General features: G+C 33.0%; 12 protein-coding genes, 1 long non-coding RNA gene and 1 other non-coding gene across 19 annotated transcripts; 6 read left to right on the plus strand and 8 right to left on the minus strand.

Moving 5' to 3' along the window:
• Positions 1-13,630: 13,630 nt before the first annotated feature.
• LOC125057350 (phospholipid phosphatase 2-like) lies at positions 13,631-87,538 on the minus strand. Of its 2 annotated transcripts, none has more exons than XM_047661003.1 (7): positions 87,353-87,538; positions 38,111-38,201; positions 21,247-21,401; positions 18,081-18,301; positions 17,148-17,274; positions 15,452-15,634; positions 13,631-13,938 (listed from the first exon to the last, which is right to left on the minus strand). In XM_047661003.1, the coding sequence occupies exons 1-7, from the start codon at positions 87,476-87,478 to the stop codon at positions 13,807-13,809; spliced, it is 1,035 nt and encodes a 344-aa protein (XP_047516959.1). In that variant the 5' UTR covers positions 87,479-87,538; the 3' UTR covers positions 13,631-13,806. The 2 variants fall into 2 exon arrangements, with proteins under 2 accessions (XP_047516959.1, XP_047516960.1); XM_047661004.1 differs by lacking the exon at positions 87,353-87,538 and adding an exon at positions 75,648-75,894.
• On the plus strand, positions 72,035-91,153 carry LOC125057352. Its single transcript, XR_007118195.1, has 3 exons — positions 72,035-72,135; positions 90,599-90,710; positions 90,793-91,153. It is a non-coding gene; the product is annotated as an uncharacterized LOC125057352 (long non-coding RNA).
• On the minus strand, positions 89,889-91,996 carry LOC125057351. Its single transcript, XM_047661005.1, has 4 exons — positions 91,827-91,996; positions 91,134-91,324; positions 90,594-90,707; positions 89,889-90,046 (listed from the first exon to the last, which is right to left on the minus strand). The coding sequence occupies exons 1-4, from the start codon at positions 91,939-91,941 to the stop codon at positions 89,912-89,914; spliced, it is 555 nt and encodes a 184-aa protein (XP_047516961.1). The 5' UTR covers positions 91,942-91,996; the 3' UTR covers positions 89,889-89,911.
• Positions 91,997-97,332: 5,336 nt separating this feature from the next.
• LOC125057506 (phospholipid phosphatase 2-like) lies at positions 97,333-116,678 on the plus strand. Of its 3 annotated transcripts, none has more exons than XM_047661231.1 (7): positions 97,333-97,556; positions 108,349-108,442; positions 113,350-113,504; positions 114,002-114,216; positions 114,959-115,085; positions 115,394-115,576; positions 116,471-116,678. In XM_047661231.1, exons 1-7 carry the CDS (start codon positions 97,458-97,460, stop codon positions 116,564-116,566), a joined length of 969 nt encoding a protein of 322 aa, XP_047517187.1. In that variant the 5' UTR covers positions 97,333-97,457; the 3' UTR covers positions 116,567-116,678. The 3 variants fall into 3 exon arrangements, with proteins under 3 accessions (XP_047517187.1, XP_047517188.1, XP_047517189.1); XM_047661232.1 differs by lacking the exon at positions 97,333-97,556 and adding an exon at positions 102,797-102,952; XM_047661233.1 differs by lacking the exon at positions 97,333-97,556 and adding an exon at positions 104,186-104,251.
• An 11,494-nt stretch (positions 116,679-128,172) lies between these two features.
• On the plus strand, positions 128,173-150,575 carry LOC125057340 (augmin complex subunit dgt3). Of its 2 annotated transcripts, none has more exons than XM_047660987.1 (11): positions 128,173-128,470; positions 128,650-128,862; positions 129,058-129,247; positions 129,976-130,151; positions 130,847-130,957; positions 132,739-132,894; positions 133,836-134,013; positions 135,495-135,697; positions 137,342-137,507; positions 139,188-139,281; positions 150,383-150,575. In XM_047660987.1, the coding sequence occupies exons 1-10, from the start codon at positions 128,289-128,291 to the stop codon at positions 139,275-139,277; spliced, it is 1,665 nt and encodes a 554-aa protein (XP_047516943.1). In that variant the 5' UTR covers positions 128,173-128,288; the 3' UTR covers positions 139,278-139,281; positions 150,383-150,575. The 2 variants fall into 2 exon arrangements, with proteins under 2 accessions (XP_047516943.1, XP_047516944.1); XM_047660988.1 differs by lacking the exon at positions 150,383-150,575 and adding an exon at positions 143,039-143,183.
• Positions 140,525-181,052, minus strand: LOC125057339 (A disintegrin and metalloproteinase with thrombospondin motifs adt-1-like). 2 transcript variants are annotated; one of them, XM_047660986.1, is made up of 19 exons: positions 180,739-181,052; positions 158,397-158,466; positions 157,866-158,128; positions 156,545-157,274; positions 155,891-155,996; positions 155,249-155,383; positions 153,467-153,573; positions 151,722-151,864; positions 150,368-150,540; positions 149,929-149,995; positions 149,389-149,503; positions 148,862-148,992; positions 145,267-145,370; positions 144,458-144,629; positions 143,663-143,774; positions 142,993-143,141; positions 141,754-141,934; positions 140,759-140,919; positions 140,660-140,722 (listed from the first exon to the last, which is right to left on the minus strand). In XM_047660986.1, exons 1-18 carry the CDS (start codon positions 180,820-180,822, stop codon positions 140,789-140,791), a joined length of 2,973 nt encoding a protein of 990 aa, XP_047516942.1. In that variant the 5' UTR covers positions 180,823-181,052; the 3' UTR covers positions 140,660-140,722; positions 140,759-140,788. The 2 variants fall into 2 exon arrangements, with proteins under 2 accessions (XP_047516941.1, XP_047516942.1); XM_047660985.1 differs by having other exon boundaries at positions 140,525-140,919.
• Trnal-caa lies at positions 151,251-151,364 on the minus strand. Its single transcript has 2 exons — positions 151,327-151,364; positions 151,251-151,295 (listed from the first exon to the last, which is right to left on the minus strand). It is a non-coding gene; the product is annotated as a tRNA-Leu (tRNA).
• An 8,554-nt stretch (positions 181,053-189,606) lies between the features above and the next one.
• LOC125057291 (snake venom metalloproteinase atroxase-like) lies at positions 189,607-194,979 on the minus strand. The gene is made up of 5 exons (XM_047660903.1): positions 194,709-194,979; positions 193,237-193,642; positions 192,501-192,606; positions 191,907-192,041; positions 189,607-190,254 (listed from the first exon to the last, which is right to left on the minus strand). Exons 1-5 carry the CDS (start codon positions 194,766-194,768, stop codon positions 190,191-190,193), a joined length of 771 nt encoding a protein of 256 aa, XP_047516859.1. The 5' UTR covers positions 194,769-194,979; the 3' UTR covers positions 189,607-190,190.
• Positions 194,980-199,746: 4,767 nt separating this feature from the next.
• Positions 199,747-216,663, minus strand: LOC125057296 (cuticle protein 3-like). Its single transcript, XM_047660908.1, has 4 exons — positions 216,559-216,663; positions 203,417-203,732; positions 201,816-202,019; positions 199,747-199,830 (listed from the first exon to the last, which is right to left on the minus strand). Exons 1-4 carry the CDS (start codon positions 216,565-216,567, stop codon positions 199,781-199,783), a joined length of 579 nt encoding a protein of 192 aa, XP_047516864.1. The 5' UTR covers positions 216,568-216,663; the 3' UTR covers positions 199,747-199,780.
• Positions 216,664-240,733: 24,070 nt separating this feature from the next.
• LOC125057417 (cuticle protein 3-like) lies at positions 240,734-246,298 on the plus strand. The gene is made up of 4 exons (XM_047661102.1): positions 240,734-240,868; positions 241,148-241,340; positions 243,453-243,680; positions 246,130-246,298. Exons 1-4 carry the CDS (start codon positions 240,860-240,862, stop codon positions 246,228-246,230), a joined length of 531 nt encoding a protein of 176 aa, XP_047517058.1. The 5' UTR covers positions 240,734-240,859; the 3' UTR covers positions 246,231-246,298.
• Positions 246,299-252,968: 6,670 nt separating this feature from the next.
• Positions 252,969-257,353, plus strand: LOC125057386 (cuticle protein 3-like). The gene is made up of 4 exons (XM_047661052.1): positions 252,969-253,055; positions 253,205-253,442; positions 254,823-255,050; positions 257,183-257,353. The coding sequence occupies exons 1-4, from the start codon at positions 253,047-253,049 to the stop codon at positions 257,290-257,292; spliced, it is 585 nt and encodes a 194-aa protein (XP_047517008.1). The 5' UTR covers positions 252,969-253,046; the 3' UTR covers positions 257,293-257,353.
• Positions 257,354-268,136: 10,783 nt separating this feature from the next.
• Positions 268,137-273,769, plus strand: LOC125057472 (cuticle protein 3-like). The gene is made up of 4 exons (XM_047661196.1): positions 268,137-268,219; positions 268,677-268,865; positions 271,847-272,045; positions 273,210-273,769. Exons 1-4 carry the CDS (start codon positions 268,211-268,213, stop codon positions 273,308-273,310), a joined length of 498 nt encoding a protein of 165 aa, XP_047517152.1. The 5' UTR covers positions 268,137-268,210; the 3' UTR covers positions 273,311-273,769.
• Positions 273,770-275,838: 2,069 nt separating this feature from the next.
• LOC125057544 (pupal cuticle protein 27-like) lies at positions 275,839-280,806 on the minus strand. The gene is made up of 4 exons (XM_047661310.1): positions 280,683-280,806; positions 280,055-280,259; positions 277,225-277,473; positions 275,839-276,017 (listed from the first exon to the last, which is right to left on the minus strand). Exons 1-4 carry the CDS (start codon positions 280,743-280,745, stop codon positions 275,914-275,916), a joined length of 621 nt encoding a protein of 206 aa, XP_047517266.1. The 5' UTR covers positions 280,746-280,806; the 3' UTR covers positions 275,839-275,913.
• A 2,128-nt stretch (positions 280,807-282,934) lies between these two features.
• On the minus strand, positions 282,935-284,452 carry LOC125057292 (pro-resilin-like). The gene is made up of 3 exons (XM_047660904.1): positions 284,394-284,452; positions 283,908-284,232; positions 282,935-283,380 (listed from the first exon to the last, which is right to left on the minus strand). Exons 1-3 carry the CDS (start codon positions 284,400-284,402, stop codon positions 282,986-282,988), a joined length of 729 nt encoding a protein of 242 aa, XP_047516860.1. The 5' UTR covers positions 284,403-284,452; the 3' UTR covers positions 282,935-282,985.
• Positions 284,453-288,358: the final 3,906 nt, after the last annotated feature.

The following is a 288,358-nucleotide window of genomic DNA, read 5'->3' on the forward strand; positions in this document are numbered from 1 at the left end:
AGTAGAGTATCATTACAGCGCCACAATGAACGCGCAACGACGTCGGCAAATACGTAATAGCCATCTTTAAAAATCAAAAAACACACACGCGTTTCACGGCACTTATGCACTCTCCTAAAGATTTTACTAAATAACGTGTTTACACACAACGAGGGAAGATCTCGGGGGGTGCGCGGGCGCGGGAGGGGTATCACTTGAAACAAAAATAAAAAGCGATTCTATTTTGATTCAACTTAAAGGCCGATTTACATTATCTTAGTGTTTAGGAGTAAACGCTACGCTACGCTAAAGAACTTGCCTTTCAAGTTGTACTAAAGTACTCTCCTAAACACTAAGATAATGTAAATCGGCCATAAAGTCAAGTAGAACCGTACTAAAGCAAGTAGCGTTTACATGTTTCAACTAAAGTACTATCCTAAAGCACTCTCCTAAACACTAAGATAATGTAAATCGGCCCTTATACACAGTCAAATGCAAAAAAAAATCGATAGTAGCGTAGTATAAATCGATCAATCTTTATTGAGTCCTAAATAAGGTACCTACCTTGCAAATTATTAAAGAACTATTTGAAGTAAGATAAGATTTATTATTTATACCTAGTAGAATGTCATGTCCAGTAGAATGTTTAAGATAAAGTAACTGTTATAAATAATTTTGGTCATAATTTATTGAACACCTCTAAATTGAATAAGATTTGAATTATGTATGCAGTATGAAATGTATTCGATAAATTTTACTTAAATTGAATATAAATTGATATTTCTTAACGGTTATATTTGATATGGACTTTCAATTAGTTTAGTTAAAGTAACGAAATTTCAATGCATTAACGCCATCTCGGTACAGTTGTCAACAAAAGCGTTTCTTTGCAACTTTATTTGAATAAAAGGTATGTTATTTAATATTTCCAGATAAAATTGTTAGAATTACATTTTACAGAAGTATAATTATAAGTTATGTACTTTGATTTTACATTTTAAAGTATGTATCAGTTAAACAATGTAAGTATAGAAAAAATTGATAGTTGTACATTCAAATTAGCGCATCAAATAAGTGACTTTTTTGCAAACGTCAATCTTATAGATTTTTATATCTTTATGACACATTGTTTTAATAAATTATTTTTTAATTTCGTAATGTATGCATATATTGTTCATACATATTATGTTCAATGCTAATTGTTCTTGGCTAAAAAGTAATGAACATTCTAAACAAAGCTTTAACTTTTGCTCGTGACTGTACGCTGGTAATAAGTTACCACTAGTGCAACATCAGACGCATCTTATTTACATATTACAATTGCATAAGACTAAGGTATATCTGATATTATCAACAAAACATCAATCGAAATTTTTGTTCATTTCATGGTGTCATGACAGTATTAAGCATTTTTAAAGGTACATAATATTAGGTAATTACGATTTATAATCTCTTTTATACTGTAAAATTTGAATTATGAACTTCAATACAACTTAGACAAAAATAACACTTTAAAAAACGAATATTTTTTACATCATTAGACGTTAGGAGAGGTTTTCAAGCAGTGATATGGCTATAAATCTATTCACTATTTATAAATATCTATAAATAGAATGATATCGGATGATATCACGAATCCTTAACATAAATCTAAGGCGCGTGCTCACAACTCGTAACTGTGTCGAAAACGATCACTTTTCGATATCGCCGTGACATCGCGAACCATATTTACGCTTGCGTGTGTTGAGATTGGATTAAATAGTTTAAAATATCCAGACATCCGAGTGTCAAGATCTTAAAAAACAATGAAAATATGACTTTTTACCTCGGTTTAAGTCAACTCAAACATAATAGGTACAAACGAACTAAGAACTCTTTTAACACAGCCAGCGTCTCGACCCAAACATTAATTACGTTTGTCAAGCAAAGAAGACTGATTCTTGATTGTGAAGAAATTTATCAAAGAAATGTGCAACCTGAAGGTTGTGGAGCTATTTATTATTATACCGGTGTCTATTATAATTATTTCGTATCATTGATTACAGATTTTGTAATTTTTTGGGACAAATTTGCTGCCCTATCAAATCCGCGTTTTTTGATTTTATAATAATCATAATTGTAATTAAGGTGACTAACTATTTTTTGTTCAAAAATAGTACACTTTGCAAGTGTTTCATAGGTGAAAAAAAAGAATAAAAACTTTATTTTCTTTTAAAAACACATGTTTCTTTGGAGTGGATTTTTTCAGCTAAATGAGGATGTTCGTATATTCGTTGCCATATCCGAACAACTTTCACTTTGCATATTAAATTTGACTGTTAAGACGACAGACAATGTTTTTACACAAAGTTGCGACTTATCACTGCTCCAATAATCATATCCTTTCAACAGCAGCATTAGTGCCTGGAAAACAAGGAAATTTCTACTAAAAATACATTTTATAAATGAGTAGGTTATCACCTTATGCAAAAAAAAAATAAAAGAAAAAAAATAGAAGATAACCAAAAAAATTAAAAGGCGATTTATTTAGGTTTAAATAAGCCACACATGTCTGACAAGAAGACCAAAAGATCATTAAACCTAATTTGCAGGAATGGGGTCATTCAACAATACCACGTGGGGTAACAAATGCTTGTCCTAATTTGAGAGACATGCGTCTAGATTAACACCATAATTTTACATTCGTGTTGAAAATATTATTACTTCTATTTTTTATTAAGATGAGATTATTTGTATCATTGGTATGAGAAGACAACCGCTGAAGCATTGTGTTGTGAATCGAAACATGTAACCTGTGATTAAACAAAATATACTATTTTTATTATAAGAAGAGTATATGTTATGAATACTACAGATAACTAAACTGCTGGATTTCATTCTAGGTCCGTTCATTTCATAAACGAGAACTTACTTAGATGTACCGAGCCAAAGTAAGTATTGGTCTCTGACGAGATACCATCACCTTGTTATTAAGTTAACAGGCTGCTCATGTAATTGCCTACGTCCTATGTACTACTACTTAAAAAAATCAATTGCTTACAAAACATGTGTTCCTTATCAACACGTTCAATTTATTTCTGTGAAGATTATTAATGTCTTATTTATAAATTTATACAGAATCGTATTTAGTAAGACGAAATTTATTAATTGATAGATTTATTAAAACATTCTGTTATTACCATATATAATACGATTACTTCAAATACCTAAACGTCAAAGTAACTACATAAAAACTGAACACTGTTAGCCCACTTAATGCTTAAATAATCGTAAACTTTAATATTGGGTCAGATTAATTAAATACGCCGACCACACGGAAAGAATATTTTATAGGTAACATTTATTACACGTCCGTTAAAACACGGAAAATTATACTTACGATGATTCAAATGACATTGTGTTGGCGATTTAAGAGTTGTTCTGAATTACGCAATAGTGGTAACATATCCTTGTTTTGTGCTTAAGCGGTGACCATTTTTGTTTTGGTAAGAAATAATTCTGCAGAGCAGTGTTGGCCTAGTGGCTTCAGCGTGCGACTCTCATCTCCGAGGTCGTAAGTTCGTCCCCGGTTGTGTACTATGTCCGCATTTAACATTTGCTCGAACGGTGAAGAAAAACATCGTAAAGAAACCGAGTTGCTTTAAACAAAAAGTGGACGGGGTGTGTCATACACAGGAGTCTGATCATATGCTATTGACAAATAATCATGATACAGATACAGAAATCTGAGGGCCAAACCTAAAAAGGTTGTAGTGCCACTAATTAATTTTTTATTTATTCATATAGATAGATAATTCAATTCTCATTGTTCATGGTTAAAGTAATTAAAGAAAATCGAAAGTAATATTACGAAGCTTATCCGATTCAAAGTCAAGACTCAACGTGTAAATTTAACTATTGAAGCGACATATATCGCGATAAAAACCGACTTGCTATGTTATTTTTACTTCTTTATTATATAAATACATTCGACGACTCATTGGTCTAGTGGTTAGTACCCCTGACTGCGAATCCATGGGTCCCGGGTTCGATCCCCGGCTGAGACGAACATCGATGTGATGAGCATTTGGAGTTGTGCTTAGGTCTTGGGTGTTTAAATATGTATTTATATGTCTATCTATCTATAATATGTATGTATATCCGTTGCCGAGTACCCATAACACAAGCTTCACCAGCTTAGTCAATTGGTGTGAATTGTCTTAAAAAAAAGCAAAAAAAAAAGCAATTGGATAATCTAAACTATAAAAATCTAAACACAATGATATATAAAAATTGTCTTTATGTAAAGCATTTCTCAACAACGACAAATATTGCATAGACGCAACGGGAGTCAAAATAAATAACGCTTATAACGACCCTGATCCAATAAACGTAACGATTTAGTGCAAAGCAACGGTTTCCATCGAATACATTCTCAAGAAAGGAGTTCTGTGAACTGGAAAACATGCAATGGATCCAATCATAAAGAGCATTTATTTATTTATTTACACTTCGCTACCTTATACAAAAACATACGTATAAAAAAGCAGGTTACATAAGTTATTAGGCAGTTATTAGTATTAACGTTACGTTACTAATATGCTTGAAATATAAATGACATATTCATATGTTTTTATCAAGCTTAATGTAGTTAAGCCGATGGGGTTTCCGAAAAAGACTTTTCTGTCACATTTAGGAACACAAGACGGCATTCAATCATATTAAAGGACAACAGTGAAGGTACTTGGTAACAACAAATAGCGATACCGATATCAATTCCAATCACAATAATAAGTATTTGTACTGCCTGAACTTAAGTTGCGACAACAGCCTTGCTATTCTGTAACTCACTTTTCGAACTCACACAGCGGTTTTGAACACGGAAAACACTGCTTCACGACTGATTTGAGCGCGACCGCCGCTGCGAAAACCGCTGTGTGATTTCGAAAAGTGAGTTACAGAATCGCAAGGCAGCGCTACGGATATTGAGAAAACTATGTCAAAATTTCTTATAAAACCGTCGGGATCGGTGACACTACTGGAAGTTACAGAATACGGGCGCTGTTATTATCTCGTAAAGTTATCAGATCGCGCCTCTTAAATTGTACTCCTGTTTTTGTTTGGTTTTTTTAACCAACTGCAACTGTTTTTTCCTGGAACCCACTAAAACAACCAAGTACCTGGAATTAGTGATTGATTCGAGGTTCTTGGTGGTTATTGGAAGTTCAAATAAACTCTAATCTCGTATTGGCAAACGTATTCAAACGACTCGGAAAACTTTCCAATATACATACAATCAAGATAAGTGTATACTGCATTATGCCATCTTTATAGCTAAAATCATATATCCTATACGAAACATTTTCGCTACCAAAACTTTAAAATTGTAGAATGAAACAAAACTTCTAATGATTGGCCAACTATACTTAAAATTTGCCAACTTTCTTGGAAACACACCATCCACATCATCCACAGCGCAAACCCATGTAGGTTATGCCTATGTTATACCTATGCAGCGCAAGCGAACCATAAAATGCACTTTCTTCGCCCAACGCTTTTTCTCTTTCTTACTTTTCTCTTAGAGGCCCTTTCATCTTTAACCGCTTTCTCAAAAACAGTCAACAACAAGTTTTCACTATCAATTAAAAGCTTTATACATTCACTTATAATCATAAGCAAAGTATTCTTCTAGTACAACAGTAGTGTAATAATTGTAAGTATTATTTATAATTTATTACGCCTTGACGTACGTAGATACTTGTATCGAAAATCATTAATGTCAAATGGAAGAGGCTAGACCACCTGCTCTTTTAACTATACATCCTTTTTTATTATGTGTAATAAAGTTCTTTTCTTTCTTTTAGATTCACTCCACTCCATTACAATTTATTTACTAACAATAAACTATCATGCAAACATACCAAAACAGGCCATATAAACAGAAAACCCTGCACAAAAGTTCATTTCTATCGAATTGATCGCTAATTCGTACAAGCCACGCTAAATAGGAAACCTGCAATAAATTCATGTAAACATCCATTTTCGTTCCCATGAAGAATTTCACAAGGTGCAATATAAGACGCTAATCGAATCAAACTCCGCCTAATTGATATTAATTACTTTCCCTATATGAAGTGTTAATGCACGGTAGCACTTGATAGTCCATTGTTATGAGCTTTTGTGTGCAGGAAAGTTTCTAGAAATAAAATTACGTTCTAAAGATTAATTGAATTTATTTGTTTAAAGTCTATTTGGTAAGCTAACCCTTACATGGCCTTCTTCACCACGTGAATGAGGCCGCCTCATTTGACACCAGGCTAGTGCGTGGACTCAAAAGGACAAGCTTAACTGTTAGTGAACACTGTGAACATTCGTTTATAAGACACTCTTCTCTTCTTCATTAATGAAGGTCGTTTCTAACTTGAAAAGCCCTAACCGATACGTCGACTTGTTATCTCCACACCACTCTCTCAGCTTGACTTATTGCATTAGGGATATTGAAACCCATAATTGTCTTTATTTGGTCAGACCAACGGGTAGGCGATCGATCTCGACTTCTCCTGCCATCACTCCTCCCTAACATTACCAGCTTGTTGACATTATTAGATTTTCTCCTAGCAATATTGCCAAAGTGGCTAAGCACTCGTTTGTAAATGATAGTCGACTTTGGTTCGTTTTGCAGTCCAAGCTATATGTAATATTCTCCTCCAACAAATCTTCAATATCTCTATCTTTTTTTGGTCCGCTGCACGAATTAAAGACACTAGTAGACTTTAAATTAAGTAAACAATTTAAAGATTACAGAAAAATAAAATTGGAAAGCAAACGATTGTATCGAGCTGAATGATGTGGTGTTGTGTTTGTTATGCATTGTATTTGTGATGTGGTGCATTTAAAGCTCATGTTTTTTTATTTAATACCCTATTACCACTTGCTTGCTCCTACGGAAAGGATAAAATCCTAGACCGGTATGCCTTACATAAGATAGGCATCTGAAATTAGCATTATTCATGGATAATTTTCCCTTACACGCTACAAGGTTATCAGCCTTAAGTGCCTCCTAAACAGAAACAGTTATCCTAGTAATCGGATTTTTGGACTACACATCATGTATATCAACCACGGCAATCATATAGCAAATATTGAATGATTATAAATTTATAATGTGTATCTGTAGACTGTACATGGGTGTATCTGTAGACACTTTGTTACCAACTGTCTTTGTAAACGTACAAATGAGTTTTCTTTTTTTGTCACTAGGTGCGCTAACCTCCTTAGTCTATACTATTAACACGTGATAAAGTGTGCAATAAGTAATTAAATAAAACTTTGGCTAGCAAGAAATCTACGAGTTTAATTGAAAATATTGTATGTAATATAATCTACGCTTATTGATTTTCAAAATCTCAATTTCGTATTGCCAGTTTTCGTTTAGAGACCGTAATAAAAAATAAAGCTTATCACTGGTGAAACGTAAATTTATTCACCCATACATCATTTCAAAGCAATTGGAATAAGAGGTATGAGCAAGTAAAGCAATTTTGTAGGCGTTTGTGGTCACGAATGGAGCCTGGACGCTTATTTTATTAATACCATTGCATTTTACGCGAGGGGTGGGACCTTAACTAATGGATATTTAGATACCCTATTCACTGTGAATGCATAAATAAACGGGATTGCTTACAATGAGCTATAGGTTTTCATTTTAGATACAACTGAATATAATATTTGAAACATAAATATATATTGAACGATCTAAGTCACCAGGCCCTTCGGGATAGTCAGCACTTAGACTGGTCCTCTCCTTGTTTATTGCCAGTTCTTCTATTTTACCTCCTTGATTTGAGAACTGGCAGTAAATGTAAAATTAGAAGCATTTCATGTATATTCCTTTTTTGACGTTCATAAGTGTACATTGTGGTACCTATATGAATAAATGACTTTTGACTTTGACCTTAGATCGAAGGAAGAGTAGCAGCTCCACCAGAGATGTTGGTTTCAGTAAACACATGAAAGGTAACTTATCAAATTTAACCTCCGATATTCCTTGAAAGATTCTCAGCTGAATACACCAAAATTGGTCCACTGAAATTCACTATCACGAGCCAATAAATATATGCGATAGTAATTTTTCAATAAAAGCGCTTCTTACATGGATGATGGAACAAACATATATTAATTATTTGCCCCAACATAACGAAGAAATATTGCAGACATTGTACAGACACCTTACAACGAAGGCGTGTAATTTATGGTTCTTTGTGCTGCATTCTTGCCCTCACCTGCGTATTTTTATCCTGATAATATCAAATCCCGCTGACCAAAGATTCGATTTTAATACTATGATAAATATCTCTAATTTAACCTCCGATATTCCTTGAAAGATTCTCAGCTGAATACACCAAAATTGGTCCACTGAAATTCACTATCACGAGCCAATAAATATATGCGATAGTAATTTTTCAATAAAAGCGCTTCTTACATGGATGATGGAACAAACATATATTAATTATTTGCCCCAACATAACGAAGAAATATTGCAGACATTGTACAGACACCTTACAACGAAGGCGTGTAATTTATGGTTCTTTGTGCTGCATTCTTGCCCTCACCTGCGTATTTTTATCCTGATAATATCAAATCCCGCTGACCAAAGATTCGATTTTAATACTATGATAAATATCTCTAAGATATTTCGTGTAGTATATTAAAATAATATAATTACACGTCGTATTATCGTTGAAATATCCTTTAGGTTTTTTTTAGGAAAAATTTATATATATATATACGTATATATATGTATATATATATATAATATGTACTAACATCCTAGCCGCATAAATAACCAATATTCCAAAATAAATTTAGGAGGTTGGGATTGACGGAAAATTAAGTGAAAAGTAGTTGAAAGCAAACGGTTTTGTCTAGGATCAAAGACTATATAAATATCAATAATGGTAGCCATCAATAATCTTAATAATTTTCCAATAATCATTCATCATTCCCTAAAAACAAAATAATTTCTCGTTCCTTAAATTATGGCCGGGCGTCAAGTCGTAGCTAATTGTAAGCGCCCGCATAGTCAAACCATGACTAAAATTCTAATAAAGATACAAACATAATCAAAGAAGTAACAATATTGAACATTTAAAGATTACGGACTTTTTATCAATTACTACCTAAGAGGGTTAAGTAAGGTTAAGTATATAGAGCAAATTGTTTATACTGAATATTTGGTCATAAGATATTGTTTTTATTTCTGCGATATCGGATTTATGGGTTTGCCCGCTCAATTTATCTCACTTTAGATAGCAAACTAATAAAAACTTGAGGGAATTATACAACATCTATCACTATACATTTTTTTTTTTTTTTTCGCATACCGGATGCTTTCTAAGAATCTACAAACACTACAAATATACGCAGTCGTTGGCGTTAGCTAGCAAAACATGTAACACGGAACGGTAAGTGTATATATTTTCCACTTGATAATTATTTTTAGCCGGCGATGCTTGTCTTTAGACTATACATTGTCTTACGTATATTTTTTTACTTCAGCAACTTCCACAACCTCGCGAGACAAGAATATTTAGCAAAATACTTATTTTCAAGTTACAAACGATTAAGTACCTACACATAATATATTTTTGACTTTGAGTATACTACAATTTTTCAAAATCATGTCAACCAATTAGTAAGCATTCGATCATATCCTGGACCTAACCTTTAATTAGTCCAATTCAGGGCCTAATGATTCTGGCTCGTGGTTTCCTGGTGGAGTCCTGCTTAACATTGGCAACGTTCAACCATCGCTATTTTTAAAGAAAACTCTTTTTTACCGGATTGAAGTTATGTACAATTATTATAAATTTTAATAATTTAATTTTTCCGACGTTTCGCGTGCTTTACAGCGTGCGTGGTCACGGTGACGCAAAATAATTGTAAATTTATAATAATACATAACTTCAATCCGGAAAAAAAGTGTTTTCATTAAATTTGTAAAAGTTATGTCAATAAAAGACAATACCATCGCTATTTTGACAATGTACATGACCTGTGTTTTGTCAATGAACGACCATGGGCGGTGAGTATCACTTAAAATCAGACGTTAAAAAGTCATACACAAATACTATTAGTTTCATACAACACAGCAGTTGTGTGTGTGTTTACAGGTTTATGATTTAAGAGTACATTTTTTATCTTTCTGATATATGTATAATACAAACACATTGCGGTATCTGGCTAGTTTGTTATGAAATGTAATCAACGCGGTGTATCTAGAATATCTAGGTAAACCGCAAGCTGTGACCTCCTTGATGGTATACAATTTTTATTAGTATATTTTTTTATTCTATTATTTTAATAGTATTCAGTAATAAAATATCCAATTTATATATTATATTTTGTTAATTACAGAACTATAATTTTTTATATAAGCCTATGTAGCAGATAGGCTTAGAGCGCTGTTAAATAATTAAAGATTGCGTTTTCAACGCATTGTACAGATACCGGTAAACATCTTGGACAAATGTCCTTGCCTGCGCAGAAGCGATTTTTAAGTATCACTGGGCGGCGGGAGAGTGACGTGTCGATCGCGTGATTGGTAAATCAGTTGACATTTGTGTCCCAGATGCGTCAACTTTCCCCCACTCCCTTGTTTAATGCTCAAGAAGTTTGTCGGTATCTGTATACTTATATTTTCATTTCTATATATTAGGGTAAACGTGTGTTCGAATAAAATAAAAATTCAAATCGTAAGTTTTTATTAATGTCCAATGCCTAAGTATCGCTAATATTTACAAAATAATCTAAATGCGAAGGAATGTATGGAAAAAATAAAGCTACAAAATGTAATGATTTTTGCTATGTTCCTAACTCACAAAGACGTTTTACATAAAAATCTATGAAGTACGTATTATGTAGTTTAATTTTATAAATTATCATATAATCTAGATCCATCTTAAACACGCCACTGATTAGGTAAATAAGATCAAAGGGAAATGCAGGCACAGCGTATAGTATAATTAAACGATCATACTTATTGATATTGTGCTTAAAATGGCACAGCCAAAGACACTTCGAACTCAAAATTCAAAAGCCCCTTCCAACCTTATTTATCTATTACACAGAACACACACATTGATCAAAAAAAGTATACATTTATATGAATAACCTTTTTTTTAGGTTCACTTATGTTCTATAAATAAATAGATAATCAACACTGCTTTGAAAGAGATTTAGCTTTAATCTCCAGTAGAACCTTTGTGGTGGAAAAGTTGCCTCGTTACATTCCTATGCTATGCTACAAATATATATAGAAAAATTGGTGGGCACATGATATAGTTTCTACAATGTTTTAATATCGAAATCTACATTTAAATCGATTTCATGTCTCAAGCAGGAATACTTTAATACACTTGTATTGAGCCTCGAATTGAAACCATCGGCGTTTTTGGTTCGATCTAAATTACCAAAAAGATATTTGTATGCAATGTATATAAATGTTGATTATATAGTTGATAAATATATAATATTTGATTGTTACAACTAATTAGGAGAAAACACAAATATTTGTAGGTACAATTCAAATAAAGAAAAATCTAAAGCAAGAAATATCAACTTCATGCATTCGAGTTTAATTTAAGTTTTCTTCACAACTTGCACAAACTAAAGGCGAAATTAGCATGTTTAAATAGATTTTGAGTTGCGTGAAGATCTCTTGTAACACATGTTTAAATTTCCGATATGCAGGTCCAAATATTGATATCGATACAGAGGTCTAAAGTATTCCTGTTCAAGATTACTAAAATAAATATCTACTTACGACTAGGCAGGTACTAAACATCAAATACTTCCATTGGTTATAAATGTCTATTATCAGTTGAAGTGAGATTGACATATTTGTGCAATAATGACTTCTTATCACCCAAGTAGTTGATCAGTGATTCTCAACTCACTTTCTTGAGTGAAGTGCAATGTTTTATCTATCCCATCTATCGCGCCTCGGATTATTACGAGCATGATGATTTTACATACAAATAATTTTGTCAACCTTGGAGCTACTGATGGGTAGTAGCAGACTTTACTTATTTGTTATAGACGATAGTTTTATCTTCGTTGAGAATTTCTTAAGCTTCATCATCGGACGTCAAGGCAAAATACAAAATACCATCCGTATCACCTCGACGTCCGTCGTTCCACAACTGAGCGTTTCCTAAGGCAGTTCTTGCCGCGCAACACCACTATGTGGAAAAAGCTGCCCACTGAAGTATTTCCGAACCAATTCGACTTAGGATCCTTCAAAAAAAGAGCGTACCAATTCTTGAAAGGCCGGCAACGCACTTGCGAGCCTTCTAGCATTGTGAGTGTCCATGGGCGGCTGTCCTATTACATAAAAAAAAAGCTAAAACTGATTTGCTTTCCCTAAAATATAAATTCGCTAATAATCTCTGACCAACTGAAAATTCTTAGGTGATATTTCAACTCTCAAATCTTTAAAGCATGTCAATAGTTAGTAAGCTGTTGAAACTAGAATAACGTACGTAAGTATAGAATATGGGCCTCTAATCTAGTATTTCTAAAAGGCCACTCACAAAACTCAGCTAACACTTAAGATTATGATTTACTACGTCAGGACTTTTCAGATTTTTTTTCTCTTTTACAATCTTTATATTAGATGTAAGGTCCCTTTCGTGAGTGTTCCTCGCACGGTTAAAAGTTTTATTATTACTTTACAATGTTGCTAGTGTTAATTCAAAGCTAATTGAGGTATATACCTTTTGGAATAACCTTTGTTTGTGAGCCAACAATCGACTATAAAACTACAGTTATTTTAAATTCTCATCGATTGGGTTGGCGTCTCTATGGTTTTATATATGTACATATGTAATATTTGTATAAACACAGTTTTGCGTCGCCTGCTATATGTTATATATAATATAAATGTGATGTATTTGTTTGTTAAAGAAATTGAACCTAATTAATTTGTAATTAACAAGCATTAAGTCAAATCACTGGTTTGTTTTTCAATATTTTTTATACGACGCACTCTTACTAATGTTCATCGACCTCATAAAAGCTAATAATTAAAGATATATTTACAACTTTTTTTGTCACTAATTTTAATTCGCCGATTTATACAGTACGATTATATACATTTATTATTTAAACTAATTGTTATTGTCGACTAAAAGCTACCTTTATCGAGTTAAGAGCAATAAGACTTATTTAATTATAACAGCATCAATGTCAGAGATGACGAATTAACTCTCTGAACGGATAATGAGAGAGACATCTCTCACCATGGTTGGTATGGACCATACACCAAATCGGTTTTAAATAAAAATATATGTCGGTGTTTCAGACGTATGTACATTTTGATAGGTCTTTGCATATAAAATCATTATTCTACACAATAGAAATATATGTCAATGCTATCATGTTGAAAGGTTGTAAATAGCAATTTACAAGATGTTAAAAATATTTTTCTTTATTTAAATATTTAACCCCTCGTTCATAAATACGTAAATAAAGTCTAATTGCGCCGTATTAAAAAAAACATTGTCTCTTCATTACATACATTAATTTGCCAGAAAGTGACGAAATAGTTCTATAGTTAAGCGTGCAATTACTGCTTCTGTTTTTATAAGCAAGTCTATTTAACATATATGGGACATAGTCATATATTTAATACCTCAAATGAGCAAAGTTCTTAATAGATCTACTTATTTGCCATAATACGACTAAAATGTCAAATTTGTATTATTTACGTTATTTCTTAAAACACACATTATGCACACATACACAAAGTTCCTAGTCAAAAGCCCACAGGCTTTACACAGCCTCTGGTTACGGCACTACCACTCTAGGCTCGTGAGACAGAAGCCGCCGGACAGCTTGGTGGTTGTTCCCGTCACTGCTCGATATGTCGCTGGTACTCACCACAGCCGTTTGAGAGAAGTTCTTGCATAGCACAAGCACCTATGGAAAATTAATCTAATGTTAATTCGAAGTGTAAAAAAAAGTTTGTATAATGTTCTCCTAAATTACGTTGCTTGAGATTAATCTTAAATAAAAAAAAAAAATGTTTTGTCGTTGAATAAGTTTCGAGTGCGCTAGATGAGAAATTGGAGAAACTGATCGTGGCTGGTAACACAGAAGGCAAAAGATCACGTGGCCGTTCACCAACTAAATGGACCGACCAATTGAAAGACTTATCGTCCTCAAAACTGTACACTGTAATAAGAGAGGCGCTGGACCGAAACCGGTGAAAACAGATTGACCGCTCCAGGTGTTTCCTTCCTGACCACGACGTGCAGACATGAGCTGCCGATTAAAGGGGAGGATGTATTAGTACTTGAAATTTAGTTTTATCCTTATATGTATATATAAATATCCTGTGAATTAGAATTAATTTATTACATTTTAGGTAAAAATTAATTGACACGAAATGTAAATCTTTTTTTTCGAATGTGATGTCAAGAATAATTAAGTTTATACAAGTTTTAATATATGTATTTATTTATAATGCAATATATAATTATAGCTAATAAGGAAGCTATCAGCTACCAAGAGTATTTGTGACGTAAACAGCTGGACCGATTTTGATATTTTGTGTGTTTAAGTGGATTCGAGAATGATTTAGATTAGCAATTAGATTTTTTTTAATTAAAAAATAATTAATGTGTTAATTTTAAAATAAATTATGTAGGTATTTTCAACACAATTCTATTCGCTGAACAAAAAGACATTAATATAAATATATGATATTTAATAAAGCCTAAAAAGATAGATTTTGGTTCTATATAAAATCGGAACCAAATAATAATAATTTCAAAAATTATGAATCAATATGAATTAAACTCGATTGTGTAACGAATAGTCGAAAGAGAAATGGATTATTAAATTACAGACCATTACACTTTGCTTTTATGGGAACAATTCATCGAATGCTGTGAATTACTTTAGATAAATGTTTCTGGGAAACTTTCGTTTCTACAATTACTCAACTTGAATAGCTTATCATAATATAAATTTATTGGTCTATGTTTTTTCATTTAAGTTTCTTTTCGGTTTTTTAAAGTTTTTATTACTAACTTATTAAAATTAATTTCTTTAGACTTGTTTACGGACAGGTTTCTTTTTAGTATTGGATATTATTAGTATTTTTTGGACAGTTAAAATAGCATATGTTTTCTATATTATGTTATATCAAAGTTACTCTTTGGAAATTAAATATAAGAAAATGTAGTTTTTCATTTAGTATGATTGGTCATTTATGTTTTCGTATAATATTATGTAGAGTCGTCATTTATATGTTCGCAGAGTTAGTTAACAGTAGCGATAATGTGTATCCTATTTATTTCATATTATATATTTTATTTTTATTATCGACAATATCTTAAAACTGGCTACATATATATCTTTGTACTGCAAGGATAGTGTATGTAAATAAATAAATGTAATTATAATAATATATTATCGGCAAACTTACAGTATACAAAACACTGCAGAAACCCATAACAGCACCAGCAAGTACGTCCCACCAATGGTGTCTTCGGTCGGTGATCCTCGTAAGAGGGCAGATAACCGCGTAAATGATGCATAGGATCTGAACTAGGGGAACTATGAGGACTGATCGGTTATGCCAGCTGAATGCTCGCCGCTGGAGATACCACTGAAAAAGAAATTAAATATTATGGTAAACAGACCCAAAACATGATGCATAATTCCTGTTCTACGTACCTATCTTATAAGAGGATATTGATTTTAAATAGTTAATTTTACTTTAAGTTCTTAACAATCATTAATACTACTACTGGTGTCTTACTATAGGATCACGTAGGACAACATTCTCATATTGACATTTTTTTTTCTAAGATAGTTATGTATACGAACAATATGCCATATCGTACAAACATAAAATTCTAAAATAGTTTAGTAAAACGTCACATTCGTTTATTTGTATTAAATTAATTCAAATATATAAATAAATAAACATCCTACACCCATTTAAATATCAATAAAGATGTAATTGCAACTATCAAGCTAATTCCACCTTCCTTCTTCAGATATAATTGTGGGGGACAATCAATTTGGGTCCCCTTTTAGGGCGGATGATTGCGCAACTCTTGAGTACGTAATTATAGGGAAAATTGCAACGCAATAGCTGGGGTCGTCTTGAACGGATATCCGGGGCTAAGGACCGTTGAACGAAGACCATTATAAAGACAATTCTAGTACATAGAATAACGTAGATGATAAATGGAGGAATGTAGAGAGAGAGGTAACTTTTTTTGCTTCAATAAGTTTGTATTTTGTCTAACGTTTGATTGAGAACGAAACGAAATTAATAATATAAAAATAGTTTATATATTTATTAATTATATATAAATATGTTAAAAATTCTCATAGAAGTATGCGTCGAACGAGTTATCTTGCATTACCTAAAGTACGTAAGAACTACGGCAAAAAAATGTTTACCTACGAAGGCGCACAGCTGTATAATAAACTACCCACAGATATAAAAAATATTACTTCTATCAATTCCTTCAAATCGAAGCTAAGTGAATATGTTAGACAAAATTACTTTTAAATTCATTTCTTATAATTACTTTTAATCCATATTTCTTTGGTTACTTTTATTTTTAAGTTTAGTGCATGTACGGCTATCTTTTATTGTGATTATTTTAAGAATGACTACAATTTCATGTTAATCTAAAGTATTATTCTCATGTTAGTGACATTTTTTATCTTTTTGAGAAATAAAGTCTAACCCTATATATAGAATATATCTGCCACGCCAGTATTTTTAATATTACTTATTTCAATTGAGATTACAATGGATACATTACTGAATTTAATTGTTACTAAACATTTAAGGATTTTAAAAGATGAAAACACGCTATGATATTGATATTATTGATGTAAATATAATTGTGTGATAAGGCTCAATGAGACTAACAATATTAATAAATTCTGAAACAAAACCGTTTGCTAGAAAATGTGGGTTTCAAAGAGAGAGAGTTTCCTCAGAGTTGACAAAAGGAGCGTAGGCATTCACGATCTACAAATTCTTCTACTATATCTTCGAACCTGAGATCCATAGACACACTTACAGAAACCTCGTGACTGCATAACTAGTAAAAAATTGTTACGCTCTTTTCTTAAATCGTTTAATATTATCTTACCGCTAAGAATAACCCGCAGTACACGGCGAGGGATGTGTGGGCTGAAGGGAAGCTTCTGCTGGCATCTATCTGCAGGTACCTGGAGTACCTCGTCGATGTGCAGGTGTAACTCGTCACGTACTCCGAGCTGGTGATTAATAATATTATTTTTACATTTTACCTGCTGAGTAATATGGTATTTTTATATGGATATTCATAGTTGCACCCGTCACACTTAAAAATCAAATTCCCTTTAGTTTTTATAGTTTATGAATCGATGTATTTTTCTCTTCCTGTTAGTTATGTTTGCCTATAATTGCTTGTCACATCAAATCTTGTATTTTATTGTTATTTATGTACCAATGTATCAGTGTGCCCAGCGGTGGCAAGCTTTTGTAAATAAGTATGAAAGACAAGAAACAAGAACTAGTGGCGCTACTACCTTATAGGCCTCAGATTTCTGTGTCTCTTTCGTTATCATTTGTTTTTCTAATAGGTGATCCGACTTCTGTGCCAGTCACACGCTGTAGACTTTTTGGGTCTAAGGCATGCCGGTTTCCTCACGATGTTTCTCTTCACCGTATGAGCGAGTTTTAAAGGCGCACATAGAAGTCAATTAGTGTACAGCCGGGGATCGAACCTACAACCTCAGGGATGAGAGTCACACGCTATACGCCACTAGACCAACATCGCTCTTTGGATTTGTAAAACACATAACAAAATAATTTTTAATGCAATATTTTATATTTAATTTATAAAACTGTTTATATAATATACCCAGTGTGTCAGAACAATAACGGTCACAGTTACTAGGTTAACCATCAGAACACAAATATGCCTGTGAATGCATTTACATATAAATCTCTTAAAATTTAATCTGGCAACTATAATGCAGACACTACAGAAACCATTTTTATTTTTTATAATAAATTGGTATTATAAAGGATTACTTACTCATTACAAGTGCTGGCCTTATCCGGCTCACACAGATCGAAGAAGGTGGGCCTCGGTGAGCCCACTACGCACTTCACTATTTCCATAATAGTCAAATTCACTATTGCCCCGTATATGTAGTCGCGGTACATTAGAGCCGCAATTTGCGCACTCTCAGACAGCTTGCTCTTCTTAAGCGTGTACTCATCGTCTCTGTGTAATGCAGCTTCAACAGCCCACATCTGGAACAAATAATATATGTAGTAGTAATAACACTTTATTTATTATTATTTTTTAATTTTTTTTTTAATTAGTTAATTTATTTAATTATTAAGCTTACGACGTCACACACAGTCCTAAATTTACTAATTATTTTACAAAATCTTACATCTAAAATGTGTGACGATTAATGTAAGCAGAAGTTTCTCAAAAAAAATTAAATAGAAATTAAAAAAATATAATAAAAAAACATATACGATAATAAAAGCACACATTAAAATAAAATAAAATTACAGAAATTTGTTGGCACTAAGCCGAAAAAAAAGAAAAATCATCAGCAAAACAGCGAAATTAGGTTCGAGAAAGGCACCCCACAATGCTTTTTTATTTATATTAAAATAATACAAAACAGGAGAAAAATAAGATTAATAAATGAAGACAAAATATGTAAATGGATGGTCTTACTGGTATAAGTTTCTTCCTGACAACCCAAACATAAATAATATAAACATTTAAATTATACAATACCGAATCTAAAACTACACTAAACTCAATATAAAAATACATATAGGTGATATATCAAAGTTTACCAATATGTAATATAATTCTCATGCTAGGTAGATATTGTATACGTATATCCCAGATGGGTCTCGTAAAACACGCTATTAGGCATTTACTAAGAAAATTTTTAAGGTTTGAACACCTCGGATTAATACGTAAAACTCTTAGTCCCGCTTGGTCTCTCTCTCCAGTTGTATCGGAGTGTGAGTTATGGAACAGAGAATGAATATTTGTGTTATATGAACACTCTCCACTATGTTTCAATAGAGAGTGGGGGCTGTGGGCGAAGAAGCCTGGAGAAATTATCTTTCTTGTGACACTCCGTTCGTATCATTCTCATGGGAGTACGATTTTTTTTTTTAATGTAATAGGAGACAAACGGGCAGGAGGTTCACCTGATGTTAAGTGATACCGCCGCCCATGGACACTCACAATGCCAGAAGGCTCGCAAGTGCGTTGCCGGCCTTTCAAGAATTGGTACGCTCTTTTCTTGAAGGACCCTAAGTCGAATTGGTTATTGGTTATATTTGGAATTGGTCGATATGGAACAAAGAATGAATGTGTATGTTAAATGATCACTCTCAAGTTTTAATAGAGATTGGGGGCTGAGGGCGAGAGAGCCGGGAGAAATTATCTCTCTTAAGATACTCCGGTCGTATCGGTATCCTCCTCATTGGAGTACGAATGATGAAACAGATGAATGTGAACTATATGAACGTTCTCCACTAAGTCCCCAACCACCTCAAGAACATGCCAAGTTTACAAGACCAATAAATAAAAGCGATTTTATCGGGACGTCTCGATAAAAACCACGTGCAAAATCACTGGAATGTGGAATCGTAATGCAGCTGGTGTATTTATCTTTACAACGAAGTTCTATCGTCAATTTTTCGCCGTAATCTACATTAGTTACATAGTTGTAGAATTACATTTTCAATTATTATATTGTCAGACAGACTCCGGTGAAATTTTTATTTATGCCGAATGAGATCATATAAAAATAAAATCCTTTTTAGGTGTGGCCTTCAGATTTCTGAATCTGTTTCAGGACAATTTGTCAATCTGATAGACAACACGCCGTCCACTTTTTGGGTCTAAGGCAAGCCGGTTTTCTCACGATGTTTTCCTTAACCGTTCAAACGAATGTTAATTGCGCACATATAAAGAAAGTCCATTGGTACACAGCTGGGGATCAAACCTACAATCTAATACGGTAATAAAGGTACAATCTCAGGGATGAGAGTCGCACGCTGAAACCACTAGACCATCAATGCTCATATACACAAGTTCTTAACGAGACCAAATCTGTAATGATTTGTAATATCAATTAAATATTTGTAGTACAGCGAGACCCTGTCCAGAACCCATGAGGGGATCAACCCATATTGAAAATTAGCTTAAATATCTGTTACGTGCTGTTGGCTAAAACGAATTAAAAACAAAAGATAAATAATTCATATAATCGACGAAAATAAAATTAAATAAGGCATGATTTAATGGATTACTTTATCACAGTACAAATTTAACTAGACTAAAAATAATACACTGTTATTTAAGATAATAGACTGCAGCTAATGATTAAATAGGTCAGTGCACTGTCATTAAGATAAAAATAGTTTTGTTTATATTACGTTTTATGAGAGTAAATATATGTGAACGTTGCCAATGTATAAGTTGGTGAGTTTATTTTGGACAAAATATGTTTTTATATACGCTTATACATTAATCAGCAAAACAATGCATATAAGTAATATTCATTACCAATTTTCATACACGCCTGGATCTTGGATCGAACTTTGACTGGAAGAAATCTCTTATAAGCGAAGGTCTTCCTGTACCCGGTTTGTATTTCGTAACGAAATTTTAAATAAATATTGTCAATACTATTTTCATTGTGTTTAAACCGTTTTTTGTGTGCCAATAATTAGTGGCTTCGTGGCTTAGTGGCGTATATGCCGAAGGTTTTACTTGTGATTTGAATGCATAAGAGGTACTCGTCTCTTAAAAACAAGTTTTTTTTTTTTTGGAGGCAAACGGGGCAGGAGACTCACCTGATGTTAAGTGATACCGCCGCCCATCGTACGCACAACGGACCAACCACGAGTCTAATTGCGGAGAAAGGAGTCCCACTACCCTAACCCTAACCCTACCGCCGCCCATGGACACTCACAATGCCAGAAGGCTCGCAAGTGCGTTGCCGGCCTTTCAAGAATTGGTACGCTCTTTTCTTGAAGGACCCTAAGTCGAATTGGTTCGGAAATACTTCTGTGGGCAGCTGGTTCCACATAGTGGTGGTGCGAGAAGTAATCCAAAGGTTCGTATTAGACTTACATAAAATAAATGTACGTATTGCAGATAACCTGGTAAATGAAATATATCAAAGAATATTTTATATAATTATACTTACAATAACAAAAGGCACTATGACGGTCACAGCTGCAACCAGCGAGATGGACATTGTATCTCCCGTGTGCGGGAAAGAGAGATCTGGATCGTTGCATCGGAAACCACTTTGCCGACTCGGCAGCGCCCCCACCTCCAGAAGTATGCATACTGCTGCCACTATGAACAAATATTTAAAAAAAAATTGATATTGGATCCAAAATAAATGGAGAGTTTTTTTTGAGGTTATACCAAAGTCATCTATATAAAGATACTACTTGATTTTGATGAACATTGGTCAAAATTAACTATTATCGTTCCTTAACCAACTTCCGGAATCCATATTGAGCCATCTCTCATATTTTAGAACCTGGTGAAACTTGAGTCGTGAAGCTTCACCGGCCCTAACGCGCTCAGTTAGTAGTTCTTGATATGGAGGGCGCACCAAATGGTGAAGAAATGACTTATGGTTTGCTAAAAGACGGATTCTTGACTATGGATTCAGGATGTTGTAGGAAGATAATATGTAAGTTTTATTTTAAGGTAAAACTCTTCTTAATACTCGTAAAAAAAACTTCTTTAACATAAACGCGTCTTTCATCTAATATTAAGCAGAAATTTTTGTTTGTAGAATGCGCAAATCTCAGAAAAGGGTTACAATAATTTTATTTATTAGAACTTGCTTATGACCAACATAAACCTTATTAAGAATATTCGATTGTATCGAATATTAAGCTATATTTTATTGCAATTTTTTTGTGTGTTCTTCTTTAATTAAATGCGTGTATTCGAGGTTTGTTAATTATCAAGAAAAATGTCGCTTTAGTCACTCGAGGCCGCACAAATTCTTTTAATGTATGAGGAATGGTGCTCCCATAATTACTAATACACATTCTAAACCACTTAATTAGTATATTTAATTTGCTTAAGAACCAGGGCATTCTTAACCTACATATAGTTGAACAGCTGCTGATTTAATAAAACTCAAAATGGTCTACAGTTGTCACATAACATTAATTAACCATTTATAAATTAACCATAAGCCTAAATTGTATTTTAAAACGTAGCAAATACTACAATAGAATATTATAGATCTTCATGCTATGATTTATGCCTGCAAATCACTTCCATACCTTCTCTTTATAATTTTAGTACACTTCAAAGAAGATTTGTCTTACATTGATATAAATTAAATTAAATCCAATAATTCAATAATTTTAGGAATATTTTAATACTATCTACTGCACTTACAGTTATACCCAACTCCTTTATTAAGTTTTAACGGTTACTTAACCCTATTAATGATTCGTAAGTTAAAAATTAAATTTCTTGCTTTACTTTAAATTATAATTATGTAGTTAGTATAGCTAATATATCTTTTACATTCGCAAATGTAAAAGATATTAACAAAGAAAACAGTAATGTCTTGCCTGCTTTGTCATGTAAATTTGAGAAACTGATAACCGTAAAATCTTCTATACGATTAGTTTAATTATTTTCATAGACAAAAGTGTCATTTAAGAGAATAGTTTCGTTGCCTTTGTAAAAGATTTCTAAAATATCTCGAACGATACGGATTTTCTTTGGTATGCGGGATGATTAAAATAAAACTTTATTAGTAACGATTTACGTAAAGCCTCTAAAAAAAAATGTCTTATTGCACCATTTAAACAGTACTGTGCAGTGTGGCTCATCTGTCTTCTTTCATCACAGTGTAAACACAACTTGACAGAGGGAGACGATAGCGTAGGTACTTTAGTTACGAGTGAAATGAAACAGTATGAGGTATTTTGAATAAAAGGAATACAATGTACAACATTTTTATTGGTATGAAAACACGAATTATTCACAATATATATATGTATTATGAATTTAAGTTTGTATTCTAATATTTGTGTCATACTCATGGTAGTATTGGCTTAACGTTCTCTATAAAATGTAAGCTAGTTGTTTATGGCTACGGAATGGCTCACGCGATTTTATATTAAATTTTATTAGATTGAAATCTTGAAAACGTGACTTTGACTCGGAAGTTAAAACATAATAAACATGAAATGTGAGTAATATCCTATTTTTTTGATAGATTATGCGAATGGAGGAATCCCGCAATTTTGGAAAGACGCGACATTGGCACTTCAGTTAACCTATGACAAATTTAAACTTTTGTTTTGCGTGCAAATAAAAGTATTATATATACAATATGTTAACATGTATTATGTATATATAGTTATGTTCCTAGCTATTAACTACGTTAGATTGAAAAGCTAAATTTCCACCTGAATCTTCAAGGTTAAAAATAATTGCATACTTTCAATTACATTCAACTTTCTCTTTAATTTGTGAAGAAATAATTAAATTGAAATATCAACTTACCTAGATGCATTTGATTACGTTTTTAATTAAAATATTATATAATGTGTGAGCAGTTTTAGGCGTAATTACTAGCTAGAAGTATTAAGATATATTTCATTACCATTAATTAAAACGGTAAAAAAAATACGGCTCAATAAATCTACGTGACCAGTATATTATGATTTAAAGGTGACTTAATATTAAACATCTATGACCCGTGGACTCATGTTCCTATAACGAAATAATGAGCCAAGAAAATATAAGATATATATGTCACCGTAAAATTGTAAAAACCGTTAGATTGTAATCTATCTCGCGAGATTGTAAACTGTCGAAAGATTGTGAACCTCAACGAACTGCTTACAAATTAACGTATTATTCTTCGGTAGTTATATGAAATTGTTGGGAAGTAAAATTAATCTCTAATTGACCAAAGAAGTTTGAATGATAACTAAGTTAGTGTAGTACAATCTACCGAATAATAATACGTTAAATTGTAAGCAATACGCTGAGTTTCACAATCTTTCGACAGTTTATAATCTCGCGAGATAGATTACAATCTAACGGTGTTTACAATTTTACGTTAACATATATAATATACGTACAGTTATTAAAGAAGAGGTGCTTTATTGCTGCTAACTTTATTTTGATAGTTGACAGTTGACACTTGACACTCCATTTATTTATATTGGTGATAATGGTGTTTTTCTCTTATCACCAGAAAACGGTATATTTTAAACACTCGTGATACTTAAAAATATATTTTATTCACCATCGAAATTCCTTTTAAAATTGGCTACGAGTAAATTGTCAAAGTCATAAATGGTAGAGCGCGTGTCACACAGCATATAATATTAAAATAGTAGATTATGTTGCTAGGCGCCATATATCGTAAAATGTGCTTACCTTACAAAGATTGCACATAGGATTGAATTCGTTCATAACTATAATCTATAATGTTTCTAGGCACTTTCCGACTGTTTATAAAGCAACGTTTGAACTAATTAAACGGTAATTTTATCGGTTGTTGCTCATAATTTTAAATCGTACATTGGAAGAATTTATGTCGAAATATCGAAAGTCGGTTTATCCAGTATGAGTAAGCAGGATTTTGAGAAAAGTAAAAGGACGTTCCTTTAGCCTTGAAAGATTTTGCCAGCTGAAGATGAAATTTTTATTATTCAACACATTTATTGGTTTATATTTGGCCTATGTATATTTATGAGGTATTCGTAAAATTAAGCAAAATTATTCAACAAATATAGCACTAACACGAGAAATGGGTGGGTCCGGAAATGTTTGTTGAAACTGCATCCACGCGTTAACGAACCTGTCTTTTATTTGCTGAAAGATAAAACGTTTTGTATTGATTTCAATGTTTGACTTATTCGACGGCCGAGACAATATTGGTAATGTAAACAGTTTTTGACTTGACGCGTTATCGATTAACTTAAAGGCCGCAGACTTTTGTATTTCTATATTTCCTAATATTGAATACCGACACCTCGCATAGATGATAGAGATCTTAGTTACAGATTAAAACGCAATTATTTACCACAGATTCACAATTAATTTAATGAATACTGACTATACGATGATTGAATTGCTAAACGTCAAGCATGGTTGTAGTAGAGGTGTATTTTCTTTGTAATGTGTTTTAAATGTCTTATATAGAAACAAGTAAAAGATAATATAATATTTATAGCATATATATTATTAAATATGCGTGTTTAATCGGCGGGTTTTTTTCTTAAACAATTATTGTTTAGGTATGGAAGAAGGCTGTCCGCATTGTCGTGAATGTAGGTGCTGTTTAGGTATAATTCATATTTTAATCTCGCTTTTATGCTTGGATGTAATATTGATACAAATATTACATCCAAACATAAAAAACCCCGGCTGTGCACCAATTTACTTTCTGACTATTTATGCTAATTAGCTCGTTCGTGAAATCGTATGACCTAAAACGTCGACGACATCAGGTACAGAAGGTGCACCTGTTTGTCTATAAAAAACAAATGATCACGAAAAAGAAACAGAAATCTGAGAGAGACCTAATGGTGGCTGTACACACTCGTCGAGACACCCCGAGACAGGCCGAGTGCGAGAGTGTACAGTAGAGCTCTCGTCTCGCCTCGCTTCCTCGCAGTTGGTCTCGCCTCTCTCGGTCGCCTGTCGGTTTTTTGCGCACGAGTCAAAGGGTCTCGCGAGTAAAACGAGAGCGACCTGTACACACTCGTTCAATCATTAAATTTTGGATAATATTAAAACTTTATGATCCTAATTACCAATTTCTGTTGCGGTGTATAGTGACCATCTTCTTCTTCGCCATGGCTTCGTATTTTTTTTTAATGGTTAACTTGAAGAATATTATAATAACTCATTGCACAAAGACAAACAGCAGCAGCGGTTGCCACGTCCATTATCAACGGTGTTTTAAATACAATTAACGTAACGAGTGTGTACAGGCTGCGCTCTTCTCTCGGTCCTCTCGGTCGAGACTCTCGGCGAGAAGCTCTCGCCGAGTGTGTACAGCCACCATAAAATGTTGTGGCGCCACTGTTTCTAACGCAACAGAAGTCGTAAAAGAAATAACCTAGCCACAAGAATGTATAATAATTCCGTTAACGTGCTCTTTATCTACATAATTTAAAGCCTTTTCACAACCTTTATCGGGAAAATAAATAAAGCATGATGTGAATAATCCAAGAAGAATGAATCGATATTTATAGTTGCAATTAAAATACTTCGAAGCCGAGTCATCTTCAATGTTCGAAATCGGACCATTTAAAGAATTCAGATCAAAAATTTCATATGTTTTACTGAATATAATTTTCTTAATTACTTTCTTCGAGAACGGTGGAAGCATTCGGATGTCAAAACATTTTAGGTCGCAGAGTAAAAGAAAATTATCATTTACTAATGAATTATTTAAGTAAATACCGAGTAATATAATGTTTAATAACAGATTCAACGTTTAATATTTTAGAAATAAAAATCGAGATAAGAAATTTCAAATATATATATATAGTACTAGCTGACCTGGCAAACGTCGTTTTGCCATGTCATTTATAATAAAAAATAGGGGTTGATCGTAGAGGGGTGAAAATTAGGGGTTGTATGTATCTTTTAATGCTGTATTATAAAAAAATAAAAATTTATCTGAAAACTAATAAAAAAATTTAGGGGTGGACTACCCTTAACATTTAGGGGGATGAAAAATAGATGTTGCCCGATTCTCAGACATACCCAATATGCACACAAAATTTCATGAGAATCGGTCAAGCCGTTTCGGAGGAGTTTAACTACAAACACCGCATGCTTTTTCTTTATTACTCTTGTATTACTTTACTAATAAACCAATGTAACCAAAATAATTAGTGTTTTGTAACGTCACACTGTGAAGGCATTAGCGTTAAAACGTGATATAATTCGATTATATAAAAAATAATGGTTTTATATAATAATACATATCTACAAATGTATTATCAAACCTTAAAAGTATATACTTTTTAAGTTAAATTTGTCTGTACACAGCAAATTATCAAGAAAATGAAGTGATCACATCCGGTTGTAAGCGGGTCATCCGAATTCCAAATGCATCAGACCTAATTGCGCAGAGACGAACATTACCGAGCCTAATTGATAAAATTTCGCCTATTGTAATAATTCTCTAGAAGAATAGTTTAAAATTAGGCAGAACGTTAATAGCTAGCTATGCTATTGTTTAATTTAATACACGTGTTCTATTAAATATACAACATATACAAATAACCAAATTTAATTTTTGAAGTGAAAACTTCTTTAGCGGCGTTGTACACTTTTTATGGAATGGGTAACAAATTTTAAACTCGCGTCAGGACACGTGACCTGATCGAAAATTCGTAAGACGGATGGAGAGTAGACTATTAGTATTTAATGTAATATAAATTGTCATGTTTGTGTACGATAGCGCAATAAATAAATATTGTATTCTACCACATAAATGATAGTACTTTTATACTGATAATTAAAGCAATTCGTGCAAAATTACTCCCTAACCATTCCATAATATCAAAAATGCACAACATTAATATTTAAGTTTTCACTTCTGCCGGCAACCCGTCGTTTTTTTTAATTAATAGCTTTTTATGTTTAATAAATTATTGTAATATTTTCTCTGTATGAGCAACGAACTATTGGCCTCGAAGGAACCTTGACCCAGAGGAAGGCCGGCCATATTTCTACGGCACCAATGAGTATATTATAAAATAGGTATTTTATTTTTGTATTTATATTTTCCAGTAAACTGTTTATATAATTAACTATAATAGCTTGATCTACTCTTCTTTCGAAAAATTGGTTGTCTGTAATATCGGTTTACGGACGATAGTTTAATGTGACAACGTCATGACAAAACATTGATGAAATGATTGCATACTTAAGTCTTCGAGTGGAAGAGAGATAGATGCGGTGCATGCGTACAATGAGCGTAACGGGACAATGAGCATAACGGGACAATGAGTCATGGCTTTTCGTGCGTACTGCCAGCGTTCATCGATGTATAAGACGTTGTCACTTCAAAAACTGTACGAAAAATAGCGATATTCTTTATAGCCGTATTAAAATCTTCGCTGTATATATGCGTCCAGCCCAAGTAGGTACCTACCAAGTTAGTAAGCAGTCGCCCACGCATCAATTTTTGTCTACTAATCATGCTTTCTCTCCATTTTGGGCTGACTGACATGTGTTTCGCCTAGATTATATTTGACATTCGAAATATATAACATTTTAATCAAACAGTCCGGAACTTGAATAAAATTTCCGTCTTTGTTTTTATTTAGTTCCCATTGGAGTAGATACTTCTTCCCCTTTGGAGTGCGCCGTAGGGGTCAACTGCACAGGCGCTAATTAGAGATTTAAGTTGGCACCTGGTAGATAGTACCGGTGACCTGGGACCAGAGCTGTTGCTTTCCTACTACGAATAAGTAATACAGAAAAAATAAATTGAATTTAAAGGAACCAAACTTTTTTTTTTTTAATTTTCTATTTATCCATTTTTTATAATATTGTAAATACTGTATATTTGTGTGTTGGAAATAAACACAATATGATCAATTATTTTTTTTTAAATATTTTTAGGGTACATTTCTATATATAACGTAGATAACATTATAAGCCCGTAAATATATCAAGTCACATCGGGTTTATACTTCATATCCTATATTCCATGAGCTACAGAGAATACTTAAATACATTTATGTAAAAACACAATATTATATAGAACGCAGAAGAAATAAATATTATACATATATTCGCAGTACTGTATGTTTTTGCCGCGTATCACCATGTGGAACCAGCTGTCAACTGAAGTATCTCCGAACCATCAGGTTAGCCTCCTGTCCGTTTGCCCCCTGATATATTAAAAAAAGGGTGCGTGTACCTACTTATGTACGCGCGTAAGAAGTTATACTTCTTTGGAATTATTGAAAATAGTTTTTGATTGCATGCAAACAATTAATTACAATTAAATAATCAAAGACTGGAAAAGGAGTCATTATAGTCAATAAAGTTCAGTTTACATTTGAAAAATTAAATAAATATTTATTATTATTCTCTTACATTGTTTTTAAATTATGTCCAATGCCGTAGCATCTTCCGCGGGCAACTTCATTCTGTTAATTTTGTGTATCGGTGCGCGCGCATCGTAAAAATTCACTCTCATCAATTTTTCATAACGCGCCTAAAGAAGTATAACTTCAAAAAACACAATTTTTCAGAATAAAACGAAAGACTACTGATTTTTAAGAAAAATCTTACATGATTCCATTACCTCATAACATAACAAAAGAATATAACCTATGTCTCAAATTCCTTAGTTTATTTTATTACAAGTGACCGTACACCGTGTGACGACCCTCTCCCCGCGTTACGTAATATTGTCAATCATAATTGAACAGTAGTTACGATGGAGCCGTAGCGTATTTATTATTATAAAGCGGCAAATTCATTGATGTTCTTCAACTAAATAAGCTACGAAAAGCTAATCTGTACTTTACCGATTAAAATTAATGATTGACGTCAGAGAACATATCTCTCATTTAAGCGTTATGTAACAATTACATACATAAGTAACAATTGAACCTGATTTTATGTATTTGTATTTAATCAGATCTGATTAAATATTTTCTATGCGAGTGTTATGCTTGGTACGTATTATCCTAAAAAAATGTCCCTTGGAGCCAAAAAGTCGACGGCGTGTGTTAGGTATAGGAGGCTGAGCATTGAGTGTCCATGGGCGGCGGTATCATTTAATATCTGGTGAGCCTCCGGCCCGATTGGCCCTGTTTTTTTAAAAAAAAACACTAGTTTCCTATTACTTTCTTATTAAAAAAAAGGTAACGCGAAACAGATACATACCATCTGAAGCCAAGGGTTGTGGCGATACTGGTTTGGAGTAAAAGTCCACCGTCTCACGAGAACCGAGAATTTTATTATATTCACGGAAACGGCATGTAAATTCAGCGTATTTGAATAGATGTTTTTTATCTAATCATACAAAAAGAGATATAGTAAATAAACACAAATTTAAGATAGTTTGTACTAAACATATATAGTGCTTTTTTGTACTAAACATATATAGTGCAATCATTATAATATGTACAAACTAAACGCTATTAAAATTTTATTACTGCGAATTTGCAAAGTTTTCCTAGCTTTCATGCTTCAAAGCTTGGTCAAGGTTCATACATATTTAAGAAATGTTCTTTAGAATTTATATAGTACTGGAATGTATGAAACTACAAAATGTACAAGGTTTGAAATATAAAATCACGCAGTTTAAATAGAAAAGCAGTGGCGCTATAACCTCCTTAACCCCGAAACTCTGTATCATTTCGTTGATATTTTTTTTTCAAATAGGCGAAATAGGTGATCATCCTTCCGTATCAACACACCGTCGACTTTTTGAGTCTAAAGGCCGATTTACATTATCTTAGTGTTTAGGAGAGTGCTTTAGGATAGTACTTTAGTTGAAACATGTAAACGCTACTTGCTTTAGTAAACGCTACGCTAAAGAACTTGCCTTTCAAGGTTTACTAAAATACTCTCCTAAACACTAAGGCACGCCAGTTTCCTGATGATATATTCCTTCACTGTACGATCAAAAATATGCACAGAGTATAATAACTATTCTGCGTTTGACACACCGTTTTTGCTGTCATTTCAAGATTTTGGGTGTTAGATGTTTTCTCTACAATGTTTTCTACTGTCTATTCAATTAATAGCGTCAATATATTAATTAATCGGGGTTATATCGCACGACATAATCAAAATTTCACTTTTAGATGAGTCGAATAAGTTATTTTGGAATGCAGACAAGTTTTTATTAAATTAACGTGTTGCAGTGTGACCCCATTTTAAACGTGAGTTTATTAGTTAACCTACTTTGGTCTTAATTCGTATCAGTTTAAAGTCCTAATTAGAATACCTCCTCGTTATGTAATTTGATAAATGTAATTAGCGAATGAGAAATATAGTTATTGCACATGTGTTCAAAGGATTACGACTTTTTTGTTATTAGGGAAGTAAAATAAGCTACTGCTATTTAAAACTTTATATTTTAGATTTAACCAAATAAGATTATTTATTTTTAAACAAACTGTTTGTCAAATTCTTCGCAAAGTTTCAACTCTAAACCGCGCCATTTAGTTTATTATAAGTGTGCCTTATAAAATATATGTTACAAAAATCATATTATATAATAACATTTCTATAAATTTACTGGCGGACTCGACAGACGTTGTCCTGCATGAAATTTCAAGCGATTAGGATATTAAACAAAGTATGAAAGTACCGAATGCAGCGTCTGCCGGGCTGATTTGTGAATCTAAACCATCCAAGGCGCCACCCAATTTAAAAAAAAAATCGGATTCAAATCGGTCCAGCCGTTTAAGAAGAGTTCAGTGACATACACACGTACAGTAGAATTATATATATGTAATTATATATACAATAAATAGATAACTACTTACTAACTATGAAGATACGGATCCCTCAGTTTTTAGTACCCCAATATTACAGTAGTTAAATAACTTTATTCAGCCATAAGTGTTGACCACTTTTATAACAACTAGGTACCAACAGCAGAAAGGATAATTTCAAAATTATAAAGTATTCCATATAGCACCGTTAATTTCCCGCCAATTTGTTGACAGCCGGAAGTGATTATCTGGGCTTTTGTTTAGTGGAGGAAGTGATTTAGTGCACGTGCGAAATACGTAATTGCTAATTCGCAACCTGCAAACAATAAACGAATAAAAAAGATCGTAATCGAATCACGTTTATACTGCTTAAATTAAAAAATGTTGTACCTTTGTTTTGACAAGAATAAGAACAAAAGAGATGGGTACTATATCACAGAAGAAATATTGTATATTATCTGTGGAGTGGAAGTGTACAGTACCAAAGTACCAAGTGGTACTGGGATCGACGTCCCTGCAAATAATGTATTTCTGTTCTAAGTAGTATACCCGATCACAGAAAAAATAGTCCACTATTCTGTGAGAAAGTTATTTATTTAGATTTAACAATATGGGATATATTAGTTCTATATCAAATTAGTATTTGTATGATTTACTTTAATTACAAATTTGTAAGTAGTGCAATACTGACCCACAAGCTTACAAGTTTGATGGCTGGACCATTGCTGCAAATATTAGAGCAATCATAATCCATTTCAATAGATTTAAACCTTAAAACGTATCACACACTTATAATTATTCACAGTGAGTTTAAAATCTCAAACTAATTTAAATGACTTTACTAATAGAATGCTCTTTTTACCTCTTGAATTGCCTTCTGAGAGAAGATAAGCATATCGGAGACTAATCTATTACTATTCCTTAGATAAGTGGACTTAATGTAAAATAAATGAGGTATCTCAATGATAACGTAATGATACTTTAAGTTTCGTTATAGTTTTGAAACTATTTGCCGTTTTAGAGACAATTTATTTTATTTTCCGAATAATTAATTTTTTGACTGCACAGGTGTTTGATCATAACATTTAATTATATATATATTATATATACTAGTGGACCCGACAGACGTTGTCCTGCTTGATATTTCAAGCAATTAGTAAAGCAAAATATGAAAGTACCGACTGCAGCGCCATCTGGCGGGCTGATTTGTGAATCTAAACCATTCCCAGATCCCCTTGAACACACACAAAAAATTTCATCAAAATCGGTCCAGTCGTTTGAGAGAAGTTCAGTGACATACACACTCACAGAAGAATTATATATATAAAGATATATATACGTATATATTGAAATTTATTTGCGAGAATATGGTACAAAAGTATTATGGTGGTACAATCTAAACTTCGCATATTCTGCCACATACCTATAAAGGCGTGCAAATTTGTCCTAAAAGGAATAGAATAGACTATAGAGAATATATCACATTTTAAATCATACCATTATAGTCAATTCATTTATTATTTATGACATTATTAAAATATTTTATTACGTTAGTTAATTAATATTATAATTTTTCGCTCATATAATCATTAATAGAATAATATTTTTTACAAAAGTTAGGTTAGGAGAACGACCTTTCAGGGACACTCCGCAAAGAAAAATAGAAAGATTCATTTATTTAAATTTTAAAGTTAAAGGCGATTCGGTTACAGAATTAAAATGTTTGCTACACGTTAATTATATAAATGTTTAAAAAATTAATTGGGATTCTATTATAAATAAGACATAGGCTCTATTTAGTCCAAAATACATACGTTGTACTTACAGGCAGTAGTGGAATTGAAAGTCAGTTTAAGTGGCAATAAAAGACGCTGGTATTACTCATAAAAAACTTTGTATAATACAACTTTATGGTATTGCACTTCAAGTTTGTACTGACTTTAGAGATAAGGTAGCTTTTGCTCACGATTTCCTTTAATCAATTATACAAAGTGTAAGTAAAAAGTAAAAAAAAATCTGTGGCACTACAACCTTTTTAGGTCTTAGATTTTTGTATCTATTTCATGATCAATGTGTAATAGGCAAGTAGGTGATCCGCCTCCTGTGCCTCAATACACGACGTCGACTTTTGGGTCTAGTAGAGCGAAATTGAGTAGAAAGTAAATAGAGCGAATAAAACAGTACAAATAATATTATTCTATTGATGCTGTAGTTCCCGGCTCTTAAAGCAAGACTTGGTAGATGCGCTGAAGTCAGAAGTACATAATGCAAAGGCCCAAGAAAAGTTTTTAATTGTAATCAACCCTCTACCGATAAAGTATACCGCTAATAAAAAATATATTATTTATTAAGGAACAAGTTACACAATCGCTTCAGGAAAACGATAGATTTGTCTCAGTACGCGATAAGGCTGACACTGAACTTTAAAGGAAATCGTCACGAATTAGGTGCGTCAACGCAGCTGATAACGCATTTTGACGTTGACTGTATCAGAAAATTGATTTGTGCCTAACATTGTTGTCGTTCGTAACCCTCAATGGCTTATGACGCACATTTCTGCGTCTTTCCTTTTTCTTCATAGACATAATCTCTCTTTTTGCCCGAATCCGTTTGATGTTATGACAAGATGAAGATGTGTTAATGCTCTGATAGAGAGAAAAACCCCTGATTCATAGTTGGGTTTGAGATATGTACGTTTGACCACTAAAAGGGTGCCAATATAATGTGAAATGTGATATGACTGTGTGTCAAGTTTGTTCGTGACTGTACGCCGTGACAACTTTGAGAAGGTGTCAACGTTATGTCAATAATGTCAAGTATCGTATGGCCACCCAGTCGAATGTCAATAAAGATATGTCGGGGTCACATCTATGGTCTATCATTTGGTTATTTAAATTCTAATAATATTTTAACGGACAAACTATTTTCAGTATATTTATGTAATAATCATACACATATCGTTAAGTAAATATGAAAATTTGAAATCAATTTACACATTATATACGTTACAGTGAATAATTATTAAGTAACGCTTAGAAATATTATTTTATTTATTACACTTCATAATACAATTGATATAATTAAATGAAAAGGAGCGATCAATATCTTCCAGGAAACCACTGTGAGAAAAAAATTTGATAGCAAGAAGTGCAAAAATAAATAAGACATATAGTTATGTAGACAAAACTATTGCAACAAAACAAAGCAATTAAAACTTATGTAAACAGTGATCAATATTAAAAAAGGACACATAAAAAAGAAAAGTGCACATGTATTACTATAATTTTAGATCATTTTTACATCAGTTAGTACGAAAGTTACGGATACTATTATGATTTTATATTCTTAGCTACCATTTATTATAAGGTGTGAAGAAGCCACAAGTATGCAAGGTTAGAGGTACATTATAAAATATACGTTTTTTATAAACAAAAGACTATCGTCACGGTAATATCGTTCTATGGAAAGTGTCGAATTTCTGTGACCACACACAGAGTGTAACTGATATAGATGAATTCTAAATAGCTCGTTAAATAGTTGTAATCTACACCGTTGGATACAGAAGCAAATTGTTAAAATAATCTGACCGTTCCACTCAATGGATTTACGTAATACGTTTAACTTTAATATTGGAGTTACAAGTACGTGAAAATAACTGCCTGAGTTAAAGACCATTTGGACTTAATACAAAATAATAGAAGTTACTTATTGAGTCATTGATTACAGCGTAAGTAGTAATTGTAAAAATAGTAAATATTTTTTTGAATCAATAATATAGATAAAACGGTTTACACCATTTAAACGACGTACATTATGTACTAACAAAGACAATGTACTAATAATTTGCTCGTCAAGGTGTGTGCATAGTGTGGGGTTGTATAAGTGTGTGTGTGTGTTTTAATTAATTTTAAGTTTGTAATCATTTGCCATACGGCCAAGCTGAGGTCTTTTTCCCATAGTGCTTTATCATACGTATTAATTTTTATACATTCGTTGTAGAAAAATATTAGCAAAATACAAGTGAATCCTACAATTTTTTTTTAAATATGATGAAGTTTTGTAATACAGTTATAGAATGTAACTGTCTAACCACAAACCCAATGCAATATAAGCTGTGGGTTGACGTGCAAATTACGATTTCATTATATATAATTTAATATCTTACTATTGTACTAGTAAACGAAGATGAAGCAACGTAGTAAAATGATATTGCTTCATTATTACCGAGTAAACGTTACAGCATTTCACATTATTATTTTATAAATGTTATCTGTCAAGAGTTTAATATAGTATATATTACTTTAAGTTTTAAAAATACCTATAAGAAATAGCCTAGTTAATCGTGACGTTCTCAGTTAGCGTCGCAGATGAGAAATGGTGGTTCAAAAAATACTTTTTTAATGTGCCCAACATCAGTTGGTGACGTAAAACATATTGAGATACAGACGGCAGATTATAACCTTCACAGAAAAATAATCAGTAAAATGCATGCATGTATGTGGGTTGAGCTGTAGCGATCATTAAGGGTTGCAGCGCCATTCGCTAGCGTATATGTACGTTCCCTTATTTATAAGTTGAATCATTTCGATCGATTCAATCAAGGTTGATTATCATTACGTCTGTATTAAAGTAGATGTACTAAGTTGTTAAACCTGTGTACATTGACATTATTATAGGTTTTGCTGTAGGAACGAGGTCTTGTGGAATATGTTGTCTCCTTATTTTAAACAGACAAGTAGAAAGCATAAGCTAATAAGTATTTAAAGTAAACAGTGTATCCAAAATGGCTTCATGTGTCGATGTCAACAATGAGTGTCAAGTGTCATCCCACGCGTCAAATGACACCGCGTCGAATTGATGACTTGAAAAATAACTTGCGATAACATAAGAGGTTTGATTCTGGTAACGATAATATGTTTTATTGGACGAGAGAAATATTATTTAATATTATGAGAAACTTAATTGTGAAACTTGAATACAAAAAAATCAGTGGAGCTACAACTTTTTTAAGTTTGGGCCTCAGATTACTGTTTCATTATCATTTGCCCCCAAACCAACACTGCTAACTAACCCTAAATCTTAAACCTTTAATAAGTAAATGTATATATTTGTTTATTTTGGGATTAGGAATCGCTACTCAATTACATTTCATATGCGAAACTGTTCGTTGCGTATTATGTGAAAAGTATTTAGTATATTATAATGGAAACCTCCGCGTTCATATAAAAGTTTGCTTATTGGATATTATTAAAACTAATTAAACTGCGCGACAGAATCAGCCTGGCAGATGTTCGTCGCGGTTTATCAAGTTCTCCGAAGTTTTAACATAAGAATGTTCAGCGAAGACATCTTTATCTCTTATACATTTACACTGAGAGCGTCACATTTTAGGTGATAATATTCATGTCATTTAGATAAAAAATAACAGCGATTGCATTTAGTAGTTTACAATCGGCGTCTTATTTGTATATTTTTGTACTAACCTATCTTTAATCATACATAAGAACACATTAAGCGGCCTAATTCGTTGTCTTATTTATGATTTGTTTACAGTTATTTTTTAAAGGGTATAAATAGGTTACCTTTTTTTCTTTATTAAGTTATACCATTCCCCTAACACGGAAGAGACTTTATTAAACAATGTATGTACTTTTATTTTGCTAGGACTATATTTCATGAGATGCCGAACCTAGGTTGTTTATTAGCAAGACTCTTTGGATGAGAAAGCTAAGAGGTAATAATCTTTACTATGAAGTTAGTAATAAGCAATATAAGAATACGCCTATAAAGTTACTAACATTTACGTAATTTTAATTGAACAATGTTATACTATCGGTTGCAGCACTCATTGTGTAAATAGCACGCTCTTAGAAACACTAAGAATCTTACGGTCTTAATAATAAACGAATAGCCATGACATTCAGGATATTACCTTCTATGTTATAAAACCAATACTTAATTGTAACTTATTGCATAACACATTTTACTTAAAGAATGTTAGATTTTTGATAATGCAATCTCCCTATATATCTATTGGACGTAAAATGTTCTCGTTAATAGTCTAGGTTTGTAATTATTTAATTCCAACACACAAATATACAATATTTAAAATTTTCTAAATCGACATAGTAATAATAATAATTGGTCCCTGTGGCAGTGTACCTTTAAAAAAATCCGCTGTACGGATTAAAAGGTACTTATTAGTTATCCGGAGCTGGATAAATCCGGTAGCCAGCTACCAGAAAGCATTGTTAAGTTCCTATCTCGAACCTAATTCGCTGTTTCGCTGATATATTTTTTGTAATATTTATGTTTACCTAAATTGTCATATATTTTATAAAAAAGAGTTTGTAACATATACCGTAGATTTAGTACTATGTATGATGTGGTAAACATTAATATATAAATAAATACATTTTGAAATTTTGAATAGTTTTTTATCATATTATTTTATGTTTTTATGAATAATAACTGGGCATAGATTGCAAATTTGAGACTTATTGTTTTAAAGAGTTACGCGTTAAATACGCCTTCGTATAATGGTAACGATAGATATATAGTAATTATTCAACTCACCTAGTAACAAGATAGGAAGATCTATGAGCAGATTCCAAAGAAGATTCCGTCGTGCCTGCATTTCAACTGGGGGTGCTGGTTGTGTGACCGTCTGAAATGAAACAGTAGATTTAACATCATCAATTTCATAGTTGGGGCAACACTATGTACTCGTATAATACCTATAGCATAAACAATGCTTTACTGAGGTCTGCCTGAAATACGAATTCAAAGCCGCTTTTTGTTTAGAATCTTTCAAATTCCAGCCAGTCATGTCTTTAGATTTTATTCTTAAAACACACACGTCTACTTTCATTATACACGTACTACACACACACAGAAGGACAGATCCATAATTCGAATCAGAAGTCACACACTCAAGTTTAAATTTTAAGAATAAGACCGTATATCTTTATATATATAATTCTTCTGTGAGTGTGTATGTCACTGAACTTCTCTCAAACGACTGGACCGATTTTGATGAAATTTTTTGTGTGTGTTCAAGGGGATCTGGGAATGGTTTAGATTCACAAATCAGCCCGCCAGATGGCGCTGCAGTCGGTACTTTCATACTTTGCTTTACTAATCGCTTGAAATATCATGCAGGACAACGTCTGTCGGGTCCACTAGTATATATATACAAGTGTATTTGTAGAATCATTGTTATACATTTTTTTCACAAATAAAAGCTGTTTTATAACATAAATAAAACATTTGTAATTGCAAAAAAGAAGTAGGTACCAATTTCTGGTACCGACTTCTTTTTTATTATATACGAGTATGGCGCTACAAACTTTTAGGTCTGGCCTCAGATTTCTGTATCTGTTCCATAATCATGAAGATTGAAGGTGATCAACCTGAAATTGGTATCGCCGAGGATCGAACCTACGCTTTCAGGGATGATAGTCACACGCTGAAGCCACTAGGCCAACACTGCTCAAAATAAAACCCAATATATATTTTTCTTTCCTAATCTCATTACTTATTTGTTTGCAGTGAAAATACGCTTTGCAGTCTATTTGAAGCGCAATAAAGCGTTTCTAACGTTAGTTACGACGCATTTAACGCACACATTGCACAACAAACGACACCCGAATTAAAACGAATATTAAGATACGATTTTCTTCGAGGTTTATGCTTAAATAGAAGGTATCTTCTTTACTCTGTATAGAACAGGACTTATTTGCAATAAGCTTTGATATCTTCTAAGTTTAATTCGTACAGAAGGTTTACCATCTTCAGAATATTTAACACATCAACGTAATAAATTATACGCCCAATAAAGTGTATTTTCAATGTAATTCCTATAACAAAATGTAATGTATAAATAATAAAACAAAATTTTTAAAATTACGTACTCAATTAAAAGGTTTTTACACTTTAAAAATGCATATTTTCCATTTTGTTTTATTATCGTTTTACAACTAGTAATAAGAGTTAGAAGATTACGCTTTTATGTATGTTAGTTCAATGTGACACTAAAATTAAAGACTAGTGCTAATAGCATGGTATGTCAATTGTTCATACGATTTTTTTTTAAATTTTCCGAATAAAAGTACGTGTGAATTAAAGAATAAGCATCAAAATACAGCAAGGATAGCATCAAAGGTAGGTACACTGCCACAGGGACCAACATTTTTAAAAGTTTACTTTTTATCCATTTTTCATTATTATTACAAACATACATATTCGTGTGTTATTAAATAAATGATACCGGAGTTATGTAACCTAGCATTAGTTAAGTTACATAGGTATAAACAAAATGTAAGCAACCATCGCACACTTGAAGCCAAAATGAGCCCTTTAGTTTTTACCACACTCATGGATTGTTATTTAACATTTTCGTTTCCGATAATGTCCACATAAGTGTCACTTAGATTTACGAACTCTTCAATAAGTCAAGTTAGTTTTTTGTTTATCCAGCGTCGCAACCCCACTAATTTTATGTTAGTTATAAGCTCATGTATTAAACAAATAAACCCCAGCTTCAAACAAAGTGTTTCATTTAATATATATTAAAACAACTCCGGTTAAAACAATGTTTCTGTCGCAAGTCTTGTATTCAAATATGTCTTTAATATATATCTATTATTTAACCTGAAATACGTAATTCTTTATCCTCACGGAGTTAAATCAGAAATATTGCATGACCATAAACGCATTGTATTTTATTACGTCCCCAACGCAGTTACTCTGCAATTGTGCAGCCATTACATAATAGATCTGATAGATAAACTGTCTTGTTCCTTTATACCTTTATTATTCCTTGGCCTACTCAACATAGCGCGCTCTATATACAACAAACTTGGTCTAGCTTTCTGTGTGAGGGCTTCGAATGAATAAATTCTGGTACACTATTGCACTTGGGCCTAAGCCAAGTGTTTTTTTTATAGTTATATTATTATTATTCATTATATATTAGTGACAAAAAAGTTACGACGTAAACCTAAAGAACTAATGTAAGCATTAAGCATTACATTACATTTAGAAATTCTTACTCTTAAATTACTCTAAGTACCCACACAGTAACATACTTAAAAGCCTTTGAGAAAGCTTAACTATTGAAATTTAATTTCGACCTAGTGCTTTTCAATTGAGTGATTGATTGACTTATACCTTTATCAATGTAAGTAGGTGTGCCTGGAAGAGATCGCTTATTAGCAATATGGCCGCCCGTACTATTTATTTTATGTTTAGTAATGTGTAAAAGTGTAGATAAATTAATATATTTTTTTACAACCAAAACACGGACACTAGTTTCTGCGCAGGAGTGCACCCACTGAACGATCAACCCACAGACATTAAATATTTACCTCTCATTTACATAAGAATGCACCTGTGCTCTTGTCAAACATTCTATTAAATATTGGTTCAAGTGATAACATTGTTTAAAGGTTGATATAATTTAAAACGTCAATTTAAGCATATCAGTGGGCAAATTCTGAATCCGTATTCGGAATTTTTTTAGTATAAAAAATTTGATATCAAGGGCCTAGTCTTTCAATAACAAGTTTTTATAAGCCATGTACCGATCAACATTATCATCTTAATATATATAAATTACGTGTCACGTTGTTTGTCCGCGATGGACTCCTAAACTACCGAACCCATATCAATCAAATTTGCACACCGTGTGTAGTTTGATCCAACTTAAAAGATAGGATAGCTTACATCTCAATTTATACCCGCAATATTATTTTATTGCAAAATATTTGTTTATTATTTGATACAATTCTGACAGGTGGCGCTGTGTTAAAAGTACCAACGTTTCACATATTATCTACCTTTCACATAAGTTCTCCTACCGTTTCCCTTGAATAGTTTACTACTATGTAATATAACAAAAACCTTAGCCACAGCAACGCTTGGCCGGTCTGCTAGTACAATATAAGAATTACAATATAATCCAAGCAGGCAGTAAAAATAAAATATATTTGATTAAAGCATTACAAAAATACAATAAGCTTAGTGTTTATTGTGTATTCTCCTTTTAAATAATTATATTAATTAATTGAATTATATTAATGAGTTTTATTTTAATCAGAGGTGGCGGGACTCTTAGGCCGTGGAGTTCAAGTGCACAGGCGCTAATTAAAGATTCAAGTTGGCGCCTGGTAGATAGTACTGGTGAGTCAGAGCTGCTGCATTTCCTCGCTCAATAAGTGTCGCAATACAGCGAGGAAATTATGCCAGTATAGGTTATGCCAGGGACGAAAGTTGTTAAATTTATTTTAGATTTCTATTTATCCATTTTCAGTTATTATTATGTACCTAATCTAAAATCAAATTATATATAAGATAATCATAAGGTCAAATCGATTCGTTACTGATGGCAAAAACAATAGCCATTGAAATGCCAATTTCAATCAAACGTTTACAAACCGAATAGAGGCAAATGAATTAATATTAACGACGAATGAAATCCGCTCTGGCGCTACCAGCACCACTTCAATCATTGTCAATGGATAAGTCGTTACTAGGGCTGTTACTTGGTCACAAGTGCGTACTTCGGTACTTGTTATAAACACGTTGTTCAGATACTAAGCAAGTATCTTAGAGTTAAGGTAAGGCCATACTAAGTTGTGTATATGGTGATCATAAAAATAGCTAAAGTTAGCTAAAGTAGATTATATTTGTTAGATCTAAGAATTGTCGAATAGTTTTCTTATACAGATTAAAACCTGCACCGCGTAAAGCCGGTGTATCATCAGTGGCCCGTTTTGACCCTCAAGAAAAAAGCAGTTTTAAAATACAATATAAGGTAATTTTATAGTATTTTTTTTATAATAATATTTTTTTACTGTTTTAGCAGATAACAAGAGTTTGGTACGAGTCGAATTGAATAGCGGTAGTACAGGTACTTTTTTATATCTATATGCAGAAGTAGGACTTTTCTACTATATATTTTATAACGGTATTAGTTAAAAGAACAAAGACAATTTAGAAATGTAATAATTAAATAATTTTAAAATACTTCGAAGTTAAAATACTAGCTAGTATAAATACTCGTCATAGTTATTGACTAACTAGTGAACTGACATCTACCTGTTGTAACTGTACGATTTATGTTTCGTTGCAAAGGAAATGACATTTTGCAAGAATTTAACGCTATTAATTTCCCGGGCGCTTTAGTGATTAATTTTCCGATTAAGAATCAGTTGCAGAAATAATTTCACAATCAATTTATTACATAGGGTTACCACAGATTAAAATTTAGGAAAATGTATTTAAATTAGCTTTATACATCCTTATCGTTAAATTCCCACCCTTATGCGTGTACTAAATTTCTAATCACCACTATTTGGCACATTCTATTTTAAGAGGCATCGACACAAAAGCGCCTAAGTGCGCAATTATTATACAGACACCCGCTGACAGTTTGACAGATAACCTAAAAAGGATTGAGATTTGCCGGCCATATTGGAAATTAGCAATTTGCTATTCGCGCCACGGTGCGGGCAGGACGTCTATGGATTGTATATCTAGGGTCATTGTTTAAAGCCTATTTAGAGGTAACATCAAGTATTTGAAACCGTTAACCAACATAAATAGACACATTATCATACGAATCGACGATAAAGGCATCTTAAGGGCTTTTATGAGACAAAGTAAATTTCTAGGTGCTGACATGGGAATTTTAAAATGTCCAATTCGTGAGTAGGTGTTAACTATTTGTTTATAAATTGAGCATAAATAAACCCACGACATACCAGAGATACTCGTATTATTACACGGTATTTTACAAGTAAAATACATATATCAGCTTTCCAATCAACAATTATTATATAGCCGGAAATCGAACTCGTTCAGATTTGCATTTGGATATGTATAAAAAATAAATTAATAAATCAGTGGCGCTAATCCCTTTTTTAGGTCTTGTCAATCTAATAGACAAGTAGGAGATCAGCTTCCTGTGCCTGACATACGCCGTCGACTTTTTGGGTCTAAGGCAAGCCGGTTTCTTCACGATGTGTTCCATCACTGTTCGAACGAATGTTAAATGCATAGAAAGAAAGTCCATTGGTGCAAATCCGGGGATCGAACTCAGGGATAAGAGTCGCACGCTGAAGCCACTAGGACAACACTTCTCATTTTAAATTTGATTATGTATTGGACACTTAATATTTATTTGGATATACACTTATAATGTTCGATATTTCTTTAATGGGCTTGGCTACTAATATTGTGATACAAATAAAAAATATTGTAATGAAATATATCACTTAATATCAGTTAAACTGTCAGTAGTTAATTATTAGATCATACTACGTCAAAATTATAATTAATGATCGTTTGAACCCATCTTATTCTCTGTAAACATGTGTTAGCGATAAGATTGTAAGAGTTACAACTGTTAATTTCTTTACCATTTATTTGACTTGGCCTGAATATTTACTTTATAAAAAATATTTAACTCTAAATAAAATATAAGTTATATAAAGTAGATTGATTTGTTACTCGTACTTATATGCCATTATCTACGAGTATATAAACAAAAATAAATCATAAAATATATTGATAAGCGCAAAACGCGAAGACAGCTAGACCAAGTCGAGTATTTTTTTTTAAATTTGTTCCTTGACTTCTGAGGATCTTTTTATGGAAAAATAAAACATCCAAATATTTAGTTTAATTTAGAACAAAACACTACGGAAAAGCAAACAGTCTCTATGGTAGCATAGCAAAATGATCCAATACGTGGGTATGTAGTTACTAAAAAGGTAGGCAAAGTAAAAAAAATTATTTATGACGAAACGAAGTTCGCGGGGGCAGCATGTTGTAATAAATTAGGTATTTGAAAGTAATTACTATTATTTACATTTTTTTGTTATTTTAATAACACGCAGATCTAATAGTTCAGCGGCAGCATTAACAGCTGGAACCTCTTTTTCTTCCACCTGCCACTTATTTTTTTTAAACCACAACAGTCCCTTAGTTCCCAACCAGCACTATTTCGTGTTTTTTACATTCTTGCCTCTAAAATTTCGTCTACATTTCTACCGGAAGATAACAAATAAACGGTATCTAGCAACGTGACAGCTTTCGGCTCCTAACGAAAGGCTATTTCTATTAACTGTCATATTAATTTCTTACACAGTTTTCTCTAGAGGATTTACTTTACGCTCGACTGGATCCAACTTTCTTGTTAAGCAAAAAATCTGGTCGTGTGATGAAATAATCATTTCGTATGGCGTTTGACCAGTTTTTATTTTGTCATAGAACGATTTTAGGGTTATGCGACATTAGGAGCTTGAATCTAAAATACGCCTCTTAAACTTTATTTAATTTCCATGACACATCTCTTCTACTCAGCGAGCCGGGAACTTCTACAACAAGAGCTTGGAGTATGGAGGAGTAAGGCGGTATTACCTTGATTTTAACATCGTTGAACTAAAATTACTTTCTCATAAATAAATTAAAAAAAAACCATAGGTACTAAATAAAAATTATTATAATATTTAGTCTAACCTGCCGATAGATTTTAAGTATTAAGCCGATTATTTATTTACAGATTGTCCTTCGACAAAGGCCTCCTCTTATTTTTTTTTTATTAAATTTTTTCCCAATCTTGGCGTTCTCTAGCGGTTCGAATCCACATTGGACCCGCTGCCTTTTTTACGAGTATATCGTCCTCCCATCTTATCTACCTGCCTCTCTTTCGTTTTGCCACTTCGTTGGTACCACTCCTTTTCGATCCTCTTCTATTTTTGCTTCTTTTCTCTCATATTATCTCAATATAAATATCATGAAGACATACATAATACACTACAGTATTAGCATCAGAATTATTTTAAAATTGGAACACAGCAAGGAAATCTATGTCATGTGCAGTTACCTGCATAGTTGGAAGTACGAAGAATGCATGCCCTGCATGTGATGACTGTAGCTGTTTCTATCGTAGTTTCACTATGTTGAGTGAAATTCCTTTGTCATTTAAATATAAAAGGTTTTATAGAATGTATTACCGTAGCTCGGTGTTCCCGAAGTTGGCGTTTTACTTCTTATTGCATTTTATTGAGAAAATAATAGTAGACAGAAAAGTGATGACTTTATCGTGAAGGTAAAATTCTGCTTTTTAAAAAAAAAGCAGTGGATTATATTTCTTCCGGATTCCTTTTTTCTAATAGGCAAGTAGGTGATGAGCCTTGTGTGCCTGAGCCACGGCTAGACTTTTTGGGTCTAAGGTATGCCGGTTTCCTAAAGAGTCGCACGCTTAAGTCACTAGAGCAACACCTCTCCCTGTCATTTGGATTTAATTCCAAGGATCTGGATCAATAAACTACCTGTAGATCTATTTTAATAAAACCTATTTAACTTTAGAAAAGAAAGACAATATTATATACTACTAGATCACCCGGTGAACTTCGTATCATCTATATATATTTCTGTCAAACTTAATTTATTTTTTAAAACAGACCAAAGATATCGTACCTCATACTACAGCTATGAAACACAATATCTGAAGGCTATCTCAATCCAAACTATAGAAATATGACAACCAAGTGATTTTGTTTTTCTAAAAAGACAAAATAAAAAATATTAAAAAAATTTATAGCTAGGAACAATTCAATACATTACAAAATTAAACTGTCGTCGTTTTTTTCCTTTACTTATTATTCATGTTTCCCACCGTTTTAACCTTCCCTGACCTTCCAAATATTTCAAGATCATAATTAATCAAATCGCTCCAGCAATTCTCGAGTTTTAGCGAGACAAACGAATATCAATTAATTTTTATATATAAGTAAAGAGGTGCACATTCACACAAGTCAAGTAATTTAATATTTGAATTATAAAAAAGCCAATCCTAAGAACTAATAAAACTTGCAAATAGCAATTTCGTAGCGCCCTGCGCCATTCGCTCATATTACATTTACTATGCAACGTAATAACTCTGTTTTAAAACCTTGAACTTTCACGATGCTACACGAGTGGCCGAATAATATACAAATGGTAGATATGTGTCATGTTTTGAAAACTATGGTCATGTCTCGATCATATTTCAAAACAATTTTTGAGAATGTTTACTGGTGAGTTCTGAATTCATCGAATCAACAAAGGACAATGGTGGGAAAGACATATAGTTTTTAAACGCTTTAATGCATCAAATATTGGAAATATTGTTGCTTTTTTGTTATTTCTTCCATACGTACGTTCCATATAAAAAAACTTTCTTTGTATATCGGATTTCAGAAGGCCTGCTCTGTATTAGACAATTAACTAATAGGATATTATATTAGGTCCTTACATAATATGAAATTGGCGTTTTGTTTTTGTTGTTGTTGATTTTTTCACAGCTATTTACTCGTGCATTTGTATTTCGAAAACCATGATTAATTTCATTTGACCGTTTTATTTTTTTTCTTGCGTCACTATTTATAAAATGGAAAATATGAAATATCGCGTTATTTACGAGTTGTGAGTTCCACCGTGGCACCAGTGCTGCAGAAACAGCTCGAAGGATTGATGATGTGTATGGTTTTTGGTTCCAACGTTTTCGTTTTGGAAATTTCGCTGCAGAACAAGCCCGATGCTCGAACGGTGAAGTAAAATATCGTGAGGAAACCGGCTTGCCTTATACCCAAACAACAGCGTGTGTCAGGCTGATCACTTGCCTATTAGATTGACAAATGATCATGAAACAGATACAGAAATCTGAGGCCCAGACCTAAAAAGATTGTAGCGCTACTGATTTATTTATTATTTATATTTCTTTTCACTACATAACGAATGTCATTAAACAATTTTATCAAATCTTAGTTTCAAAATTAGAGGTATTAGTAATATTCTAATGGAGTAGAAAAAATAACTACACAATTGAAATTACCAATAATTTTTCAGGTGTTCCAAAAATGTACATTATTATCAATTAACTTTCTAGTGAAATTAGTTTTATATGAACTAGGTTAATCCGTAATTTAATCATGGTTATTGTGTTTTATAGATCTCTAGAGTATATAAAAAATGCTTTACACATACACAAATAACAGAAATATACACCTTACATTTGTGTCACAAAAGTATTACAGGATTAGATTTTTTTGGATTGGTAGACAAACATTTCGAAGTATATAGTGTTAATTACCTAAACACCACCGTGGGATTATTTTAAAATATATTAAAATTACTCAAATTTTGTAATTAGGTAAGCTACGAGGCTGTTTGTTAAAATTTTATTTAGTTTGAAAAACAATACATCGGCTAGTAATGTTCACAGAGTAGAGAGTAGGGCAAAGACAAACGAGAAACAGACTTGACATAAAAGACAACTCAAGTCAATGGAGCAAAAGGCGCGAAATTTAAATATTACAACACTCTTGGCACTTGGAGTGTGGCAAATGATGACACGGCACAGCATACGTTGGAGGATGGTCCGCAGTGGTCTCAGTTACGTCATAATCTTTGCTGGTCCGCAGTGACGAGGTATGCAGTGGTTTCCTTCTGTTAGCAGGTAATGCTACAGAAGGAAACAGCAGAACGAGAGAGGGAGCGCTGTAGGACGAATTCTAAGGTTAGAGGACGCTGAGTAAATAGAAGAAGATATGCCCATGCCCAGAGGTACGACCTCTTATGTAGTGTGTACTGGACCGGAGGTTTTTTAGTGTAACATGCCGTTGAGGTCCGGGTGGAATGCGACCCTCATACCCCTGCAACTTTTAGGGGATGCACAAATGCATTTCCACCCCGCATATAAAAATATAAAAGGAAGCTATTGGCAAAAGACCAATATTTACTACTACTTTTTTTGACTCCTGCTAACGTATGTGCTGGGAAATATATAGAACCACAGAAACTAATTGAGCAGTTGAATAAACAAGGTGAACAACAACGCATGACAGATCGACACTTATGAATAATACCTGATTAACCTACATAAGATATAACACGCTCAAAAATATCACTAAGCCTACGAGAAATGTGGTGTAGGTGGCTTACTTTACTAAACATTTTATATCAAAATAAAAACAATAAAAATGCAATAAAATAAGTGATATATGGCTTGATAACAATAAAAACTATATGCTTATAAGAGTTGGAAATGATGAAACTAAAAGCTTTAGGACCCGGAGGGGGTTCTCGTCTCTGTCTACCACCGTCACCATCTAAGGGAACCTTTTGTGGCTAATAATTTTGGAAGATTTTGCGTGGTGCGCATAAAATCTCGCATAAATAGGAATGCAACTTAAACCCATTGCGCCCATTATGACTAGCCAGCCTTCGAATATGTGGACTTAATTGCTATACACGGACAATATACACTGCAATCCAACAGTGTTGGAATATCTGTCGTGTGCGTAAATCGCACATGATTAGGAAAATTTAGTAAAGGGGCTGCGCCTCTAATGTTTAGGCAATTTAACATATGACGTGGTTTATACACCGAAACGTGCTCTTATATTATACCTACTATAAGGTTTTTAAAGTTACTGAAACCGCTTGTTCTAGAAGACTACTGAGCCCGTACACATCCTCATAAGGGATGTATGCGTATGCAGTGAACCGCATATGAACAAATTCCGTATTTAGATATAGTAATAGCTATATATTAATAATTGAATTTGTAGTTATGATTGTACATATTAATCATCAATCTTTATCACACACACACACGCAGACGCGATGACACACCCTATTCATCACATCACATTACGTCTCTTAAGTTAAGTAATTTAATTGTTCACTTAGCTAATTTGTAATTAATTTTCTATTTAGTCTTTTGTGTACCAAATGCAATCTTTATTTAGTGTAATTAGTGTAATAAAACATGATAGTCGGTCTTTGGCCAATAGCATTCACCTTTAAACTCTCGGTTATTTACGACGCCTCTTTGAAGTCGCCCCACATGTTCGGAATATATTTATTGATTATTCAATAATTAATATTATGTTCGCTTTGTTTATGATCTCATTTATAATTTATGAGCCCCAATGAATCTATGTAATATATATTATATATGACTTAACTTCTTGTTTGTAAGCAACGAGCTAGAATAAGAAAATGCTTTGTTTATTAGCGGGATAAATATTTTATCAATAAAATTTCTACCTACAAAATATTTTTCTTTTTTTTTTGATCCCTAGAGGATGGGACGGGATTTAGTATGGGATGCTACTACTTTGGACTACCGTAGCCTCGTCGCAGCTCCCTCAGACAAGCACAAAAGCCGCAGAGTAGGCGGAAAATAATAAACGACTCAAGTATAAGAGTTCTTCAACTTTGATTTTGTTGCCTTTGGAGTAGATACTGTAGGGAGTTCAAATAAACAGGCGCTAATTAAAGATAAGATTTATGTTGGCGCCTGGTAGATAGTACCGGTGACCCCATAGCTGGTGCTTTCCTCGCTCAACGAATATGTATAGCAATACAGCGAGGAAAAGCTGCCAGCATTAAAGGCACAGAGGGACCAAATTTAAAAAAAAATTGTATCAATTTTTATTATAAATTTTGATATGGTCACATCGGACGGGCGAACATCATTCTACAATGAATATTCGTTAACTCCTTCGCGCATTCAACCCGAATGACTCGATTGCTGGCGAAACAAAAATGTTATCAAAGGCCCAACCCATAATGAGCAATCAACCTTAAGCTGATGTTAGGACTTCAAATCATAACTACGTGGTCAACAAAAGCACGTTGTACTAAACAAAAGCTTACTAGGTGAAAGCGGAACTGTGTCCAGGATTAGTGTAAGACTATTATGTGCTTAGAGTCCATAGAAATAAACTAAACCAGTCACAATATCGGATCACCTTAGAATACAATAGCTGACCACCTTAGAATACAATAGCTGACTGGCTTATTGCAATCAACAAGTCGTATTGACCGTTCTGTACAGCTTATTACCGAACGGATAAAAATAATTTAGATCCTATCACATGTCATGTCTCTGTTTTGGTAACATTTTGGTCCTATTTTTTATTATAAGTTATATTTCAAGTACTTAAATAAATCTCAATTGTTTTCCTAATGAAAAGTCGAAATATTAACTCGCACCAGATTTAACAGAATTTTTATTTACTTTATGATAAATTTCAATTAAATTGTGATAATTAGGATTATATCATATAATATTTGTGGAGTATTTATTATTACGGATAAATACAACATAAGGCGTCAGTTGAGACTGGATAGATTAATAGTCTAGTCGACAAGTTGAAAATGCAACAAAATAGAGATACTACTCTTAAAATTATGTGCGATAGCTCATTGGATCCGGAATGACGTCTAGAAAAATGTGCTAAAAGCGTGTATTAGCACATAAAAAATTGCAAAAGTTATAGACCATTAAAGATGAAAAAATAATGGCATTTAGTTTTTTGCCAATATTTAATAAACTATTAATATTTAAGAAATTTCAAATAAAGATTCTGAAAGAAGAGGAAATTTCTAATAAAAAACTCCTGACTCCCAGAACTCTATCTCCATTATTTATAATGTTAATTTAACGCTGAAAATAGGTCTGCGGGTGACATTTTTAGGATTCGCGCGTGGCGTCAAAAGCGACTAATAATAATAATAATAATAATAAAGCCATTTATTCCAAAACTTGCTTATGTTTTACAATGTTGTTAGTACTTAATTGCTTAAATTTAAAATGGTTACTTATAATTACCGTTAGTATTATTATTTATGTACAAGGTTTGGATCCCTGTTGGGTAAAGGCCTCCTCCATCCTTTTCCATGACTCCCTGTCTCTGCCTATTTGTATCCAGTCGTTTCCTGCGACGTGTGTTATATCATCAGCCCACCGTCTTAATTGTCGACCAACATTTCTCTTCCCCATGGGTCCTTTCCATCGTGTGGTTTCAATGGTCCATCTTCTGTCTCGGTATCGTGAGATGTGTCCAGCCCATCTCCATTTGAGTAAGAGTGCGTGCCTGAGAGCATCAGTTAATTTGGTTTTTTGACGAATTTCTTCGCTCCTAATTTTGTGTATTCTCCTAATTTTCAGCATACTCCTTTCCATTGCTGTTTGGTTACTTTTAATTTTTTGTTTTATTTTATTTGTAAAGGTCCAAGTTTGGCAGCCATACAGCAAGCAAGGTAACTTTTTTTTTAAATAAATTGATTAAATCAATATTTTAAAAAAAATTTTTAACACAACTTTATTACATTAAAAATTTTATGATTTTTAAAAAAAAATTTTTCCTTAACAACAATTTTTAATTGTTTATAATCGTTTTTTTTTTAATTTTCTATTGTTTAAATAATTTTTTTTTTTAAAAAATCATAAAATTTTTAATGTAATAAAGTTGTGTTAAATTTTTTTTTTAAAATATTGATTTAATCAATTTGTTTAAAAAAAAATTATCAACAAATGGCGGGAATTTTTTTTTTGCAAATCAATAAATATCTTGTATTAATAAAAAAACGATTATATGATGATTTAGAAAAAAAAAATTTTTTTTAACATCATTACATGGATTTTTAAGTTTTTGTTTAAGTAAAAAAATTGTTATAAACAAAGTATAAATATTTTTTTTAACTTTTATGGCACGATCTTGTTAAGTATGTATGTAAGAAAGGCTCTACGAAGCGAAATATTTTTACGACCATTATTTAAACATTTTTTTTCACTTACAATTAAGACGGTCGTTCGAGAAAATTTCGTTAGTTAACAATTATTTAACTTGTTGAAAAATTAACTTTAAGTAAAATTTTCAACGGGAATAAATTAATTATAGTGTTCAGAACACACCATAATTTTTTCAAATTTAAAAAAAAATATTCAATACCTTAAATAAATTAATTAATGTGCCGTAGTCGCTTTTGACGCCACGCGCGAATCCTAAAAATGTCACCCGCAGACCTATTTTCAGCGTTAAATTAACATTATAAATAATGGAGATAGAGTTCTGGGAGTCAGGAGTTTTTTATTAGAAATTTCCTCTTCTTTCAGAATCTTTATTTGAAATTTCTTAAATATTAAAAGTTTATTAAATATTGGCAAAAAACTAAATGCCATTATTTTTTCATCTTTAATGGTCTATAACTTTTGCAATTTTTTATGTGCTAATACACGCTTTTAGCACATTTTTCTAGACGTCATTCCGGATCCAATGAGCTATCGCACATAATTTTAAGAGTAGTATCTCTATTTTGTTCCATTTTCAACTTGTCGACTAGACTATAAAATAACAATTAAACTTACGAGACGATTCAAGCCAGGTAACCTTTTTCAATAGTTAAAATTGACGCTTGAAATAATATGAATTATTGCCGAAACCGGTCCAATTTTACTCTTCAACAACTCACCTTTGCATTTTAGTAATGCTTGACTACTTAGCGATTAACCTCCTTTTGTCGACACAATAGATAACGATAATCAACAGTTTTTCACTATAGACTAATGGTGGTCAATTTCCACCTAACTCCGCCTGTCCATTTGTTAGAGATAACACGACATGCTTTCTACTTTCCCAAGTGAATAACTTATCTACCTGTTGACAAGCCCTCTGCAGGTTTTATTCTGCACTAGCCGTATGTGAAAAATACTAGAGTTGTTCAAAGGTTGGACAACATTTTAAAAAAATATGTCTTCGCTAAAACTGTAGTTGGTAATATTTTTTCGAAAGTTCACAAAAGACAGTGCCTCTTTAAATGAATTATAATCTAGCCTATAAAATAATTTTAGCTAATAAGTAATAATATGTTGACTTAATTTTCTACAATATGAATGAATAGCTTACCTTAGTAGTAATGTACATTAATTGTCTCGGTGTTCCATAATGTAGTTGTAGTAGATAATGATTTGGAATTATTGAAGTTTTATATAAATAGTAATAAGCATACAATTCATAGAGTGTTGGCCTAGTGGCTTCAGCGTTGGACTCTCATTCCTGAGGTCGCAGGTTCTATCCGTGGCTGTGGAGCAATGGACTTTCTGTCTATGTGCGCATTTAACACTCGCTCAAACGGTGAAAGAAAACATCGTGAGGAAACCGTTTCGCCTTAGACCCTAAAAAGGCAACGGTGTGTGTCAGGCACAGGAGGCTGATCACCTAATAGCCTATTATATGAGAAATGATCATAAAACAGATACAGAAATCTGAGACCTACAAAGGTCGCCACAGATCAATATTATATATTTATAGACTGTTATTTACCAAGAAACATTCAAAAATCAATACTCTTTTAAAATTACTTAGCTCAGTAGTCTATTAATAAACAAATAAAAATATATGAGATACTACGTTGATAATTTGTTATAAGATACTAAAAAGTTATAGACATTTTATGATAATTCAATTACTATATATATTTCCTTTCGGCGCCAGTTATAGTACTTTCACTTTTACTATTTAAGATTGAATTTATATTAGTTTTATCTTTATTATTTTAAACTGTCGGTGCGATAACTGAGATTTTTGGAGGTTAAGATAACTTTAAAATCTAATCCATACAATTGCTGAATTATTTAAATTATTTTTTAATGTTTAAAAATGTGTCAACTTGACATTTTTAATAAAACAAAGGCGTCCTACAAAAATGATAAACAAAATAATTTATTAAGTTAATACTCACACATGACCCTCTCACAAACACACACAGAAACATCAACACATTCGTCCGCACAGACACACCAATATTTATAAGTATTATATTTTACTAGGGTAGGCCGTTAATGGAAATTCTTTGCTATAAATTTTATAAAAGCCGTTGGCCTAAATTAATATAAATAAGTAATAAATTTAAAATAAACAAATTTCATAGATTATATAGAAATTAAGAAAAAAGGTAGTAGGTATTAACAAGTTTATCCTTTCAACATGTTAAATACTCTCGTTTGCTTCTTACAATGAGAAATTACGACATACTCTTTCGCTGTTTTAACAGGTTAGAATATACCTCTCCGTTATACACCATTTAGAGTCGACCATTTAAGTAAGTTCACCACTCCATGCTTCCTTAAAGCAGTTGTTAAACTGAGAATTGAAAGATAAGTTTCCGTTTGTAATTATAATTTATTAAGCGCCTCTGAGAATTTCAGTATAAATAATTACTATTCAAAAATTCTTATCAATAGAGTATTATCACGTCTACACGCTACCCTCTAAGAAGGTCGCGGTCAAACAAGGTTTGAATTGAGAACTTGCTCACAAGATATACATAAACAATCCCATCTTATTATAATATCTAGCATAGATTATCATAGGTTTTATGACCCTCTAAACACATTTCCACCGTGTCCATGGCTAAATCCGGACGTCGATTCAGATATGCCGTTGGTAGTCTTACATTAAACACTTTCCTCTAACAAAACTAGTCAAGTTTCGAGACTGTTACTGTATGTCTTAAAATACATATAGTCCTAATATCAGTACAGGAAGTCGATTGAAGTGATTAATTATAGGAGATGAGGTGTTAATCGCTTTTATAACTTAATTAATGGCTAATATATGTGAGAAATTATCCTGAATCGCAATATCTGAATTAATATTAGGACCGTTGTATAATGTGGTTTAATAGGTTGTTTTGTTTGGCAGTTTCACTATCAGGATTATTAACATCACTTGACTTGTGTTGTCGACTTCAATTTCCCAAGAAGCAAATGTTTCACTTCGGACTACAGAATTGGCTATGTTTGAACTAAATTTTCTTTATTTTATTCATTATAATGTGCAACATTTGGGAACCCTTTTAAGTAAAAAAATACATGGATCAGGGTTCCCAGATGTTCCATAACAAACTTAATAGTAGATTCTATAACAATATTATATTTTTTTTGCTAAAACTGTTTACAACACGGCGTGCATGAGAGTGTGTGTGTGCATGTGAGTGTGTGCGGTACCGGGCGAGTGCCTAAACCGTACATGGAGCACACGGTCGAATTTCTAAAGACAAGCACGAATTATACAAAATCCTATACTTGACGCTGGCTAATGCACAAATCGTGCCAGAGCCATAAGAAAAAAAAAAACTACATGTTAGGTCTCAGGAGCATCTCCAACTCTGTGTACGGTGTGTTCATAAGCCAGTTCTTTAACCGTTTTTTTAGTTTGTGGAGTGTGGGTAGATATTAAACAAAAATAATTCGAGCGTAAATCTTCACCAATGTTACTTTTCTTTCTAATGTAGTTGAAAATATATTGATTTCAAAATAATATTTATGTTGCATTAGTTAAGTTAATACTGTAAAATATAAAAAAATCTGGCATTTAATACAGTTTCAGCCATTGTGAAGGTTTCCTTAACCGCTGTACATTAGAAACCATGTAATCTATGGAACAGGTTTTACCGTAACTAATGCATCGCCTGCAATTCTGTTTGTGCATTCATTAAACATTTAGATAAGATATCGCCAGCGGCCAAATATATTTAATGAAAAATATAACTTTAGTAATTTATACTTTTATATATTATAAAATATTTAAAAAAATCTGCCATAATTAAAGGTATACTGCCACAAAAACTTTTAAAATTCATTTTAATTTTTTATTTATGAATTTTTAATTGTTATTATTACTTTACACAAATGTGATACTAGTACAAACCAGTGGCGCTACAACCTTTTAGATTTGGGCTTCAGATTTGTCTATCTGTTTCGTCATTATTTGACGTTTTCTATTAGGCAAGTACGTACCTTCTTAGCCTGAAACACGCCTTCGACTTTGTTGAGTTTAAAACAAGCTGGTTTCCTGACGATGTCTTTCATCACGTAAGTTTGCATTCAAACTTACGCGAGCCAGTCATGTATTTTAGTTTAACATGGCTAAGAACTATCTTTTTTCTACTAAGAATTCTTTCACCAATATAGCTAATAAAAATAAAAGAAATCAGTGGCGCTACAGCCTCTTTAGGTCTAGGCCTCAGATGTCTGATCATTTTATTTTAATCTAATAGTAGGTGATCAGCCGCCAGTGCCTGACACACCGTCGACTTTTTGGGTCTAAGGCAAGCCGGTTTCCTCAAGATGTTTTCCTTCACCGTGCGATCGAATGTTAAATGCGCACATAGAAAAAAAGTCCATTGGTGCACAGCCGGGGATCGAACCTACGACCCCAGGGATGAGAGTCGCACGCTGAAGCCACTAGGCCAACACTGCTCATATATATTAATATTGCTAATATTGCTGATAATACAGAACCACGAAATACGCTGTTTACTTATCATGTATATATTTCTTCATACACATTGTATTATTACGGTAGATATAGAACTTCAAAGACCTTTTAGAAACGTAAATTATCGATACGTATTGGTGGGTATTCAAAGATTTATGGTAGATAGAATTAAAAAAAAATATTACAAGCCCTATTTTTGTAATGGAAAACCAATTCTTAGTCCGCCGTGTATCAAGGACCGGGATGCCATGTTAATCACTAAGACACAGAGGTAAAGAAACTATTCAATAAATTCAAGCACGCAGACTGTGTGAATGTGCATTTAATGTAGATTTATCACCGAGATTTTCAGTGAGATTAATATAATTTATTATTATAACATTGCAAGACTATGGAGACCTCTTGATAATAAAGAGCTGGTCCTGCGTGTTTGCTATCTTTTGCATCGTTTGTTAGATTTATTCGAGGTAAGTTTTGATTACGTTATATATATATTATTATTATGTTAGATAAATTCTAGGTAGGTACGCCGTACGAGTCAGTGGACTGTGAGATGCGTATTTAATTTTATATATATTAAGTGTCTAGAGTATCTGTATAGTACAGAATGTGTAAGCGAGCAAGTTGTACTATAATATAACTAAATACATATATAAGAGGACAACTAAGAAACCTAACAACCCTACAGATTTTTTTAATGTAAACGGGCAGGAGGTTCATCTGATGGTAAGTGATACCGTCGCCCATGGACAGTCACATTGCCAGAAGGCTCGCAAGTGCGTTGCCGGCCATTCAAGAATTGGTACGCTTTTTTTGCAATAGCAAAAGGCTATTTTCAATAGGGATTTAGCTTTTATTTATTAAAATTTAAAATCAATTTACTGTAAATATAATTTTAGTATTCCAACTGTTCTCTTATATATATGGATTATATTGATTAGTTTAATAACCAACTACCTTATCAATAAAAACTAGTCTGGTTTCACAATTTAACGTAAAGTATAAAAAAAATATTTTGCTGTCAAATTATATTTACGTTGTAATAAAAAATGTCAAACAAGTACTATACCAATACGATGCATTAATACTGAATTATTTTTTATGAGTGAAATTCTTACTTTTTTGTAAAATGTTACGCCAGTTAATCAGGTTTTTGAATCTCAATAATATAGGTTAATCTAACATTGAAAAGGTCGATTCAAAGTAAAAACCTATGGGTGACCATGATCATGAGAGTTGACTGTTCTGTGACAGTTAAGAAAGTCAATTAACCTTCCACAAACAACTATGGTTGACCCCAAGTAGACGGCGCCGAGATCAAATAATAATTTAGTATTTCCTGTCATAAGTGAAGTGATAAATTCTTCAATTGAAGAATTTAAACCAGAATACGTCAGATGTGTTAAGAAAGTATTTTATAGAAGAAAACTCTTTTTGTGTTTTGTATACGTTTATTCTCTTATTTAATTTTTTTCTTAATACATCAAAATTGCATTATCGGTTGAGGGTAGGTAATAAAAGATGCGGACGGTGATTGCCGTGTTATTGATCGTCCGGGTTATAAACTAAAGTAATGTTAAATTTAGAATTATTAAATATGGAAAGTGTGTAACTATGGGTAAGTTTTCTTTTTTTACTAGGGTTTAGTTTTGAATCCTTGAAATCGTTTAAAACCTTTATCTAGCTTTGGGAAATGCCCTCAAATAGTGTACCATTTATTGTAATAGAAAAAATAGTGGTGGTGGTGAAAATTACCACATAAAAAGGTTTTGTCGGATAGTCCAAAAATCCTCCCACCTTTATTTATTTAAGTTAAGATTAACTTTCATTTTATTTCAAATTTTACATGAACACCCCATAATAGCATATTCAGTATTTTCACAGATCACTTTTTTTCAGAACAGAAGGCAAACGAGCAGGAGGCTCACCTGAAGTTAAGTGATACCGTCGCCCATGAACACTCAATGCCAGAGGGCTCGCAAGTGCGTTGCCGGTCTTAAAAATGGGAACGCGTGAAGGACCCTAAGTCGAATTGAATCGGAAATACTTCAGTGGGCAGCTGGTTCCACATAGTGGTCACATTCTACGAACTTATTAATTGTAGCTCTTAGTTAACTATGGTTGTATGTAGATAGTGTAAACGGACGGTGTATTTGTCTGTATATAGGGTAGTCTAGTTTGTTTGACTATCTACTATGAAATAATTAAAGCCTTCTTATTGAAGCTAATTCTACTAAATGTGCAGACGAAGCCATGTGGACCATTTTCATTTAATAATTATCCAATGCTAACGGTCAGTAAATCCAATGTGAATGAACGAGTACGGAACGATTGATTGACAGTTACATAATGTATAATTCATCGACAGTTTTTATACAATTTTATTTAGACTGGTTTTAAACGTTTCCGACTGCAAGCAATTAGGGTTGGGTGCGATAATAGTGCGTTGGAATCTGATGATACTGATTATGCAGGAGTCCTCGGGGACCTTGATTGGAACACCTCCAAGTAATTTTAGCTGCCGGAAATACGTCAAAGTATTTTTAAATTTTTTTTAAAGTTTTGTGAAATGTATTGAAATTTGTAAACAATCCACCATTATCTACTTTTCTATTGGTTATAAGAGATGTGTCATTCTCGTTTTCTGTTGGTTATAAGTGATGTGACATTCTCGGTAAATTAATCGGATCGATTATTTTCTCATTTGTTAATTTTATAGTTGAACCTAATTTAATCATTACTTGTCAAATGTACATACATTACATTAACTTCATGTTTCAATTAGTGTATGGTTCCGAAAAATTTTAAATTATTCAAAAAGTACCCAAAACCGAATCAGAGCAGACCACTATCCACGTGGTCTTGTCTGCCTTACCCCTAGAGTGTATATAAATAATCGGAGGCGCGGAGGAAGAGCAGCCCCCACCCGCTGTAACAAAGCACAGGCATTATGAAAGCTGTGGCGGCTGAGGCTGGTGGCCAAAGGCGACCAAAAAGCCGAGGTTGCGGAGGCTTGAATAAAATGCCTGTGCTTTGGTACGCAAGGGTGGAGGGGTTGCACTTCCCGTAGCGCCGGAGCTGTCCAAAAAAACAATTACTATTATTTAGATCGGTTAGGTTAGGTTAGTATATGAATATTTGGTCGCCGAAGGCGACCAAGAAGCCGAGTTGGAATAGATAAATAGGTGAGATTTAAAAAAAAAATTTTTTGTTTCCGGCGCGCAAAATTTGTGGGGGGTGATTACTACACCCCTCCCCCCCTCCTCACCACCCCCGCAACCCCAAATTTGGGCGCATCGTTATCGAATCGTTACCAGCAATTAATCTTCTTATATTTCTATTTTTTAATAATTAATACTATGTAGGTTTAGAATATGTTTGTGTATAGGAAATATTTATTTTATTCCTAATTTGAAAAGAAATATAATTTTTCTATACCTAACTGCAGAACATTTTAGGAGATTGATGACTTAATTTAATTAAAAACTAACTTTAATTAACTAACTAATAAAATAGTTGTCTCATATATGTTATGTACAGTACAATGTGTTCGTATAAAAATGTTTTCAATAAAATATAGTAACGCGTATATCAGTGCATTTGCACTTACCCATATTTCGTTTTGTATTAAAAAAATAAATGCATAGTCGTTTCCACTATAATATAATAATAACCTGTCACTAACCACTTCGCAGTTAATTGATCAACGTAGACACAGTAACGAACGTTATCAAAAACGTTCCGTTTCCGTCATGCATCTTTTATCGAAAGTTATTTCCCAATGCTATTCGTTAGATTATCAATAAAGCACTTCTTCAAGCTATCAAATGAAATGGTAATTAATAATAAGATACCTTATCGTGTCCCGTTAAGCTCTGGATAAGTTTAGTTAAATCTTTAAGAGAATTTTATACGGGTTTGTTATCGATGTCTGCAAAACCTGGTAATAAACGTTCTCTTATAATGAAAAGACAACGCTCTTTTCTATATATGATAAAATAAAAGACCGTACGTATTATTTGTTAGCTATACAATTCTGTGGAACATATTTATATAAAAATAAATTGCTGTTCGTTTATCTCGCTAGAACTCAATAATGTTTGGACTGATTCGGCTAATTATGATCTTGGAATATTTGTGGAAGGTCAGGGAAGGTTTAAACGGTGGAAAAAATAAATAATTAGTAATTAAAAAATACTACAACCGACAGTGGAATTTTCAAATAAAAACTTTCTAACTTAAAAATATTAGATGTCTTTTTAGAAATAAAAAATGGTCCCTTGGATTTATAGATAGAAATTTGTATTTCATAGGTATAGTATGAGGTCCGATCTGTTGAGTCTGCTTTAAAACTGTTGACACATACATGTATGTAGGTGATACGAAGTTCACCGGGATCAGTTCATCCACTTGTTAAATATTAAAAAAAAAAAACATTTTGGTAGGAATCAAGTTTAGTGGCGGTAAACACTTTTTTTGAAGCTTGGTATCAACTGGCTTTAATTGCTCAAAGCATGAGCTACAACATTAGGGGTAGTGGGGTTGCGATGCTGGATTATCAAAAAACTAACTTGACTTATTGAAGAGTTCGTAAATCTAAGTGACACTTATGTGGACATTATCGGAAACGAGAATGTTAAATTACAATTAATGAGTGTGGTAAACACTAAAGGGCTCATATTGGCTTCAAGTGTGCGATGATTGTTTACATTTTGTTTACGCTTCTAATTATTAACTAAATATTTATATGTAACTGAACTAATGTTAGGTTACATAACTCAGGTTACATATAATATAAAATTACATACAATATAAAATAATTAATAATTGCTTCGTGTTTTGAAACCACCTTAGATGGCTGTTAAGTCATACCACCTCATAGAGGAACCAGCGGAAGAGTTCAAAGAGTTATTCAAATACCAATAGAGGGCCTTCAAAAGAACGTACGATACCCTGGAAGGTGACAAACCCGCCCCCGGCGTTGCAGGTGGCCCTGGGCGGCTATAGTAATTTATTCAATGTGACCCGCCTATTCGGTTGGCTGTCCCATAAAAAAACTGCTTTGACTTATACACGTAATATAAATATTTGATAGAAAACGGCACGAAATTAGTAGTTCCGACATTTCGTAATATTTAGAAATAATTAGAATTTAGATTGTAGTTCTATGAATATTCATTTCAAAGGTTAGAAGGCATTAATTGAGAAAATGTCAAGTAATTTGGGACAGTTGAATTGATTGTAAATTCTATAATTCATTTAACATTTATTCAGAGATTTTGATAACTATTTTATATTATTGTATACACAACAAACGAAATATGTATATAAAAATATAAACCATATAATAATGACAAAGATTTGGTTTTTGGGATTGTGAGCTGAAATTAATAGTCCAGTTATGCCAAAATTATTGCCTGGCACCAGTACTTTTCATAAGGCTTGTGTAAGCATTTATTTATGTCAATTAATTATTTGTATCATAAGTTGTACTTGATGTCAAGTTAAGTAAATAAGTAGGTAATTTGGATGTGACGCATTCATGTGTAGGAAGAAAAACGCTTCTTAGGTAAGACACAGGTGGGTGTTAATGCATATATAATACATAATTTTACATGAACTATTGTTTATAAATTGGGCGAATAAATTCCTCATCCAAACAATATGTTAATACATAGTCTTTCACTTCACGTTTTGACGTCATTATTTTTAAGCTCGCTCGTCGCATGTATTTCGTTTTTATTTTTATCTCTTATAAATTGTTATTACGTACAATAAAGAGAGAATAAATAAAAAAAAAATCCGTGAAGTAATACTTTAAAACGTAAACAACTAATTCTAATTTTTATTGGTGTTTTAATGGTTTACATGGTGTGAATAGTTCATATCACTTTTCATAGTAGTATATAAATGATTCCTATTTTATTCAACATATAGTCTGAATCATAATTTTTTTTTATATACGAATATTTGCAATATCCTTCGATATATATACAAGTTGTTATCAATATTATATATAGTCACGGGAATCAGCTACTACTTGCAAGCTTGAATACATACTTGAATATAATATAAGCATTATATATTTCCTTCATGCATTGCTAATAAATAATTATTATGCATCACTCAAAGAATTATGATGGTTTATTATAATTTGATTACAGAGTTGTAAAGATTATTTCATTATCAATTTTACGTTCCATTAGGCACGACCAACATAATTATATACTTACGTGAATATTGCGAATTAATGTACGTGCTTATAGCGTGACTTATATATTAAGCTGCCATGATTCTTAAACTGTCTTATATGACCTGTATAGTTATTTTAATAAATACATTTTATGGTATGATTACCTATCAATATTAATAAAATTTAAAAAACAATATTTTTAATAAAATTATTTACACTTTTACATTACGGCACACTTATAGAAAAATAAATACATAAAAATTTAAGGAATGCAACGGGCGGCCTTATCACTAACAAGCGATCTCTTCCAGACAACCCTATTGAGGAAAAACTTAAAAAAAATATAATGGGTAAAGTGCAAGAAGCGCATAACCAAATCTTATAAAAAACTAGCTGAACGGGCAAACGTTGTTCTGCCATGTATATCATTTAAAATAAAAAAATAGGGGTTGATCGTAGAGGGGTGAAAGTTAGGAGTTGTATGTATTTTTGTATGTTGTATCATAAAAAAATAGAAATTAAAAATTTTGTCTAAAAAATAAAAATAAAATTTTCGGGGTAGACTACCCCTAACATTTAGGGGGATGAAAAATAGATGTTGGCCGATTCTCATAGATACCGGATAAGCACAAAAAATTTCATCAAAATCGGTCAAGCCGTTTCGGAGGAGTATGGCAACGAAAACTGTGACATTGATAGAATTTTATATATTAGACAAACTTTATCTTAAATAATACAATAATAAAATTAACAAAAAACGAAAAAGCTAAAAGTGAGATTACGATTCAAACTAACATAATTTATACCATTTTTAAGGGTTACTCTTGATTAAAAGGACTTTATTAGTTCCAAGTGCTTAACAACCAAGTTTTCGTAAAGTACAACAGACTTTAATATGAAACTTTAACTTTAATTAAGTTTACGTAAGGTGTTTTGAAGCTCAACAGAATCGTCGACAAAGCAATATAGTTTGTATTCATTAGTTTCTTCTTACATAATAATAATTTCTTGCAAAATGAAAGTTGGAAATTAATATAGTATTTGTTACTTATTGATTGTAACCTTTTAAAGATGAAGGATAGTATTGAAATACAAAATTAAATGATTTCTCTCTTTAATATTTTTATAGGCATTTTTAGTAATCATAACAATGATTTATACAGCACATATATAATTTTCTTAACCAACATAGTAATAGTAAAAATAATTAAAAAGAAAATTAAAACAAATTTAAAAAGTTTGGTACCTACATTCAACGCTGTATTGCGAAACTTATTGTTCGAGAAAAGCGCCAACTTAATTTTTTTATTAGCGACTGTGCACTTGAACCCCATAGATAGTGGGCAAATGGCTGTGGATATTTGATAAAATGCCTTAACACACATGTTTCGCTAAAGTAGGACGTGATTCATAAAATAATGAACTTTTATAATAATAGAAAAGAGCAAAAATGAAAATAGTTGTACTGTAGTTTTCTTCCGGTCTCCGTAACACGGTTGTCACGCCCCGATTAAATCGAATAGCACGGATGCGTAGGCTTTTTATGGAATTTTTTCAGTTAAAAATTGAAAGCCTTTTAAACGATTAGTAAAATTGAAAATGTATGTCTACTTAATGATTTTCCAAGTGTAAAATGAAAAATTTCGAAACTCCAACTTCCGAATTAAACAGTCATATACAGAATTATATTGAAATTAGCTGAACCCGCGAATTTCTTTTCTCCTTAATGCCTAGCCTACCTTTTTAGTAGGTACATACCAACATGGAACATTTTGCTATGTTACCCCAGAGACTGCTCGGTTTTCCGGAATGACAAGTTTTTAGGTTTTTCTGTGATTTTTCTCTACATAAACCTCAGAGTTCAAGTTATAAGTTCTAAACTAACAAGGGGTTGATCGAAGAGGAGTAATTAGGGATTGTACAATGTACGTATTTTTGTACGCTGTATCATAAAAAAATAAAAAATAAATTGTGGCGTGGACACCCCTTATCACTTAAGGGTTTGAAAGATAGTAGCCGATTCTCAGATTTACGGAATATGTATATAGTATTGAGTTAAGATGTATAAAATTATACGCAGTAATGTTAAATCAGACTTACTAAATAATATTTATTGGTCCTGGCGATATTCTTAATCCAAGGTCAAAGTTCAAAAAATAAGTCCTACTATAGAAATAGACTAAAAAAATGCTATCGATACACATGTTCTCTTACCGAGTAGGTTTATACGTATGAAGCCACTCGTATCGTATTACCAGCAATTTAATTGTTAGAACAATGGGCTTCATATTCACCCGGTTAAACCTTCGTCCGGTCTAAGCTTTTATGTCTTTTATACGACGGCATCAATTTACTTTACATTTAAAAAGTGGAATTATATATGTGCTGATTAGTTTGACTGCATGCTTGACTGCCTCATTAATGATATAATTTTTTCAATTATCATTAACGTTATTGCTTGTATATCAGGGCCCAATGTATTGTTTAATAAATTTCATCGTTTAATATTTATCGTATCGTACAAACTATAAATAATATCACTACTGCACTAATGGCCTTTATATTGACGCATTTTGAATTATGTGAAGAAATTACAAAAACACGTGTAAAATTATCAATTTAATAGCATAAAGTTATGGGTGAGACAATGTTTACAAGCTTTAATGTTTAAGCCTGAGATTTGTGTTTCTGTTTGGTGTTCATTTGTTTTTTTAAAGGCTTGTAGGCGATCCCTACTTAGTCTGACACAAGCCGTGGAGTTTTTTGAGTCCATATTTAGTACTGCCTCGTACGGTGAAGGAAAAAATCAGCATGCTTTAATTTTTTCCTATACAGAAAGTCCATTGGTGCACAGCCGGGTTTGATCTACGAACTCAGGAATGAAGTCGCACACTGAAGCCAATCGGCCAACATTCCTTTTGTTATTGTTAAACACCGATACTAATAATATCGTATTAAAAATACCGAACCAAAATGTTTTTGGAAATATATTTTTTAAACAAAACTACTTTTAACATACAGTGCATCTTTGGATTCGGTTGAAAAATTACACGTGTGTTATCTTAAAAACCCCCTACTTCCCTCTTTAATTCAACACAAATTCAATTTATTAATTCATTTTAATTTGTTACAAATGAAGGCGATAATGTAACATTGTGTTTAAATTTATACGGCAATAAGTAAGACATAACAATTAGAAACATTGCCTGTAAAGGAATGTAAATAAGTCTGCAGACTTAGTATAAACAGAAATGAACTCGCCAGGAAGTTAAATACTAATAGATATTTAGCTATTAATAGTATGCATTAATATAATGTATGTAATTGCTCAAAAAATAACTTATAATATTACGGATTTGATTACATTCCCCACCTACTTGATGTTATAATAATAAAACTTTATTCATGACAGAAATATGGTTGTGACAACCGATATAACGCTAGTCTTCACACTAGTTCATGGTGCATATATATATTATATATAGATGTATTTAGTGATTTTCTACTAACGTGCCGAGGGTACCTCCTGGGTGAAAGATAGTGCTGTAATAAGTATTATTTTGTACCGTAAATGTCTCTTTTGCGAGTATAACACTTATATTTAAAAAAAATATATTAAAATTTAAATAAAAATTATTTAAAAAAAACGACGGGTTGCACTCCGGGAGTGCCGGCAGAAGTGAAAACTTCAATATTAACGTTGAGTTTAATTATAAGTATAAAAGTACTATCATTTATAAGGTAGAATACAATGTTTATTTATTGCGCTATCGTACACAAATATGACAATTTATATGTTGTTATTTATAATATTATATCGTTATTTATATATTACATTAAATTTTATCTCTCAGAAAAATCAACTTCCATCCATAATTTCGACTTTTACACCATCGTTATTATCAGAATCATCATCGCAAATTTTTACAACTGATACAATTGGTTTATGATAACTGAAGTAAGAAACAAACAGTTTTGATTCGAACCTATTTAAGTGTCTAATAAAGACCGCATCAATAGTAGTTTTGTATTTCGTTGTGCTAAAATTGCGATCATTTGACATAGTTAAACCAAATTCATTATTTAAAAATTCAATTAATGATTGATATTTACTACACAACAGTCAAGCAATCAGCTGTCACCATCCTTGGATACGCGTGGTACGCTGTACATAAACACACACGGTCATTCGCGCAAGCGCCCTGTGCCGCCTAAACAGAGCACACTCAGGCACGGTAGAAAGAGTGGGAGATACTAGTTCCTCTCCCTTCCCCTCGATCTTACGCTTTTTCGATCAGCATCACGTGACCCTGACGCAAGTTTGAAAGTTTTTACCCATACAAAAAGTGCTCAGCGCCGCTAAAGAAGTTTTCACTTCAAAAAAATTCGACAACTATGCTGTTCCGAAGTTTTGCGTGCTTGCAGTGACTGACAAAATTTGTCGTGGCAAACACAAGTTGAAGACGCAAGGACAGGAGATGTTAACTAAAAAGGTACCATACACAAATATACCGTATTTTGAAGTAATTTACATAAAATAGACATAAGAAAGTTAGTAAAAAACTGAGATTTTTATTACGTCTATTTACGTTACCGTCTTCCATTTTCGAATAAAATATTGTTTCTTTTATGACCAAAGTGATTCATACAAAGTTACCAACAGACCCACGTCCCATCGAATCTTGATCGTAAATCAATGATCTGTGGTAATTAAACGAACACATTGAACACTTGTACAGTTTCAATGGTGATCTATAGTAAAATCGTTAATCGTTTGAAACGATGCAGTATAAACACTTGCTATACTTTAATTGCACTGTGTAAAATGTCTTAATCATACACACAAAATACCATTATTATATAACTAAAACCTGAAATAACTATCTAGTAAAATGCTTATCATTGTAAGATAACTCTATTTAGAGCAACTTTTAGCAGCAGGGCTACCCTGGCACCAATACAAATTTAATAATTGGCAGTCCATAATACTTTTTTACCCTAAACATAGATGGTGCCATCTTGAACTGTTTTTCTAGGCATAACAATAGATAGTAAACTCCAATGGGGCCCACACATAGAGACTCTTTCGAATAGGCTGAGCTCTGCAGCATATGCAGTAAAGAAAATCCGACAGTTTACTGATGAGGACACGGCTAAAATTGTGTATCATAGCTACTTTCATAGCGTTATGTCGTACGGCATTTTATTGTGGGGTGCTGCTGCAGAGGTTCAATCCATATTTGTGCTGCAGAAGCGGGCTGTTCGGGGTATTTGTTGTGTTTCTCCGAGGGAGTCGGTACGGAATAAGTTTAAGGAATTAAATATTATGACACTATCTGGTCAATATATTCTTGAAGCCTTGTTGTATGTCCAAAAAAATATAAACGATTTTAAAACAAATGGTGACTTTCACCAGTATAATACGCGAAATAGAACTAATTTGAGTGTACGACCAACCAGGCTCCAAAAGATAAATCACTCCTTATATGGAAATTGTATTCGTTTTTACAACAAACTCCCAAGCGCAATTAGAGAATTATCACTAAATAAATTCAAAGTCCTCGTTAAACGAAAATTAATCAACAAAGCTTTTTATAAATTTGAGGACTACTTAAATGATCCTAATCCTTGGGATTGAATTGCTCCAGTTCAAACAATTTGTATGACAATACTTGGTGATTAAAAAGAGTGGCGGAAAGTTTCTTGCCAGTTCTTCTTACCCGCTCTACGCCCTTGACTTGCGAACTGGTAGTAAATGTAAATTTACGATTAATTTAACTTGACTATTCAAAAGTGTACTTAGTTACCTACTTGAATAAAGATATTTTGAGTTTATTTTGAGTTTGGTATTGTAATCTCAAAATCGATATTGAAGTTACGGTGTAAGCCTGCAGGTCAAGCCTTGCATGTCAGTATTGTAGAGTATGTGATACATGACAAAAGAATAAAAATATTATAAAGAATTCAATCAAATTGGATCCACAGACAACATACAATATATGACTCGTACATACCCGATTTTTAAAAACTTAATCGGTTCCATTCCCATATTTGTTTGCTCTTAAGAAAAAGAGAACAAGGAAAGAGAGTCATATGTTCTTTCTCGTATACTACACACTCTTCCAGTAATAGAACATGTTCATATTAAAATCGAACTGCATTGATTCTCATAAATTTAACCACATTAAAACGACCAAAGGAAACCATTTTAATCTTAAATATTCTTTTAATGTGTTATAAAGATTAAAGGAATAAATAGAGATCTTTTTGATCATTCCCGGTTTTTTGTTTCGTAGAATTTTAGCCCTTTCTTGATCAAACTTTTTGATAAACTGAATTTGTTTCCGGCATGTGTTCATTTGTTTCACGCTTTTGATGTTAACTGCAACTTGATTGTCATCTGTCGCTTAAATTAGTAGTTTTATTTCTTATTGCAATACTTTTTACATTTGAAGACTGACAAACAATGAATTGAGTTATGTAACAAATTGTATGTCTAAAACAGTTCTGTAGGGGCCTCATAGCCTAGCGATCTTAATAAGTGGCAGCTAGGTGAGAGGTACCGGGTTCGAGTCCCGGTTCGAGGGCAAGTTTTAATTTAATTTAAATTTGTTCTCGGCCTTTGTGTGGTACCGGGCGAGTGCTTAAACCGTACATGGAGGACACGGTCGAATTTCTAAAGACAAGCACGAATTATAAAAAATCCTATACTTGACGCTGGCTAATGCACAAATCGTGCCAGAGCCATAAAAAAAAAAACAATTCTGCTTATTATGCTTGTGTTGCTAGGCAACCAGCTCGTAATTATTTATACTAGCCATTAAGGCCTGTATTCACTTTGATTAGTGCGAGTGTAAGTGATTAGTGATTAGTAACCTGCGTAATCACTTGCACTCGCACTAACCAAAATTAATACAGGCCTTTTAGGGATTTACACTTCCGTAACTTATAATTCTATTTTTTTAATGATTGAGGCTTTGAGCATCACTTATACGAATTACAGAGATTGTTTAATGGGAATTGATTATATACTTTGTACGTAAATTACTACTTTGTAATGAGTATACTTCTACTGCGTAATGCGTAGAATAATACTTCCTACTTATTTATTTTAAGTGGCTTCTGGCAACTGAATTATTTTATTTCATTTACATTTTTCTTAGACGGCGCATGTATCAAAGATATTAAACTTACATATTGTAACATCTCGCTAAACGGCCGATGATAGCGTCCATCACGAATAAAGAAAAGCGATTGATGTAAAGCAGACATTTCAAGTACTTCACACATGAAACCAGTGATAATTGGGTCAAATTGACTGCCGAAGAGCCCTCCGTGGGAACGAATTTTAACTGTTGGGTGTATTCACACTAACTGCTAATCTCTCGAAAACGTTTAAAAAAGTTGTGGCGAATGTTTAACAATTATGTGTGTTAAATCGTCTTGTAAATATTTAATATGATAACTGCAATTCATGTGTGAAATCGGGAGAAATGAATTCAGATTAATAATATCGAGGACCAAGCCTTTTCAGTTGTCACAAGAACTAATTTCTTTCCTCTTATTTCTCAAAGCTTAAACTAAATTGTGAATATTAGGTTCAAATGCTTACAGATACTAGGGTGTGGAGTTTAATTTTTTTACGGGTAGGTCTATGGGATTAATTTTAACTACATAACTCTCGAAAACGTTTAAGAACGTTGCCGAGTGTTGAGTTAAAATGTCTTTGTATAGACAATATTTAATATTATAACTGGTGAGTAATTCATGTGCGAAATCAAAAGAAACGAATTAATAAAGTCGAGGACTCCTTTTGAGTCGTCACAAGACACTGAATATAAGGTTCAAATGCTTCAAATAATAGAAAATACATACGTTAGGTAATGGATTTCTCCTCTCACTATGGAATTTTAATACTTTTACAGTTTGGTGAGTAGGTTACTCCTCTTTAAGTCTATAACTAAAAATAACACTAATTATTGTAAAGGAATGGTGACTCTTCGCATACGCAAGTCGCAACAAAAGTTTCACTTCGAGCCTATGTGTTATTTAGCTACCGTTGTAAACCTTTTGTCAACCCTAACTACAAATGTATTAGACACCATTAATGCAGTAATGAAGTAACGCTGGGTCAGTGGGTGAGCTGCGAGTTTAGTAGCAAGGTGTTACCGGATTTAGGGCTGACACCGATAAATAATTAAAATATTTTACGAATTGGGGTACGTCTAATCTAGATCAACCGAATTCACATTAATATAGAGTACTGAGCCTTTTGATTTGTTGCTTTGTGTAGTGGAAATTAGACGCGAAGCTTACTACTGATTACTGCGTATAAATATTAGGTTTAAATGCTTATTAGGGTAGTACTTTACTTATATTCAAAGACAGAATAAGATATTAAATGTGAATTCTGACGTAGAAGGCGATATCGGCCGCAGCTACTTCATGTGCCCACAGCTGGGACTTTCTTAAGTTTACTTGTTATTTTGGGTGTTAATTTCTTTTTGGTATGGCATTCTTGTTGTTTTAAGGTCACCTGTTAGGATTTTTGTAATTAAAACATAAAACTTTAGGTAAAAGTAAGACAAAATACCCGAGAAGATCTAAGAGAATAAACTATTCGTCGAAGAAAAATAAAACGAGATATTTTTCGATTGAAGAGGAGTTGAAGTTTATATTTCAGAGTGTTTATTATTTTAACAAGTCTGTTTCATTATTACATTGAATTCTCGTGAATGATAAAGGGAATATTTATTATCAGGCTTTCTTTCACGGTGTAAGTACACCACATAATTACGTTATACAGGCGCTAATTAAAGATTTTAGTTGGCGCCTGGTAGACAGTACCGGTGACACACGGCTGGTGCTTTCCTCGCTCAACGAATAAGTATCGCAATACAGCGCGGAAATGCTGCCAGCATTAAAGGTACACTGCCACAGGGACCAAACTTTAAATTTGTTTAAATTTTCTATTTATACATTTTTCATTATTATTACTATGCAGGTTAAGAATATTGTATATTTATGTTGTGTAAATAAATATTTAGATAAAAGGTCTATAAAAAGTGATAATTGACGTACATAATAAACAGTGACATTTGGTGACAGCCCTGTTAAATAAACAATTAACTGGGCATTGTTAAGAGAAACTTGTATGTATTATGTCTGTTATTAGTATTGTCTGCCGTTAGTCTCCTGGCTATTAGCATGTTAGTAACGTTTGAAGTATGTGTATTTCACCGAGTGTCCGACCTTGCACATCAGACCTCATATTAATTAAAAGTGTATGTATAGTATTTTATATCATTATTTTTGATCTTAAAAATTTTTGTTTTGCTCAATGTGTGCGTATAGCTGTCCACTGAAAATTGGTGTTGCCAGCGACAGCAACTTAATTGGACCTATTTTTATAAAGTGATTGTGATATATATACAAATATAACTGAGCGTTTCCTAAGGTAGTTTTAGACGCGCACCACCACTATCTGGAACCAGCAGCCCTGAGCCTTCTAAAGTATTTCCGAACCAATTCGACTTAGGGTCCTTCAAGAAAAGAGCGTACCAATTCTTAAAAGGCCGGCAACGTACTTGCGAGCCTTCTGGCAATGTGAGCCTCCCGTCCGTTTGCCTCCTACTACGTAAAAAGAAAAATATGTGTTCTATAATCAAATATATGTTATTTTTTACTAAAATACAGTGACCAAACCACCTTATCATTGGTTTGAAAAAAAAATACAGTCACATTTAGAACTACCTTTATGAAAAATTATAGGCAAAACCAAGTGATTTTGATATTGTTATTTAAGTCATATTTAGTGCTAAACTTTTTGACTAAAATGCAGAAAAATAGGTAATTTACTCTATTCAGGTTTGATACTGCAACATCAATTTTACTATTATTTTGTCATAAAAACTATAAATTCGTAACTTCCGCGCCCACGTCCTATCATCGTTCGTAAATTTTGATACATAAATAATATCGCTAAGGCAAGGCATAAACTATAAACGAAAAAGATTATTTTATTTGATTATATATTATGTATGTTATTAAATATTATATATGATATATTAAATAAAACCTACATATTTTAAAACTAGGTTCTTTAAAATTTATTATTAAAAAATAAGAGGGTAGACAATTTTTTGCAGTTTGTAAGTTAAGTTGCCTTATCGCTTTTGTAACATGTTTTTTTGTATTTCTGTCATGTGTATGTTTGTGAAAAAATAAATAAATAAATAATAAGTTTTGTACCTAAATTTAGAATACACGCAAGTGGAATCAAGTGGAAATATTCTGAATCTAAGTTATCAGGTGAAGCAACAGTGATGCACTAATTGAAATAAGTAGTATTAGAATACTAATCTCATTTAAATCCTCGTTTTCGTATACATTTTCGTCTTGGTTTTTGTACGGTATTACGCAATATTTAGACCCGAGGATGTCCTGTACACACGTCACGTTTTCATCAAAATCAGTCCAGTTTAGGAAGAGTTACAAACACATAAAAATATGTACGACGTAACCGTCTCCAAACTGCTTAAACTTATACAAACATCCATAAAAGTCGAAAATCTAATTATTTATAGTAGTACTATTTTAATCGCAATAAAATGGTATCTAATGGCTATATTCACACTTTCTGATGCATACAGAGCATAACGATTGTCAGTTATAGATAATGTTTTTGCTAGAAAAATACCCAGTCTATTTCGTGATCATTTGTTTTATTTCTAATAGGCACGTGAGCTGAGCACACTGCCTGGTACACGCCTTCGACTTTTTGGTTATAAGGAAACCTTATCTTTCCTTCGAGTGAGCGTACAAAATCCATTGGAGCACAGCTGGGGATCGAACCTACGACCTCAGGGATGAGAGTCGCGCGCGGAAGCCACTAAGCTAACACTGCCCTGTTATTGCCAGAAGGGATTAAATTTCCGTAGTGGACAAGTCAAGCTTTATTAAACTTAATATCATATAAAATATTAAGATGAAAGAATACTTAAATTATATGCGGTCATATGAAAGCTCGTACATAATACACACACTTATATATAACACACACACAATAGCTTTATAACACTAAATATGTAGATTGAGTATGTTATATTCGTGTTTAAAAATAGAACTTTTTTTGGAAAAGTTTGAAATAGATGAAACTTTGCATATAAAACTTATGTGTCGATGTGGGTACAAGATGTTTAAGAAAACGTCAGCTATTTAAAAAGTAATAAATTCAAACAATTTTAGTTATCCAAATCAACAGAAACACATTAAGTTATGTAGCAACTTACCTACTTTAATAGAAGACAAAACAATAATTTAGAGCATTATTGTTTGTTTATACAATTTAAAAGTAAATAAGGTTGGAAGTGCTAAAACGTAGTGACATAACGCGGAACGTAGGGTTATCAAAATACGTCTGCGATAAAGTTCAAGGCACTGCCGATTGTTAGGGTTAGCAAAAAAACTATGTATATAATTAAAAAATAATTAATAATATTATATAATTAAAACACGATAAATATGAAGATTACAATTATAAATATGTTTATGGGGACATGAGTGCGTTTTTCTTGAGGGTCTCAAAACTGGGCACTAACCATACACCGGCTGTACGCTGTTAAGGGTTTAAGCAACCTTTTAAATAATTTATACAGTTGTATACGATTTAAAATGTATTTTGATAAATCATTAATAAAAAAAAAGAATTCTAACTTAGAAATATTAATTTTAAACCCGTTATTATGACTACAATTCTATTTTTTTTTTTAATTAATTGTTAACCCTCGAATCTCTATTATAGACTATCAAAATTTCGCCTCATATGAACTTTAGGCACTCTGTATGTAAATAAACTGATCCAAATATCTCATAAGGCCAAATAAAAAAAAAATGTTACAACTTTAAATGCATTTTAATATTTTATTTGTAAAATTAATTAATTTAAATACTAGCCTATTATATATAATATGAAGTACAAGCTACCTTGGAAGAACATTAATAAGATTCGTCAAATAATCGGTAAATTATTATTATATTTTCTGTTTTTAACAATTTTTTTGAGTTTTCAATATAAAAATCACTGTAGCTATTTTATCATCATGATTTTTATTTTTAGTAGATATTATACCGCTAAGTTCACAGTAAGTAATGCTGAAATATTTGTTCGGAGGCGTAATGTAATGCAATATCTCTTACTCCTATTTATCAACCCTATATGCACATTATTATGAAATAAATTAAACGGCGGACAGATTTCTGATAGCAATGTTATTCCGTATTAGTTATCACCGTCGAATATTTAATAACTAATGTTGTAATAAGTAATTAGCGCCACCAAAGATATCTTAAAAGAATATTTCGTATTGTGATTTAATATCATTTTTTTACACACTTTAGATTTAACTAGCGAAATTGGGGGTTATTTATGGAAATAATAAATTATTATGACCAGGTGTTAAATAAAGACTGGTAATTTAAAAGACGATTTTTTCAAACCTCGGTAATTAGAAATGAAATATGGTTTTAAGATTTTAACTTAAGAAAAACTATCTTTAGTAAATACCTACTATTTATTATAAAATATATATAATTTTAAATTTAGATTTTTTTATTTTTTTATTTTTGGTGGTATACAAATAGTTTTCGTTTTTAAAATAATATTATATTATAATACAATAATAAAACAATAACTTTAATTTATTGTTATATGATAAATATTCTATATGACATTAATATTCTTATTTTAAATAATATTTTCTATGAAAAATGTATATAATACAGCAATAAAACTTACAAAAAAACTTAATCCTTAGTCCTTATTTCAGGCGACGAGCGGCATTTTTACGCAAACAAAAACACAAAAAATCACAACAAAAACAAAACTATATTTCGATCGAGTTAAAAATATTCGAATATTAATAAACTTATTCACTTAAATAACGCGGGAAATTTTTACTTTATTTCTAAACACGCGGAGTCGGCGATCAGATACGCGAACCAGCAACGCGACCTCTGCTCTCTGCGTCAAATACTGACTGCATTGGCTCGAACGAATTCGCCGCTACTCGCCACAAAGTTACTTAAAATTGATGTTAAGTGCATTGTACACTGAAATAAACAAATAGAAATAGAAATTGTTATTTTTAATAGAGAATAAAATAACAATTTCTAATACTTGTGCTGAAATGTTTAGACTTTTGAGGAGAAAGCGGTGAAATTAACATTGAATCATCAATGCATTAACGCGATTGCATTCTTGTAATCAATACATTTTCTGACCAAATAATATTCACCATTATCTTGTGTACAATACTATAGAATATATTAAGATTATTAAATCTTGTTGTATCGCATTGTAAGTAAGTAATATTTTATTAAATTTAGTCTAATTCGGTTCTCTAAACACTATATTTGTATTTAAATGATTTAAATCTGTCACATTGTGAAGTGGTTTTAAACAATTACCTATTAGTTCAGTAAGTTCTCACCCACGTCTTTTGTTTATGGAAAGCATCAGGTTTTAATCTGTCATCGTCATTGTGGTAAACTTAACGGTTAAATGGGCGCATGTTGAGTAAGGTTCATTCGTAATATTCCAATAGGATTTTCGATCTCAGCTTGAAAATAAAATTGCCGAAACTATTAAATCTGATTTCAAAATTATTTTTTTTTCTCTGATAATGGCGGGGGAATAGCCCATTCAGCCAGTTCATAACATTGTTTTTTTATCTGAACCAGCCTGTATCTATTTTGATCGTTAAGAAATTATGTAATAAGCTTTTTGACTGACACGTTACAAGAATTTGTGATTGTAAATTATACTTTTTTATAATAATTTCTTAAATAAGTTAATTACTGTTAAGAAAACATGTTATTTCTAATGTTTTTCCTTGTTTTACAATTGTCATGTATCACAACGTGGTGTAAACCATAGTACAAATTAAAGAGGAAGGTAAAAGTTATAATACTCACGTAGAACAATGAAAGCTATACTTGAGCCCGTATTTAAATCGCCAAAAAATCTAGTTTCAAGGGCTGTCAAACCATTTTTTTTCTGTATGGGGTCTGACATATTTGACAACACTTTAGATATGTATTAGAACATCGACCTTAGATTTAATCAACTTCCTTAACACGTAAAATTGTGTACATAGACTATGTACAAAATAATTCCAAATTAAGGTAGACACTAAAATTGTAATACTAACTTAATATAGCTATTCAACAACAGGTGGCGCTTATCGTAAGATTTGTCTATCTACTACTAGGTGGCGCTTTTTGACCTATTTATTAAAATATATTACAGTAAATTAATTACCAATGCAGGAAACGTCTAATTGTACATAAATAATATTAATCATTATTAGTTTGCTATATTAGTTAATTGCGACTATTTTAAGGTTATCTTGGAGCTACTGCCGGTAAGTAGACAATGTTATTATAACGAATTCTATTCTGTGCTATTTTAAATTTCGTTTTATTTAATTTCAATTATAAGCCTTATTACTTCATGCCTTGACGACCTAACTCTCAATCGCTATGCGCGTTTGTAATGAAATAGTCAAAGGGCGCGAGTCAAGGTCATTTCTATCCAGTAGATAGTAGAGTAATATTAATTTAAAACAGTCTTGCTTGCAGAAGGAGGTTTTTCACAGGGTCCAAGGGTTTGTAAATTGGGCGGGATAAAATGTAGCCTCACGATGTTATCGTAGTTCTTTGCTAAATATATATACTCATTTACCGGGAACTATGCTTAATTTAATCTATATCGACTCATAAATATATCTAATGCACCCATCTCTCACAACCGGAACGAGTTGCGTGACGGGAAGTTGCGTCACATAGTGAACTTTTTAAGCGAATTGTTACCTGAACATGAGAAGAGAATTAACTTCAAAAATCACCAGCCGTACATAGCCGGGACAGTAAAATATAATTGTGTACTATTTTAGTTAATTGGCGTAAAATAATTTGCATTTTAGTAAATAGTTTTACATTGTTGAAGAATCGTTTGGGTTTCAACACCGTACGAGTTGTATCAATTCAAATTTTCATCAACATCACTTTGATGGTTGGAAGTCTTCCACAGTCCGTTTCACAAGGCACTTTCTTTGCATGGAATCGACTTCCGGTGGGGGTCTTCCCTGACAGTTGCGACTTCCAACTATTCAAAGTTAGAGTGTACTCCCCCCTCAAAGGCCGGCAATTCAGTCACTAAAAATGGGTGTGTTGCCAGCCTATGAAGCTTGAGCCATGGGCTACGATGTCTGCCCTTTTTTGGCGTCCCGTTGAATCGTTTTCCCTCCTAATATGAAAGAAAATGTTTATTTTGTACCAGAAATAATATGAAATTATAATAAATTAAATATATTGTAAAAATCAAGAGACATTAAACCATTTCGTGTTTTATAAAGATTAATAGTGCTCACGTCTAGACTGTGACTTGAAAAAGCCTTAAAGAAAGTGATATATTTCTGAAAAATTCTCTATAAAACTCTCAAAGTAGAAACTGTATTTTTTGTTCATACATAAACGAATGTTTAGAAAAAAACTGCAGTAACATAAAATTCTTTATTGAAGCCGTTACTCATTTGGACGGGCTTTTTATGTTAACCGTGTTATACCTGGCTTTTCACAACTTAGTCTTCAAAAACACACCTTAAGTAGAAGAAATAGAGTTGTAATTTGTTTACACAGTTATATCCACAGATTTAACATTATCTACAGTGGTGCGTACACGTGTCGTTTCAGATTGAATGTGCGATAAAAGTGTTATTGAAATTGCAGCTTTATCATATAAGAAAATAGGGAGGAAGATCTCATTTCTGTATTAGGTGCCATTTTGGCGCCGACCAAATAGGGTATTTACAGCGAGTTATTATGATCATCAATGCAAGACTGATGCAATATTACTTTAAGCTTTTGTGCATTCTATTTTTTGTATTAATTTATTTTTATTTTTTGCTGTCAAGTTAAATGAGACATAAAGGCGCAGCGCTAACCAGATCCATCCAACTTTCTCACAAATGCGCATTAAACAAGGGAGTGGAGGAAAGTTTGCGTATCGCGGGACACAAACGTCAACTGATTTACCAATCACGCGATCGACATGTCACTCTCTCGAAACCGCGCAGCACCGCGCGAAAAAAATTATTCCCTAAACATTCGAAAATATCAAAAATGCACGTTAATATTCAAGTTTTCACTTGTGACGGCACTCCCGGAGTGCAACCCTTCGTTTTTTATATATGTATATCTTAACACAATTCGCCGTGAGCATTTTAAAATAATATTGAAACAATCTTGCAAATACTACTCGTATGAGGAGCATATAAGAATGAGAATAGCGAAGTTAATATTTTTATACATAATATACATACTATTTTTTGGAGTTTACTCCTTAAGAAACGATTTGAGTTATAAGGCCCGGTACGGAAATTTTATGAGGAGTAAAATCAAGTGTAACACAAAAAGTTGAGGCGTTATGTAGAAAGAGACAAACATATATATCTGTAGGATTGAACGTGTAAAAGAATGAGATGGAATACATTCACGTTTGACAGCCACGTTACAACATTGTTAGTGTTGACAGGTGTAAAAAATAAAAGTAGATTGTCTAGCGTGCCATAGAGTTTTGTCAATAGTAATGGTCAGTGAAATTAAAACTAAAAAGATTGTTCATTCTTATTCTTCTCTTACTATAAAGGTAACTTTGGTCACAGAAAGAAAATCCTATTTGGGCATAGATGATGTAGGTACGTTTTATTACTACTACAAACATTTATATTATAAAAACATATATTCTTACCACCTTTAGTATGAAAATATGGTCGACAGCCACAGAACATTATCGCCATTTTATCGTTCGTAAGGAGTAAACTCCAATCGTGCGTCGTAGCTGACACACACACACACTTTTTTATCATAATATGCAGTTAAAAAATTAGAAAGCGTACTTTTACCGACCTTTCTTACTCCAAATAGTACACCACTGAATTCTGTAGACTGTGGTAAGGCTTCATAGGAAATAACTTGAATGAGTGTACTGAGAATTCCTTTGTGATACTAAGAATATCAGCTCTTTGGAATGTGTTGCGAAATCTCGACTATTAGCATTATATGTGACTTATAAAGAATTTCCTTAAGCTGTTTTAAGTTGGTTTAAAACATTTCTTAAGTTAGGAAATATGTGAAGATAAAATACAGGTTTCAATTTTTTTATTAATTGTGTATTATTCACTCTCATTGAATCGAATTTCCATACAATTTGTGTTTACTACACACATTTTATTTGGTGGATCGTGTTTCCGTTTAGTTCAAGATACCCTCCTGAATTTTATAATTACTTTTCGTTCAATTTCAAATAATTAAAAAAATAATATTGTTAATTCTATACCATACAAAAACTAAAATTGTTTACAACGTGAGGGCCCTTTTTAATAAATACAAAATTCATATACATACCAAGCTCTTCCGCAACTGATATGGTAACTATATCTCTTAGATTTTTTTATAAAATAGGGGTCAAATTAGCCTGTTGGACGGTGATATGGCGAGTACTTTTCGCTCGCTCTACATTATTAATTTGGACGGATAACGGATATTAAATGTAAAATTAGGTTTAGTTTTTTGAAATATTGACCATAGTTACCAATAAATTTTGATTATATTTTGATAAAGGGCAACTACAAAGTCAATGGTTGGCAACCTTTTCCGTACGGTCTTTTAAGTTTGGGTTACGTAAGTATAATATTATTTAATTCTGCTTGATATTAATTCTTTAAATAGTGTTACGATTATATCCAGAATGAAATATTGTTGTCGCCACTTCAAGTCATAAAGATGTCGTCACTAAGAGCCTGACTGTTAGCTTTGAGGAAGACATTATCTTACACTTTAATCCTGTCTAATGTTTACGATAGGACTATTTGGACACAAATTCTATTATAGGAAAATGGTCTACTATAAAATCAAATTAAATACGAATTTATGCATTCATATTCATAACTATGTACACTTACGAACGTCATTTTAAAAAAAATTATAGAACTCAATTTACATTTACTGCCAGTTCTCTAATCAACCTCAACGAACGACTAGAAGAACTGGCAAGAAAAGCTCCGCTACTCTTTTAATCAGGTTTTTGGTTCACAAAAAAATTGTGAAGAACTGCAACCATTGACACCATTCTGTTCCTTGTTATAATAATAAAATAATAAACGCTTAGCATCTGTAGGCAAAATGGAGAAGGCACAATGTATAGGCACTATAGTAAGAAGAAAATAAAAAACACGTGGTCATAATAGGGTTGAAACATGTTAATGGTTGAAATTATTAATAACATCACCACATACAAATATGCAACCACCACCACGTAACGAGCACGACGCATGGTCAACTTCCTTTATACGTATTGCAGGGCGAGAGACAGAATGTGAGAAAAATTATTGTAAATTTATATTTACAAAGCAAGAACAAATGGCAAGAGTCTCTCCGCCACTGTTACCAGGTTATGCATTAGGCTTTCATTTTAAAGGCAAGTAGATCGGCCTGCTAAACTACCTGTTAGCGAAGTTATTGTTTCCGATAATTTCAAAATTCTATGAGTTGTCTCCCTGAGCAAAAAATATATGTATATTGTATAAGTTGTAAACGTCTGTGTTCCTACTAATTGGGCTAAAAGATATTCACGATAAATATGCAATAAAAAATCGGAGCGATATGGCATCTCAAGTTTGAACCAAATTTGATCCCAAGATCACACCATAGAATGATATTAAGATGCCAATTATATTTACTAAGTTCTAAATCAATTTTCCGTATAATTTCTGAATCCGTTTCATATTCTAAGAAACAACGACCACGTTTCGTAAGCGGCTAGGCTGTTTACCCATTCTTCAGGGGCGTGATGCGTTCTCCATCTCTTATAATCCATCCTCTTCAATCCTAAAACTCCTTTTTAACACACAAACGATTTTTAATTCATGAGAGCCCATAGCTACTACGCTTTCTTGATTCTTTAAGGTCTCTGCGGTGAGGCCATAGAATTCACATCCAGTAATTAACCGCTAAGCTTCTTCTCTATCTTTAATTATCTACTGTATATCTACTCTACCTGCATTACCTATCCACGTACTAACTGATCTAACTGAAATTATCGTCATTCATGTATCCTTTTTCGTGTGTCCTGGGTTTTATAGTTAGAGAAAACACTCATTGATTTAGTAGACTACATTTGTTTAGTTTAACAGGAATAAATAAATTATTTCTGATATGCCTAAGTGATAAATGAAACATTGTACTCACATAATTAAATATTTTACGGTTGAATTATTATTCCTACGTGCGGTGAAGAGATATGTCAGCTATAAATAGTTGTAATTGCATCAAGAATTATTGCGTATTTGTTATTTGTACAAGCCTCAAGTAATAATTACAAAACACTTGGCAGCTTGTGTAGATTTAGTGTATTTTACGAGTCGACTTCGCGTGGATACGGATGCATAGTAATGTCGGTTTAACGCTTTCGCTCTCGACGTGTTATGTAACTTCTAATAGCGATATCGACCCTGATTTTCGGTATTTCTGGGTAGTTATCGTAATATCCGTAGCGGTAATGTAGCGTTGGGATTGCGCGGTATAAAACTTAACATCTATGTCAGGATTGCAATGGCTAGGGGAGTTATATGTATTTTAATTAATATTTGTACAGTAATCAGCGCTACAAAACAACTGAACGTCAAATAATAACCTCCTAAAGCTGCTTTAAATATTTAAGCCCGTATAGCCCAATCTAGGGCATTCTAAAAAAAATGTTTTATATTGACTACTTTTTTTATAGAAGGAGCAAGGAGGCGCATCTGATGTTAAGTGATATTGGACAGTCTCAATGCCAGAGGGCTCGCCAGTGCGTTGCCGGCCTTTAAATGAGTTGTAATTTATTGGAATAGCAGACACGTATCCCAGGTTCCTGATGTAGTAACCTGATTTCAATGTTATATAATAATTTAAATAAGTGAAAATTAATATTTTTACAATACTTTAATTTACTAAACTATTCCAAATTGGTTTCAAAAGCTTTGAATGTCAAACTTAAAATAAGTAAGAAGCTTTGAAAGAGCTTAAATTGAAATAATAATAAACACAAAAATTTTATATATTTTTTAAAATAAAATTTGCAAAATAAGTCATTTTACATTAAAATCTAGCCTAACTTAAGACTAATAAGTAATTAAAGTCTTACTTATTTACTAAAAAGATATTTAACATAAGTAAGTGTCCAATAACACTACTTACAGTCTCTATTAAGGACACACTTTGTTCCTGTTTTCACTTACCAGTAAACACTTAAGACGAACATACACTCATACTAATTCGAATGATTTTGTCCTTTTCAATCTTCTCACCTAGCCCGTGGTATCAAGAAGTTGAATAGCCTCGACATTCACGTGTTGGCGTCTTATAATTGTTGTGGCGTTCTCTTATTCGTTATTGCGAATGTACCAGGGAGCAAAATTACAAATAGTGTCAGATAATGTTTCTGAAATGCTGAGTATGTCACTACTCCAAACTAATATATAATTATCCTAATCCTTGGGATTGATTTGCTTCAGTTCAAACAATTATGACTCAAAACTTAGCGATAAAAAGAGTGGCGGAAAGTTTTTTGCCAGTTCTACATCTTGGACTTGTGAACTGGTAACTGTAAATTTAGAATCAATTTTACATCTGTTTTCTTGACGTTCATAAGTGTACCTGTTTACCTATAAGAAAAAAAAACTATCTCTATTCTACGAAATAGTATCGCTATAATTGTATCCCTTTTTAGGATTCGCATCGCATCAGCGTGTGTATGCTATGGAGGCGCTTAATGATCAAAAACCGGCTAATTAATACTTAGTTATGCGTAAGAACATAGTATAATATCTCTTGTAGTGACTCATATGTTTACTGTGGTCTACTGACTAGACCCTAGACAATATGTGGAACCAAATACATATGTCGTGAGTCATCAAGTAGATATATATCAGAACTTAAGTTCTAGGTTAAATAATAATAATCCAGTACTGGTATAACTCTATATGGGTTGTTCCCTTGTCCTCAGATTGCATTCGTTTCTTTGATAATTTTCATTTCATAGACAAGTAGGTGATCAGCCTTCTGTCTCACACATGTTTTTTTTTTTTAAAGACAATTCACATCAATTGACCTAGTCCCATGCTAAGCTGGTGAAGCTTGTGTTATGAGTATTAGGCAACGGATATGCATACATATTATAGATAGATAGACAAATAAATACATATTTAAACACCCAAGACCTAAGGACAACACCAAATGCTCATCACATCGATGTTCGTCTCAGCCGGGGATCGAACCCAGGACCCATGGATTCGCAGTCAGGGGTACTAACCACTAGACCAATGAGTCGTCAAAACATGTCGTTGTATATTGGATTTGAGACATGCCTTCTGGCCGTGTAAGTGTCCATGGGCGGCGGGATCACTTAACATCAGATGAGGCAGCTGCCATGTTAAAAAAAACCAGTTTCCTCATGATGTTTTTCTTCACCGTATTAAATGCGCACATAGAGAGAAATACGTACCTACGTATTTGCTTGCCCTTTGGATAAAGGTAAATATCGCAAGGAAACTTGTGAGTCTATAATGACTCCGCAATAAAACAAAATTTTAAAAACATGTTTGACATCCAAACACGCTAAGGATTTTTGACAGTTTTATCGTGCCAAAAGTGCATAATCGCTATCAGTAAACAATAAGTGCTCCATGACTTAGCTAATAGCTAATACGATTGTTTTGAATAAATTATAATCGATTGGGCACTTACTGCACAATACGTGCAACAATTTAAGCGGAATTACAAATAAAAGTATACTATTAATGAGTCCATCGTTATTAATTATTAAACTAGTTATATGAGATCAATCAACATTTATTTAATTTTAATTTAACAGAGAACATGGGATAATTACGCACATGGTCTCATTTTAACATGCAACACTACGATTTTTCTTGCGCCCATTGAAGCATTCTTATATTGAGATCACATATTTTTTAGTAAAATTTAAAAATGGAATTTCATCGGTTTCGGTGGGTTTCACAATACTTTTCCTAGCAATAAATGCAGAAATATACAATATTTTCCTTCCTACGGTATGTCATAATGACTCTTAGTTTCATTTAGCTAATAGCCTGTTTGCAAAAAAAGAAAATTGGTCTAATAAAAAATCAGACGCCACCAGTAAAGGATTGTACACAGATTATTATTTATATTTTTAAACATTTAGAAAACGTTATAAAATTTTGCATACGGCAATGAATTCTTTGCATTCTTGACCTTGTCCGAACTTCGTGTTAGCACTAATCACTATTAAAATCTCATAATGCCTCACGAAATGTTGGTTTACTTAAAAACAGGTTTTCGTATTTAAATGTTTGTACTCATTTTCAACATACTTTGAGCCTGCTTGCATGTTCCGTGATGATGCTAAGCATTCATTATCCAGGATATCGATCGTAATTGTTAGAGATTTAAATTGTCGTTTAATTTTTTCTACAGATACAAATATGCTTTTTAATGGATTCTCGTAATATCTTAATGTATATCTCGTATAGGTCCATATGTGATCTATTCTGCGATTTCGAAAACATAGATATTCTCTATGGCGAGTTGCCTTTTGGAATTAGAGTGGTGGAATAACAAAGATTCAACTTATCAATAATAATACAGGAGTATAATGCCAGGAATGTATTAACAGTCAAGTCAGTAATAATTAATATAATGTATTTTTTCTTTGAATCTCGTTTATAAGGAATTAACTTACTAGACTAATTCGAAAAATTATTTCACCAATAGAATATTACTTTATGCCATATTTATTCCCATTATTAAAGAAACATGTCTAGCCGTGCGAAACCGACACAGGTGTATATTAATATATTTAATTGTCTTGTGTTTAGTTACATTGTACAGTTATTAATATTCATATATTCATTATTTTAATCGCATTACGAGTATAAATCGAAATCGTGCTCTCAGCGATTTCTCACTAATGATTCTATAGACACGATGGTCTGTAGTCAATCATGAGATGCGTCAATCAAAACCAGTTCCTCAGCATTCACCGAGTATTTCATTCACATATACTTTTGTATGTTCTTCAACCTATAACAGAGCTATTAACGATAAATGCAATTAAAAAAGTCGTTTAAGTTATTATTCATTGCTGAAGTATTTATTTATAAAGTAGCGCTGAGAATACTCCACTGTGTTTAAGGTTTGATAAAAATTTTTGTTCGTTTACAAGTTCGCCAACCGTTATAAATGGCATGTATGAAGGTTTTTTTAATCTTGTGTTAATCTGTAGCTATTCTTAGGGATAGTCATTAAGATTTAACGTTTACTAAAGTTATTTAAATTCGGTTTTTTAAGTCGGTTATAATTTATCTCACTGCCTTATTATCAATTTCGTAGCTCAATTACTTTTATAATTATCGTATATTACCAAAAGCTTCGTGTTTTTCACATTATTTAACTTACAGTTTATTATCTAGATACCGTAATACTTTAATATAATTTTAGTAATTAACTTTATATATATTATCGTATAATAAATATACTTAAAATACCACGTATGCAAAATTCTCTAGAAAATCTACAAAAAGTGTTTGTCGTGCGTAAAGTTTAAAGAATCTACAACTCATTTACAAGTGGTATTTTGAATTTAGAATCCGTTACAAACAAGAGCAAGACACATCCAACTGGTGCCCAAAGGTCTGTGCGCTTTTGTTCCGAAATACCACAAGCTCGACAAACGAGTTTTTTAGCAGGTAAGTTATCCCTTAAGATATTTTATCTGTGTGACTCTCAGCATTTTGAAGCTCGCTATATCTCTTACATGTATCGAATATGTATATAATCTGACTTATATGTTAGACTGGATATACCTACCATGATGTTATAAAGTTTATAATAATATTATAGGATTCTAACGAAGTTTGTCTGTTACTGTTAGTATTTATTGTTTCTCATTTGACAATAATTAACACGCTATTGGTAGTATAGTGTTTAACTCAGAGTAGTCAGACTTGTCTAATGTCCCAAGAGTCGTTTTATTATGCATCATAGACTAGCGGTCTTATTAATTGGCAGTTAGGTAAGGGGTACTGGGTTCGATTCCCGATTCGAGTGCTAGTTTTAAGTAACTTTAAATTTGTTCTCGACCTTTGGGAGAGTTTTGCGGTACAGGGCGAATGCTAAAATCGTACATGGAGGACACGGTCGAATGTCTTAGGCAAGCAGTGATTATGCTACCTTAGAAAATAAACTTTGTAGGTTAAGGATGTAGCAATACGTTCTAGGCCAAGGATGGAAATTACAAGTGGTAATTCAAGTCGTATCTAACGTAACTTAACGTAACGTAATTATAGTTAACAATATAAGAACGATTGTTGCAATAACATTCTTAAACCGTGAACTTACTGCAATATCCAATGTCGATGTTGATGACATGTCAATCGTAAACACTCCTTCGCCAGGTGGCGCTGGTACCACTTTAGATCGACGCGGCATTTTGAAACATCCAATCACTTTATATGTACGCACCATTTCACTCACACACTACTATACAACTATTAACAATTATCGTAAAACGTGCGCGCGCGCAAACCGAACGCAAACGAATGACAGGTTTGGGTCAACGATGAATCACTTCAGGTAATGCAATTTTTCTAAAGTTGAGATTCGCGCGGTTGCTCTGTCTGCAAATAAAGCCAGACTTATCTGTAAAGTTTATTCAGTTATGTTTGCACGTTTGTTTAATCAGTTTCGTAATAAGTTGTTGAATTTAATCTAATATATAAAATTCTCGTGTCACGGTGTTTGTAATTACACTCCTCCGAAATTGCTTGACCGATTTTCGTGCAATTTTACATACATCTATTTTTCACCCCTAATTTTTATTTTTGCTTTTGAGACAAAATGTTTGATTCAATTTTTTTATGGTACAAAATATACAAAAATACATACAATCCTTTATTTTCACCCCTCTACGACCAACCCTGTTTTTATTATGGACTATAGTAGATAGTTATTTTTAATGAACTAAAAAATGTGTCCTAGAAATAATATACATGGAAAAACAACGTTTGCCGGATCAGTAAGTGTACATATTATGTTTTTATACAGAGTCATACACAGCTGTTAGCTCCTTACAGGTAACACGATGTTTCATGGTCTTATTCCTATGAATCTATAAGATTAATATCTAAATAAAACAACCTTATTAACGTTTATAATTTTTTTCTTAATTAATCTGACACCAAACAAAATAAATTATAAAGCAAGGCATTACCTACATAAGGATCTAGTGTGTTAATAATATCTGAGGGTGAAACTCAATACAATCGTCAGGGCTTATCTCATTCAAGACCTAAATCCATGCGGGTCCTCAAATAATCCTTTATAATATAAAAATATACGGGCTCTGTAACCTAAATAAAGTGCAAATGACAGCTCGAAGGTTATGTTAAAAAAATACACATTTGTTCTAAAAACAGTTAAAAAATAGTTAACTTTTCTTACCGTGTTGCACACACGGTAATAAAAGTACTTAGATAAATATGTGATATAGCGTATTAATTAGGTAACTAACTGTTTTGCTTTTTGACTTAATCACTTGAGTTTCTAATGTCTTACTGAGATGACTTTTAAGCTGCATTGAGTAAAATTCTCACGTTGAAGTATTCTTCATAATACAAGACACCAACTGCCTTGCGATTCTGTAACTCACTTATCGAACTCTCACAGCGGTTTTCGCAGCGGCGGTCGCGCTCAAATCAGTCATGAAGCAGTCAGAAGATTTGGCATTCTGATAAACAATAAACTACAAGCTCCCTCAGCTTGTCAAGACGTAATGTGAAATTGCTTAACAGAATACCATGAGATTCCAAAAATGACGTGAGTGACGAAGGGACCGTTGTAAGTGCGAAGTGAACTCACGGATTAACAGAATCGCACGGCTGAACGAGTTGTGAACTTATGGCTCGTGCTGGCAGTGCTCTCGTTTCAATATTGCGTATCGGATTAGAATTTCAAATGCATTCAGTGAAAGCTGCTCTACAATTACGTCAACAAGGACATTGGCCTCTAAATACTGTGAAACTAGCGATGTATATATTATCCTATCCACACAATGGAAATGTACTATTGGAAGAAGTAGTGAATCAAATAGGTTCCAAACCTTTCATATCTTTCGATGCTATATTTCTACAGCAGTCACAGTTTCGAATTAGTCTATAACTTTGGCATAATAGCAGTATTGTGTGAGTTATATTGAAGTGGTATTGTTAACTTGGATTATTTCCTTTTGTCACTACATTGGTATAAAAATTTCCGCCTAACTACATACATGGAATTTATTGAAATAAAAATAACCCTATTCGTAAAACGCAAATGAATTTTATTACCTACATTACAGTAATAGTATTACCTACCTAACAATTTCAGGGAAAGACTTAAATGAGTATTAACTCTAGTTAAAACTGTGCTATAATAATTAGGACATTATTCACATTTAAAAAAGAGAATTTTATCAAAACAAGTTTGTGAGTTGCTTCGACCTCGCTTTATCGTTACAAATTTAAGCTGATGAATATATTATCTATATTTCCGACTGCATAAGGTCGAATTATAATGAACGTTTCATCACATTGCATACAAGTTAAACACTTGCAAAATATAATTTCTTAAACCACTTTCTTCTAAAAAGAATTTCTGCCATCTGATCCAAGGCAAGTGATAAACCTTTTTTGGCCTGATACACGACGTCAATTTTTGGGTGTTCACTGTCCGAACGAGTAGTACTATTAATGCACATAAAAAAGCAAAGCTGTGATTTGAATCTCATTGATTATTTAACACTAGCCACTCACACGGCCTATTCAAATGACCACAATATAACAGAAATAGCTGTTGTTATCGTAGAGAATCGTAAGGTAATGAAAAAAATATCTTTAAAGGATTATATTTATTTAGTAAAAATTAAAAAAGCTGTAAATGTTCGATTCTCTCAAAGAGGTTTGCCTTCATTTTAATTACTCCAAGTAACCAGTCTGCGGGGAGGATCGTATGACGTATGTCGTGGTCTAGGCGATGTCCTTCAACCCGGAATGTCATCTAAATACAAACTCGTTATAACGTGGACTATAGATAATTGGTTACCATGGTTACCAATTCTTTTATTTAAACATATGACGATTAAATATCATAAATGTCTAAAAAGTCTCTTCATTATCAATAATACATAAATGACTGATATTTCTATGGTATAGACACGTTGTGAAATCTTTAAATTAATTATTGTTTCGCTTGGAACCAAACGACCGTATTTAATAAACCTAAATCATAAGATTTATATTTTTATAACTTTTACACTATTTAGACGGCTCATTGGTCTAGTGGTTAGTACCCCTGACTGCGAATCCATGGGTCCCGGCTGAGGCAAACATCGATGTGATGAGCATTTGGTGTTGTGCTTAGGTCTTGGGTGTTTAAATATGTATTTATATGTCTATCTATCTATAATGTGTATGTGTATCCGTTGCCTAGTAGGTACCCATAACACAAGCTTCACCAGCTTAGCATGGGACTAGGTCAATTGGTGTGAATTGTCTAATATTTAAAAAAATAATAACGACTTTTATTTAAATTGAAAGATTCTTACTACAGGAGCTGGTTTGTTTTCTGCTGCCTCTACGTGTTTATCTTCGATTCTGAAGAACACGGAGGCTGTCGACTGAGGAATTGGGTACGCGAGACTCGGCTGGCTAAATATCACCTGGTAAGTACAGGTATCTCACTTATCAAATTATATAATGGTTAACATTCTCTATCTTTTGACATACACGTGTAATTTTTTATAGAACAGGGGCAAAAGAGCAGGAGACTCATATGATGATACGTGATACCGCCCACCTATGGACACTGTCAATGCTAGAGGAATCGCGAGTGCGTTGCCGTCCTTTTAAGAATTTATACGCTTGTAGTTAAGGTTAAAGGACCCTAAGTCGAATTGGTTCGAAAATACTTCAAAAGGCAGCTGGTTCCACATAGTGGTGGTGCGTGGAAGAAACTGCTTTTAAAAGCACATCGATGTGATACCAGTGGAATTTTGTATTTTGTCTATGTATAAAAAAACAGTTACTCCATCTGTGCACCAATATTTTTTTATTTATAGTAAAAGGAATCACGTAGAATCTCTTACTTCAAAGTAATAGTACTGTGAGCATTCGTCTTGAGAACCTCCTATATAAATAAGAGTATACATAAGGATCTCTGTTATCTTCCAGTCTTTTTCGATAGCACGCCTAATGAGCTCTTCACCACTCTTTACAAGAGGACATTTCAGATTCGTAGTGTGCACAATAGCTCGCGGGGAGAAATGTTCTCTTGTTTCTGAAACATACATATAAATAAATAGGTGTAATTAATTTGTTAACACGTGTTAAACAGTGATCAAGGGTCGTGAGCTCTGCTTGGAAGCCACTGAAAGGTTATCATATATTTACATCAACACAGTAAATCAGATGCAGTGTCTGTATTTTCAAAGGTTGTCGGTGCTACATAATGTAGGGATTACATAAAAAATATTATATGTATATTATAAAAGAGGAACTATCTGAAATTTAATTGGTACTCTAAAAGTATTAATAAGAGTTGGAGTTTGATACGAGTAGGGTTAGCCTGGTTGAGTGTGCGATTTTCGGAGCTTGTGTGGTCAAACCCCGGCTGGGCACAATCTTTTCTATGTACGCAAATAAAAGTTGCATCAAGATAACATCCTACCTACTTGTCTATAAACTATGGCCTAGGCAACAAATGCTGTTGGACCAGCCCGGCTTTGGCTGTTCTTGACGGGAGATGAGGTTCTGCAGGTGGATGCACACTATTTACTTACTAGCAAGCTGCTTTAACGTCTGTCGAATTCCTAGCAATTCTTTGGCTCTATTTATCACCGAGACCACTGTGTCTATCGCCTGCTCCTCATAAGGTTTTATCTCCGGTAAATTCATTTTGAAAAAGGCAACAAATATAAAGTCAATGTCACTGTAATTTTTATCCGTCAAATTGATGATGTTTTATCCTACAATATATTTTAACCTCTTTGGTATAAAGCACATACATACATATTATATAGGTCGGTTATCGAAAGCTGGCGGGTTCACAGTACTCACACTAATGCAATTTCACATACAGTATGTTTCAATATGATTTTTTGGGCATGCTATAGATTTTAGTCCACTCATACACGACGGTGTATCATCTCATGATGTATTTATTATTGTATTTCAGTTTGACATCACGTCTCGCGCTTATTCACAGACACTACACAAGCACAAAGTGTAAATGTGTTGAAGCCGCCAGCTTTAGTTAACATACCTATATCTATATCAGTAAATAGAGTAATAACTTATAATAAGAAAAAAATTATTAGCAAAGAAAAATCATTCACGATTTCTAATATATTTTATAACTCATAATTTTAATATTTATTTCAGAAGTAATTTTTGCTTACGATGCGAAAATGCGAATTCGTGCCCTACAATTTTAATTATAATTATGCGAAATGTATTGGATTTGACTCAATCTTAGAGTATTAACAGCTTTCGTGAATCTTAGTACTACTTTGATAACACTTGTATTTCTGGATTACAATTAAATGCTTCAAGTAGCAAATATTGTCGTTATTTAAATGACTCACTGTTGTATCAGTTGTCTATGGAATATTAATGTAACATGTATTTATTTGTATGACGCCAGTTAGAAATATCTATATAGAATTGTCCTTTAAGGAACGACTCAGAGTCGTAAACACTACCCTGTATCCAAATTCAACATATTTTCAATAGATGACAGTGGTTGTTTAGGCTCTATTCTAAATTATACCCGTATTCTTTGTGAAGCATGACGGAGATTTATGATCACCATACTTAAGCACTCGTAGTATAACTAAATTTATTTTTAATCTGTGTCAAGAGTATCTGTTTAGTATATAGTGTATGTATTAACAAGCTGCACTAGATAACTAAATATATGAGCGCCGAAAACTAAGAACCTAGAAACTACGTATTCCTAAGCCCTACAGTTCTAACCTAACATGTATACACCAAGATACCTAAGTTAATAAATGGACCCCTGCGGGTACGATCAAGGGTTCAAGGTGGTAGGATTTTCTCAAAGCTATCGGGCAGGCTCACCACGATAATAGGGGTTGAAGGAGTCTTCGCCGCATTGAGAGGAATAGAGCAATGAATACGGCAGAGCAATATTCAAATCTGATTTATTGTCTATAAAACAATATCTTAAATACTATGTCACACTACATATACGATTCATCTAGTAAGCTGTCGGTATATCGCGCACCTTCATCTATAAACATTTGGGATCGCGTCCACCCTGTCAAAGGTTTACCAATGTTCAAAGGAAACTGAACACACGAGAAATAGGGTTTATTCTTCTACTGTCTGTACCTGAAGTATTATGAAAATGTAAAATAATGAATGGCCTAGACATGAATTGTTATGTATTCTGTTACATTTATTATTACATACTTTGATCTTCGGAGATAAGAAATGTCTAAATGATAGTATTTTATCGTTGAGATAAAGATATTTGAAGAGTTATTTTACAGCATCAAATATTAAACTACACGATTTGCTTTCACTCTTAAATTAATTTGTAAAGCGATTTAAAACATCAAATAGATTTAATATACAAAAGAAAATAAAAATCACCGTTGACTGCACACAATGCTGTAAACTTAAAATTTTCACATCTGACAATATTTGTAGGAAAATGTACATTTTTCCTTAAACAAAGATCTTATATCTAGAGATTTCCTAATTTGATTGAAATTCTGGTAATCCAGTGAGTCATAAATTTATATTTCAGCCACATTACTTGATAAAAAATAACTTACCGACTCCATAATACTAGAGACCTGCCTTATAGTGTAATACTTTCAAGGGGAAGGTGATTAAATATTTAAAGGCAAGGTGCCTTATTAACGTGGGAGAGTATTTAGAGTTTAGACCATAAGTTTTAACTAAACTGTTCTTATTATTATTATGAAATCATGATAATTAATATGACATTAGCATGCCTATATTTATTTGGCAATTAGCAAAATTAATCATATAGGTTTTTTTATAACGAATCATAGATCAATGTATCACTTTCTTAGCAAATAAACGATTTATTATTATTATTATATAATAGTAACTATAGGTCTACCAGAATCTGATGGCAAAAAAAAAATTTAAAAATTAGAGATTTTCATATGGCAACAAAAAAAAAATTTCAGTTGTCAACTGAAATTTCGAGGAATTGTTTTTGTTTTAGCTTCAAATTTCCTTTAAAAAGTGGTGAAAATGTCGAAGAAACCTCTTCGATCGCAAGCAAGAAGTATTGTTTTCAATGTTTATCAAAGAATACTTGATCAACAAGGTGCAGAACATGCACAATCATCGATATTGAGCTATGTGCAAGTGTTGACTGGTTAGTAGGAATGATACGTCTTGATACTTTGGTTTATTGGATTTTCGTGTGTATTATATTATGTAATTATATAAAATTTGGTTTATTTCAGGGGTTTCTAATACTACCATAAGACGAATTGTTGCCGAGGGCAGATCTAACAGAGGCGTATTTAGTACGCCCGGTAAAAAGAGGAAAGGTGGTTTTGATTTAGAATTGAAAAAAAACCTAAATATCAGATAGATGAGATTTTTAAATCACACGGCCACGAAGTTTTCGGCCATATCATTGTACGTTAAACCCCATAGAATTAATCTGGGGAATAATGAAACAAAAACTTGCGGGTAAAAACGTTACTATACCTGCAAGTAACATAAAAATTTTAACAGAGAAGAGATTTAAGAAGCTTACTCTCAAGTAGGGATCGATGAATGGCGAAAATCTTGTGAACATCTAATAAAAATTAAAAATCAGTTCATAGAACAAGATCAGTTCTGTGAGATGCAGAAGGATAGGTTTATCTTAAATACTGCGTCTTCTTCTTCATATGAAGACTTTTTTATGGATGTGCAGTATTTGGAACCATTTTCAAGTTCTTATTAGAACTTGAAAATTAATTATAGGCTATTGCCTATAATTAATTAATAAACTCATGAACAGAATAATTGGAGTTTTCATCTAAATTTCAAACCCCAAATTCGCCACAGTAACATTTTCAAAAATTATCCTTGATCATTGGATAAATTTGTATATTTGCATGTATCACATACAATCAGCCGCTTTAAGGGAAAAAAAGTATCAAAACGTTTTACTCCAATTTCCCCAGTATTGCTAGCGTCAATTTCTTTTTTCCCTTTTTGCCATCAGATCCTGGTAGACCTATAATTTATATTGAAGTATCCTTTACCCTTTAGAAATGTCCGAAGTTCGACCGTGTGGAGCGTCATAGTAGGTTGTCATAAAGAAATAATGTCACAAATGAACACATGAATACTTAAAGTGCCAGATTTTTACTTTTTGGTTGTTTTAAACTGTATAAAAGTAATAAACAAATACACAAATTAGTCAACAATTACACACAAAATGTTTGCATTTACTCATAATGGCTATATTTTTATATTATATTCAGATTGAAGGTCATTTTCATTATATTACTATACTGGTTTTACCACATTTTTAATTATATACCTTAGCCCCATTCTTTACCTATGTATCTTCTACAGATTGTCACACATAGCTAATATTTTCTTATTTCCTAATATACATCATGTGAATGTCTGATAACTAAAAATGCAAACACTTAAACATAAGTACTGAATTATATTTATACGGACGCAAACGTACCGGTCTACTAAACGCCGACAACGAATTGTATCTATTATGTCGGCCATACAATGCGCAGAGGCGATGAGAACTTGGAGTAACTGATCGTGGTTTGTAACACAGAAGGCAAAAGATCACGTGGCCGTTCACCAGATTGACCGATCAAGTGAAAGACTCATCGTCCTCAAAACTGTCATAAGGGGGCGTCCATAAATTACGTGAGGTGTTTTTTTAAATTTTCTGTGACTCCCTCCCCCCCTGGTGAGATGTCGTGAGATTTTATTCAACCTCCTCCCCCAACCCCCAATCTCACGTGAGATTTTTCAAAATGTGGGTTTCTTACGTAAACGCGTTGAAAAAGAAAAAAAATTGCTTCGTGCTTTTATTTACGACTAAAACAAAATAAGTGAAATGTTGAGCGTTAGGTATGGAGTTAGCGGGAAGTTGCAGAGATGGCCTTTAGGGTCAACCGTTTTCCTAAAAAAAATTTTCAATTAGAAAAAAAATTGCGTGATATTTGCCGAGACCCCCACTCTCTCCAACGTAAGATTAAATGAGATTTGACTCGACCCCCTCCCCCCCTTAAACACCTCACGTAATTTATGGACGTCCCCTAAGAAAGGCGCTGGCCAGAAACCGGTGGATACAGATTGTACGCTCCAGATGAGCTCCAGCCCCAGCTCCATGAGCTGCGGACTGAAGAGAGAGACACTGAATTAGCAAGAAATAAATATAATATGCATAGTACGAGTTAAATAAAATTTCTCTTTTTTATCATAACATGACCCGAACGCACGCGAGATTTGTATTTCCGCTTTCATAATTGTCTTGTGTCTTGACCCACTAACGGACATGGTGTACACTGTATGACTCATCCCATAGACCATAAAACATGGAAGAGGCTTTGTTGGTACGGAAGGCGTTGAACCTATTTATAGATTTTTTGTATGTTCAATCGTGTTCATACAATATGTATCTATATTGTCGTTATAATCAAGAGAATGTATATACATACTTTTATATTTATAAAATTTTATTTATTAAATTTATTAAAAAAAGAAACCAAAATTAATATAATATCATTATAAGTTGAAAATCAAACTTCTCACTTACTCAATTAACATTTAATTAAAATATATATTTAATGTATCATGATTTAGATATTAGCTTATTAGTTAATTACGCAAAGATAATTACGAAAATAATAAATGAAAACTATAGTTATTTATTATACTTAATCATTTTAATTTGTGTAGATAGGTTTAGGATATATTTAATAATTATGTAAGATATACTATGACTAAATAAGCCGTATTAAGTGTCTATCGACTACATATAAAGGTTTACTTGCTAACGTTAATAAAATATATAAAAAACTATATTATTATTTATTAGTAATAAAAAAACAAATTATCATCATTCGTGATATATCTTGCAAATTTGTAGCTATAATTTTAAAATTTGTATGTACTTCAACAGTTTCAAACACCATTTTCTTCCATGAAAAATTAAACAATCCGATAAACAGCTAAAATTACTTTCAACATACTTAATTAGCGCAAGCAAAAAGTCGTATCTAGATGTTTTATAAACCAAGTTACTGCGCGCCCGCACGCGAGCTCAGTCACTCCACATTATCGCGGGTAGACAGACTGCTTTTATATTAAATAATTAAGGCGTATTTGTATAGCCATGTTTTGATTATTCAATAGTAAGTATAAGTGATATTATGGGTGCATTAGATTGTGTTGCCAGTAACAAAATTTCATCATCAAGTACTGAAGTGTTTACAGCTACGATGAATTCACAGACTTCGTTGGATAAAGATGTAAGTTTGATTATCACTGTTTGTTTTTCCCAATTAAATCTTATAAATACTTTACTAACTATATATGATATTTAAGGATTCATATAAGGAATTTCTAACAAGTATATTTAATGTAGTAGGCATAGGTGTCCCATAGGTAGTCTAGTTAGTACAGAATGTTTGTTTATACGATGCTCACCTGTTTGAAATATGATCAGTTGTGTATAGTTCCCGCTGCAAATTGTATAAGACATCAATGACTTAGAAACGTTATTCTTTGTATATGGTTTATTAAAACCTGCATACAGCCAGGTGTATCATCAGTGCCCAGTCTTGAGACCCTCAAGAAAAAAGGCACTTACGTCCCCGTAATCATAAACCATAAGTATAACAACTATATGGGTTTTTTATCGACAAAATTTATGTTTAAAAGATTAAAGTCATATATTTATAATATATATGGTTTATAAACTCAAAATTATTCTAATACTATTATTCTACTACTATTAGGCAAGTAGGTGATCAATCTGTCGACGTGTGTCGGCCTGACACAGGCCGTCCACTTTTTGTCGGCTTAACCACTATGCTAACACTGCTCCGACCATTTAAATTATGACTTTTGACCTTTTACCAAAGTCATAAATAATAGATTCCATCCAAGGCCGGCGTAGTTTGTATCTATTTAGAAACACTGTATGTTATGAGAGAATCGCTATAGGGGGTACAATACTTAAAAGAGACGGCATGAATGTTTTTTCTCATACACAAACCAATTTGTAAATAAATAATACAGAGCATTTACATTCCATGTCGCACATCAGAGATTGAGCCGGAACTCAGTACTTAGATACATGACAGCATACAATATAACTATTAGTGCAGTGATTACATAACATTTGTCAGTCCCCTATGCAAGGTGCATTAGAATTATTCTCCTTAAAGGATTTATTCGATATTAAATATGCTTATTTTATTAACACTGGTTCTGTCTTATTACACTATATTAACGAACGCACTTTTAGTCTCTTTCTGCCTTTTTGTGTTCTCGCTGTGATGCAAAGAGACAAATATATAAATATTAATTATATAATTTATAATGATTTCAATAAAGTATATCACAATCGTAGTCTAACTGCCGCGACAACAAAACTGAAACTGTCCTTTGCGCTTATAAGAGTTTTATTATAGTTATATTTAATATCTACTATTAAATAAATAAAAAATAAGGACAGGTCTATACATCACTAACGCGTCAAATAAACTAGTTATTTTAATTATAATAGATCGATCATGAAACGTCGTTTAGGTATAAGTTATGGCCATTTTGATAACGAAGTATTTAGTTAGGCGCATTGGCTAAATTATTTATGTACCTCAGATGATTATTATTTATTACAAAAGTATTATTTTAACCAAGATTTTATAATCCTTCAATTGTTTTACGCATATAAAAAGAGGACTTTCTTTAGTTAACGTTCGCTCGTACGTTGCTCGCACTTTAAGATTAGAAAACGTTTTTCTACGTGCTTTAGAAGTTATACTTCTTTGGCGTAACAAGATAACAATATTTTTATCTTTCGACTTATTTTACGTTTGTAGAAAAACGACACTAACAATAGAACGCATTATCTAGTTATATAAAGTTTATTTAAATATCACACAAAAAATATTTCTACATTATTAAAGAAATTGACATTTTTATTTTAAAATGTTGACTATGCTAACTTCAGGGTGTCGGTTTATGACGGTGTGCGCGCGCATCACAAAAATTTACTCTCATCATTTTTCCCTAACGCGCCAAAAGAAGTATAACTTCAAAAATTCATGAAACTGATAACGATATCTGAGACCAAGGAAAGAGGAGTACAATGTGGAAACTTCAAGAGCCTTTGAAACACCTCCATAATTTATCCACATTTCAGCGGCTGTGTAACGAATATTCTTTCACGATTTTTCTGCACATACAACAAAACAAAACAGCTATTATTTCGGCAAAGTAACAAATAAAGAACTATTGGGAGTCAGTGTAATCAAAGGAGGATTGAATGTTTATTAGTATACATACATACATCACAAACATAGAGACTAAAGTATCTCAATCATATAGTCCGGAAAAAGCCTAAGAAACTACTTCAAATGTAAGGTTTCGATGTTAGTAAAAAAATATTTACCAAGGTCGGCATTGAACCGTCTGAGTTGAATGTAACCTGCGTTAAAAATAACTTTTAAAAGGCATAACTTTCACATTACACATGTGTATTGAGTACTAGTACTAAGTTACATCCGTCATGCGGTAAGCAATGACGCATCGCGTCGCGTCACGCGTCACGATTCACGACCGGCTCGCCAGGTATTAAGGAATCACCCCTTAAACGGCGCTTACGAATGACGCATAGAATTAATCTAACGCTTTTACAACAAAACTGCATCTTAATAAATTTCGGCGATATTTAGATGATACAATATTGTCTTTTATTTTTTTGATCATTCTTACATAAATCATCGACACAATTTAAAAACTAAAAGAAATAATTACCAAATAGTTACAATTCAACGCGTTTTAATCTAAGATAGTTTTTCTTGGTATTTTAGAATTTATACATCACGACTGAGCAATGATATACTTTAACACAATAATTTAGCAATTGGAGTAGTCATAAATTGTTAATTTATTTACAAAATGCTTATTTAAATTAATTTTAGATAATACTGACAGACAATGATTAACTGTTTTATAATTAAATTCCTCTATCGATAAACGTGAGCTGTCTCTGCTACCCGCCGATAGATGGCGCTGTAATAAAATTGTAAACAAAATTGTTTCATTTATATTAGAGCATAAAGCCCTCTACTGGAGACATAGCAATATAAACATATATATAACCGTAATGGCTGAGTGTGAGACAATAAGCTTTATCTCTAAGATGAACTTAGAACTGAGAAGTGCAAATCTATATTAATTAGTTCTTAATTATTATTATTTTTTATTTTATTGTTTCTATTATCACTGTTTTTTGTACCTACTTGATATCGCTGCTCATATCCGCATGTTGTAGGAACACATTTTCAATTTTTTGTATGTACGCCAATTTGTTTGTTTGTATTACGAGTTTCTCTTGCTTGTGTCCAAAAGAAGAATAACTAAATAATACAGTTTAATATAAAATGTAACAGCGTGGAAGATTGTCTGAAAATACTCAAGATATACAGATGGAGCTGGTTGGAGGAGGTTTTTTTTTGTTTAAGAGGCCCTTGAAAATAAATGTAATTACCTAGTTTTGTAAAAAGAGTTTCAAAGAATAATTGAGGCTAAATTATTATTACAATGTGTAACGAGTAACTTGACGTTAACAAAATGCTTTTTACTGATAACGAGGAATCTCTGTAAGCGGTTCTAAAATTATCCAATCATTCTAAGTTACGCCTGCAACCGACGCGACGGCTATCGTGGGATGACATTATGCAAGCGTCTAATATAATAATTATACAATATACTACTTTGTTTTAAGTTACAGTCAAACTCAAACTTAAAATATCTTTATTCATATAGTACACTTATGAACGTCAAAAAAGGAGTTAAATTAATTGTAAATTTACATCTACTACCAGTTCGCAAGTCAAGGGTGTAGAGTGGGCAAGAAGAACTGGCAAAAAACTTTCCGCCACTCTCTTTAATCGCTTTTGAGTCATACAAATTGTTTGAACTGGAGCAAATCAATCCCATTATTGAATACCTTAGCAATATTCTATATTGAAGGAGCTACACAGCTAGCTATAGATTTTATTTTAATTTATTTTCTATGAGGAAGCAAAAATAAATTCGCTCCCGAAATTTGCCGCCCTAGGCCAGCCTATTCAACCTGCTGGTAAACCCGCCACTGGCTCAATCTGTAAACATATGTTTTAAGAATGATGATAATATAACACACTAATATTTTAATTTTTTTATTGATTGTTTTGAATATGCAATTGCATTGAATAAACTCCTACATTATCCATCAATTGTTAGGCATCCGTATGAAAACTTCGATAATTTTCCAGCATACATAGGCCAAATATTAACTAAATTAATATTAATACATTATACAATTAAAAGTGATTTTTAAACAATTACCGTAAAACCTTTTTCCTGTACATTAATATTTTCTAAATACGTTTTTAAGCGTATGGGGCGCTTCACAAATAGTTCGCCAGGAAAGGGCGCTTGTTGATGCTGGACTGTACGAAACGATTACACAGGGTTATAGTGTAAAAAACATACAAATAAAAATCTCTATGTAAATCCATAAACTATTGAGAATAAAGCAAAGTGTACCATAGTTACATACCATAAAAAATTGGTCACGAACGGTATTATTGCATAACGCTTTTCTCTGCGATCGTTTCTTACGATAATCTATGATACCAAGCATGCTCGCAGCGCAACTAAAATTTATTGTGTTCAATTCACTTGAAATATATTGTACTTTATCTGAGGTGATCTATGAGCAGCATTTGTCATAAAATATTGAGCAATTATTTCGTTCAACTATAGGAGTAGGGTTGCACAAAGATTTAAGATTTAAAATGTAATCTTTGTATATCCCACATACCCAATATTTGTGTCTTAAAATAACACTTGTGCATAATAATGTATGTAATGTTAGAGCAAAGGAAATCGAATAGTTGACGTGTGTACTGTGTAGGTAAGATGGCGAACGTTTCCTCCAACCTACATGTTCCTCTAACCACAGACCTAGACAACAGTGGGTAATGTCGAGAAGTTGGATATCCTTAGCGGCCGGAATAGTTACGCGTTTCAGTATGACGGCGCTGTAGACTTTATAAAATATTAAGAATTATCTTTTGTACAGAAAAATTGAGCAACGCTCCATGGGCGTACTTAGAAATAAACTTTACTATTCAAATATGGATAAACACAACGTAATAATTAAGAAACAGTTACCGTATTAAATACTTATTTCAAATTGTAAAACTGTCCCGTATATGTGTGACGTACGATGTCACGTCATATACGGTAAAAAACTTAAAATGGGTGTATCATTTCAAATAGGTAAATGATATTTAATAGCTATTTATATATACATATTTGTTAACCATATTTTCGGCACGTAGGCGGTTTTTTGTAATTAAATTTTAATAAAAACCTATTGGCGTAAAACATAAATAGTGTCGCTGCACGTTTCGCATGGTTTTTCCTTTATTACTCATAAACAAATACATTTAAATCAAAACGGGACACAATTTTCCTCAGTATTACGTTAATTGTCTTAGTGGTATTATACGTGAAACTGTGTTATGTGTTGGTTGTGGTGTTATAATTCAATGACTTTAAAATGGCTATACACAATTCTGCATTTCGTAGCAGCTTGCGTGGTTTAAGAGATATGGCGTCCGTCAAAAAATCAAATGAACAGGTAATTATAATTTATTTATTTAAGCTGACCATAGCTGCTGATAGGGGACAAGTCTTTGTTTTTATTTATGTTATTATTACTAATTACTTAAAATGTCTTGTGGAACATGGTGTAATGGTTGCAGCTCCTTACAAACGTTGTGTAAAAAAAAAAACATGGCGATTAAAAAGAGTGGCGGAGAGTTTATTGCCAGTTCTTCTCTTCCGTTCTACGCCCTTGATTTGAGAACTGGCAGTAAATGTAAAATTAGAAGCATTAATATTTATTTCTTTAATGACGAATCACAAGTGTACTTTGTGTTACCTACGTGAATAAATGATTTTTGAATTTGAATTAGGTCTATATTATGGTAATCTTAAACACTTAGAAAATATACAAATCCAAACAGATTGATAAACAAAATATATGACACAGAAAACAAAAGTAGGTTCAATAGATAAAAAAAAAGAAAACTGAATTTAAAGATAAAACAAACGACAACTTAATATTTTAAAGAAAAATCTAAATTGAGTTAGTTACAAGATTGTCCTAAATATTATAAGATCAGATTAGCTAAAAATAAAACCACACACACCATTTTTACTATGTAGGCAAAGGTATTACAGGTATAACATTGCAACCCATGTAAGGGTAATCCAGCCTTCCCGCTGTAACCACCAGCATGCTGTCAGATGTATCACCAGTGATACAGCTCGGGCGTAAAAACATTCTACTCCTGCTAATGGCTGTATCGTATGAAGTGCCGTAATGGAACTTCATGATTGACCTGAGTTTATTAAATTTACTATCATTCAAAGTCAAGTCCATGTTAGCCGTTTGGGGGCACTGCAGGGTGCCCGCCAAGTCAAGCAAAAAAGGGGCACAATTCAGGCCATTTTCGACCCCCTATCGCTCCGGATATAATTAGAAGCCTGATTTTATTTAATGACTTGACACTAAACAATCTAATTTAATCTAACTTGTATTACTTGTGATACAATGTGATTCCATGCCCGGTCAATGTAATAATTAAAATTTATTGATATGGGGTTTGCACCTCCCTTTCCATTGTTAGGGTAATTACCAAAAAAAATATCGTGCATTTTTGTTACGGTGAAAATATATTGACTAACCCACCCAGTAGGTACAGCTATTTGTACATTTTCAGAAATGCCAATGATTCATATAAATATGTGATTTCAATAACTGATAAGATAAAGATTATCAATGGACATGAATAATGTTTTTTAGTCAGTTGGAAGCTAGAAATTGTAAAGTACGGTGTAGTGAAAAATGTCTACTAGATATGGAAGTATCCGGGTATGTTAACTATATTTTTTGTGAATCCTCACGCGTGTAGTTCCAGAGCACTTTTATACTGTTTTACTGATATATTTAATCAATTATTTGCTACAATGTTGTAGCTGAAAATTGTTATAGTCAATATTAAATCTTTATTTTTAATAGACAAAAGCTTGCCAACGCTCGGTACACTGGTGAAATAATCACAATATACAATTTTTTATGTGACAAGCACTTATAGGCAAACATGACATACACGAAGAGATAATGCAAATATTAAACTAAACAGTTAACATTACAAAAACTAATCGAATATCGATTTTAAAGTGGGAGGGTTCGTTTATCAGAATGCTCAGCAAATATATCCAGACCTAGCTCGTTTATCAGAATCAATCTTAAATCTGAAACGGTGATTTCGGCAAGCTACTGCCGAATTACTATACATACATGGATCCATAAGATTCATTACATTGGTACGTTAATACTTACGTCGGTTATAATAAAAAGACTTGATGACGTACCTCGCGTTATTATTTAGTTTAAATCATAATCGAATCAAATTATTTTATTCACTTTATACAATAAATATCCATTTAGGTTAGTAAATACAACTTTGGAACTAATTTTAGTACTTTCACCAATAAATATAAAAAAGATAATTATATTACTATTACTAACATTAATATGATTGTCGGAGAGAGATTTTTTTATAGAACAGGGTGAAAACGGGCAGGAGGCTCACCTGATGTTAAGTGATACCGCCCATGGGCAATCTCAATGCCAGAGGGCTCGCGAGTGCGTTGCCGGCCTTTCAAGAATTGGTACGGTCATTATTGATGGACCCTAAGTCCAATTGGTTCGGATATACTTCAGTAGGCAGCTGGTTTCACTTAGATATGCGCGGCAATAACTAAATAAATATTCTTTAATCTTCGTACGAAACAGATTTAAGTCGAAATTTTTTTTCATCGGCTGGGAAACCTACAATTATTTTCAATATTTTTTGAATAAGTTGTTCATAAGACGTAAAAAGATGGACAGATGAAATTGTAGAACTAGCGGGGGAAAACTGGATGAATGTTGCTCAAGACAAAGAGAAATGGAAAAATATGGAGGAGGCTTTTACCCTAAAAGCCTCCTCCATACAAAAACTATACCACTAAAAAATTTAAAATAAATCTAACTTAAATTTTGTTTAAAACTTATACTAACTTAACTAATACTAATATTAAGGAATGTAAACTAACCAATTGTTGTATGGATTAATAAAGCTTTAATAATAATAAAAAAAGGCGTAAAAACCGGATTAATAAGTAGGCCAAACCACCACAGGTGTCATACCTGCTATACCTACTCATAGTTTCATAGAAATTACTCTTGATGACCCAAATAAGTTACCATACATTTGACGTAAGTTACTACGTTCCAAGACATGAATGAAGTGACGTAATCACAATAGTAAGTAGTAACCTTCATATACAGCCCTGCGATTCTGTAACTCACTTTTCGAACTCACACAGCGGTTTTCGCATCGGCGGTCGCTCTCAAATCAGGCGAAAAGCAGTCATTTTATGATTTGGCATTCTGCTTAGTAGAGTTACGGAATCGCAGGGCTGTATCTTCTTATGGTGGTACTCAGAGTCGTTAATTAATTGTTAATGGTAGTAAAGATTTCAATGAGTTCACGATAGCTTTATTCCGAACCTAAGCTATCATTTATTAGCAGATCGGGCATTAAATTAAAATATTGTAGGCGCTACAGCTGACCACGATACTCAGATATGAATTACCGACCCAAAGAGAGAGAGAGAGAGAGAGACTATATAATTACGTAATTAATAGTGTTAGTTAGCTGTTACTCTTAACAATATTTGTTTCATACATTGTCGAAAAACGAGTGCCCTTCCAGTGCACCTTGAATTTTATTATAGTTTAACTATTCGATTGTACGTTTTGTTCGTAAATGGTATTTCATAAACGGTATCATGCTCGTCCAGATGTCCGAGAAAGACAAAGAATTTCTTCAGTACAAATATATTTCATCCATTATTATGATATAAAGTTCTTATTGCATGGCAACCCTATTTGAAGTGCAAAGATATTACCAGTTATATAAGGATTGACGTAAATTCTCGAACAATTTCAAGTTCAACTCGTAAGGACCCTTCAAGGTACATGACCTTGCAAGGGCAAGCTGACCTTGTCGACTCTGACCTTCAACGCGACCCTTAAATTTACTTACACTTTTGATATACAGAGAGGAAATGAGTTCTATGTTTAAATAAATAAAGAAGAGTGTGAACTGAACTAAACAGTTCACGACGCCCTCATAATCTAATTCTACCTACGTATAGAACCAATTACGGTAAAAAAACATTGAGCATTGGGGGATTAAACTAAACTTCCACAAAATATAAAAAGTGCACACAGCCTGGCAATATTTTAATTAGACTAAAAGACCATCTCTTGAGTGATTCCAGTTCTCTACGTAAATGAAAATTCACCCAAGTTCTACTTCACTAATTCATCCTTGAAGCTCTCCCAATGACCCACGATGTGATAATTCTCATGTAGGTACCTAAGTGACTATTGTCTGTTATGAGAATAAATGTCTTTAAACTTAACAACATGATGTTATTCAGTCAGTAGGTACGATCTAGATACTTCGTATGCATATTCAATAATTTACATTAATTTATTATTATTACATACATAAAAAGTAGTTTATAGTGGAAACACAAACTATAAAACAAACTTATTTACCAATGATAATATGTTGTTCACGCAACATAACAGTTTATAAGGAATTTGTATTTGTACTGTTGTATAGCTTCAAGCACCAAGGTGACCCCCTGAGTGGTTTTTGGTGTTTTCTCTACTTTTAGTTAATATATAATATATTTAGCAATAATAAAAAATTGTGGACTCTACGAAGGTACAAATAATAGCCGATTTTGATATATTTCAGATACTTAGATATATTTTAAGTAAACTTTTAGGAGTATCTGAGAAATCTTTGTAATATGTAGTATAAATATGGTACTTCATCCTTACACCTATTATAAAAGCGGGTCACTATGTACCGTCGACAATCCTCCTTAGAAAATTTCGGAATCACATATATATATATATAAATTCAATACAAAATTTAGTACCATTAAATTGTCACAACTTTTCGTTGATAACCTTTTTTACACTCGCAAATAAACAGTTTAATAATGTTGCATTCGTAAATCCGTGCCTGCTACGTTCGATGACCTCTCCAACAATAGTTATTGTACTAAACTAATCTAGTTGGCTAAACCCGTCTGATTCAGTTAAGATTTATATGACTTTGTACCAAACAAATGCTTTTACCTCTTTATCTTGTAATTATTCATTTGTTTCAATTGTTATGTTTATCGTCCCTTTGTTTAAAAAATGTTCATGAATCTTAGAATTGGCATCATCGTTAAAACCACAGAGAGATTATGTGATTAAACTGATATTGCTTTAATTTTTTAAACGTATACATATTTCGATTTTATATTTGATTTAGAAAATAATCGGCGTATGGCACACGTTTTTTTTTATTTACCTTTTTGGTTATTTAGAAAAATAAATAAACAAATGCCAACCCATTGAACGTTGTAGCAACATTGGATAATTACAAAATGTCTACTGGTTTCTATGGTAACCGGTTATCGATACAAAATATATCGATTCACCATAACTGGGTCTACCTACCAAGGAAATTCCAATATTTCAGAAACGTACATACATAGGTTTAAAAAAGTCTTAAACTCTTGCATTGAATACCTTATAACACACACACACACAGAACATGGTGCATAACTAGGCTTGATTTTTGGCAAAATAATAATCTGTTATCTCTGCCTTATACATATAACACAAAAAATAGCCATTATTTAAGAAAACTGGAATAGTACTCGTGGAAAATAATGGCAATTTTTTGTGGTCCATTGACTTCTAACAAATATTCAGTACATACAAAATGGCTAAGTATAATTAATATTAGGTAGATAATTTCCGATACTACAATTGAATGCGTTAATGCAGCTTCAATCAAAAACTTTTCACATGAAATAAAAACAATTATTTTCTCTTTGTTGCAGCAAAAAGAACAGGGAAACCAGTTAATCGACAGAAGTTGCGGTAACCGCTCCATCTGGTGGACACTTGCTGTAGATGTTCCACTTCTATTACTCGGTAAGATCATAATATTGTGTTTATCATATATTATGTATCATCATAATGGGTTCAAGGTCAATGCAATAAGATAAATGTTAGAAAACGACGATTTTACCCATTAGTAGTGCTTTCAAGCCAAGTACTTATACTAGAATACCACTTTGACCTAACAAAACCTACAATGGAGGTAGACAATTGTACATTTTCTTTAAGAAATTTTCCGTCATTCAGAATTATAAAAAGCTTGCTAGCTGTGGGTTTGTGCGCCTAAAAATTCATACTTATAATCAATTATATACAACACAAGATTCATGACTCCATTCAATTTAAAACTTACGTATGTGAAGGCCGATTTACATTATCTTAGTGTTTAGGAGAGTGCTTTAGTACAACTTGAAAGGCAAGTTCCTTAGCGTAGCGTTTACTAAAGCAAGTAGCGTTTACATGTTTCAACTAAAGTACTATCCTAAAGCACTCTTCTAAACACTAAGATAATGTAAATCGGCCCTAAGGTTAAATGAGAATAATCATAATTAGAATTTTGATATAACTTACATAAGATGCTGAGGCATGGCTCAAGTTAGCAACAACGGTTATTTGGTCCACGTTTTTATCTCTACTAAATTTGGCTCTATACCTAACCGTTACATGAACTAGGTATAAGAACTCAGGTACACACATAGTTTGATTAATTATTAATACAATTCAGTGGCTAATAATAATATCCAGTAATACCCATATATTACGCAAGTCTCAAGCGTCTTGCCTTGCTTGTTTTTAGAAGCATTATTTTCTTTGATCATTTTTATTTAATGGTCAAGTAGGAGAATAAGGCCGATTTACATTATCTTAGTGTTTAGGATAGTACTTTAGTTGAAACATGTAAACGCTACTTGCTTTAGTACGGTTCTACTTGACTTTCAAGTTGAATCAAAATAGAATAGCTTTTTATTTTTGTTTCAAGTGATACCTAATTGATTAGTTTATTTATTTCGAATAAAATCTCGTCCTCTATTTTTTCCATAACTATTGTATTTTGCGTATAATAGAGCGTAGTTGCCGACGACGTTGCGCGTTGTTTGTGGCGCTGTAATGATACTCTACTGGAAGAAATGTAAACGTTCACTCGCAACGCACTAAAGCACTAAAGAACTTGCCTTTCAACTTGTACTAAAATACTCTCCTAAACACTAAGATAATGTAAATCGGCCTTTAGCCTTCTGAAACTTATCAGAGCGTACGAGCCAGTAGGTAGTGGACAGCCAACACTGTTCAGTACTCCAGCTATAAACCACACGCATTTAATTTGTTAGTTTTGACATTAAGGAAAATATTTTGGCTAAAAATAGAACTGGTTTTAAACATACTTAATATAACTATGATAAATGTCGCATGGCTGAATATAAATTATTCTCCAACGCATATAAATCTTTTTTGGAGGATAAGTCAACGGAATGGTAATTCGATAAGATCTTTTACAGTAAAGGATATTTTGGATACATCTTAAAGTTCTTTAAGTACATCAAAGAGAAAAACTCACAGATGTATTACATACATACGTTGTAATATATACAATACAATACGATAAATGCTCATTCCTAAAAGAGATTAACACTATATCCGTTATTAATTAGTACTGAATTAACAAATAACGCAAGTAAATAATCTCATGACTGCGAATCCATGGGTCCCGGGTTCGATCCCCGGCTGAGACGACCATCGATGTGATGAGCATTTGGTGTTGGGCTTAGGTCTTGGGTGTTTAAATATGTATTTATATGTCTATCTATCTATAATATGTATGTATATCCGTTGCCTAGTACCCATAACACAAGCTTCACCAGCTTAGCATGGGACTAGGTCAATTGGTGTGAATTGTCTTTAAAAAAAATTGGTTAATTTAATGGGTCATTTTAATTCTATGAGTGATAACATTATGGAATAACATATGAATTAGCAATGTCAAACAGAATGAAAATAAAAATACATGTTTATACACCCCCACTAAGAGCATATGGCAGAATGAACGCAATCGCAGTGTTAAAAAAAACTAGCTTCGTTTTTCAACTGTTTTATTCATTTTGGTCGTTAAAAATAGTTTGACAAACATGTGTGCATCGCCTTACTACGCCTAAGTGATAATTGGAGACAGTTTTGTTTAATTGTGTATTGTTTTATTATGCACGTGTATTTATTTGCTATTAAACTTATAAAGCCATCGCTTCAGATGACAGCCTCTTTTAACTTCGTAAGATGTGTTTAATCAAGTCTCAAACAAAATCATTTGTTTTACTAAAAAATTAGTCATAGCGAAAGTAGGTAACGCCAATGTGAAGGCCGCATTGCTTTATCTATAAAAAACCACACCATATAGTATCCAATTTCGTCATCACGATAATTAATTTTAGTAATATAGTGCTTGCACTACTACTTGTAGTAAATAAGTTTTTTAATCATTTTGTTTATATATATGAACGTAATGAACAAATTTTGTATAGTTATTTATCATGCAATGAAGTGTAGTGTAGTAAATGGGGAAATTGTACTAAATTATTACACGTATTGATTGATTAATTGAAATATTGTTTCAGTTTCACGTAAATAAAGCTATTCTGAGTATAAGTTATAATTAGCCTATAATCAAAGACAAATTAATTTAATTGTCTTACATAATATAACCTTAGTTTAACTTTAACTAAGAATAGTTAAGGACTCAATTATAGAAAGGTCACCCGCTGAGTTATAAATAGCCTAATACTAATTATAATATACTTGTTTTATGGATTAAATTCGATTGACTGTAATGGTAATTCGTTTTCTATTAATGACTGCATAAATAATTATAGGCTATTAAACACAACCAACGTTATTAGTTAAAACTTTCTATCTAGGTGTAATTATTTCGGAGTATTATGTATAATTATATTTTATTTAAATGCTCATTACATCATAGCCGGTTAACATTTCAGATATTAATGGAAAGGAGAAATTAGGGAATTTGATTTTCGGTGTGAATTTACTTGTGCTGCCATCTAGTATTGGATAGCAGAATCTATGCGTATTATTTTATTGATACTTATTTGTGTCTTCATTTGTTTTTTATAGATTTAAAGTATTTTGGTTTGTGTGTATATAAATATAACAGCAATATGCCTTCCGAAATATCATAATATATGTAATATAATAATAAGAGCATTCGCATATTTTGCATGACTTTTTTAGTATAATTAGACATTTAAACAACGGTGTACCTTTTTATAATGGACTAGTGGACCCGACAGACGTTGTCCTGCATGATATTTCAAGCAATTAGTAAAGCAAAGTATGAAAGTACCGACTGCAGCGCCATCTGGCGGGCTGATTTGTGAATCTAAACCATTCCCAGATCCCCTTGAACACACACAAAAAATTTCATCAAAATCGGTCCAGTCGTTTGAGAGAAGTTCAGTGACATACACACTCACAGAAGAATTATATATATATAAAGATTACTAAAAACGCTTCCGTTTTTAATTAGCAAATAATTGCATATAATAGTTAGAACTATTGGATCTATAAATAACTACAATTTTAATGAATGTCTGAATAGTGTAAGTTAATTCAAGACCTACCTCCGTTATATGCCTTGACGTCGAATTATAGCAGAGATTTTAATGTGGCCATTCGCACCCGGGTCCGACAATTTGGCAAACCCTTTCATCCGGTACTTTAGGTTCAAAGTCAATGTCATCTCAATTTGGAACCAATTGCGCAATTGGTGTGAGGGGTCAAAATTTTCCTCGTGGAAGAGGCTACTAAAATACACAAATGTAAACATACGATTAAATAATACTATATGCTCTTTTACTTACAGATTTGTTTCTTATATTGTTATTGGTTTATAAAAGTCAAAAGTCAAAAATCATTTATTCATGTAGGTAACACAATGTACATTTATGAACGTCAAACAAACGAGAATAATACATCAAAATACTTCTGGAATTAGGTACATTGTTTAACTCGACGTTCTAAGTGTCACCTATTGAATTTAAATTTGTTTATGTAAAGATAACATCTGCTCGAACGGTGAAGGAAAACATCGTGAGGAAACCAACATGTCTTAGACCCAAAAAGTCGACGGCGTGTGTCAGGCACTGGAGGCTGATCTCCTATTTGCTTATTACATTTAAAAATGATCATGAAACAGATTCAGAAATCTGAGGCCAAAACCTAAAGAGGTTGTAGCGCCACTGATTTTTTATTTTATTTTAAGATACGAAGCAATAATTAAATAGTAGTTAATGGTTTATTATGAAGTCTATCACTCTAAGAGAAAATAACACAGAAAAAAGAGAATTAACAGAATCGTTATGTAGTGGTACGAAGACGGTAGGACAATATAAAGAAGGTAGCGTGTCCAATGTGGATTCGAACCGCTAGACAACGCCAAGATTACAAAAAATTTAGAGGAGGCCTCTGTCGAAGGACAAGCTCTAAATAACTCCTAAGATAGGGATTAAATATTGTATTACTTTAGGAACACTTGCATGTAAGCTGTAAGGAAGTCCTTAGACTTTTTTCTAATTCCATGTAAAAAAAACTTCACAAATAATGAGAGGATGAGGCACGGCGTAAATTTGAATAGAGATTATTAAGTACTCTTTTGTCTCTTTCTGACAGTTTGTGTTTAAGCTGCGATGAAAAATAACAGATGCGTACTTTAAAACGCAACAAGTTAGTTTTTTTATAGTGTATTAACATAGAAAAACACTTTTTTTACCGAATTTGAAGTTATGTTTTATTATAAATTTACAATTATTTTACATAATTTTAAATTTATAATAAAACATAACTTCAATTCCGGTTAAAAAAAGTGTTTTTCTATGTCTAAAAGTTATGTCAATAAAAGACAATAAGTGTATTAACATATCAAATTTTGTCAACAGTGTGTCTAATAGTGGGGCTGTTTGAGCTAGGCGTCATCCCGCACCATAAAAACGGCTTTTTCTGCAATGATCCGGCTCTTTCGTTCCCGTTTACGAAAGACACTGTCTCCTTTACAGTCATCGTTTCTTCTATTATTTTTCCTCCTTTTATTTTGGTAAGTACAGTTAGATAGATAATATAGAACTCGTGATTCATATTTCACATATATAGCAATAAAGATACATATAAAGAAACATATGAATAAGGTATGGTTGTGTATCTATTTCATTGGTAATTATTATTTGTCTAACATGCCGGTATTTTGGTGTACAGCCGTGTTCGATCGCATTTATAAAGTTGCCACCCACGCTTAATCACCTAAGCTCATGTATTATTTGACGGCTCATTGGTCTAGTGGGTAGTACCCCTGACTGCAAATCCATGGGTCCCGGGTTCGATCCCCGGCTGAGACAAACATCGATGTGATGAGCATTTTGTGTTGTGCTTAGGTCTTGGGTGTTTAAATATGTATTTATATGTCTATCTATCTATAATATATGTATATCCGCTGCCTAGTACCCATAACACAAGCTTAACCAGCTTAGCATGGGACTAGGTCAATTGGTGTGATCATTAATTATTAATTATTAAACCATTGATTTATGATTACAGATATTCATCACTGAGTATATCTTCCACAAGTCAACATATAACACTCAAACAAAACTTCGTCATGTTGCCAGAAATACTTTGTATATGTACAGAAGTTATTTATACGGACTGTTCTTTAATCTTGGACTAGTGGAGGTGATGAAAGGGTTGAGTGGCAGCCCTCGACCCACCTTTTTTGACATCTGCGAACCGGATACCGCGAAAACTTGTAATGGGTAAGTTATAAGAGTATTTCAATGTATTTCAAAGCTGTATTACATGTTGGTGTAGTTCGTTCTTATTTTTACACGCTTTATATTAGCATCACCTGTATGTAATATGTATGTATGTATGTAACCGACTCCTTCGGACTCGATTTTGACCCACTTTTAACGGACAGATTTAATTCAAACTTTACGCACCTGTCAAAGATGCAATAATCCGAAAAAAAATGAAAAAAATTTAACTAAAAAATAAAAAATAAATAATAGTTAAAAAAAACTAAAAACACGCTTTTAAATCACATCAAACTAAAAAGTGAAAAATCCTAATTTAGGCTGAAAATGGTAATGAACAAAAAATACTGGTATTATTGTGAAAAAGCGTGGGGCGCTCTGTGCCATATTTTTCGTCTATCGAGCAACCCACGCTTTTTCACAATAATACCCTTTGACACACAATAAATATATTTTTACAATAATGCCTTGAAACAGGAAAGCATAATAATGATCAAAGCAATCGGCGATGGGGCAAAGCGTTTTATTTTATCTCGAGACTGTGTAGACTATTATAGATCATTAAATTTCCTTGAAGTTCTATCGATCTTTTCTATGGAATACGTCATCAATTTGATGCCAAGTATTTGATGTTTATAATATAGTAAGCAAATATGGAACATAGGACGTAGGAGTGTTCTTTACCAAATAGGAAATAAATCTACAAAGAGAATAATTAATAATTAAACATTATTTATTTTAGGTCAGAGTACGTTGCAACATTCCAATGTACATCAAAGAAGTTTTCATCTTGGTATCAAACGGATTCCTACCACAGCTTTCCTTCAGGACACACATCGCTATCTATCTATTGTGGACTATTTATGGCGGTAAGGGTTCATTCATAATTTTTACTTTTAAACGTATCGTGTCACTTGTAATTTGTTAGTAGAATCTGATTGATCTAGCAATTAACGTAACAATTGTTTTCGTTTCATTTTTTAAAAGTGTAAGAGGTATTGAGAAACTAAAATGGAATTGGTTAACATGTCTAAATCACGGGACGATCTGTTTGACCATATAAACTAAAACACACACGCAACGTTTCGTCTTTTGTTTTATATTCTCATCCTCTTGGTTAAGTAAGCAAATTAGAGTTCTTACTTTAAACATGCATATCTCCTTTTTTATATTTTAGTGGTACTTACAAAAACGCGCATTTGACTGGCGCCACCGCACCGTATTCTTCGTGCCTGTACTGCAGATGACTTGTGTTGCATATGCCGCCATTTGCTCACTCACCAGAATCACTGACCACAGGCATCACTGGTGGGACGTGCTTACGGGGGCCGTTATAGGTGTAGCCACATTGTATTATACGGTAAGGTTATTGCTAAATTCTCAACCCTGGTGATTTTTATTTAATAACCCAAACACTTACGTATGAAAATGAAAAATGTTTATTTGTATCTCAAATTTTACATTAAATACATGAGTTGAGACAGCCCCCGTAAGTAGTCAGAGACACTTGTGTTGGGGTTGGCTCGCTACTTTCTTTATTTATACAATATTGAGGCAGTTGTTAGAACAGACTACAAAACAAAACAAAACCCAGCTAAGAAGCAAACCCTGTAAAAAATTAAATAAAATGAAATGTAATTCTCATAGTTTCTCTGACGATTCTATGAACTTATTTTATGCATGCGTGGTTGTGTGCGTATGTGCGCATGTGTGTGTGTGTGTGTGTGTGTGTGAGTGTATACTTGTTGTTAAGTATATAATTATGTATGTGTGTACGTATTATGACGCAGAAGATCGTGAGGAAAGTCGGTATGACTTATACCCAAATATGTGTTAGACACAGAAGACTGATTACCTACTTGCCTATCATCTACGTGGGTGAATGAAACAGACATAGTATTGTCTGCTCTTGGTTTATGGGACATACAAGTGTATGAGGTCAATAGTGTTTTAATTTTAATGGTTTGTAAAATAAATTTAGTGTGGAGAAGATATTGGTGACCTCCACCATACTTTCTTTTCTTGTTCCCAATATTACCTTACCTCCTTTCTGAATTCCTTACAATTACTTCATGTTCCGTTTCCATCTAAAATCTCCTGCCTTTTGCCTTTATCCTTTATTATATTATAATGTATTATCTTCTTTCATAATCAATAATAATAGTAAGATGTAATATGTTTATGTCCATTTTTTGTTTATTTTTTTATTTCTTTATAATGTAAATTTTGAAATTAATCAATTCTATTGTTACAGGTGATTGTTTTATGCAAAAACTTCAAAACTTCAAATTTGGAAGACAAAGCCATGACGGAAAGTCAGAATACAGTGCAAACTGCTTTATTTGTGTGAGATTTTAACACTTGGAACATAATCAACAGGACCAAGACTCTTACGACCTCAACCTCGTGGTTTCAATTTAGGATTGCATTTAGTTTAATATAATTTATGTAAATATAGACGTGTTATTTTTAAATTATAGTTAGATGTATAATTGGTGTCCTAAATTAGACTATTTGTTGGTAGAATAAAATGCCTTGTAGGCATACCGGATATATTGTAATATAGTAATGATAAACAAGACGGATCAAAGACTGTCATGTAAATTTTTCATTAATTATTCAATTTAAATCGGATTTATACAATTATCTAAAGCTAACTATTATCACTTATCATGACAGTGTAGATATATTTTGACAGTATTAATATTTGACAATAATAAATTGATTTGTTTGCACTTGTGGTGCCTGGAAGAGATCGCTTGTTAGCGATGAGACCGCCCGTTTCGTCCCTAATAATTTATGTCATTTGTTTTCATTTTAATGTAACGAAGTTTAAATAAATCATTATAACTGTATCTACTGCCATCTAGTGGGTGACAACACAAAGTAGTCCACACACAATTATTGTTATTTCAGCTATTAATAAATTAGATAGAATTTAGAATTATTTTTTTAGACTGTAAATAAAAATGTGATATTATCATAAAATTAGTTAAATAATTTTGTTAAAAAAATATAAATTATAACTTTTTCATATATAGTTTTATTTTTACGCATTTATAGCAAAATTGATGGGTTTTGAGGTAGTACTAAAGATACGTTTTTACATACATATGTTACCGTTACGGCCAATGGCACCAACCTATAAGAATGCCCTAAACGGACATTCAACGTAATTTAGGTATTTTTTAAGGCTTTGCACCAACGTTTGTTTCCCCTTAAATCGCTTAGAATTTTCTTTATTTTATCAAACAGAAGATGGAATGCTTACGGTTTAGAAAACTCTTAAATCGTGATTTTTTCAAGATTATTTCGTCGACATATCGTATTTAATTTATGTTAAATTATAGTTCTGACTAATGGAAGATAAAGAGTATGATCATTATGTAGAGGACATTGGTTTAGTATAGTGCAAAGCAATGGCGATATTTGAGTTTGTGTATACTTATTATAAAAACTAATTTGATTTAATAATATCGAGACAACATGTATCAGTAACAAAGGGCTGATCAGATACAGACAGATGTAAGATACTCGTAAACAGTTTTATATTATCATTACAATGAACAAAACATGATGTTGGAACCCTCTTAAGGACCTCACAACGTAATAGGCATTGCTCAAGCAAAGATTATCATTTAAATAAGGATGTTGTATTCGATTCCCGTGTGATGCAATTTGTTAAGATGATACCAATTTAAATAATGGACGGAGTGACGAAGGAATTATTTGAATAAATCGCGTATTTATTAGTGTTATTCATTTATTTATAGAGTTCAATACACTTGTATGACGGAAATGATCAATTCAGACACAAAAGTGTGTTTTATTGTGAATTATTAGATTTTTTGTAAAGAAATAAATTGCAATTTGATTTAGCCGGGTTTAATAATTCTGTAAGGTTGAGCAGTGTTGGTTGGCTTCCGCGTGGCGACTCTCATCCCTGAGGTCGTAGGTTCGATCCCCGGCTGTGCACCAATGGACATCCTTTCTATGTGCGCATTTAACATTCGCTCGAACGGTGAAGGAAAACATCGTGAGGAAACCGGCTTGCCTTAGACCCAAAAAGTGGAGGGTGTGCGTCAGGCACAGAAGGCTGAAACTCTGTTAGAAACTCTGTCTCAAACTATAAATATGGCGTCGGCACCACAACTTTGATGGTGTTTTTCAAAGTTTCATGAAAAACAACTAGTACAATGGAAAAGTGTAGTGACAATAATAATGTGAATTTAGCTGTGACTGACTCAAGCAATTTAATTTTTAAAGAAATATATTTTTTGTCATGTTTTATTTCTGATGATCACTCTATCGTACGACTGGCCTAAGTATTAGCCAGCCAGTTTATAAAATGTTATAACAAACGGCTGAATATCTTTCAGGCCGCTAGTTAAACGGCGCAGTTTAGTAAAAAGGCTACGCTGTTAATTGAACAGCTCATTAAGCTAGTTGGCTGCGACCCAGACAATCAAACAATCAAGGTTTTATAGAAAGTTTAATTTATGTTACTATATATAATATTAGTTAGTATTGTAGGAGAATTACACCATTTCGTGCCTTGACAGTATAATCGTAGTAAACAAGGCGATAGGATTATTAAGTCTGACTCAGTGCATTGTTGCACGTAGAGGGTGCATAATTATATGGGGTTTCCCTACGCTAGTCACTTTGAAATGCCTGCCTTTTGCACCACCTTCCTGGCTTTGTTGTGAACCCGGAAGTTCTTGAAAAGGAAGTGTTGGACGAATAATCAACTTTATTGTATTAATCAATTTATTATATTTTTTAAACATTAATAACACAGACAGAAAAATGTGTGTGTCCTATGTCCTTTTGTGTTTTACTTTAATGTTTTTAAGACGAATTCAATACCTTCAGACTATTTTTCAGCGTAGGAACAAACGAGCACAGATAGTCACCACCGCTCATGGTGCATACTTATGTATACGTCAAGCTGTCCAGGCATCTAGATGGTGCGATCGAAAAACGTGTAATAAATAATAAAAAGGTCTATCTATCATCATCTATCTTTGTGATTTTATTTATTATATATAAAAAAAACCTATTATAATCCAATGTAGGTATTTATCTGTAGGATAACTGTACTAGGTGGTAGGTTAGTGTACATTGCAAAGAGCTATCACTTTGTAAATTGTACTGATGTCAAAGTTGAATGACCTTATGACCCGAAATCGTGTTAATAATCAAGTGAATTGCGCATAATCAGCACATCCATTGGCGCCATTTCATTGACAACTCTAATAATTGTGGAAATGAATGCGTAAAACTCTATTTTCAAACACACATTTCTGTATGTATATAGATTACTTATGTCTCGTAACATAGGTAATAGTTGTTTAAATAGACTAGTTAAGGTTGTGATATAAACATACCTGTGTTCACACGTAGTACCTACCTACAATTCATTCACGTTTTGTAATCTCTTATATTTCTTACAAATGTAAATAAATAAGTAAGGACTCCTAGTTACTACATAATCTGATATATAAAATTCTCGTGTCGCGGTGTTTGTGGTTAAACTCCTGCGAAACGGCTCGACCGATTCTCATGAAATTTTGTGTATTAGGTATGTCTGAGAATCGGACAACATCTATTTTTCATCCTCCTAAATGTTAAGGGTAGTCCACCCCTAAATATGTTTTTTTTTATTTTTAGATATTTCTTTCTGTTTTTTTTTTGATACAGCATTAAAAAATACATACATCCCCTAACTTTCACCCCTCTACGATAAACCCCTATTTTTTTATAATAAATGATATACATGGCAAAACGACGTTTGCCCGGTCAGCTTGTCTAACTATAGATTTTCTTTTCAATTGTATTTCCCTACTAACTTTTTCTACATGCCTCCATCTATGATTGGTAAGTACGCCTACCATACAGATGACAATATACTAATTCAAAATACCGTTTGTTGCTCTAAATATAAATCCTTGTTATCGAATTACGGACCATCTGTTTGTCATACTTTTATTTAATTATACTTAGGGCTAATTTCACCAAACTCAGATAAGTTTTATTCCAAGGAATTAACCCTGGAATAGCAAATTTTACATTTCACCAACTACTTAACCTGAGAATAAAACGTTATTCCAAGGATAAGATTTATACGCCCAATTTTGAACGAATACGGAGATATTCCTTGGTTAAAAATGGCCGCCATGTCATGTCACAACTTTTTCATTTATATTTGTTTTATTAACTACAATTTTATTAAAGTTAAGTCTGTAATATAACATAACAATATACTTAAATCTAATGAGATAACCTATTTTAGGTTGGTTTTCTATTTATTCTTCGATGTTTCATTTGTGCAAAAAGATTTCGTGTTTTGATATTCTCCCGTTTTAATATTTCATTTTTAATTTTTATTTCAACTTCAAATTTTTTTTTTCCTTCCTCTCTCTCCTCAGCAGCAAAATTAATTTGCATTTGTACAGCTTTTATTTTAATTTTATGTAACTCTTCTAAAGTTGAAGAAACCGGTAAAGTAGGTCTGCGTCTGCTGCTCCAATTTTTCTTTTGAGTGAGAGGGGTATTTCCAGCATCCTCTACAGATATTAAAGCACAGTCATCAATATCCATATCCAAGGCAAGAGTCATTATCATGAACGATATTGTTTCTGTTATTTATTTTCTTCTTTCAAATCAAAACCAAAATAAACACTCAGGCAAAACAAAACTTCTATGACCTGACCACAGATTACAAAGTAGGTTCCATGACAGCTTCAAACTGACGTATAATCCAACTAAAGTAAAAAGTTCCATTTAACCTTCATGTTCTTTAAAGAAATTACACATTTAATTTGTTTTCATTATACACTCCTTCGTTCGTTCACTCAATATACACTTCCACAGATAAGCAAAACGGCTATTCCAAAGAATAGCTAATCTGAGACTAGTTTATCGGATGTTTTACATGGTGAAATGTAAAGTGAGTTATCTGGGATTAAATTCAAGCGAATATGTTTATCCTTGGTATAGCTATTCTCGGATAACTACGACATTGGTGAAATCAGCCCTTACAAGGTTTATTCATTCAAATGTCAATCAACTTGTGCCTTTTTGAGATTGTCATATATTTTTTGTTAGTAACTGTACGCTTTTGCTGCTATTCCAGTTAAATACATATATATTATTTACATGTTAATGCCAGCAAATCAAGGCCGGCAACGCACTCGCGCGCCTGCCCATTTGCCCACTGTTCTTTAAAATAAAAGTAAAAACGCAAATTATAATCTAGTACCAATATATTTAAATTAATTTTGTAATCAGACAAAATCCTGATTTTCGCTATTCACAGCATTGTAAATGACAACACCCTTAAAGACCGATCTGGTCGCCAAACTCCAAAAAAGTACATCGTTTATTTCCATTTTTCGTCATCATTTCTTGAAGTGAGGGAGAATGGAAAAAATTTATGGTGGAGTTGAGTAGTTTATGTCCCCATTTTGAAAGATCGATACACGATTTAAATAACGATAGAAAATAATCCAAACATAGCCAATTTTTTACACTTTGAATTTATTTTATTACCAAAATGTATATAGAACATAATTTTGAAACTTATATGCATTAATTGTTTTGTACAATTTTACAAAGTCCGTCTATGTACGTCTATAAAGTCTTTGCTGTTTCAGCGAAATGTAAGGATTTACAACATATACTTAAAATACATACAAATAGTGCACTTTTATTACAGAACACTATGCCTATTGCCTATACATAGGTGAAACAAAATAAAAAGTATCCAAATAGAGTGCGCTGTCAAAAACATAACATGGCGTCGACAGGTTTAAAAATGGAAGACGCGTATTTTTATTTCGACGAAACATTAATTGATTTTAAATTGAAATTAAATTCGTTTTTTCCAAATGACATTAAACAGATGCTATATCGAAATACGTTACTTATGAATATCCAAAAAGGAAATGCGTTTATTTGTGGGTAACTTAAAATCAGTGTTGGCCTAGTGGCTTCAGCGTGCGAATCACATTCCTGAAGTCGTAGGTTCGATCCCCCGCTGTGCACCACCTGTGTGACCTTCTTTCTATTTGCGCATTTACATTCGCTCGAAGGGTGAAGGAAAACATCGTGAAGAAACCTTCTTGCCTTAGACCCAAAAACTCGAATCTGCGCTTGGCACAAGAGGCTGATCACCTACTTGCCTATTAGATAAATCTTCATGAAACAGATATAGAAATCTCAGGCCCAGACCAAAAAGGTTGTAGTTCCACTGATTTATTTAACTTAAAATCATATTTATTTGACATAATATACAAATTTGAAATTAAGACACAGTTATTGCGCCACAGAAAATATTCTAATCGTGGCCCATAGTTATTTACCCAGTAAAATACAGTACAGCCTTGCAATTCTGTAACTCACTTTTCGAACTCTCACAGCGGTTTTCGCAGCGGCGTTCGCGCGCAAATCAGTCGTGAAGCAGTCATGTTAGGATTTGGCATTCTGATAAACAATAAACTACAAGCTCCCTCCGCTTGTCAAGACGTAATGTGAAATTGCTTAACAGAATACTATAAGATTCCAAAAATGAGGTGAGTGACGAAGGGAGCGTTGTTAGGGGAAGTCACGGATTAACAGAATCTCACGGCAGTACCTATTAATAATTTGCAAATGCGTAATCTTGTTTCACGGAATGTTCAATATGCAAATCTTAGTATTAGACTAAACAAAAAGAACACGATGTTCTTACTAAAAATAAAATAATAAACAAATTATTCAAACTCTAGACCATCTGGATAGTGTCCGGGATTACTTAGTCGAAAATTTCAAAGATTCTATATTGAGATCTTAGAAGATAAATTTAAAATTCTTATAACGTAGTTTCCTTATAGTAAGCAGGAATGAACTGATAAAGTGTTTCTAGGTATAGTTGGCAGGAATATCTTAGGACTTTTTCTGCTAAAAGTATTTTATTTTTATTATTTAAAATATAAACACACTTTTATGTTCGGTGTAATTAAAAAAATATTAATATTATAATAATAGTTTCTTACAATTGATAAATGCTAACCTCTAATTCTACATGCTATTCCAAAATACAATAGTTTACGGTTGAAAGATGAATAACGCCTATAAATACAAATTTTGCAAAAAAAACCAGCTGCTTATGTGTCAACGATTTGCATATTCCAACGGATATTCCAGAAGATTGGCTATCTATGGTCTATTACTAAGTTTTGCATATTGGCCAATTTAAAATGCGAACTAGGCTCCGGTGTTACCAGGCCCCGTGTGTCGGTGGCGTCGTGTAATAGTGGGCCGATACAAAATAAGACAGTATTGGCCCATTTAAAAATAGTGTTGCTGTCAGCAACTTAAATCTGTGTTTTGATTTTTGTTCATAACATTCATGATTCGTAACATTCATCAATATAATTTTTTAAATATTTCTCGACACGTCAATCTCATTGAAACATTATACGAGTAAATACCACGAGCAAATTTTCTTTTCTTATTCCCAATATGGTCATATTTCTGAATTCCTTACAATTGACAACATGATCCGTTTCCGACTAAAATCTTTTGCCTTTTGCTGTATTCTAATTTATTACCTTCTTTCATAATCAATATTAAGATTTAATATGTTCATGTCCATATTTTGTTTTTAACTAGCTTATTTTCGTTTCCTTTTTATGTCTTTGTTTATTTTTTGCGTGTAGTTTCCCTACCTCTTACTTGAAACTGGCATAAAGTTAAAACTATTTCCATTAAAAAAACATTATAAATTAGACCGCTTATAGAAAAATGAAATCATTTTGTAGAAGAGTGTTCTATACACACTTTTCTAATTAGATCCCTGATTAAATTATATATGAGCCGTACAGTTTTGCATGATTACCGCTAAGCATCTCTAATGGATAAACAAAGTTAGCTGTACATGTTAATGGTGTTTAGACAAGTCACTTGATGGAGGTTGAAGGCAGACACGAGTGTACAAACACAAAAATAAACTCATTTGATCTTCACTCTTGGTTCTTGAGGTCGGGCTTTGTGTGGGCTTATCTTAATAGACATGCACCGGTATTTTCTGTTATTTTAAATAGTTAAGGCAATTCAATATCAAAATGAACCATGAACGGTGATTGATTCGGATTCCAAAACTAAATTTGTATGAAAATGACAGTTGGTTTCGATAAATTTCCATACACATTTACTTTTCGACTTTCTACATACACTACTGTTAAAGCATCTTGACTAAGTCCCCTGAACTTGTCTATAGGCGCAGAATGCACCCATACCATTTACCTAAACATATTGCTTTACGATCCTTCAAGAGAAGAGACAAATGAATACGACTGTCGAGATTTTTGTTCCAGGGATCCAAGGAAATAATAATCTTATATCAAACAAAACCCACCGAGCGACATATTATATGTTGTGTTTCACAAAAACTAAAAAGTACCAGGCTCTCATGATATGACAGTAGGTTTAAGGGTTCTATTGACACAAAACGTGGACTGTCCAAGACACTTCAACAAGCCATTGACACGCTTAAACCTTAGTGGTAAGGGCGTTTATTGGCTGAATTTTACATTGTGTGGCTTCCATTGTTTTTCTAGCGACGACATAGTAAAGGATGCTCAACGTAGCCTACTTCCGACATACGATTATGCTTCAAAACTGTTTTCATTGCATTATTATTACATTGTACAATGTACACACTATATAAATTGATTTTTATATAATATTTCGCTTGTTTAAATGCCTAATACACCCGTTGACAGTGTAGCGACATCTACATTCAACGGCTACAATCACTGCGATGACGTACAGATACCGGCAAACATCTTGAACATTAAACAAGGGAGTGGGGGAAAGTGCGCAGCGCGGGACACAAAGGTCAACTGATTTACCAATCACGCACTCTCCCGCCGCCCAGTGATACCTAAAAATCGCTTCTGTGCAGCCTAGGACATTCGTTCAAGATGTTTGCCTGTATATGTAGATACTCTTAAAGGTACTATCAAACTTATTCCGGCTAAGGGTATATACAACTCCTCGACCTGGGCCACTGGGGCCTTCAGGCCAGTTAGACTAGTCGAGGATTCTCCCTTTAGGTTGAAGGAACTGTTCACCATCCTTTCTCCACAAAAATAATTTGCATAATCTGTAGTTGTTAATATATTCAAACAATACATAGCGTTTTTAACATGAAATTATTATCCATGATTCCATATATGATATATCTAATCCTTCCATATTCGAGATTGAGGTTACCCCTGTAAGTAACAATACAGGTCTGATGCAGATATCACAACTAGTGCTCTGCTGTTTTTTTCGCTTTAGTTTCGTATGTTATATTATGTTTTACATATAGCATGCAATTGAATTCAATTAATCTGTTTAAGACTGGCCGTAATTTTCTACTTTACTAACGTCTAGATAGGTGGTTACCTATTTTCTGTGCATATCAAAACTAACACGTAAATTGGTTTAAAAATAACTTCTATTCAAAATTATATAATGGAAACAAACTCATCCAAGGAAAATCTCAAACCTCAGCGGGTTTTGTGACCGGTAGTCAAAAGCTTTCAATAGGCTGTTAACCACCCACTGAATTATTAAAAGTCTACAGGGCAAGGCCCTTTAGAGTAGAGAGGAGTGGGTACATAAACATATATGGGAACTAAAAATAAAAATGTTAGAAAAATACTATGACGGGATTTAAAGGTTTAAAGGTATTTAAAGGTTAACAATAATTACAATTTTAGAAAGAAAGATATGGTAAAACAAAAGACGAAATGATGCGCGTTTTGTTGTAATTTTGATTAGTAAATTTAATCTCTAGTCCAATAACAAACACGCGAAACGATTGGTCTTTCGGTTACGGCAATGACAGTTAAAGTAAATAATATAATTGTCTTTGGTTTCACCAATTACGGTGTTTCATAGATTACATGCCACATTATGATTAGGACTTGAATTAAACATATATACAGGTACAATTACAGGGTACAATTTATTCAGATTAGCTGATTAGGCTATTCTTGATATTGTATGATATAGGAGTAATGTATTGAAAATGAAATTAAAGAAAATTTTTAAGCACTATTTTGCGTAATTTGGTACAAATTGCCAAAAATTTTGTTTTTTATCTTTTTCTGGTAAAAGCGGACATGACACTACAGTGATTCACTGCCTTATTTCTGCTAAAATTAATAACGTGTGAAATATCTAAAACAACACGTTTTGTACCATATTTCCCTTAAAATTACGATATTGATAGTCGTTATATTTCGAAATTGCTAGAAAATAGTCAAATTAAATCATTATGCAGGTATTATTTCAGACAGCTGACCTTGAACTTAAAGCAGGTTCAAGTGCGAGGATATGCCAAAACAGAGGGGGCTCTTAAATTGGCTAAACGGCCAATTCGTTGCTCTTCCTCCATTCTTTATGTCAACTTCAATTAAATGATTTACAGTCCTTTGAACATTTAATATCAAGCTAAGACAAAAGCGCAACAAGGTACCTAAACATTACTAAATGTATTATAAAATATAATATATAAACAAACTTTATATTAATAATTATTGTTCTACCACTATTTGACTTTTTGTTGACCTAAACAATATATTGCTACATTGTGTATTAGGTTGCGTCTATTTAGATCAACGCCATGTTTGGTGTAGAAATGACTTCCTCGTTTAAAGGATAACGCTGCTTGTTTAAAAGTTAAAGGTGTTTTGCTGCGGAAATGCAACAATTTTCAATAAATTTATATTCCAGAATTATTATGTGAATTAAAAATCAAAGTATTAAGTAAGTAATTGTATGTTCTGATGTTGAAAGTTTATCATAATTTCTGTGCAAACTTTGAAAGCTTCTTTTGAGTTTGCCGCCAATATCACAGATTATAAATTAAATGCAAAAGTATACCTTTTTCAAAAATATTGTTTGTAAACAATCACTGACCCATGGTGACAAAGTTAGGTACGATAACGTATCGGTATCGGTAGAAAATTGTTGTAACAAAAAGACGAATCGTGTCGTGTGTCTGTTATTGGACTAGAGCTTAAATTGACTAATCAAAATTCAAACAAAACGCGCACCATTTCGTCTTTTGTTTTACCATATCTTTCACTCTACAATTTGAATTGTAGAATTATCGTGGTAACTTTTAATCCCGTCGGAGTATTTTCTTAACATTTTTGAAAGCTCAAAGCTGTATCTTTTGAGTTTGCCGCTAATATCACAGACTATAAATTAAAACCATGCATATACAAAAAGTATACCTTAATCAAAAATATTTTATGTAAACAATCATTGTCCCATGGTGACAATGTTAGGTTAGATTTTATAGAACTTGAAAACTACATATGTACTTAACATCGTTTACTACTAGACAAAATTCATTGGACACTATCACTGATTATCGTTATGTGCAATTTGTGAAATTCTATAATAGTAATTTATACTAATTGCTATTAACTGAACTACAAAACTATGAAAATCTAATATTCTTTTGTATTCACTCTAAATGCGATAAAATTGATTAAGTAACACAAATAAATAAAATATAAAATAAAAACCTATACCTAATCATTTCTTTATTTTTGTTGTTAGTAATATAATTTCTTTAGCTTTCTTAAGCCTCTGTTGCATTATAGAACATTTGAGTAAATCGTGTTAAAATATTATTTGTATTTGGTACCTGTATTTTTTTTATTATAATACTTATGTGATGGCAGATTTATGGCATTACAAGTTACAATGTGCTATATTTTTTGTGTGCAAGTAAAACTGATAAATAAATTCAATGCTTGATTTAATTGTCTAATGGTACAACATTTAATCTATTCTAAAATAAGATAGTGTAAAATATCACTATGCTGAAAATAAAGTTACATGACTTCCTAGCTGTGTCAACCATCAACTGTCAAACATCAATACTGTTAAGTGTGCTGTGTCATGTGTGGTTTTGTTATGAATATTCACAATTGAATTTAACGGCCACCGAAAATTTAATATTTTAAGTTTTTGAGTATATTATATGTTCAAAATTATATTTCATAATAAAATATACAATGAGTCAGCCGAGCGATATAACCGATGAAGAATACATACCTTTTTTGAAAAGTCTAGGCGTTGAAACTTATAACAAATCCTTTGAATGGATGCTAAACGATCCAGAGATTTCTGGAGTTTTGCGATGGATTTATGAGAACATAGACGCGAATAACGCTTTGACTGATCGAGAAGAATGCAGGTAATCTTTAAGTATTTTGTTTTTATCAACTCAATAATCCCACTTAGTACCAGATTATTAATGTCAATATTTCTTGTACCTAAATGTAATCTTATAAAAAAAGGAAGCTAACATTTGCTAAAATAATTTATTATAATAAAAAAGAAATCCCAGAATGTTTTTATTGTGATTCTTTTAAGGTATGCCGAATTAGAAAGAACTGGTCGACTTCTATCTTCAGAGGAATTAGAGGCGGCTGTGTTAGATCTTCAAAATGAATTTGAAGGCATATGTTTACCAGGAGACCAGGAGGCCTTAGAGGATATAAAAATGGATATTAAGATGGAAAAAGAGAGATTAGATATGCTTGAAAAACAAGAAGTGATTTTGGAAGACATGATGCAAAGAAACAAGTAGGTTACGCAAATAATCCTTTTCATTAAAACTGCCTATATGAGTAGTACACTGGCCAATAGATGGGTCTATCTGCCTTTGTTACCTAATTAAAATAAAACTGGATTATAGTTCTAAGCAATAGCTAATCACACTTCTACAGGCTGCTTATATAAATATTAAATAGTATGTTTATTTAGTAATTGCACTTACAGGGACATAAAGAAAGAATTAAATGTTGAAATTACAAAGCTACAAGCAGCTGAGTTACAATGTACAGAAGATGAAGCCAATTTAGGAAAAGATTGTTTGAAGCTTGCTAAAGAAGTTGAATCTATAACAAGTGATGTCATGGCTATAGTTGGAGATACACTTGACATATTATCAAACTGTCAAGAGGATAAGGTAATGGTTTTTTTAATTAATATCACTACAAAGTAACTTTTCATACCCCTCACATAAATGTATTATATTAAGGAACATGCCCATACAACTTTTCCTTAATGTGTTCTATGAACTTGTTTATGGATTTAACATTATTGCCCTTGTTAACAACAGCTACCATTAGGAGTTGTTGACTTTAATTAATTTTTCTTTATAATGTTGTTTTATTTCTCCAATAATCAAAACCAATGTCTAAGGTTGTAAAGATAATTTTATGTACACAACAAAATCGTAAAGGCATCTCTAATAAGAAGGTAAATAATTAAAAATCCACTGTGGTATGCATATTACTTTTTATTCCCTCAATGGTGTTGTAGTTTTTAACATTATAAATTTAATTGATGAGAAAACTGGCTCGTAACTCTCCTCTTTTTTAATTTCAAACCATTTTTAAAATTACAAGACATCTACTTGTAGAAAGCTGCAACCATAACAATAGTTGTAGCTTGAGTATGGACTCAACCTGATATGTTGAAATAATTAATTATAATAATAAATAATTAAATGAAAACCAAACAAGACTTAAACTTCTAAATGTAAAATTAGAAGCATTTATATGTATTTCTTTACAGACAAGTCATAAGTGTACAAAGTGTTACCAATATGATTAAATGATTTTTGAATTGAATTTTTGAATTTCCTTTAATCATTATTCTATTACTTAAATCCAAGTTTAATAAAACTTTCAGGATTCTGCAAAAAGGTTCCTCGCATTTGGCCCAATAGATCAATATCACAAATCACAAGCCCTATTTAGGTCGCACTTTGATCTGTACTGTACAAAAAGACTAAAAAATCCAGATATCCATATTAAAGAGGAAGAAATCATAAGAGCTATTATTAAAGCAAAAAATGTAGAAAGCAGGTTTGTACATGTATTCTTAACATATAGCCTTTAACTTTGAAATACCTTAACTTCATATAGAATTCGTATTTTAAGTTAAGGGGGCGTCCATAAATTACGTAAGGGGGGGGGGGAGGGCGTCGAGTCAAATCTCATTTTATCTTACGTTGAAGAGAGGGGGGTCTCGGCAAATATCACGCAATTTTTTTCCGATTGAAAAAAAAAATTAGGAAAACGGTTGACCCTAAAGGCCATCTCTGCAACTTCCCGCTAACTCCATACCTAAACGCTCAACATTTTACTTATTTTGTTTGAAGCTCGAAGAGCTCAAAAGTACGAATTCTATGTTATTTTGAGTTCTCCGAGCTCAAAGAGTTAGCTTCTTACGCGTTTACGTAAGAAACCTACATTTTGAAAAATCTAACGTGAGATTGGGGGATGGGGTTGAATAAAATCTCACGACATGTCACCATTAGGTACCGAAAATTTTAAAAAACACCTCACGTTCATATAAAAGCCAAAAGGTGATCAGCCTAACCCAACAAACCCATAATAATTAATATTTTATGTGAACCCAAGTTAAAATCAAGTATAACAGTTATTATTATAAATTTATATGTAATATTATGTCTGGCAATTATTTTTGTTAACTCTGAAATACTCATATTATGTGTACATAATAACTTACATTATTTAAAGTTTTTTTTAAACTGCAGGTTATTGGATGCCATATCTGCATATATTGACAGTACAGTGGACTTAAGCGGTGAAAGGGCGAAGCTGGTTCTATTGGCTAACTATACCCACCCTCATGCTAATGATGTTGCGTAAGAATTAATTTTGTTTTTACTAGGCTTTTATTTTAATTAATTGTAATACAATACATGTTCTGTTTCATTATTGTTGTACACAAAAATAAAATGTGTGCGTGTACTAGGTGTACACACGTAAGAAGTGAAACTTCTTTATGACCTTATTTTTCGAAAAATGATCTAGTATAGGCAACTTTACAGAAATTGGTTAAATAAAGTTAAATTAGATAAGACGCCGATAAAGAAGTTTGACTTCAAAAAGCAAAATGGCGCATAACCTGCTACAAAATTTCTCCCATACGTCGATATTGAACGTAACGGAAAAATGTTACACTAAATTTTTTTCCAACCCCGATAAAGAAGTTTCACTTCAAAAAACACAAATACAATACAAGTACAACATACAGCAAACTTATTATTTTTTTAAAGGTGAAGCGGGCTGAAATAATTTTTGATTTAATTTAAAGCATTTGTAAATGGCAAACACAAAATACTAGTAGTGGCAAATACATGACATCTTTATAAATTGTCTCTTGACTGAGAAACTATGAAAATTACAAATCTTTTATCTAGCCGAACTATTTCCTTATCTATATATATAAAAATGAAACCCGTTTTCCGTCGTCACGACATAACATGAAAACGGCTTGACCGATTTGTCTGATTCTTTTTTTATTATATTCATTGAAGTCCGAGGATGGTTCTTACGGGGAGAAAAATTTAAAAAATTTGAGTGGAAAAAGTCTAAAAACAACACTTTTCTATATTCCCATACAAAATATTCGTAATAATTTGAACTTTAATACCATATCATAAAGTTCAAGTGTTAGTGGAGGGGTTCCGGGAAGGTAAATTTTTATTTTTTGACATAATGTTTTTGTTGTATTATCAACTTTCTTTTTTTTATCTTACTAGCTAGACCGGTGTCCCGAATAGCAGAATAAGTATTAAAAAAAATAAAGAATCGACTGTAAGGCGGTACGATGTTCGCCAGGCCAGCTAGTATTTTATATTTTTATTACATTATTATTCTTATAAGCAAAAATAAATGTTTAAAGTTCAAAAAGTAAATTTAAATAATAAAGACTTGAGTATGTGACTCTAAATTTTGAGGTGGTGAAGACAATGATTGTGAGGAAACCGGCATGCCTTGCCTCTAAAAATCTAATCAGAAAGCAGATCATGGTTTTTTATTATAAAATTCAAGTTTTATAATATAATAATATTTATATAATCTCATTCGGTAATATTCTAATTATGAAATGAAATACAGACTTTTATTGGCATATTTAATTAAATACTTTAAGAAAATTAAATTTAAGTATTATTCTCCTAACAAAACAATGTTTTAAAACAATTTTTCAATTATTAAAGTACAATGTGTCCCGACCAAGGAGTTTTCAATTCAATTTAAGTACACATTATCTGTGGTGACAGTTTCCGAGACAATAGACCAATAACAGACTTTTGTTTCTTTTATATTGCATTTTATCTAATGTAGCTACCTATAACCATGAGATTAAATAAAGTAGTGTATGCAACTGCATATAATTAGGTATTAGAACACTCATGTAATCTTATATTGAAAAAAAAAAACAAGAGTACACAAAAAACTACACGTTTTAATACCCTCTATATATAATATGATATATAATATAATATGACAGTTGCGTAAACTATATATATGTATAACTTTATTCAGACGATGACAACTGTCTATTAATTAATGTGGAAGTAATAATAATTTCATAAAATATATGTTAGTAGAATTAATAATATATTTGTGTACCTTACAGAACATACACAATGGAAGTGATGAGCAATATAGAGATGTTGGAGCAAGAGGAGTTGATAATAGAGCAGCAGATTCAAGACGCGGTTAAACAATTTGTGCGTAGGCGCACGACGTTAGTAGAAGAATTGGCAGCTAAGATCGCCCTTAATGTTCGACTGTGAGTGACTGTACTGTTATTTCTTATGTATTTTTACGACTTATTCAAGTAATATGAAACGTTATCGCATAAACTTTTTATTGGTTTTATATATATTATACGCATTTTCCATACAACGATTGATATATATTTTTTAAATACTGCAAAATCTAGTCGAGCACATTTATCGAGATGACTTAAAAACCGAGTTGAGCTTGATGTACAGACCCGATCTGTAACGCAAGATCGGCTCTACATCAAGCTCAACTCGACATCGAACAAGTAGAGAACGTTGAGGTATTTGCTACCGCGGTTAATAAATGGACTATCCAGTCAGTTAGGGGCCGTTCATAAAATACGTCACACTAAAATCAGCATTTAATTATTTACGACATCATATTAGAAACCTCAAAACTAACAATATATCTCCAATATTTAATGGATTTTATTATAATATACCTTCCTCTTCAATCACTCTATCTATTAAAAAAAACCGCATCAAAATCTGTTGCGTAGTTTTAAAGATTTAAGCATACATAGGGATATAGGGACAGAGAAAGCGACTTTGTACTATAATAATAATAATAAATATTCATTTATTTAATTTTTCAAATGTAAACTGAACTTTATTGACTATAATGACTCCTTTTCCAGTCTTTGATTATTTAATTGTAATTAATTATTTGCATGCAATCAAAAACTATTTTTAATAATGCCAAAGAAGTATAACTTCTTACGCGCGTACATAAGTACACGCACCCTTTTTTTATTATTACGTAAACATAACTACTAAGGGCAACCTCGGTGCCTGGTGTGATAAAAAACTATAGTAGATTAGGAATAGGAAATACACATTCACACAAACTGAGGGAAAGTCTAGACCATAAGGTTAGGTTATACTTGTATGTATATAATGTTCTGAAAGTTGGACAAAAATCCATATGGTGTTTTAATATTTTCAGGCAAATTCATAGCGATTTAAAATTGCTATTGGCCACAACGCGAGAAGCGTTAACGCTGGATAGACTCTTGTACTACGCGTTACGACGCGAACTTGCCTCTTTGGAGGAGGTTTTGCATTTCGCTTCCCATTTACGAAGCTATGTTATACAAGAGGAAGATGCTGTGTCTAGCAGGATCGTAAGTTATTGACTAAAACTTAAGTTATTGACTTAAAAAGTGCCCGAGATTTTGTGGAATGAATGGTGGGAGGAAGTTGCTAATTTTTTATTTTATTTATTTTTTTAAGACAATTCACACCAATTGACCTAGTCCCATGCTAAGCTGGTGAAGCTTGAGTTATGGGTACTAGGCAACGGATATACATACATATTATAGAAATATAGACATATACATACATATTTAAACACCCAAGACCTAAGCACAACACCAAATGCTCATCACATCGATGTTCATCTCAGCCGGGGATCGAACCCATGGATTCGCAGTCAGGGGTACTAACCACTAGACCAATGAGTCGTCAAATTATAAAAAATGCTTTTGCAAAATGCTAGGCCAAATGCTTTTTACTCTGAAACTATTATTGAATAATCTATACTAATGTCAATGTCAAAAGTCAAAAATCATTTATTCATATAGGTAACACAATGTACACTTATGAACGTCAAAAAAGAAATATACATTAAATGCTTCTAATTTTACATTTACTGCCAGTTCTCAAATCAAGGTCGTGGAACGGAAGAGAACTGGCAAAAAACTCTGCCACTTTTAATCGCCAAGAATTTGTTTTATAATGTATAATATTTATTAATATCTCAGGAACTGTTGGTTTGAATTGAAAATTTATCTTTGTATTGGAGAGTTGAAGCAGTGTTTGCTTTAAGCGCTTATCCTCTGAGGTCGTAGGTTCGTTCCCCGGGTGTGCATCAATAGACTGTATATGTGTGCTATTAATTAAGTGAAGGAAAAATCGTGAGGAAATCGGCCTGCCTTATACCGATTTTGGGTTGCAGCGCCTTTGGATTGTTCTTACAACTCCAGTTACTGAGTAAGAAATTCGGAATTAGGGCATAATTGACGATTTATTAAAAAAAAAGTGAAATTATATCATTTTAAGGGCTTTGATGCGCGCACTGCCTAAACTTTTAATGTCACGTACTGTTTTAATACTGTTCTTTAAAAGCAAAAAAATATATTTTTATTTAAAATACTAGCTGGCCTGGCGAACATCGTACCGCCTAACAGTCGATTCTTTATTTTTTTTATTCTCTATTTAATACTTATTCTGCTATTCGGGACACCGGTCTAGCTAGTAAGATAAAAAAAAGAAAGTTGGTAATACAACAAATATATTATGTCAAAAAATAAAAATTTACCTTCCCGGAACCCCTCCTCTAACACTTGAACTTTATGATATGATAAAGTTCAAATTGCCTTTAAATATTATTACGAATATTTTGTATGGTAATATAGAAAAGTGTTGTTTTTAGACGTTTTCACTCAATTTTTTTAATTTTTCTCTCCGTAAGAACCATCCTCGTACTTCAAGGAATATTATAAAAAAAGAATCAGACAAATCGGTCAAGCCGTTTTCATGTTATGTCGTGACAACGGAAAACGTGTTTCATTTTTATATATATAGATAACTTTTTAAATTTCAGCAATCAATGAAGGAGATAACAGACGAACTGGATCGGTGGGATTCGACAAATAATATAATGCTGTCGTCCTTATGCAAAATATTGTCTGTTACTGACTTTAAGTCTCTCGTACCAGAATATAAACAAGTGAGGCAAAAAGCAAAAAGACTGAGAGAAGAAATTGTAGAAGCGATTTGCGAAAAGGAAAAGGATTTAGATAAAATGTAAGAATAAGTTAATACCGTTTAAGGAATATTATAATTAGTGGCAAATAGACCATTACTTACTATAGACTAGAACTTGATACATATATTTGTCAAGTGTGCTATGCAAAGATAAAAGCACTTTGCATTTTTAAAATAATGTTATTTTTTTACTTTTCCTAAAATAACACATGAAATATTATTAAATTAAAAAATCGTTAAATATAATATACTAGTAAACTCGGCCAAGCGTTGCTGTGGCTAAGATTTTTGTTATATTACATAGTAGTAAACTATTCAAGAGAAACGGCAGGAGAACACCAATCCACCATGCTTTTTTGGTGGTTATGCCATTAAATTGTAGCTTATGTGAAACGTTGGTATTTATTTCGATAAGGATCAATACCTACGCACGAATAAAGAGCCCTTTCTAGCGGTGGTATTTTAATAAAAAAATAATAATAAAAGGACGCTTATTGTGACGTAACTATAAAAGATAGAGACATGCTGTCGTGACATTTTTTATAGATAGTGATGTGTCCTGAAAAATTGTACTACATCATTTTGTTCTATCATTAATAGTTTTCGCAGCGCACACGATTGAAGGAAGTTTTTTGTTTATTTTTTTACACCTTGGCTTAGATTGTTCAAGTTTTAGTAAGCATCCCTAATTTTTTTGAAAATGAAACATAGCCTATGTCACTCGGGAATAGTGTAGCTTGCCAACGGTGAAAGAATTTTTGAAGTCAGTCCAGTAGTTTCGGAGCCTATTCATTTCAAACAAACATAAAATCAAACCTTTCCTCTTTATAATATTAGTATAGAATACATAATGCTTTGAGGATACGTAACGCTTTTTTAGCTACATATGTACAAATATAATTTATATGCAAATCCATGCATTAGTGGCGCCATCTATTTATTTATTTTATTTATTATTTACACTTCATTGACATAATTCAATAAAAAGCCTTATCGCTTTCGAGCGATGTATTCCAGGAAACCACTATCTATGCTTAGCAGACTTGACATATGAGTATCTATTTACAATTCTTATTTATAATAGCATAACTTATCGACGATATTTGGGGCTTGAGATTTCCATACATTTTTTACTGAAGTATTTTCGCACCAATATGACTTAGGGTCCTTCATGAAAAGAGTGTACCAATTCTTAAAAGCATTAAGAGCAAACGTATTATTTAAAATCAGATGGGCCACCTGCCCGTTTGCCCTTGTTCTATAAAAATATTACAATTTCGTTTAACATTCTTTTTTTTCTTTGCATATTTTTTGTGCAGTTAATATATTATATAATTGTCTTACAATCCGAAACAGTTGCTGCTTTGTTGGAAATCGAAACCAAGTTCTTTAATTTGCACCCTAACTAAAAGGTATCAGCTGTTAGTTTTAGTTTTTAAATTGTATGTTATAAAATTATGCTGTGTAAAATTAGTCATTAGTCATTAACAATAAATCAATCTTGCATAGTACTATTTTTCAAAATAGTTAGCTTATAAATAAATATTAAAAGTAAAAACGCTAAAGTATCCATCTGTCCCTTTTCATCACAGCGTGAACACAATATGAAAGAAAGAGACGAAAGACGTAGTGCAATTAGACTATTTTAAACTGCACATTAAACAAATAACTTTAATTTTACAGAAGGCGTTCCCAAGCAATTCTGTATCCGTACGTATGGGGCGGATGTACGCGCGCCGCTGCCTGTCACAGCCCGGAAGTGTCTGCCATGACACATGCGCTTGCGCATCAAATAAACAGCGTCGATGAGACAATCAAAAACATTGGCATGCAGTTTACTACTGTCAAGGTAAATATATAAATAGTTTTTTTTTATAGAACAGGGGGCAAGCGGACAGGAGGCTCACCTGATGTTAAGTGATACCGCCGCCCATGGACACTTTCAATGCCAGAGAGCTCGCGAGTGCGTTACCGGCCTTTTAAAAAGTAATAATTAATCTTCAGGCATTTAAGAAATAAATGGTTTATAGTCACTGGTAGGAAACTAAATTACAATTCTAATACACAGAATACTATTAACATATCGCACACAACAATCCTGTGTCAAATCATTTATTTCAATTAGGCCTATTTAAAAGGCTTTTTTGAAAGTCAAAAATACAAGTTAAAAAAATTTAAAAAAATGTATATCTAGTTCTTGCCCCTACCAAAAGGTAATTTTCATATGGAGAAGAATGGGCAAGAAACTTCATGAAAATAGTTTTTACTGTATTTTGTATACATTTGATAATTATATGTAAAAACTACGTACCTAGAACAAAAAAACCATCTATTCTAAAATAAAATAGAAGAATGTCTGCTGCATTGTTTTTTATAACAAAACTAACTAAATTAATGTAGGATTGTGTGTGGCGTTCATATATTCACAAATTTTGCTACTATGTATAGATTTTTTCGTTATTCTTTATAAAAAGGAAATAATTAATATACAGTCAAACAGTGTGAGTTACGTCACAGTTGATTTTAGAAGTGTGTTTTTAGATATTATTATATAGTATATCGATCGCCATTTTATATAAATTATCATAATAAATATAATATATCCTAGGCCATTAAAATTTACCGTAATTTGAGACTTATAAGTAATTTAAGTCTTTAAGAAGAATATTTAACATAGTTTCCAATAATCCTACTTACAGTCTCTAAGATTTCTTCTGTTTTTGTTTTCGTTGAATATATTGATATTTTTTTTACGTTTTGTTGAATTTCTTATTATAGAAGGAAAATATTCTTTCGTATAAGACGCGTTATAACCGTTTAGGTCTGCGCCTGAGATATATATTTCGTGACCTTAACATAATATAATATCACATATAATTATTTAACAAATGTAAACAAAATATTGTAAACCTATTTTAAAAGAGTAAGTGTGGAGTTTCTTGCTCATTCTTCTCCACACGAAACTACCTTTTGGAAGGGGCAACTAGACTCTTCTTTGTATTTTGTTTGACGTTCAAAAGTGCCATTTTAGGTGGTCTAATTGAAATAAATGATTTGACTTTGACTTTGACCATTTGTTTTTACTACCAGACATGAAGTCTGATTTTCTGATCAACGTCGACTTTATTAATACCTACAAAGAAAGGCCATTGAAGCACAGCCGGGGTTCGAACTCACTAGGGCTGGGAATCGCACGTTGAGGCCAGGTCAACACTCATACGATTTTTACACGTGTTTGGCATCTACTAATCTTATCCTAGTATGTCTACTAATTATGTCCATGATTGGTTGTTTGTGCCTGTGAACAAATACTTTTGAAGCTTTTTTCATATAAGAATCGTACACTAGAAATTGTTTTATCTGAAGTACGGAAGTACTCTAGTAGTCTCTTTTTATCGCAGCGGAAACATAATCTGTCAAAAAGAGTCACTTAACATTGTTTGGCCAATGTCTTTTCAGTTCTGTATAAAAAAAGTTTTAGTTTAAATTTCATGTATAAGTTGTATAAATGAATAATTCCGAATTTCAGCATGGCGAAAAACATCACCTAAGGAAGTTTTGGCAGTGGTTTTTAACGGATCCAGTTAAGTTTAACGCAGCCATTAGGAGAGTTTATTGAAGTGGTGAGTTAGTAACGAAATAACTTTGTTAGTAGATTTACAGAATTTGAAAAAAAAAATATTATGGCTAACACATTTTAGATCCGATTTTTACTGCGTTGAACTAGTCTATATACTACACTGATTTCAAATAGCAATAATAAACGTTAATGACAACGTAATAGACAAAGAAAAAAAAAATTTTTTTCTATGATGTGTAGTGAATGAATTATGAAAAATATTTTGTCACTCTTTTGTCCCTGAGTGGTTGTTTTATAATAAGCCGTTGCAATGTGCCATTCGCGTGGAAATAAAAAAACGTAGCTTCAAAGATCTATGATGAGTATCTTATATAAAAATACATTTGTGAAAATCACATTAAAATCCAATTTAATTAAAATAACGTTTATTATCTTAATAGGAAAATAACATAAATATAAATAACATCACAATAATTGTACAGTCTATGTGTGACTATATCATACACAACACAATAGCACCAAAATAATATCTTTGTAAAATCAATCACATTTTGTTCAAACTGATGTTCAGAAACAAGACACAGCTAAGTCGGACAAAATTGTCAAAAATGTAACATTTTGACATACGAGAGTCATAGATCCATATTCTAATTCGTCATAATCTCGTCTTGACACGCGTCTAATGTGTCAAACTTCATAAAGAAAAATATTTGACCACTCTTGAAAATAGATATAAGCGTGTCAACACGATGTACTTAATTTCTATGACAACACATTTTTAAGTTTTGTAACTAGAATCTATACTTAAACTTGGAACTGCAAATGTATAATAAAATTTAAGTCAGATATGGTCAAATATCTATGAAATTTGCTGGACTTCCATTCTAGAATCTCATCAAATCTATTTAATTTTTTTTTGTATTTAGTTTGACTTATATGACAGCGTTCAAGACGAGAGTGGGATGTTCTAAAACAACATGCATGCTTAAAAAATACAAGATAGTATGACGTTACAATTTTTACACATATACACATAATATTGTCTTTTATTGACATAACTTTTACACATAATAAAACAATTTTTTACCGGATTGAAGTTACGTATTTACAATTATTTTACAGCTGTAGAAAAAGTATTATCTTACTGTTGTGATACTTTTTGACATTCAATACCTTTTGTCTTCAGTCACCGTGACCACGCACGCTGTAAAGCACGCGAAACGTCGGTTAAATTTAAAATAATTGTAAATACATAACTTCAATCCGGTAAAAAATTGTTTTATTAAACATAAACACATCCATAACTGGAGAACAAAATACCAAAAAAACACAGTCAGATTGGAAAATTCACAAACAATTCTTTCATTTTATGTATTAAGATTACACTATAATGACGTAACGGTGTTGTCAAGATAAAAACTTAGCACGGCAGTTCTCTTTCCGACTAACATTTTTCGATGTGGAATCTGAACATTCCTTTAACTTTTAGTACGAAAGTGGCCATTCTAGTACTACTAAATTTCTTTGGAAGTGATTAAAATGTTCAGAAGTCAATCCCAGGTTGGTCGCGCAACTTTATTGATCAAAGTCTGTTCCGGTGCGATATGTATGGGATTGTTGAAGTCGAGTTGAATATTTTCTGGTATCGTGTCCATGTATGAGAGATGTTCGTTGACTTTATCTGTAAAATTATTTAAAAATACTGGTGTACTTACGTAAGTTTCTGCTTGTACTTTTAGTAGCAAAAAAAATACAATTTTTGAAGTGACAACTTCTTTAGTATCGTTGTGATTTGAATGTCGATGAAACGAAAAAGAGACAGACACATAAATTCATAAGATTTAGCGTGAGAGAAAATGAGACAGGAAGCATTATACAGTGTATAAACTTTAAATTAGTGTAGTAGGAAGTTTTCACTTTTAAGGTTTAAAATAGATAAAAGATCCGATCTGTCTATTTCGGTGGATGGAGTTTTTGATACTCCTCAAATATTGTATAATACTCTGTAGTTTTTATCTGCTTTTCTCCGTAGAACCGATAGCGTTTTGTAATAAGTTAATTTATTTTTTGGTTTATACTTTTCGAGGTATTTCTAAACCAATACGTCTTAGGCCCTTTCTACACTGCTTCGATCCGGCAAACATTAATTACCGATCCGATCCGACGCGGTGTTTCATCGGTCCGAAGTGATCGACAGTGATGCCTCTTTTTCTTCGAACGCAGGACTCATTGTGAATCGTAAAGCCGAGGAATTTTAATAAAGCACTGCGTTACGACCGTTGCGACGGGGTGACTTATTTTTACTGATCGATTATTGTCGGATAAAGTGGAGAAGCACAATCCGGCCTTCCGATATTTTTCTCATGACTAATTCTGGTTTCCGATGCCGGACCGGAGCAGTGGAGAAAGGGCCTTAGGGTTCTTCAAGAAACCCTTCTGGCTTTAAGTGTCCATGGGCGGTGGCACTTAAGATGAGCATTCAGCCCGATTGCCCCGTGTTATAAAAGAAACTTACTTGTAAAGTTGAGTCTGGCAATAATATCTTCGATTTGTTTTCTATCGAGTGTGGCTTTGACTGTGATGCGATCTCTGATGACGCTGCGCTTGTGTCGCGAAGAGCGTCGCGTTGCATTTCGACTCAGCAGTGGAAGAGTGAATACTGACTCTGATAAGGGAGTGTTGTCTGGCCCGAACTCCTATAATGTAATGTTTAAATGTCAATTGTTAACATCAGCTGTCATAGAGTTAATAAATCAAATTTTTAAGAATTTGATGAATTTTAGATAAAGCATATTTTCTTATGCTTTAAAAACTATGTCTTGGTTTTTTTGTACTAGTTTGTACTGTATTATGTACACGACGGATTTATTATTAATTCGAATTATTTTAAAGTCATGGCATAATGTTATAATTAAAATGCTGCTACTTAAATAGTCAGGTGATTACAACCGTTGCATTTTTAAAGTTACATTTTTCTATTTCCCGACCAAAAAAATATGAGTTTATAATAATTTTAATCCAATAATTCGAAATATTTAATCTCATATAAAATATAGTTTTGCACTTTGGCACTTTTATTAATAGTTAGCTACACCCGCGAACTTCGTTACGTCTTATTATACTTAATATATTATATTATAATTTTATTTTTACTTAGCCTACCTTTTTGTTGCTACATATTAAACATATGGAATATTTTGCTACACCTTGCCACAATTTTTAAATTTTGTTCTCTCTTTTGTTTCCTAAGTGATGTAAAAGAAAATACTCGAACTAGTCTTCGAGTTTTGCGCTTAGCAACATATTGCTTGATTATCTATATATATATAATGAAAATGGTCTTAGTTTGAGGCTCAATCACGCCTAAACCACTGATCGTATCGACATGAAACTACCACCATTCGATGCGAAATTTTTCCTAGATGGTTTATGGCTATTATTTATTTTTCGAATTCTAAATTCTTCACCGCGGAAACATCCGGGGAGGCTTCCTAGAACCTCTAAACGTCAACATCTGTTAAAAACTCGATTTTCGAAATATTTCAATTTTCTTAGCGGGAAGTTAAAAAGAAGAATAATAAAAATATGAAAAAAAATAAAATAATGAAACATAAAATTTATTTTAATTCGTCCAGCAAAGCGGGCGTGAAACGGCTAGTTTGTTATAAATATAGACTAAGCTTAACTGAAATAATTTTAAAGTATAATCACGTTGAAACCTGTATAATAATTTGTTAACTGATACTCTACTTACCAAGCATTTTCCACTGACGCAGTAGGAGGCATTGTTCTTCCCGCAGCTGGTGCCGAGAGGGAACCAGCCTTCTTGTCCGTTCACGAGATAGAACCTGTGGCTAACTCTTTCGTCTTGACATGCGATTCGACATGGACGGTCTGGATCCTCTGCGAGAAATCAATTATATGTTTATCAATTAAATAAATTGTGTAAATAGGATTTTTAATTTAAATGAATTTCACGAGTAATAAATTTATTAAACAATTTAATTAATATAAATTACAAAGGGCTTTTTTAGAGATAAAAATTTATGTATAGTAATCCCCCAATAACACATTTCATATAACGCGATTTCCATCCCCCATATAACGCGGTATTTTCCCCCTATAATATTCCTCAAGTTATATTTCTGTAGTGTCACATTTATAATGATTTGTCAAGTTCATAATTAGTTTTGCGTACTTTTACACCTGTTTCAATTGTGTTGTTATAAAATTAAATAACTTTATTAAATTTGTGTTTTTAGTTTTATTTTTGAATTGTTAAAAAAACAGTTTTACGAGAATACTCCTACAACGCGATAACGCGGTCAGGGTCCACTGCGTTATATGGGATTATATTGTATTTGTGTCTAATTAATTGTTAACAATGCTTAATAGATATCTTATGAATTGTATAATATTCATACCTAATGCAGGAGATATTTGCATCCCCAAACCAGATAGTCGTCTCACTCTCTCCTTGTATTTGCTGCATACTATTGTTGCGTATTGATATGGGCTCATTCGTTGGCTGCATCCCTGGTCATTTATGTCTTTTATTTATTAAATTCTAACTTACTACAACATAGTTTCAATTTCATATGACAAATGAAACGTCATTTCATAAAATGATTATATCAGCTAAGATATCCTTGAATCTTCATCTTTAAACGATGCTTCAGTCATGTCTTCCGTAAATGTACTAAATTCATAGTATCAGTTTGTTTTACATTGTCATCACGTAATATTATAAGCCTTCATCATTTTCTGGTGAAATCTGGTGCATCTTTGTCACAATTATACGTCAATTAAAAAAAAATCTTTAACAGTGAATAATGTAAATAATAAATATTATACGTTTAGCTATTCATTTACGATTTCTGATCATTCATAGAGCTGGCCTAATCAGTCTACAGACACGTTACAATATATAATGTGTTCTAATCGAACAACACTAAACTCATTGGCTGTTGTTACTACTAACGTATGAGAATAAATGTCTATTAAAAATTAAAATATTAACCACACTTATACACATTCAAAAACATATTTGGTATGCGCATTTATTAACGTTTTCAAATAGCGCCATCTATTGGTGAATTAATGTGATTTGAACAATAAGAAAACAAACTTAAAAAAAAATGGAGTTATGAGGCGCAACCCAATTATAATTTAATTGCCATAAAAATTGTATTTAGATAAGCGTTCCAAAGTAAACTTACCGACAGCGGTCGCCCGATATCCGGTTGGCAAATCTGAATATTGTCCCTATGTGTAGTAGCGGACTGTACTAGACGCAACCCGGTTCCTCCCGCGATGCATCTATAGTGACAGCCGCTGGTTGCCCTCCATTGCGAACCTACCGCACGTCGCCATGTGCCTGACGTTTTAGTTCTGAGGATTTTATCTCTAATTATAGCTTTAATATTGATTTATATTTTTGAACAGGTTATGTATGCATTCAATATTAAGTATTGGCTGTTTTGTTCTATATAATATCTGTGATGTTTTGGCAAAATGATTTTATTTGACTCTAACAACAGCCGATTAAATTTTTTGGAATGACAGCCAAAAACAAAATCCAACTTCAATGTAGAAGATCGAATATGTAAGATACATTTATACCATCACGCCTTTTTCCCAAAGGGGTACGGATCTCCAATTGCTACTCTCTCGGTTCATCCACTGTCATGAAATTCACCATGCATGCTCGTTGGTTATGGGTACTTTTATCTGGTCCCTTCTCTAGTATATGGTCGAGTTATGTACGACAAGGCCCTACCTAACCCGATTTTACTAACCCCGGTTGCATGATACAGAACTATGTCCTCACTGAAAATGAGTGCTGTGGTCACGTGACCACGTGAGTACGTACTCAGGAAAAATTTACTGCGCACTTTAATGTTCTTTCATTTTATTTATAATTGGAATAGCTACTTTGTGATTACTGCTAAGTTAAAAGGTATGTATCTCAATAAATTTCATTTATAAATCCATAAAAAAAATAAACAATATCAATTGTTTTACTTACGAAATGGTATGAGGCGTAGCGGTTTGCAGCTGTAAAGCTTCCCATTCGCAATCTGATGCACGCTGTGAAAACTCAGTATCGGAACCGGTCCCGCATGTGAATTTCTATAAGAAATATCCGTTCGGAAAAATGGTAGATATAGTTTTCGATAGATTGCGAAAAATATTCACAATTCTGTATATCATCAACGGAAGTAAACTGTCTAAGTGACAGATGACGTGATATGTGCGTCACGTGATATGAGTAAGATTTTGAACTAAGCGCTATGTGTGTCTCCCGTAGTCTAGATTTATTTTTTATTTTTATTTTTATTTACCCTTCGTTGCAAATGAAAGAAATACAATACATAAAAATTCTATGGGATGCAACGGGCGGCCTTATCGCTAATAAGCGATCTCTTCCAGGCAACCCTAGTTAAGAGAAAAACTTAAAAAAAATAAAAAAGAAACATGCGTGCGAGAAGTGCAGAATCCTTAATCTAAAGTAATACAAACTAAAAACTTAAAAGCTAATCTTACAAATACATGGACAGCAAATAGTGATGTAAAAGGATTTACATAAGAATTATACAAGTCACGATTGATGAGGTTAGGATAAGGTTAAGAAATGATTATACAGAAGAGTTTTAAAAGATGACAGAGAGGTAGCCAATCGTACGGAGTCAGGCAGCGTATTCCACAACTTAATGGCGGAGATCGTAAAAGAATTGCCTAAGAAGGATGAAGTGTGGGATGGAATTTCCAATAAACATCTATTAGAAGAGCGAAACATATAGTTAGAAGGACCTAAGAATTTGAAGTGATTTTTGAGATAAGAAGGGGTTTTCGGATTGAAAAGAATTGAGTATAGAAGTTGAAGAAGATGAGCGTGACGTCTGAATCGAATAGGTAGCCACCCCAGCTGCCTGCGGAATTTAGACACATGGTCATATTTTCTAAGACCAAATATGAAACGTATGCAGAAATTCTGCAGGCGTTCGATCTTGTCAAGAAGCTCTTCGTTCAAATCAGAGGTGCATGAGTCCGCATAATCAAGAATAGGAAGCAGAAGAGACTGCGCTAACATAGTTTTAGTGCGGGTAGGAAGGAAATTAGAAAGACGTCTCAGAGTAAAAGAAGCGGCGTAAAGTTTACGGCTGATCTCCTTTACGTGATGACCCCAGGAAAACGTTTGGTCGAAGAAGACCCCAAGGTTTTTAACAGTCTTATTGAGGGCCAAGGCCACACCGTCAAGGTAAACACCAGGGAGCTGAGCCCATTTGACTCTTGAAATAAAGAAAGGGCTTCCGATGATAATGACTTGACTCTTGGCAGGATTAATTTGAAGACCAAAGTCTTTACTCCAGTTGGCTATGTTTTCAAGATCATCATTCATCGCCTGTATTGCAAGAGGAAGCTCATCCAGTGTAGACTGAACGTAGATTTGGAGGTCATCAGCGTAAAGGTGATAACTAGCGGATAGATGTGCAGTCAGGGTATTGATAAAGATAGAAAAAAGAAGAGGTGAAAGAACGCCACCCTGCGGAACACCAGCACTTATACTATTCCACTGAGAGTAAGCATCATTCATTTTAATACGCTGCCGACGACCGTTAAGATAGCTATGAAACCAGTCAATAGCGGATGGACAGATATTCATAGAGCGAAGCAACCCAAGCAGAATTTCAAAGTTCACAGTATTGAAAGCATTGCTAAAGTCAAGCAGAGTGAGAACAGTGAGCTGCCCACCATCCATCCCTCGGCGAATGTCGTCACAAACTTTAACCAATGCAGTAGTCGTGCTATGCCCCGGGCGGAAACCCGATTGGAGAGGGTCTAGAATTGAGTTTTTATTCAGAAAACCGCTAAGCTGCGAGTGTATAAGGCGCTCTAGAGCTTTAGATAGGAATGGTAGAATAGAAATGGGCCGGAAGTCAGAAAAGTTAATTGGATCGGGCCGTTTGGGAATAGGAATAACTAGACTATCCTTCCAAGAAGTAGGGAATTTACCACTAGTAACTGAATAATTAAAAATATGAGTAATAACATGAAGAATAGCTGGCAAGATAGGTAAGATCATAGCACGACTAACTTGATCGCATCCGACAGCATCCGACGAGATAGACAGTATGCAACTCTCCACTTCGCGCTCGGTGAATTCAGTGAAATTAAAAGGCATGAAGTTTGGAGTTGGAAGAGAAGCTAGATTATTGATTGTCTTCCTAAGAGAACACTTATCGTGGGCAGGAGAACAGGTGAAGTGAGAGTTAAGGTTGTTTATATCTATTGCTGAAGAAATAATATTCTGTGCCGATTTGCCAATCCCCAGGGTTTTGAGGAACTTCCAGATTTTTGAGGTGTCGCCATTGGATACTGAGTCGTGGATATGTTGCCTTTGAGCATCACGACAGCGAGTATTACAACGATTGCGAACTACTTTATATTTTTCGCGCTCCGCGTCAGATTTGGCAGTTCTCATTTTAGCTATGGCTCTGTTTTTTTGGTGAATCAATCTTTTTATCTCATCAGAGAGCCAGGGAGCAGGTAAATGTTTAAGTTTAACACGTCTCAATGGGGCGTGCTTATCGTAGAGGTTTGTGATGGAAGAAGTGAACAACTCAACTTTGTCGTCGAGGTAAGCTAAGTCGTACAGACCACTCCAGTCAATTTTGGATGCATCACTGAGCAGGCTATCATGGTCGATTCCACCAAAGCTGCGACGCATAACTACCGTGGGCTTCTGTTTGGGTGGCTTCGCTTTAAAGGAGAGATAGAGAAGGTCATGGTGAGAGAAGGCGACAGCAGGAAGTTGCCCATGCTTAGTGACAAGGTGAGGAGAGGAAACAAAAATAAGATCCAAAAGTGACGGAGTAAAACCGGGGACTTTATGCGTAGCGTTAAGATATAAGTTTTGTAGGTTGTAAGAGTGAGTTAAAGAAAGGAGCCGTCTGGAGCGAGAGTCATTTTTCAGCAGACATGTGTTAAAGTCACCCATGACTATTGTGTTTTTATATAAGGGAGAAAATTGGTCAATGGTGTCTTCAAAGGAATCAAAGTAGTCCACCGATGATGAAGGGGAATAGAAGACTCCCAGGAGAAGCTTAGAGTTGGATAGAAGAACTTCGATAAGGAGATGCTCGGCTGCATTGCTAGGTGGAGGCTGTGGCGATGAGTTAATGATGGAGAGATTTAGTGCTAAGTATATACACAAACGTAAAATTTAATACGTTTTGAGAGTTGTATACTTTATTAATATAGGTTACCAAGTACACTTATGAACGTCAACAGAAAAGATGTTAAATTAATTCCAAATTTACATTTACTATCAGTTCGCAAGTAAAGGGTGTAGAGCGAGCAGTAAGAACTGGCAAGAAACTCTCACCACTTAAGTGTCGACACTTCTTCAATCAGTCTTATTATAATACATGGACGTCCGTGTTACCATGGTTACCAGCTTTTTATATGGAAATAATATCGTGACCCTATGGTTACTATTAACGCCTGTGCTAATGGCCATAGTTAATTCATAAATGTATGAGCCTCAAATAGTGAGAAGTTTATGTTTTATTTTGGAAATAAGAAATTGTGAAAGGCATAAGTAAGTAAACCAGTCTTACCCTACAAACTCCAGATATGCAGAACATGGGCGAGAGCGTGGAACAAGCAGTGCCATCTGGTAGAGTCCACCCGCGAGACTTGTAACCGCCACCTCGGGTGTCGCACCATACTGCGCACGCGCTGCTTACATCTATTACAGGATTATTTATTATAGCTATCGATACAAATACTGAACGTATAAAGCTACATTATAAGCGTGTTCATGTTCTTTTAAAAGCTGTCCTCGATTTGGTTGAACGCGCTATTGAGATCGAACTCAAGGAACTACGGAAATATATAAATATTTTTGTGCTGAATAATTCATCAATGCAGGAATTAACGATGGCTATTAGAATCATCATACGATGAAATCGCAGGTCACGCTTAAAAATGTAATAAATTTGCCTTTTAGTACGTAAAAACATTAAATTTAAGATTTTAATGCGCCTTCTATTAATGTTATATCAAAAACACATTTAACTCAATAATAAATCACATTAAAGATGTTAGAAATATGGGATTTAAAATGTTGGAATTTGAATCTCACCGTCATCATCCAATCTCTGAAGACCAGTTCCGATCAAGTCTGGGTCGACTTCGCGTGCGCGTGAGCATATTTGGTCGGTGAACTCTCGAACTGTCATTCTGGGAACATTGTTGCACTGGAACAGAAATTTATTCTCATTCACCTCTCTTTTATATATCTCTATAGACACGCTTATGGCTGTTATATTTTAAATGCATTTTTGGTCGAATTCAAATTTTAGAAGGAACTAAAAATCTTTTCTTGGTACTAATATGCAATAATACAGTTCAGTTGTATAATCTCTCGGGGCTGAAAGCTTTAAAAACGCGCGATGCCACACCCGATCGAAGGCTTTTCCTATATCCAAACTAAACGCCGCCCCATTGGACTCAATTGCCTCTGCAAGGTATACAAGAAGGCCACCAGCTGACGTGACAGCGTCTGATATGATTTCAACTGTATGATTATTTTCAATTTTGACGAATCAAGGCGTTCCCTAACCTCAGCGCTGTCTGTGATTAATAAGTCTTTAAAATTTAAGTAGATAAAATCTTGACTTACCTGGTGCGCGTCACATGATTGATACTTTTTGTCGTGTCCATGGCAATAGCTTTTGCCGTTTTCATATCTATAAGTAGGAAAAGCGCATTAATTTGATGTTTAGTACTAAATATTTGAAAATTTTAGTTCTACACCACTAAGGGCGCTGTAAGAATTTTCATACAAATATTTTACATTTGATTTGTTACTGCGTGAATAAAATAAATATTCGAATGGGAGCTAAAAAAATAATTTATGGATGATCCAGAGGAATAATAATAAATTTGAGTCAATATCAAATATGAATAATATTTTCTATTATTTAAGCGATTATAATTACAGATTTAAAAGAAAATGGTGATAAGTTTTTATATATGCAATTTTATGTAAATACTGCAAATTACTAATTATAAAATACAATTTATTTTCTATAAACAAGAAAAAAAGCGATCTAACGAACCTGCCTCTATTACAGCGTCGAGTCGCAAATGCAACGCCGCTAGCAGCCGGCGCGTGCGCATCATCCAACAAACACGCAGACGCACAATCAGACCAACGCGACCACCGACCCCAACGACCTTCGCTATGGGAGACACCGCTCCAGCGATCTACACATTCTCCGCCACGACAATACTGAAATAACATTAATAAATATTTTTTTGATATCATTCCTTTTTAATATAACGATGAACCAGTGGCCTTTATTTAATAGACAAGAAGGTAAACTGTGAAAAAATTGATCGATTTTTGGGTCTAAAAAATACCGGTTTCCCTATTCTGTCTTGCGGTACAACTAAATGGTAATGCACACATAAATGTATTGCTGGGATTTGAACGCATGGTATGGTTGGGACTCGCACACTACCCACTAGACTACGCTTGTGATTGGCCAGCAGCGCCTTTAGTTTTATCACAGACTGACCAATCACGATCAAGAAAATCCAAGATATCAATTTTAATAGTATCTTAGTCTGATTCGATAAGTAAGAATGTTATAATGTAGTTTATAGATTAGTAAAGAAAATAAAATGTCGCAATATTATTTCAGAATACATAAATATAAGCATGATTCTGACTCAGTATTTCTTGTCAAAGTTTTAGTTAAGGAGAATATTTAATCTTCGTTAAATTATATATATTATGTTGTCTTAGGTTCTGTTTCAAAATACGAGTCGTAATTACGTAATGTAGATTTTTTATAAAGAACGCATGTGACACATTTTCCTTGTCATACGGTTGGAAAAACGACTCCTCTCGACATCCTATTAAATGTAATAGTCAAATTAAGATACAGTTGAGAATAAATAAAAATAATTTGGTGAAGGCAAATAATAAAAAAGTTTTGTCAGAAGTGGGATTCGAACCCACGCCCTCAGAGAGGACCAGAACAGCTCAACCTGTTTGACAGGTAAGATTACTCTTGAGTCTGGCGCCTTAGACCGCTCGGCCATCCTGACTTTTCTGTTGTGGTTCAAATTATCAAACACAATATTTACCTTTCAAGTATTTAAATTTAGAATTACTATTTATCGCCGATTTTATTCGAAATTGAAAATATGTATATTTTTCTTTTAAATAAATAATTAGCGTTGACTGATTCATAACCTTGTACATGGTTCTGTGTTTCTTATTTTGTAGCGGCTAAAAGATGCGTAAATGATTTTCTCTAATATTAGATATTATACAGTAATGGTTTAGTGTAGTATTTATATTGTAAGGTATGTTGGAGTTGGAGAAGAGATATACCCCTTCTTTAATTTAATAGAAACGTCTTTGTATCTTACTTTTTTATTGGCTAGGCCCTTAGATCTTACCATATCTTCCCCGCACCGTGTTCCCTCAAGTGCTGGATGTGACGTCCAGGTGTATCGCTCCCGTTGGCAATGCAGGTCCCTACAAATGTCTTCCAAGTTCTGAGATCCGGAATGACGACTGCCTCGACCGTATTTCAGCATACCTGAAAGGTGTTTAAATTTAACAATATCTCGTCAGAAATAATGACCACAGGATCGAATTCACCTCATGAGATTAATATTAATAAGTATAGTGTGTAATATGTTTCGTTTGGCTCACTCATGTTTTATCTTAATATTTATAATTCTACTGTTTTTGAATGAATTTTTTTTTGTATGCGTTTGGCTGGCGCACTAGATGGTTTAGATTCACACATCAGCTTGGCAGATAGCGCTACAGTCGGTAACTAGGTTAATAATCCGGGTAGGTAGGTATATATGTTAACGTAAAATTGTAAACACCGTTAGATTGTAATCTATCTCGCGAGATTATAAACTGTCGTAACCGAGCTTACTGCTTACAATTTAACGTATTATTATTCGGTAGATTGTACTACACTAACTTAGTTATCATTTAAACTTCTTTGGTCAATTACAGATTAATTTTACTTTCCAACAATTTCATATAACTACCGAATAATTATACGTTAAAATGTAAGCAGTTCGTTGAGGTTCACAATCTTTCGACAGTTTATAATCTCGCGAGATAGATTACAATCTAACGGTGTTTACAATTTTACGGTGACATATATATATCTTCTGAGCATGTGTTCGTAATTAAACTGCTAAAAGGCTAAACAGATTATGATAAAAAAAATTGTGCTTTCAAGTGGACTCGAGAATGATTTACATTATGTATTAGTTTTTTTTTGTATATAAGACGTGTTTACAGGACAACGTCTGTCGGATCCGCTAGTGTTAGTAGAGTAAACTAAACAAAAACTTATTCAAGAATGATCGATGTTAAACAAGACTTCAGAAAATCTCTAAAATTATTATATTACCTATAGTTTCATCGTCGTACACGAGTATTTAAAGAGATTGTGAACGCAATTGTTTATATGAATTCCTAAAAGTTTAAAAAAGCAAATTAATGAAAAATGTTTAGTTCTACAAAGAAACACTTAAAACGTAACATCAGCTGGCACTCGAACAAAACTGACGATGTTAAGGCCGATTTACATTATCTTAGTGTTTAGGAGAGTGCTTTAGTACAACTTGAAAGGCAAGTTCTTTAGTGTAGCGTTTACTAAAGCAAGTAGCGTTTACATGTTTCAACTTGTAAATCGGCCTTTATGCGCGCGACCTTGGCCTTCAACCGTTGACCGAATTAACCGAGTTCAAGGTTATTATGTCCTAAAAGAAATGAAGCATTTATAAAGGTCTGCCAACGGACCTTACTAATTCATACTTCAGAGAGGCTAGAGTCTAGCCGCTAGAATGTGTTTAAACTAAGGCATGCGATTTAAAGATTTATCAGAACTCATGATCATTTTTTTTCAATCTAATAGGTGATCCGCCTCCTGTGCCTGACACACGCCGTCCACTTTTTGGGTCACATGTCGGTTTCCTCATGATGTTTTCTTTCACCGCTCGAGCGAATGTTAAATGCGCATATAGAAAGAAAGTCCATGGGTGCACTGCCGGGGATCCAACCTATGACCTCAGGGATGAGAGTCACACGCTAAAGCACCTAGGCCATCACTGCTCAGTACACATAGGCTTGTCTTTGATAGACCATTATTATAGATATAATTTATATTTACATTGTTGGTCAGCGTCGAATCGTTCCCCTGGAAGTAGACCTTCAGCACTGTGGTCCAATTGTCCAGCCGAGTTGCCATGGTCTAGTAGACATCGCGATTGGGATGAGCTGCAAAATCCCAAATTAGAAATGTTATAGTCTTTCGATGCAACACATTTGCATTGAACAGTACACAAAACGTACACTAAGCTCTGGTTCAATTATTTGTGAAAAATTTGTTTGATTCAATGAAGCACGTAGAAATGTCTGCCTTAACAGACATTTGATAATTCATGTTTCTTAATGGGAAAGTAGGTTCCATACCTACCATACCGATATCATTCCTTTAAGCATTGAACAAGCCGGGTTCAATTCTCGAAGGAATGATATCGTGATAGCGTCTAGCGTATATATTTATATACGCTAGACGCATTGAATAACCAACTACATTAACTTTCTCCACATATGTATATTTATTTATACTTTATTACCTTATACAAAAAAAACATACGTAAAAAAAAAAGCAGGTTACATAAGTTATAAAGTAACTGCCTTATCGCTAAAAAGCGATTTCTTCCAGGCAACCCTAATGTGGAACAATAAAACAGAAACACCTGCAGAGGGTAAAGTACAAGAAGTGCATAAAGAATTAACAAAAAAACTCTAAATGACACGTAACTATAACTAAAGTAAAATAAAGTAGAATCTAAAGAAAAAATAATAATAATAATAAATAAAAATATGTATAAACAAAGATCTAAATGCCAATCAAATGCCTTGGATGGAGAAGTATGTTCTTTTTTAAACAATTGGATGCGTAGCGTATCCAGAGAAGATCCCCACCAGGAGTCGATTCCACGGTTCGGAAAAGAAAATGTCTAATAAAGCGGACCGTGGAAGACGTCCATTCCGCTATAAATTTGTCCATAAAAGTAATAAAATTGAAATTGTTAAAAGATTCATCGTATCTTTTACGATTTTTACCTATGGGAATCGTCGTTTGATTTAAAACTCGTTTGTGGAACCCCTAAAATAAATTTTCAAATACATATTTTGAATTAAAAAGTTAAAATTAGTTAAGTTTTAATTAACTAGCAATATAAAATAAATAAGTTAAGGAGCTACGATTATTTTGGTCTTTGCACAATATTAAGTGAAATTGCATAAATTTAAAATTCACATCACAAGAAGGCAATTTATTGCACTAATATATTTTCTGTGGTTGCGTCTTTAGAAAGTATGGTTTTTCTTTGGAATATCAATGATTTTGTTCGATGTTGAAATAACACGTAGAATGGAGAAAGAAAAGTAAGATCATTGTTTTAATAAGAACTAGCTGACCCCGCTAACTCGTTCCCATTAAAAAATATAGAATCATTGTGCTAGAAAGTTGATATTATTTTTACTATGAATAGAAACAAATAATCTTTTAAAAATGCATTTTTTAATATCGTAGTTTATAGTGGACCTATCGGATTGTTCTTGGCGATAAAACAGAAGACTACAAGATATGTGCACAGGGAGTGTAGTGGTATTTTATGTATTTTAAAATCTCAAATCTTATTTAAAGTTTACAAAGGGAATCTACATTTCTCTTCTATTAAATGTAGCTTTTAGAATATTTTGACGTGTTAGCAATAATAACATCTCTTCACAGAGATAATAATTAAACAGCCTATTTGTAAACAAACGAAATTATCTTGCTTCAAAGGTCATGGGACCGTAACCGATCAACGGTTCGATAGCATTTGTACATACAAATAAGTCATCAAATTCATCATAATAATAAGTTGTAAGTACTTACTCCAAAAATTTATCCAAATAATTTTTACTGCACTGTGACCAAGTTATTTTTCCGCTTCCTAATGTTGGGCTCATTATGTAAGCGCTTGGATCGCAACCATTATCAGCTAAGGGACCATCATGTCGCATTCCTAAACTGAAAGAATATATATTATAAGTACTATTTTACATTAAAATTTACTTCTTGTATCTCCATACAGTACTCCTAGTATCTTGGCTCGAGAAAGGAAAAGGATCGATGCCTTTGTGATGTGGTGCTGGCGGCGAATGCTCAGAATACCGTGGACTCCGAAGCGCACCAATACATCGATCCTGACCCAACTCCGTATACGGACTCGCCAGTCTACCATATGCCTTACAGCGAATTGTATCTTATTTCGGCCATACAATGCAGCGGCGATGAGAACTTGAAGAAACTGATCGTGGTTGGTAACACAGAAGGCAAAGATCACGTGACCAACAGATGGATTGATCAAGTGAAAGACTCATGGTCCTCAAAACTGTACATGCAATAAGAGACGCGCTGGACCGCTCAGACATGAGCTGCCGAAGAGAGACATTGAAATAACGCCCCAAAACCATCTATAACCATAGTTTAGATCACGAATATGAATAGAATCCAAATAGCTTAGAAATATCTTACTTATGTCCGATTTCGTGGGCGACAACATAAACGCTTTCAAAATGCCTTCCTTCGTTGACAGTACAACTACTGGTGACTGTGCACATACCAGCAACGGGAGCTAAACCTGAAATATTATTTAGACTTAATTCTGTTTAAATTTTTCTTTAGTTGCGATTGATAAATCCATAGACAATATAAAATATTATTTTGCAAGATCATAAATGCAACGTGCATTAGTAGGTCAGTTTGCTCATACTTTAATAAATTAATAGTTTCTGATTTTGGTATGAATTGGGTATCATTGCTTTTACGTTTTTAAACCTAAAATGTATCTAACACTTTACCCTAGTTTTTATTACAATTTCCTAAATCCACAGACACATTTATATGTCTGTTTTACTAATCAATTATATCTGTTTCTGTGCTTTAAGCTGAAATGTTTTGTCATCGAGAATTAATTGCAGAACCAAACCAAAAAGCAGAGCATGTTTGTTATACCTACCTTGTTAGTAAAGTTGCAGTTTAATAAAATAGATCGATTTCTACTGAAATGTTTGCATTTAAATGGATGTGTTTTGGTTACGATATAATGACATGAGTTTCGATACAGTCGATTAATCTTGCAAAACCGTTAAAAATCGTAATAATATGACAAATATGTATTGCACTTACCAACAACTTGACTGCTTACTTTCCCATTCTTATTGACGACATACAAGTCTAATCCAGTTAAAATCAGGGCGTGATCCCAATGCAATGGGTCATTATCTCCTGGTGGGTTCTCAAGTCTTTGCCACGTACAGAAGTTACTTAGAAACCTATCAATATCATGTGGTCGCTTCAAATTAGAAGGATCTTCATGAAGAATTTCAAGTCTCTTTAGAATAAAATTCACTGGTCTTCCTAAACTGGGATCATGGTAAATTAATTGTACTGCGTTTATCATAGCTAATACAAATCTAACTAACTCTCTCTCTGTTTCCTTTGGAAAATTAACAGTCATGTGTTTGTACAAATCTCTGTCAACAAAAACTGCTGTTTCCACAAAAATCGCTGGCAAAACAGCTCTTTTCTGCCTTCTTTCTTCTGTTTTAAGTTTATCAATAAACGCTCCTATAGTCTTATTTCTATGTATTAAATCTAACTTAAACTTATCTAGATTATTATAGTTGGTCTCAATGTTCCGTTTTCGTCGATGTTTCGACCAAGTTTTAGTAATTTCAGGGGAATCTTCAAATTGTTCTTTTATATAACGTCTCTCTATGCAATTGTCTTTAGTATTTGCATTTGTATCATCCATTTGGCGTTTAATAATAACGTGTGCTTTTGTATTTCCGTGGTGAAATCTTTCTGGCAGTGGGTGTATAGAATAATAACTGTCGTTAGATTTAATCAGTCCTCGCTGTAAGGTAACCATATAATTAATGATAAGATCGGTTACTTAAAGCACATATCGGCAGATTATATAATAAAGAAGCTGCGTACTTTATACCGTTAAGATACTAACGGTCATTATCAAAACCTATAGGATTTCATTTATTAAAAAATCAATCCTGTTGCATTAAATAGCCGGGTTGATGGTGAGATATTCTCAACGCGCTATTATTGGAAGAATTGCATGATATCTCAGATAACATCGATGAAAAAGATAAAATTAATTGTTAATCTATTAATATTGATGCCCTAATCGGTAGTTATAAATAATATAAATATTATATATTATACATAGTAAACGGGCAGGAGGCTCATCTGATGTTAAGTGACACCGACGCCCATGGACACTTAATGCCAGAGGACTTTTAGGAATTGGTACGCTCTTTTCTAAAAGGACCCTAAGTCGAATGGTTCGTAATTACATCAGTGGGCGGCTGCTTCAGCAGTGCAGCAGCAGTGGTGGTGCGCGGCAAAACTGCCTTAAAAAGCACTCATTTGTGGAAAAAATGTATTACGACCAAGGTTATACAGATAACCTGGTTTCTTTATAATTACTTACCACTCCATCACAAACAAACAACGCTGCACTTTCACTTTTATAATAGCAAGCATCTAACTCCTCATCTGTATGCTGGTCTAATATGACTTCAGTACCATTGGACCATCTTTTCATTAGCAGGAACTGCGGATCGAGAAAGCTGCTTTTTGGGCTAAGTTTCAGGTCTAAGTGTTGTTTTATCGTAATTAGATCTTGATTCTCATAGGACAAAGACCGTTTGCGACGTTTCTGGTGTCTTATGTGTGCAATCTCGAATTGGGGATCTGTAATGATATAATTGTTACTCTATTGCATAACATCTCGTTAAAACCTTTTAATTGTTTCCTTATCCTCGTTAGTAAATTCTCAATATACTTTTGCTAAAAACTAAATGATATAGGTAATGTATTAAACAGTTTAACTTGATTTATTGAACTGGTATATAGTTACTGTATTTTACTATGAAAGCATCCGCTGAGGCTTTTTGAAATTTCACCCCTACAGGTGTGTATGTAACGATATATTTTACTAAGTGTTCAAAGGATAACTTACGTTGATCACCTGCTCCAAACAAGAACACTTTTTCAGCTTCTGTGAGATAATTAAGTAACTCTTCATGACCCTGTAACAAATAAAAAACCTATATTTATTATTGTTTTAAAATCTTAAATAATTTTAAGTCTTAAACCTGATATCAACTAGGAAGCGATAAACGATTTCCTTAAAAACGTGGAAACCTCTGATTAACCTCGCATTTGAACAAATCGGCAAATAATGTATTGTTTTATCTTGCTAGAAAATAGCCTCGACATTTTTGACAATGGCAACTTTTCACACGGATCGTGGGCCTTAATTGATGTATTTTTCAAGTTATGAACAGAAGCGATAATTGAAGTGTATGAAAGTAAATTCGTACAACGGACAAATTTTTTAACAAATTAAGAACTTCTTAATGTAAAGTTTATGTTAAAATCATAAAAAAATATGAAATTAAAGTACATGTATCATCTTAATTCACGATATAATAGAAATATAACTTATTTTCAAAGGGTTATCTACGGAAAAACATCGTTATTCATCTACACAAAAATGCATTATTTCTTGATCCTTCCTTTGGGGGTATGGGACTTAGCCAAACTAATGTGATAAATAAATGAAGAACGTTAATCGTGAAATATTTCGTTTTATTAACAAAAAATATTTCTTGTTGTTAATAGTAATATCAACATTTATTACAGAAACGCAGAAGTTTGCGTCTTACCAAATTTTTACTGTTTATGGCGTGAAGAATTCCGTTTTAGATGTAACTGATTAACAGTTTTGTCTGCATAGTGATTCAAAGATTCATAACATATTTTTTAAAATATTCAGAAGGTAATTAAAATTTTGAATTACATTTTCGACCTCAAAGTAAAAGTTATTTTCACTTTTATTTGACCGTCGATTTGCCGAGTTTCTTTAGGTTTGCGGTTTTGTAACTAAATTAGTCTTTCGTGTTATTTAATATTAAATTATTAAATGTAATAAAAAGAGTTTTTATCTATTCTATGTATATTGGTAGATTATCATTAATTGGAAATGAAATACTACGCTGAACTCTGAAGCCAAGGTATAATAACTCCACTACATAAACAATAATTGAGCAGTGTTGGCCTAGTGGCTTCAGCGTGCGACCCTCATACCTAAGGTCGTAGGTTCGATCCCCGGGCGTGCACCAATGGACTTTCTTTCTATGTGCGCATTTAACATTTGCTCGAACGCTGAAGGAAAACATCGTGAGGAAACCGACATGTCTTAAACCCAAAAACTCGACGGCGTGTGTCGGCACAGGAGGCTGATCACCTACTTGCCTATTAAATATCAAAATGATCATGGAAGAGATTCAGAAATCTGAGGCCAAGACCTAAAGAGGTTGTAGCGCCACTGATTTATTATTTATTTTACATTAAAAAATTGTTTACCCAGTTGTTCTATACGGGTACTCCGTAAAAACTATTTTAATAAAATCAACACAATAATAATCCATAGGATGTAATATAAAATATTTCTTAATACTTATGAATAGTTTTTTGTAATTTCTTTCATAAGGGACTTATAAGTAACATACATAAAAGCTTCATAGCTTTATAATATATACAGTAAACCTCTGCATGTTAAGATAGTGTATGTAAAATAATTAAGACCAAAAGCCTTGAAATTTCCGTTTCTGTAACCGGCATAGATTTATCATGTGTACTTTCGTCTACTTTCTCCACAAAATCATCCAAATTACGCGGTTTTGTAGAATGACCTGAGACGCGAAAGCAAATAATTGTTTCGTTATAATTGCGTCAAAGTACGGTTGTTCAATAATTACCTCACTCGTAGCGTGAGAAACTGGATTAACTCTATTTTGATGGATTTTTATCGTGCTACGTAACTTTCGAAATGATACTTTTATTCAATAAGTAATTATGACATATATAAAATGTTGTATATATGATCATGAAACAGATACAGAAATCTGAGGTCCAGACCTAAAAAGGTTGTAGCGCCATTAATTTTTTTTATAAAATGTTGTGTACGTAAATTTTTTTTCCTACAATAAAGTTCACATAAAAGGGTGCGACTTTACATGATTTCAATCTAGCCCATTCAATAATTATGGCTAATTAGTTGACTTAATGTTCATTAACAGTCTTAGTGTTTTGTTTTACTATGTTACAGGAGGCAGACGGGCAGGAGGCTCACCTGATGTTAAGTGATACTCGTACCGCCGCCCATGGATCATCCGAGAAACGTACGTAAATATAATATTATTATATCTTAATGGGTTAAAGTAGTTTTATAGTTTAATGGCAGCTTGCCTAATGTTTAGTAATGACAACAATAGACCAAGCTATATATCGGTATATAATTAAAGCTAACATATAAATATGAAAGGACTGGTTGCACATTTTCAATGAAATTGAGCAGATTGTTATTATTTCTGTGACTAAATTGTTATTTGCAAGGCAAGTAAATATTATAACCGCCCGTTGCCTTATAACTTTTGTAACCTGCTTTTTTATTTTTTTTATGTGTACGTTTTTGAATAAGGTAATAAAGTATAAATAAATAAATATTAGTTGTTATTAAATCGCGAAATATTTTTACAGATATGTTTTGTTTTATATAAGCGCTTATGGTATAAAAGCACTTAATAGAATGCAACTGCAAGGAAATTTACTTATGTTCTAATATTATTGATGTATAAAATTTGTATTGCTATCAATATTTTCTCGAACAGTTGCCTGTGGGTTTTCAAACTTCTAAAATTTAAATATTGAAGAAGTGGGTATCCCAATACAAGGTTTTTATTGTTATCCATGAAACCTATTTGTGATTTGATTTAAACTTAATAATATGAAATATTTTTTAGAACGTGGAAATACCTTGGCACATTTTTGATTGTAGCAAATCGTTTCCACGTCTGCGCTAATGTCAATTATCTATCACGATTCTATTAGGTCATGAATTTGCTATATACTATTGTCATTTGCACTATAGTACGTATATATGTTATATAGGTTGTCTCAGTAAGAGTGCACTTTTTCATTTTTAAATAAAGACAAGTATTTTATGACAGAGTTCTGATATTTTTATTGTAAATTATGTATATTTGATTGTTAAGTTTTAATAAACGATTCTCTTGTCAGTGGTTACACCACTGAATGGCCGGCCCAAAAGCCCCAGTACAGTGGCTAATAATATTGTAAAGAAGACATGTTCCGATTAAGTATGGAATAAAATATCCGGCAAATGACCTCCACGGCTCTGATGACAGGCCATTACACTTTTCATTAAATTTTCCATGATTTTTGCACAGAGATGTGGCTGTATCTCACCGATGACGCGTTGGATTTCCGATTGGAGCTCAGGAATGGTTTCGGGTTTATTCGCATATAACTCGAGATCTCACAAAACCCCAAAGAAAAAATCGCACGGCGTTAAATTGCACGATCTTGGTGGCTAGTTGACATCAAAATTTCGTGAGATAATGTGTTCTGTTCATCGGAGAAAAAGACTTTTTTCGAAAAATTGGCATCGACTTCCCTTTGCTCCATTACTCATTGAGCAAATTGCCGGTGCTTTCCTTGGTCTGCTGGTTTGAGCTCCTGAGTTAACTGAATCTTGTACACACGAAGGTCTTTAGTCAAAATTTGCTGCGTCGAATTGATGTTTTCGGGTATTCGGCGACACTCTCGTTTACAGCAGCAATGTTTTCAAGGGATCGACCGGTACGTTGACGCAAAGGATTCTTATAATCCATAATTGACCCAGTTTCTTCAAATTTTTTGGCCACTCTTGACACATTAGGTGCACTTTCTCGGCTGAAAATTTGGTGAAGTTTGCGAGCGTTTTCAGCGTTACTTTTGTGATGAGTTTTCACAATTATAACGAGTTGTTCTTTCAAAAAGTGCTCCATTTTTAATAATCGGAACAAACAGAGGTGACACCTGTCAAATTTCAGAGTTGCCACTTGCAGGAAAACCAAAATATTACAATTTTAAAAAGTGCACTCTTACTGAGACACCCTATACTTATAAAGAGTGCTTCAGGGTTTCTGATAATAAAGAATTTAAAATTGGCTAATTGTTTCAATATTAATATTACAATAAATAAGAAACAAGACGGGACTAACAGCTGGCCTACTATCTACTTTAACTCTTGCGGGGGGTTTTTCAAGAACTTAGGTTCTTTGTACCTAGGGGATATGTGCGACGGCGAAGGCCAAGGATGGATGTGGCCAAGGGCCAGAACCAGTCTGTTGTACAGATCCCCGTTAACAAAGACGTTGCGCTTACTGAATGCTGTCCGACACTAACGACATCTTTATATGTTCGCAGAGTGAGTTCACAGTAGCGATATTGTGTATCTTATTTATATATATTTAACCCATCTCACCTACCTTGATCAAGCAAAAAAGCTGGGGTGGCTGCAGAGCACGTGGAAAATAAAAAGCTCAAATCTAAGTCATTCGTCGAACTTCTATTTTTATTATTACGTACTACAGGTTAAGAAAATTGTAAATTATGTATATTTGATTGTTAAGTTTTAATAAACGATTCTCTTGTCAGTGGTTACACCACTGAATGGCCGGCCCAAAAGCCCCAGTACAGTGGCTAAGGAACAAAGTCGTGTATGCGGTTTATGGAACTACACATTTTATAAAAAATTATCGTAAACCCATTACATTTTCTCCATTACTTAATGCCTGCCTGACCAGCAATCGTGGTTAGCGATTCCAAAGAAACATTCAAGCCAACACTAAGCTACTTGCGGCAGACTAGATTATAATGAAGTACTTCAAGTACAAGTACTTGGTATATTTAAGAACATTTTCATAATTTCAGTTATTGTTAACAATAGATTGTATTTCGGTGTTACATGAATGCGATCAGCTGAGCATAACGGACTTTCATTGATGTGCTATCTTTGCTCTACATTCTAGACTTCTAAATGACCTAATATCAGGAAATGCTCCATGAATAGGATGCAATCTCCTAAAACTCTGCCACCTTTAGGTATTTCATATTTATAGTGCGTATTGATTATATATTTTTAAAGGAATTTATAGATACAACAATAATAAAGTTATCGTAGAAATTATTAGGTACAATGTACATACTACACAAATCTATTTCAAAAAATTATTTTCCATTTACCGTTCAACTCTTGTGAGTTTTTGTGATAATTTAAATGTAAATTTCTTTGTTGTTTGTAAAATTAATTAACATACAAACAATTGTTATTAACCATTTTTTTGGATTATAAAGTATTAAAAATTTACAAGACATAATAAGACTTTACTAATTTGTTCTTATTAACCATATTATTCATAGAAAATAAATTAGTAAAATTTCACTATTTTAGCGTAACTATTCTATCTCTGTTCAACAATTCAAAAAACAATTGGAAGTAAGACGGCAATAACAATTTTTTAAAATAAACTGCAAGGATAGTCTAGATCAATCAGCCCAAAATGGTTATAACGCGTTTTATCTGATAAAGACTGGTTATAGTAGTTTTATGAAAATATAATTTCCGAATTCCGCTATCAAAAAAAAACTTCCAAAACTTACACGCAGTAAGATATGAATAATAATACAAATAATCCAAACAAAGCTTTTGTGTTTATGCGATATATTGTACAGTTATAATTTTATATAACAGAGGTATTTAATGTTATAAATATAGGATTTACGAATTAAAAATAAACTCTTGTGAAGATGTAACGCACAGGGTCGCAGTAAATTGATACTACATAACCGCGACTGTAATTTAGTGTGATTATTTTAAGCGCATCTTAGGAATATTCACATAAGATGCAGAAACGCTATCAAATGCATTTACTGCGCGATTTATATACTTTATAGTCTCAGGTCTAATTGCCAGGCATTTTTGGTAAGCCTAGATTTCATAGAGTTTGGCGATATTTTTTCTATCTATGTAATTAATACATGACAACATGGCGACGAATCCCTTTGTACCAATTATATTTGTCACAAAGTGAAGACTGAAAAAAAATGTGAAATGTCATTCAAAGTTGTTTTGAGCATAAAAGATGTAACATATTCTGTGTATAAATAAATAAATCAGTAGCGCTACCTTTTTAGGTCTGGGCCTCAGATTTCTTAATATGTTTCATTTAATCTTTCAATTTAATAGGCAAGTAGGTGATCAGCCTTCTGTGCCTGACACACGCGGTATAAATCAAAATACCATGTTACTATTTGACGAAGACCGAATCATGTTTCAATTATTATTCCTAGAAGAAATTAAGAGGTTTAAAAAAATCCTTTTCTAATATCCTTCGAACATGACAATTTTATAATTAAAACTCTTCTTGTTCATAAGTAAATCGTAATATCTCGAATAACTATTTAAATATTTATTTTATTAGAAAAACATTTTATTCACCACAGGTCCTTGACCGTAAGAACGCAATTGATGTAGTCGCACCTTTACAATAGCAAACATTGTTTGTAAACGTATCTTGGCAATCTTGATATTTTTTGCATTATGACCTTACGTTTTTAAGATTATCCTTTGTCTTTGAATGAGTTCCGCATATAGACTTTGTCTTAATATACAGAGATTCATTTGAAACTAAGTAATGAATTATATCACTATAACGTCCCTGGAAGCCGCGGAAAAGAAGTAAACATCAGTGTTGCTAACACTTGGTTTTAGTAGTAGGAGGTAGACTTCTGATACAAGCCGTGTCTAAGGCATGCCGGTTTCTTCAGCCTGTGTTAAATTCGCACATAAACAGAAAGTTCATTGGTGCATTGCTGGGGTTTCCTACAACCTACCTTTCCTACGAATTTATATACAAAATTAAGAATAAAGGCTACTTAAGCTTTTGAGAAATAGTGTGAAGTTATTATACAAATGCAATTTTAGTTCACGACACAAACTATGATATTGTTTGTACCAAACCCAATGATATTTGATCCTTTAAGTTTTTGATTTATGGTAACAGAAAAAGAGGTTAAAAATATTCCTTGAATTTTATACAAATTCATTCATAATGTCTCAGACCTGTTCCTTTAAGTTGACGCTTAGCAACGAGGCTCTGAGACCTCTATGATGTGAGTCACTATTGCTGTTAATTATTTACGCTATCTACACTGAATTCAAATGAATATACTAATTAACCACTTTCGTTAGTTTCAAATTTAAATTATTTACACAATAAAGCATTTAGAGCGTGTATGTTGCTACAATTTCGCGCTGACCTTCGCGTGTGAAGTAGTGTTTTATTAAATTAACGAGATAGCTAAGTCCGTCCTCAGTAGCGACTCTTTGTGCATCTAAGTAAACGTTTCTTTCACAAAAACTTTTTCATTGCAATCAATCCCATAACCGCCCGGGTCATTAAAAAATGTTTAACATATCTTAAGGAGTACAATACTACTACAGATACCAATAGATACAATTATAGATTATTTAGAATTTATTATAGAGCTTTAATCATGTATTTTACAATGACTGGCACATTTAGTGACAGTCATTGAAGAGAAAGAATTAATTTCGAATTTGCTGTCTAAGTAGACGTGACTTCCAACCTAACAAGTACTTTTTTACTGGAATCGAACCCATACCCTCCGAGTCATAAAAAATATTTTTTTATAAAAATAAACATAAATATAGGAAGAGAATACTACTACAGACAATACCAATGGATACTTAATATTTCTCTAATATAACTTTATTCTAGAGGTTTAAGCGTTTAGAAGGAGACAAGTCCATATTAAGTGACCTCTGTCATTGACATGAAAAAATTGAATTCGAATTTGGCACTGAAATGAGATTGGCTAATTAATATTTCATACAATTGGGGTCTAGGCGCGGCCAGCAGGGCCACATGCCAAGCTTAAGCACAGCTTTTGTGAAAGGGTTAGGAAATTATACGTGCATTAATCGCTTGGTTATTGCAGGTGCATTGATGATGGAATCAGTAAATTTTAGTCTGTATTTCTCCTCAGTTATAATATTTTGATGTCCCACATAAGATATTGGAATATCGGAGATATTTTAATTTCTTGCTTTTTACCCACGTTCCATGTATGTATATGTATATATGCGTGGGTGGTATTTTTTGGTTTCGGAGGTATATTGAACCCATCATATTATCTCTTAAGATATTTACTAAAATTAATTGAAATAGTTGTGATGAATATTTGTGTGTATAAATATTAATATAGTGTTTATAAAATATACCTTTGCAAATTATGCAGTTTTGCTTGCGAAACGAAAATACTGATTTTGTTTTTTTTAAATTGAACAAATTTAAACTATGGGGCAACTCAAGTAAGTGGTTATTTTATCAAGTTTGTTTATTATTAAGGAAAACTCATGAACACTAAATCTAACTACAGTCTTGAAGTTAGCTGTAATGAAAAGAGTACTCCAGTTAAAATTGTGAAATTATACTGATTTATTGTTTGAAGCGTCTAGAAAGTTTAAAATCACCCATAGCTCACTAACTCTATTAACTTCCCCACTATCGATGCATTGCTTATTTGTAATATTTTTTTGTGTTTCGTGAAACAATTGATATCGTAACCATGGCGCAAACAAGTTGAATATAACTGAAGGCTAGGCTTGTTGAAATTGTCTTTTTTGTTTCTTATTAATCTTGCCTAATTAAGCTAATACACTGTTGTGGTCTAACATAGACAGAAAAGTAGTGTAATTCATAATCAAAACTCCATTTAGAGTTTAGACATTATTTTTAGGCAATAATAGTATATACGCGATGCAGTACTTTTGCTGGTATCTATAGAATATCTATAATTTTTATTTTTATTATATTTATAATATTTTATATTTATAATAAATTATTAATAATTATAATAATATAATACAACAATTAATGGTGAATAAAAAAACACATTTAAAGTGTTGAGTTCGAGTAATAAAATAATAATAATAAAAAGCCCGTTAAAAATAATAATATACAGCTTAGATTTTTTACATTTTATACATTATTTTTATCTTGTAATCCTATATCCTATTTACTTCAGTACCGTCGATCAAAACTCGAGTCGTCCAGGCCTCCTCTAGCTTTCAATATAATCTATACTTTAATATTTTAAACTGTCAATTAAGCTACCGAGGGCCAGTTCACTTGTCCAATCTAAACTATGCAAATTGAATGTTACCAAACCGGGTTAGTTACTGCGTGGTTTAAACCCATTAATAACCGAAAAATAAATACCTTGTAAGGTATTTGCTCTAGATTTGAACATAGATTGTTCGAAGATATTACGAATATATTTGACAATGTCACAATAACTTTGGTTTACCTCTTAATATAATATATAAAATTCTCATGTCACAATGTTAGTTACCATACTCCTCCGAAACGGCTTGACCGATTTTTATCAAATTTTATAGACATATTCAGATACTGAGAAATGGCAACTATCTTTCTTTCAACCCCCTTTCAACCCCCATAAAAAAATGATTTTATTTTTTTATGATACAGCATACAAAAATATATACAACCCTTAATTTTTATCTACCCTCTACGATCAAACCCTATTTTTTATTTGTAAGTTAAGAACTTATAACTGAAACTCTGAGGTTTATATGCAGAAAAATCACAGAACAACCTAAAAAGTTTTAATTCCGGAAAACCGAATAGTCTGGGGTAGCATAGCAAAATATGTATGTTTAATAATTTCGTTATTTTTTTAACTAATTCATATGTTATCGGGTTTATCTAAATATATTTTCATGTTTCGCCACTTAATATTTCAATGTTGCAAACGTGAAGATTCTTTAAGTTGCGACACCGCTCAAGGCTGGCGTAGTTCCTGCGATAAGGATCCTTAAATTTCGAATTAAATTCTAAATTCCAAACTAAAATACACGCTACTAACAGTAATACTATGAAGTAAGAAAGATCAAATGTGAACAAACAGTTATAAAAGACTGTATCTTATTTGATCTCTTATTAAAATGACAGTTATTGTTTAGTAAAGTATTCGTAATTTTGATAGAGCAAAACTGAGTAAAACTCATAAATTACCAGATTTGTTTTTTTCTGAAAAAAAGATTTTAAACCAGTGACGCCTTGATCATCGAATTCGGTCCACAGTCAGAGGGATCAGACGATATATGCCTGAACATATGAAATATACAGAGATTTATGGACCTCCTCTTTTTGACTTTTGAAGTCGGTTAAAAGCGTGAGTAAACATTACAACACACGTGTTATGAACACATATAAATCAATTCAAGAAAGCTGGTCACGAAATGAAACTAACATTTAGAACCGGTAACACCATTCATTGTCATGCTAAACTTGAACAAGAGTAATTACATCACAAATTCGCCCTTTTGGTCTTTTACTATTGTCAATGTGGCCTACACTTTCATCTGTCAACCGGCTGACGCAAGTATCATTATAGATATGCATTATATACATTCTAGCAGAAATTATTAAATTCTACGCGCGTTCCACAGATTGTAAATTTGCGATGTTATTTACACTTGTATAACAGACTAACTAGGGGCATAAGGACTTCAATTATTTAATTATATATATGTCACCGTAAAATTGTAAACATATTGCAATCTATCGACAGTTCACAATCTCGCGAGATATATTATAATCTAACGGTTTTTACAATTTTACGGTGACATATACAAACTCAAACTCAAAATAACTCTTATTAATCGCTAAGTTTTGAGTCATACAAATTGTTTGAACTGCAGAAAATCAATCCCAAGGATTAGGATCATTTAAATATTCGTCAAATTTATAAAAAGCTTTATTGATTAATTTACGTTTAACGAGGGCTTTATAATTTATATATTATTTAATTTAAAAAAATACCAATTCATTCAAGTATGAATGTCGACGCTTCAGAGAAATTGTGACCAATTTGTTCCACTATGATTTTCATAATTCAATTAATTATTATAACGCGAAGTGAGATACTAAAAATATAAATAGGCAGTATTTGTAGACACTTTTTAATACAGAAGTTTTGCAAAGTCAAATAAGTGCTCCAATTTTCGTGTTTCCTAACAAGTGTTTACTAGTACGCACCAATTCGTCTAAATATTTCGTAAAACCATTGTCAGAGTTTACATGCGAAAGAATCGTTAGCGATCACAATATGGTCTTCATTGTGTAATGTTCAATAGGTGTCAAAATGTGTTTATTACGCTAGTTTTATATTTATAATATTTTTATTAAAAAGAGGAAAGATTTTTATATTTAAAAACTGTTTTAACCATTGGTTTTAGGTTATGTCAGATTTATACTAGGATGGCGGCTGGAATAACGCTAGTAAGAACAGTTACGCCGACGTTATACTAGGTTTAAGTTATTCCGGGTTTATTTGTTTACATTTTGCTTATTCTTGGTATAACATTTTACACCTTTATTTGTACCACTGTTGGAATGCTTCATTATCATGTCCAAGAAAAAATGTCCAGCAGTGCTAACCGCGACCGGCCGCTGGTTAACATATAAACAATATAACTGATTAGAGGTAATGTAACTAAGGTTAATGAAACTAAGGTTTAAGATATGTTTGAGAATGTAAATTAGATAACGTATGATTAAATTACAATTTTTCTTTAAATAAATTAACGTTATGCTTACTCTAAAGAAGGCGCGTCGTTCGTGGACTTTTTAACTAAAATATTTTATATATAAAATCATTTAATGATATATATAATTCTATTGTACGCGTGTATGTCACTCCTCTTAAACAGCTGGATAAATTTTAATGAATTTTTTTGTATGCGTTTGGGTGGCGCCCTGGATGGTTTAGATTCAATTAGACAAATCAGCCTGTCACATGGCGCTGCAATTTGTTCTTTCATACTTTGTTTAATATCCTGTAATTTTAAATAAAAATATATATAAATCTTGTTTAGTTTTAAAGTGTTCATTTTAGATTTTGTTTACATAAACATAATTATATGTTTTATGCAGAAGTCCACGCAATAAATTTGCATTTATGCTTTTTATTTTTTTTTATTTAAATGTGTTCTCGCGTTCAGTAATTAGGTGATATTAAATATATATTCTCTTGAGATTTTATATACAATCATAAGTAGATATAAATAGCATTTGAATGAACTTATAATGTAGCATAAACAGGTAATCTTATATTCTAGCCTTCTTTTTCTAATCATTAGCAATGCCATTTCTAAACCTGTACACTTCCTTTATCAAAAACTTTACTACCTGTTAAAACTGACTATTTCTATTTTCACGGACTAGGAATTTCCACGGATTATTCCGGCTTTACAAATACCTGTTATGATAAGTATATACCATATAAATGTCAGTTTTGTTGAAATAAATCACTTTTAATTATTTGTAAAAAAACTGAACAGTTTTTCCGGAGTGAAAATTTCACATCCATTTTCGTAATAATGTAATCAATACATCGATAGACATTTATTACGTAATATTATATTTAATAGGTTTTATTTTTTTGTTTATTTACGCAAATATTAAAATTTACGAGTAGACTTCCGTAAAGTCATTGCGACCATGCTTTCGATAAAGAACGACAAATTTTTAATTCAATTTATAGTTTATTTGGTCTTTGGTTTAGGAGAATATTATCATTAAAACTAAAACTCGTTGACGTTATTACATTCTCTTACTGTTTGTATCGAGTTATGTACAAAATGAATGTAAATAAACTTTTTAATTTATATTGCGAGGTGCGATCTATAATTATAATTACATAACATGAGGACAGGTTTCCATATGAAGTTACGGTCACTGACTCTGCGGATGCACTGTTAAGGTTAACTTACTGTTTATAATAAAGGTTTAATTAAAAAGAAATACTAAAGAAATCTAAAGATGAAATCATATAAAATGCTTGTATTAAAAACATCAGTGAATGGGCCAAAATATAATAACGTTTCGTGTGATAAAGAGATAGATAAAATAGGGACCTTATTCAATGCGTAGAGTAATACAAGGCAATGATAGATAGAGTATAAAATATCTCTGGAAGTCATTAAAATAATTACGTTTTAATGCAGTAAAAGTTATTTTTTTAACCGAACACTGTAGATATTTACCAACACATTCTTTATGGTCATATAAATATACCAAAGTCGAGGAATGTGACGTTTCCTCGCTCTTCCGATCACACGATATCATAATACGGATGGCGGGGCACGCGCAAGAAACGGTAACTTCAATTAACTTTAACACCTGTGTAAAGATTGTAACCGATACTTCGTAGGCTAAGGTCTAGATAAAAAATTAAATACAGCGCTTATGTATATTTTTATTATAAATAAATCACTGTTTAAAGTTTTACCTAAAATACTCATCTCATCTCGTCACAGCGTAAACACAATTTAAGATCTGGATTGACAGATTGGAGAAGGACCTGGTACAGAAAGGCAGTAAATGGTGCAAAGAAAGAAAGAAGAAACTTTAATATATACTATATGCAGGATATAAGTGCACTGGGCCCCACACTAGGATTCCCTGTGTTGTAGGCAGCCTGTCTCTTCCTTTTGACACGTAAACAGTATTTTATATTATTATATTAATGATTTCTACACGTTTATATTTAAACTATTTATACACAATAATAATGTTTTCAGTATCAGCATATTACAGGTTAACGAGATATTGTTTGAGTTGTTTAGTAAATGTATGTAATGTGATTTTTGAAAAAAAAAGGAAGAACAGGGAGTGGTGGAAATTTCTCGTTTCTAGGCATATTTTGGGTGGCAGAGCGTGGTGGTAAATATGGGGAAAATCGTAGTATAATATAAAACATAATATAATAGATATTAAAATATACTATCTCTCTTCATTCGGTACCTCATGTCTGATCGTCGTGGTCAGCAAGGAAACATCTGCAGCGGACCATCTGTTTCCACCGGTTTCTATCCAGCGCCTCTCTCATTACAGTGTACAGTTTAGAGGACGATGAGTCTTTCACTTGATCAGTCCATCTGGTTGGTGAACGGTCACGTGATCTTTTGCCCTCTGTGTTACCAACCACGATCAGTTTCTCCAAGTTCTTATCGCCTCTGCGCATTGTATAACCGAAATATAAGATAATTCGTTGTCGGCATACGGTAATAGACAGGCGAATCTAAATGCGAAGTTGATTGTAGTAGAATAGATATTAATTTGCGATATTTGTTTTAAATAAGTGTTGTTTGATGATTTGCTGTTTTAAAAGAGTACCGAGAGTTTTTTACGCCGGCTTTTTCTCTCGGCCTACCCCCTCTGTCTTTTTTGCCGATGAGTAGGGATGCCTTCAAATTTAATGACGTGGAATAAGTGATACATGTATCTTATGTTCCGTAATAAACATATTTTATTTTTATTTTATTTTATAATTCAACTAAATTGAACTTTTTCGATAATCGAATTACCCAATGCTTAAAAATAGTCGATTCTCATTACATTTACCGCTTTTGGGCGTAATAATTTGTCAGCACATTGCGTACAGTGAACCGTAACTGATCGATAACGGTTATCGGTTTTGCAACGCGGAAGCTTTCCGGTTGATATATTTGAGGTATTTTAAGGAATTGAGATTTCGTCATTTGTTTTTTCAACTTTATACATTGCGCCCGTCTATCTAGCCGCGTCTAGCAGTGGTTCACGCTGTTTGAGAAATAACAGACGAGTCGTAAAGGGATATTCAGAAACGAGACTTAGCGCTTAGCATGACTCCTGAATGTCAAAAATGTATTGTATTCTGATACACGGGACACATAGTACGAATTTCACCCGAAGAGTTACGTTGCCAATGGCAACACAAAGATTGAACAGGAAGACGGATTAAATAGATTTTTTCAAGCAACTCTGTGTAATAAGTATTTATTTTATAGGTTAATAATATTAGTATACAAATGCCTTATCTAATTTTTTTATAAGCACAAGTTTTTTATTTTGGTATATTTTGTACGCAAATTATTCTAGAATTTGATTTTACAATTGAAAAACTATGTTGGTTAATTGGGTAGAACCCAGTCTAAAATCATTCATCAGGCATGAAAATATTATTTTCATTGATTTAAAGTGAATAAAAAATGTCATACATCTTATATATTATTTTATTGCAACAAAAGTATAAAATTCTCACACAAAACGTACTTTGCTCGTTTTACGTATATGGATTGACTTCTATATCACTTTCTCTATACTTCTATATTCGCCGGAGTATTAAATAATGCAATTAAGCTAGCTTAGGTGACAAATCAGGTTTGTTGACCTGACAATATTTTTCAGTATTGTCTTTGGTCTGCGCGAGTTTATTTACAAAGAGAATTTACACATACATAATTTCAGTTTACATTTTACTTCCAACTTCATTTGTCAAGTTTTAATTAAAATCGAAAATATCATAAGTAAATTGAAAAGCCTAAGAAACACAAAGTGAAGAAATCTCATGTTGATTAGATTAGAAATTATAAACGACCACTTTCGACGATACGCAACGTTTGTTCCGAGATGAGGTGGTCAGATTATTTGCATCGCTTCCTATTTCCGTTAGAATAAACATTGGCCACATACAACTCAGCCATATTTAAATTCCATTTTATTGCGCTCAAGTCAATCTTTAGGAAAGTTATATGAAACAATATATCTCTGAAGCGGAATTTCCGCAGAATGAAGCTTAATAATATTACAATGCGTCTATGATATGTGTAAAAAGAAGCAAAAAATGTAAGGAAGGAAACATAGGAGAAACATGTAATTTTTTGGTTAGAGGTTTGGAGGAGGAGGGATTATTTTGAATGTTATTAGTTTCTGGACATTGGAAGAAAAGTCTATTGGCAAAAGCCGGGGATCAAACACACTTACAACAGGCTTAGTATCACACTTAATCACTAAGCTTAGTTTTGCATTTATTTATTTATTAGAACAGCGACAATCGGGTAGGAGGCTGATGTGAAGTGATATATGCCAGCCCATGGACTCATATTGCTAGAAAGCCAGCAAGCGCGATGCCGGCCTTTTAGGTTTGGTACGCTCTGGCATGCACATACTGCTGGTGTATCAATATGGGGTATTAATTCAAACACTCTTCATGGTAAATATGGTAGAAGATGCAGTTTTTAAAATAACATTAAAAATATCTCCCGAAGTATCTGCAGAATAAGAGATTAATAATTCTACAATGGAGCAAATCTATGCGTTATGTAAATTATTGTTAGAAATTGAAGTTTTAATTTGCCCGCGAGTGTTTAGCTACTGCACATTGAAATAGTCTATTAGCGAAAGCCGTTCCTCAAATGCACGACCTCAGAGCTGAGTATCGCACACTTCACCACTAAGCTAGTACTACATATTAAGTTTTTATATTAATTAGAGGCCTGTCTTACTAGATATGATATACCCTTCAAGCCCTGACCCAGAAGACATATAGTAAACATAGAATGATGGTTAATTAATTAAACACTGTAAACTATAATTTAAGATACGAATCTAGTGAGTTATAATTTACCATTCCATAGTGTCATGGACGTATGCAAAATATATGAATAAGATTGAATATATTTATAGTAACAATTTATTGATGATTTTAATAGTACTTAATATTTTTGTAATATTGTATTAGATTTTTGAAGCTATACTTCTTTAGGCGCGTTATGAAAAATTGATGAGAGTGAAATTTTACGATGCGCGCGCACCGTGACACAAAATTTACAGAATGAAGTTGCCCACGGAAGATGCTACGGCATTGGACATAATTTAAAAACAACATTCGAATAATAATAGAATTTATGTTACACTTAATGTAAGAGAATAATAATAAATATTTATTTATTTAATTTTTCAAATGTAAACTGAACTTTATTGACTATGATGACTCCTTTTCCAGTCTTTGATTATTTAATTGTAATTAATTATTTGCATGCAATCAAAAACTATTTTTAATAATGCCAAAGAAGTATAACTTCTTACGCGCGTACATAAGTACACGCACCCTTTTTTTATTTATATTTTGCTTCACTTATAAGGGATAAGGATACCATTATAGTTATGTAATAAAAGTTATTTTATACAGATGCTTAGTAAGAAAATTTTGTCAATCAGCTATTGAGAAAATATAATTTTTTTATTCTTAAATGCCAGATGCTGTCATGTTTTAATTTTAACCAGTAACGTCCTAACCGCTTGGCCTCATATTTCTGTATCTGTTTCGTGATGTTTTCATGTCATGCTAACATACAACCAGATATTTGCGACTTATATTATATTCTCAACATTTTCAGATATGTTCATGCATTTAAAGATATTTTTTTGGATAAAACAAAGGAATTTGTTTTAAATCCGTGTAAGATGTTTAGAGGTAAACTATGCATGGGCCTTCTTCTGGAATTGCCTGAACAGTATTTCAGATCTCGGAGCCATGCCCTGCTGTCTGGAGCTCACGAACTGTACTCCGCCAGCAGCCACAGATTCCTCTTATGATCTGCCTGCCTAAGCGTTTCCACAGTTTAGCACCAGAACTGGATATATTTGTGGCAGGTTTGGGAAGACTTAGAGATTTTTATTTTTAAGTAGATTTTTTTTTATTGTCTCTGCACAAAGACGTCATTTAACATTACTATCTAGCCTAACTTAAGAATAATAAGTAATTTAAAACTAAAGTTTTTTTCAAAAAAGGATATATGTATTACATAAGGTGTCAAAAAACACTACTTACAGTCTCTATTAAGGGGAAGACACTCTGTTCCTGTATACTATTTTTTTGTTCACTTATTGTTTAGCACTTAAGACTAACGTGCACTCACACTAATACGCTAATTCGAATTGTTTTGTCCTTTATCTACTAACTAGGCCCGTGGTGTCAAGAAGAATATCCTAGACATTCACGTGTAAATAAATAGATAAAGATGCGCAATACTTTAATTCTATATAGCGAAAGAAGCCTAAAGTTATCTATAAAAGTTGTCGTGTCAAACCTATATAGTTATAATTATATCCGACATCGTGACTTGAATGTGAATGTCTCAAAGCGTGGCTTTGTCTATACGAGATCGTGTCTTATGCAGGCTTATGAAAGCAAGGTTCAAAGTTTTGCATAAGATGTACCTAAGAGTTGTGGTGGATAATCTTCCACGTCCCTTTGTTGGCTGGTAAATGCTGCCTGTGGATACAGTAGATTATAGATCTTGTCAAGTTAGTAAATGTGTCTGTTCTGTTGTTATATACGTATATATAAAAAAGCATTTATCAAGTGTTGTTTGATGATTTGCTATTTTAAAAGAGTACCGAGAGTTTTTGACGCCGGCTTTTTCTCTCGGTCCACACCCTCTGTCTTCTTGGCCAATGAGTAGGGATGCCTACCGATTGAAATTTAATGACGTGGAATAAGTGATACAAATCTTATGTTCCATAATAAACATATGTTTTTTTCAATATAACAATTATTTATTTTAAATAGAGATATTGTCGAGAAATAGGTCATAGGCTGACGGGATGGCAAAACGTTGAAAGCATTTTATAATTAAAAATGAATAAAACACGTCCCGTTATTCGTAACATTAAATTAGTACAGAGGTCCCCGTGTGTCAGGTTAAATTACTCATGGTTCGATGAATACGATAAAGCTGCGCGATAAAATTGCTCTCGGTGACAAACAGTATTTCTTTAATTCATTATACAGTTATTTTTTTGAGATCCCGTAACTGACATTCAATTGTTTTGGAGATTTGATAAAGCCACGCATGCATTAATTGAAGGACTGATTACACAAGCTTATATGTCGCTATTTTCTTTATGAGGCTTCAAGCTATGTGGTTGACATCAAAATAAATAATAATAACCTTAAACAACTATTCTATAAATATAAGTGGATGGTCGTACTGCAAGAGATCTTTGAGACAAAGTACACATTGGCTAAGACGAAATAAAATACTGTAAAATCATTACCTCAGTAAATATACATAATGTATGTAAGTTCTATGTTAAATTCCTTTTAAGATTAATTTGCACGCCATAATATGCGAAGTTTAGATTGTACCACTTTAACACGATTGTACCATATTAAATTATTATTATATATTTTAGGAAATATTTATGGTAAATATTTGAGTTTTAATCTAGAACTTAAGCGACCATTATTTTTCTATTTTGTACTTCCGAATGTTGTAATCACAGGTATAATATTTTCTGCAGTAATGAGAAATATGTAGGCGTTATACAATTATGATGATTGAATTCAAAAGGTATATTCTATAACCTTTCGCATTCTCGACCTAATTCCTCTTGCATAACAAAATTGAGTAAGGTCTTTGAAAACAGACTTTTCAATGCATAATAAGGGTCACAATAATATTACTATTTAGTCTTTTTTTTATATTGACAAGCATAATTTTTGAATTCTTATAAAAAAATATTGTAGCTTGTATATTTTCATGCAGCTTCTTTTTATCAAATTCCGATTTCAAATGTTAACGAATTATAATCTTCTGTTCTTCTATTATATAATTTTAACTTTTGTTCGAATAAGAATTTATTTATTAGATTTCGACTTCTTTGAAAAGAGTGCCGCAATGGCCTGAATTCATAATATAAAGGGAAAAGCATTGTTAAACGTACATATTACAACAGGAAATTTTGTTATTATTTTTATATAGGAAATTATTTTTATATAAGTAAAGTATTTTAACATAAAACTATAACTGTCCTTAAAATAAAAAAACGGCCAAAATAGTAATGTCTTCCTTCCAACTTTGTTCCTTTGGCTTTGTTCCCTTTGGAGTAGACACTCTTGGGACCTGGGGTGCAAAGGCTTATTAAAGATTTAAGTTGGCACTCGGTAGATAGTACCGGTGTCCCCAGAGCCGGTGCTTTCGTCGCTCAACGAATATCGCAATACAGCAAGGAAATAAAATAAAAATAAAATATGTTTATTATGGAACATAAGATGCAGGTATCACTTATTCCACGTCATTAAATTTGAGTAGGTAGATCCCTACTCATCGGCAAAGAAGAGAGGGTGTAGGCCGAGAGAAAAAGCCGGCGTAAAAATCTCTCGGTACTCTTTTAGAATAGCAAATCATCAAATAACACTTATTTTAAAACAAATATCGCAAATTAATTAGAAGTAGCCTGTCTAGCACTAGTCCCAGGCCCTTTTACCAACTAGATAATCGTTAACTTTATAGTACCTTTTTACACAGATTTTCTTTAATACATTTCTTAAATTTATTAAAAGGCAGAGATGCTGCCAGCATTCAGGGTAGGTACACTGACACAGGTACCAACCTTTTTTAATTTGTTCTTCCTTTCTCTTCTCCGTCCGTCCTTTTTTTAATTATTTATTCACTCAAATACTATATATATGAGTGAATAAATAAATAAACTTATGTGTGCCATATATTTAGCCTTTGACACAGGAAGTTGGAGAGAACGTGAAGCCTATGGGTAAAGTAAATCAATAGTGTTTTCTCTTTGTGAGAAGCTAAATGGAAATTATTTTCACACGACTATGAATCTAGAAAAAAAGATACATTGTTCGCAAGTAGGGATTATAAGAATGTAAACTTGTATAACTCGGGTCTATTTATATTAAATATAGAATATTAGTAAAACATTAATTTTCCTGATTTATTAAACGCAGTTTTCTAATAGTTGGCTGCCCGAATTTATATATAAATGATTTGTTATTTGACGCATTCCCGTTACGACACATTACTATGTACATACTACTAGTACTATGGTATAGTAATCATTTTTAATGATAGTAATGATAATTTTAAACCCCACATGCAAAAAAAAGTTTGAAGTTATCATATATGTATGCCTGTTTAGCTTTTTTCAAATATGTAAGTCAAAAAATTCGAGACAAAAAACGATTTTATTTCAATATTTTTTCCACTAAAATGCTTTAAAAAACAAAAGCAAAAATTATTTAAAAACAAACTAAATTCTCTAAAAATGCAAAATATCACAGAGGAAGCAGGTGAAAATTCGTATACGTTTTTAAGGTTGTTAACTAAAAACAAAATGTATCTATCAAACTGTGTTTAGGTTATAAAAAATCTGTATTGAAATACTTGGAACTGATTTAATTTTCATGAATACAAAAAAAAATGCAACATAAGAGGAATTCGTATTACTACCGCGCATGCGTGGTGGCGGAGGTTGAAGGTTCGATTCTCGGATGAATTTATTGCTTCGTAGGTCTAGGTGCAAATGAAGAATGTCTTGCTTAATATCCTGACGAAGGATTGCATCATCTCCATTGGATGGTTTGAGGATCATACCGTGGATTAACAAATTGATAAATGTAAATTTTAAAAAGGATGTCCACCAAATAGTGGACAATGTGGGTGCCAAGGTTCATTAAACAATGTAAGGAACTATGGTTTAAATATAATTTAAAATTCGGAAATTGCCTAGCTACACGCTTAGCCTTGAACTGAAGTTCAAATGTCGCTACACTCTTTATTGCTATAAATGTATTTTTTATGATAAAATTGTTGTGTTAACGTAGTTCAAGCATACATAGCATATTAAAATCCTTAAGATTTCGTGACCGAATAGAAAACGATATATTTCTTTAATACGCAATAGAATCTATGTGAATAGAACCTTCTCCAGACCGACTCACAACGCTGTAATCTCTATTGGAACGTGTAATTTGCGCAGGAGATCTTATAGCGTTAATCTGTGGGAGACACAGATCCATAACTCTCTCAGCCCGATGTCAGATCCGGAGCGTTGCGAGATCAGACTTGCGGAAGGCACTGGGTTCAACTCCGCAAGGTTACCATGCCTTTGATATTTTTAATAGAAATGAATAATTTTTGCAATGAAATATTTTAATGCATTAAATATATATCAGTAGTAAATCACTTTTACCTCAGATTTAAAATGATAATATTTGGACAAATATTCAAAACAAGTTGATAATAAAATATCAGAGTGCAATATTTATGGCGTTATAGGAAAGGTTATTAAACTCATCTTTGCATTGTGAACGAAAATAATATATTAGCAGAAATAAGTCATTTGAAAGATTAAATTCCTGTTTTCATATAAACTAACTTGACTTTTTGTACTACGTGTTTCATAAACAACCTTTATGGTGATATAAATCTTCAAGAAAAAAAGAAATAAGACCATTCATACCCAAGGAACATAACAAACTAAAAGTATTCTGGAATTAGGTTTTTATATAATGTGTAGGTGTTGAGGTATTAAATGTATTTTGTATTTTGTGTTTTGGATTTGTAGACCAATTGGATTATTTTTATGGAAAATCTAAATTAAATCAAATCGAACTTTTAACCCTTATAATACGTAAAACTATAAAGATCATTAACTAACTTAGAGGCTCAATTGGATTTAAAATTAATATAAAATAAAAATTGTACTTACATCGTCAACAGAAAAGTCACCTCGAGATTGGTCCCAAACAGATGTAAGAACCGTAAAAAACAATATTCGACACCAAATCATCATAGAAACACTTAAAAACTACATTACCATTTACTATTAATAATTATTTTCAACATTTATGATAATATTATAAATTCCCGCGTAAAGTTTTAATAACGTTGCATTTTTTCATGGCCAGCCACAGATTAAAAATAATATTTTTCGAATCTAAAGCCGGTAATTCAAAATCGCACAGACTATAAAGCTATTGTGTTTGACGACAGGTCGCGTTGTTTCGCGGAATGCGACTGCGCGGTTTAGTGCAACTGAATTAGAACGTTAGAGACAGGGTTGTGATAATTCTGTTTAAGAAGGGTTACTAAATGCTGATACACATAGAATAAGTAAACCTACATTATTAACTGTATGTTATCTTAAAAAATAAAAGGGTGCGTGTACTTATGTACGCGCGTAAGAAGTTATACTTCTTTGGCATTATTAAAAATAGTTTTTGATTGCATGCAAATAATTAATTACGATTAAATAATCAAAGACTGGAAAAGGAGTCATTATCTAATATAATATATAAAATCCTCGTGTCGCGGTGTTTGTAGTTAAACTCCTCCGAAACGGCTTGACCGATTCTTATGAAATTTTGTGTGCATATTGGGTATATCTGAGAATCGGACAACATCTATTTTTCATCCCCCTTCTTAAGGGTAGTCCACCCCTAAATTATAATTTTTTAATTCTTTGATAAATTATTTTTTTATGATACAGCATTAAAAAATACATACAACCCCTGATTTTCACCCTTCTACGACCAACCCCTATTTTTATTACAAATGATATACATGGTAAAACGACGTTTGCCGGATCAGCTAGTAGTCAATAAAGTTCAGTTTACATTTGAAAAATTAAATAAATAAATATTTATTATTATTCTCTTACATTAAGTGTAACATAAATTCTATTATTATTCGAATGTTGTTTTTAAATTATGTCCAATGCCGTAGCATCTTCCGTGGGCAACTTCATTCTGTTAATTTTGTGTCACGGTGCGCGCGCATCGTAAAATTTCACTCTCATCAATTTTTCATAACGCGCCTAAAGAAGTATAACTTCAAAAATTATTTTTTACGTATTGGTCGTTGGCTCGTTATTATTAGATCTCCTTGAAAGTGAATATATATTGTCAGAATAAAAAAATAACAGTATGACCATCAAAGTTTTACCTACATATAAAATATTTTTTAAACACATGTGCAATAAAATATAAAGTAGGTTGGGTATCTAGGATATTTACCGTATTATAAACTATAATTCTTTATTAATTAAACAAATGTTTTGTCATATTTGTGTAACACGATTAAGAAGTGACACGAGTGACGTATTCAGTAGCTATTTGAATTAAAAAAAAAATTGTAAAAAATAATAGTGGGGCGCTCTGTGCCATATTTTTCGTCTATAGAGCAACCCACGCTTTTTCACAATAATACCAGTATTTTTTGTTCATTACCATTTTCAGCCTAAATTAGGAATTATTTTTCACTTTTTAGTTTGATGTGCCCTAAAAGCGTGTTTTTTAGTTTTTTTAAACTATTATTTATTTTTTATTTTTTAGTTAAATTTTTTTTATTTTTTTTTCGGATTATTGCATTGTCATCGATCTTTGACAGGTGCGCAAAGTTTGAATAAAATCTGTCCGTTTAAAGTGGGTCAAAATCGAGTCCGAAGGAGTCGGTTACATACATACATACAGGTGAAGCTAATATAAAGCGTGTAAAAAAAGAGTGTAATATTTTATATACTAACTAACACTATTATATGTTTTAAATGTTTTATTACAAAGGAAATAACATGAAAACTGTGTGACAGTGGAAATCTTTAAACAGTTCCACATCGTTTAACTTAAATCACGTGACGAACAACGATATCATAGGATCAGATTTATTTTTTATTTATTCATAAACTCAAAATCGCACTAGTTGGTAATCCTTGGTTTGAGCCCGGAGAAAAAAACTATTTCGACAGGAAGGTATAGGAAGCTGTTCACCTAGGCGAAACAGACTCAAAAAAGGATATAAGATTGATTTTTAAACACGTATCTTATGCTGTAACTGTTTTATAAAAACATTTTTGAAAAATGCTACCAAATGCAGTCGACTCCAGTAATTGCTGTTTATATTAATACTTTACATTAAAATACTATTGTACTTATATTGTAGTTTCATATATTTTCTCATAAAAAAATATGTGTAATATTATTCGTCGTGTTGTGATATTTCAGAAAAGTATAAGAAACTTATGTAAGACATTGTTTAAAAAATGTGCTATATCCGTGTTTAAAGGTATTTTATATAATATATTATAAAATAGTTAAGATTTTTACTAATTTAATATAAACTCATAAAATGCGACTCTATTGCTGTTCCTGTTCTAATAAATACTGCAGATCTCGCCGATATGTCCCACATGAACCCATTGTACCTTTCTCCCCGATATTTCGCCGTCAGTCGCTCGCATTGTTTCGGAAATTTCGAAAAGCAGAGAAAGCCTTTCGACTCTATTTAACACAGGCTCTTGAAATTAACTTTCTTCAGATAATTCGACATAAATACGAATTAAAAAAAATATACTGAGTATTTGCTTTACGCGATTAAATAATAAAACCATTCCCTCCTGTTGGGAATGGTTTTATTATTATCTAAAGAACTATAAAAATCTATCCACTCTCTAGTAGAAGTCTTATTCAGTTCCCAGGCTGTCAGTAAGTTATCTAACAGGAAATATAGTCTAACAATTTTGTTATGTGTACCTACTAGCAGTCTCTTAGATACCAAAGTTTTATCAAAGGTTTCTTTAACCATAAAGACGTTTAAAATGGAAACAAAGTTGTCATTTATCATTTTCTTATTCCAAAGTCAAAAATCGAAATTTATAGTCTGTGACAAAAGTTTAATATAGAACAATTAATATTGCCATTTTTTAAATTTGTGTTTCATGTCCTTCCTTGGCTTCAGTAATTTTCCTAGAATTTTGTTTTTGTTTTTAGATTAAATGCCTAAATTTAATTCTATATAGATTATGCCACGATGTCATCCACGTTTCTTCGTGTGTTTTATTTATGTTTTAAGGTGTGTGCCGACCCGAAATTGTGTATTTTTTGTCTGATTTACACTAGAATAAGCAATCAGCCAGTGTCGGCATAAACCAACAAGATATCAGTATAATAACGCCGTAAATTAAACTACATAACAGGTTTTTGACTAGAAGAAGGATATAATAAATTAAACAATCATTTCCCTTTCTTACATAACATTAAGTGAATGAATGTTACGAAAATCGAAAAAAAAACGTGAATCTGATATTTATTTATATAATTTAGGCTAACCAACAAGAAAAGAGCGTAGCAATTCTTAAAGGGAGTGCCCAGGGGTGGCGCTATCACTTAACATCAGATAGCCTCTTGGCTCTTGCCCGTTTGCCTTCTAAGTACCAACTGTCTTTAATTTGTGGTATTGCATATCCGCTCTCTTCTAGAGGCGGTTAAATATAGTTGATATATTTTATAATTCTGAAAACAACTGTAATCTTATAATTTTTGACTGTATGAAAAACTAGAGCCAAGAAATCTGATGTTTTAGACATTATTGTAAATTCAATAACATAACAAAACGCACGACTCACCATTTTTTTTAATAATCTCAAAAACTGTCATACCATCTCTTACTACTAACCATAAATATACAAGAGTATTATAATTACTATTCCAATAATTATCAAGGTCGTTAGTATAAACTGCTTTCGATCTTGAGGAGCCATGAAAGTCGAAAAGCGACTTGCGCTTTTCTCTACAATATACCATATCATGTTCGTATGCCATATTCATCATGTTGTCTAACAAGTTTTTCTATAATTGAGTGTTATCTACTACTTTAATAGTTCGCCTTAATTTTTGGAACATTGAATTTCGAATCGTTCATAAATTACAGTGGAAGGACAAAATGACGGGCTCAGTCACTTGTCATTTGAATAAACATTTGCATAGTTTTTTGTCCCACGATTGTGGAATTTTAAAGAAAAAATCCAAGTTTGACAAGATGGACCATCTTGTCCTGTCCTATCAAAACATATATCTGTGGTGTTAATGAAAAACGCAAGATGAAACGTTGCGTTCATTAGTCAAATCCATTTAATAACTTGACGCATCATTTCAAGTGTCAACGTGAACCAGATATGTTATCGAAAAGGCCCGCAAAAGGCATCTTTTAAGAATTGGTACGCTCTTGAAGGACACTTAGGGTGAGATCTATAGTGCGCACTTGGACTTTGCTCAGACTTTACTTACGAAAAACACTAAGGTTAAACTATGATTTAGTATATTTATAGACATTTTAACGGTGAGAATAAGCTAAGCTCAAGCTAAGACAGAAATTGATGTTTCATTTCATGCAATACCTTCTTTATTATCCTTTAAAAAAGTAAAGAATGGTTATAGTTAAGTCTGAGCAAAGTCTAAGTGTGCTCTATAGATCTCACCCTAAGTCGAATTGGTCAACACTTCAGTTGGGGGGCCATCCATAAAGTACGTCACACGAATTTTAGGACTTTTGTCACAGGTTGTCACATTTTTATAAACACCCCCCCCCCCCCCCTCCTGATGTGACGTCACACATTTTTTAAATTTATGTATGTATTTAAAAATAATCGAGAGAAAACAGCTATTTTCATTTTTTACTTATTTTTATTAAATAATAATCTAATAAAATCAACATAAAGTCCAACATTTCATAAAACCGAAAAAACAAACGACTAGTTAGAAAATAATAAACGATTAATTATATTAATTAAAGATAAAAATATTTATATTTTTTGTATATCAATGTAAATATAGATCAAGTTCGTAAATTTTTAATTCACTTCCAAACTTTGCGTTTTAGTATTTTAAATTTTAACATGTGACGTCACAAAAGTATTGACCGGTGTGTATCGGTGATACCCTCCCTCCCCATTAACGTGTGATGTACTTTATGGATGGCCCCAAGCGGCAAGAAATGCCGTGGTGACGTTTCATTCACCATGAACAAGAATAAGTAGAAAACAATATAGTGTTTTTTTCCAACTGACGTACCTAATAGTTGAAGTTCGCCTGCAACACTGCTGAGCTATACTCAACCAGCCTGAACATACCCGTGCTGGTGAAGTTGTTGTTAAAAGCAAAGCTTCACCTGTTGCCCTTCGACCATGACCGATTACCGTTTGTCCTTTGTTCTTTCATTAGTTTAAATACAATGTATGTAACAATAACTGTATTGTGTTTTTACTGTGTCTTTAGGTTACTGGAACATAAAAACAAATTTTAACTAAATGTGAAATTTTAACTAGAATTAAGGCTTGCATCTATTTCTTTATTCTATAAAGAAACATGACATCTCAATTTATTATTTTTTATTATTTTTTTGTGTAATAGGAGGCAAACGGGCAGGAGGCTCATCTGATGTTAAGTGATGCCACGCCCACTGACACTCATTACACATTGACATACCTTGCCAGACACTTCACATTGCCAGAAGGCTCGCAGCTGCATTGCCGGCCACTCTTTTCCCTGAGTTACGTATCGATTCTTGCCGTAGCGCCCACTATAATACGAAGGGCAGCCTGTGCGTCCACTACGACGCGACACCCAGAGGGGGATTCTCCACCGCGAGCACGTGTGGTACCAATTTACACACCAACAAGGCCACACATAAGAGACAAGAAGAAAGAAAAGAAATAAGTTGTACAAATCAGAACCAATGTGTGGCCTGGTACAGACGGCGTGCACAAACATAATACTTATAACATATTAATACGTTTATTTTTACATAAAAGAAATAACAAAGTTCGAAATTGAAGAAGATAGTTGTAGATAAAATACGTATTCTTAAACGATAAATTATACAAATCAGAAACAATGTGTGGCCTGGTCCGATGGCGTACACAAACATAATGCTTATAATATATTGATAAGGCTACGTACTCTATACATAAAAGAAAAAGCTAATTTTGAAAATCGACACTAAAAGATGTAATGATTATACAGTTTTAGAAAACACTTTCCGTAGATTTTAAATATCTTTTCTTATTTGCGTTTTGTAATGATCAATATTTTTTATTGCTTTCAGTTCTAAGAGGTTTTAAATAACAAAAATAATCGTGCCTGTGTGAATTAAAAAGCAAAAATGAATTAAAGCAATAATTGTGCCACCGTGTCACTTGTGCCGCATATGTATTGTTAGAATAGTCTATTTGTTTTAAATCTATGCCATTTTCGCTTAACTTTCCCCGTTTCCATGTGTCCCAGAAAGGTCTAGATAAGATAATTTAGGCCTACCTAGATCTAAATTCTTATCTATGTTAAATAAATATTTTTTTATGATTCAGTGACAAACATGTGTCTCGGCCGCAGATTGCTTCTATGTCTTTGAAAATTTTAATTTCTATAGACAAGATTGTGATCTGTTCTATGCCTGCCGTGCGATTCTGTAACTCACTTTTCGAACTCTCACAGCGGTTTTCGCAGCGGCGGCGGTCGCGCTCAAATCAGTCGTGAAGCAGTCATTTTACGATTTGGCATTCTGATAAACAATAAACTACAAGCTCCCTCCTTATCAGAATGCCAAATCAATCAATCAAAATGACTGCTTCACGACTGATTTGAGCGCGACCGCCGCTGCGAAAACCGCTGTGAGAGTTCGAAAAGTGAGTTACAGAATCGCAAGGCTGATACATGTCGTAAATTTTGATGTTTGAAGTCATGCGGGTTTCACACGATATTAGCCTTCACCGTAGGGTATAATGTTAATTGCTCACACATTAAATACTAATACAATTCTTGGTGCACAGCTGGGATTCGAAAATACGACCACAGTGTTTAAAGTCGCTCGCTTAAGCCTCTAGGCTGGGCGAGTTGTGATTTTTGTTTTAATTATAATTGCAAGATGGCGTCTACTTTACGAATACGAGTCCAAGCTAGAGCACATCAAAATCATAGAAAATTAATTGATATATTGTGTGTTTAAGATATTTAAGAATCAGGTGGATTGTCCCTGTTATCCCATTTGGCCCTCCTCTCAAAAGACGCGTTTTGGCCAAAACTCACCGATGTCCTTTGAGCATTCTGATAAACGAGCTAGGTCTCCCCTTCTCACTTTTCTTGTAGTTTTTATAATTTATGAATAAAAGTAATTTTTTCCTCGTGTTTGTTATATTTGCTTGTAACTGTCGAATTAAATCTTGTATTTAATTTTTGATATGAAACATCTATAGCCGCACGTAAAACCGATTCCTAGCGTGGCGACGCATGCCGTGGCGACGCGTCGCCACGCTATATGATGGTATATATATATATCAGTCTAAATGCAGTAGTGTGTACGGTGTGTGTATTTCGAAGTCACTGATTAAACGAATTAAGTAGTCACGATTTGAAATAAATTCGTAAATTTTTGTATTTAATGAAAATAAATGTTTATTCAATAAATAGTCATCGTTATCGGGAAAAAAAATCGTAATATTTTATTTTAACATTATGACATATTTAGTTCCTACCACAATCTATTCTTTTCTGCATATTACTTTTACAAAATAATTTCGATGTTTCACATCTGCCAGGCGTCCCGTGACGGCTCATTTTTTTCTTAATAATTACCAGTGTATCAGTGCAAGTGTGCCGAACGTTGGCACAAAATTACTACTATTCATAAATTTACTGGAAATTTTCATACGAGCTTGGTACCATATAAGGTCTCATATAAGACACAATACGAAACTCTGATTCATTCAATTAAAATTTGAGTTTAATTAAAACAATTATGCTTCAAGAGTTATAAATTAGCTCTCGAATGAAATTGAAATTTTACTTTCCCAAAAGGAAACTTTCAATTTAGTAGACGCATACAAATACGGCATTTAATATGAAATGGACAGAGGGGCGCATGACCTGAATTTATTATCGCATTGAAACTTTTATTGTGTTAGTGAAAGTGTACACGATGTATAGAAAACTAGCTTTTACGCTTCATACGGGAAGTATAAAGCTAATGGCTTTATACTTCCCGTATCAATACGATAAAAAATTGTAATTTTTCAACAAATAAATCAATTTTCTTCAATAAGAAACTTTGGATTTTATTTATTTGTACAGTTGGAATGCTGGTGTTGGTTCGACCTAAAGAGATCCTCAACCAGTCTAACAGACTGGCAGGCCCTCAGTAGCTGAGAGGTCCAGAAGATGTCCATTTTTTATGAATCTTTATAATTTGTTTTTGTACTCATGGTGAAGATACTCATGATATTAGAGCCACTCATGGCCATGTGTAATACCTTTTCAGAATCCCTATAAAATGTGCCAAAACTTGTGATAATTTATTTATTTAGTTAGTCAGTGACAGGGTCACTTTTCGGTACAGTAATTTTTTTTCACAGTGGGGTCCGAAGTAAACAAAAAGATTTGATTTGAAAAAAATTATATAGTATAACTTAATATTATCTTCAATACACTCAATAAACAACTATAAATAGTATGCCTAACGCAAGAACTCATCATTGCCAATCTAGTGGATATTATGAAAAAGATACAGAATGTAGATTTTTTCGAATTTTAATAAGAATTAGTAAAAAAAGTCAATTTTCTTATAAAACGCAAAATAAATTATAACTTTGCAGGGGTTGAGCTTAGAGACCTTTCGTAGAACAATTTTTTGCAGCTGATGACCTCATCTATCCCCTATTTGCGTTTGATCCTCGACTTTTTGGCCACCCTGTATAATTTGAGTATGGAATAACAATGGCCGTCCAAGCAAGGCAGATTAAGAAAAAGATTCAGAAAAAAATATTTTTATTTTATTTGGTTTTTAAATTATTAATTAATATTTACAATAATTCATAAAAATATCATTTAAGTCAGTTAATATATCTTTCATCTTTGAAAGTAGATAAAAATTGCTAACATTTTATATAAGCAATTATTTAGAATCTAAACGAAATGTAGTAAATGCATTATACAACGTTAAACGCACGAATATCACAATTATAGTTATGAATAAAAATACCAGCTAAACTATTTATTAAACTGTAATTATTATGAGTACTGAGAAATATGAATATTTCCACCCTTGTAGATACTAATGCAATTTTGTCAAAGTAATCATTGGTTCATAGCGGCAATTATTTAACATCTATATTAAATCATGAGCGAAGAATATACTCGAAGAATCAGTGTTTGTCAAAATATTATATTTATGAGATAGATCTGGTGTCTATTGAGTTTATATCTCTATCTAGTTGGCTCAAAAAAATCTCCGTATTACTCAAAACAGACTACAAATTTCACTGTCTTTGATCATAATGAGGTATCTGTTTTATTTTGCATTGCTACTTGTGCATAAGGTACAAAACCAACCAACGAGGCATTAAATATTATACTTGATCGTTGAGCGGGAAGAAGCACCCTGGAGACACCAAGCCTTTTCACTCCTGAAAGTAATAAGCATATTGTTACTCGTTGACTTTTTAATGATTAAAATAAAGCATAAGAGGCGTAATTAAAGCTCTATAAAGCCCCGTAACCAAGCAGCATTTGTTTCATCAATATTTTTATGCTATTTGGGATTATTGGGTATAAGGGTGAGATTTAGAAACGACACGCGAACTATTACTCCCATTTATAAAAATCCTATACATTTTTGAAGTTACTGAATCTAACCCTAAGATATATTCTGGTTAGTGAAAGAGTTTACGTGTTTGGTGCACTCATAAAATAAATTTATGTACAGCTCGGCCTTTAACGCGTGACCTTAGATTTGAAGATGTTAAAAGGCTTGAGAACTGAAGTAGTTATGACGAATAAAATAGTCGTTATTTTCATAACCAAAAGTTACTATTTTTGGTCTTGGCCTCAGACATCGTTGTTATGTTTATTTTATTAATACGCAAGTAGGTTATCAGCCTTTTCTGCCTGACACACGCCGTCGACTTCTGGGTCTAATGCCTGCCGGTTTTCACACGATGTTTTCCTTCACCGTACGAGATGGTGTTAATGTAATGATTTTCATAACGCCTGCTATTTTATTCGTAGCAATCTGTCAATTTGGTAACAACGTCGATTTGCTTGGTTTACATAATAATAGGTTTTTTAATGTTTATATTATATTTTATCGCATGCGTCAGCGCTGCTAATTTCTGGAAATTTCGGTTTTCGAAGAATTACTTTAGCTGGAATTTTTGACAAACATCCGTTTTACTAAATTTATTACTCCGAATTAAGCTTATAAAAGGATGAGAATAGATTTAGTTTTTTCATAGAACTTTCATTAGTATTACTAGAAACACTTTCAGCTTTTTTTTAAATTAATGAATATTATTTTAGGTTTACAATTGCGGTTTTTAAATGGCTTTGTTTTTTGCCAGTTGATTTTGACGAAGATTGTTTTCAAATTTCGGTTCTTAAAATAGTTTCACAACGCATAATTATTTACTTGTTTCATTATAATACCACTGATAGTTGGATGTTAAATACAATATATTTATAAAAATATTTTCCTCGTAATTTAATTAATAAAGGGATTTCTAAATGATAAATTATAAATGATTTATTTCTGTAAGTAGGTTTTTACAAACACTTTTACACGTCAAACATTTTTTTTTAAACTAGATGAGATCGATCCTTACATATCTACAATTATGACCAACTATTTCCCTAATAACTATATGTGACGTAATTTTTACGTAATTTTTGCCTGTTTACGTATTGAACTCATAATCGGTGACGTGATGAGCATTTCAAGACTGTTTACACATAAACCAATCTGAGGTCCTGAATTTGATTTCAGGCGAATTAAGCCTAAGTTAGGTTGGCGAATATGTTTTACCTTAAAATTAGCTAAATTGTCATAGAATGTGTACGCCCGTTACCAGACGATAAACAAAAGTTTTTCTTTACCATGTCCTAATGGGAAGTTGTTTCATATTTGAGACTTATAATAAGCTTACTAATAATAAAACTACTAAATATAAAAGCGACTTTGTCAAAAAATACATTCGATATTAGGAACACCTTCAGTTTGTATGAAGATTAGTTTGAATTTTTGTTACTAACTCTAATTTAATCTATAAAGAAAAGCAAATACCTCATAAAATATTCAAAGTAAAGTCGACTACAATGTGACCACGTATTGGGATGGTTTGACGGATCGTACTTTGGCTGCATGATGTCTTGATTCGTACAGTCGTTGTATGGGGGACCATCGTGTGACATTCCTAAACTGAAAAATAGAATCAAAAATTAATGTCATAAACCCGATACTGTTACTGATAGAATGTTTTATATACGTTTATCTGTGACATTTGCGGCACTGCAATTTCATTAAAAGCTTAATTAAAGAGTTCTCCGGGCATATTCCTTTACGGCACTCTCTACAGTACAAGTACTCTCCGATCTAGAACTTACACCAGTGTCCACAAACGATGAGGGTAGTGTGTTTATCCGAGGTCCAATGCCGCTAAATTACCCTTTTTTCTAGAAACGAGGCAAACAGGCAGGAGAGTCAACTGATGATAAGTGTATGACCACAACCAGAAGGCTCGCAAGTGGGTTACTGGCCGAAGCATACATTATTTTTGTTGAAATTTGCGATCACATTTTACAGCCGGAATCGATATACCAACCAGGCCCCAAACCAAGCAGGCAGTCATAACATTAAAAATGAGCATCTATAAAGTACCTGTGACCTATTTCATGCGCCAATAAATATCCCATGTTTTTTGGTTTCCACTCAAGCAAGGCGCAACTTTTCTTCACATTACAGACCCCTTTGGTGTAACTTCGAGCTGAAAGATACGTCATAAATATCTTTATATATATAATTCTTCTGTGAGTGTGTATGTCACTGAACTTCTCTCAAACGACTGGACCGATTTTGATGAAATTTTTTGTGTGTGTTCAAGGGGATCTGGGAATGGTTTTGATTCACAAATCAGCCCGGCAGGTGGCGCTGCAGTCGGTACTTTCATACTTTAATATCCTAATAGCTTGAAATATCATGCAGGACAACGTCTGTGGGGTCCACTAGTTTAATATAAAGCCATATGTACTAAGACCGTACAGTGTTTTATTTAATTTCACTATGAAAACTGTTTTGAAACGGTCGAAAACGCCATGGTCGGAAAAAAAAACTGTTTAGAAATGTTAATTAATTATTTTAACGGTTTTTGTTTTGTTAACAAATCTGAAACATTCACTCTTTGAATTACGTTTTCTTTCTGTTATCTTATATTTACTTTAACACCAAGTTCTAGTTAATCGTATGTAGCAACACAAAATGTGCAAACTCTTCTATAAAAATCAGTTCGCGAACAGCTGAGATATGCACAGCCTAAGACAAATATTAAAAATATATATTTTTTTGCGTCGCGGTCGTGTAGAATTAATTGTACACGTAATGTCGCGATAAAACCTACCTGTTGATTTTGTGACCTTCCTCCCATTACTAATGTAAAAAAGATTGAGTCCCGTCAGTAATATTGAATAATATTGTTTCTTTTTCAAACTTTTATAATAACTCTGCATCTCACAGTAATTCTTTAGATAAATCGTCGCATTCTCATCTATAGCCACCATTTTTGTTCGGCGTAAAAATTTTGTATCTAGAAGTCTCAATGTTATTGTTTGATTAAGACTCGGACGTCTAAATAATTTGTTGGCCTCTCTTAATATGTTGTGAACGATATCTTTAATTTTTTTTCTTGTCCTGAAGCCGTGTTCTTTTGCTATCTTCTTGGAGAGGTGAAAGTCTAAATGCACCTTAACAGGAATTATAATTTCTCTTGTCCTTGTTATATGATTTCTGCGAATCCCCGTGGGTTTCTAAAGAGGAAATAAATACGTCTAATTAAAAAATATGTGGACAATCAAAAATATAGTGAAATTATTAATAACTTGTTCACATATATACAATATTAAATATTGTGTAAATAGCTTTTATAATAATTATTTATTTATTACAAGAATATGGTACAAAAATGTGTAAAGTGGTACAATCGTAAGTTCGCATATTCTGCCACACACAATTTACATTATTGTTCAAAATCAATTCTTATATTATTATTTGTATCGTACATATCATATGATACTTAATTAAATTTATATCAACTACACTGTGTGACGCAAATAATAATTGATTGAATAGTACTTTTTTTTATACACCAAGTCGCTTTTTAAAGACTCTAGTCGGAAGATCTTTTAATTCTTTTGGTAATTTATTGTAAACCTTAATTGCCATACAAAAGGTGTTTTTCCTAAACAGTTCCAGATTGATTTTTGGCACAGCCAATTTCGACTTCTACATTTTTAGCTAGATAGCTAAAGTTAACATAAATTCATTAATATTTGGTCTACTTCCTTAAGTGGTTGAAAACATGGCGTAAAGTCATGGGTTCGAGTTCTGGCGAAACAAAAATTGTTTTGGATTGGAAGGCACAGAAAGCTTGAAGCTTGTTTGGTTTATAAATAGATACTGACATGTGTTTAACCCATGTCATATGAGTATGTATATGTATACGTTGTAGTATTAATGCTGAGATCAGCATATTCTACTTTCCCAGGTACATACTAGAAATATAATATGATATTATTCATATCTTCCATTAGGTATTAAATTTGTATGATATTGTAAAAGCAAGATCCTAGAATTATCGATACTAAAGTTAGTGCGTTTGTTTGAATACCATATAATTATATTAGATTATTTATATTTAAATTATAATATCTTTAAATTAATAACAATTTATTTTATTAACTTCCTTTTGTATGGAATTATAAATGTATGTCTTTCAATCCGGACAAATACATACATCAAAACTTATAACAGATTCTCTGATTCTCAATTTAAATTAATTTAATGGAAGCTTATTACAACACATTAAATACTTACACTAGCCAGAACGATACTATTCACTAGAAATAAACACAGCACAGTGTAAAAGTTCATCATGAGTTCACCCACTAAAATTAATACAAACTTTACCAGACTAAGCACATAGCCACATTAAAATCGGCCGGCTAACTGAGCGTGTATTTTAGACTTCAATTTTGCAGCAAATAAACCTATATTTTGCGGCTGTAGGCTGAATTCACACGAACAATTGTTACGCTCATTCACTAACCACGTCAAACTATCAATAATGTCATATGTGTAATGATGTATGCGGGATGCATTGAATCTTTTTATAAATGTCTGTCCGTCTTCGAACTGATGAACACATGTGCGCCTGAGCGATAAAAAATGAACGTTAGGACTACTTATATCGGCGGTTATGTGTGGTGTTGACGCGTTTAAGGATAATATTTCCCGGTAAATTACGTTTACAGATTTTTATAAAAGCCACTTTGGCATACATTCTATAAATAAATAAGAGATCAATAACACGTATAGGAAATATTTAAGTTAATATTAAAAGCTTAACAGGACCTAATAATAAAGGTATTTATGAAAACCAATATTAATTATAGAAATTTCAATGGAATTTATTAAGGATGTTATACTATTATTTAGACAAATATTAACATTATCAAATTACATAACGGTCAAGCGTAAATATTTTCGAAAATATTTTTTTATTAGCTTTATTAGCTTTTTTTGAAAAATATTTTTTTCATCAGTATACATTTACGGTGCAAAGAATAGGCGACATAAAGGTGGTTGTAGACAAAAGCTGGGGGTCACCAATTAATCATAATCCCAGGTGTAGTATTGGCCTATCAATTTCAACATTAATGTGAAAATTCTCTGCCGAGACACAAATGAAAGCCAAATACTAAGCATTGTAACTTATTATGTAACCCTAATAATTACTAGTATTCGTTTACATTTATTTCTTGTATATATATATATATATATATATAGCAAGATACACCGATAATAGGTGGACCTTAAAGACAACTGTATGGACAGGACCAAGAGGAAGAAGTAGAAGAGGTCGCCCAAAAAAGGTGGATAGAAGAAATAGAAGCAGTAGCAGGAAACGAATGGAGAAAGAGAGCCATAGACAGAGTCAGTTGGAAACATCTGGAGGAGGCCTTTACCCGTGAAGGGGTTCCGATCGACGGTACTGAAGGAAGCTAGAATATAGAATAGACAAAAAAAATATGTATAAAAATTTAAAATAATCAAAGCTGTGTATTATAATTTGTTTTTGTCATGATTGGACATAAAACGGGCTTTATTATTATTATTACATTTTTATTGTCGGTCTCTCGTTTAATAATGATTTAATAGGCGTTAAAAACGCTTTTTTGTAGAACGCCTAAAACACACTATCTAATGATGTTGAACGGTAAATCAATGATACACTCAATTTGATGATACATTTTGTTTGATCTAGTTTAAATTGCAATTACGAGTACACTGTGTTACATTTATAAGAAACTCTACAAGAAAACTAATCAAGTTCGTAAAATAAAAACTGGCGGAAATGGTTCACTGATTTCTTCAGTATTTAATTATATAGTATCACTAGCTGCCCTCGCGAACTTCGTTTCTCCTTAATTTGATTTTACTCAGCCCACCTTTTTAGTACCTACGAACATGCAGTATTTTGCTATGCTACCCCAAGTTTTTCTGTGAATTTTTCTCTATATAAACCTCAGAATTCAAGTCATAAGATTTTAAAAAACAAATAAAAAATAGGGGTTGATCGTAGAGGGGTGAAAATTAGATGTTGTATGTATTTTTGTATGCTGTATCATAAAAAAAAAAATAAAAAAAAATGTCTAAAAAATACATTTTTTTGGAGTGGACAGCCCTTATCACTTAGGCGTTTGAAATATAGATAGTAGCCAATTCTCAGACTTACTTAATATGCATAAATTTTTTTATAAGAATTGGTCGAGCCGTTTCGGAGGAGTATGGTAACTAACATTGTGTCACGAGAATTTTATATATGTTAACGTAAAATTGTAAAAACCGTTAGATTGTAATCTATCGGTTATCGGTTATCGGTATTCGGTAGATTGTACTACACTAACTTAGTTATCATTCAAACTTCTTTGGTCAATTACAGATTAATTTTACTTCCCAACAATTTCATATATCTCGCGAATAATAATACGTTAAATTGCAAGCAGTATGTTGAGTTGACAATCTTTCGACAGTTTACAATCTCGCGAGATAGATTACAATCTAACGGTTTTTACAATTTTACGGTGACATATATAAGATTAGATTTCATATCACATGCGTGTGTCAAGGTCGGTCTGCCAATCGTGGCATGGTCTAAGTAAAGTTTAAAGAACTTTACCTAAAGATAAGAGATAATTCCTAAAAAGCCGGCAACCGCCTTTTGGCCAAGTGTCAACGGACGGCGATATTAGTATCAGTTGAGCCTGTAACATTAGTATTAATGCTGTTCTTGTCTTATTATAATCCCTAAAACTCTAGTCATATCTTCTGTTCTACGATCCTGTACCAATGTTGATTGTACAAAGAATCTATCAACAAAGTATCTTTGAGCCGATGGGAACTCCTTGTATGAAAAAAAATTAACAGCTTCAATCAGTGTATAACAATATGGCTGCTGTATTTTTGACGTGATAACGTCTTTAAAATCGTTTTAGTCGGGTGACATGTTCAGAAACTTGTGTCACACCAAAACCTCACGAGCGCGATCGCAGGTATAACGAGAGAGAGACGGACCGATCTCCCGTCTCATCTCGAGCGCTGCCAGTCATTCCGTGAATGTATGAAGAAAAATGTATATCATAGTCGAATAAGTAAACTTGTCATTTTACACCCGAAATTTATCATCAAAAGTGTGAATAAAACGATAGATTCCTTACTTCCCAAAAACTTATATCACCAATAAGACGTTATCACGTAAACATCTCGATCGTAAACCTACTTTACAAACAACCAATATTTTTTATCTGAAACTGCTTAGTGTATTAAAAATTAAACACAAAAACATTATCATAATCCCACACACCCAGACAGGTCACATCATATCTGTTCCTAATTCAAATAAATACTATTCAAGGACACAATTCGGCTTGTGCCTCTTCGACATTTAAATTAAATATATTATTCAAAACATTAATTTATGATTTCCATACTTTTATCCCTGTGGAATAAATGTTTTGTTTTGAAACTCACAACGCCACGGGGAAGCTTGTCTTAAGATTAACGTTCTTTGAAAGTAATTACAAATCTGACTTACAACAAGCTTTAACGTATTCTACTTTACAGATGGGAGCAAAACGTCAGCAGTAGTGGAGCGGCATGGACTGAGTGGCATGACGGGACCGAGACAAGGAATAGACAAGAAATATACAAGAAATAGACAAGAAATAGACAAGAAATAGACAAGAAATAGACAAGAAATAGACAAGAAATAGACAAGAAATAGACAAGAAATAGACAAGAAATAGACAAGAAATAGACAAGAAATAGACAAGAAATAGACAAGAAAAAGACAAGAAAAAGACAAGAAATAGACAAGAAATAGACAAGAAATAGACAAGAAATAGACAAGAAATAAACAAGAAATAGACAAGACATCGACAAGAAATAGACAAGAAATAGACAAGAAATAGACAAGACATAGACAAGAAATAGACAAAAAATAGACAAGAAATAGACAAGAAATAGACAAGAAATAGACAAGAAAAAGACTAGAACACCATGAAATGAGAGCACTCATAAATAGCACAAGAGGTAACGAGGGTATCCGACTCGCCCATAGAGGCCCGGCGGGAGACACCAAGCCTTTTAAGTAAATAAATTCCCTTTTTAGGAAAGGGTCTCCCCTTTCCTTTCCTTTCCTTTGACACCTGCTGCATAAGCTGGCCACAGATCTGCCTGATCGCGTGCCTAATGCTACTGTACGGGTTATATAAATAATATAAAAAAAGTATTCTGCGCGAAGTCTCGCTGGACGTTAGTCATAACGTTAAAAGCATAACGTATATTATATTAATTAATATTATTTAGTTCGTCACGAGTTATGATGATAGATGAAGTCGGAGCATAGCGAATTCGTTACAATACTAGACTTTAATTAAAGTTTTACCGCCTACATATTACAAGGAATATATTCCTGACGTCATACTTGAATGACTTAATACTAAACTTGTGTCCGTGAATAAATAGCGTTCAATGCCTTTAATATTCTAGCTCACCCGACAGTTGTTGACTTGTCTTTCTAGTCTGTTATTATTCAACTTGAACTGTTGAAATATTTTTTTCTTTTGAATTTAAAATTCTATTTGTGTCCAAGAAAAAGGAAAATAGGTATTAATATAAAATATATATGAAATATATTTAATATACGGGTAAATATTTCATAAATTCTGTATATTTTATAACATTTAACATACCAGTATTTTGACAAATTAACGGTTTGAATAAATGCTTCAAATATTCAAACAATTAATACATTAGATGCTAGTATTTCCTGTATTAAATTAATTTATTATATCCTTAACATAATGTTGTAGAACAAATCATAATATGATTTTAGAACTTTTCTTATCGTCATATTTGAAATTCGAACGTAAGGAAAAATAAAACATATAAAAATTATTTACACTTTATTGTATAACATACTGGCCATAGTCCAGACAAAAACACAATCTTAGGTGGATTTTTTAGATAATTTACATAACTTTCGTAGAATAAAGATAAAAGACAACATGGAGCTTATAATAAAAGTATATCTAACATTTTATGCCATTATTTAACCATGACTGAAAACCATGTCGGTTACCATGGTTACTATTTCTTTAATATGACGAAAACATGAAAAATAACGTATGTCAATGTTTATGTTCTATTAAAAGATCACAGGTACATATAGAAATTAAATTAAATCAATTCTGTGACAAGCATAAACAAAAGTTTATATTAAACGCCTGTGGGAAACACACTCGCAAATAATCGAAGCGCAAATGTGATGTTTATTTTTAAACCTGTTTGGATGAGCTATTTTAGTCAGTTCTAGGATAGTTAATTTAGTAGCCGGCATCCGCGTCGTAACTGCTTTTTTGACTGCTGTATTTACCTGTGAAAATATATAAACACTTATTAATTTCAAGGTGTTCCAGTAACAAGTAATATTACGTATATTACGAATTTATATACAAGAACAGATAAGCTTACAAACGAATGCATTATATTATGTATCACTAGCGACCCGCCCCGGCTTCGCACGGATGCAATGCTGATACTAAATTCAAAGTGCTATAAAGTATAGGGAGAACCGCGGCCTCCGACGCGCTGAATCCCGCAATTTTTAAATTTGTAATATCTTCGAAATATTCATTTAAATCATATGCTGTAAAGGGCCATATAGATCTATATTAAATGAACAATGTATTCAAGGTATTTAATTGGTTAAGGATTAATGCTGTATTGGTTAAAATCGCTTCGAAAATTAGCCATTATTTGTCGTAAAAAGTAAATGACAAAAAAAAGTTATTGTGGGTTATCCATAAGAGATAGACATATACCATCACGGACTTTTCTGTAGACCTTTTCAATGTGTACAATACTTAGTACATTATTTTGATAAAACTCGTAGGGTTCAGCCTGCGTTTGCAATGTAAGCGGAAAAAATGTAATTATTTACGACATCACATTAGAAACCTCAAAAATAACAGTACTTCTCCACTATTTAATGGATGTTATTATACATATAAACCTTCCTCTTGAATCACTCTATCTATTTAAAAAAACGCATCAAAATTCGTTGTGTAGTTTCAAAGATTTAAGCATACAAAGGGACATAGGGACAGAGAAAGCGACTTTGTTTTATACTATGTAGTGATTATGCAGTATATGGATCATTATACGCCTACAAATCACTACGATGTGGTGATGGTCCTTATACCCTGAAAACGCACACAAAGTAATACTCCTAAGGGTATATACAACTTCTCGATCTTCGCCCCGAAGCCATCGAGTCTAGTCTAGGATAGACTGGTCAAGGATTCTCCCTTTAGGTCTTAGAAAACTCACACCATCCTACTACTGATTGCTGTAAAGTGTTTGAAACGTGTACTGTAAAATGTAAGGACTAAGGAACGTGCGACTTACATCCCATATAAAGTCTAACCTAACTTTGAAAAGCATTTTTGTTTAGCTATCAAACAATATTAACGGTATTTTGACTTGAGAGTTGGAGTAAGGGCTCTTAAATGTTTTTTCATGTAAGTATTATATTTGGCTATATCGTCGTCGGAGGTATTAGGTAACGTATGTATATACTATTAGCTAAATAGCCTTTGTTGCTACTGTTTAAGTTCTTATTATTTCTGATAACTTTTTGTATGACGTTAAAAGGCAATTAAATTTTAATTTCCAACGCACAAATATACAGTGTTTAAAATATTCTTAACCTAAATAGTAATAATAATATATAAAAATTGATAAATAGGAAATGAAAATAAATTTAATACTGGCAGCTTTTCCTCGCTGCATTGCGATACTTATTCGTTGAGCGAGGAAAGCACCAGCTCTGGAGTCACTAGTACTATCCAAACGCCAACTTAAATCTTTTTTTTTTTTTAAGACAATTCACATCAATTGACCTAGTACCATGCTAAGCTGGTGAAGCTTGTGTTATGGGTACTAGGCAACGGATATACGGAAATATGTATAAGTATATATATACATATTTAAACACCCAAGACCTAAGAACAACACCAAATGCTCATCACATCGATGTTCGCCTCAGCCGGGGATCGAACCCGGGGCCCATGGATTCGCAGTCAGGGGTACTAACCACTAGACCAATGAGTCGTCAAATCGCTTCTTTAGCGCCTGTACACTTGAACCCCACGATTCAAAAATTTCTTACAGCGAATTTTAGGAAGGTGTCTATAAAAGTTTTGTTCGGCATTATTTCTTTGAAATTTTTGTTTATTTCTAAAATTTGTTTGGTGTACCTCATAGCCATACTTTGGAAAGAGTACCATCTCTTCGTCTATTGTTGCAAGGAACTATAATTGTTAGAGGACTTATAAGCTTCATATATTAACTGAGTACCTTCGCGATCCGTGAGTTGTAGGCTTTTCAAGATAGCTTCAGGAATCGGTGGTGGTGTTGGCAGATGGTCCCCACTGGGTTGGAAGCCGTTCTCATCAGCAATGTATGAGACAGAGTACGTTTGACCATCATCACCGATGTAGGAGTAGGAGCCGGATACCTGGATGGAGCCTTCTTCGGGTGTTGATCCTGGCAAGACTCGTCCTAAAAAACCACAGCGTTTGGTAAAAATATTTTAGAAGTCAGTTTCCTCTTGCTTGAAGTTCCAAGCATTGGGCATCCGGCAGATATATGTATGTCAGCGACATTGAATCTTTTTTAAATAATAATTCTGTCATCAACTCGGAACCAATATTGTTTCGTCATATATCAAATTAAAGACCTCAGACCAGAGGTAATGCGCTAATTACTACTTCGTGGATAGTTTCCGTTTTAACTCACGTTTTATCGCTTAACTTATTATTATGACATTGTGTTGTTCTTATTATATGACTTAATGAAAATGAATAAGACAATAGTGCGGATTTTTATAATTGATTGATCTAAATGTACCTACTTTCTTGCAAATTAATGATTTGATATTATTATCAAAAAGCTGAGTGAAGCTAAATATTGAACAACCTCTCCATAAACAACTTAATGTAGACTGTACTCTTAACTATACTCTTTCGTCTCTTTCTGTCAAATTGTGTAAATGGAATGTATAAGGGGGAGAGCCAGTATGAAAAGTAAACCCTACAATTTAAAAAGAAAAGCACAAGGCATTTCGTAGAATGAAGATGCACCAATAAATCACTTCACCACGTAACCATGACGAAAGAGGCAACTCACAACAACATTATGTCATATTAAATTACCGTTTGATTGACATGTGGTTCATAGCGTAACCCCTTGGAGTGCTCTTATTGAGACAAATTTTATGCAATCAATAAATACGTATATTTATTGAGAGAATCGTGTTGAAATGTAAATAAGGTGTATTGAAATTTGTTAAGATGTTATTAGAGATTTATATCGGCTTTTTGATTGTGATATTTTGAAAGTGGATTTCAACGCTTAAAATTTAGTTATGGAAAAGGTTAATTCAAAGGCGTACTGCTGGATATATAGAAGTCTTTTAAGAAAAATTGACATCTTATTTTAAAAAAAATAGTTGGTAGTGGGTTTGATAAAAGGTATATGTTACGAAGATCGAACGTAGCCTATATATTTAGAATATAAGATCTATTTAGTATTTTGTATAAAGCACGCGAAACATCAAAATATATTGACGTGACAACGTCTTATAATTCGATGGAGCCGGCTGCACGCACGAAAAAACATGACTCATGCGGCGTTACCTCGCTATGAGGCGTTCCATTTAAGGCTTAAAGTGCAAGCGAGAGCGCGAAGCGATAGAGAGGCACAATCGGACTCTGCGCTCTTCAGCGTTCGACATCTGTCTCTCTCCTACTTGAGTGAGCGATTCGTGACGTTGTCACGTTCAACTATCGTCAGTAAACCGACGTTACAGAAAACCGATATTTTTTTTTAAATTATGTTCGATTATCTTTTAGTATCTGTTCCACAAAATAGTCGTTTATTTTTATTTTGGAACTTACCATTTTGTTCAGCTTTCGTTCCATCACTGGTTTCGTATGCGTAGTGGAATCCTTCTTCATTCATTTCATTTTCAAATCTTAAAATTTCAGCCTGACTTCCTGCATTTTGGCTTTGAACATTCTGAGCGAAGCTTTGGGCTTGAGCATTCTGAGCGAAGTTCTGGACTTGGCTAGGGTAGTTTTGGGTTTGACCTCGCGTTTCAAATGGCGCTTGGAGACCAGCAAGCGCACCATCTGCTGACGCGACATCTGGAGGCAAGTATACCGTGTCAAGTTTTGCGGCCGCAGCCATGCAGGCGAACGTGAGAATGATGACCTGAAAATTAATAATATATATTTAATTTTGAATATTTACTAAGTCCCAGGACAAATTAGCTCAAAAGATTTTATATCCTGATAGAACTTTTATAAAAAATATTTTGTTTTGTACAGAAGATCTGCTTCTGTTGGTGAATAAATGTTACTCAAATCACCCATAATATCAGCGATTGTACATAATTATGTTTATTTTTGGTGTTACGGGTTTGAACTTAAATCGGCGAGAGCAACGCGAAAAGGATACCAAATATTTAAAAAAAAATCAACACACTATAATAATTTTATAAACCCTAGAAGGCACTCGATTGACCTGTGGCGTCCTCGTCGTCATTGGTGAAATAAAATTACCAAAATAAATTATATATTAAATTACAAAAAATGCACTTACCAACTTTTACGTATAGACCGTGTCTATTGTTCTCCGCGGCAGACGGGGGGCGAGGCACGCGCATTCCACAGCGCGCTCCGCCACCAGTACGGCCCAAGATTTCTTAAGCGACACACGTACAACTCGCTGCCGACGCCGCGGTTTATTTTTACGAAAAATATATACATCTTTGAGATCACACAAGTTCTATTATTTATATAGTGTTATACGACAACACGAACACTATATTGGTGACCCCCGACGTGATCAGAGTAAGAAAAAACTACACGCCACGCGGTCTTAGCACTTTTGCCATGCAAGACGACACGGACAATATGGAAAAAGGTGCACATGAAATTTTCAAAGTTGGAATTAAAATACCACCATTTTTACCGAATAGACCTGCACTCTGGTTTGCTCAACTGGAAGGCCAATTTTGTTTGGCGGGGATAACGTCAGACACGACTAAATTTTATAACGCGACTAGCCAACTGGACCCACAGTTCGCTATTGAAGTTGCGGATATTATAGAAAGTCCTCCCAAAGACAACAAATACCAAACCCTCAAAGCGGAGCTAATAAGGCGATTAAGTAAACCGCGCGAAGAAGAAATCAGGCAATTTTTAGACAATCAAGAACTCGGCACTAGAAAGCCTTCACAATTTCTTCGTCACCTGCAACATTTGGCCGGACCACAGGTACCAGACGAATTTATTAGATCAGCATGGCACAATAGGTTACCCAATAACATTCAACCTATCATTGCATCGCATATGGATATGCCGCTAGAGAAACTTGCAGAGTTGGCTGACAAAATTATAGCCATCGCAGCCCCAACCCCACCAAATGTTTACGCCGCTACATCGTCCTCAGCTAACCAACATGCTGGAAATCCTCCAGACCACTACCTCACCGCCTTAGAAAGCTTGGCCAGGCAAGTTAACGAATTAACCAAGCAAGTTGCTTCCCTGAGCATGCATAATAGCCGATCAAGCAGATCACCACAACGTAGGTATAACAGATCAAGATCTCACTCACGCTCCACCCAAAGATGGAAGGAAAACAAAATGAATAGCGTGTGTTACTACCACAGAAAATTCGGTGAAAACGCCATAAAATGTCTCACACCCTGTTCCTACAAGACTTTAAACGCGAACGGCAGCCTGTAGTGGCGGCTAACGACTGCCTTACGCATACTCCTAATGACCGCCTCTTCATCGTCGAAAAGAAAACTAAACTGAAGTACTTGATAGACACGGGATCTGACGTTTGCGTTTTTCCTAAGTCGGCGACCAGAGACCAGCGTCATAAAACTAAATATGAGTTATACGCTGCCAACAACACTATCATAGCTACGTATGGCTACATATCCTTACACCTGGACCTCGGACTTCGCCGGGACTTCACCTGGAGATTCGTAGTTGCGGACGTCACACGACCCATCATTGGTGTTGACTTCTTGGGCCACTACAACCTATTAGTGGACTGTCGTCGTCACCGCCTCATCGACGGCCTCACAAGTTTGTCCGTCAACGCGCCACGCTGCGCCAACATTTCTGTGGAAACGGTGACCATCAAAACAGTTGCTGGAAACTCCGACTTCCATGACTTACTTCGCAACTACCCAGATGTAACGAAACCTACTGGAAAGCCAAAAGAAACCAAGCACGAAACGAAGCATCATATACGTACTACCCCTGGTCCACCAGTCGCAGCTCGTCCCAGACGTTTAGCCCCAGATAGACTGCTTATTGCGAAAAAAGAGTTTGAAGAGATGTACGCAAATGGAACAGCTCGTAGATCAGAGAGCCCATGGTCGTCTCCCTTACATTTAGCCAAAAAGAAGGACGACGGTTGGAGACCATGCGGCGACTATAGAGCACTTAATGCCAGAACCATCCCTGATCGATATCCAATAAGACAGATTAATGACTTTGTTTACCAGCTGTCTGGAGCTAAAATATTTTCAAAGATTGACCTGATTAAGGCCTACAATCAGATACCTGTCGCGAATGAGGACATACCTAAAACAGCCATAACGACACCATTCGGACTGTTCGAATTTCCGTATATGACCTTTGGTTTAAGAAACGCTGCTCAAACCTTCCAAAGATTCATCGATGAAGTTCTTCAAGGCCTGGAATTTACATATGGGTATATTGACGACATCCTAGTATTCTCGAAGACCAGAGAACTCCATCTTCAGCACCTTAAAACTGTCTTCGAACGACTTAACCAGTATGGTATCTTAATAAACACTTCTAAGTCCATATTCGGCATTAACGAAGTAACTTTCCTCGGCTACAGCGTCTCGACTGAAGGCATACGCCCCCTCAAAGAGAAAGTGGAAGCAATTACCAACTACCCACAGCCGAAAACAGCAAAACAACTCCGACGGTTCCTGGGAATGATAAACTACTACCGGAAATTCATCCCTGATGCAGCAAAGATACAGGCTCCTCTGAACGATGCCCTAACAGGTAACATCAAAGGAAATGCACCTATCGATATGACTAACCTTGTCACAGCTTTCAATGAGTGCAAGCGCAGCCTATCTCAAGCCACTCTTCTTGTCCACCCTGAAATCAACCTGGATCTAGCCTTATTCACAGATGCTTCAGACGACTCCATCGGCGCTGTCCTGCAACAAAAACGAAAAGGCAACTGGGAACCCTTGGGATTTTTCTCTCGCAAACTGACGACATCGCAAAAAAAATATAGTCCATACGATAGGGAGCTACTGGCCATATACGAAGGTATCAAACACTTTAAATATATGTTGGAAGCAAGAAACTTTTGCATTTACACCGACCACAAGCCCATCACCTACGCCTTCACAACAAACAGAAGCCAGTGCTCTCCAAGACAATTCCGTTATCTTGACTATATATCTCAATTCACCACCGATCTAAAATACATCCCCGGGAAAGACAACATCGTCGCTGACGCCCTATCACGTGTAGAAGAGATTGTCACCATAAACTACGACGCACTTGCAAGAGATCAGGCTCAAGACCCTGAATTGCAAGCTTTGCTTACCAAAAACACAGCACTACAACTGAAGCAGATCGCTGAAAACCAGTTGTACTGCGATTTTTCTACCAAATCGCCTAGACCATACATAACACCTGCCTATCGCAAACGCGTTTTTGAAACCATTCATCAACTCAGCCATCCCAGCGGCCCTACCACTGCTAAAATGGTAGCTCAAAGATTTGTGTGGCCCGGAGTAAGACGCGATTGCAAAATTTGGGCAAAGGAATGTGTAGACTGCCAACGAAGTAAAGTCAACAGACATACGAACGCACCATTTACAACCTTTCCAGTACCATCAGAACGTTTCGCCCACGTACACCTGGACATTATAGGCCCATTACCATACTCTAATGGCTTTAGATACTGCCTGACAGCAATAGACCGCTTCACACGTTGGCCTGATGGCTATCCACTAGCGGATATTACAGCAGAAACTTGTGCTTCCGCGTTCATTACCAACTGGGTATCTCGTCATGGATGTCCACAAACTGTAACAACAGACAGAGGCTTACAATTTCAATCACAACTTTTCCAAAGCATCACCAACCTGATCGGCGCAGAACATCGTCCCACCACCTCATACCATCCGCAATGCAATGGAATGGTGGAGAGATTACATCGCCAACTAAAAGCAGCCATCATCTGTCACAACAACCCACAGTGGACTGAAACACTTCCCCTAGTGCTACTAGGAATAAGAGCTGCCTGGAAAGAAGATCTGCAGGCATCAGCCGCCGAGCTAGTATATGGAGAACCACTACGACTACCGGGACAATTTTTCTCAACTTCGCTTGACCAGAACCTAAATCCAGCAGACTATACAGCTCGCTTGAGAAATCATATGGCAGCATTAACCCCAACTCCTGCATCAAACCACAACAGTAAAACATTCTATTTGCCGAATGACATACATACTGCACAGTTTGTTTTTCTTCGCCGTGGTCCCGCAAAACGATCGCTTGAATCACCATATACCGGCCCATATAAAGTTCTGAAAAGAAATACAAAAACATTTTCATTAGACATAAAAGGCAAAGAAGTTACAGTAACAATAGACAGAATAAAACCAGCTTACCTTACGAAAGAAAACAGAGAATACGACACGACCATTCGTCCACCGTTGACCGCACTGCCGCTCCACACCAATCACGATGCACCGCCACCTGAAAAAAAGACTAGAAGTGGAAGAGTAGTTAAGTTTCCGGACTACTATCGACCGTGAAACGGTCTCGGCAGGGGAGTGATGTGGCGTCCTCGTCGTCATTGGTGAAATAAAATTACCAAAATAAATTATATATTAAATTACAAAAAATGCACTTACCAACTTTTACGTATAGACCGTGTCTATTGTTCTCCGCGGCAGACGGGGGGCGAGGCACGCGCATTCCACAGCGCGCTCCGCCACCAGTACGGCCCAAGATTTCTTAAGCGACACACGTACAACTCGCTGCCGACGCCGCGGTTTATTTTTACGAAAAATATATACATCTTTGAGATCACACAAGTTCTATTATTTATATAGTGTTATACGACAACACGAACACTATAGACCTATCACACAACAAAACTGTAAATAAATATAAACAGTTTTTTCTGACTCTCGATAAAATTTGTGATCAGCCACTTTAAATCCTTGATCTGTCACACATTTTGTCTTAGAAAAATATTAAGAAAACAATTTAATGTCGCGCCATTTGTGAAGGTTGATTTCGTGATGCAGCTGCAATATGGGCTGACAGATGCAACCTGCTGATACTCGGTATCAGAAATTATTAGCTGCTTTCCTACAACCGACATTTAACTATGTGTATGTATATACATTTTTTTACGAGAGGAGTTTGCTATGTAGAATTTTTTTATCACTGCATTGATCTATTTCCTGTGATATTTGCTAAATTTTACTGTTTTTGTTAACATTTTTTTGCCTAATACTTATCTACATGATATACAACGTTAGATACAAAAGTTCTAGATATTATACTAAAATGTAACAAGCCAACCACTAAATCGAGTTCAATTAAGCTTTTTACTGACACAGGCAAAACATTTTATTGTTTTCTTATATATGTTTCACTGAATGGTCCGATTATATTCCTTTATAAAACATAATCAAATTGTTGTTTTGAGCAAAAAACCACGCGTACATTTAAGAAATTATACTTATAAGGAACCTTCAAGGATCTGATAATCAGTTATTGAACCTAGGGCTTTATATGGTGCCGTTGAGGCCCCGGTAGAATGCGAGAGGGGACCCGGAGCCTCTGTAACGCGCCCTTGGAACTACCCGTGGTGGTTTTAGTGGGTATTGCTCACCAGTCTCTGAATAGCAGAGATTCTAGTGTGGGAGAGTCCCCTGCAACTTTCGGGGGCATACGCAATTACCACCTCGGATAAAAAAGAAAAAAGAAAAGTCTTTGGTGACAATCAAACCGCGGTAAAACACAATTATAACCACTTGTTAGCTTTTATTATTTATTTAATAATATTCTAAATAATTTATGAAACATATTCTTTTGCTACAAGTGCGCATGTGCAATAATTACTCATTGGACTCGTTCGGTTATTTACGAATTGTTACGAATTGACTCGAATAACTGCCCGAAGTGGGAAGGTCGAGTCAGAGTGGGGACTAAAGGATAAAACAGCTTGTAGCACATGCGCACAGGCAATTCCTTTGTTCAAGTTGGTGTTTATACATTTTCGCTTGGGTCAGTGTGTGAAATATAGTAAATCAAGTCATCATTGGAGTGTTTAATTTCCTACCCTAAGAACCAGATCAACTAGCCCTAACAAATCAGAAGAGCGGGATGCCATCGAGGTAAACTGATATGGTATATCATATCCTTGGTGTAAAGGATTAACGCCCACGAGGTATGCGATTTTTTTTTTCCTTTCTACATTTTGTAACCTAAAGATGTAGGTACTTTTTTTTTTTTATTATTTTTATTACACCTTTGAAGGTAAATTAGTTACATTTGTTATGAAACCTAGCTTACGATTATGAAGTTTTGTATTTTTACTAACGGAAGACTGTGCTATTGCGTAGGAAGTGTGGGACTGTGCTGTTTTAGGTTATCTAAATTTTTTACCAACTATAACCCGTCGGCCCTGTCTTGTCGTCTTATATCGATGAAAATCAAAACTTCCCAGCTGAAGTCCTTCATACCTACCTAACATAAATGGAAGAAAATGAATCCTATACGAGTGTTCGAAATACATAATTTTATAATATTTGATGAGGGTGATCCCAAATATTTTTACTCGGCCGATCCTCATATGTTTTTATTAGTCTTTGTTGAGATTTACTCGAGTTATGTTAGATGTATATATAGTTTTTGATAATTATAATTGATAATATGTAGTTACGTCCACTAATTAGAATTTTATAGTGAGTGTTTAGTGCGTGTTTAAGAAACGTTCTGGTAGGGAGACATTATGGCGAGGTATGTACTCGGGATTTTGCTATGAGTTATGCATCGACGGCCACCGAACCTGTCCTGTAAAACATATAACGTTATTTATTTTAAAGCTGTTACATTACATATTTTTATAATACTTACCGTCGGTTTAGTTGAAATAAATTGAATCATTATTATAAGATACTAGCAGACCGGCCAAGCGCGTTGCTGTGGCTAAGGTTTTTCTTATATTACATAGTAGTAAACTATTCAAGGGAGACGGTAGGAGAACACTAGTCATGGGGACCACCATGCTTTATTGGTTGTTATGCCGTTGAATTGTAGCTTATGTGAAACGTTGGTACTTTCAACACAGCGCCATCTGTTAGAATTGTGACTGTTCAATAATAAACAAATATTTTGCAATAAAATAATATAAATTGAAATGTAAGCTATCCTATCTTTTAAGTTAGATCAAACTGCACACGGTGTGCAAAATATTTGATATCGGTTCGGTAGTCAGGAGTCGATAGTGGACAAACAACGTGACACGTAATTTATATATTAAGATTTACGACAGATTACACAAGTAATTAGTTTAATTTTGTCTCATATTTTAACAATTTTTTTTTTAGAGGTTACTTGGTGAGTTGAATATTTTAATAAAGTTTTATTTTTACAGACTACTTTATTATAAATGTTTTACCATTTTTTTTTTTTAATTATTAGGCAACTTGAATATTAAAATAAGATACATTTAATTAATTTATTATTTTTAGATGTTCCAAGCTGATTTAATATTATAATAAGTTTCTTACAGAACTAATTTATTTTAATTTTACCATTTTTTTTAGAGGTTCTTTGGTGAGTTGAATATTTTAATAAAGTTTTATTTTTACAGACTACTTTATTATAAATGTTTTACCATTTTTGAAATTATTAGGCAACTTGAATATTATAATAAGATACATTTAATTAACTTATTATTTTTAGAAGTTCCAAGCCGATTTAATACTATAATAAGTTTCTTACAGAACTAATTTATTTTTTATAATAATAATTTTACCATTTTTTTTTAGAGGTTCTTTGGTGAGTTGAATATTTTAATAAAGTTTTATTTTTACAGACTACTTTATTATAAATGTTTTACCATTTTTGAAATTATTTAGCAAGTTGAATATTATAATAAGTTACATTTAATTAATTTATTATTTTTAGAAGTTTCAAGTCTGTTTAATATTATAATATTTTTACAGAACTAATTATTTCAATTTTTTTTTTTTATATATATTTTATACCATTTTTAGAAATTATTTAGTGACTGTTATTATAATAAGGTTTTTACATATATAATTTATACTTTAAAATAATTATTCATTTTTAGAAGTTCAGTTAGTTTAATATTAAGGTATTTACAAAAGTAATAAATTTTACAATAATTTTCGCCATTTATCGTAGAAGGTTAGTTTAATATCATATTATGACTTTGTTATACGAAAATTCAATTGAAACGTATTGTTTGAAGTATATTTTATTGGTAATTAAAGCTTAAATGTTTTATATATATAATCAATACAAACAATATTTTTTTTTTATTACTACGTTGAATAATATTCTAAACTATCTTAAATATATGTATTAATAAAAAAATTATTTGATTTTATAGAGTGTCTTTGTTACTTAGAATCGACGCCAATCCTTATAGATTAAGATGGCTGGAGTAATAATGTACAATGTTTTTCTTTTGTGTAACGATTGTTTCCAGTATGACTAGACCCAATAAGAATCCAGGGTTTTAGTCCTGAGTTACGAAGTCGTTTTAGGGACGAGGCATATAGAAGTCGAACCTTATGGTTGTTTCATTGGTGAGACTAAAGCAGCTTGCTTTCCAATGCAGTAGGTGCAGGCTATAGGGCAGTCGTAAGTTAAACTTACCACGAAGCTGCAGCAGATCGAGTGGCTACGCAGGCGTTGCCACTACAAAGTAAGGTGACGCAAAATAATATCGGTGTACGGTCTAAATGATAGTTTACGTATATCTCACGAAAAGGCTACAAATTTAAGTCCGTGGCGAGACAATTAGTAGATCGTTAGTCCAAACATAGAAGATATTTCTTAAAATCGATTGGACAAACGTAGCGTTACTTCAAAGAAAGATTCAGAACAAATTTGATGTCTAGAATCTCAAGAGGAAACGAAAATGTTTTGAGTATCAAATGATGAGTTTAACATTGATTGTTTTTCAGTTTCATAGGTATTGAAGTAGTAATAAAATGCTTCGGTCTATTTTTTTCTTACCTCTACCTTTCGTTTATACCGCAGGTATTAATAGTTATGAATTTGATGTTGATTGCTTAATGCGATATTGTGATAATGGCAGCCGACATTGGCGCCATTTGGCGCTTTGACATGGTGAAATGAATTTAATAAGAATGATAACAGTAAAAGCGCTATTACTGTTGAATAGTCGTTAATTTGTTAATATATTAATGATTAACGTTAATAAGGAAATGGAATGAAACTATAGATACTTATTTGTTGAGGGATTCTTCAAATAATTTTTAGGGATTGGTTTTAAAACTTGTACAGGAATTAAGATAAAGCTAAGCGACAATTATATTACCCGTAATACGGCCTTACAGAGTATCAAACTGGGAACGGAAAAATAAAAAACCAGAACTGAAGGACTGGTAATTTGTGCACTGTCCTAGGCTGTGCATTTTGCCCGTTAAAATAGAATTGATTTTGCTTTGATTTTTCTAGATCTTAACATGAGAACAACAAACGAGCCCTCTACCGCGAATCGATAATAATCAATTGGATAATATTTCAGTCATGGGTGTTGTATTACACAGGGCCTCGCATCAGGGTACTATTAGAAAGCTGATGGTATTTCTGGTTTTAAGTGAGAGCAAGGGTAGCAAAGATGAAAAAGATGACCTGGTAAGATGACTCTATAGGACAACGACACAGTAAGACTGTATATTATGAGGTATTAATATTATTATATTTTTTTTGCTGCTTAGAGATTTAAAATATATAAGAAGCAAGCATTCGCAAGTTTAGGTTTTAAGGAGGAATTAGTAATCCTCCCGTAGTCAATTTTACATGCACCATGTTAAATGGGAGCATTCAAAGTTGGCATTGCTGATAAAGAAGTTTGATTTACTTCAAATGAGTAAGACTCTGCTGAATGTTAACATACTGCAGAGCCTAGTCTTTCTGACATTTCTTTTGCGGTAATTCACTTTGGGTATATTACAAAGGGTTGCTTTTTGATACAGCATCAAACAGACATAAGTCTCAATTTCATTAACAAATCTGAAACTTCGATGTCACGTCATGTCGACAATTTAACTTGCTTGCTAAGGCTGTTGTTCTTTTTGTGTACTGTGGCTATGTGCTTAGAAATTCAAAATTACATATGACCTTTTAACATATTATGTATTCCCTACAAACCAATCAATACTTGGTTAGTTTTTTTTTATTTTATTTTGTTATTGGTCTTAATAATGGATATGAAATACTTTCATTATGTCTGATGATAGAATATCTTAAGACAGAATTGATTAAATGTTGTAATGAAATTTAATAATGTAAGAAAATTATTGTATCATCTTGATCGGTTACCAATGAGGTTGTATTTGACAAAGTAATGTCAAATTATTTGATAAAGTAATTTCACATTTAATTCATCTCCAGAAGTGATAGTATCCTAATAAAAGTGATGGCTTAATATAATAAGTAAGTTTTGAGTGCGTTGAAATATGTTGATGAAAAATAATACTCTAAAGAAGTAGGGTTGTAGTAGTAATAGTTCAAGTATTTGTTGTGCTTTCGATAAGTATTTTTTCTGAAGTCTGCACGAAAATCTGCAGCGTTTTTGTCAAAGAAAAGAGGGAGAGAGCGATTGAGACTTGAACACCGATGGTGTTTTTAATACATATCAATATCATTATTATTTTATTATGGGAAAAAATTACCATTTTTTTTTTGTTGGTTTGGACCTTTTGCTAAGACCCAGTTGGCTATTTTACAAAATGTGGACATTAGTTAGCAATTATGATAGTAATTTCTTATATTATTGAACTAATTTAACTAATTTTAGCTCTGGTTTTTAATTAGCCTTGGTATCATTTAATAATATAGAAAGACTGGGAAAATTAAATTATGGGATTTGGTCAGCTTAATTACTCAATAATTAATCTACAAAGAAGTTTCACTTTTGACATGTGTACCTTGTACTTACGCACTATTTATTCGTATAATTGACATAGACTAGAATATTTATTTATTTATTTAGTTAATAAGCTTGCGACATCGCACACAGTACTGAATCTGCTAATTATTTTGCAAAGTCTTGCATCTTAAATGTGTGACAATTGATGTAAACATAAGTTTTACAAAAAATATATAAATTATAAAGTACAATTAAAACATATACGAATATCAATTTCACATGATAAATTCACTATTGTGAATATAAAGAGATCATAATGGACTTAGTTTGGTAAAACTTTATTGTGATCTTAAAAGATCACAGTAGTTTCAGTTATGTAGGACTTTATTGTGAATATAAAGATATCTCAAAGGATTTAGTTATGTAAACTATATTGTGAATATTAAGAGATCACAATAGATATAGTTATATAAACTTTATTGTGAATATGGGTAGTTTACATAACTAAATCTAATATCACAATGCATTTAGTTACGTAAACTTTATTTTAAATGCAAAGAGATAAAACAGATTTACTTATGTAAACTTTATTGTGAATTTAAAAAGATCACAATGCATTTAGTTATGTTAACTTTATTTTAAATGTAAAGAGATAAAACAGATTTATTTATGTAAACTTTATTGTGAATAAAAAGAGATCACAAAACAGATTCAGTTATGTAAACTTTATGGTGAATTTAAAGAGACCACAATGCATTTAGTGATGTGAACTTTAATGTAAAATATATTGTAAATATAAAGAGATCTCAAAAGATTTAGTCATGTAAACTATATTGTGAACATAAAAAGATCTCAAAAGATTTAGTTATGTATGTATGTAAGACTATTGTGAATGTAAAGAGGTCACAGTAGATTTGGATGTGTCCGACTATTGTGAATGTAAAGAGGTCACAGTAGATTGGATATATAAGTAATAAGACTATTGTGAATGTGAAGAGGTCACAGTAGATTTTAGATATTATGTAAGACTATTGTGAATGTAAAGAGGTCACAGTAGACTATTGTGAATATGAAGAGGTCACAGTAGATATGATATGATAAGACTATTGTTAATTATTGATGACTTGATATTTTAAAAGAGTACCGAGAGTTTTTTACGCCGGCTTTTTCTCTCGGCCTACACCCCATGTCTTCTTTGCCGATGAATAGGGATTTCTACCGATACATATTTAATGACGTGAAATAGGTGATACCTGTATCTTTTATTCCATTATAAATAAACATAAATTAAATTTAGGTTCAATTTAACTAAAGAGATGTAATTCAAGAATGAAAGTTAAAAGATACATAGAATTAATTTTGTTTCTGTTTTGAGTTGTAATTTACAAAGCATTGTTTTTGTTTTTCTTTTTTTTGCGAGACGCAAACATTGTCAGGAAAGGCCGACTGTTAGCTTTTATTATTTATTTAATAATATTCTAAATAATTTATGAAACATATTCTTTTGCTACAAGTGCGCATGTGCAATAATTACTCATTGGACTCGTTCGGTTATTTACGAATTGTTACGAATTGACTCGAATAACTGCCCGAAGTGGGAAGGTCGAGTCAGAGTGGGGACTAAAGGATAAAACAGCTTGTAGCACATGCGCACAGGCAATTCCTTTGTTCAAGTTGGTGTTTATACATTTTCGCTTGGGTCAGTGTGTGAAATATAGTAAATCAAGTCATCATTGGAGTGTTTAATTTCCTACCCTAAGAACCAGATCAACTAGCCCTAACACACTGAAACAGCACAAAAACACTTTAAAACAAACACAAATTAGAATAAACTTTTACTAACGTATTTCATGATGCTTCTTCAAGGGAAGATTGTAGAGAAATGTAACGCTGTGTTCATCTGCCGCCAATTTATACTAAAGCAGTAATCGTAGATGCGCGTGATATTCCCTTCATCTTATGCGCGTTGAAATAGATACTATAATTCCATATTGAGCAAGGACACGGGTTTAAGAAGCTCACATTCCAATGTAATAGTTTTAAAATATTGACATTGGAGGTTAAAAGCAATTAAAGTATTTAATGCATTGAATGAAATCTTTAATGAAGACATTGATTGCTTCTGTTGATTCGTTGTAACTGTGGCGCAAATGGTATAGAGTACTAAATACTATTACATGATTTGTATGTCATGAGTAAAGATACTATTTGGTAATGTTAGATTTAGATAGATTGAGCTGGGCTTGTAATCCCATCTTATGGCAAATGTAGGGTAAAATTGGACCTGGAAGAAATAATTGCCGAAAAATGCCGAGAAGGGATTTTTACCGCTAATCCAAGAGTCGTTAGAAATACTAGACTTATTAAAAAAAACCACCAACCACCAAGAGGCGCTACAACCATCTGTTACATGTCTGTTTCGTGAATATGTATTTTCCTTAGTAGATAAGAAGTCATCCGCCTTCTGTACCTAACACACACCGTCGACATTTTATGGTAGCTGTACACACTCGGCGAGACACCCCGAGACAGGCCGAGGGCGAGAGTGTACAGTAGAGCTCTCGTCTCGCCTCGCTTCCTCGCAGTCGGTCTCGCCTCTCTCGGTCGCCTGTCGGTTTTTTTTGCGCACGAGTCAAAGGGTCTCGCGAGTAAAACAAGAGCGACCTGTACACACTCGTTCAATCACTTGCTCGATGACTGTGGTTGTGACAGGACGTATCGCACAATGTGGTCTAAAGAACGCGAATTAGAGTTTTTGGAGTGTTACCAAAGGGAATCGTTGTTATGGAATCCGAAGGATGTAGGACACAAAAATAAACAATCTCTACATGATGCTTGGATGCGAATAAGCCGGCCGATGGATATCCCAATTGAGGAACTAAAGAAAAAGCGAGATTCAGTCATGGCTACGTACCGTGGACATAAAAGAAAGATTAATGCATCTATACAATCAGGCGTTGCTTATTGCACAAAGACAAACAGCAGCAGCGGTTTCCACGTCCATTATTAACGGTGTTTTAAATACAAATAACGTAACGAGTGTGTACAGGCTGCGCTCTTCTCTCGGTCCTCTCGGTCGAGACTCTCGGCGAGAGGCTCTCGCCGAGTGTGTACAGCCACCATTAAATATGAGCGAGTGTTGAATGCGCTCTTGGAAAGTCTATTGGTGCACAGCCGGGGTTCGAATCTACGACTTTAGGGATGAGAATCTCATGCTGAAACCAATAGGCCAACTCTGCATCAACCATGCATAACTACTTCACGCTGTTTTTATATTAATATTTAGTAGGTGTATTGGAAAATGACAAGTTTCAGAACATGAGCCAAACCATCTGATTAGTAATTGGCACATTACCGTTGGTGTAAAAGCTTTGCACTTAACTTTTTTATATAATATTAATAGACGTTTCTGCGTGTAGGTACTGCAATATTTTTATTAACATACATTTTTTTTCATGTCTATGAAATGGTATTTATATGGAAAAAACACATAAAGAATTCAATAAATATTTATTGAACTTATTCCCAGCCTAAACTGGACTTTAAAACACCAATTCAATACTCCAAATACAAAGGTTCAAGTAGACAGGACGGTTTTTCTTAATTTAAATGTTTACCACAATGTAGTACTATATCTAGAATATATGTCAAGCTATCTTTTCTAAAATATATGAATGATAGCAAAAAATTTACATAAAATAAAAATACTAGGTATTTAGTATTTTTTTGATTTTTCTTAAGCAAAATAAGGTTTGTTCGAGTACTGCAAGGAGCGATGTCTTTTAATACACAATAAGTTATTTCGTTTAACATTTAACTACATTGTCATTATTTGTGATTATATGTAGTTTTAGTTAGAGTTAGTAACAATTCGGTGTTAGTATGGGTTAGTAAACAAAACAAAAAGACACCCATAGTGGGATTGTAATCAACAGTTAGATTTAAGGAGAGCTTAATCATCATCATCAATCTCTTTATTTGGTCCATTTCTGGACGTAGGCCTCCTCCATTTTCCATTCGCCCTGCACTGGCGGCTCTGTATCTAAGGAGAGCCTAATATAATTACTTATTTAGTTTAAATACCAATTACACATAATTGGCTATCCCAGACGATACATATACTCGTATTACGATAAGAACCGCTCACGTTGGGCAACCAAATCCTTTTACTTAAATTAACTTACTATAAACTTTAGAGTTCACGACGTGACAGTTTTCAAGGACATTTATGCTCTATGGATGATCAAAAATGAACCTTATGCGTTTAAAATAAGAATTAATATACAAAGTGAGTTAAACTAGATGAATGCGTGTCAATTATCAAATAATTTCTGCGACTGGCCGGAACTAGCATGAATAGAAGATCAGATCCGGATACCAAATAATAATTCTCCAATATTCCTAGAACTCAATAAATGCTGCCCTGCGATTCTGTAACTCACTTCACGAACTCACACAGCGGTTTTCGCATCGGCGGTCGCTCTCAAATCAGTCGTGAAGCAGTCATTTTATGATTTGGCATTCTGAAAAGGTGGGAGCTTGTACTTTATTGTTTATCAGAGTTCGTGAAGTGAGTTACAGAATCGCAGGGCTGCATTATGAAAATAAATCAGTTAAAAATAAATAATGAAGTAATCTTTGTCGTAGAAACATTGTTTTTTTAAAGAATGCGTAAAATTATATCCGGAAATAACAAGCCAAATTACAATATAGCCTGTTCCGCTAATATAAGAAACTGCCGAATAAATTGCTTCTGTTCCGGCTCCCATATAATTTTTCCAAGTTTAAACAATGCACGATAATAAAATCACGATTTAAAATGTTAAAGATTATTAAAATTAATATTGTCTTCTTCAACATTTGGTGCTGAATTCTTGGGAAGCGTAGCGACGTACAAAGTTAAACATAATTAATTAATTATTATGAAAATTTGTTAAAGAGTTCTACTCGGAATTAAAAGGACTTGCTAACTTGCTTCTACGTTTATTTGTACTCCAATTTTTATCGTTTATAAAAGTTAATTGAGGAGAATTGTTAAATTAAGTCGATAAAAGATTTCATAATGGAAACATAAAAACATAGATATTAAAAAGAGGTTACATATTATGTTATTAGGCAACGGACCTTATCGCAAACAAGCGATTTCTTTCAGGCAAGCCTAGTATGGACAAAATAAGAAAAGAAATACCTGCTGAGGGGTACCTAACTACGAGAGGTGCAATTAACAAAAAAACAGAAAATTACATGTAACACTTTAATTAAGCAAACTAAACTAATGTCTAAAAACTCATTCTTAATAATAACTAATTGCCTAAATCAGTCACACAGTATAACACTAAGCTGTTATATTATTTATTTATTTATTTATTAAGTATATTTAACGAACTCTTTTATCTAAAATGTATGACAATTTATGTAAACATAAATGTTACAAAAAAAATGTAATTAAAATATGTACAAGATAAAATAAAAATGCCAGAATTTTTTGTTAAGCAGATAAACAAAATTACTAGCAAAACAGGGGATTAGGTACGAGATAGGCACTTAAAAATGCTTTCTTTAGAATGGATCAGCCCACTACTGAATAATCCAGTACTGTTTAATCCATTATAATCGCGAAGAATCCGATAGAGAGGTGAGCCTTGCGATCCTGTAACTCACTTTTCGAACTCACACAGCGGTTTTCACAGCGGCGGTCGCGCTCAAATCAGTCGTAAAGCAGTCATTTTACGAATTGGCATTCTGATAAGGAGGGAGTTTGTAGTTTATTGTTTAGAAGTATTCTTTATTTATTTTACAATTTTATTATAATGTTGACAGAAATCTATAAAACTGGCTACATTTAAACTCCACAGTCTTTTCACACATTTCTCAGCGAATTTTGCATACAAATAAAAGTTCATAATTGATCTTTAAAAAATCGGGAACGAAACGTATGTACGAATTACGGGACATCGTCAAGAAACAAATGAGCATGGGGTAGTGATCCGCCTGCGCCATCAAATGCACAGTAATAATATTCTATTAATTAACCAACTGCTTTATAACCTAGTCATTAAATATTACATATAACTAGCGTAGATTACCAACACAGAGGTCATGTCGTGTGAACGCAAAACTAAAAAAATGGAATCATATCAAACGTGAAGCTTTTAATTGTTGTTACAAAACTTACTAGTACCTACCTACCCAATTAGTTGCGTAACAAATCATCATTGACCTTGACATTACTATTTGGCAGTGATTATGTTTGATAAAGGTTTAAGTTATAAAAGTTTTTCTCAGTAGCTCTACAAAGTACGTCAAATTATTGTGTGAAATGTTTCAGTTTTGTTAACGCACCAAATTTTTATACAAAATTCATATACATATAATGCACAATGCGAAACATTCTCCTTGGAAAGAAAAAAAAAAATACTGTCAGGCATAGCTCAGACTTTAGATATTATAATTATAATAAATTAGCAATAAATTATCCTTTGTTTTAAAACATAGAAGACACGTGTTCTTTAAGATGGGTCAAGTTCGCGCGGTAATAAGTAATTTTTGAAGTGAAACTTCTTTAGGCGCATGAGTGTAAAATGTATACGGATGAAACGTCTCTAAGTTGTCAGTGACGTAACTATACCATCTGGGGCCCGTGGCAAATTCTTTTGATGGGGCCCTATTAGTAAAAATCGTCACGTTGTACTTAGTTTAATTTTAATAAACTTAAGATTGAGATTTTTAGAGTAGTCAATTACACGTTGTATATGTCCCACTAATGGCCATAGGCCTGATGTTTTATAGTCCCCACGCTAACCTTATGCGTATTGGAGACTTCACATTCATCCATAGAACATCAATACCTCTTGGGGAGGGACCCTATTGGGTCGGGGGCCCGTGGCATTTCGCCAGCCCTTCCACGGAAGATGTCCAGCGTTTCTGTCGAAGAAAAGGGAGAGAGCGATTGAGATCGATTGAGAGAGAGAAATTCTATTTTTAAAATTAAATTTTCATAAAGAGAATTTATGAAATATTAGTATTTTATATTTTATGCATATAATTTATTGGAAGTAGTGAGTGTCTAATTGGTAATAAAACTAAGATAAAATAATTAATTTTTTGGACTCTTGGTTGTTTTCTTCGACGCTTTTGACTTGAACCTCTCATTTAAGCGTTTGACGAAAGCACTTTTAAAAATGTAGTTCGTTAATTATAACAGTTTATTTAACTTTAGCTACTAATCATACTTGCAACTTTTAATTGAATTGATATAATTGAGATCAGTGTAGTAATGAAACTTGAACTTTACTTTAATAACTAATGGTGAATTTATTTTTTATATAAAATGTGCACATTCGACTCAAACTTTTACTTATTTAATGTACCCATTTCCTTTTTTATTTCTTACCTTTTCTTACCTTTTCTTACCTTTTCTTACCTTACAGGTAATTAAAGACCTTACAATCATAGCAGGTGATTCAATTCAATGAGAAATTCATAAGTCACTTCAAGGATCCGTAAGCGCAGCGGTATTTCCACGTAGGAACTCATATTCGAAAATAGTACGAAATTTTCGTATATTCATGGCACCAAAATCTCAACAATTTTACTAAAACAAAAAACTACGTATCTCAAAAGTTACTTAAATTAAATTAACACGGCTTTCAAATAAAATTTATTTGAATTTCGAATTGCGCGCCAATTTCACAGGCAGTTGCTATGAAAATTTGTAAATTTTCTAATTTTAACTTAACATTTTCTACCATAATATGCTCTTAATTAGAATCTAAAAACCTTTTTTTATTATAACACTTCTAAAGCAACATTTCTTGCCTGAAAGTAATATGACTTTTATAACATACCATAATATGACATATCGTACCAACAATGTGATTTTGTTTTGATGAGAATATGAGTAGGATCAACAATAATTGGTTTGTCTCTGGTTAGTTCATTATGTATAAAAAATAAGACTTGTTTATGATTCAATGAGAAATAGACATAAATGAATTTAATATATAATTAACGGAAAAATTCTACGAAAGACAAGGCGCCATGGGCGAAACGAAAGAAAAAAAATCAATGGGAAGTTATCATTTTCCAACTCAGATATTATTACATATAAAACCATTATTTTGACTTCTCTAAGAAAAATATTTGTCGGCGCATTCCTAGCGCCATCTGTTAAGAAATACTGGAAATACGTTGGAACGAGATTTGACAATTGTCAGTCTGGCGGAGCCTGGTGTCGATGGTCAGCGCGGCCATGTTGAATTTCGTCTAGTTTTCGAAATTCGAACGTCAACGGCGAGCGCACCACGTCTGCGACGAATCGCTTTTGTTCCAAATAATCTTGTGTCTTTTTGTTACAAAACTAATTAAAAGTGATTGATTAAGTGATTCCCTAATTACTAGTGAATAGATTTTAGTGAATTGCTGTAAGGGAGATACTTTTTGTGATTCTATTATTGAAGACATGGCTTATTCTTATGATATGGGCGGAGAAAATCTATTCACTAGTAATTAGGGAATCACTTAATCAATCACTTTTAATTAGTTTTGTAACAAAAAGACACAAGATTATTTGGAACAAAAGGATTATTTGGAAGCGAGCGAATTCAACATGGCCGCGCTGACCATCGACACCACGCTCCGCCAGACTGACAATTGTCAAATCTCGTTCCAACGTATTTCCAGTATTTCTTAACAGATGGCGCTAGGAATGCGCCGACATATTTATTTTTTATTTACATTAAGGCTAATTGGTCTAATTATAATAAGTTATCAGAAAATTGTTTTCACTTTTAGATTTTAATTATTTAGAGCCCCTTGATTTATATAACAATTGTTTTGATGTTTTACACATCTGAAACAATCTCAAAACAAAAATGAAATCGAAATTTGAAAACCCTAACAATACTTCCACCTTGGTGTAACCATACATGACGTACTTAGTGATTTTTTGCAATAATATCTTAACGACAATGTATCCTAATGAAAGTTAAATCAAAAGACTACAATGAATCAGTTTGTTTATTTAAATAGTATAACAATGGTTTAAATGTATTTTAAACACTGCCATCTAGTGATTAGTTTATGAATTTAGAAATTTTAACGATTTATAAATATAAATTATACACTATGAATAAAATCAGTTTTGTCAGTTTCAAAATCCATAGCTAGATGGCGCTATTAGAAAATAAACACTAACTTATTTTAAAATAGATTCGAGAAGCGGTTTTACGTTGCTTTGTTAGTTTCAATTATCATTGCTAGATGGCGTTTTATCGAAACTATGGAAGACACCAAAATTCTATGTTTAGAAATTCGCCACTAGATGGTAGTTATTAACACAATTTTGTACGGTATACTGTTGTTTTCGAATTCGAACTTTAAAAATTTAGGTTAACTACGTACGTTACTGAATCTTTAAATATTTTTATAAATTATCTTGATATATGAAATCTACAATAAATAAATAAGTTTGAAATAATAAGATCAATAATATATTATATGTTTTCATACTTTGACAACACACATTCATATAAAAATATACTTTTCTGTACTTTAATTTACCTCCTTATTAATAAATGCACTTTGCTTTAATACGATACCTATAAGGAAACGCATAATAACTAATTAAGGTTTATACAACATGTTTAAATGGTCAACTTTACTTAAGTTATATTGCCTAAATATGATTCTTAAATAGTTTATATGTAATGACTATTCATGACAAGTCAAAACACACTGTCAAAATGTGAGTGATGAACGCAAGAAAACGTGTGAATTGCACAGCTTATGACAAATTTCGTTATATCTAATTACATCTTTCCTGGCTCATAAGTCATGATTACTAAGCAAATTCCTTTATACCAAAGCTAGCTTAGTGCTTACTTTCACAACTACAGTTGGTAACCTTTGGTTCGATATATTATTTGTTATATATTCTTCGTTTTATAAGGCTTATATTCAAAAACGAGGCAAAACAATCTATTACGTACGTCAAAAATTAATACGTTTTTGACATACGAGTCGACATGCTGAGTTTCATCATCGGACCTCTACCCGTATCACCTCGACGTCCGTCGTTCCACAACTGAGCGTTTTTAAAGCAGGATTTGCCACGCACCACCACTATGTAGAACCAGCTGCCCACTGAAGTATTTCCGAACCAATTCGACTTAGGATTATTTCAGAAAAGAGTACCAATTCTTAACCAACCAACCTTATAACAAAATTTAAATTTCGTGTACCCAGTAGATATCCCAGACATCCCATCATTCCATTTGTCCCTCCTCTCCGGAGAACGCGTGTTGGCCAAAATACACCGATGTCCAGATTGAGCATTCTGTTAAACGAGCTGGATATGGATATCCATAGTTGCTCCCCTCACACTTTAAGAGCGATTTTCGTTTAATTTTTATTTAAATTATATTATTGTTTTGCTAAATTTATTTTTATCATTTCTTATACGCTATGTTTGCCTGTAAGTGCTTGACACATTAAAAATTGTATTTTATTTTTATTTTATCAATGTATCAGTGTGCCGAGCGTTGGCAAGCTTTTATAAATAAATAAATAAATTCTTTAGAGGCTGGCGACGCACTGGCGAACCCTCTGGCATTGAGAGTGTCCATGGGCGGCGATATCATTTAACATCAGGTGAAAAGAAATACAGGAGTGAATCGCTTAATCTGAAGGTTACATTAGTCGTCATGGGATTTGAGGTCGCAGCAGTGCTACCCTTTTTTTATGTTTACAACAGTTATGACATTATTGTGCGTTACTAATAATTTTGCTTCTTAATATAGAAAAGTATTATATATACGTATTATAAATGAAATGACCCATAACTGCGACATCAGTTCTTTTACAGACTTTAAACAGACCTATTTTGGTGGGGACTGTATATAATTGTACCCTGTTCGTACTACTACCTGAAGGGTAAGCTATTGGCGAAATAGTTCAGGGTACTGGGGTTCGATTCTAGTCGAAACAAACTTTTATGCAATAGCGACTGCGTCATTAATGATTTTTCTTGACTAAATTAGGCCTACATTTCAGCTATAATCTATTCTAATAGTGTCGATAAGAAATCGAAGAGAATGTTTGTAACTTCTGCCCGTAACTTCTAGGTCACCGGTTCAATTTCGTTACGTAAGTGAGCTGTAATTACACCTGTCAGCCTAAAATACTAATATGGGCTTGCATATTATCTATTATATTATTTCTTAACGTCAATGCGAAATTATAGAATATTCTAATGATGTAACGAAGTATACATGGTATGGTTTTGTTTGCTTTGAAATCTTTCGCGCAAATAATTGTGGTACTGTATTCCAAATGTTGGATGTTCTAAATTCGATTCTCGGCAAAACTTTGCGTTGGCAAGCGTTGCGAACGCTTGCCAGCTTTAAAAAAAAAAAAACTTTACCCATGGTTCGAAAGAATGAACTTGTGAGCTATTTGCTTTTAACCAAGCCTACACCTACAATAAGAGACTACAATGCTACGATGACGTCATACTCTGAATCGCGACAATTTCTTGACAAGCTAGCTAGTGGGACTTTGTGGCCGGCCAATCAGTGGCTACACTGGTTAAGAATCCTCCCTTAGGTCGGTAGGAGCAAGCGCACAATAGCCTTCATCCACAGAATCCATCAATCACCTGATGGTATGCCTTTACAATCTATGTGCACACTTAGATTTGATCCTTTGGCATTCAACAATCACCACGTACTATAGCTATATTCATAACACTTCGTGACGTAACGGACATATATTTACTAAAAATAAAAGAACTTAATAAGAAGCACCGCTACGCCTGCGTCTATTATGGTTATTACTATTTATACATGTCATTATTAAATAGTCGTGTTGCAAAAGCACAAAATTTATTCTAAATTAGTCAATTTACATAATACTATAATGAATTATACACCTCACTACGAAAATAATGACAAAAAAATTTGCACAATTTTCGCTCGACCGGAAATCTAACCATGGCTTTTTTATGAAAGTGCAGGAGTGCGTTGCGTATAACTTGGCTAAAAACCCCAATATAGCGTTTATCTTAAATTCAAATTATCTTTAGATTGTCATGTACAAATATCTAAATTAGCCACGGTTATAAATAAACTTACAAGATATAAATAGTTGTCCTGTTAATAAACCCTAGTAAATGTTAATGTATTTTATCTAAGCATTAATACATATATTAATTAGAGAATTATCACTAAATAAATTCAAAGGTCTTAAACGAAAATTAATCAATAAAGTTTTTTTATAAATTTGAGGAATACTTAAATGATCCTAATCCTTGGGATTGATTTGCTCCAGTTCAAACAATTTGTATGTAAATACTTGGCGATTAAAAAGAGTGGCGGAAAGTTTCTTGCCAGTTCTTCTTACTCGCTCTACGCCCTTGACTTGCGAACTGGTAGTAAATGTAAATTTACAATTAATTAAACTTCTTTCTGACAATTTATAAGTGTACTTGTATACATGAATAAAGATATTTTGAGTTTGAGTTTAATAATTTCATAAATAATATATTTCTTGACATTCTTTTTTCTACACATTTATTAGATGTATTTAATTAATTTTATTCTATAAAGCATCTTAAACTAGACTATGATTAAAACGTGTTTAAAAGTTTAAAATTATTTGATTAAATTAATAATGTAAATTGATTACACCAGTAGTAATTGATAGTTGCATAACATAATTGGATGTTATGCATATCAAGATGCGCCATTCATTATGTTATTGTCACAAATTATTTTCATAAATTACAAAGTTATTTATTACCTATTAACGCCCACGACTTTATCTGCGTCAAATAAAAAGCACAGATGTGCGTTTTTGTGAGTTGTGTTCTTTGCATAATAGCTTTATATTTTGAATATATATCGGAATAATTAGAATTATTAATTTTTGATTTATTTTTATATCCATTTTTATTCCATAACGTTGCTATGTTATAGCTTTCAACCACTATTTCAATTCAAAATCTGCGAATTATTTGAAATATAAGTAAATAGAAGTGCTTGGGCCACTCGCTCCGGATCCAAGTCACTTTGCCAAGCAAGCTCTCGGCTGGAATACTCAAGGCAAAAGGAATCGCGGTCGCTCAAAACAGACCTGTCGACGAAGCAGATTCAGAAGCTGGAATAACCTGGAGTGAAGTCAAAAGAGCCGTCCAAAACCGAATAGGTTGGTGGAACAAAATTAAAAAAAAAAACAGTCGAGTAGACGCTAAGGAAAAAGCGGTACTATACAACAATCACGAACCCATATGATTGTACCATACCCCATGTCCTAGGCATGTAACTTGTACAAAAAGATTCTAGAACAAAGTAAGTACAATAAAAGAACACAAAATCAATGTATCATGAAGAATAATACAAGGCTTTACTGGAAAATAATTAAATAACAATGGAATCTCTGATGGTGTGTTTTATAAAGATAACGATCCAGGATGTTGTTAACACTGTCAAAAATAAAGTTTGGTATGTTTTTTTGCCGAAAAAACGCTAAGTTAGAAACTGACTGGATTTCTTTTAGGCATTACATACTAGTTTTGTCTGAAACTTTGTAAAAGTTTATATCGAGTTATAAGTAACTGTTTATAATTAAAAATGCGTTATTTAATCAAAATAATTTTGAAACACTTTTTGTGTTTGCTTGTGAGTTTAGTTGGCAATATTGTATTTTAATATACACAGTGTAATAAAAAAATACGATTATTAAACGCGACTCAATCCAATAAACTGTTACTGATTTTATTTTAATTCTGACAAGAAGGTAGCTTGTAGTTTATTGTTTATCAGAATGCCAAATCGTAAAATGACTGCTTTACAACTGATTTGAGCGCGACCGCCGCTGTGAAAACCGCTGTGTGAGTTCGAAAAGTGAGTTACAGAATCGCAAGGCTGTATTGTCTGTGTGTACTTTCCGTAGTGCTAATCACTTAAGAAAGACAGTGGGTATTGTTATTGGAGGCCTTTATCTGCTGGCAGATGGTTCCACAAAGAAGCGGTGCGCGGCAAAAAGTGCCGCAGACAATAATGCTTGCATTCGATTAAATAAAAAAACAACAAACATAAAAACACAAAAACAGTTGTACGAATTGAATTTACATTATTAAAAAATGCGGTAGCGGACCTGACATCAAAGATCCTTCTTGTATAACCTTTTTATAAACTTACAAATAATTGTACAATGATTGCGATCATAAATTAGATTTACAAATATTATTGCGTATTGAGCTATAAATGACGAGCGGATAAGTGTGTGAACACGTTACTTTAATTTTGTATTACATTTCCGCTATTTTACTAATCTGGGTTGCTTAATCGTTTCTATTTAACGTCGGTTCGTCCCATGCCCCATTATAGGAGTTTGTTTTTTGTTTTGTTTATTAATTTATTTTTTCGTGGGGAAATGCGTTACGCATACCCTCCCGCGGCATGGTTGACCTGGTATGGAAGGGTTATGTGGGACTCGCTGTTGTGCATACCCACTAAAACCCACGGCGCCACCAGCAATCGCCCGGGGCAGGACACGGTAACAGCGTAGCCTTGTCCGCAATTTGTTTATTAAATAACTCAAGTACCTACGAACATAGCAAATAATATATAATCTGAAATAAAACAAAGTGCAGTTTCTAGTCAACACCACCACCACAGAACACGCACCATCGCTTATCTTTCTATTACCATGAAGAGTGTTCAGAGATGCTGTTCGGATTAATAGCTGTAGAGTTTCATCATCGGACGTCGAGGCAGAATACGAAATTCCACCCGTATCACAGCGACGTCCGTCGTTCCACAACTGAGCGTGTTTTAAGGCTATTTTTGGCGCCACCACTATGTGCACCACCATTGAAATATTTCCGAACCAATTCAACTAAAGCGGGCCATAGACGGACCGCATGTTGTAGTCAAGACCGACTGCAACATGCCGTTTGCTCAGGGACTGCTCGAGCGGTCCGTGTATTGCGAATATGAATTTAGTATGGAGCAGATCGCCGTGCGGCGACCGCATATTGCAGTCAGTCTTGACTGCAACATGTGGTCCGTCTATGGCCCGCTTTAGGGTCCTTCAAGAAAAGATCGTACCAATTCTTAAAAGACCGGCAACACACTCGCGAGCGCTCTGGCATTGATTCCATGGGCGGCGGTATCACTTAACATCAGGGAGCTTCCTTCCCGTTTGCTTTTTGTTTTTCTTTTACTTTCAGAGAAACCTATTCACTGTCGTGTTACCCACATAGCCTTCAAGACCAATAAAGTCGAACCACTTATTCTCTTACATTTGCGTTATTTATATACGTTAACAACCATTATTTAGGTATATATGATTAATAAGACAGCTTACTTAGAGATTACAATTAATTATAACTAAACTCTTGACTTAAGATTTATGGAGGGTAAATGATATATTTCCCGCTTCTCGCTCCGCTTCTGACAATATCCTCGCCGTTATAACATAACTAGATCAGGGAGGCTGCCCATCTCTCGCTAAATGTCACAACCTTGTATACAGTTCCTTTTTGTAACGTTTTTATATAAACTAAGATCTTGACCTTTTTTACCAAAATTATTCGCAAATTTGCCACAGCGTTGATAAATGTCAAAAAATACTAATTGTTATGCTGGGTAAAAATTTTATTTAACAAAATATTAATACGTTTAAGTTGTTTATTTTAGAATTTTTATTATCATACATCTTTTTATATTTACATATTTTTAAAGTTTGTTTTAGTGTAACTAAAATTTAAAAAGCTGGTGTATTTTTCGTGCGAGTTTCACGTTTTTTACTTCTGATTATTCCGTATATATGAGATAAAAGAAAACCTGTAGTTCTACAATCAAGGACTGGGCCTCAGAAGTCTGTGCCATCTTTTGTTTTTTTTTAAATTGGCAAGTAGGTGATCAGCCTTATGTGCCTGACATAGCCGTCGACGTTTTGGGATCTTCGTACCTTTACCGTACAAGCGAGTTAAAAGGCCAAACAAACAGAAAGTCCATTGGTGCACAGCCCGGGTTCGAACCTACGACCTCGGGGATGTGTGTCGCACGCTAAATTCAAAAATCATTTATTCATATAAGTAACAAAATGTAGGGGAGCGTGGGGCTTGTTGTAACAGGGGTAAATAGTAACAGACCTTCTTCAATAGGAATTTGAATTTTATTCAGGTTTTTTTTTATCTTATATTAAACCTATAACGTGCCACGCCACTTTACCACAGCCAGGGTCCCGCCAGGCGGCTCAGTGAGTGGGTGTGTGCAAACGCTTTATTGTTGACAGGTAACCTATAATTTTACTAACGTAAATTTTTGGTTAGTTTCACTATTTTCGTAGCTTTGAAGTTTTATGTATTTTATTTTATGCTAAAATATAACTATTTATGATGTTGTATAACAGTTTTCAAGATTACTAAGTTGATTTAATAGTTATCGTGATAAATATTAAGAACTATATCAAGGGGCTAGTTGTAACAAAACCTCGGGGTTTGTTGTAACATGTTACAATTTGCCCCCAGATTGCTGTAAGTTACTGACGGCCGATGTTCATTTTTCCCCGGCTTAAATACTCAGAAATGTTCATTGGACCTCACGATTGCATTGGAGCTGGTAATTCTTCAGGGTGGATGACTGATAAAGAATTTTTGATTTTTGTAGATCATTTTATCAAAGACGCGAAACCAACCAAGAAAGAGCCAGTTCTGTTACTGCTTGATAACCATGGCTCACATGTGAATATTGCAATTGTCGAAAGAGCCAAAGAAAACAATGTTATCATGTTATAGTTTCCCTCCCATTGCTCCCACAATTTGCAACCTGTAGGAGATGTAGGAGTCTACGGCCCTTTTAAAAACTACGTGAACAGAGCACAGACTGCCTGGATGTATAATAAGTGCCATGTTGACATGATATAAGTACCTTATATACTTCATGACATGATATAAGTACCTTATATACTTCATGACATGATATAAGTACCTTATATATATTATGCTTCAGTACAGAATAAGAAAGATAGTTAAAATCTTAAATCTTTAATTTGTTGATTATATTTTCCAGTTAACTATTTCATAAAAAACACATTATAGAAATACCTAGTTAGTTTTTGTTGTATACAAAGTAAAATGATCCAAGATGTGAAAAAATTAAACAATTGAAGGTGTCATTTTTGTTGTTACTACTTGCCCCAGCAGATGTTACAACTAGCCCCAACCACGGGGTAAGTTGTAACACTTCCCTTTTTTCAAAAAAATAATAATTGTGAGATAGTTGCCTGTAGATTTGATAATATTTCGATTAGACTTCATAGATAAATAGTTAGAGTATCGATCAAAGTTCATTTAGTAGTAATTTAGCCAAAACACTTCATGATATTCAATTATTTGTTAAAATTGTTACAACTAGCCCCACGCTCCCCTACTTATGAAAGTCAAAAAATAAACATAAATGAAATACTTCTAATTATACATTTACTGCCAGTTCTCAAATCAAGGGCGTAGAACGGAAGAGAAGAACTGGAAATAAACTCTCCGCCACTCTTTTAAATCGCCAAGTTTTTTGTTTTACACAATTTTTGTAAGGAGTAAACCATTACACCATGTTCCACATGATATCTTAAGTAATAAATAGTATAAATTAAAAACAAAGATTTGTCCACTTTCAAAAAGCTACACTGCGTCGAGATAAAGACGTAATAAACAAACAAATGTTTACATCTTAATATTTTGATACTATAATTATTTTGGTTTAAACATTTAATCGTATTAAGAATTTAAGTTTTCAAAGTTCATTCTTTATACAGTCGTTTACTAAGAGCAATTCTTTATGACGTGCTGTTTTAACTTAATAACTATAATAATAAAACATCTTGTTATTTAATATGCGGTATAATTGTGTCCTGTTATTTTGAATAACAAATAATGAAATGCGCAAATTGCAATATTTTACACCTTGGTCGCAATTTGTTTGTAAGGGTATTTTAAACATCGGGTATGTTTGTGTAACATCTTTGTAGGATTGAATCACTGATTACATTATCATATTTATTTGTCAGACGCTTTATATCAGTTGAATTGACTAAGATATGTTTCACCTTAAAACACGGAATACTTAGTACTTAGAGTATTTGTCAATGTATCTTTATCTTTATACATAATTTATAAATCATTGATATCATATATGAGCATTTGTAAATGTAATGGGCAATTAGGTGATCAGCCTCCAGGCACACGCCGTCGACTTTTTGAGTCTAAGCCGGTTGCCTCACGATGTTTTCTTTCACCGTTCGAGCGAATGTTAAATGGTAGGTAATAAAAATCCATTGGTGTCGGGGATCGAACCTACAACCTCAGGGTTTGAGAATCGCATGCTGGAGCATCTAGGCCAAGACTACTCATAATCTTGTTCAGTAGTAACTTAATGATCTTTTATTTGGATTTAATTAAAACTTTCCGTTCTGCCTATATTTTTATTTTCTTTGATTTTGTGTATTCTATTACTATTTCTGTTTTATATTGTAATGTTTTTTTTTTTTTATGTAATAGGGGGCAAACGGGCAGGAGGCTCACCTGATGTTAAGTGATACCGCCGCCCATGGACACTCACAATGCCAGAAGGCTCGCAAGTGCGTTGCCGGCCTTTCAAGAATTGGTACGCTCTTTTCTTGAAGGACCCTAAGTCGAATTGGTTCGGAAATACTTCTGTGGACAGCTGGTTCCACATAGTGGTGGTGCGCGGCAAAAACTGCCTTAGAAAACGCTCTGTTGTGGAACGACGGACGTCGAGTTGTCGATGTCTTTGAATAATCGGTTATTTTAAGCAGGCATTCTAAAGACTGTCTTTAGGTCTTATAAATCGATATGCAGCAGTCGAACCAGCTGGAATAGAACCGCAACTGCATTGGTTGGTCGATACACAGTTGTGTAACTCAAATCTACAGCTCATAGAACCTGAAGGTTTCATTCCCGCAAAACCAATTTACAATCATTACCTAATGCCTAATAAATAATTCATATTTAACAAAACGATTTGTCTGTCTGTCTAACTGTCTGTTTGTGAGGCATCCTTTAATTGTTATGAAAATGGCTCGCCTACATATGTTATTAACAATATTAAATTGTTATTAGTATTTTCTAGAATCTAACGAACTGTGGTAAATATGATTAGTTCGAATAAAAACAAAAAATCTAATTATTAAATCAGACACTGATGTGCTTATAATTACATATATATTTATTATTATATAAATAAAAATTAATCACTGCAATGTATGTACGCACACGACTTAGAAGCGCCTGGACTAAATTGGATAATTCTTTTTAGGTGTTCATTATTATTAAGGATAATACATCAAAATAAATCGATCAGTTCTTTTCCAAATCTTGTATGAAAACAGTTCTCTCATCTCTTGAGACAGAAGAAATTTGAATTTGAAATCGCTAATCAATATAATAATAGTGTATATTGTGCATTTATTGAGTTGTTATATGATATACACAAAACATCACTTTGAAACTAGCTAAGTTTAGATTTAACATTGTAAATATTTAAAACGAAACACCTTAATAAAACTTATGCATAATGCAATGAAATATATTATTAAAATTTAATGCGTATTTGTTTATGACGTCACATTAAATAAAATAAATAAATGATCTGCCCTTCATGGCTCTGAAAGCTAACAAGAACGGAAGGAAAGTAAGCTTTGAGTTTTAAAGTTGATGTTGAATCACAATTACTAAATAAAACATTACTATAAATCTATGTGAATGCAGTAATGTATTATAGCATCGAATGATAAGGCTATCAAAGATTTAATCAACATAAATTAATTAAATAGACCAATGAAATATACGAGAAACTAACATTTTGAAAAATCATGCAATTTTCAGACATCAAAAAATGTATGGTTATTTGCCTCTATGTAATATTAAATCCACTTGTTTAATGTGTATTTCGGGTTGAAATGTATTTCGATACCCTTAGTTACACGGAATTACAAAATATGGAATCAGATAATGCATAATTTAATCATATTTCGTGATGTTAACAATGACTAATTACCGCTAATGCACGTTTCTTGCTATTTTCTCGCAGTGATTCACTCGATTCATGAAATTTCTCAAGCAGGATGCAATGGTGCTAACGCATGACTATAATATATACAATATACATATTAGCTAATATCGACAACGAGATTAGTTTTATTGGCGTTAAGTTATGGCTAAGCGGTAAATAGCCATAACAGACTATTTAACAATACTTTTTCAATATAAACCATAATTTTCTAACCTAATAAACTTGTCTGTGTTTCGAATACGTCTTTCTAAAGATAAAAGCAGTTATTTACTGTGCTACCAGATTTCTTGTACCTTATTTGACATTAATACAACCCCATGGGTGAGACTTTATTTGTATGTCAATGATAATATTTGTAAGGTAAATTGGCCAAGAATTAATAAAGCCAAAAAACTAATCCAAGTGGCTTGGCGTGACTTTATCTAACATTTGTCGATGGTGGCATTCATGCCAAGATGGTAAATTGAGGAACCGAACTGAAAGTGTTTGTATGAAAATTCAATTTAAAACATCTATTCACAGAAATTAAACTGTTAACGGTGCAAGACGGTGGCTAGACCGCAGAAGACCCGTGCTATAGGCGCTTGTGGTGGTTTCAGAGACTTGCTCACCTGAATGTCTGAGCATCAGAGTCACACAACCTCGTACGCCGTGGCGTGGATTAATTTAAATATAAAAAAGAGAAGCGAATCGCGACCTTTTTATAGTTTCTATATTCAATAAATGTTTTTAGCTCGAGATATTTACGCCAAATATAGAAAAGCTTACTCCGAATATTTTAACACGTGTTAATATATGCGTTGACATTTCGCTAATCTAAATTACAGATGAAGGAATGTGACGCACCTAAGTTCAAGTTAGAGCTTTCCCAATTGTTTACATCTTCATGGGCGCTGCTCAAAGCTATTCGCACACAAGATTTTTATGCTTGAGAAAATTTATTATTTAAAAGTTAATCATTTTAAGTTAATATTATCTTTATGACTTGTAAACTGTAAGAAGACAATGCTAGCGCCAAAAGAAGTATAACTTCAAAATAACTAAAATGTTGACTATAGCTAACTTCAGGGTGTCGGTTTTTTGTGACGGTGTGCGCGCGCATAGTAAAATTTTTCCTTAACACGCCAAAAGAAGTATAACTTCACAACTTCTTATGATAGGACTTATGACTGCGTATATAGGTATCCTGGTTAATCTCCATCTTTTGTTTTATTTATAGAGGGGGGCACTGAATGTCAGAAGAAAAGGTTCGGAAATACTTCAGTGGGCATGTTTTAAAGAATATAATAATAAGTTTTAAATGTGAAACAACTAAACCCTAAAAGTTTAAATCTTTAAATAATTTTGATGTATTGACAATGAAAATTTCCCTGTCTGCGGCCGTCACACTAAATCTATCACCATCCCGAAGGTCACCTTTTGTCTTTGCATACCACACAGCTTCCTCACTGAATCACATCGCCTTGACACACGCGTGGGACGCACAATAGTAGGATTAACGAATCTATATGTTTCAATTATTTTTCTCTATATGGATATTGATGGTTAAACATTGTTTAAATTCAATTTATTAACATGTAACATTGTTTATGTTTTCCTAATAGTTTTAAATTAGTCGATGCCCGCTGTTTCGGGCCTACACGATTGATTGATATGATCATTTGATTGACACAAAGCAAATTCTTAGGCATGTTTATAATGAATTTAACGGACACAGAAATATGTCTACCATTTCCCCAGTAGTTACGGAGTCTGTAGAAACCGTTGTTGATAATTCTTCAACATTATTAAAATAATAAAAATAGTCAAACATTTTTGCCATTATTATTTTAATGCATAAACAATTTTCTTGTCAAATTTATTCGTCTGTATTGATTCGCCTGTCAAATGATTTTACTTGAACCTGCTGAAGAAGCAAGTTCACCATAAAACATATACACTTTAAATGGCGTCCCTATGTGACTTCAAAATGTTTTCAATTTAATTCATGTGGATACCTAGTCGCTTTCTTGTTACGCCATTGAACGGGCTAAAATAATTTCAAAATCCGCACCACCTCGATTGGACATCCTCTTCACATGAGGAAATCGTTGGAAAATTATTTAAAATTGAAAAAAAATTGTTTCAGCACGTAAATCTTATGTTTCCTTTTACATCACTATTCGCTGTTCATGTATTTGTAAGATTAGCTTTTAAGTTTTTAGTCTGTTATTAATATTTTTTTTGTATTACTTTAGATTAAGGTACTATATTATTTTTTTATAACATTTGGTTCTGCACTTCTCGCACGCATCATGTTTCTTTCTTTTTTAGTTTTTCTCTTTAACTAGGGTTGCCTGGAAGAGATCGCTTATTAGCGATAAGGCCGCCCGTTGCATCCCTTATAATTTTTTTGTATTGTTTCATTCTTTTTTTTGTGCAACGAAGTGTAAATAAATAAAATAAATAAAACTACGTTACGAACTGAAATCGGAGAGAGATCCCTTTTCGAGATAATAGGACCTGCATCCACGATATGTTCAATTTTCTTTGAAAAGATCAAAGCACGTCCAAGATCTAATACTCAGAAACATTATGTGTAGTAAAATTAATGTTAAGTATTGAAAGGATACATAATGTAAAAAAAGAAATATTTTCGTCGTCTAGACTTTATATATTATAACAATAATAAATATATTTCTTTATTATGCAGACAATATTTCATCCTAAATGGTATAGCGCTCTTTGTAACTTTAGTACGACATTTCGGAATAGATGTCACAATCAATATCGTAAATTCAGTTTTATAGATCGATTCATTTGGTGTTATAGTTTATTGAATTATACATTTAAAAAAGAAAAATACAAAAATGTTTGACAGAAGATTTACACATGACTGTAATTGTTTCTGCTTATGTCTGATTATAATATTGATTTTTTATTCACGGTGTTAATTTGTTTTACATACTATACAGGCGAGCGTTGTGTCCGATTGGCGCTGGACAAGTCTGTCTTTGGCGATTTATACGTCTTTAATATAACACATTACTAGCAATTTTCAATAAATAAATTACCTTTGATAACTGATTTATCTGAAATAGGTATCATTATTTTGAAACATCCGCTAAATGTGTATTATCGTAAACTAAATCAGTTATGCCATTAAGTAATTTATATTACAAAATATTTATTCATATGTTATGGTAATTTCATAACATACAATATACACAAAATCTAAGACTAGTAGACAAAGGAATAAAAGATATGAACTAGAAAATCCTTTGATCACTGAATTTTGTTCCCGGGGAATATATCCAGGTTTCCGAATATATCTGGATATATCCGGATCTATAAACGTCTGTCGAGTTCTGTATAAAAAAACTTGACTATTATAAAGATTAGCTCTTTAACAATAAGGCTACCCATTGCATTACGTGTTTATATTGATTGTATGTACGAAAAAGTGTAAATAAAATATTAAAATTTAATTAAATTTAAAATTAAAATATTAAATTCTAATTGAATAATTTGAATTAAATATTTACGTATTAAGTATAAACCAATTTAGCCTTATGTGACGTACAAAATTGCTTTTTGATTGAGAGCGTGGGCGTATCTAAGCATCTTTAACGAATTTATTGATCTACAATTCTAGGTTAGTTTTTATATACAATATACATATATTATTTAACATTTACAACTTTAGACGACCACTAATATAATTATGACCCAGATGTTAAGAGAGTCTGGGCCCACGGTTTGCGAGTTTCCCGACCTTAATTTAATTGATTATTAAAGAAATCCCATGCTTGGCTAAGAGCTTTTCAATATTGGCTTTTGTTTACATAAACTTTTGTAATACATACGCGTTTATTGAATCCATTATTTACTCGAAATGTTTAGGTGGGTTATTATAATATTTATTTAGTTTAATTAAGAGTAAATTTATATTTAAAAAATACATAACTTCAATCCGGTAAAAAAGTGTTTTTCTATGTATAAAAGTTATGTCAATAAAAGACTATACTATGAAATATAAATAATATAGGTTAGTTATTTATTTCAATGTATGTTATTTTATTATTTTGAATTTTAATTACATGTGAAATATTTTTAATTATATAAGAATATATTTCCAGAATTATTTTGTAATTCATCCTTTAATAATGAAGATTCATTTATATACTATAATATTTATTTATCTATTTCTTATTGAAATTTTAGTAAGAATTATTCTTATTTTTTTATTTACTAGGTACATACTTTTACACTCAAATCTTCGAGGACTTCCTTACTTACTGTTAATTTTGACTATTATTATCATTACATTATTTTTTTGTTTTTTTGCGTCTGAGGCGCAAACTAATGAAGAATGACCAGCGCTGTGGAACACGTCTGCTCCTCAGCATAATGCTGAGCCCGTTGCCAGTTACAACCACAACACACACACACATTACACCATTAAAAGTTAAAACATACCTTATTCCTTTTTTCCCGAGAATTTTTTGTTATTTTTCTTTTTTTGATTATTATTAATATTTTGTGTGTTTCTGTGTATGTGTTTCGTAGTAGTAAATTTTATGTTATATTATAAACTTATTAAATCCGTCATGGGAATGAAAAACTAATATAGTGTACACTTATTGGTTTGGCCACTTCTATATAGCTAAATTGCTTGAGGCAATTTTAGATTTTAAAAACTAAAGTGTTGCTAATAATGGATAACATAAATAGTATTAAAGTGTGGAAAATAATCTATGAAATGATTTCTTCCTGTTTTTCCTACGATTTGATTTTTTCAGATATCTATAACAATCTTCAGTGAGTTCTTGAGTTGCGAGATGTAGTTAAAAATGCTCATTTAGACCCTTACTTAATTACAGAATGTGTATCTACTTGTTAATTACGTAGTCTAATTCTCATGATTACACTACTCTTGTATTGCGTAGATCATTATAATGTAACAAATGATGCTCCGTAAAAATGAATTTTTAACCGAACTCATACATTGATTCGATTAGAACGGTTCGATTTTTTTTCGAATTGCTTGAACAAGTACATTGATACTTGTATTAATTCTAATCTAGTGTCTCTCATGCTCTTTTTTTATTTATAAATTGTCTTGGCACATTATATAAAATACACATTTTAACATTACGATCTAGCCTAACTTAAGACTAATAAGTAATTAAAAACAATTTATTAAAAGGATATTTAACATAAGAAAGTGTCAATAATTCTACATTTTAAAGTAAAAACACTTTGTTTTCGTGTAGTATTTTTATCAACTTACGACTGTTAAGCACTGTATTAAAATGCATAGTAATAAAGATAAAATAAATTTGTTTCACGTAAAATCATTTACATGATAATTTGTGATCGTCGCTTGTTCACAGGTCAAACAAACAAACTCAATCAACGCAGGATTTGATTAATCGTAGATTTATTAATTTAATCTTTATAATAAATAAAATTATTAGATATTTTCTCAAGACACGATACCGTGAAAACAATTTTTGCTAATAATGTTTTACACTAAAAAGAATATCACTTACAATTATGTAAATATCCTTTTAAAGTATAGATTACCAATCGCAAAGAAATCCAAAGGTTACGCGCAATTTCCATATTTCTCCAATAAAAGTCTAAATTAAACATTCATTCAGCCACCGATGCGTGTGCACATTACTATCACATTAACCTGCTTGTATACATCATAAAACTATGCAATTGTAGAAGTCGAATCATCAAAGCAAATTTCTCTTTAATCTCAAGAGTTTAAGATCGAAGGTTGTCTTCATAAGTTCAAATTTGGAACTGCTCACTATGCCACAGCTTAGCTTCACAAAGAATTGAAAACGCAATTTGTTGTATAGGATATTCTATTTTATATCATAGGTAATAAGAGTGGGTATTGTATCAATTGTGCCGTGGGAGTTTCTGAACTAGATTTTGGGTGGATACAATTTGAGGATCCTACGGATGACCTTGGCAGTGGATCAATCAGGTATATAAAGTTAACAAGGGTACAAGAAGCATCATTCGTGAAGATAATCCAATACAGACAACATGCAATTGGTAGGTCGAGAATTTTTATCACGATTATTGGTCAAGTGTTTTTAAGAGAAAGGGCGCTATTGTATTAATTTCATAATGATTTTCGTGATTGGTGATCATTTTCCGGGATTGACAAATTACCGGATGTAATCAAAAATGTTTTTTTTTTCATAAATTTTTGGTTAAATAAATTAATGATAAATTTACAAGGAAAGAAAACATTATTTTAACAACCTTTAAATCATTGCATCAAAAAAATACTGACTATTTAACTATGTACTTATATATTTCTAATTACAGTTAATCATCGCCTCCGTCATCGGACTGTGCGCATGCGGCGCTATTCAATACAACAACTACAACCTCCCACAGTACAACCGACAGTACTACCCGGAGAGGCCTACGGCATCACTCGAAGGACGCGCAGCCATCTTAAGATCAGTGTCAGATGCTAACGAAAATGGATACCACTTCGCTTACGATACTGAAAATGGTAATTAACTTTTGTAACATCACTTAACATTATTTAAGCTATTCGATATAGTTCAGTAGCATACAAATAACAGTCCATACAGAACTTTACGGCTTAGGATATTTATTTCTCATTAAGAACATTACAACATTCATTTACATGAAACTAGACTAATACTTATTAAAAAAAATGATCGCCTATAACTTGATGTGCAGAATAGATATATGTATATGTGTAGAATAAATATATAGTTGGTATGGAAAACTAGTGGGGTACACGTCCTTATAAATATGTCACGCATAATGGTTATTGAAACTTTATTTCTTGGTTTGAGTTTTCATACGATAATTTAAATAAGGGGCATTCAAGGGACAAAATATTGTCCCTTGTGAATGCAAGAACAGTTAGTAACAAGTCGCAGTAGCAGTATGTGCTTCCTACTGAGTCATTACTTGGAAATTGAAATGAGATTGATACACTACTGTGTTGAACGTGTTAAACGTTAAACGTTAGCTATTTAAAAGTTTTGCACATATTCATATAACCTAAATGTATTGAGTTTATTTTTTAAACCTAGAATATTCAATTTCAATCGATGTTTTTATCATTAAAAAGGTACGGTTACATCTGGAACGAAAGATGCTATCAAGATTACTAAATTTTTGAATAGAAAATAAAATTTAAGTATAATGTGTCGCAAAGACATCAGTGTCAATCGTAAAATTTTATGCGAAAATTCATAAATACTCGCAATCGTACATAATATATTATAACTATTGCACATATTCATAATTGAGTTGTCAATAAATATTAACCATTTTGATTTGATTGACATCAGATGACAGATTGACATAAGCACATAAGTTATTTAAATGTCTGACTGTCTAACCAAGCACAATCATTGATATACCAAAAACCCAAGATGCACACTCAACGTCAAAAAAACGTCCTCAAAAAATGAGCGCAACATTCTAAATTGTGCGCTCATTTCAAATAGTCTCGCGTCTACAAGTGGAGTCGATGTTATTTATTTGTGTTTTTTTTTATAAATAAATTTATGTACTCTTGAACTTTTTTGTGTGTAGTTTTTGACAAATATATTTACGCTATATAAAGTGTGGGTCAGGAGGTAGCCAATTTAACATTTTTTTTTAATTTAAAGAAAAAACTTTTTAACCGGATTAAAGTTGTGTATTATTATAAATTTACAACTATTTAACATCCAACACCTTTTGTCTTCAGTCACCGTGACCACTCACGCTGTAAAGCACCCGAAAAGTCGGATAAATTTAAAATTATGTTAAATAGTTGTAAATAAAAAAGTCATGTTCGACTCCACTCAATACCTTGTCCTACCGACCACGGTCGGTCGTAAAATTTTATTGCTTTAAGTATGTATACACTGCGTTGTAATAACAACTTTAAGCAATTCGCGTTAGGTTGATTTTGCAATAATATATGCTTGTAACATATACTGTTATGGACAGAAATAGTGTTTCGGGACACTTTCGAGCGTTGCTTTTATATGAGACTGTGCATCTTGGGTTTTTTGTATATCAATGAGCACAATACAATGAATTGGGAAATAAATTCTTTGTATTGCTCTAAGTTCGAATCCCAGTGAATCAATATACAAATGAAAGATTCTTGTCTTAAAAAATAGAGAGAGAAAGAATTATATGATCATTTACTATAGAAGCACTGTACCTCAAATATACTACGAGCTTTTTATATAGAAGTAAAGATTATATATAGTTAGCAATGTTAAAAATTAATAATATTAAAATTCGAAAATTAAAACAAATTTAAAAAGTTTGGTCCCTGTGACAGTGTACCTTTAACGCTGGCAGCATTTCCTCGGTGTATTGCGATACTTATAAGTTGAGCGACGAAAGCACCAGCTCTGAGGTCACCGGTCCTATCTATCAGGCGCCAACTTAAATCTTTAATTAGCGCTTGTGCTGTATGCCCAAGAGTCTCTACTCCAAAGAGAACAAAATCAAAGTTGGAGGAAAGACTCTTATATTTGAGCAATGATTATATATACATATACAGGTTGAGGTTCTAAAATGCTTTCGACAAAATAGTGTAAATAAAATTCTATAAATCTACACATTTTTGTACCAATTCCAGGCATCCAAGCTGAAGAGACCGGAGTAGAAAACAACGGAATCCAGGCCCAAGGTGGTTACTCCTACACCGGTGACGACGGCCAAGTCTACAGCATCAGATATACCGCCGATGAAAACGGATTCCAGGCTCAGGGAGCTCATATCCCAACCGCCCCACCAATTCCCGAAGCCATCGCTAAGGCTTTACAGGAGAACGCCAGGGATGAAGCCAGCGGCATCTTTGATGACGGTCAGTATACTTTCTTCATACAAGATTTTATTTATTTACTAGCTGACCGGGCAAACGTCGTTTTGCCATATCATTTATAATAAAAAAATAGGGGTTGATCGTAGAGGGGTAAAAATTAGGGGTTGTATGTATTTTTTAATGCTGTATCATAAAAAAATAAAGAATATTTTTTTAATCTAAAATTAAAAAAATAATTAGGGGTGGACTACCCTTAACATTTACGGGGATGAAAAATAGATATTGTCCGATTCTCAGACATACCCAATATGCACACAAAATTTCATGAGAATCGGTCGAGCCGTTTCGGAGGAGTTTAACTACAAACACCGCGACACGAGAATTTTATATTAGACATCATTAATCTATCTTAAACTATTGCGATAGAAATTTGTTTCATGCTAGGTTTACTCGTCCGTTTGACGTTTTCAAACTTTCTATTTGCCTTACGAAATTTATGAAATCATCATTGTAACTTACTAAACGTTAAAATATAGGCACAGAAATGTTATTATTTAATTTATAAAAGCAATTCGTCCGTTTAATTACCCGTAAATATTTTAACTAGATTCTCGTATGTGGAAATCTTGATCAGCAATTGCGTCAAAAATCTACTAAATATTAATATTTATTGTATGGGCGTAAGGACCTTGGAGTTACGGAATAGACAGTTTTATTTATGGTTTTCGATGATACGAGAGAATTATGATCCTACGAAATCTTTAAACTAAATTTATTTACTTATAAAAACATTCCTGACCTTCCTACCTTAGGCGACTAAATTGACAAGAGTGCATAATCAGTGAATAAAATTTACAGACACAACAAAAAAAAAAACAAACATACGAAATTAATTCGGAAAAACAAAATTACATAATAAAAAATACAAGAAATTAACTAACTAGATACTATAGGCGCTAACAGATAATAGAACTTTTGACAGTTCAAACTAAATCGATACAGTTTAATAGTGAAGAGTAATTTTGCAAATTTATAATAAATGTAGGATTTGTCCATAAATTTATTAAATATTATTAAATTAGATGATAATGATATATGGTAACACTAGGGTTGAGTCTTTTAAAATTAAAGATGATAAATTTTAAAATTATTTATTTGACGAATAAACTGTTTAATATTATATACATAAATATTTAATACCCATAAAAATTGTAAAATTTCTACTTTGCAAAATTGCGTAAAAAATTTAGCCTAACACCTCCATATGTTAGTTATAACTTAAGGAAAATATCACAAATAAATTCTTATTTTTCTACAACTAACGTGCCAGCCAGTGGCGTAACAATAGGCTGGCAGGGCTGGCAAAATGCCACGGGCCCCCGACCCAAGAGGGCCCCTGCCCAAGAGATATTATGTTCTATGGATGAATGTGAAGTCTCCAATACGCATTGGGCCAGCCGCGCCGGGTGACTACAGACCATTCTCTCTCGCTCTCGCCTAAGAGAGGAGGCCTATGGCCATTAGTGGGACATATACAACGTGTAATTGAGTACGCTAAAAAACACGAAGTTTATTAATATTAAACTGAGTACAACGTGACGATTTTTACTGATACGGCGTAACTATACCCAGATGGTATAGTTACGCCGGTGTCAGCCCTGGCTATAAAGCCTAAGGCATTACTGCATTAGTGAAGGTTATAAAATTGATAGATGTTCATAATTAATGGCCTACACCTGATATTTAAATCTCATTAAAGTAGTTTGAACTATGTGGTAATTTACGTTGAACTGCGTAACGGCGGTATAATTGTATTAAAAAAAAATAAGCTTCTTGAGTTTAGCGCACAAACAGATCGTCGATATATATCATGTGATCATAAATTACATAAAATATATGAATCATAAAACTTTTAGCGTTATTTCTGCATAATATGTATTTTCAGTCAAATAAAAATTTAGTAAAATTTCAACGCTTCAATCACTATTTCCCAACAAATCTTAACTATAGATAATAATTGCTTCCGGATTACTCCTAGTAGTCAACGTCGCTAATATTCAAGGCTTGTATGTACGGTTTTTGAGAATTTAAATATTAAATACTTGTAAATGCAATACTTGAGGGAAAGCAGGCGGCTTTGCGCACCACTTACCAAGAAAATTATCGAATCGTCGATCTACTTGCTCCTTTTGACCTGGCCCTGTGTCTGCTGGTTCTCTCTGCATCTTCTATCGCATATATCATGGGAAGTGTGCCGAAGAACTCTCTGTACACTATATAATACCTGCAGCTTTCATTATCGAAGCCTGAATGCAAAATTTTACGCGTTCCACCAAGACGTTTTGTTGCTCGACCTTACCTTACCTATTTCTAAACCGTTACGACTCAGAGGCCTTTAAGAGAACATCGTATACCACCTTAAAGACACCCTCCATCCATCCATCTTGTCTAATAAAAAATACATTTCTAATAAAAGATTTACTGTTTACAGGTAGCTACCATTCCGGCAAATACGATTCAGGAGTTTTTGCTGCCCGGACATACAAACCACAACAATATGTCGCCCCTGCCTACAAACCTTACCGCTTCTGAGACCACAGTGCCATCTATAGTTTTCTACGTTAATTATATAATAAAGTGATATTTTTGGAATATTTAAATGTTGTATTATTATCAAGCTTTCAATCACTTTGCAGTTGTTACAAACAGCAAATATAAATCGAGTAAATAAAAGCCTTCCTAAAATTTCCGAACCAATTTGACTTAGGCTCGTTTAAGAAAGAACGTACCAATATTTAAAAGGCACTTGCCTTCGGGCAATAAGATCACTTACAAACGGGTGAGTAATCCTGCGCATTTGCCGTATGTAATATAAAAAAGTGCGAACATGTCAGAAATGTACGTCTTTGGTAAACTAATTTTTAAGTCTTCGTCATATTTATACAAGTCTAAAACTTTAGATTTCCGAGACTTAGTGGGAGGGAAAAGGGAATATATGTTAGGAATTTAATGAATTTAATTTAATTTAATTTTAATTAATTTAAACACGTGGCATTTTAATTTACAATTCGTCATTTGAGATTTCAATAAATTATTTTGCATAAAATATAAAATACTATTATTTCATAAATTCAAAAATAGAATATTATTTCATAAATTTAAAAATAGAATTTCTATAAGGTAATTCGCCCTTCGCACTCTCTCTCAATCGGTCTCAATCGCTCCCTACCTTTTACCTACGACAAAAACCCTGCACATCTTCAGATATTACGGTTTGGATGTTATGAAGCTATTTCTATTATTAACCTATTAATAAATACAGTGAAAAAATAATGGATAGGACCTTCAATGTGTTTTAGTATTGTATTAATACTTAAAGCATATGACAACCTTAATTAATGCCTCATTTCGACTTCAATATGTTCCCAATATGTGGAAAGTTGCAGAAGTTATAATGATTCCCAAGCCAGGAAAACCACCACACGAAGTAACGTCTTACAGACCAATCTCACTGTTACCTGTTATAGCGAAACTATTTGAGAAACTATTTCTCAAACGTCTTAACCCTATTATTGCCAAAAAGCAGCTCATACCGGATTACCAATTTGGTTTCAGAGAAAAACATTCTACCATAGAGCAGGTTCATAGAATTACAAATAATATAGAAAAAGCACTAGAAGAACAAAAAGTCTGCTCCACGGTCTTTCTGGATGTAGCTCAGGCATTTGACAAAGTGTGGCACCGAGGACTTGTTTATAAATTAAAGAAACTACTGCCTCGTCAATTTTCAAATATCCTTGAGTCATACTTAACACAAAGAATGTTTAGGGTACGACAAGAAGATGATTATTCAGAACTGAAAGAAATAAAAGCTGGGGTGCCGCAAGGGAGTGTATTAGGTCCGGTCCTGTATCTTTTATACACATGCGATATTCTTGAATTAGAAGATAACGTAATCGCTACATTTGCCGATGATACTGCTATCATGTCTACGGCAGATACTGAAAAGGAAGCGGTAGTAAAACTACAAAAAGCCATAAATACTGTTGGCTTGTGGACCAAAAAATGGCGGATACGATTAAATCAGTCTAAATCAGTTCACATAAACTTTACCAACAAAACATCAAATTACCAGCCAGTATATATTGATAACGTCAAAGTGCGGTTCCAAAATTCAGCTAAGTACCTAGGTATGACGCTGGATACGAAACTCCGATGGAAGGTCCATGTTAAAAAGAAGCGTGAAGAGTTGGATCTCCGTTACACTAAATTGTACTGGTTGCTCGGAAGGCATTCCGCGCTATCAGTTCAAAATAAATTATTGATTTACAAACAAGTCCTGACACCTGTATGGACTTATGGTTGCCAGCTGTGGGGCTGTACCAGTAATAGTAACATCCAAGTAATCCAACGATCTCAAAACAAAGTGCTCAGGGGAATAGTCAATGCTCCCTGGTATATTCGCAATAACGACCTCCATCGGGACCTTAATGTAGAGGACGTCGCCACAGTAATAAAAAAGACTGCCGGAGCCCACGAACATAGGCTCCACCATCACGTGAATGTCGAGGCTATTCAACTCCTTGACACCACGGGCCTAGTGAGAAGATTGAAAAGGACAAAACCGTTTGACCTAGTGAATTAGTGTTAGTGCACGTTAGTATTAAGTGCTAAACAGTGATTGAAAAAAAATTGAACACAAGAACAAAGTATCTTCCCTTTAATAGAGACTGTAAGTAGTGTTATTGGACACTTTCTTATGTTAGATATCCTTTGTAATAAATTAGGTTAGACTTAAATTACTTATTAGTCTTAAGTTAGGCTAGATTGTAATGTTCCATGATGTCTTAGTAAAGACACATGTATATTAAAAAAAAAAAAAACTTAAAGCAGAGCAAAGAAAATATTTGCATTACTCGACGTTTCGAGTGCTTTTAAGCACTAAGAGAAAAAAACGAGAAAAAAAGGGAAAAAATAACATAAAGTGTTTCTCCTTATCGCTGGTATAAGCAAAAAATGGACCGTGTGTTGTACTTTTATGTAACGGTTTATATGTTTTAAATAAAATATTTTTATTTCTGTATTTAGGATAAAACAAGCCAATATATTTTGACGACAGCTGGTGTTTAAACGAACATTGTAGCTACTCCTAGTCAAAAGTTAACCTATTGCAAATACACAAAATACCCTCAAAATGGCGGCGCTTCCCGGCCACCGCGCGAGATCCGTCACTGTTCTTGCTTATCGTAATTAATTATTTGATTCTGTGGTATAATTTTGTTAAAAGTTAAATACGTGTTCACGTCAAAATATTTTATCGGATTCTTAATTGAAATTTGAATAACATTTCCGTCTTTTGAAAATTAGGTTGTTATTTTGTACAATTGAATAATTAAGCAGACATCACGGTTTTGTTTCGTTAAGATAATGAGATGTACAAAATTGCTGTGTCTTGTTCCAGAATGCATTGTTTCTTTCATGTGTAAAATTTGTACAGAGTAATGTTTTATAGAGATTTTTGTAATACAATTGAATGATCACTTAGAGCTGGAAAGTTCCATGTCACAATTTCATAGAATTCAGCAGATTACCCGTAAACAAATAAATATTTAATTTATTATATTAGGATTATTTTGCACGGGGTTTTAATATGGATTAAGTATGTCTCTGATAGTCGACAGCAACATAATTATTATATATATAATTTTGGGAATTTGTAATTATTTTTGACATAATATTGGCTTGATTTGTTAGGATAGTGTGTATGTTTTTTATACACAAATAAGTTACACAAAACTGTACAATGTTTAAGTATCTATTTCTTATTTAATTACCTTAAAATATGTTTTTTTTTTAGTTCTCTTAAATAATTTTTATGAATAAAATTCTGGTTTACAAAGATTATGTTCGTGGATAAAATGTTTGTTCATATTAGCTACTAATTTTTACTGCTATTATTGAAAATGGATAGGAACGAATGTCTCTGTTTGAGACTGGTCTATGTAATCCATTGTATCGTAAATTATAGCATTAAGACACTGCACTAATATTTGTAAGACAATAAAATTGTTTCATAATGTCAATAATAGCTAGAATATCTCACAAGGAATTACTATTTTTTTATATTTATTTTACTAGCGGACCTGACAGATGTCACTAGGCCAACACTGCTCTAATTAATTAGTAATATTTACTTAAAAATTACAACACATACAACGACCACTCTTTAAGCCTAGACTTACTCAAACTCAAACTCAAAATATCTTTATTCAAGTGGGTAACCAAGTACACTTTTGAATCGTCAAGTTAAATTAATCTTAAATTTACATTTACTACCAGTTCGCAAATCAAGGGCGTAGAGCGGGTAAGAAGAACTGGCAAGAAACTTTCCGCCACTCTTTTTAATCGCCAAGTATTGTCATACAAATTGTTTGAACTGGAGCAATTCAATCATTGCTCCGGATTAGGATCATTTAAGTAGTCCTCAAATTTATAAAAAGCTTTGTTGATTAATCTTCGTTTAACGAGGGCTTTGAATTTATTTAGTGATAATTCTCTAATTTCGCTTGGGAGTTTGTTGTAAAAACGAATACAATTTCCATATAAGGAGTGGTTTATCTTTTGGAGCCTGGTTGGTCGTACACTCAAATTAGTTCTATTTCGCGTATTATACTGGTGAAAGTCACCATTTGTTTTAAAATCGTTTATATTTTTTTGGAGACTTGTTTAAGCTATCGCGGAATATGCTTAAAAGGAGTATTAAGAATATCCATAGCGCTTAATAACCTGCATCATGAGCATACCCCCCCAAACACCTCACGTAGATACCCAGCACCACCACTTTCACACCAAGAACTGGGAATTAGAGATCACTTAGTAAAATTTTTTGAATATTTTTTATTGATATAACTTATATTACATATTATATATTCTATATTTGGCTTTCTCTTAAATATAATGTTTTTTTGTTATTAGCTGGAGGATTACGAAATTAATAAAATAAAAAATAAATGTAGGCTTAAGATTGTTTAAAAATATTTTTTCGTTAACCGGACGTAAAAGTAGTTTAAATAACATTAATTCCTCAAAGTTGTATTAACGAAAATGAAATTGCAATATTTAATTATACCACATCATTAAGGCGTGTACACACCGTACGAAAATAATTCTGCCAGCACACTTTGGCAAGATTTTGGGAAAATCCATAACCCTTCATCTTGACCAATTTGGTATTGAGGTGTCAAATAATTCTGACAATCCCCAACCATTCCTCCCACTGGCTTTAGGTTGCAGTGCAGTCGAGTCGTATATTAGCGGATCAGGATATGACGTCATAGCAGTGATTATAGCTGCTAATTGTAGGTTTCGCTACAATGCCATAGACAATCATAGATATTTTAGATATCGTAATCGGTAATATACAAAAGCGGGAGCAGTGTTGGCCTAGTCGCTTCAGTGTGCGACTCTCATTCCTAAGGTCATAGGTTCGATCCCCGGCTGTGCACCAAAAGACTTTCTTTGTGCGCATTTAATATTCGCTGGAACCGTGAAGGAAAACATCGCTGTCGTTGCCTTAGACCCAAAAAGTCGACGCCGTGTGTCAGGCATAGGAGACTGATCACCTACTTGCCGATTAGATTGACAAATGATCATGAAACAGATAGAGATATCTGAGGGCCTGACCTAAAAATGTTGTAGCGCCACTGATTTATTTAATTTTAAAATATTTTTTTTTACTTTTTATGACATTTCGATGTAACTATTTTAGTAAAGCGACTTTATGACGATGTAAAATAGCAATATTTCAACCTATTCAAGTTTTAATTTTTTTTTTAAATTTCAAAATCCAACATTTATATAGATTAAGATCTTAATCGATAGTAAATAGAATATTATTCGCCAGCGTATATGCGCCCTTATGTCTGAGTGCTAATAATGAGAGGAGTTCGGCGTTTGATCTCATTTATGTATGAATTTTAGCCGCGTTATGAAAGTGTGAGTAAGCGCTACAGACCTAAACATGATAGATACGCTCTTTTGTTTTATTTTTTATTATTTCAAATGAGAACATTCCTTTTTCAAACTTTCTGTAGGTGTCTGATGTTTTTATTGGTAATTAATAAATACAAAATAAAGGGAAATTTTTAAAAATAAACCTCTGCACTAAAAACGCTCTATACCTACGTTAAATGAAGATTAAAACCTAATTAAAATATATTTAACAATATTTATAAGAATAATAATTATAAAAAAATAATATTTTTAATATTTTTAATTATTTATATTATTACTTTGTATATTAAGAAATTTTTTAGTTATTATTTTTTTGTTATAAATGTAATTAAGTTAAATAATATTCATGTAAACTTGTGATATACAATTGAATACATATTTGGATGTTAAATTGTGGCTTTTTTTTCCATTAAAGGATGCTGTACATCCAGTCTACAATTAGCGTAACTCTGTACCAAGTCCGCTCCACTTGTTCAATGGTCGGGTGCATCTCGTTATCTCATATTACCTAACCGCTCTCGGACTAAAGTACGAACACTTCGAACATAAGACTATAAAATTATATCTGTTTCAACTAACTCCTAATAGTATAAGACAAATATAATCATATAATCGCCGTAGTATACATGTAATTCATCTAATATGTATATAAAATTCTCGTGTCGCGGTGTTTGTAGTTAATCTCCTCCGAAACGGCTTGACCGATTCTCATGAAATTTTGTGTGCATATTGGGTATGTCTGAGAATCGGACAACATCTATTTTTCATCACCCTAAATGTTAAGGGAAGTCCACCCCTAATTTTTTTTTAATCTTTAAATAAATGTTATTTTTTTTATTTTTTTATGATACAACATTAAAATACAAATACAAACCCTAATTTTCACCCCTGTACGATCAACCCCAAATTTTTATTATAAATGATATACATGGCAAAACGACGTTTGCCGGATCAGCTCGTAATTTAATATAAATCTTTGTTCATACGGCGATTGAGCAGTATTGGCCTAGTTCTCTCACCCGTAAGGTTGTATGTAGAATCCCCGGCTGAATTTTTCGGTGAAGAAAATATCATGAGAAAACTGTCATTCCTTAGATAAGAGTTGACGGCGTGTGTCAGGCACACACTTGTCTAGTAGGAAATTATCACGAAATATATTATACAGAAATCTAAGGCCAGACTTTTAAGTTCATACCGCACTGGTATAAGGAATGAAAATCATAATGAAAATAACAAATAAATTTAGCATTGTGTACGAAATTAAAAAGTCTACAATCACTGTGGTTGTTGAATCAACAAAACTCGTGCGACTTCATAACAGTGGCTATATAAAATAAGTTCGGCTCAAAATTAAGTAAGATATTTTTTTGCCTTCAACTAATCAAGTACTCAACAATGAAATTGGTTAGTTAAAAATGTTTTTCCAAAGAAATAATTGTTAATATTTTTAACCTAATAATAATTATTAAAAATGAATAAATAGGAAATAAAAAAAAATAAAAAAAAATTGTCTCTGTGTGTGCTATTAAATTTCTGTAAAATATTTTTTCCAGTTCACATCAATTACAGCCATCATTGCTGCGACAGCGGCAACCCAAGTCTACCAACCGGAGCAATACAGCAGCGATGCCTACCAATCACAGCCCGCGTTGGAGCACGGCGTCTACACTGACCAATCACAGCTGAACCACATATACCAGAGGCCAGCTGGAGAGAAAATAGCGAGGATTATCAACTATCACTCGGAAAATAACGGCCATAATTATCATTATGCGTATGAAACTGAAAATGGTAAGCTTCTTATTAATTTTTTTTTTATGTAATAGGAGGCGAGGCTCACCTGATGTTAAGTGATACCGCCGCCCATGGACACTCACAATGCCAGAAGGCTCGCAAGTGCGTTGCCGGCCTTTCAAGAATTGGTACGCTCTTTTCTTGAAGGACCCTAAGTCGAATTGGTTCGGAAATACTTCTGTGGGCAGCTGCCTACTGCCTGCAACTGCCTTAGAAAACGCTCTGTTGTGGAACGACGGACGTCGAGGTGATACGGATGGTATTTTGTATTTTGCCTTGACGTCCGATGATGAAACTCAGCTGCAGGTATTAGACCGAACAACTCCTCTGAACACTCTCCATGGTAAATGCGGTAGAAGATGCAGAGAGATTTACGATAATATTCTACTTTTCAATATATGCTATCTATCAACTGTGCTATCGAAGTTATTACCCCGACATACACTAACGGATCCGGACGATCCAATTACCGCCAAAAACAGATTAGGGTAAAAAACCGCCCGGAAGGCGAGTACCTTTACTTCGTACTTCGCTCAGTGAGCTTCCGTCCTGCCCTTCAGGAGATTGACCACCCCGCGACGGCGCAAGCCGAGGTTCGAGTCTCACAGGAGACGCCCTTGCGCAAGTCGTGGGAAAAACGCCCATTCAGGCCGAGCTACGCTCGCCAAAACAGCCCGAGCTGAGCTGTAAAGGCCCTTAAGATTCCTTTAAAAAAAAAAACTAAATTATTAGCCGCTAAGGATATACAACTGATCGACCTTAGTTTGAGTATCCCGCGGAGTCCCAAGCCAAGGTCCGAGTCTCGCAGCAGACGCCCTTTCGCTAATCGCGGGTTAAACCCATTCCGGCCGAGCTACGCTCTCCAAAACAGCCCGAGCTAAGCTGTCAAAGCCCTTCAGGCCAACAGCGAGATGCCTTAAAATGTTATTCTAAGTTTGTAGATAAAGCGACACTACAAATAAAAAAACTAAAATGTTGACTATAGCTAACTTCAGGGTGTCGGGATTTTGTTATGGTGTAAGCGAGCATCGTTAAAATGTACTCTCATCATTTTTTCCTAACGCGCCAAAAGAAGTATAACTTCAAAAAGGTGCCATTTACTGACACATTGTAAAGCTTGAAACTCGAAAATGCTTTAATTTTTTATTATTAATAAGTAATATGTAACAAAATTTCTTTCTTCTTTTTTTTTCTTTTCTCACAGTGGTTGCCTGGAAGATATCGCTCGAAAGCAATAAGGCCGCCAGTTGCCTTTCCTTTACTTGTAATTTTGTTAAATTTTTATATCATTAAGCAACAAAGTGTAAATAAATAAATAAAATATTCGAAATAGCAGTGACTCCGTGAACTAGAATTAATTAAACTAATGAATTCCAGGTATTAAAGCTCAAGAGGTCGGCCAAGTTACAAAAGGAACACAGGCGGAAGGCGCGTTCTCCTACACTGGAGATGATGGACTGACATACACGGTGACGTACACCGCTGATGAAAATGGGTTCAGACCGCAGGGAGCCCATCTGCCTACTCCACCACCCATTCCCGAAGCTATCCTGAAGTCTTTGGAACAGAATGCTAAGGACGAAGCTAATGGCATTACTGATGATGGTACAGTATCACGTTTGTTACTTGACTACAGCCTTGCGATTCTGTAACTCACTTTTCGAACTCTCACAGCGGTTTTCACAGCGGCGGTCGCGCTCAAATCAGTCGTGAAGCAGTCATTTTACGATTTGGCATTCTGATAAGGAGGGAGCTTGTAGTTTATTGTTCGAAAAGTGAGTTACAGAATCACAAGGCAGCTGAAACTATTCAAACGGTCCAGTGAAACAGACAATTTTTTTCATCAAAAATTAAACGCCTGTTACAAAATTAGGCCTTATTTTTCAAATAAAAACTTGCTCTGTATAAAAATTAAGCTGTTTATATGTTTCTTCAAAAACATAACTCTTAAAGTCTTTCTTTCTATGTGCGCATTTAACATTTGCCCGAACGGTGACGGAAAACATCGTGAGGAACAACATGTCTTACACCCAAAAAGTCGACGGCGTGTGTCAGACGGCTGATCACCTACTTGCCTATAAGATTTAAAAATGATCATGAAACAGATTCAGATATCTGAGGCCAAAACCTAAAGAGGTTGTAGCGCTACTTATTTTATGGCAAGCTTATCGCATTATTTTAAGTTATTTAAAAATCGTATTTTATATTCCTTATATGATAAACTAGCGGCCCGTCCCGGCCTCGCACGGGTGGACATTTATTTTTAAAACAATTTCATAAACGTACAGTAATTGCGGACATACCTGAATAATAATGTATTTAGCAATAGTGTACGGCTCCCTTTGTGTACGGGACTTGATGAAAACAAAATTACAACAGAATAAATTATATCAACGGGTAATTTTTAAAAACATTTCACTGTGGCTTAGAATATACATCCTTATTTTTTGCTTGCATTTAAAGTAGCCTATACTAATCAATGATTAATATAGGATATATATAGAAATAAAAGTATACGCTCAGAAGTACAAGACTAGGCTGGAAAATCATCCTAACCACCTAGCGGTTCAACTCACCCTATCGGAGTATATAAACCGTCTCAAAGGACGAAGAACCCTGGAGCTCAGCAGCATTGACTGAGTTAATATTATTATAGTAGATATTCTTATGATCCCGCAAATCATCCTACAACTCATCTGCTCATAGTCAGAAGACTGATTGCACGATCAACTTATGCAATTATAATTATTCATTTATTTTTATTTATGCAGTATTTTTTTTTCTTTGATATTTATTCAATGTACCACTCTATAACACGCCTAAATAGTCTGTCTCACTCTAACGCGTATGCACGCTTACGCTACGTCACCGATCTCGTCAGAGTGTTGTGAATACGCAGTATGCGTTCTGTCCCATTCTAACGCGTATTGCCCGCACGTATATTACGTCATCGTGTGTTAGGTTTTTATCGTTACGGAATTTCTTGATTTGGTCGCCGCGCTCAAAGCCCGCGATAAAAGCTATGCAATAGTTTAAAAAATATATATATTAATCAGTGGTAATGTAGCATTCAAATGTTGAAAGAATTATTAAAATCGGTACTTTTGAGCCAATTCGTTACAATATACTTTCATACAAATCTTTCCTCTTCATAATATTAGTATAGATGAATTTTTTGGCGTATAGTATCATAATTGATTTAAACCCTGTTAATTCCATGCTAGGAATATATTAGAATATTCCTCCATACTTTTCATAAGCAGTGTTGGCCTAGTGACTTCAGCGTCCTAAAAATCTCAAAACTTTAAATGGTTTTGCTGTATGAACATAATTTAGATGTAACACAATTTGTTTCACATAACGAATTCCGAATAATCGTTATACATATCCTTGAGAACTGCAGTTAAAATAAACGTTTCGTTAAATTGTTTTACAGTTTAATTCGTACGAAATGTAAATTTTGAGTAATTTCTTTTATTACATAGTTTAAGCATTGCGTAAAGTTTTACGAATTTTGACTACGACAACTATTTCGTGACTGTATCAATGAAAACATTTTAACACCACATTTATGTTGTATTTGGCTAGGAATTCCTTTTTTTAAGAATCTTTTTTTAGAAAAAAATTCAAAATCGTTAGTAAAATGTTTATTCAGTCAAAAAGGAATTACTAGCAACATCTTTTATGGAATGTTTTTATATAAAAGATTGGCGTAAACTTAAAATGTTTTTTTCTAGGTCATTACCGTGAAGAGCATTCAAACAACCTAGGACACGGCAACCAGGGCTATTACGACGGTTACCAACAAGAGTATGCGCAAGCGCAGATAAACGAAGGCTACCATTGATAAGTTATTGTTATTTATTGTTATCTTGTTGATTTTGTATTAAATGTTATTTTAAATTAAATTCTGTTTCAATTACTCACAATTTTTAATTAACGTGTTTATGATAAATTAATGTTATGAAGAACGATCCCGTTTATTTCCGAAGTGGCCTTAAAATGTCAAAGGATGGCAACGCACTCACGATCCCTCCGTAATTAAGAGCCTCCCTGTTCTAAATAAAAAAAGTTTTTGGAACGAAGTTCCTTATCGCGCGTTGTGAAAGGGGGCTAGACGGAAAAAAATCTTACGAAAAGTTGTCACGACACTTTTTTGCTATTTGCTATTGTAAAACACCGGTTCTCGTCCGCTCACCGAAGTTAAGCAACGTCGGGCGAGGTCAGTACTTGGATGGGTGAGAACACCTCGTGATGTTGGCTTTTTTTTTCGTCGTAAGATTGGTGTCGAGAAAATCTATCATACTGTTATGATACCAATTAACATATAAATTAATCGAAAGGAATTTCGTTCCATCCGGGTGTCCCTTGACACCTCTAAAGTATTTTTTTAATTTTTGTTTTTTTTTAAATTTGAGTATTTTATTATTGTTCTTAGTACTTTTTTAAATATTCTAGCTCCAAATTAAGCCTATCCAAATGTCTTAGAAAGGATGTAAACATTTAAGGCTAACAAAGACATTGATTACGAATCCATCATCCCACTTATTGTAATAGATATGCATACACATTCCTAAGCGTCTTCAATCTGATTTATCCACTTAGAGCGTTGATTTTTTTTTTTGTCAAAATTTAATTCGCTATTTCGTTCGCCTTACCGATTTAGCGATGATCCTGAGTTAGAGCAAACAATATAAACAAGACAATAGGGTTCTTACGGTGTAACCGAAAGATCATTAATTTGATAGATTGATGATGATATTATCAATGTAGCTTATCCGTATCTCATGGGTTAGGATGTTTAAGGAATATCTGCCGTTAGCCTATGTTATATTAATAATTATTAATTCCTTGAAAAACTCATCCATCTTAGAAGATACACTTAAAATTTTATACAAAAATAATATATATTTTTTCAAGGACCTCTTATAGAGTATAGGCCTCCAAGTGGCTGCATCTCTCTCTATCTTAAGCATTTTTTTCTGAATCTTCCACCAACTTCTTTAAGCTTATCAGCCCACCGTGCAAGAGGGCGACCTCTCTTTCGTTTCTCTGGCTGCCCTTTAACCCTTGCTACCCTGTTTGTACTTCTACTATTGTTCATGCCAGCGGCGGCCCCATGTAAGTTTTTTTAATGGGATAGTGCATCAATAATTTCTGTTTTCTTTCTTATTTCTTAGTTAGCCTACGTACTAAATAGTTGTTGAATGTTTGGTCTCCCTCTTCGAACAACAAATATCTTCTTTAACTACGTAACAAGGATATGAAAGGGAAGGTGGTTGGTATATAAAACAGATGAATGAGTAGCGGCTTACAAGTAGTATATATGTCACCGTAAAATTGTAAACACCATTAGATTGTAATATATCTCGCGAGATTGTAAACTGTCGAAAGATTGTGAACCTCAACGAACTGCTTACAATTTAAGGTATTATTATTCGGTAGTTATATGAAATTGTTGGGAAGTAAAATTAATCTGTAATTTACCAAAGAATTTTGAATGATAACTAAGTTAGTGTAGTACAATCTACCGAATAATAATACGTTAAATTGTAAGCAGTACGCTGAGGTTCACAATCTTTCGACAGTTTATAATCTCGCGAGATAGGTTACAATCTAACGGTGTTTACAATTTTACGTTAACATATACAAGGCAACGGTGGACGGCGAAGTCGGCTTAAGTAGGCCTTGCCCTACTAGAGGAGGGATGAAAGTGGATAAAGCGAGACTGGTATGTCAGAGCCGTAGTAAGTAGAAATCCGTGGCCTCTGCCTACTCTATCGGAGAAAACGCATGTATATATAAATCTGTAAATGAAATCTTAGATATAAATATGTACCTACTCGTAACTTGACATGTTGCTAGAAGAATATTAATTACACACAAAGAAAAATCGATCGGCGCACAGACGATTCGAGGGATATTTTTTACACTTAATCCTATATTGTTATTAGACCAAGTGCTTAGAACCAAGTGGAATCCACGTTAAACGCAGAGTCAAGGACAATAGAATCGAGAGGAAATTATCCCACATTGCTTGCTGAGAATACACCCATTGAGTCATGAATTGCTATTTAAAGTTCAAATTCTAAAAAGACTAGACGCTGTTATGTTTATTTAAAATTTATAAAAGATGAGCACTACGCGTATACCTTTTCACTAACTTTAGTATAGTTTAGTTTCGTCAATACAAAAGCTTTGAACGGCTTGAACACGTCGTTTTTCATGCAATTTGTCTAGAAGAATTGTATTTGAACGATGCACGTATAGGTGAAAATCCATCTCATCAAAAATCAAAGAACGCTTTTTAACTTTTCCACATAAAAATCTGTCGTTTCTTAAAAGAGTGTGTGCGTACAAAGTACACAATATCTCACAAGTGAAACTTCTTCGGCAAACTAATATTTAAGTCTTGTTCATATTTATACAAATTTAAAACTTTAGATTTCCGAAACTTAGAGGGAGGGAAAAAGGAAGATATGATAGGAAATTAATTGTCATTAAAATATTTAAAGTGTCCAAAATAATTATAAATCTAATTTTTTAAATTTATTTCTTCGATATTGATTTAATTTATCGCATTTTAATTTATAATTCATTATTTGAGATTTCAATAAATTATTCTGCATAAACTATAATAACTATAATTTCATCAATTCTCTTAACGAAATTTTAATGTTAAAATAGAATTTCTATGGAGTAAGTAATATAGAGTAGAGTATAGAATAGAGCAAGGTATGTTCTCGTTTCATGAGCTTCAAAAAGCACAATATACGAAGCAAACATTTTTTTATATAAAATATGCCAAAGCACTTTGATAATATAGAGATTTAACTTAATGATAGGTATTATGTCAAGGAGAGTATGAAAAAAGCTATATTGTATGATGAATTGAGAATGAGGACATTAGTTATGCTATTAATACGTTAATACATACATAATGTCAAAGATATTATACCTTAAGGCAAGGATAGAGTGTAGCTGATTTAACTGTTTGGGTTATAATTAACCACCACTGTGTGGAACCAGCTGCCTACTGAAGTATTTCCGAACTAATTAGACTTAGTCCTTCAAGAAAAGAGCGAAACAATTCTTAATATGTACCTTATTCCTTTTTTTCTTTCCATTATATTTTTTTTATTTTTATTTTTTGTTTTTCGTTAGTAATAAATTATATGTATATGTCTATGTCTTGAAAGGCGGGCAACGCACTTGCGAGCCTTCTAATGTGAGTGTCCATTTGCCTCCTATTACATAAACAAAAATAACTAAAGATTGCGAAGCACTAGTAAAAGGTGTTTCATCCTTCAGAGCGTACCAACTGTTAAAGGGCCGGCAACGCACTCGCAAGCATTCTGGCATTGAGTGTTCATGTCATGTATCATATACATCAGGTGAGCCTCCTTTTGCCCCAAAAAGACTCAACGTAACGGAATATTGTTTAGGTTTTTTACTAATTTGAGCTATACGGAAATCATGTCATAAATTATTTTTCATTCTAAAAACTCATATTTTTATAAAATCTTATAATTAGTAGGAAAATGTAATAACGGATAAAGGTCTACAGTCAAGGTCTTTTACTGTCGTCCATCTTTATGTATCCGGGAGTTATGTATAGGGAACTTTAAATACCTAAGTGATTATCATAACTTAGAACATCTGAGATATTTGTTCATATATTGACAACTGTAGTAATTATAGAGCCTCTGTGTATTTTATTCCGTTTATCATTTGTTTACTTAATAAATACCAAGTTGCCTGTAGATATTGGAGAAATATTTCGAATTCGTATGATATGTTTCTAGTAGAACGGGTAGAAAGTTAACCCGAGTAAGGTTCACGATCTACCCGTCTCTGAAGTGATATCGTCTACCCATTTTCTTGGCTGCTTGTCAAACTGATATCTGCCTTGCGATTCTGTAACTCACTTTTCGAACTCACACAGCGGTTTACGCAGGAGATAAAGAGGGAGCTTGTAGTTTATTGTTTATCAGAATGCCAAATCGTAAAATGACTGCTGTACTACTGATTTGAGCGCGCCCGCCGCGGCCGCTGGGAAAACCGCTGTGTGAGTTCGAAAAGTGAGTTACAGAATCGCAAGGCTGATCATATGGTCCTTTCATGTGAATTCACGGCTATACTTAGAAGCTTGCATAAAGTAGAAAATAAGTCTCTTTTCGACTTCATTAGATGGCTTACAGCCATTAATCAAAATAACGTTTGTATTAATTGGTTATATTAAAAAAAATATATAGTTTTAGTTATGTATTGTATAACCTACTGGCAAACCTAGAATTGGCTCCATTACTTAATCAGGCTCACGTTCTACCCGGTTCTGTAGTTGTCATCTTCATCAAAATCCCAACGAGTTAAGTCCTTAAAAGTTACACAAGAAATATTTTTTATTAAACTCGACGAAGTAATTCTGTTGTTTAACAATAATTGCAGGTATTAATGATCTATATTTTTAAAATAAGGTGTTTTTAAACATGCCTTGAAGCAAATCATGTCAAAAGTATAAATAAAGAATAGTGTAGAAATACATAGTACAAAGTTTGAAATGACAATTATTTCGAGAATCCTGTCGTGAGAAATGTTTATAGGCTCGGTATTTATTTAAACTAGCTATTTAGCGTTTTAAACAAATAGTAACTTAAGGTGAGAATATAATCATATCGTAATTTAACCTTCACCCCATAACAATGCAGAGATCATGTTCACGACTGCAATGCTGCATTATTATAAAGGTTGTCCGAATGTTTTAGAAAAATATCGCATGCGCCTGGAGCGGTATTACTCTACAAAGCTAAGTGGATAGGCCCGCAAAATCCAAACCTGACATCGTACATTCTGAGTTCTGTGACGATTTCTGTGGACGAAATAATATGGTAATGGATAATACGATATTCTTTCGCCCTAGCATGTCTTACACCTGGCATGAATCACACCATAAAACTGGTACCTTAAATCCGATGTTACAGCACAATAAGGTTAAACTTCTCCTATAGAGAACTATCAATAACAAGAAACAAAATACATATCAGAAATATCATTTATTTATTTCCCAGATAATTATTTTATCTTTACAGTTATTACTAATACGATAGAAAAACTCAATACCATCAACGATAATTCTATAATGAAAATACATTTAAAAGAAATGTATTATGTATATACCTAGATCTTATAACTAGTAAATATAACAAGCAGCTCTGACCTCAGCCAGAGAACAAACAATAAACTACCTCGATAGAAATCTTATTTATAACATAAATTGTATAAAAAAATTCATAAAATATATTCCCTTAAAATCCCGTTAGTTATGTATTTAACTTTTAAACATCTTGGAGCAGTGTCGGCTTTCAGGATGCGACTCTCATCCCAGGGGTCATAGGTTCGATCCGCAACTGTACACCCGCATTTAACACTCGCTCGTACGGTGAAGGAAAACGGCTTGCCTTAGACCTAAAAAGTCGTGTGTGTCAGGCACAAAAGTCTGATCACCTACTTCCCTATCAGAAACAATTATCACGAAACAGAAACAAAATCTGAGGCCCAGACCTAAAAGGTTGTTTCGCCACTGGATTTTCTTTGGACTTGGATACTTATTTGGTTTAGAATGTAGCCTTATTGTAAAAAAGTGTGTCAGACATTGAAATATATATATATGATATAAGAAACAAATAATAAATAATAATGTTTTAAATAAACATTTACGACAGGTATTACTTTCAAAGACGCAAGACGCATTGCGAAGTGAAAGTTATCTAAAATAGCCTAAAGTTAAGATTTCGTCTAAGCTGTTTCAATCTGGCATTTCCTCAATGCATTGTTATGGCAAACAGATGCTTCAAGAGTTGAAACATATTATATAACTCATTAAATATCATTTGTTAAATTTATTTGGCAACGGCCTATTATAATTTAATTAGTTTGACTTGTATGGGCTATTGTTGGAATTTATTATTTGAATATAAGGATCTATTACTTCCAAGCACGTGTTATATTATGTTTATGTTTTTCAAAAGAGTTATCTCTAAAAGTTTTATTTAAAACTTGTAAAAACTAACCGCACAGTCCATGATTCAACGAAATCGAATCGGTAGTTTTGTTATAGGCAAATAATGTTGATAGGTATTACAAGTCGGTTTATTTATTCATTTAGTATTCAAAAATTTGAAATATTAAATAAGATGCAAAATTTAATAGAAATAAAAACATTTACTTAGTAAACAAACCTAAATAATGTACCTTATTATGACGAAATGTTCAAAGTTCAAAAAAAAATATTATAAATCTGAAAATTTATTTTTTAAATAGTTCTAATTTGGTTTTAATTTATCTATATATCTGAGTATTTGTACCAGTGTTATATTAAAAAAATAAAGAACGTTAACAGTGAAAGATTAAATTCCCACGGGCGTAAAGTGATAGGTTTAATTATGTAGGTCGGTCAAGAATGCGCCCTGTTCTTGTGATTTACGTATGGAAGAATATAATATGCTAAATAGTGGCACAGTTGCAGCGTAGCGTTTAAAATCTTGTGTAAATCGTCTGATATTCTCAAATTTTTTAAATATAGTTCATATATTTTAAATATGCTTTGTTTTTTGTACGACGTTGAACCAAACTTAAGCTTTATAGGCTATAGCAGCGTCATAGCAACGTCATAGTCATGGCATTAAAAAAATCGAACAGATTATCGCCCTGGTTTGAGAAGTATGGCCAGGAACCTCAGTATTTATCCTTGCCTTTACCATTACCTTTTAATAACATGGTTCCAAAGTATTTTTCAACGTTACATGGGGAATAAGGTGGCTATAGAACTTCGAACATAGTGCTAATCGCTCATGAACACGCAGGGAAACTTAAACATATACATTACGCAACCCTTTAATAATGTTATAAAACCAGAAAACCATACGCTCTTTATGTCTGATATTTTTCTAAATATAACATACCGGTTATATTGACCAAAAGCAAAAGTCCCAGTTGAAGTCTATTGTATTAGGTACTTAATAACAACGTCATCGGATGTTACGACTATCGGTTTTTACGACCAAATATGAGTAAGTCCCTTCGGTGTCGTTATAACAAGATTTTAACTGTAATTTGAAAGACATTTTCTATCACGATTTTTTTAAACTTCACGGCATTACAAAAGCCGCCAAACTAGAAACAGGGACCGCCTCAGGTGTTAGATATTTACGTGGGTCATACGAAACCATTTCGCAATTTGACCCTTGACCTCACAGTGGTTATCGTAATACAATAGATGTATTTATTTACGATCTAATTTAACGAGATTCAAACCTTTTGAGGCGGATTAAATATCTGATGACAGACTTTACCTAATCTTACCGGTTTTACAAGGTTTTATGGTTAAACTATTGATTGGCTTTGATTTAATATCATTGAATTAATTTTTAATTAGTATGCTAATATATGAAAAGCTCCTTCGAGTTTTGAAGTTTTTATGTTTTATTGTTCAATATGATTTATTTTTATATTAACGTTGTTATATTAAACATGATGTTAGATGGATCCACTGGCCCTGTACACCTTTGGCATCTTATTCAATGGTTATTCTTCTCTATAAAAAAAAGGGTGCGTGTACTTACGTACGCGCGTAAGAAGTTATACTTCTTTGGCATAATTAGAAATAGTTTTTGATTGCATGCAAATAATTAATTACAATTAAATAATCAAAGACTGGAAAAGGTGTCATTATAGTCAATAAAGTTCAGATTACATTTGAAAAATTAAATAAATAAATATTTATTATTATTCTCTTACATTAATTGTAACATAAATTCTATTATTATTGGAATGTTGTTTTTAAATTATGTCCAATGCCGTAGCATCTTCCGTGGGCAACTTCATTCTGTTAATTTTGTGTCACGGTGCGCGCGCATCGTAAAATTTCACTCTCATCAGTTTTTCATAACGCGCCTAAAGAAGTATAACTTCAAAAATATTTTTGTCCTCGTATTATCGTATGGTATGCCCGTTTCCTCACGATGTATTCCATACACGTGCTGATACCTCACGAAAGAATATCCAATGCTACACAGCGGGATTCTAACGCATCTCTCAAGGCTGAGAATCGTCTACTAATCCAGTTGGCTGGAAAATATCAAATGTTAAACAATGTAGAAAACCAATCCGGTTGCATATATCACAAATATAATGTTTTAGTACATATTAAAAGTAATTAAAAATTGATGAATACAAAATTAAAACTAATTTCAAAGGTTTGGTCCCTGTGGCATTTCCTCGATGCATACTTATTTTATTTATATTATTATGTAGAATATTGGAAATACTGTAAATTTATGTGTTGAATAAATATAAATAGTCATACTTTAGTAGTATTAACAGTACAGCTGATTGCTGGATTACAGTAAGCTAACACTTAGCCGCGATGCATTGAAGAGAGTGGTAAAATAAGATTCTATTTAATTTAAACAAAGTAAGTTTAAGTATATACACGGGTCATGGTGCAGCTTTTCTGTATTTTAAAGAAATCTAAAGTATGTTAGCAAGCTAGAAGACCGTTTGAGCTGAGAGCATCTTCTACCGCATTTACCATGGAGTGTGTTCAGAGGAGTTGTTCGGCATAAATCTGCAGCTGAGTTAACATTGTACGTCGATGTAGAATACAAAATTCCACCCGCATCACGTCATTTTTAACGCAGTTTTTGCCGCGCACCCCCACTATGTGGAAACTCAATTCGACTTAGATTTAGACAAGAAAATAGCGTACTAATTCATAAAAGGCCAGCGACGCACTTGCGAGGCCTCTGGCAATGTAAGTGTCCATGGGCGGCGCTATCACTTAACTTCAGCTGAGTTTCCTGCCCGTTTGGCCCCCGTTATATTTAAAGAAAAGGAGTGTGATACAGCCTTCATAAAAGTGCCACCAAAATTCTAATTTGGATAAGCAATGAAACAAAATAACGATAGCGTTTTTTTAATGTATCGATATTCTAATTATTGTACTCTTTTACTAAATTTAGTAAACAGCAAACCTGAACTCGAACCCTGGCTTTGTACCAATTGACTATTCATTCTATGTGCTCATGCCTTAGACCCAAAAAGTCGACTGCGTCTGTCAGGACGATCACCTAATTGGCTAATTAATAAGAGCAAGCGTAGAAGAACCACTGGTATATTTTCTTTTAATAAAACGCTTTATTGATATCATATCATATTTAAAAATACAATAATTTTATCTATAACATACAAGAATCCCGGAATTTTAATCACTATCATATTAATAAATCTATCGTAGTCTATAATCACTATGGTCTAGGTGAATGGAAAAGCTGACATTGAACTTTTGTTTCAACAGATGATACGATGACATCCACCTGCCCTTTCTAGAATTATTAATTTAATATGACTTGGTTAGATACCAATGTAGTCTGTAACAGCATAAAACCTTCTTTCTAATCCTTGTTGTAATATATTTATATTTAGAACGTTCTAATGAAAATATCTTAGCGAATTAGTTTTTTTTAAATCAACTAAAATTAGGGCGATTGGCATTGACCTTTATCAATTCCAACCAGCCAAGCATGATTATTACTTAAACTATTTGATTGAGATTCGAATTAAACTAATTATTAATAACGAACAAGTATCGCAATATAGCGAGGAAACGCTGCCAGCGTTAAAGGTACACTGCCACAGGGACCAAACTTTTTACATTTGTTTTAATTTTCTTTTTAATATTTTTTAATGATTACTTTGTAGGTTAAGAAAATTGTAAATACAAATTTTAATTAAATAAATTTTAATACAATTTAAAAATGAACATTGTGAATTGAATTTACTAAAAGCTATGGAGCAAGTTAGTGAGGAACCTTTCGCGATCATTGATATTTAAGGGTATGCCGCATACGCATTTTTATGAACGCGGAACAATCATTATTTCTCCGGTAATAGAACCAAGAATCTTATGTGGGAATTTATAGGCAACATGTGCTAGCCACTATTCCATAGATCTTTTATAACCTTTCACAATAAGGTAGAAAAATGATACCATAGAAGAAATTGGTAAAAGAAACAGTTTTACGAAATCAATACATTTACACTAAAACAGATGGAAATTAAATTTAAAATTTACTATGAATAATAGTTTATTGCATTGATACCTAATATATATGTCTATTTGTATGTCACTTTATAGGGCTGTATGGATTCCAGTACATTTATTTATTTTAAAAAGGCACTAACGACACGACATACAAAAAACGCAATACACGCATGTGCATCAATGACAATTGTACAAAGCTATTAAAGGGAAATATTACAATATTAAAATAGAAAAGAAACAATACAATCAAAATAAACGACAATAAACTAGATTACAAAATACAAATATTAAATTAAATTTGCAATTTAAATATATTTCTTCTTTGCAATTTTAATTGGTGACGGAACACTGCAACAATTTATTATAAAGTGTTACTTAATCCCGTTAATATATTAAAAAGTATATCTGGTATGACATTTACCAATATCGCTTCTAAAACTTCTAGCCTTTGACACGTAGGTGCCATCTTCAAGGTTACAATTTCTTAGTATAAGCCCACATAAAAAAAACTTACGCAAAACTGTCTAAAGTTCAGTTATTTATTGAGAAAAGCTGTTTCATTATAATCTAGTATAAATTTTGTAACGAATCGTATGTATAAATATGAGAGGAGGCGAAACAAGTCATCATTCGTGTCTCAACTTCGACCTAGCTCAGATTCAACATGCAAGTTGTGAGTAGCCAATCGACTTTTATTAGTTTTTCATTATCATCAATTCTTATACATTTTTTTCGTTATTAAGTGCATTTTTGAGATTATTGGATAAAGATTACTGCTATATGGGATAATAACATATGTAATCTTTTGATAATTAAAATCTCTTTCAGACCTGCTCAGTTTGTATTTAAATTTTGCTGAAAATGATTCAGTCATATGAATTATTTGGATTTGTATAGTCTATTAATCATACTCATTTTTGGTAATTATTATGTAAAAATAAATATTTGCAAATACAAATTCAGTATCATTGTTATCAAAAATGCCAAATTATATAAAAATCCACATATCACTACTACTATCCGTAGTAACAAAATGCTACGGACCAAAGAACCAAATATTTGGTACTTATTTAAAGCTAATGTGTCAAATGTTCTCTGTTTTCTTGATAAACATAAAAAATCTTTTCCAGCTCATCATCGCCTCGTTCGTCGGCTTCGCCGCTGCAGCTCTCCTGCCAGGCTATGACTCAAACCGCCCACAAGCCAACTTAGAGAAGAATGCGCGAATCATCGCTCTAGACTCTGATGTCAAAGAGGATTCCTACAGATGGAACTATGAAACCGAAAACGGCATTAAAGCTGAAGAGCAGGGTCGTGAGGTATGTGTTATATATAGCGTACGTTAGTACACGTACGTACTAGCGTATACGTGTACGCTAGTACGATTTTAAAGACTTAAAAATCTAAATCTTAATTAATATTTTGCTAATAGTCAGTCAAAACCGTTTACGACGACATCGTTTAGAACAACATACCGGTAATATTGACCAAAATCAAACGGTCCCGGTTCTTAATAACAACGTCATCGGCTCTTACGACTATCGGTTTTTACGGCCAAATATGAGGAGTGCCTTCGATGTCGTTAAAATCGATTATAACTGTATACTTATTGTAAAAAAATATTGGTATTCTTCTTGGTGGTCTCTATATATTATTAGTTAGTTAGGACCTTAAATTGGCGCCACTTTTTACCACCCTAAAGAAGCATTCATGGGGAAAACGTAGACAAATATTTTAGATTAATGTCACAGTACAAAACGATATAATATACCTAGTGACAACATGTATATGTATTTATAATGAAAACATCGTACAATTAAAAGGTACGATATAAGCTCTAGGCTAACCGAGGATAAATTATATGATTTAAATAATGTATTTATCAAAACACTTCAATAGTACGAAAGCACCAATTTACGACACTTATTAGCTTTGTTCATATTTGAGCTCTATACAAGAGAAATAAATTAGAAGATTTGCGACAATCAAACTCAAAAAATATGAGACACAATTCATAATGTAAACGTGAATAATATTAGTATTACCTATTAATACATTTGCCAAATGTAAAATCACTATAATACTTGTAAATTTGGCATTTATAGGTAAATAATGCAATTACCGCTTCGAAGTTAGAAATAACTTTTCATGAAAATAAAGTTGTTACAAACCTAAAAAAGTTCAAGGAAAATATATTGAAAATCAGTTGATTCAAATTTGAAAAAAATATTTACTTTAAATACTTAATTCCTCAGTAATAGTCGAATATATACGTATCGCGTTCAATTTAAGTAAAAGCGCGATCCGAGCATTAAAGAGGCGTCCAACAATTTATCATAAGCCTATAAATCGTTTATCGAACGCTTGACTTAGAACGCTTCAGACCTAGACTCCCCAAGGCCATTTCCTATAATTCATAGGCAATCTCTGAAGTTGACCACATTGCGACCTATACAAAATGTCGATTTACACAACCTTAGCATTTTGTGATGTATTGTAACACAAGGGACGCATATTAAACATAATTTATTTTAAATTATGCCTAGTTGTGTCGTCATTATTCTATATGTCAATGTGATTAATTATTTTCGAAGGTTAATAGTGTTTGTTGTACTAGGTTAGGATTTTGGGTCAGAGCGTTGACCAAGTGTTATATATAGCATAATATATATATTGCTTACATTTGAAAGCCTACAAATGCGGACCAAACGAAACCACACGAATACGTTTTTCATGAAACTTTACGGATTTAATCGTGAACCTAGAACCGAGCTACTAATTTATTATCCGTCTAAATGTAATTAAAAAATAAATGCAATTAATAAAATTATCAGTTGAAAGGCCTCAGATAAAAAGCATTTGACCTAGTCTCAGTATTGTCTGTAATCTAAGTATCAAGTTGGTAAATTCTCGCAATAAATCATAATAGGTTTTTGTTTCAAGGATATTAAGGCGTCGTTTAAGATTGTGCACACCTTTTTATAGCGCGTGCGATTTTTTGCATAGCATAGCAAAAGTAGTATGACAGTTAAAACAGATCATGTTTTTATTAGATTTCATTCTACGGACTAGACTAGTTAACATTAAATCTGATGATGAACTTTGCCACCCATGGATTTTTGGATTTTGTCGTTTCACTTTAAATAAAAGCGAAGTGTCATCAGCAAACAGTACTATCTAGTGAAGCTCCTTTACAAGAAGTGGTAGGTCATTTATATAGACGAGGAATAAGAAGGGATCAAGTATGGAGCCTTGCGGTACTCCCATAGTAACAGAGGATCCCTGTGATATAGCTCCATTTACATTTACCTTTTGAATTCTATCGCTCAGGTATGATTCCATAAGATTTAGCGCTTTTTCGCCAATGCCATAGTGTTGAAGTTTTTTGACTAGGATTTCGTGATGGACACAGTCAAAAGCCTTTGATAAGTCGCAAAAAACTCCAATGGCATCATGAGAATTTTGCCAAGCATTTAAAATCTCGGAAATTAATTGAATGCCAGCATCTGCTGACTTGCCAGTCAGCAGATGCCGGCATTCAATCTGGTAAGAAACATTTTAGAAGTTTAGATTTCTGAGACTAGCTCTCTTATATGCCTGACTGAATGCGAATTTGACAAAAATACAGGTTATTTATAAGGAAACGTACTCTCAATTAGGTAAATAATGTTATTGGAAATTGAATATTATTTTGTGAGAAGAATTTACTTAGCTGTTTCTCTGTATCGCTGGAGTTGGTGTGTTGGTGGTTATGAACAGTTTAAAAAAAAACGTGACCAGAATAAAAATAGCTATTGGTCAATTAAACTAATTGTGTGTTGCGAAGTTAACTTGTTACCATTATAGCTTTATATTTGTACTGGAAATCAATCCTTTTGATGAAAACACACAGCTTTGTAATCGTGGGAACAATGGGATCTTTACAAGATTCTTTATATGTTCATTTGACTAGGTTATTCCAGCAACTTTGCATATTATAAAACATTTTAATTTATATTGAAAAAACGTTATAGTTTAATTTCGGACTAAATGCTCAAGCTAACAAATAACAATCATTACAAAATCTTCCATTTTAAAGAGTCAAAATTTTCTAGGAATTGCATTTTCGACTTTTACATCTATAATGTTGATTAATAGAGGTCACAGACAGTAATTATTTTATTCTACCGTAAAAATCTATCAACAATATTTTTTTCTATTCACTTGACTTGACCAAATATACTCGTATATTAGTGATGTTATTCCTTAACGAGAGTTCGATAAAATACAAACATTTTCATAAATTATTCGAATTTTTCAGGCTGACGGTATCGAAGCTCAAGGTGCCTTCCAATACACCGGGGATGATGGCCAGGTCTACTCTGTGAACTACGTTGCCAATCAAGGTGGTTTCCAACCCCAGGGCGCCCACTTCCCTACCCCACCCCCAACTCCTGAAGCCATCCTTAAGGCTTTGGAACAGAACGCTCGTGACGAGGCTGCTGGTATCATCGATGACGGTAAGACATAACTGTTGCTATAGTCAATCTAAGAAGTCAAAATAATAGGCCGTAACATATTGGAGAAGGGTAATTTTTACAACTTGATTAGCGGCCTGTACTTTTGCACAACTGGACATTTAATTTTTAGATAAAAAAAAATATATTTTTCTAATGGGTTTTTGAGTGTATTATTATATTTAAATAATTCAAATTTTTCCTCTTAATAACATATTAATGATTCATATACTAATATATAAAGGATTATAACTTTAATATGTATGAGTTTCTGCAGAATAATTACGATATAATGTCACCTTCAGAATGATTTAATTTGCTTTAGTAATATCTGTTTAAACTGTAACGTCTAGTTGCTATTTATGAACCCTTTGCCAATACTATATCGTTAATCAATTTAGTCACAATTTATATGTGTAAAATACATATAACTCTTCAGAACACTTCGCAACACTACTCTTTTGTAAGATTATTGAACATATTAAAATCTACGAACAGAAGATTTTAGACTGTAATTAAATAGAATAAGGTTCGTTTTAGTTTGTGTCTACGATGTGACGGTTTATGAATTATTTGGATTTAAAGTTCACGTGAAATAGCTGATGTTTCGTAATTTTGATAGCGCGACACAGAGTCACACGTTTCAAGAATTTAATTTTATCATCAAGTAAAATTTCATAGATAATTTCGTCGATGTAGTCTCCGATAGGCCCTCTATCTATACTCTCTCTGTATAGTACGATTTTTGGTATTATTGTTTTGGATTGATTTAAATATCCACCTTAAAAATTACTATTTGCCTCTAAATCTCACACTAATGCATACATTTGTCGTATATCAAATAACGTAGTTTTAAGAAAGCTAAAATATCATATGATATCCTTTTACGACTCATTGGTGTAGTGGTTATTACCCCTGACTGCGAATCCATGGGTCCCGGGTTCGATCCCCGGCTGAGACGAACATCGATGTGATGAGCATTTGGTGTTGTGCTTAGGTCTTGGGTGTTTAAATATGTATTTATATGTATATCTATCTATAATATGTAGGTATATCCGTTGCCTAGTACCCATAACACAAGCTTCACCAGCTTAGCATGGGACTCGCTCAATTGGTGTGAATTGTCTTTAAAAAAAAAAAAACTATAATCAATACTGTTTGTCACAGGTCAATACAACGCTGCTAAATATAGTGGAGCCCCAGCTTCTCCCGCCTACCAACAGAACTACGCTCGCGCCCAGGCTTCCGCTGGATTCAAACGTTTCTAAACTAGTTAAGCTAAAAACCTATACATTAGATACTATGTGGTATTACTTTTATACATTTCAATATTCTATGTCTTTAACTGTCAAATGATCTTGACAACTGTCAAGCTGTCAACTTTCACTCGATTTTGACAGCTGACATTTATTTGAATTAAGAAATTTTTAATTGTAGGGTTCTGTGGTACTTTTGTAGTTATCTGTTTATAATCCACTTGATCTCTCAATCCTCTTCTCAACTGAATACTCTTCTCTCATGATAACCCAGATATTTCCACTTTTTATCTTACTTCACAAATTAACAAGGATCACACATATTATCTAAATGTAAAAGAGGCTTCCGAATCGTGATATTTCAATTATAATTAAAATGTGATAGAAAATACTCTTATACTCTATTGTAGTCATTGATCCAGTGATCGAAATAATATTTATTCTATGAATAAAATCAATTTCTTTTGTAAACCTATTTTTATTTTTAACCTCCTAAGTGAAACTACTATTAATGTAGAGATAACTCCAGTGTGTTACATTGACATAACTTTTTCAATAATATTTGATTTTCGAAATAGCCAAATTAAACTAATCTTTCCTAAGTTAGTTGTAACAGAAATACTAAAGTGAAATAACTATTAAAATAATGTATTAAAGCATCTTTGAGCTACCAGAGATATAACCGAAAAGAGACAAGAAAATTAATTTCTCTGTAACATTGTTGCTCAAACTTTTATCAGGCGCAAAAATTATGTACCTTCTTCCAGATTCTAGCAGCACGTAGCTAAGTACACAAAATAATATCCCGTAACTAATTTGTACTGGAGACATTTTAAACAGAACTGGAAAAAAATGGCATAATTTTGCGCCTGATATAAATTATGAGCCAAAACCTTAAATCACTAAATACTGACTAATTTCGTAAACTTAAATCCGCATTTTACCTTTACTATGTTATTTTTATAAGTAAGGTTACAATGACAATTTTATATCCCGACAATACTTTCTCTGATTGGTATTCGTTCCTTTACGATTTTTCTAAAAACTTTATTTAAAAATACAAGAATTGTTATCGACGTTAGAACGTCATAACATAGATGGCACTGTACAAAACTACCATCATACAATTTACTTTCGAAACGTTGAAAAATGAATCCTTTGTTATCAAAAAGTATTTGCGATAATTGTGCAGAAAGCTAAAGAAACTTCTTAATTTTTGACAGACTCAATTAATCCGCACTAAATACTTCTATACTTATTCAATTTGCCATTTTACAAAACTAGATTTTTATATAACTCCAGACATAGAACAGCAAGTATGGAATAGAATATATTTTTATTGTGGTGGTTGTACAAAATAACAATTATGCTTGTATGCTCCTATATTTCTCTCCTATATCGCTCCTATATACTTAGTAAAATTATAATCCTCTGTCCACGCTGCATTATTTTTTTTTAAACTAAGGGAAGGCCCGTAGACAAACCCAACGCACAATATTATTAAAGTTATCTATAAAAGTTTGAACCCAATTTTTAACGAATTAGCAAAAAGTTTATGCCTCAATTTCACATCAATCACTGAAACCTCCTTAAAGGTTTTCTTTGTCCTAAGTACTAAATTTTCTTATATTTTCATGTAGGTACATAAAAAAACACTGAACTTTAGTATCAAGTTTGAATGTTTTTATCTTATTAGTACATTAACATGATACGTATTATGATTCGTAACTAAGTCAAGGCTAAGTTTTGATTGCTGGCGTCTAATGATATCGCATTACGTGTTTTTACCTCTAATAGATGATTACGACATCAATAGTGTTTTTGTCTTTAAAAATTTGGAGAGTGTTCAGAGGAGTTGTTCGGATTAATACCTGCAACTGAGTTTCATCATCGGACGTCGAGGCCGAATACGAAATTCCACCCGTATTATCTCGCCGTCCGTCGTTCGTTTTAAGGCAGTTTTTGCTGCGCACCACCTTTATGTTGGAACCAGCTGCCCACTGAAGTATTTCCGAACCAATTCGACTTAGGGTTCTATAAAAAGAGCGTACCAATTCTTAAAAGGCCACGCACTTGCGAGCCCTCTGGCTTAGTGAGCATGGGCGGCGGTATCCACCACACAAACCACCCGTTTGAGGTCCCCGTGACCTGCCCGTTTGCCCCCAAGTTGCTCCTGTTCTATAATTTTTTTTTGCGTGATATATATTCTACCGCTTGATGTGTCGCTTAATACGGACGAATTTGTTATTGTAAAGTAAAATTATTATCTTGATCGGTCGTACACTTGCGTCGTATCAACATTATTAGAACACACTCCACTTAAAGCCTCAGCTACTTAGTATCTGTAAGGCTAAATTATCCTCTAAGAATCTTGGTGTGCTTGAAACGATACTTCACTCCGGGTCGTCGCTTATACTTGTATAACTGTATAAAGTCCAAATTCGGCCCCAAATGGGGTACTGTTCTCACCTCTGGGCGGGAGCGTTGAAGTCACACGTTCAAGTTCAAATAATTGTAAGGGATATATAATACAAAGAAAATTTAACTTCAAGACATACATTTATTACCGAAAGTTATTACATTATTAACTTTTAGATTAGTATTAAATACCACTTCTAGTATGAGTAACCAGAGTTAGGTTTAAAATTGCCCTGTCTGTTTGCAGAACCAAATCCGCCTTGTTTTCCATATGAACCTGAGCTGTCAGCACGGTACTGTCCTGTAATTAGAAAAAGAAAATTAAATGCAATATTACATAACGTTAGCTATTTAATAGCTAGTTAGCTAGTTAGTAGTTAGCTAGTTAGTTAATTAGCTAGTTAATAATTCTGTATTTAATATGAAATTTTAAAGATCATAAAAAATTTTAAAGTATATTTTTAAAAATTAATATTAGAGACAACATATTTTATCTTATGTAAGATAAGTAAGTCTTTTTATAAACAAGAAAAGCTTACACAAATATAACTACATCTAATATATAAAATTCTCGTGTCGCGGTGTTTGTGGTTAAACTCCTCCGAAACGGCTTGACCGATTCTCATGAAATTTTGTGTACATATTGGGTATGACTGAGAATCGGACAACATCTATTTGTCATCCCCCTAAATGTTAAGGGTAGTCCACCACAAATTTTTTCTAAATTTTTAGATAAATTTTTAATTTTTAATTTTTTTATGATACAACATTAAAAAATACATACAACCCCCAATTTTCACCCCTCTACGATCAACCCCTATTTTTTATTAAAAAACGATATACATGGCAAAACGACGTTTGCCAGGTCAGCTATCTATCTATCTTATCTATATATATATATAATGAAAATGGTGTTCGTTTGAGGCTCTTTCACGCTTAAACCACTGATCGTATCGACATGAAACTACCACTATTCGACCAATTTTTCCTAGATGGTTTATGGCTATTTATTTTTTTAATTCCAACGTTCCTTCATTTTTTTATTTCTGTTTTACTTTTATGAAAATTTTTCCCGCTAATAAAAACAAAAGAGGCTTCCTAGAACCTCTAAACGTCAACATCTGTTAAAAACTCGATTTTCGAAAATTTTCAATTTTTTTTAGCGGGAAGTTAAAAAGAAGAATAATAAAAATATGAAAAAATAATAATAATGAAACATAAAATTTTATTTATTTCCAATTTTAATTTTAATTCGCCCCGCAAAGCGGGCGGGAATCGGCTAGTAATTTATAAATATGTAATGGACGAAAAATTGTTATAGTAATTTATAGTTAAATTAAATTGCGCCTGATATTTTCTGAATAGCAATTTCTTAAGGAGTATAAGAGTTGTAAGATTCATTGAATCTATTTTTAACTACCTGTGAAGCTAAGTATTTCGAGTTGTTTGGCACAGAAGACCGATCAAAATTTTTAGCGCCATTAGATTTTTATTGTCATAAAGCATACCATCATCAAAGATCCCAGCCGCCTCGTCTCTGGCATTCTGCTCCAACGCTAAGAGGATCTCCTGTGGAGTTGGGGGTGGCACTGGCAGGTGGGCACCCTGGGGCTGAAAGCCACCTTCGCCAGCAGTAAAGCTCACACTGTAGGTGTTACCATCATCACCCTTGTATGAGAAACTACCTTGACTTTGCGACATATCTCCAGCCTCTTCAGCTTGAATTCCATTAGAGGTTTCAAAGGAGTACCGAAAACCTAGAATTCATATAAATATTATACAGTAGAACCTCTATAAGTCGAACATCAAGGGAGACGCCAAAAAATTCGAGTTATGGAGTTTTCAACTTATGGAGGATTTCGACTTAGGCGGATTTTGATTCGACATAAAGAGTTTGAGGTTTATTCTTATAAATTTTGAGTTAGAGCACTCATGTTAACTGTTGTACTAATTGATGTGTATTGCAGTAGAACCAAACTACTTCTGACAGTATTTAAGTCGAAAACAAATGACTGGCTTAGCTAAATTTCAAAGGGAATCAAAATTGAACACCTGACACAAAGCAAGCAAACACGTGTTTCCATGAGTCATAAATTTATTATTGTATACTCCTAAAATGTTTTCTAAGAAACAATAGTGTACTCACATTGTCAGCAAGTTCTTAAAGTCGGTAACTTATTTTTGTTCGAACAATTGAAAAAAAGTGAAAAAATGTACCAAAATGGCTTGGAGAGACTCGGTGATTATTTCGATTAACAGAGGGTCAAGATTTCAAGTAATGGTTTTGGTGTTTTAAGGGAAGGGAACAAATCATTTTTTCGAGATTTGGAGGTTTTTGACTTATCGAGGTTCGATTTAACGAGGTTCTACTGTATAAATATCTACCTTATTTTGCAAGGAATTTAAACAAAAACATAATTATTTTAAAATTAAAACAATTCATGTAAAATCATTTATAAGATCGTTTGTATCCGTTGCTGGCCCAATTGTACCCTTTTAAGCGAAGAACTTTTTCATCTTTAATTAAATTAGCTGTAATAAAGAAAATATTTATATTTATCAGAGCAATCCTCCTTCTTAACGTTATTTTGTTTATAACGCTTCTATTTGTTTTAAGTTTTTATTTAGTTTTAGTTTAAATTTGCGTTTTTATATTTGCCTGTGTTTTTGCCGTGCCCGTCAGTATCTTTTATAATATTATAATTCAATTGATGTGTTTGTGTGTAAAATTTGTAACGTCATAATATTATCGTAAGCACTCATGTTTTAGAACTTAAATAAATAAATCTCTTTGTGTGAAATTCTGTTTACGCTGTGATGTAAGGGATGAGATGACAATACTGTAATTAAAATGATGTTATAAGACTTATTTAGTGCTCACATGAACTAAATAACGTAATAATACTATTGACTGTGAATAGTTTTGCAAAATGTCATATCGAGAATGAAAATATATGTGTGTTTTCAAGCACACAAATAGTTACGCTGGTTCCATAGGTCTTGTAATAATTATTCTAATATTTAATATTTAAAAAAAAACAGTCCATTATTTCTGAATTGTATTTAACAGTTAAACAAATCTACTTCCAAAGCAGAGACGAAATAAAAATAGGGAAGGTATGTGCAATCGAAAATCGATAAATGAATTCAACGATCAAACTGGCATTTCATTTTGTATCTGTATTTGTGGTTGTGCGTTGTTTTATTATTTAAAGTTAATGTTCATTATTCTTAAATTAAATTACAATACGTATAGAAAAGTGTGTGTAAAATAAAAATGTTATTTTTCTTCACGCTCAGGTTTGTTTTAACTTGAAATCAATTCAAAATAAATAGAATGTACAAGAGTTGTAGTTCGCAAGATGTCGCGAGGAAGAGTGTCGTCCTTAAAGCGAACAGACGATAAGGAGCGACTGTGTAATGTGTATTACGCTATATTGAAATAATTAAACAAATAATTTCATGAATTACTCTATAAATTGATGGTGGGAAGCTATTTTATTTTCTGTATGGGCTTAATAACGTTATGCTATAATTAATGGACTACTATTTTAAGCGATGTCGGAACCTTGTAAAGGTTTTTAGTGTAAATTTAATAACTATGGAGGCTTTTTCTCGATTACCGTCGTGATTCACGGTTAATTGCTTTCATCGATTAGTTATCTTCCTCAGTCGTGAGGAACGAATATATATAGAGTTCGGGTTCCTACCGGTGTTGTAATTTGAATAAATTAAAATATATTTAGTTAGGAAAACGTAAATTACGTCATATTAAAAACAATAAATAATAAGCCTAGCCTAATTATCCACAGTAGTTATTTCTAAAATACTATTCGATATACTAAAATTTCAATTCCGAGAGTATTCTACATTTTATATTCAAGAAAAATGAGTGGCGCTACAACCTCTTTAGGTTTTGGCCGCAGATTTCTGAATCTGTTTCATGATCATTTTTAAATCTAATAGGCAAGTAGGTGATCAGTCTCCAGTGCCTGACACAGTGACACACGCCTTTTTGGGTCTAAGACATGGCGATTTCCTCACGATGTTTTCCTTCACCGTTCGAGCAAATGTTAAATGCGCACAGAGAAAGAAAGTCCATTGGTGCACAGCCGTGAATCGAACCTACGACCTCTGAGAGTCGCACGCTAAAGCCACTAGGCTAACACTGCTCATTCTACATATATATTTCTATTTATTCTATCTCTATAACTTTTTGTTTAAATGTTTTATACAAAGGCAAAACGGTTTTTTTTTATGTTGAGTAATAGAAATGGACACAGTGGGCTCGCAAGCACGTTGCCAGAAATTTTAGTTTAACTTACTTTTACAACTTACCTTGTTCGCCTACATCTTGGTCGAGTTTCAAAATGGCTGCATTCCTATCAGCAGCTGCTTGTGGTCGATTATTGCCTTCAGACCCAGGTGATCCAGAGCCAAAAACCCCTGAACCGTGTCCTGGGGGCAAATAAGAGGCACCCTTTGATGGTGGAAATGGTGGCAGCTTAGCACAGAAACCAATGCTCACAACTGATAGTAGGATCTGAAAATATTAAAAAACTTTTAACCTTTGAAATTTACTAGGAGTTTTAAATTTAAGTTTTAAGTTTTAAAATATTTATAGAATTAAAAAAAGTATTACTATCCTGGCATGTACGGGAGTATTTGGATACGTATCAAAACAATAAGATCTCGAGTATGACTGCCCATTTATTATATAAAACATAGATTAAATATAATAATAAAATAGGTTACAAACACACTTATACACTACAAATATTATAATTATATAATTTAATAATATAATAATAATACTGACAAATTTAATATTAAAGTAGACGCACGCGAAGGTGCACCAAAATTTAATTGAATCTTTTTAAACCAAATCGTAATATTGGCTTCTCTTAAAAAATAAAAACAAAAATGTATTAAAATTTTCAATATTTACTTAATTTTATTTACTCACCAAGCTGAACATTTTAAATATATTTGTATTGTTTGTTAAAAGTAAACAAGTGCACTGTGACATACTTAAAAAAATCAGGCTTTTATATGCGCCAAAATAATAATAAAAATTATAAAATTACTATATTAAAACAATTGAAGATGTCCCTGAAAACATTTAACTTTCTGTAGGATCCGTACAATCTTTGACCTTATATACTATATTTGTATTTTTATTCTTATTGGACTGATATTTGTTGTTGTATAGAGCAGTGTTCTCTATAAAAAGTTATTGCTGTTCATATTACTATGATAAGTTACAGAGTACGGGTGAAAATTAAGGGATTATTATTTATTTTATGTTAACAATAAACAGCTGAAAATCAAGGAAACTAGAACGTCACATCTCGATGACGTGTAGCTAAGCCACCACAGACTTAGTATCTAAGGAAAATCGATGAAACATTCCGAAATCTGTTTGCCCCTAGAAAATCAAATCATATCAATTTTACTCTCCGCCACTCTATTTAATCACGAAGTTTTTTGCTTAAGGAATATACTACCTATACTCGACACTACTCTTGTATTGAAATGGCAAAAGAAATCTAATAGATATCATTTCGTTTATTTTTGACCGAATCTTAATAACCGAAGGATTCAACGTGTAAAAGTAATTTCTAGTTTTATTTAATTAATTACTTCATTGAATGTAATTAATACTCATTTTGAAGATGCCGAAACGTCAAATTATAACACCTTAAATAATTGAATAATGTTCCGTATTTAAGCTTCAACTTGACCGCGAAAACTTACGGGCAATTACTATTAATACACCAAATGGTTGTAAAAACTTTAAGCTTTGATAACTTAGGAATTTTAAACGCAAGACGATTTAACTGGAAACTCAATGCGAAAGGTAGGATGGTTGTTGCTGTACGGATACAGATAGAAAAAAGCAACAGTGCTATTTGATTTTAACTTAAAGTTAGCAATAGCAAATAACTAAAAATTTATTTAAGAATACAATTGAAAAAAGTCCATGTGGTTAGTATTACGTTTTTTTAGAACAGGCGACAAAACGACAGCGACGAAGCTCCCCATATGCTAAGTGATACCGCTGCCCATGGACACTCTCAATGTCAGAAGGCTCGCGAATGCGTTGCCGGAGGTTTGGGCCTCAGATTTTTGTTTCTATTTCATGATCATCCAATCCAATAGGTAAGTAGGTGATCAGCCTCCTTTGCCTGACAAACGCCGCGACTTTTTAGTAGCAAGCAAGCAACAGTAATATTGCTTTTTTAATTTTACATATTTTGAGGAATAGGGGCCTTTAAATATTGAACAGTAAATTGCCAGAGTTGTAATAATATGTTAATGTAATATAACATTTGTAGACATTGTATGGACTGCCTGCATCTCCGTACACATGTTCACTAAACACAGCGCGTATAAAAATCCTAAATCTTGTTTAAACCAGTTATTAAATGATGCGCATCTAAAACTAAATAGGCGTATTAAATTCACGCAAAAATTTGAATTCAACATTTATAAGTTATTTAAATTAAAGCAGTAAGCAACAGCTACTTTTGATATAACTTTTATACAGTACAGTTTTATTTGTCTCCTCTGAGATTCTGAGATTAGTAAATTGTTTTGGATAATTTTTAACTAAATTCTTAATTAGACAAAATATGTTAATTTAACGTGTTTTCTCGAACGTTCTAATGTTTTATATCTTATTAATCAATAAATAACATCCCTAAGCAAAGAAGCCAGATTGTTTTAAATCAAATATTTAATAAAATTATAATAATAAATATATATATATAATAATCTTAATATATATGAATTACGTGTCACGTTGTTTGTCCGCGATGGACTCCTAAACTACGGAACCGATATCAATCAAATTTGCACAATGTGTGTAGTTTGATCCAACTTAAAAGATAGGATAGCTTACATCTCAATTTATACCCGCAATATTATTTTATTACAAAATATTTGTTTATTATTCGATAGTCACAATTCTAACAGATGGCGCTGTGTTGAAAGTACCAACGTTTCACATAAGCTATAATTTAATGGCATAACCACCAAAAACGCATGGTGGTCTCCATGACTGGTGTTCTCCTACCGTTTCCCTTGAATAGTTTGCTACTATGTAATATAACAAAAAGCTTAGCCACAGCAACGCTTGGCCGGTCTGCTAGTATAATAATATTTCTAAATTAGAGAAATGGATTAAAAATATTTCGTGTAAAGAATACTACGTAATTTAAAATATTCAATCATTTATTTACATTGAAAGATACATTACATACATTTTTAGTATTGGTAACCAGTTTGTTCGTCAAATGGCTGTTGAGGGATCTCCTGTGTCTTCGGTGCCAAGTATTGGCGGCTGGCAGAGTCCTGGCCGAAGCGGGATGCAAAGCCGTTGGTGGATGGAGCTGATTGATGCTGGTTGTATTGGGAGTTGGCACCAAATTGGTTTTGGGAGCTAGATCCAAACTGATGGGACTGGGTGCCGATTGGCTGGCTCTGGTGGTTGGGTTGGGCACCGAATTGGGGCTGGCCGTATTGGTTGCTAGGTTGGGCAGCGAATTGGGGCTGGCCGTATTGGTTGCTAGGTTGGGGAGCGAATTGGGGCTGGCCATACTGAGTGCTTGGTTGGGCTCCGAATGACTGTTGACGTGCGAATCCACATGTTGAGCAGGCAGCTGTACAGGGATATAATTAATTAATTCACGATTAATTATGATATTGATTAACTTCAAAATTATCGATATTGAATCGTTGTTAACCGTAGAGTCCATAAAGTATAACTTGTTTCATGTAACATCTGTACTATGGATGATACATAAATTTATAGAGGACTAGCTGACCCGGCAAACGTTTGATTTGCCATGTTTATTATTATTTCTAGGTAAAATTTTTTTAGTTCAATAAAAAAAACTATCTACAATAATAAAAAATCGGGGTTGATCGTAGAGGGGTGAAAATTAGGGGTTGTGTGTATTTTTGTATGTTGTATCATAAACAAATAAAAACAAAAAGAAATTAAAATAAAAAACTGGGGTGGCCACCGTTTATCACTTAGGAGTTTGAAAGATAGATAGTAGCCGTTTCTCAGACTTACTAAATATACATACAAAAATTATAAAAATTGGTCGAGCCGTTTCGGAGGAGTATGGGAACGAAAATTTTATATATTACATAGCATATGAATAAAAATTAAAATCCTTACGTTTGATAGCAGATCCACCAAAGTTAGATCCAGATTGATGAGGAGGTAAGTATTGTTTCAAACCGTCGACAGCGCCGTTGTTGCTTGATCCAAATCCATTCAGAGATCCAGAGAAGCCACTGTCCACCCCAGCTCCAGAATTACCTCCTATAAATCCTCCTTGGGATCCTCGAGCACTAGCGCCAAAGTGGCCAGATCCGAATCCATTGGACCCGTGGGACCCAAAGCCTCCAGATACAGAGTTGGAGTCTGGTGGTAGGTAGGACCTTTCCAGATGTTCAAGACGGGCTGCTGAAGATACAGCGATGACAGCGGCAATCAAAAACTGAAATGCATAGATTGTTATAAATTGGAGCAGGTCTACTGCTGGCTGTTATAAAAAAGGGTTCGTAGTATAATTATAGAATAGGTATATTCGAACATATTGTAAATACTTAGTTATTAAATAATATAAAAGTCAAAATATTCAAAGCAAAATTTCGTTACCAATTTCATTTTGGGTTCTTGGAAGTGTAGTACCTATACAGAGGCTCACTCAAAACTGTGACTCTGTGAAGAATCTGACCTATTATATACCAAATGACCTGCTTCTAATCCTGATACATCTTGCGCGTGCTCTGACGTCATGCAATAACTCCAAGATATCACATACGTGGCCAAGTAATTAGCTACCATCGTTTTTTGGACCCGACCTCGTCAGTCAATTCAAGGGTACTCGGCTTAATTAATTTCAGCGCAATCCGCATTCGATTTCATTATGAAAGCTTTTGTTTGTTGCAGTTATGACGAGATCGTGATTTTATTATGTATTTGTGAATAGGAGACCATTAGTTGAAATTATGAATTCGCTGGTAGGATTTCGCAATGTCAGTTTTTGTATTGACGGAATCGTACGTGATCGTCGTGTTTCTGGATATGAGAAATATTTTAAGCTAATTGATCATGTCAAAACGTTTATTCGTGTTTGTCAAAATTGTAATGGAGTTGACACTTAGAGACTAGGTAAAATAAGGATTTAAATGTATTTAAACTATAATAAATTTATGAATTATTGTGAATTAACTTTAAACCTACTGATGACAAATAAGTTTACTTGTAATAACGCCCGTATTTTGAGACCCATGTATTTTTATTTGCTAACAACTAACTAAACTATTTACGTAACTCATTCATGTATCGTATACCCTCCGATTATAACACAAATTACCAGCAAATAGATATATTTAATGTTTGTTACATTAATTAAAATCTTATGACTTGAATTCTGAGGTTTATATAGAGAAAAATTCACAGAAAAACCTAAAATGTTTTCATTCCAGAAAACCGAACAGTCACTGGGATCACTGATCACTGGCAAAATGTTCCATGTTGGTATGTACTAAAAGGTAGGCTAAGTAAAATCACATTAAGGAGGATCGAAGTTCGCGGGGGCAGCTAGTAAATATATAATTACACTAGATAAACGAAATACTATAGTAAAATACTGTATTTCAGCTTTCGATTAGACAAATAAAACTTTTACGAAATAACAATTTTTTTATAACCGTCTCTGAGTACTGCAATACTACTTTGGATATTGGACCCCAAGAGGCCATAAAAATCAGCCTTCAAATCGTTACAAAATACAGTACATCAAAAATGGTAATGATCTTCATAAAAGAACTTACAATATTTTATTACATAATACATAATAGTACACCTAAGGCTATCAGGTAAATTGATCGTGATGTGCGCCTACGATGCTCTTGTTTCTACAATATTTTGGCAGCGCACGTCAAGCACATTAGCTAATATATTGTAGGTACATTTTATATATTAACTAGCTGATCCGGCAATCGCCATTTTGCCACTTATATCATTTATAATAAAAAATAGGGGTTGATTGTAGAGGGGTTGTATGTATTTTTTAATGCTGTATCATAAAAAACAAAAATTTATCTAAAAATTTAAAAAAAAATTAGGGGTGGACTACCCTTAACATTTGGGGGATGATAAATAGATGTTGTTCGATTCTCAGACATACCCAATATGCACACAAAATTTCATGAGAATCGGTCGAGCCGTTTCGGAGGAGTTTAACCACAAACACCGCGACACGAGAATTTAATATATTAGATGTTAGTTCATATTGTTGTTCATATTGCAATCAAATACTTTTTGCGAAACGTATTGTGTCTAGAGAGCGATTTTATGTTTCTCTGTTTATGATGATAGAAGATCAAAGGATGATCATTCGAAGGATGTATTTCATAAGTTTACTATTTATAAAAATAATCTGCTATACGCAAAAGATGTAGGGAAATGTACTAAAGTCTATTGTAAATTTCGTATATTTATTTATTTCGTAATCCTACATCGATTTATTATAATTAACAAAAAACAAAAGGAATACATAATATGTAAAAATAGGTTCAAACATTTAAAATATAAATAATACAAATTTATTCTATTTCAATTAAATGTCTAAAAACTAAACGCATAAATAATGGAAATAATAGATTAATTATTTATACAAAAAGAGTCCAACTCCAGACCAGATTTGTTATTGTTTGTTTTATCATGACATGAAAATGATACACAATATATTTTTCGGATAAAAGGGCGTAATAAATGATAAAATAAGTTTTTCATAAGAAAACAAGTCGAAGAAACATAATTATAAAGACGTGTCTCTCTTAGACAGAAAAAATATCAGAATCGTATTGGATTTTGACACATGGGAATCAAAGTTTGCGCCAAGTCTCGACTATGAAACTAACCTTAAAATAACCACATCATACACATAACGCCTTTATAAAAAGGTATCCGAAGATCTCAAAGAATAAACATAAATTCATTCACAGTTTAAATTGTATGCTTCGAAATTTTGTTCTGCCTTTTAATAAGTAACTAGCAATAAACTATAAACTTATTTTGCTATTAGCAGAGTTAAGGCTTGTTATATTATATATATAAGTCACCATATGTTTGCTAGATTTTTCTTTGTACAAAGAGTGTTATCCAGTGTTGGTATAATCTGCTAGGATAAGGTAATGTAAAATGGTAGGCAAGCCAATGAACAAGGTATATATCGCAAATTTAAAATAATGCATGCCGTATTCTTTAGAAAGCTTGCCTTCATCATACAATAAATTGTTAACACAAATTAAACTAGCCCATCACTGTTGCACTCTCGTATTTATATTTGCAATTCGTAAAAATATTATTTAATTAAAGTATTGGTAATCGTAACTTTATACGACATTACTACATAATTATATGAAATTTCTATGTAACTGTACTGTAATGTGTAGAGCATGCGTAATGTGTGTTGGACTAGTGGTCTCAACATGCGACTCTCATCCCTGAGGTCGTAGTTTAGAACCCTGAGCGCACCAATGGACGTTCTGTCTATGTGCACATGAAACACTCGTATAATGAAAGAAAACATCGTAAAAAATGCCTTAAAATTGACGGCGTGTGTCAAGGCACAAAAGGTTGATCACCCACTTGCCTATTTGATAACAAATGACCACGAAATAGTTTTAGTAATCTGACCTGAAATCCTAAGAATTATCTTTAAAATAATTTCTGGCGATGGATCTTCGTGATATAAATCCATTACTAAAAACGACATTGTACACATAATAGGCAAAAAATTAAAAGCCTAATAAATTACAAATCAAACTATTTTTTTATTAATATTATATTGGTGTTACCAACGATATCGTGATGCATGTTTTAATCATATTGATGTTTAGTAATTGGTATTGATTTTTTCGTACCGTGTTTATAGAGACCCGTTTATTAAAAATCTTAAAACAGTTTTAAATAAAACACCATATCATAAACAATATTCTAAAAAATAATATAGTACGAAAGTTGAAAAGTCACTTTCCCAAAATTTGCTGTAAATTATTGTACTCTATATAAAGTCATTATAATGTCTCATAGCTACAAAGAAAAACTATTAAGAACACAAGGTAACAGAAATATGTAGTACTTAATCTGAAATAGTTACAAGTGCTGTTTTGGTTATATATTACACACACGTTGTTAATACTCCGTGGACAATATAGTCGGGGAATAAGCCAAAGAAATATATGCTATAACCTATTGTCAGGTTACTTTTGGGAAAATTAGGTTCTCAAATTCTGATTAATCAGGCCGGAAAGTATTGAAAATGAAAATGTTATTTTTATCGCCACCAAGCTAGGAATGTAAAGAACTTCACGAAGTATTTTATGATAATCGGTATTATCCAAGAATTTTAAAAATTTTATATTTTAAATAACACAAATCGTTTTCTCTTATTTCCAGCTTGTTGTCAGATGTAAGAGACTTTGTGACATTTGACATATCTATTGTGCGTCCCCATCCATTTTACCGCTCTTTATAGGTTACTCCAGGTTGTCGAGAAGTTTCTGGTCAATGGCCAAAGTATTGCAACAACCCCTGACACGAACACAAAT

This window comes from Pieris napi, chromosome 16, assembly GCF_905475465.1.
Source record: "Pieris napi chromosome 16, ilPieNapi1.2, whole genome shotgun sequence".
Classification (NCBI taxonomy): domain Eukaryota; kingdom Metazoa; phylum Arthropoda; class Insecta; order Lepidoptera; family Pieridae; genus Pieris; species Pieris napi.

Coding starts and splice junctions, on each gene's coding strand:
- LOC125057350 (XM_047661003.1), bottom strand. CDS start 87,478: ATGGTGCGTACATATAAAGTGATTGGATGTTTCAAAATGCCGCGTCGA. Junction 15,635..17,147: donor ACTGCGGGTTATTCTTAGCG/GTAAGATAATAT, acceptor TTTCTTTTTCAG/TGGTATCTCCAGCGGCGAGC. Junction 13,939..15,451: donor TCTGCAGTGTTTTGTATACT/GTAAGTTTGCCG, acceptor AATTTTCCATAG/GTGCTTGTGCTATGCAAGAA.
- LOC125057351 (XM_047661005.1), bottom strand. CDS start 91,941: ATGAATTTACCGGAGATAAAACCTTATGAGGAGCAGGCGATAGACACA. Junction 91,325..91,826: donor GACGTTAAAGCAGCTTGCTA/GTAAGTAAATAG, acceptor TGTATGTTTCAG/AAACAAGAGAACATTTCTCC. Junction 90,047..90,593: donor AAAACAAACCAGCTCCTGTA/GTAAGAATCTTT, acceptor GTTTGTATTTAG/ATGACATTCCGGGTTGAAGG.
- LOC125057506 (XM_047661231.1), top strand. CDS start 97,458: ATGGGTGCATTAGATTGTGTTGCCAGTAACAAAATTTCATCATCAAGT. Junction 97,557..108,348: donor AGACTTCGTTGGATAAAGAT/GTAAGTTTGATT, acceptor TCTTTGTTGCAG/CAAAAAGAACAGGGAAACCA. Junction 115,086..115,393: donor ATTGTGGACTATTTATGGCG/GTAAGGGTTCAT, acceptor TTTATATTTTAG/TGGTACTTACAAAAACGCGC.
- LOC125057340 (XM_047660987.1), top strand. CDS start 128,289: ATGAGTCAGCCGAGCGATATAACCGATGAAGAATACATACCTTTTTTG. Junction 130,152..130,846: donor GCAAAAAATGTAGAAAGCAG/GTTTGTACATGT, acceptor TTTAAACTGCAG/GTTATTGGATGCCATATCTG. Junction 137,508..139,187: donor TGCAGTTTACTACTGTCAAG/GTAAATATATAA, acceptor TCCGAATTTCAG/CATGGCGAAAAACATCACCT.
- LOC125057339 (XM_047660985.1), bottom strand. CDS start 180,822: ATGATGATTTGGTGTCGAATATTGTTTTTTACGGTTCTTACATCTGTT. Junction 145,371..148,861: donor GCATATCTGGAGTTTGTAGG/GTAAGACTGGTT, acceptor TATTTCTTATAG/AAATTCACATGCGGGACCGG. Junction 140,920..141,753: donor TGCCAGACTCAACTTTACAA/GTAAGTTTCTTT, acceptor ATAATTTTACAG/ATAAAGTCAACGAACATCTC.
- LOC125057291 (XM_047660903.1), bottom strand. CDS start 194,768: ATGATGAACTTTTACACTGTGCTGTGTTTATTTCTAGTGAATAGTATC. Junction 192,607..193,236: donor GAAGGTCACAAAATCAACAG/GTAGGTTTTATC, acceptor CGTATCTTTCAG/CTCGAAGTTACACCAAAGGG. Junction 190,255..191,906: donor TACTTTGAATATTTTATGAG/GTATTTGCTTTT, acceptor TATTACTTTCAG/GAGTGAAAAGGCTTGGTGTC.
- LOC125057296 (XM_047660908.1), bottom strand. Junction 202,020..203,416: donor AACGAAAGCTGAACAAAATG/GTAAGTTCCAAA, acceptor GTGGTTTTTTAG/GACGAGTCTTGCCAGGATCA. Junction 199,831..201,815: donor ACAACTCACGGATCGCGAAG/GTACTCAGTTAA, acceptor ATATTTTCACAG/GTAAATACAGCAGTCAAAAA.
- LOC125057417 (XM_047661102.1), top strand. Junction 241,341..243,452: donor CGCTTACGATACTGAAAATG/GTAATTAACTTT, acceptor TACCAATTCCAG/GCATCCAAGCTGAAGAGACC. Junction 243,681..246,129: donor CAGCGGCATCTTTGATGACG/GTCAGTATACTT, acceptor TACTGTTTACAG/GTAGCTACCATTCCGGCAAA.
- LOC125057386 (XM_047661052.1), top strand. Junction 253,443..254,822: donor TGCGTATGAAACTGAAAATG/GTAAGCTTCTTA, acceptor AATGAATTCCAG/GTATTAAAGCTCAAGAGGTC. Junction 255,051..257,182: donor TAATGGCATTACTGATGATG/GTACAGTATCAC, acceptor GTTTTTTTCTAG/GTCATTACCGTGAAGAGCAT.
- LOC125057472 (XM_047661196.1), top strand. Junction 268,866..271,846: donor CTGAAGAGCAGGGTCGTGAG/GTATGTGTTATA, acceptor CGAATTTTTCAG/GCTGACGGTATCGAAGCTCA. Junction 272,046..273,209: donor TGCTGGTATCATCGATGACG/GTAAGACATAAC, acceptor TGTTTGTCACAG/GTCAATACAACGCTGCTAAA.
- LOC125057544 (XM_047661310.1), bottom strand. CDS start 280,745: ATGTCACAGTGCACTTGTTTACTTTTAACAAACAATACAAATATATTT. Junction 280,260..280,682: donor TATTTAAAATGTTCAGCTTG/GTGAGTAAATAA, acceptor TAATATTTTCAG/ATCCTACTATCAGTTGTGAG. Junction 277,474..280,054: donor CCAAGATGTAGGCGAACAAG/GTAAGTTGTAAA, acceptor TATGAATTCTAG/GTTTTCGGTACTCCTTTGAA.
- LOC125057292 (XM_047660904.1), bottom strand. Junction 283,381..283,907: donor TGGTGGATCTGCTATCAAAC/GTAAGGATTTTA, acceptor ATCCCTGTACAG/CTGCCTGCTCAACATGTGGA.